Raw genomic sequence first — 288,358 nt, 5'->3', positions numbered from 1 at the left:
GTTTGGCATTGTGTTGGGTATTATTCTAAATTATCATTAAACTTTAACAATAAATCTCTTCAATATTTGTTACATTTCTGTTCTTGTAGTTTTTTAGCAGTTACAGATGAACAATATGAAGCATTAAAAGTTAAACTATTTATTAACATCTTCCCAAGTGGTAAGTAAAAGACTTGAAATTCCATTTCAGGGTTCTGAGCTCTTAAGCCCCTTCCAAATGGTCTTTCTAACAGAATTGTACTTTTATAGCAAATTCGTTATGACTAAACAATAAAAATAGCCAGATATACTCGGACTACTTAGTTTTCTAATTAGTGCTGTTTTCTTTTGTAAACCCGTGTTAAGAAGAATGATCCAGTTAAGAGATGGGCTAGCCTATGAAATGACTCATCCTGGGAAGTGATAGCAACTTCAGGTACTAGGGATTTTAAGTACACCATACATTGCACTGAACTTCACGGCATGATAGGAGCAAAAGCAATGAACTCATCTGTCTTACAGTTTCTAATTTTAATTACTTCCTCCGTTGTTTTCTCACTGCTTAGTATTTCTTCAAGGGAGGGCAAATATTTACTTTAGTCCGACCCATTGTTTGTTGGAGCACTACCTAAGTGCCAATACTAAATGCCCGTGTCTCTTTCTCATTCTCCTTGATGAACAGGATGCACACAACAGAGCCATCTGCCAGTGGGGAAAGAAACGGTGTAAAAATGAGATATGTGTGTGTAAATAAAATATTGATGAATGAATCTCTGAGAGCTGAGATGAAAGTGAAGCAGAACAGATAGGTAAATCATCCTGATACTTGTGTTAGTGCTGAAATTATGTCCCTCTACTTTCACCCACCCCCAGCTGACAGCAGTGTGGGTGACAAGGAATATTTTCAATTTTGCTGCTGACACAAATACTGAGGCACAAGAAGCAGTTTGCATTTTGCTGCTGAGTAAGCAACCTGCTTTCCAGAGAAAAGGCAGCATGCAGTGCTAGTGGCCCCTTTATATACAATCTGCATTTTATATTCAAATAACAGTAAGGTTGTTTGGAAAAAATGAATAGAAATACAATAAATGAAAGGTGAGTAAAGTCACGTTTATTTTTGACCTCTTTTTTTTCATGGTTTTCCTCTCCTTTACATTAATTTTGATCTCTAAATTGAGTATAAGGATGGGAAAAGAAAGTTCTTGAAACTAGACAGTTACTAATCTTCATTAACATGCACAATAGAGTATATATATGCACATACCAAACATTGTATTCTCTTGTTTGTCTTTCAAACCACTATAGAATATAGACCATTATTGTCTCTACTTTTACAGGTGTAGATACAGGCTTGGAGACATTGAGTAAGTCACTTAAATACTTGGGAGAAAGTAGGGTTCAAGAAGATAGTCTGATTTCAGAAGATCAGGTTTTAGTGAACATGGTACTAATTATCATCTCCAGTGTTTAAGAAAACAGCAAATAGTACTTTGTCCAGGTTACATACTAGTGACTAGCGAAGTTCATTATCCCTGCCATGGATCTTCTGATTTGTAGCCTCTCAAATGTTTTTACAATACCTCCACATTTCCTGTTACAATATTGAGAGTTATCATAGAAAATAACGGGTTTTAATTTATCAATTTAAAAATTGAATTTCTTAAAGCTTTGTTTTTTAATAATTGTCAGAACCAAGATTTGAACTCCAAGAGCAAGGTGCTGTCTGCTCTGTCATACTGCTACTAGACTTCTTTTTTGTTTTTGTTTTTGTTTTTCGAGACAGGGTTTCTCTGTATAGCTTTGGAGCCTATTCTGGCACTCGCTCTGGAGACCAGGCTGGCCTCGAACTCACACAGATCTGCCTGCCTCTGATCCCGAATGCTGGGATTACAGGGGTGTGCCACCAACACCCAGTGCTACTAGACTTCTTAATACCATCATTTCCTTTCTCTCACACTATATCCTTTAGCCTGTACTACCTACACAAGTGACATATATCGGTGTTCTTTGAATGTAATATCTTTTGAAAATTCTTGGCAGTTGTTTCAACAACAAATATAAATTATATTGAGCAATTTCTGTGCACAAAGCACTGCACAATGAAAGCTCTTATAAGACAGGAAAATGAGATGAAAATAAAATTATGATGAGGAAGCTAATTACTTGTTTTAAGTCACAGAACTGGAGATGTTAGGAAGAAAACACTGGAAGAAGAATAAGTGAATAATACAAACATGTGTTAAGTACATATACAGACACAGGCTAACTTTTTCTCCTGGAGTCACACATACAGAAACCAAGCATTCAGATATACCCCCAGAACACACAAACACACACAATCTCCAGAGTGTAAGATATTCGAATTTCATTTTTATAAAGATGCTTGAAGTAAATCAAGGTGTCATAAACTTTATTCAGATAAGCTACATGATCATTTAAAATCTCCCCTCTTTTAACCTTAACAAATTGGATAAAAGAGCACTCACTTCAAATGTGCTGCTTGGGTTTTGATTATCAGTTGCAAGATGAAAAGGTCAGCTTTATGTAGTTGATGATTAGTATCATTTCTACAAAGGCTCTTCTCTTGAGCAATACTTGCAACTAAATATGTAATGATTACACCTAACATTTTATGTGAATTCTTTTGTTGATGTTGGTTCAGAGAACTTGCTCCATAATTCACTCTGTTTTCAAACTGCTCGGTCAGAATATATTAATTTCTTTATTGTGGGTAGTGAAATTTTGATAAACAAGTAAGCCCAGATAGGATTGACCATATTCTAGTAACACTCATGAAATCTCATGGCCTGCAAACACAAGATTTTTCTGGTTATTCTACAAATGCCTTGGAAGTGAGCACGTGCTTTTGGTCATTGTGGATACCGATTTCTTGTTTTCTGAAAGAATATGAAGCAGAGGGATTGCTGAATCCTATTTTTAGTTTGTTCAAAAAACAGGAACTGAGCATGCTGTGTTTATGTATTTATTAATATATACTTTATATGTCACAAAAGTTAATTAAAAAGAAACCATGAATTTGAGAGGTAGCAATGGGAATGCGTGTGAAGGAAAGAGAATATGGAAATGATGGAATTAAATTATAATTGCAAAAAGTAAAACGGTTAATATAAAACTTAATTTAAAGAGAAAATGGCTACTTTCCTAAACACACAGTTTTCAGATAAAGTGCAAATTGTGATTTTTATTACATTAAAGATACTCTAGGGCAAAATACTATCCTTTTTGCTATAGATTCTGGGAGTACCATTTGATTTTGCTGTTCTTGTTGTTTTGCTTATAGTATACCATTCTATTTTAAGTTATTATTCAGCCTGCACTGAGCTTCACCAGGTGCTTCAAAGGAATGTTGGCCATTGGAAATGTAAAAACTAGCAAAGATAAAACAATGCCAGTATTATAGATGATTCACTGACAGCACTGTCAAACATTCTTCATATAAAATGTAAAACTTCTAACAAATTGAGTCACATGTGAATCTGTTTGCATATAATACATGTTTTAAAGCATAAGCATTCACTGGTGAACATCTGGTATGCAATATCATACCTTTGCCAAGTCTCTTAACCTCATTATGCTTTAGTTTTCTTATCTGTGAAGCAAGCACTCTGATTGGTATTAATAAATCAATACTCTCTGGAACTGAGGTGAGAAAAAATAGATAATAAAATACAACTCAGAAATCTTAATGGTAAAACTCCTTCAGCTATGCAAACTAATTAAAGCATAGATATTGGTACAATAAAAGATATAACTCTGGCAATCAAAAGGTAGCAGTTATTTAAGAGTTCATACAGAGAAAATTTATCTAACGTTTTGAAGAAGCCACCACAATGGAGAATATGTGTGTGGTGTGTGTGTGTGTGTGTGTGTGTGTGTGTGTGTGTGTGTGTGTGTGTATGTGTGTGTGTGTGTGTGTGTAGATGATGATGATGATAGATAGATAGATAGATAGATAGATAGATAGATAGATAGATAGACAGACAGACAAAGACAGAGAGAAACAAGGAGAGAGACACACAAGGACACTCAGAAAGGGTATAATTGTTCTACAATTAATCAGATTGCTACCGTAGTAGATACATAAGAAAGTACACAGCTCCATACATGGTCCCCAGGGGAAGGGGAAAGGGACAAGTTCTCTTGAGCAAATTGGGAGCAGGGGTGGGGAGGGAGGGAGGGGGAAGAGGAGAGGAGAAGAGTAGGGGGAGGAGAACATGAGGGATTAGGAAGATTGACTCAGGGGAAGAATAGAGGAGAGCAAGAAAAAAGATGCCTTAATAGAGGGAGCCATTATAGTTTTAAACAGAAATCTGGCACTAGGGAAATGGGCAGAGATCCACAAGGATGACCCCAACTAAGAATCTAAGCAATAGTGGAGAGGCTACCTTAAATGCCCTGCCCTATAATGAGATTGATGACTACCTTATATGCCATCCTAGAGCCTTCATCCAGTAGCTGAAGAAAGAAGAAGCAGAGATCCACAGCTAAGCACTGAGCCCAACTCCTGGAATCCAGTTGTAGAGACGGAGGAGGGATGAGCAAAGGGGTCAAGACCATGCTGGAGAAACCCACAGAAACAGTTGACCTGAACAAGTGGGAGCTCAGGGACCCCAGTCTGACAGCTGGGGAACCAGCATTGAACAGAACCAAGCCTTCTGAATGTGGGTGTTAGTTCCGAGGCCTGGGGAGTCTATGGGACCTCTGCCGGTGGAACCAGTATTTATCCCTAGTGCAGGAATGGACTTTGGGAGCCCATTCTCCATGGAGGGCTACTTGTTCAGCCTAGATACATGGAGGAAGGCCTAGACCTTGCCTCAAATGATGTGTCAGACTTTAACGATCCCCCATGAAAGGCCTCACCGTCCTAGGGAGTGGATGGGGTGTGTGATGGGGAGATGATGGGGAACATGGGAAGCTGGTAGGGACAGGGAACTGTGATTGATATGTAAAATAAGATTGTTTCTAAATTAAAGAAAAAAGAAAAAAGGAAGTACACAGTTCTTGACAGAAATTTTTTTCGAATTAAATACCTAATATATAACTATAAGACAGTATGATATATGGATAAGATTTTTTTAAATGTCACAAGAGAGGCCCCAAGCCTTAAGTCTTATGGATTATAAAGAGCTACTAAGACAAAGAACATTTCTGGGTGTGTATCCATTAATATCTATTCTTAACAGGAATTCTTTCAAAAATATTTTCAGAGCTTTTGACAATGACCTATCCTTTGTTCATATATTAATAATTTAGTCACTTGAACTGGCATTTTACAGGCTGAGAAGTTTGTTTCTGTATTTGGGAATGCTTAGAGAAGGGAGAAATTATGTAATTTATGTTATATTCTAAACCAATAAAAGGAATATTTTTTAAATTACTTTTCTTCTCTTGACAAATTCCTTTTTATCATAAATGGCTGTTAAATTGGGTTTAATACATTTTTGAAACTTTTAGTATGATCAGGCAATTTTTATCTGTTAATACAGTATATCACATATATATATATATATATATATATATATATATATATATATATATGTATTATATATATATCTTAAGGATAAATTCCATTTAATCATAGTGCTAAAGCCAGCTAATATGCTGTCAAATGCAGTTTTGTTGTTTTTTTTTTTGAAGGATCATTGTATATATGCTCATTAAGGATATGGGCTCTATATTTTCTTGTGGTATCTTTGTTATCAGGTAATACCATATATACTGAATTATAAAGTATTCCTTTTTCCAGTTTTAAAGGAAGTTCAAGTAATATTGGTGTTGATTTTCATTTAGTGTTTATTAGATTTCACAATTGAAGCATTTTTGCCTTTGAATTTTTAAAATTTTTTATTTTTAATATTATAGATTAATGCTATGTTCTCCCTTCTTCTTGTAAAACCTTCCAATATATCCCACCTTACTCCCTTGAATATTCATGACCTCTTTTCTCATCGACTGTTGTCACATGCATATATATATATTATATATATATATATTATATATATCCTTATCAATATGTGTTATTTGTACATATGTTTTTAGCCTAACCATTTTTGTTGAGATGTTTGTAATTCATATTTTAAATTCCCAAGATAAGGAAATTTGAACTATCCACTTCAAATCAACAGGAAGTTCATAAACACTTTGGAACAGATAGATGACCTCTAATCTAGTATCACCATTCCTAACTAAGGGTTGATTTCATAGTTTCATTCCATACAGGCAAGGTACTAAATTATAAAATGCTTTATAATGTAGCAGCCATTTCTGCCATTTGTATGGCAAACACTAGTAGGATTAAAAAAATCTATCTGCCAATCACTGGCCAGTGAATCATATTTTTCCCTTCTATTAGTTTTTGCTACTATGGCTTTTCCCACTGAAATCCTTCCATATTTATCTTTTGCCTGAGGATACTTTTGGTATTATAAAATCCAAAGTCTGGGGGTACTATTCAAAGAATGTAGTCAAAGCTATGACAAATTATGTAATCAGTAACTTTTTTTCATTATTATCACAAAATACCTGAAAGAAGCAATAAAACAACCAGGATTAGATCACTGAGTTTCAAGTCTTATGACTCTACCTAATTCTAATCACTCTCGAAAGGCTTAAAAGGGAGAAAATAACTTATTTTGGCTCAAGGTTTTACAAAGTCATAGTCTATCAAAGCATGGGAAACAATGTTGGAAAATATTTACTATGAGAGCAAGAGAGTGTGGTGAAAGTTTATTTACATGGCAGAGAAGATGAAGAGGCAGAGGACTAGAACCATGGCCATTTGTCAAAAACATACCAGTAGTGACAACTCCATTAGTCATGCCCCACCCATTTAAGGCTCTATACACTTGAAAATAACAAAACAATCTGGGTATCAAGCATTAAAAATGTTGTGGATTTAAACTACAATAAGCATCTTTCCATAAATATGGGATAATTAATGGGTTGGAATAATATAATATTGATGTGTACATCATATACCTACTCAAGAAATGCATTCATCATAACCACCTTAGTGATGAAATCTAGTTTTTAATGGTATAGTCACATTGTTTAAATAAGTTCTAATAAGAATATACAAGAATATACGTAGAAGCAGAAAAGGAAATATGCAGTTTAATTTTTTGTACTATTATTCACTTTCCAAATGAGAGTCAGGATGAAATTCAAAATACTAAGAATCAGTAAATGCTAATATGGAATCCAAAGGACAAGCATGAGCCTTTTGTTAGTGTTCATGTGTATGCCAGTCTGTCAGCTCACTAATGGAATTGTGACTTTCATCTAATAACATTGAGTCAATCAGATAATTCAACAATCTGACCTCATCATTTATAAAACTTCAATTTCATTTTTCAAATTCAAAATTTCACCTCAAGGATTCATTTTTATTCCTATTTCAATGGTCTTCCAAATTCTGTCAAATTCTGCTATATGAAAAGACATTTAAGAGACTCTTATAGTTACCCTTTTAATTAGTCCTTGAAGATTACTGAAACTTTGAAGACATTCTGAGACATACTCTAGAACTGGAAGAAAAATCCAACATTTTGTCATATTTTTTCAAATATATATATATATATATATATATATTATATATATAATAGTAAAGCATCCTTAAATTTAGGATGAACCACAGCCATTTCATCCTAACAGTCCAAGCCTATTATATCATATTTTACATAACACATTTCTTCAGATCCACATACCCATTAAAATCTTTAAGATTCCCTCTATACAATCACACTGAGGGATTCATAAGACATAATAAGATTCTGATATATCTTCCTAGTCTAGAAGTTTCTGACTATGTTCTCTAAACTAGACATCTAGCATAACAAGCTTTTCTAGATTTCCATCAAAGGTACCACCTAAAATATTGGGAGATCATTCAACTCTACTACATGATTAACCCTTTGCCCAGTTTACATATCATTAATGGATGGAGCATTCTTCATTTCTAATTTCAGTTTCAATCACATTTAATGTATTCTTAGTAATCATACCACATGAATTGGTTTATTGGCTTTTGATGAACTTTTGGTTGAGGTCCAACCAATTTGGCTGAACATAAATGTTTTCCATAGTCTTGAGGAAGGGTGGAGCTCATTCAGGGAATTGGAATTGTTCTTTGTTTTAGGGTGGAGATTCCTTTGTTGAATGATTTCAGTCACAGCATGTAAGGCTTTTCTATTTTTCTCAAGAAAGCTCTGCACTATAAAATAAAAGCAAATGCATATACTTTGATAATGTGAATTTTTAAGGGAGACTTCTGCCTTGTAAAGTTTTATTTTCTATTCTAAATATAGATTTAGTCATAACTACATATGAGAATTTGTTTTTCTTAGGATGTGGGACATCTTTCCTTAAACAGTTATTTGTTAATAAAAGACAGGAAAACCTGACCTGACCCCCTTGAGTGAAGGCTGTTCAGGCCTCATATTTTCTTGGTCTAATATCAAAGAAAATGCTGGAAAGGAATTGGATTGTTTAGTGTTACATATCCAGATCTTGCCTGTCCATGTCATGCACATATTATTATTTAAAATGACTATTTTTATTGCTTTGCTTGGGCCAAGGGGACAGGTCAACTGAACAAAGTCAATATTACCACTGTCAATCAACTTGAAACTAAGAACATAGAGTGAGCATACACCTTTTCCCTTTGATAGAGCCAAGGAAAGTTGACCTTGGAGACCTAGGAAGGGTGATTCTTAAAAAGAGTTGTAGAAAGGGAGGAGTGATGAACAAAGGGGTCAAGACCAGGCTGGGGAAACCCACAGACACAGCTGACCTGAGCAAGGGGGAGCTCATTGACCCCAGACTGACAGCTCAGAAATGAGCACAGGACAGAACCAGGCCCCTGAATATGGGTGTCAGTTAGAAGACCTGGGCAGTCTATGGGGCCTCTATAGTGGAACTGTATTTATCCCTAGTGTACAAATGGACATTGGGAATCCAGTCCCCATGAAGGGATACTCTCTCAGCCTAGACACCAGGGAAGGCCTAGGCCCTGCCCCAAATGATGTGACAGACTTTTGATGATCCCCCATGGAAGGCCTCTCCCTTTCTATGGAGCAGGAGATGGGTGGGATGGGGGTTGTGGGGGGCATGGGAGGATGGGAGGGAGAGGGAACTGGGATTGATACATAAAATAAGATTTTTCCTAATTTAAATAAAATATATTAAAAAGAGGAAAAAAGATATTCCTGTTTGTGAGAGGGAGGGTACATGGCAGATGAAAGAGGGGAAAAATAAAGACACCTATGAATGAGATACTAATAGTTTATACCTAGTTTCCTGTGTTCCTGTATGTACCTTCATGTTAGCTCCATGTTTCTATTAATGTTGACTTAACACCACAGCCTGGTTTTACTCAGGAACTAAAATATGGCCCACACTTGGGGTGAGTGGCATCTTAGTGAAGATATGGTTATCAACAAAGAAACCTGAGATAGCCATCTGAAGCCATAGATTTGGTGACTATTAAAACAAATTCGTGGTAGATGGCAGGATAGTGGTTATTAGAGGCTGAAAAGACAGCTGGCATCCCTTAGTCGAGTGAGAAGAGATTCTTTAATGGGTAAATAGTTATTGTAAGATAGAAGGAATAACTTCTGGTATTCTAAATATATGGTTATTATAGTTAAAATGTGGTTTAAGTCAAAACAATCAGAAGAGAGAACCTTTGGTGTCCTCATTACAAAAACTATTGTAAATGTTAGAAATAAAGGATAACCTAAGTATCCTGATCTAGTTTTTCTACATGTAGAAATATGGGGCAGTTTAGGGACATGCAGCTGAAATGCTGTTAAATGTTATTTATATAATGAATGATGTGTCCATCTGTTCAAATGTTGAAGTAGGACAGTCATTCAGATACATATATCTTCTTCCTTAAATGCAGATGACATCCCCTTCATATATCCAGTCATAATGTAACTTACCAGTAACACCTCCTATAATTAACCAATTATTGTTAAAATTAGCCAATGCATGTTTCCTATAATTTTTGACATTTAAAAAAGTGTGTGGAGATGGAATGTCAGGACAAGTTTTTACTTGTAATTTTTGTTTGTTCTTGAGAATTTTCTGCATATGTACAAGACGGTGGTGGATTTGAGATTGGAAAATTAACCAGGGGTAGGGACAGGTGGCTAGAATGGCTTAACCAAAACTAAAGACATGAAAAAAGCCTTATTGAACAATCGTTTTAAGGACATGAAGACCATTTCAGAAAGGCAAATATTATAGGTTTGCTTTCATTTGTGGTTCCTGGATTTTATATAGTCACTAAAATCACGTATGTATATATTAAATGACAATGGAAGTGAAAATTGTCTATGATGAATTAAGAGGATAAAAAAAGGGGACGGGTAAAAAACAGAGGGTAGGAGGAGAATGGAATGAGTGTATGCCCAGTATGTATATCTATACATATTTAAGAAAAAACAATAGTGATAGTAGTATGAGAAATGGCTCCTTTGTTTCATGTCATACTCAGAACTTGTTATCTTTTATTATTCTGATAATATCCACTGTTTTAGCTTCTTTTCCTGTTGTTCTACAAAATACCCAGATAAAAGCATATCAAAAGAGAAAGGGATAATTTTAGCTCACAACTCAAAACTGCCATCCATCACTGCAAGGAACTTGAAGCTTCTGGTCACATAGTCTCCACAGTCAGGAAGTAGAGAAAGAATGCTTTGTGTGCCACTCAGTGGTGGTGCTCGCACTTAATCCCAGCACTTGGGAGGCAAAGGCAAGCTGACCTCTGTAAGTTTGAGGCCAGCTTGGTCTAAGGAGCTAGTTCCAGGACAACTAGGACTGTTATACAGAGAAACCCTGTCACGAAAAAACAACAAAAAAAGAGAATGTTTTGTGTTTACCTAGGTTTCAACTTTTGATATAGTGTAGGACTCACACCTAGAGAATGGTGCTACCAAGTTTGGTATGGCACTGCAAACATCAAGTAACTTAATCAATGTAATCATCTAAAGATGTGAGCAAAAGCTAAGTAATCTGTCTCTGGTGTGCATGGAAGTGATTGTCTCTCAGGTGACTGCAGAGTCTGAGAAGGTGACAATTAACCTTAAACATCACAATCACTTTTACTAGAGCGAGGTGATATCTCATTGTTTTTACTTATATTTTCCCAAGGATCAGCAATGTTGAGCATTTATCACATATATTGTACCAAAATGTTGTTGGGATGTGGAGATGTTAGAAACCTTGGTTGAATCATACTACAATGTACATAGAACAAATCTTCAAACTGTACTGAATAAATGTTCATTAGCTGTCTTTTGTCAACAAAAACACTAAGAATAAAGGAAGCATCACAAAGTAGAGAGGAAATCTATACCCTCAAAATTCATTTCTTAAACAAGTTTAAAGGCTCATTCATTGACTCCATATATTGCAGAAAAGCTGTATAACACATTGAAAAGCAGTTATGAAAAATCTATGGAAAGTTGGCAATGGGCACTGGTCATATTTAAGCATGAAATTCTTATTCTTCCCCATGCTGTTTCTTTCTCAATCTTTGGCAATCACTATTATAAATTCAGTTAAACAGTTTTAGTTTCCATGTATGAGAAAATGTATACAGTGCTTACATTTCAGTGTCAAGCTTATCTTACTATGATAACACTAATTCCATCCATTTTGTTTGGATTTTATTATTTTCAGGCAATTATATATATATATATATATGTATATATATATATATATATATATATATATATATATATATATGTTTGTGTGTGTGACATTTACTTTTGTTATTATTATTATTATGCTATTTAAATATATTTAAATTTTAAATATATTTTGATCATATTTCCTCTCCCCCAAGTACTTAAAGGTCCTCCCCCTCTATCTAACCAACTTCAAGTTCTTTTTAAAAAAAAACAACTAAAATCCCAATACACAAACAAGATCTCCCACAACCCAAGGAAACAAAATAAAACCACATCCAAAAACCAATGAACAAAACAAAATACCAAACTGTAATCAAATAAGTAGATATATACACAAAAAAAGAAAAGGGAATAAAAAAACCTGTGAAATCCAATTATATATTTGTCACCTACTCCTGGAGTTTGTCCTGTACTGCCCTGAATATGCCCAGTAACACTCAATTGGAGAAAACTGATTTTCTCTCTCTCTCAGCAGGTATAAATGACAGTTCAGTTGTTAACCTTTACCCTAGTGGCTAGGTTTTCATTCATTTAATATAACAAAATAAAACATAGTAAGATAAAAGAAAATCTATCACATTAAAGTTGGACAAAGCAAACCAACAGAAGGAAAAGACCCCAAAAGAAAAGACAATAATAATCATAGACCCACCCTAAACTGAAAGCGATTATATGCAGAGGACCTGGTGCTGGCTGCCTCAGTCTCTGTGAGTTTATATGAGTTTTGCTCAATTGAGTCAGAGGCCTTGTTCTCTCGGTGTCATACATCCCTTCTGTCTCTTACATTCTATCTGCATCCTCTTCCAAGGGGTTCCATGAGCTCTCAGCAAAAAGAATTGATGTAAAATCCTAATTAGACCTGTGTGTTTCCAGGTCTCTCTTTGAATAATATCTGTGAGTGGGTCTCTGTATTTGTTCCCATCTACTACAGGAGGAAGCTTCTCTGATGATAGCTGAACAAGGCATGGATTGATGAGTATAGCAGAATGTGGTCATATATTATTTATGATTTACTAAAGCTTGCCTGAGGATTCACAAAAGGAAAGTCAACCTCAAGCTATAGAGATCAGGCAGTGGTGGTACACACCTTTAATTCTATGACTCAAGATTAAGAGGTAGATGGATCTCTATGAGTCCAAGGCCACCCAGATCTACACAAGATTGATCCAGTCCTATAGAGAAACAGCTCACACAAAGATGATCGATGCACCTGGGATCACACACCTTTAATCCCAGCATTAGGGAGGCATATAATACAGGAACAAGGTCTCTGTATCAGGCAGTCAGTGTCAGGCATTCATTTTCCAGCCACACTGAGGATAGGAGGCATTCATTCTCCAGTCACCTTGAGGATAGGAAGACATTCAGTCTCAGGATTCTCTAGCCATATTGAAGAGAGGCAGCAGGATCATCCCTTTCAGTCTGAGCTAGAGGTGAGAGCTAGTGACTGGCTGCTTTGCTTTTTTGACTTTCCACTTGAAGTTTGAACCCCAATATCAGTCTCTGAGTCATTTAGTTTTTTTGTGTTCAGCAGAATATCATTAGGAATCATTTCACCACTTTTTTAAAAATTTATTTTAGAGGCACTCATATTTACATATCCATCCCATCCCCATTCCCTCTCCCTCTCACCCTCCCATGTTTCCCAACAACCCTCCAACTCATCCCCCAACTCCTCCCCAGGCTTACCCTAGGTCCCTGAGCTATCTAGTCTCAATTTATTGGTCACCCAAGCAGTGTTGCTATGCATTCCATCTCATGGAGGGGACTTTAAGTCAAACCAGTTACTGGTCTGTTATGCCCACAAGCTTTGTGTAGCCATTGCTCTAGAATATCTTTCAGGCAGTACACTATTGTATATGGTGAAAATCTTTTCCCATTTGTAGGCTGCAACTTGGTCTGAATGACAGTGTCCTCTGCCTTCCAGAAACATTTCCATTTTATAAGGTCTCACCTATTAATAGTTGATCTCAGTGCCTGTTCTTTCAGTGTTCTGCTCAGAAAGTATATTCTTGTGAATTCAAGGTTATTCCCCACTTTCTCTTCAGTCAGGTTCAGGATAAGGAGTTTTATGTTGAGATTTTTGATCCACTTGGAGTTGTTTTATGTAAAGTCTAAGTGTGGATCTATCTGGACTCTTCCACATGCAGACATCCAGTTTGACCACAATCATTTGTTAAAGATTCTGTCTTTGGTCCAGTGTGTATCTCTGGCTTCTTTATTTAAAAAATCAGGTGTCCATATGTGTGTGTATTTATATTTGAGTCTGATGTCAATGATCATGATCCTTCTAGCAGTTCCTTTATTATTCAGGATAGTTTTAACTAGTGTGTGTGTGTGTGTGTGTGTGTGTGTGTGTGTGTGTGTGTGCGCGCGCGCGCGCGAGCGCACGTGCGTGTGTTTGTTTCCATATGAGGATGAAAAATTTTCTGTGAAAAAATTGTGTGGGAATTTTGATGGGGATTGCATTGAATCTATAGATTACTTTTGGTAGGATGTCCATTTTTTATTAGTTCTTCTGTTCTAGGACCAAAAAAGATCTTTTCTTCTTCTAATATCTTCTTCAGTTTCTTTCTTCATTGTCTTAAAGTTTTTGGAGGTGTGGCTTTGTTGGAGTAGGTGTGGCATTATTGGAACAAGTGTGTCACTTGGAGGTGAGCTTTGAGATTTCAGAAATTCAAGCCAGATCTAGTGGCTCCTTGTCTCTTCCTGCTGCCTGTGTATCCAGATGTAGAACTCTAAACTACCTCTCTAGCACCTTATCTGCCTGTGTGGCCCCATGCTTCCCACCATGATAAAATAGACTAATCCTCTGAACTATAAGCAAGCCCCAGTTAAAAGTTTTTCTTTATAAGAGTTGCTATGGTCGTGGTGTCTCTTCACAACAATGAAACTCAAAGACAGGTAGGATAGTTATTATCTCTCAAATTTTACCAATAGTAAAGTTGAGTACCAAGAAGTTTCATTGACTTCTTTGTAAGATCAGCTAGTAAGTGACAGATCTCAATAGAGTGTTGAATGATAATGTGTTGTTTACAGCATCTTGCAGTAATGAAGTTTGGAATATTAGTAAGGAGCCATACCCAATAGAAATATACCACTCAGATAATTTGTTGTAGAAAGCATCGTTAACTGAAGGCCCAAGCTGTGCACCTACTGGTTTCAATAGTGCATTCTTCATGAGGTCTCAATTCCTGTGAGCTGCCCCAAGGCTCAATAGGCAGGAACTAAATTCCTCCCATTTAATGAGGATCCAATTAACATTATGACCCACCCATATACTCGTGTAAGCTTCTCCTTGATAAGTATGGCCTATAACAGTAACTGGATTCTGATCCGTCTGTTCACAAATACCTCATGCTTACATGACAAATGTTCCTTCTGTGGAAAGGAGGACCTTGCCAATATTCACCATACTGGCTGGTTTTGTGTGTCAACTTGACACAAGCTAGAGTCATCAGAGATGGAGTCTCAGTTGAGGAAATGCCTCAAGGAGATCCCACTGTAAGGTATTTTCTCATTTATAGATCAATGGGGGAGGGCCCAGCCCATGGCAGGTGGTGCATTCCCTGGGCTGTTGGTCCTGAGTCCTATAAGAATGTGGGCTGAACAAGCAATGGAAATTAAGCTAGTGAGCAGCTCCCCTCTGTGGCTTCTGCATCAGCTCCAGCCTCCAGTTTCCTGCCCTGTTTGCAATCCTTTCCTGACTTCCTTTGGTGATGAACAGCAATGCTGACGTGTAAGCCAAATAAATCCTTCCCTGCCCAACTTGCTTTTGGGTCATGGTGTTTCTTCGCACTTTGTGGCAGATGCTGTGCTGTGAATGGTAATGCTATAATTAGAAGCAGGAGACATTCCTACCAACGATGGGCAATTTGTGGCAAGACATACAGAATTTTGAGCACACAGAGAACTTCAATAATGGCCTGATTATTTTTGAAGTTAGGGAGAAATAGGCATAAAAACAATTTTCTCTGGAAATAGTAAGACTGATTTAAATAAAGCTTAGCTATCTCGCTTTAGTAGGACTGGTTAATGATCCGATATATTCATTTAATGGATTATTAAGCAACCACAATCATGTATAGTTCCTCCCCACCCACCCAACCATCCCCTGCTACAACAGTGACCACCTGAGCCACAGGTGCCATCTACACCTGGAGGGAGAGCAACTATCAGAGGCAAGGGCCCCACTTGCACCATGAGGAAGAGTGACCACTGGAGCCACAGGCCACACCTGCTATGAATGCAGAAAGAAAGCAGTAGCAGCAGGTATAAGAACACATTCAAATACATTAAGAGCAATATGGCAGCACCAGAAACTAGAGGTGCTACAGCAGCAAGACCTGAACATTCCAATGCAGATGAAGTAGGAGAAAATGTCCTTAAAAATAACTTTATGGAGATGATAGAGGCCTTAAAGAGGAAATGATAAATTCCCTTAAAGAATCGAGGAAAACAACAATCAAAAATTTTGAAGAAATCAATAAACCCCGCAAAGAAAACCAAGAAAAATTAATCAACAAGTGAAGGAAACAGGTCAAGACTTCAAAAATGAAATAGAGGCAATAAAGAAAGCACAAACTGAGGGAATTCTGGAAATGGAAACTCTAGGTAAATGAACTGGAACACCAGATGCAAGCATAACCAACAGAAGGCAAAGATGAAAGAGAGAGCCTCAGGCATTGAAGATACAATAGAGGAAATAGATTCACTGGTCAAAAAAAATATTAAATCCAAAAATTTCTTAACACAAAATATCCAGGAAACCTGGGACATCATGAAAAAACAAAACCTAAGAATAATAGGTATAGAAGAAGGTGAAGAAGTCCAGCTCAAAGGCACAGAAAATATATTCAACAAAATCATAGAAGAAAACTTTTCCTTCCTAAAGAAGGATATGTCTATAAAGGTACAAGAAGCTTAGAGAACACCAAATAGGTTGGGCCAGAAAATAAAATCCCCTCACCATATAATAAGCAAAACACCAAATATACAGAATAAAAAAAATATTAAGAGGTACAAAGGAAAAGGGCCAAGTAACATATAAAGGCAGTCCTACCAGAATTACACCCAAATCTCAGTGGAAACTCTGAAAGCCAGAAGGTCCTGGACAGACATGTTGGAAGATGCTAAGAGACCATGGATGCCAGCCCAGACTACTATACCCAGCAAAGCTTTCGATCACCATAGATGGAGAAAATAAGAAATTTCATGACAAAACAAGATTTAAGTAATACCTATCTACAAATAGGTCCTAAAGGAAGTACTTGAAGGAAAACTTCAAAGCAAGTTAGCTGAACCCACAAAAGCACAGGTGATAGAAAACCTCATACCAGCAAACACCAAAGAAGGGAAACACACAAAATCTACTACCACCACCAACAAAAATAAAAGGAATTAATTACTGCTCATTAATATCTTTTAATATCAATGGATTCAATTTGACTCTAAAAAGACACAAGATAAAAAAATGGGTACAAAAAAGGATGCATCCTTCTGATGCATACAAGAAGCACACATCAACCTCAAAGACAGTCATGACTTCAGAGGAAAGGGTTGGAAAAAGATTTCCCAATCCAATGGACCTAAGAAAAAAGTTGGTATAGCTATCATCTTAATATCTGACAAAATAGACTTCAAACTAAAATTAATCAACAGAGATCTAGAAGGACATTACATATTCATCATAGGGAAAAAATCCATCAAGATGAAGTCTCAATTCTGAACATCTATGCCCCAAATACAAGGACACACACATTTGTAAAAGAAACATTCCTAAAGCATAAATCACACATCAAACCCCACACACTAATAGTGGGAGACTTCAACACCCCACTGTCACTAACGGACAAATCACCCAGACAGAAAATTTACAGAAAAGTAAGAGAATGAACATAAGTTATGACTCAAATGGACTTAACAGATATCTATAAAACATTCCACCCAAACACAAAAGAACATATCTTCTCAGCACCTCATGGAACCTTCCCTAAAATTGACCACATACTTGGTAACAAAGCAAATCTCAATAGATAAGAAAAATTGGAATAACCCTCTATATCTTATCAGATAGTGATGATTTAAAAATAGAAATCAACAACAACACTAATTGCAGAAAGCCCATAAACTCATGGAAATTGATCAGTACTCAAATGAATCATCACTAGGTCAAAGAAAAAATAAAGAAATAAATTAAAGACTTCCTAGAATTGAATGAAAATGAAAGCACAACATTCCCAAACTGATGGAACACTATGAAAGCAGTGCTAAGAGGAGAGTTCATAGCACTAAATACCTATATAAAGAACATGGAGAATAGTCACACCAGCGGCTTAACAGCACACCTGAAAGCTCTAGAACAAAAAGAAGCAAACTCACTTAGGAGGCATATACACCAGGAAATAATAAAATTGAGGGCTGAAATCAATAAAATAGAAATAGAGAGAACAATACAATCAATAAGACAAAGAGTTGGTTCTTCAAGAAATTCAACAAGATAGACAAACTTTCATCCAAACTAACAAAAAGGCAGAGAGAGACTATCCAAATTAATAAAATCAGAAATGAAAAGGGGGACATGACAGCAGACACTGAGGAAATCCAAAGAATCATTAGGTCATATTGAGAAAACCTATACTCCACAAAATTGGAAAATGTAAAAGAAATGGACAATTTTTGGATAGGTACCACATACCAAAATTAAATCCAGACCAGATAAACAGTTTAAATAGATATGTACCTTTAAGGAAATAGAAACGGTCATCAAAAGTCTCACAATCAAAAAAGTCCCAGGGCAAGATGGTTTCAGCACAGTATTCTACCAGAATTTCAAAGAAAATCTAATACCAAATACTCCTCAAATTGTTCCACACAACAGAAACAGAAAGAACATTGCGAAATACTTTTTATGAGGCTACAGTTACCCTGATACCCAAACCACACAAAGACACAACTAAGAAAGAGAATTACGGACCAATCTCCCTCCTGAACATTGATGCAAAAATACTCAATAAAATACTGGAAAATCTAATCCAAGAACACATCAAAAAAAATCACCCACCATGATTAACTAGTCTTCATCCCAGAGATACAGGATGGTTCAATATATGACAATTCATCAATGTAATGTGCCATATAAACAAACTGAAAGATAAAAAGCTACATGGTCTCTAACTAGATGCTAACAAATCCTTTGACAAAATCCAACACTCCTTCATAATAAAGGTCTTGGAGAGATCAACAATACAACAAACAAACCTAATCATAATAAAAGAAATATACAGCAAGTCAACAGCCAACATCAAAGTAAATGGAAAGAAACTCAAAGTGATTTCACTAAAATCAAGAACAGGACAAGGCTGTCCATTCTCTCCACATCTAGTCAATATAATACTGGAAGTTCTAGGTAGAGCAATAAGACAACAAAGGGAGATCAAGGGAATAGAAATTGGAAAAGAAGAAGTCAAACTTTCACTATTTGCAAATGATAAGACAGTATACATAAGTGACCTCAAAAACTCTATCAGGGAACTCCTACAGCTGATAAACACCTACAGTGATGTGGCAGAACAGAAGGTGTGTGTGTGTGTGTGTGTGTGTGTGTGTGTGTGTGTGTGTGTGTGTGTGTGTGTTCAGCTGTGTTAACCTTGGTATGTGTCATTTTGACTAAGAATGAAATGTCATTGATTGTTACTGCGGTCATCATCTCAAATACTTTTTCACTAGTAAAGTTGCATTTGAATTAGAGAATCTGTTATCACATTTTCATCCCAGTGACAAGTAGGATCAATTCAGCAAACCATCCTCTTTATGCCCTCTCTCTTCCTGAAGCCATTTTCAGTCAAGGAAGATGCTTTTCCCAGAAATAACGACCAAAGGTATCATTATAGCTAAAGGTATAAATATAGCTTCACTTTCCATGCCAGAACATTCAAAAAAGCCTACATGGTCTCTATGAAATTAGCATTTATCTTTTGCTTAATAGGGGGTGGGAGGTAGAGGGTATTTAATCAATGAGAGGTCAAAATAAGATACTGGAAAATACTGAAACTATGACATAGGATAAATGAATTAAGAATGTGCCATAGAAATGTCAGCAAAACCAATATGCATTGTATAAAAAACAGGCATTCCTCCAGTGATCTGAAGCAATATTGGAGTTCAGTGAAAAGCCTTTCTCTTTGTTCTTGCCAGAGCTTCATGCAGCAGCTCAAATGCTATACAATGTCACTTCCTAGCACAAAACGGACTTCAGTACTTGTATGGAATTACAGGCCCAGAAAGAAAGTGCCATTGAAATAAAATTTGAGAAAGAAAGGACAATGTGTTTTATGTTTGAATATGGGGTTTTAAAACATAAGTCAGATTAAAATAATTTTATATAAAGATATGTTTAGATTTTGGAACTCAGAGCATAGATCTGATATACAATGAATTAGAACCTTAGTTATTTTGAAACTTTGATATTGCTAAAATCTGTAAAAGTCATTCTTTAGAAGGAATGTAGCTTTGGAATTGGGAAGAGCCATGGGGAATATCTTCCCTAAGTTCAAATTGTTTTTCAGGTTTAGACATAGCTTCAAAGATCTTTGCATGCTCATCAAATTCACAAAAATATACAAAGCAAAATACGAATTAATAATTTTTACCTAAAATCATCTGTAATATGTGCTTGAATAATTAAATCTATTAATCAGTATATTCTATTTTTATTCTTTGATGATTTCTTATTTGTATATAATATATTTTATCAGAAACACCCTTATTACCTCTTATCTCCCTCTAATTCCTTCCAACCTCTTTGTCTTTTCAGCAAGTTCCCCTTACTTTTGTGGGGGTTTTTTGGTGTGGCCTACTGAGTTTAGTGAGGGTTGTGCATATGATAGTGGATAGAGGGATATTCACTGGAGCATGGGTATTATAGGAAAGTTTACATGGTATGGTGGCTTGAATAACAACCACATCCATGGCTCATATATTTCAATGCTCAATCACCAGGGAGTGAAACTGTTTCATTATTCATTAGATTTGAAGGATTAAATAGTTTCTTTGTTCTTGATTTAATTTTGTGCCTGTTGTGCCTGTGAATGTGTAGTCTGCTGGAGTTGGGGGGAGGGCTGACCACAGAGAGGATGATGAGCATCCTTGGTCTTGGGTAGCAGAGTGGTTCTTGGGGGAACAGAATCTAGTGGGTGGTGGCGGTGGCAGTTCAGCCTGCAGGCAGGTCTCTCACCTTCTGAACAGCTGCTGAGGACTTCACCACAGTATTGGCGTTCCTCTAGAGTTGGGGGCAAGGCCTAGCTGCCTTGCTGATGCTAAGATGGGAGTGGTAGGTTCAAAGAATGTGCTCTCGGTTTAGTGTTGGTAGGTTGGGGCAGTTCAGCTAGGAGACGAGTCTCTCACCTCTTCTTTCACATAGTATGAGTTGTGGCTGTTGCTGTGGAATCTGCTGGCATTTTGGGTGAAAGCTGGTCACAGTAATGATGGTGATGTGGGTGGGGTTGGGTGGTGGAATGTGTCTTGAGGGAACAGAATCCAGTGGGTGGTGGCAGTGGTGGTACAGCCTGCAGGCAGGTCTCCCTCCTGGGGATTGCCCCCATATAGTTTCAAAGGAATATAACCTGGTATTTATTGGCATGAGAATATTCTTAAAGTTTGTGTCAGAGGAAAATAATTCAATCTTATGTCAGTTTGTTGCTTTTCTGTTATTGTGATAAAATACCCTGACAAAAAAGCAACTTAGGGAAAAAGGGGTTTATTTTAGCTTACAGTTCCACTAAGATAGAGACATTCTGGCAGGGAAGGCCTAGTGACATTCAGGAAAAAAAATAGTGTCAGGAACAGGAAGCTGGTTTGTCACATTTTCGTCAAAACACAGGAAGTAGAAACAGAGAAAACAAAAAGCAGGACAAGGTTGTAAACCATCAAAATACATCCCCCTGATATGCTTCCTCTAAGTATGGCTCCACCTCCTAATGGTTTCATTATCTTTCCAAACAGCACTATGAGCGGGGAAGTAAGCATTCAAATACATACATACATACATACATACATACATACATACATACATACATACATACATACTTACATACATACATACGGATTTGAAACCACCACAAGCAGTACAGGGAACCTAAGTTTTATTTAAAGGTTTTCATGTAGGTTTTTAAAAATCTAAAAGACATCAAAATAATAGCTATTGTTATTACTAGGGTTTAAGGTCGTGTGTCAATTATTTTTGCCAAAGGTGTTTTTTTTAATTTAGACTTTTCAGTATGAAATCTCAGTTCTTATTAAAGAAACATTTTAATGCCTACTAATATGTGATATAACTGATATTAATAAACACTTTTACTTATTTTTCCATAATAGAATCCTCAATTAAATTAAATCACAGGCTTTTAATTTTATATTACTTAATATCTTCTAAACTTTCTCTGGAGGATTCTTTATCCATTAATTACATGAAAAGATCAAAATGGGCCAATTCAAAACTTTGGGAAATTTATGTCCATTGCCCTGTGCTTTTTATCTCATAATCCCCAGGCCCTTCACACTATTGAAGTTCTTATGTAAAAGACAAGGATAATAATAATGACTGACAGGGTAATTGCATCAGTCAAGGCCATAGAAATGTACTAAGCACTTAACTATGTAATCGCTGATTCACACAGTTTCTTCAGATAGGTCTTATTGCTGTAGTATTGCAACTCAAAAACTATGTTTCAGCAGTTTAGAAGGGATTAGAGGTTAGAAAGGGGGTGGATGTTTATGAACAGTGCATAATGTATGCATGTATGGAAAGGTCTCAATGAATTCAGTAATGTATGACAATATTTGTTTTGCATAGTTTTTTTTTTTTTTTTTTTGGTTTTTCGAGACAGGGTTTCTCTGTGTAGCTTTGGAGCCTATCCTGGCACTCACTCTGGAGACCAGGCTGGCCTCGAACTCACAGAGATCCACCTGCCTCAGCCTCCCGAGTGCTGGGATTGAAGGCGTGCGCCACCAACGCCAGGCGACTTAATATTTGTTAAATTAATATTTGTTAAAGTCAAAAATGGGAAAAAGTATACCAGTGGCACTACATAGATGTTAAGTAGAAGAGATACTAAAATTTATTTTGGTAGAAAAGAAAATCCCATAAAAGTAATCAATTTTCTGTCCTGTCATTATTTGACCAACACAATCAAATAAAAACAGATATCCTAAGAACTTTCAGTGTTTCCTCCAGAGAATCATCCCTCCCTTGAACCACTTGGAGATGCTTGCATCTTCTTATACTTCACTAAAGACACATGAAATGGAGATGAACAGGTGCCATTGCTTAGCCAGTTATCTCAGTACTGTATCTTGCTAATCTCATAGCTCTGACAACTTATCATTTTATTATCACTATATTATTCATTTTTATTTGAAATTAATTTTCCTTCAAAATTATTGTGGGTAATACATAACACAAAATTTACCCTTTCAACAATTTATATTTCTGTGGTATTCAGTAGGTTCGAGGTGATAAATAATTGTCACTACTATTCATTTGAGAATATTTCTCCTGATATGATGAAAGTGAGGATTTGTTTATTTATTTTTATTTTTAAAATTATTTATTTATTTAAATTTATTTTTATTTTATTAGTAGATATTATTGTGGAATTTTTAAACAAAGAGTGCTTCAGTATATTCTTTGCCCCCTTTCATATTCCTCACTTCCATACCTTCCTGTCCCCATCCTTGTGACATCTCCCGGGTCTCTTCTCCTCTGTCATGTTACATGTGTCCCTTAGTGCTCCATCTACCTTTTCTTAGCACCTAGTTTTTTCTTCCATTTTTTAAGTTAAATCAGAAACAAGATTGTTTTACATGTCAATCCCAGTTCCCTCTCCCCCTCTCTTCCCCTGCCCCCCACTAACCCCTATCCCATACCCTTTCTGCTCCCCACGGGTGAGGCCTTCCATGGGGGGATCTTCAGAGTCTGTCATATCCTTTGGGATAGGGCCTAGGCCCTCCCACCGAGTGTCTAGGCTGAGGGAGTATCCCTCTATGTAGAGTGGGCTCGCAAAGTCCATTCCTATGCTAAGGATAAGTACTGATCTACTACAAGAGGCCCCATAGATTTCTGAGGCCTCCTCACTGACACCCACATTCAAGGGGTCTGGATCAGTCCTATGCTGGTTTCCCAGCTATCAGTCTGGGAACCATGAACTCCCCCTAGTTCAGGTCAGCTGTTTCTGTGGGTTTCGCCAGCCTGGTCTTGACCCCTTTGCTCATCACTCCTCCCTCTTTGTAACTGAATTCCAGTTCAGTTCAGTGTTCAGCTGTAGGTGTCTGTTTTTACTTCCATCTGCTGCTGGATGAAGGCTCTAGGATGGTATATAAGTTAGTCATCAATCTCATGATGATGGGGAAAGGGGCATTTAAGGCAGCCTCTCCACTGTTGCTTAGATTGTTAGTTGGTGTCATCCTTGTAAATGTCTGGACATTTCCCTAGTGCCTGATTTCTCTTTAAACCTATAATGGCTCCCTCTATTATGGTATCTCTTATCTTGCTCTCCTCCATTCTTCCCCCAATTCAACCTTCCTGCTCCCCCATGTCCTCTTCACCCTGCCTCTTCTCCCCTTCTCATTCTCCTAGCTCCCTCTCCCCTCCTCCCAAGTTCCCAATTACCTCAGGTGATCTTGTCCCTTTCCCCTTCTCCAGGGGACCATGTCTGTCTCCTTAGGGTCCTCCTCGTTTCCTAGCTTCTCTGGTGGTGTGGATTGTAGGCTGGTAATCCTTTGCTCTATGTCTAAAATCAATATATGAGTTAGTACATACCATGTTTATGTTTATGTGACTGGGTTACCTCACTCAGAATGATTTCTTCTACCTCCATATATTTGCCTGCAAATTTCAAGATTCTATTGTTTTTTTCCACTGAGTAGTACTCCATTGTGTAAATGTACCACATTTTCTCTATCCATTCTTCAGTTGAGGGACATATAGGTTGCTTCCAGGTTCTGGCTATTACAAATAGTGCTGCTATGAACATAGTTGAACAGATGTCCTTGCTGTATGAATGTGCTTCTTTTGGAATTCCTAAGTGGAATTGCTGGATCTCAAGGTAGATTGATTCCCATTTTCCTGAGGAGTTGCCATACTGATTTCCAAAGTGGCTGTATGAGTTGGCACTCCCACCAGCAGTGTAGGAGTGTTCCCCTTTCTTCACATCCTCTCTATGATAAACTGTCATTTGTGTTTTTGATTTTAGCCATTCTGACAGGAGTAAGATGGTATCTCAGAGTTGTTTTGATTTGCATTTCCCTGATGGCTAAGGATGTTGAGCACTTTCTTATGTGTCTTTCAGTCATTTTGTATTCTTCTATTGAGAATTCTCTATTTAATTCTGTACCCCACTTTTAAATTTTTTTATTTGGTGTTTTGGAAACTAGATTCTTGAGATCTTTGGAAATTTGAAGATCAGCCCTCTGTCAGATGTGGGGTGCCAGTAGCACAGACACTGAGACTGACAATTAATAAACGGGACCTCCTGAAACTGAGAAGCTTCTGTAAGGCAAAGGACACAGTCAACAAAACAAAATGTCAGCCCACAGGAAAAAGCACCTAGTTTTTACCCTCTTCTGGTTTCCTTTAGGGTTTACCCACATCTATACCCATTCTCCCCATACCCCCTCTCTCTTTCCATGCTAGGATCCACAAATGATATAGAAAATGTCTTTTTGCCCTGTTAAATTTCGGTCATGTCTATTATTATGTTTCTCATTTCCATCTGCTTTTCTGAAAATTTCATGTTATTTAGAGCTGAGTACAATTCCATTGTCTGTATGCATGACATTTTCTTTATCCATACTTCAGTTAGATATTTGAGTTGATTCCATTTCCTATTAACTATAACACCAATGAACATAAATGTGCAGGTGTCTCTGTGGTGGGATATGAAGCTCTGTGGTTATATGCCTAAGAAAATATTTACCAGCCACATCTCTGACAGGAGCTAATATTCAAAACTTATTAAGGACTGAAAATTAATCACCAATAAAATCTCTAGCAGTAAACAAGTGAGGATAACAAATGTATGATTCATCTTTCAAAAGAAGAAACACAAATGGATGGTATTTTTTTAAATGTTCAACATCCTTGTCATCAGGGATATGCAAATTCAAACTAACTTTTGATACTGCCTTTTCCTTGTCTGAATGGCTATTATCAATAAATCTGGCAATAAATTTTGGAGGGGATGTTGAGGTTGAGGGAGCTTTATTCATTGCTGATGGGAATAAAAATTAATAGAGCCATTATAGAAATTCAGACGATCATTAGTAGCCAAAACTACCCTTGCACTTGCATCTCACTCAATAGGAGGAAATTGAAGTCTGGTACCATAAACCTAAGCAACCACCCATAGCTGAACATTCCACAGACTCTGGAGGAGAATCTATTATTACCATTTTCCTAATATAATGTAAGATAATATATTTAATATCCAACTATACTCTAATTACTTAGCCTTATCCACACAGGTAAGTATTTATGTCACCCCCTCATCAAAGAAGTTTCTTTTGTAACAACAGGAATCCCCCTCTCTAAAGCATGAAAAGTCATAATTGTCTTTTTGCCTCTGATAAGTTAATTTTTATAGGTCTATCATAAAACTGGAATCATATAATAGTCTCCCTTTCATGTGTTATTCTTAAAATCTTTTCACACCCTCTACCACTGTATTACATGAGCATTTGGGTGTAGGTGTTGCATTGTAGAAATACCAATTGGGGTTGGGCATTTTGACCATTTGTGAGTCTCTGTAATATTCTCTGTTGGTTACAAAAGAAGTTTCTTTGATGAGGGGTGAAATATATATTTCTGTGTGGATAAGGATAATTTTTGGAATTAGTTAGGAATTACATTACATTAGGAAATGGTAGTAGTAGATTCTCCCCCAGAGTCTGTGGCCTCTTCAACTATGGATGGTTGGCTAGGTTTATGGTACCAGACATGAATTCCCTCTTAATGCATGAGATGTAAGTGCAATTAGATCTCTTGGTTATCCCCAAAGTAAATGTGTATTGCACCATAACGGATATCTTACCAGATGGGTCATTGTTGTTTACAGGCTTTGCTGTTGGTTAGGGCTGTTGGTTATTTTTATTCATTGGCAGCTTGTGTAGCACCTTCCTGTATTACAAGATCCGTGCTCAGGGAGGGGGCTTCCAAGTTAGTTTCAGCTGGATTACTCCAAGTCCTGTGACTAAAGTACATGATGTCTTCAGAAACAGGGTCTTATGGCCCTCTTAAATATTTCCTCTTTTTTATTTTCTCCACTCACTTTCATGGCTATATTCTACACATCAGCATTCACTAAATTACCTCCCAGATCTTGAATTAAATCATACTACTTTAACTTATAATTTGTCTTTACTTCCACTTCCATTATTTAAATACTATATCATTAATTATTCAAACTAATTCTGGCCCCTAATCAGTTTGTATGTTTCATGCAAGGTAAAGATCACCTCTTGTACTGAATTACATAATAAGAACAGTTAAGTGTTCACTTTCTGTAACTCTCCTTGCATATTCTCCCACCTTAGAGCCATTGACACCTGTACAGTTTCTCCCTTACAAATATTCTTAAGCTTCATGAAGCTCTGGAATAAAATAGAAAATATCTCATTCAGACTACCCATAAACTATATAGCATGTTTGGTTATACTGTCAGTATAAAAGCAATATTTTTTATATGAGATGCATAATACTGACAGTCCTGCTAATTCTCTTGCTCTTTGAAGGTTGGTTCCTAAAAATAAATCACACATGAACTCATCTAAGATACAGGATAGCCAAGAATAAATGAAGAAAGCAAATAAGTCACAAATTGTATTGGGGATGAGGTGTAAAAGTCAAGGCAATATAGCGAATTATTTCTAAAAATCTTTTCCGAGACAAAATCAACTGATGTGAGAGTAGGAGAAGTTTGTTGTTGTTGTTGTTGTTGTTGTTGTTGTTGTTGTTGTTGTTGCTTTTCGTTTCTCTAACCCTTGTCAGTTTAGTTGTTACATTCTGTAATCTGCAAATTCTGAGGATTTTTGGCTTCTGTTTCCTTTCCCTTGATTCCTTTGGTTATTATTGCCTCATTATACAGTCATTTGTACAATGTTTTGGCAGACATTTGCTGTTGCATAAATTAAAGTCATGGAATCTCGTTTTGCCTACAGGTCTTTATGAAAATACCAGCAACATTTTTATTGGAATGTCAAAGTTTGTCAACCATTAAACTGATTGATTTTTCATTATACAATTCAATAGAAGAGGCAATCTTCAGTTTGTATGCAACATTACACTGAGAAAAAGACTCATCGTTGAAAAATCCTTCCTGCTTATGCTTTAAAAATGATATTCCTTTCACAAGAGAGCTTCATGTTTTAAAGGTATCTTTACACATGAATTGCTCCATTCATATTCCTGGTACAGGTATAGCATGATAATGCACCTCACTGCAGTGAGAGAGCTTTTCTATTTTGTAGTAGCAACACAAGCCCATTTTCTATTACACTATATTTTGTTAATTATATTATTACTTTATATTGTTTCTAAAAGGAGTTGCTGGCCATTTAAAGTAGATTATGACTATTAAAAATGATCAAATTGTATGACTATTAAAAATGATCAAATTGACTGTTGTGGATAGAGAATAGCCTCTCCTCAGGACTAGCAAGTCCCAGCAGCTGTGTTGTGTTTCCTATACAAATCCTCTCAGATGATCCTGAACTTCTTTTGTAGGCACACCTGTCATGGAAATAGTCTATGCTAAATTGTAGGTTCATTTACCCTTTGGCTATGCCTCTAAAAATGTCAGCAAGGATACCAATTCGTGCCAACTACTGCTGGAACAGCTGTTGGTTGGTTAAGAGTGAGAAAGCAACCTTTATATTGGCTTATTTATTTGGAGCAAACAAAGAAAGATGTAAATTTCCACAGTCACATCTCGATTCATTAAGGCAGATGTGTATCTGTTGTCTGTATGTCATATAATCCCACAGCAGTTCTAGGAATGAAAATTGTCCTTTGTTTTGGAACCTCATTAGAAATGTCAAGAAGAAAAGAGAATTGTCCAGCATTAGGAAACTTCCTATGGGGGGAAAAATCTTTCCTGAATATTCAAGATATATAATGTCTAAAAAGACACAGCATGCTTGATGAAAAACACAAAATGTTTTTATTTATGGAAACAAGAGGCCTAAAAGAAAGGTTAGAAGAGTTCAGCTTGTAGAATCAATATTATTAGGTGAGAAATCACAAGAGAAGAAAGTCAGAAATTGATGCTGATCCCTAGCTAGGTGAGTAGCCTTGAGCTTCTAAATCTGGTGGTGAAGAGAGTGCAAAGAAACATTAAATTACTTATCAATCCTAAAAAAAAATCTGTCAACCTAATAGACACAGAGCAATTTCTGATATTGCAGGTTGAAGTTCAATGACAAACTCTAGAGTTAAGATCTTGACACATACACTGGGATGACTTTTGAGAAATGGCTGTCCTAAAATGTGGTGTGCTGAAGATACTCTCAAATGCTTTCATAAAGCACCATACATGCTTACAATGAACAAAGACTCAAAGCTTGTCCTGTGAAAATAGCATGAACAATTATATAACTAAGACTATGTAAAGATGAATTATAATAAACATTACAAATATTTCAGTGATTTTTTATGCAGTATAAGCCTTACATCAAGTCAAAAAATCCTTGGAAGCATTTACTTCGACTTGCAGCCACCTCCCTGCTTCCCCGAATTTGCTGTATGACAGGCTGCTCCGACAATCAATGACTAGATGCTAATAAACATTATCATTTGCTAAGAAAAATATATTAATTTTAACTTTAAGAATATAAAGTGTGTATCTTTATAATGTAGTACTTTTCAGTTCAATAAATGGATGTCTGGTTTCTTTAAAGGACAAACCACCCATTAAAAACTTACATTAAGGCAGCATAGTAAATTATACAACAGGAGTTATGATATCTGTATAGTAGCACATGTAACATGAAATAAATAGCAAATTTCATGATGTCATTCTTTTTTACAGCTGAGTAATACTCCTTTGTATAAATGTACCACTTTTTTTTTTACCCATTCTTCAGTTGAGGGGCATCTATGTTGTTTTCAGGTTCTGGCTATCACAAATAATTCTGCTATGAATGTAGTCAAGCAAGTGTCCTTGTGGTTTTTGGTTGTGAGGGTTTCGGCTGTTTTCTAACAGCAGACTGTTGTAAAGATGAGCTGCAGCCATTCCAAGAACTCCTCTCTGTGCACTCTATGGCATTTTGTGTAAGGCCAGTGTAATGAAGATGAATACAACCCAGTTTTGCAACATTTATTTTGATAATACTGTTTAATTTTAAGAAACTGGGTTTAAAAGGAACTAGGAAACAAGGAGGACTCTAAGAGAAGAATGCATGGACTCAGGAGAATGGGAAGTGGCAGTATCTCCTGAGCTAATTGGGAGCATGAGGGTAGGGGAGAGGGAGCTGGGAAAATGAGAGGGGGAGAAGAGGAAATGGGGGAACAAGTAGGTTGAGTCGGGGGAAGAATAGAGGAGAGCAGGATGAGAGATACCGTAACAGAAGGAGCCATTATAGGTTTGAGGAGAGATCTGGCACTAGGGAAATTTCCAGAGATCTACAAGGATGACACCAACTGACAATATAAGCAATAGTGGAGAGGCTACCCTAAACGCCCTTCCCATATAATGAGACTGATGACTACCTTATATGTCATCCTAGAGCCTTCATCCAGTGGCTGATGGAAGCAGAGGCAGATATGCACAGATAAACTCTGAACTGAACTCTGGAACTCAGTTGCAGAGAGGGAGGAGTGAAGAGCAAAGAGATCAAGACCGGGCTTGTGAAACCCACAGAATCAGCTGACCCGAACAATGGGGAGCACATGGACCCCAGACTAATGTCTGGGAGGCCAGCACACAACTGATCCAGACCCCTGAATGTGGATGTCAGTGAGGAGGCCTTGGCACCTTTATGGGGCCTCTGGTAGTGGATCAGTATTTATCCCTAGGGTAAGAAAGGACTTTGGGAGCCCATTCTATGTGGAGGGATGCTTTCTCAGCCTGGACTCATGGGGCAGAGCCTAGGCCATGCCCAGGATGATATGACAGACTTTGGGGATCCACCATGGAGGGCCTTACCCTCCCTGGGGAGCAGGGGGGATGAGGTGGGGATTGTTAGGGGGTGGGAGAGGAGGTGAGGGAGAGGGAGAAGGGATTGACATGTGAAGCAGGCTTGTTTCTAATTTGAACTAATAAAAATAATTTCTTGGGAAAAGAAAAAAGAAACTGGGTTTTCCAGACCCAGAAAGAAATACATAGTATTTACTCACACATAAGTGGATATTAGACATAGAACAAAGGATAACCAGCCTACAATCCACAACCCCAGGGAACTAGGAAGCAAGAAGGACCCTAAGAGAGGCAGACATGGTTCCCTGAGAAGGGGAAAGGAACAAAATCTCCCCAGTAAATTGGGAGCACAGGAGGAGGAGGGGAGAGAGGTAGGAGGGATCAGGAAGATTGATTTGGGGGAAGAACAGAGAAGAGCAAGGAAAGAGATATATTTAATAGAGGGAGCTATTATAGGTTTAACAAGAAATCTGGCACCAGGGAAGACACAGTCTTGGAGTAGTCTTAGTGATCTTCTGGGCCATACAATCTTTCTACCCCCTACCCCCAACCGGCATATAATATTCCTTGACTCTGAGAAGTAGGGGCTGTTTTTTAGAAGTATCAGCTGAAGCTGGGCACTCTACAGACAGTTCTTGAATTTTTACCAGTTGAGAATTTCTATAATGATCTACATCTGCTACACAAAGAAGTTTCCTTGGTGAGGCATAAGAGCTACATTTATTTGTATATGAGGATAAGTATTTAGAATGCATTTATGAAGTATGCTGGTTTAGTAAAATGGTTATAGTATTTTTTTCCTCTAAGATCCATATTCTCACTAGCCCTAGGTAGTTGGTTAGCTTTCTATTACCAGGCATATTTGCCTCTTGTTGAGTGGTCCATAAATCCAAATAGACAGCTATTATTGGCAATTGCCAAGATATGGGTGTTACTGCTTCTTCTTTAGGGATATCTTTTCATGTTGGTCACGGTAGTGCATAGGCCAAGAAATATAGCTGCAGTGGTTAGGCAGTTTTACTGTTATCTTGATGTAACCAACAGCTATTCAATTAGACTTACCTAGTCATCTATCGATAGCTAATGAGATCGTGGGTCTTAGAGCAGAATATTCACTAAGTCAGTATAATTTCCTTTTAAAAGCCTCCTGAGACTTCTGATGACTGCTTCTATTTCATTAGGGGTTATAGGTCTATTTAAATTGTTTATCTGTTCTTGATTTAACTTCGGTAAGTGAAATCAATACAGAAAATTGTCCATTTCCTTTAGATTTTTGAATTTCGAGGAATACAGGTTTTCAAAGTATGACCTGATGAATCTCTGGATTTCCTCAGTGTCTGTTGTTATGTTTCCCTTTTCATTTCTGAATTTATTAATTTGCATGTTCACTCTCTGCCGTTTGGTAAGTTTGGATAAGGGTTTGTCTATCTTGTTGATTTTCTCTGAGAACCAACTTTTCATTATATTGATTTTTTATATTTTTTGTAGTTTCCACTTTGTTGATTTCAGCCCTCAATTTGATTATTTCCTGGCGTCTACTCTTCTGGGGTTCATTGGCTTCTTTGTGTTCTAGAGTTTTCATTTGTGCTGTTAATTCTCTAGTGTGACTATTCTCCACTTTCTTCATGTGGGCACTTAGTGCTATGAACTTTCTTCTTAGCACTGCTTTCAAAGTGTCCCATAAGTTTGGGTATGTTGTGTCCACATTCTTGAAACCCACAGAAACAGCTGACCTGAACAAGGGAGAGCTCTTGGTTCCCAGACTGATAGCTGGGAAACGAGCATAGGATTGTTCCAGATGCCCTGAAGGAGGATGTCAGTTTGGAGGCCTGGGACAGATATGGGGCCTCTTGTAGTAGATCAGTACTTATCCTTAGCATAGGAATGGACTTTGGGAGCCCATTTCACATAGAGGGATACTCCCTCAGCCTAGACACACGGGGGAGGGCTTAGGCCCTATCACAAAGGATATGAGAGACTCTGAAGAACCCCTATGGAAGGCCTTACCCTCCCTGGGGAGCAGAAAGGGTATGGGATAGGTAGGGTGTTAGTTGGGGGGGGCAGGGGAGGGGGGAGGGAGATGGAACTGGAATTGATACGTAAAACAATCTTGTTTCTAATTCAAATAAAAATTTAAAAATAAAAACAAAAATAAAAGCCTCCTGAGAATTCCATGGGAATAGTGTTTCATGCATAGGTTAATATCTTTATAATATTGCGCCTTCTAAGTCATAAACTTGGATTGTCTACTTCTTTAAATCTTAACTTTCCCTGCACCTACAGTCGTTCTGCCTACAAAATGTGCTGAGGCAATGGTGGCACAGAACTTGTGAGAGTGCCGACCAATGTTTGCTTTGACTTGAGGCCCATGCCATGAAAAGGAGCCAAGCTCTACACAGCCTGGATGGCCAGGAACTGGAAACTGGTTAAGCCAGAGACCTAGGGTAGAATCAAACAGACCTGGCAAAACAATCACTGAAATGATTCCTAATAACATTCTGCTATGCTCCAGATGGTTTCTTGTCCAGTCAGCATCAGAGAGGCTTCCTCCAGTAGCAGATTGGAGCAGGTTCAGACATTATATGGAGAAAGAGTCAAAATTGGATGTCTCCATCTGGTCCTTTCCCTCAGAGATTGGGGAACTCTGAGGAAGAGGGGGAGGAAAGATTGTAGGATTCAGAGGGGATGGAGGACACTAGGATAACACAGCCCACTGAAGCAACTAAGCAGGGCTGACAGAGACTGAAACAGCAAGTACCGGGCATGCATGGGTCTGCACCAGGTCCTCTCTCTATATATACATATACATATGGCTGTTAGCTTGATGTTCTTGTAGGACTCCTAACAGTGGGAGTGAGTGTGTCTCTGACTCTTGCCTGTTCTTTGTTCCTCCTATTGGATTGCCTTATCCAACCTCTCTATAGGGATTTTTGACTTGTCTTATTGTATATTGTTTTGTCCTATTTTGTTGTCCTCTCTTGGAGCTCTGCTCTTTTCTGAAGAGGAAACAGATGGGGAGTGGATCATGGGGAAGTGTATTTGAAGAAGATAGAAGGAGTGGAGGGAGGGGAAACTGTGGTTGGGATGTACCGTATGAGAGAAGAATCTGTGTTCAATCAAAAATTTTCAAAAGATAAAAAATAATAAAATATATGAAGTTTTGTTGGTAAAATGTTTCCCTTTTCCATGGATAAATTATATATTTTACATGATAGTCCTAAGTACTTTATTCTTTCTGGATGCTAGAATGAATCAGGTAATATTCTTAATTTCATTTTTTGGATAATTATTATTATTTGATTATATATGGAAATATAACTGGATCTTAATCTTGTATCCCAAGACTTTCCTGTATTTGCTTGGGTTTAATCAGCTTTTTCTTGTAGACTACTTCTAGAACCTATAGTTCAGAGTTAGATTTACTTAATCTCAAATTTGGATACTCTTTGCTTCTCTTGCCATCCTTATTGCACTAATTAGAATTTTCAGGAAATATTAAGTAGAAGTGGTGATAACTTCTTTTTTGTCATGATATTAAAGAGTAAGGATAAATTATTTCACAAGTAAATATGATATCAAAATAAGAGAATTATATTGTATTTCCTCTACACTTATATTTGTATCTTGCTAATTTCAAGATTTGCTGGTTATTCCTTTCTAAAGTGGTGTGGCTAGATTTTAATTCCTTTATGTTTATTGATCCATAGATTAATGTTTTTCCCCAAATTAGAAATGTTTTACCACTACTTCATGAACTATCTGTTCAGTCCTGTTTCTTCTTTATTCTGATTCTTGGGTATTTGTTAAAGAAATCTTGGTATGTTTGATGCTTTCCTACAGATCACTAAGCTCTGGCAATTGATATGCAACCTTTTTCTTCTTTAGATTAGATGATTTCAAACTGTCTTCAAGTACATTGACTGTTACTCTTTTTCAAATATGATGTTGGATAAATATATTGAAGAATTCATTTTAGTTATTCTTCATTTAATGTATCTTCAATTATAAAGTATCATTTGAAATTCATTTGATATTTATTCTTTGAGTAATTCATACATACATGTAATGTATTTTGATAATACTTACACCCCATCTCTACCATCTAACATTTCCTAGATAAATGCCATGTTCACCTTCATAACTTCATATTCACTTTTAAAAAATCATTAAATTCAACTAATGCTGTCCATATATATAAAGGTATGGGGACATCTACTGGACCATAGTCAATTTCCTTCATTAAAATTCAAAACTAGCAGGTCATTGTCTTCATATTTTCCTTTAATGTCTTAAACAATACTATCATCTATTTTAATATCTATTTCTAAGTTCTTAGTTTGCTAAAATCAACATTTAGGATCACTCAGAGCCAATTTGAATTGTGTTGGTCTTCTCCTTTTTCTTAACAGAGTTTGTATTACTCTTTTTTCTTTTCATGTCTTGAACTTTTTAAAAATTGCATATTTTATGTAATATATTGTGGATTTGTGAAGTTTTCCCCTGAAGGTGGTTAGTGGTGGCATTTTTTGTTTGTTTCATTTCTTAGTGACTTTCCTGGAGTTAATCTGTAGTTTGTGTTCCCCATACTGGGTGGCCTCTGCTGCCTTGGCTCACTTCTTTAAATTCTTAGTTTTGCTTTCTAGCCTGGCTTCCTAGGGGTCACTCTGTGTTTATTTAGTTTAATGGTCAGTGAATGATCAAAGGTTGTGCTCAAACAACTTTAGTCAGTGGGGCATTTGTGCATGCTTTTTGTGTATTTATACAAATTTAGGCCATTCTTTACCCTCCAGACACTAGGCCCTTTAAGGAATCTAATTACATTTACATAGTCTCCTGGTCAGCCCTGAATATTTTTGTTATGGTTCCCTGACATACCGGATGTTCATGTGAAATGTCAACTGCTTTGTTGCTTTGCTGTTGACTGTAGCCCTGCTCATAGCCTACCATGTTTTCTAACAGTGCCACTGGGAATCGTGCTCCCATCTCCTATATCACATCAAGTTATCTTTCTCTGTCAGTCATGGTCTGATTTTACTGCCTGTGGTAGTAGTCAAGGTATGATTTTACCCCCTGGTGGTAGAGCTAGCTCAACTACTACTATAGTTTTAACACTGGAGAAGACAGAACGTTATGGATTTTATTGCTCTTTCCTGAGAATCACCTTTTTGTGACTGAACACTCTTCTAGTTTTGGCTTACCATTACTCATTGTCAGATCGCTGAAATGACAGTTGAGCTTTTGGAAAGCAATATTATAGTTGGCAGTGGCTATGGTGTTGCATGTTTTTAATCCCAGCACTTGGGAAGTAGGGGGTAGGAGAATTTCTGAGTCTGAGGACAACCTTGACCACATGTAGCAAGTTTGATACCAGCCAGTTCAATATAGTGAGAACCTGTCTCAATAAAAAAAAAACAATAGAATTCCTCAAATCCTCAATATTGCATCATTTTTATAGATGTAGGGATAAGACAGAGAATGCTCTCCTTTTGATTACAGTATAAACTGGCTACAACACTGTAAAAATAAAAAATAACTTGAATATTTGGATCTTTCCATTTTTTCTTGTGGATCTCACTTTATTTTTCTGAATTAACAGAGCAAAGTTAGTCAACCGTAAATATTATTTTAGTGTCAATAGAAAATATGACTGGATGTAAATACCCAGTTACAAACTCAAACATAGTAAGTTCTCTCGGCATCATCATTCGGAGTTTCTAAATAACAAATATCCAGGGATCTGTTATATTAGTGTTTCAAAGAATTAATTAGAGTCCTTACAAAACACAGATGCCTGGCCAGCCCCTCAGTTTCTGATTCAGTACATTTGGAGTACAGGAAACTATGTTTTAAACAAACATCATCAAATAATTCTAATGCAAGTAATCCAAGAGAGAACTGGAGAAACATTTAAATAAGAATGAAATACACAGGAGAATGAGAAGGGGAGAAGAGGAGGTGTCTGGAGATCTATGAGGATGACCGCAACCAACAATCTAAGGAACAGTGGAGAGGCTACCTTAAATGCCCTTCCCTGAAAATGAGATTGATGACTAACTAACATGCCATCCTAGAGCCTGCATCCAGTAGCTGATGGAATCAGCAGCAGACACCCACAGCCAAACACTGAACTGAACTGGAATCCAGTTGCAGAGAAGGAGGAGTGATGAGCAAAGCCCAGGCTGGAGAAACCCACAGAAACAGCTGACCTGAACAAGGGGTAGCTCATGGACCCCCCCAAGTGATAGCTGGGAAACCAGCATAGGATTGTTCCAGACCCCCTGAAGGAGGATGTCATTTTGGAGGCCTGGACAGTCTATGGGGCCTCTTGTAGTAGATTAGTACTTATCCCTAGCATAGGAATGGACTTTGGGATCCCATTTCACATAGAAGGATACTCCCTGAGTCTAGACACACAGGGGAGGGCCTAGGCCCTATCCCAAAGGCTCTGACAGACTCTTAAGATTCCCTAAGGAAGGCCTCACCCTCCCTGGGGAGCAGAAAGGGTATGGAATAGGTAGGGTGTTTAGTTGGGAAGGCATGGGAAGAGGGGAGGGAGAGGGAACTGGGATTGGCATGTAAAACAATCTTGTTTCTAATTTAAATTTTAAAATGGAGAAAAAAGATATATTACTTGGGGGGGGGGCTGAGGAGAGGTATCATTGTATAAATCCCTTGTTACTCAAGCCTGATGACTCAAGTTTAGAACTCTAGAATCCACCCATTTAAGATCCTGACAAGGGTGAGACATGTCTGTAATCTCAGAATTCCTTCAGCAAGATAAGAGGTGAAACAGGAGAATGGCCTGGAAGCTTATAAGTCAGGTAGACTGGATTATGCACCATAGAGACAAATCAGAAGAAAGACCCTGATTCCAACATGGTGTAAGGCAAGCATAACACCAAAGGCTGTACTCTGACTTCCATATGCATGACATAGAAGGCAATAGTCTCACACATGAGTGCATACATGTGCATTGCACACATACACTATATATATTTCATAAATATGTATATGAAAATGACTTTAAAAAAAAACCCTAGCTGTGAGGAGCTGGGCGTTGGTGGCGCACGCCTTTAATCCCAGCACTTGGGAGGCAGAGATAGGTGGATCTCTGTGAGTTTGAGACCAGCCTGTTCTACAAGAGCCAGTTCCAGGACAGCCTCCAAAGCCACAGAGAAACCCTGTCTTGAAAAACCAAAACCAAAACCCAAACCAAAACAAAACAAAACAAAAAACAAACAAACAAACAACAAAAAAAACCTAGCTATGTTTTATCAAGGATATTCAGGTAATTGAGTGTGATGTCATTTGTTTTGGGTTTTGTCAGACATTTCCTTATGATGTTACAAATTTGGAAATGTTGTTACTCTATTGTATCAGCCATAGTCTTGTCTGTCAACATAATTCTGTCTTCTGGTGTTTGAACTTCTACTGACAAGTTGACTGCTCTGTATGACTACATGCATGATAAGATAATTTAGGTTTTTTACTTTTGCCAAAATGTGTAGTTTGGGAATAAACTAATGGCCCAAACTTGTCATTAAAGAAATTTCTAGGAGTTTTGCTTGAACTTGAGTAGAACATTCTTCTATCAATAAATATAAAAATAATATATAAGCTTAGATCAACTACTACTGCAGGAAATTTTTCAAGAAGCCAAGAAACACTGAGAAAATTAGTCAACAAGAGAAAAAAAGAAGTTTGAAGGTACTCCAGACTTTGTTACACACACACACACACACACACACACACACACACACAGACACACAGACACACACACACACACACACAGAGAGAGAGAGAGAGAGAGAAGAGAGAGAGAGAGAGAGAGAGAGAGAGAGAGAGAGAGAAATTTCTCTAATTATGTCTTCTTTTTTTGAGCAGGGTCAACCCGAAAAAACCAGGGAAGCACTGAATTAATTTCGTTTGCCCTGTCCCCTCCCAGCTTCCCAGAATTAGAAGCAGGCACTATCATACTCATTTTATATTTTTCTCATTTCACCTAGTTCATGATGTATTGTTCTTCACATACAACTGAAATAATAGTAACATACTGTACCACTGAGTAAGCGCTCTCAGCCGTACTCAACACCAGTGCTTGCACGTGAAGTCACATGAGAATATAAGCAGTACGCTCTTTTAGCAGTTCTCAGAATAGCTTCCATATTAAAAAGCCACACTGAATCTCATCTTCTTACATCTCAATACAAATTCATGAAGAATATAATTTAATAAAATGTAAACTATAAAAGTAATGTTTACAGATGATGATATATCAAAGTTAAAATTCTCCATTTTAATTGAAACCCTACTCTTTTTTTTTAATTGTACTTTGTTTTAAGGAACACATTTGTTTTAGCTTCCCCGTCATCCTGTGCCACTGCTCGAGCCCCACTTCTCTCGTGATTCTTAAAGCTTTGGTGGTTTTGTCTCATCTAGTCATTGCAGGGCTTCAGGATATCTGCCTCTATTTTGCTACAACTTCATCTATATTCATAGTTCCTCAGATTATTCCAAATATCCCAACTCTGGAAGAGAAGGAACCAGAAACTGTATTTTTCTCTTCCTTTATTGTTACCTTTTCTAACGAGCAAGGCTCTTCCTTAGTTTCCCTACTTTCAATAACCTGGAAAGTTCTTCTTTAGATGGTGATCCATGAAAGAGTTTTTTGGTGGTAAGTTGAATGATGACTGTACCAGTGTCCTTAGTTCTCTACAGTTACTTTCTTATATATTTGAATGCTTCTAATTACTTTCCTACATTTCTTACCTTATAGACACAAATTCCTGGGAAGGCATTTAATTATGCCTGGAATAAGATGATTTTTTGTGTTTCTATTAATAGAAAAATATAAGATTAAATAGAATTACTGTTAAGCATTTCTGTTTAATTAATAAGTGCACAAAATAATTTTAATAAAGTTTAACCTGAATTTCATAAAATAATTTTATTGTTAAAACAAGACAATATTTTTCATCACCTAGTAATAAAGAAAAAATCTTACAGTGCCAAGTAAGAATACAATTTTGACATTATCATTTGGACCTAATTAAACAAGGAAGCAATTTTCATTCTGCTGCAAATCTTACACACAGAAGTAAGACATATTTCAATAAAATGCCACTTTGTTATACTTTAATTACTTCTGTTTTTATTAAAGGCCAAACAAAAACAATGCTTCTGTGGGTCAATGAAAGTGTCTTTTAAAAAATAAAGAAAACATTAGTGATAGAAATGGTACTTGGTCTGGAAAACATCTGCTATTCCATCACATAGCATTATAGTTATATTTGATTTCCATACAGAAAATTGTTTGCATCCACCCTCAGCATTTTTCCAGCATATATTTACAGCATATCTATATATTGACACTCACTGTTTGCTCTGTTGCACAACATTTCACAATGCTGAATAAAAAAAAAGGTAACTATTTACCACTGTTTTGGCAGCATTTAGGTATTCTCAGATGTTAGAAGGGACTGTTTGCACTGAATGTTGTAAATCAGATTGTATAGTTAAATCAAGCAGGATAAATAATTCGGATTGATTATAGAGATTTTATGCTTTCAAGGTTACAAAGATGCCATTGATTTTATCCTATTGTCACACTGTATAGGATTACAGTTTATAGAGCCATTTGGAAAATGTGATCTTCATACGCTTGTTTTGATATGACCGATTAGCCTGGAGTAAAGCCACTTAGCTCAAATTTCATTATTTTGCTTACTTTCTTGTATCTTTCAAGAAATTAATAGGGTCATAACCCTTGCATTAGGTGAAAAAGAATGTGAGGCCTCTCATTTCCTGGATATAATGCAGCCTCCGTAGCAAACAACTTGGGCCTGATAGATCCAGTTTTCCTGTTAAGGCTCAGTTTTCATGGGCAAGACTGCCTGCTTAGGATGGGAGTCATGTGGTTTTGTTGAAATATTAGAGAAGGCACTCATTTATCTGATGGTGTCGCCTACTCATTTCTCTGTGCTAGCGAAAACTTTGGCCTATAAACTGCTCTCTCAGGAGCCCACATTATTAAACTGCAAGGTTCTAAATCTGAAATATGTTACTTTCACTTAATGGAAGTCAAATAAGAAACCTCTGCCATGGAGAAATTATAGATGGTTTATCGTGGCATTTCTACTCTAAAGTTGTTGAGCAAAACATTCTATAGAAATTGAGCTCATCAAAATTGTCCAATGTTCTGTGCTTCAAAGAAGTGAGGCAGATTTACATCAAAACTAAGCATTTCTGTGCTGGTCTCCCTTTTAGTTTCAGCCACTTAACTACTGACAAATGACAGAGACAATACGAGGGTGACAGGAGAAAGGATGCCAAGATTCTCACCAAATGCCTGTGAAATTTTTAAATTTCTGTTAACTACCCTGAATTTGAAACCTGGTTACCTCAGTATAAACTTTGTTTTACCATGTGATGTAGAAAATTGATCCCCAGTTTCCTTATCTCTGAAAATAGGAAATGTAATGTACCAGTATCCTTGGCTATATAAGAATACAAAGCACCTAAACCAGTGCTTTTACAGCACATGCGCAGTGTGTTATCTATTAAATATTAGCATTAATAACTCATAAAATCTACTTTTAAAAAGTTAAGCCCAGGTTTTTAAAACACTACACTGACTTTCTAGTCTAGAGACTTTGCTTTGCTTGCCAGGCAATTCTTATTGGTCTCATTTATTTTTGTTAGCTATTTCCTCTGACCTCTCCCCTGTTCTCAGATTGAGAATGTCCAGAAATCAAAACTCCCATTTCAGCAGGCATATCTTATCTACTTCTCAGCATGTTAAAGCAGAATGAGTCACATTTGTAATGCACTGTTCTTGACCCTTTCACCCAATTTAACTTAGGTTCATGCTGAAAACCTTGGTTGGAATTCGGAAGTACTTTTGCCAAAGATCAATTTTAAGAGGCTGTCATCTGCTAAAAGCCTAGCAGTCTAAAGTCCATGATAGATCAGGAAAGATAACAAGTAGAAGTTTCCTAGCTAGAAAATGTATAGTGTCCTGGATTTATTCTTTGCAAATTATAATTATACATAGCAGTTGCAACTGAACTATTTCTGACTTGATTCCTTATCTGAAAAGATCTTTTTTGTTAGCTATATGATTATGTAATAAATCTTTTGTTAGAACATACATTAAATGAACTGTATCTAGTCTAAATAGTTTATTTCTATCATTATTTTATTGAACAAAACATTCTTCATTATAATTACTTAATAAAGATTTAACTGACTTCAGATTGCACAATGTTTTGAAATCGCTACGAAATGTGTTTTGCAACTTAAAGAAAACAAGTTTTACTCTACTTTAGGCAAAGAGTACTGAGAAAATGAGAATACGCAAGGGCATTTCCAGTAGTACTTTATTTTCCTCAAGCAGGATCCTGTGTCATTTTTTAATTTATTGAAATTTTAATTGGGCTTGATCTCACAGCTTACACATATTTGTCTTTCTTATTCCAAGAAAGCAAACAAAGTTTTGTATTATTATTTCATAGTACCGTTTTTTTCAGAGGATAGAAGTTAATTGATTTTGTCAGTATGGTGGTTCCTCAGGAAAATGGGAATCAATATACCACAAGATCTAGCAATTCCACTCTTAGGCATATACCCAAAAGATGCAAATTCATACAACAAAGACATCTGTTCAACTACGTTCATAGCAGCATTATTTGTAATAACCAGAAATTAGAAGCAACGTAGATGCCCCTCAACTAAAGAATGGATAGAGAAAAAGTGGTACATTTGCACAATCAAGTACTACTTGGCAAGAAAAAAAAAAACAATGGAATCTTCAAATGCGCAAGCAAATGGATGGAAACAGAAGAAACCATCTTGAGTGAGGTAACCCAGTCACAAAAAGACACTCATATATAGATTTTAGATACAGAGCAAAGAAGTAGCAGCCTACAATCCACATTGCCAGAGAAGCTAAGAAATAAGGAGGACCCTAAGAGAGACACACATGGTCCCCTGGAGAAGGAGAAAAGGGCAAGATCTCCTGAGCTAATGGGGACCATGGGGGAGGGGAGAGGGAGTTAGAAGAGAGAGAAGGGGAGAAGAGGAGGGGAGAGGAGGACATGAGGCAACAGGAAGATGTAGTCAGGGCAAGAATAGAGGAAAGCAAGAAAAGAGATACCATCCTAAAGGGAGCCATTATAGAGAATTCTGGCACTAGGGAAATGTCCAGAGACCTACAAGGTTGGCCCCAACTAACAATATAAGGAATAGTTGAGAGGCTACCTTAAAAGCCCTTCTCCGATAATGAGATTGATGACTGCCTTATATGCCATCCGACAGCCTTTATCCAATGGCTGATGGAAGAAGATGCAGACACCCACAGATAAGCCCTGAACTGAACTCTGCAATCCTGTTGCAGAGAGGGAGGAGTGATGAGCAAAGGGGCCAAGACCAGGATGGAGAAACCCACAGAAACAGCTGGCCTGAACAAGGGGTTGCTCAGGAGGTCTGGACAATCTATGGGGCCACTGGTAGTGGATCAGTATTTACTTACCCCTAGTACGCAAATGAACTTTGGAGCCCTCTCCACATAGAGGGATACTCTCTCAGCCTAGACACACTGGGGATGGTCTAGGCCCTGCTCCAAATAATATGACAGACTCTTAAGATCCCCCATGGAAGGCCTCACTCTCCCTGGGGAGCAGAAAGGGGGTGGAATAGGGGGGTCAGTGGGGACAGGGGAGGAGTGGAGGGAGAGAGAACTGAGATTGACGTGTAAAAGAAGCTTGTTTCTAATTTAAATAAAAAATAAAAAAAGTGTTTGGTGTTGTCATTAGGGAAATTTTTCAATTAAAACTTCTTTTACCTTCAAAAACAGCCTCATTTCAGTGATGATTTCAGTTTATTGCTTTATTTTGAAAACTATTTGGGGATACAGAATGGCATCAAATTTCCCAATGGCAAGCATGTTAAGTGGATTTAAAAGTTTAATAAGTCTATCTTAGTCAATTAAAGTCAATATGTACTAGATTAATACCCACTGTCAGAATGTGGGTGATATTTTGGGGTAGGGGCTGGCACCAGGACCTCTCCCAGGTACATGAACTGGCTGTTTTGGAGTCTATTTCCTCAGCATTGATACGGGGGCAGAGCTTGTTCCTGCCTCAATTTGGTGTGCCAGACTTTGTTGATTCCCCAAAGAAGGCCTTATCCACTCTGAGGAGTGGACTGGGGTGGGTGGGAACCGGGCAGGGTGTGGGGGCTGGAGAAGGGGAGGGAGGGAGAATTGGGTTAGCATGTACAATGTAAAAAAAACAAAAAACAAAAAAGCTAAATAATCATAATGGTAGTGGAATATTGAGAAACCACCCAAGAGCTAATTCAAAATCACCAATTAACACATGTCTAAGTATATAGAAAACAGAGAAATGAAAATTAAAGAAATATGACATTATTTTGATTTAGCAGACATCAGATATATATGCAAAAACTAAAAGAATAACAATATCTAGTTTTTAATATATGTAAAAACAAATCTTTTGGAAGTATGTGACTATCAAAATCTAAAAAAACAAAACCAAAAATCATATATAGCCCTCAATCCAGCATTCAACCTGTAAGAATTTGTTAAAATGTTCGTATGAACAGACATATATGAGAAGTTTACCAAATAATGGGTTGACATTGTCACAGAACTAGAAGTCATCTGTTCCTGGTATTTACTTTGTCTTCCTTCATTTTTTTCTCCCAAAGTTTAGCATATTCTTCACTGTCCTCCTTGTTTTTCTTAGTTAATTATTTCTTTAGAACAATATGCCAATGTTTCTGTCACAGGGCACATGGAGTAGCAAGATGCTCAATCTTAAGTGCTTTGGTCTTGGGTTTCTTACCATTGTTTAAGGGATTTCTTATAATGACAGGCACCATCTTCTTTAGAGAGAATGAAAAGCTTTTGGATTCTGCTAGCTCTTGAGGTCAAACAGCCAAGGCACATTAGTATCTGCCAGTGCAGGAATACCCCCTACTCCCCCCCTTTTTTTTACAATAACCAAGCTGAGAACACTCAGATTGCTGTCCACATTGCTTCCATGAATGGGCTTGCTCTTCGTCTCTCCAGTTCTCCTTGGTCTATAAGAATGATCCTTATTCAACAGTAGGTACATTCTGCCATGGGGCAAGATGCCTTGCTTCTTGGGAAAACTGTCATTCTTGGCAATTTGGACCACAGAATCACTCCACTCTTCACCCAGAGCACCAGTAACTGAGGCCATGAACTTCTCATAGCAAATACAAAGTTTGTGTTCATTGTCCACTTCAATGAGTTTCTGAGAGCTGGTGTCGGGAAAGGAGATATGCAGCTTCATCTGGACACAGATGACTATCTAGAAAGTATCATGGAAGCAGCATGTGGCACAGTTTTGATAAAGTAAATAGAATTTGTACTCTGGTATATTTTGTCTATTCAAGTTATAACACAAACAACACTTACCATTCAAGTTTCCTTGCAAGAAGACACTACCTGTTTGGGTCCTCCTTGTTAAGCCTGAAGAACCAATTGTCACAGACACTGAGGGTATTTTCATGCATTTTTACCCGTATTTCATCAGTTATTATCTGTAAATATACATAATGGTTGAATGCATAACAAGTACAGTGAAAGCTTGAATTGCACGTGTCTGCTGATTTTGTCTCACAAATTTCATGTCTTTTTACAACTTTTACATTGTAAGATATAACTCAGGGACTGCCATCCTGCTTATTTCAAAGGAGAACCTGGACATTTGTACTTACTGCCCCTTTTGATGAAATCCTATAGTTATCACTTTTCAACTAGCAAGTTAAAATAAACCACTAACATCAGGTAACTAGAAGGGCCACTGTATGGCCAAACTAGAAAATGCAGATTTGGTGAACTAACGATTTCTTAGCAAAACTGTTGTGACAGTCCTTGTGGAGCACACAGTGGCCTGATATTTAGAAACCCAAGTCTAATAATGTTGGCTCTCTCTTATTCATGGGACACCAATGCTACCTTTCACCAAGTGTCTTTTTATGTACCAGGAACTTTACTGAGTATTTCCCAGGGTTTTTTTTTGATAACACAAATAATAAAAGACACTAAGATTGATAATGGGGTTCGAGCTTCAAGCTGAAAATCAGAGAGGCAAAGAAGCCAAACCACTAGCTCTTACCTTTACCTCAGGCTGAAACACCTGATCCCATCTCCACAAGCTCTCCACCAAATCTCAGACTGCTGCCTCTCCTCAACGTGTCTGTAGACTAAATCTCAGAATGTAGCCTGAGACACTGCGCTCCTGTCTTGTACATACCTCTATAGGTCTGGGATTAAAGCCATGAGCTCTAATTCTCTTTTAGACTGTAGATGAGAGATCCATTTATCTCTGACTCCTGAGTCCTGGGATTAAAGTGTGCCACCACTGCCCAGCTCCAATGGCTAACTAGTGTGGCTGGCTTTGCATTCTGATACTTCAGGTAATCTTTATTAAATCATAAATAACATATCACCACAATTTTTATCAGATCCAGTCACACAAAGGTTATCTGCAGTGAGCCGTACCATGATTCACATGCAACATGCAAAGAAACTTAAAACTAGAGATTGAAAGGACTTGCTAGGTGTTCCAGCAAACAGGTAGAGGTGAGGATTCAAATTCAGATTTGACTTCAAAGTCTTAAGTATCACCTTGCCATCATTTTATCATTAAGGTTTCTTTTCTCTTGGTCTCAATTTCCCCATATGTAAAAGCAGGGTATATTGTCTGTTATGATGTCCTCCAGGCTTTTGTTTTCACCATTTCAGTCACTTAAAAATATTTTTAATTCTTTAAGAAGTTCACACAATGTATTTTAATCATATTCACCTGCCACTGCTCCTTTTAACTACTCCCAGATCCACCTCGTCCCTCACTCTTTCCTAACTTCATGTTCTCCATTTTTTCTTAATAATCTACCAGTTCTGCTTCGTGTTGCCTATATACTCACGGGAATGGAGCCATCCACTGGCATGTGGTTGGCCTACCAAGACCCATATCCTTAAAATAATCTGTCTTTCTCTCCTTTGAAGCCATCACTTTCAACAGCTCCTCAGTTGGTCTTCTTGTACTAATTAGCCCATTCCCTGTCCATACTAGACTGGCTTGATCATGTGCAGACATCCACAGCTGCTATGGGTTAATAAGCGCAGGTATTAGAATAGTAATTCAGACTTCATTGTATTTGCCTTCTATTATGGGTTATTTGAAGTATGGTTTTGAACAAATGTCTTACTTTCAACACTTTATTTTTATGTGTATGTCTTGCTCTTACTACTAGGGCTTAACACAATAAATGACTATCCAGGAAGGGGAGGCAACCAAGGCAACTCCTCACTCATAGCCTTAAAAACTACATTTTTAAAAAATTTATTTATTAGTTCTAGTTAGGGAACAAGCTTGTTTCACATGTAAGTCCCTTCTCCCTCTCCCTCCCCTCACCCCCATCCCTCCTCCCCCACCCCCACCCCATCCACCCACCACTCCCCAGGCAGGGTAGGGCCCTCAATGGGGGCTCTGCAAAGTCCACCAAGTCTTCCTATGCTGATCCTGGGCCCTTCCCCATGTGTCCAGGGCCAGAGTGTAACCCTTCACGTGGGATGGGCTCTCAAAGTCCCTTCTTGCACGAGGGAAAAATACTAATCCACCAGCAGAGGCTCCCTGGAGTACAGAGGCCTCCTTATTGACATCCATGTTCAGGGGTCTGGATCAGTCTTGTACTGGCCTCCCCGACAGCATCTGGGGTCGATGTGCACTCCCTTGTTCAGGCCAACTGTTCCTGTGGGTTTCTCCAACCTGGTACAGACCCCTTCGCTCTTCATTCCTCCCTCTCTTCAACTAAATTCCCGATTTCAGCTCAGTGTATATCTGTGGATGTCTGTCTCTGCTTCCATCAGCCACTGGATGAGGGCTCTAGGATGGCATAAAGAGTAGTCATCAATCTCATTTTAGGGGAAGGGCTTTTAGGTCATCCTCTCCACCACTGCCTGGATTGTCAGATCGTGTCATCCTTGTAGGTCTCTGGAGATCTCCCTGGTTCCAGATCTCTTCTCGGACCCATAGTGGCTCCCTCTGACATGGTATCTCTCATCCTGCTCTTTTTCCTCTATTCTTCCCCCAACTCAATATTTCTGTCCCTCCATTTCCTCTGCTCTACTCCTCTTCTCTTGCTCTTATTGTAGCAGCTCCTTGCCCCCTACCCTCATGCTCCCAATTAGTTCAGGAGTTCATGCCACTTCCATTCCTGGGGACTATTTATCACTTAGAATCCTTCATGTTTCCTAGTTTCTTTGGTGAAGAGGATTATAGGCTGGTAATCCTTTGCTCTATGTTTAAAATTCATATATGAGTGAGTACATAGCATGTTTATCTTTTTGTGACTGGGTTACCTCACTCAGGATGGTTTCTTCTAGTTCCATCCATTTGCCTTCGAATTTCAAGATTCCATGCAGAAAATTGCAGATAGATCCATACCTGTCACCATGCACAAAACTTAAGTGCAAATAGATCAAAGATCTCACCATAAATCCAGCCACACTGACTCTTCTAGAAGAGAAAGTGGAATTACCCTTGAACAAATTGGCACAGGAGACCGCTTCCTGAACATTACGCCAGTAGCACAGACATTGAGGTCTGCAATTAATAAATGGGACCTCCTGAAACTGAGAAGCTTCTGCAAGGCAAAGGAAACAGTCAGTAGGACAAAACGACCACCCACAGAATGGGAAAAGATCTTCACCGATCCCACATCTGACAGAAGACTGATTTCCAAAATATATAAGGAGCTCAAGAAGCTAGCCACCAAAACACCAAACAATGAAATTAAAAAGTGGGGTGCAGAACTAAATAGAGAATTCTCAACAGACGAATCTGAGATGACTGAAAGACAAAATCCTTGGCCATCAGAGAAATGCAGCTCAAAACAACTCTGAGATACCACCTCACACCTGTGAGAATGGCTAAAATCAAAAATACCAATGACAATCTATGCTGGAGAGGATGTAGAGAAAAAGGAACACTCCTCCATTGCTGGTGGGAGTGCAAACTTGTAAGACCACTCTGGAAATCAGTATGGCGGTTGCTCAGAAAAATGGGAATCAGTCTACCTCAAGATCCAGCCATTCCTCTCTTGGGTATATACCCAAATAGTGCATGTTCATACAACAAGGACATATGTTCAACCATGTTCATAGCAGCATTGTTTGTAATAGCCAGAACCTGGAAGCAACCTAGATGCCCCTCAACTGAAGAATGGATTGAGAAAATGTGGTACATTTATACAATGGAGTACTACTCAGCAGAAAAAAGCAAAAACTACATTTTTAACATTCATATATTTCACATTTCCAGAGGATATTTCTTTTCTTTCTTTCTTTCTTTTTTTTTTGAGGGGGTGTGGTTTTGAGGCAGGGTTTCTCTGTGGCTTTGGAGGCTGTCCTGGAACTAGTTCTTGTTGACCAGGCTGTTCTCGAACTCACAGAGATCCACCTATCTCTGCCTCCCGAGTGCTGGGATTAAAGGCGTGGGCCACCACCGGGTGGCCAGAGGATATTTCTTTCTTCATTTCTGATACTGGCTTACTTAGGCAGCTTTCCCAGAAATTACTGTACACCTGTATTCCATAATCTCTATGATCCATACTACATCTTCAATTCTGTGGCTTTACAAAATACACATATAGAACTTTTTATAAGCTAGGGAAACCATCTATGAGAACTGGAAGTGCTGGGTAACATCTATATGCACTTAAACGTTCTGATAGGTACTGACAACTGCTCCTCATATAAAAAGGTGTAAGCAAATTACATACTGAGGTATGAATGGCTTACCTCTACACACTCCCCATTCTTGTCTACTGTCAATCTTACAGACTGCTAACTCTCCCAAGTGTGAAGTGTTCATACTTCATCTTGTGCCAATCTTTATGTCATATCCTTTTTTTAAATTTAACAACCCCGTGTCCAATTAGTGCTGCCCAACTCTTCATGCATGTGTGTTAGAACTTAAAGTACTGCTGACATATTAAAGACAATGCCAAAGTAAACAACTTAACCTCCCGGTAAGTGTAGTTCTCACACATCAAAGAAGCTTTCTTTTGCAACACACAAAGACTATTACAGAGATCCACAACGGCTCAAAATGCAGATTATGGAACATGGGATGCCCAGCCCCAAAGGATACATCTACAACACAACCCCCATATAAGGCTCAGGGAAAATGATGGGTGAGGAGGTGGACCAGAATACCAACTGCTAGATAGAGTTTTCTAGATCTGATAGGAAAGCTGCACTGATGATATCTCAACTAGATCGCTGCCTCAACAAGACCTGAATAATGACAGCATCTGTTGACATACCTACATCAACTGGGTAAATTCCACAAGGTCCTACTCCTAGATGAAGAACTACAGGCAATCAATGACTGATGAGATGGGAGAATCAGTTTTCTCTACAGATGAGTGGCCCCTGGTAAGTTAGCCAATCCCAAGTGGTCAGAGCTGGCACATGTAAGCAACGCTAAATGGGTTCAGTAGGTTGTGGTGTGTGTATGTAACAATAATTAAAGATGTTATGAAGTTGAGAATGGACAGAGACATAGGATTAGGAGGAAGTGGAAGTGATGTAAATATAGTACTCGCGTATGAACTTCTCAAAAAGACCTTAATTTTAAAACTTTACTATAGTGTACATCTTTAATCACAGCACTGATGAGGCAGAGGTATGTGGATTGTTGACTCTGAATATTTCTGAGTTTGTAAGTATCGAGTTCCAGGCCATCTAGAGATACATTGTGAGATCTTGGTTAAAGTGTCTGGAGATCTACAAAGATGACACCAGTTAACAATCTAAGCAACAGAGGAGAGGCTACCTTAAATGCCCTCCCCTGATAATGACATTGATGACTGACTTACATGCCATCCTACAGCCTTCATCCAGCAGCTGGTGGAAGTAGAAGCAGACACCCACAACTAATCACTGAACTGAACTGGAATCCAGTTGCAGAGAAGAATGAGTGATGGGCAAAGGGGTCAAGACCAGGCTGGTGAAACCCACAGAAACAGCTGACCTGAGCAACAGGGAGTTCTTGGTTCCCAGACTGATAGCTGGGATACCAGCATGGGATTGATCCAGACCCCAGGAATGTGGGTTTCAGTGAGGAGACCTCGAAAATCTATGGGACCTCCTGTAGTAATTCAGTACTTATCCCTAGCATAGGTGTGGACTTTGGGAGCCCATTCCACATAGAGGAATATTCCCTGAGCCAAGACACAAGGGCGTGGGTCTAGGCCCTATCCCAAAGGATATGATAGACACCCTATGGAAGCCCTCACCCTACCTGGGGGGCAGAAAGGATATGTCATAGGTAGGGTTTTAGTTGGGGGGTGGTAGGGGAGGGAGAAGGAACTGGGATTGACATATAAAACAATCTTGTTTCTAATTCAAATAAAAAATCTGAAAAAAGGACAAAAAATAAAACAAACAAAAAAACAACCAACAAACAAAAATAAAAGTTTCTTCTTATACAAGAGAAACTTTTATTGGTAGTTCTTAGAAGACCAAGTTTCTATTATGTATTAAAATGGAAATAGAAAATCAAGAGGTTTTCAAGTTCTACCAACAATCTTCTGCTGACCTGGTACATTGATGCTTTTCCACAATACATGAAAACAGGAGTAGAGCTACTCAGTGCTGCTTCTTGATCAGCAACAGTGAACACCACTAGCTAACTTTCTTTTAGAGTTCAATTGTCCAGTTTATAGCATTGACAGGAGTTAGCAGAATAAATCTTTTTCCAGTGATCAACAAAAAGACTACAGTCTACTAGGATTCAAGTTCTAATGACTGACTGCCTGGCAAGTTATTCTGATTCCTCATCACCAGATAGAGCACACATAGCAACTTGCAGGGGAAGGAATTCTCACTGGAGTCCACAGCAAAACCGCATTAATGGAAAGAGCGTGGCCTTCAAAATGTGACTTGGTGAGGCCTCTCATGGGTGATCAACAAAGTCTGTCACATCATTTGGGGCAGGGACGAGGTCCTCCCTGCCTAGAGTATCCCTCCATAGGGAATGGGCTCGAAAAAGCCAGTTCATGCACTAGGGATAAATACTGGTTCCACTGCCAGAGGCCCCATAGACTGCCCAAGCCCCCAACTGACACCCACATTCAGAGGGCCTAGCTCAGTCTTATGCTGGTTCTCCAGCTGTCAGTCTGGAGTTCATGAGCTCCCAATTGCTTTGGTTAACTCTTTCTGTGGGTTTCCCCAACATGGTCTTGACCTCTTTGCTCATCACTCCTTGAGGGGTGGGTGGGGGGATGATGGGGGAGTGAAAGGACAAGGGAGAGAGGGAACTGGGATTGGTATGAAAAATAAGGTTGTTTTTAATTTAAATAAAAATTAATTTTAAAAATGTGACTTGGAAAGTCAAGTGCTTAACTGCTTGGTATTTTAAACCGCTATCATTAAAGAGAATTCAAACATATCAAAGCACTTTTTAAGAGTGTTAATACTCTATGAGCTCCAAGGTGCTTGATTAAAAAAATTCAATCAACTTTAGGTTTCAAAGACTTGATTTATTAATAATTTTACAGATAAATTGCCAGTTTTGCAAGAGTTTTGGTTAGCTTTTGAATACATTCTGAGCTTCATGAACTATTTGGAATTGACAGAAAGAATCAGTATTCCTTAATTATTTCATTCAAGAAAAACCATAGCTTAATGAATTATTTCTGCATACAAAGAACAAAAGTAATTATTTTCCTACTGCAAATAAGCTGTTAGAGTCCCAAATACCTAAGAGAAAAGCATTTTCCGATTTAATCACCAAACCTGAAAGAAAAAACAAAACAAAACAAAACAAAAAACCACTTTGGAGCCTGATCCTCTAAGCTTTGAAAGCAGGTTGTAGGTGATCAATGTGCTGTCCCAGCTTATGCCTCACATCCTACAGAACCCTGATCTCAGGATAAACTACCATGTGCTTTTGCTTGATAGTGACATTAATATTGGTATCTTGAACATTTTGCCAAGTAAACCAAAGCCATTAAAAGTTTGACAGTCTGCCATACAAATTTACCACGGTGGGCAGGTAGATGCCTGAAAATTACACAAATCACACAGCTGACAACTACTTAATAACAGTATAAGAGCAGAAAACTATCCCAGATCAAAGACAATCTTTTCAGTTATTGATATGTGTTTTTCAAGACACCATTTCTGTGTAACCCTGGCTGTCCTAGAACTCTATTTATAGACCAGGTTGGCCTCAAACTCACAGAGATCCACCTGCTCTGTCTCCTGAGTGCTGGGATTAAAGGCATGTGTCATCACCACCCATCATTTATATATTTTTAAAAGTGCTGTTTGGAATAAGTATTTTATACTAATCAATTTAAGTCATTCTCTTATTAAAGAATATGTATTAAGCTATGATCAAACATATACAGAACTGACTATAAGCTAAGGAAACCTATGATGAGTGGAAGTGCTAGATGACAGATTATCTACACTTAAAATTCTAGTAGGTATACTGCTAAGCAAACTCTACACCATTCAGCTGCATCTCTAGCCCTCTACACAAAATTCAAATACAAAAAAATAGGCCATTACAGTGGAAAGGCAATGAATAGTCTTTATTTCCTATGAAAATTCCCTGTTATACAGTGTGCAAATTATTATATATTCATGCTTTTTAAAATAAATATAAGAAAGTTTACTGAGCAAAAGACAAATACCAATAACAGCACATAAGTAATTGGCAAGAAAATGGTTTTAATTCCTATAAATGACTGCTACCATTTAGGAACTAGAAAACAAAATTTAGGACAGAAAAATCTAGAAACAATCTCGCCAGAAATTAATAATTGTCAACAATCAACTTTATAATTGCAGTTATTCTTTTAGAAATGTCCACTATTCTAGAAGTTACCCATGACTGTAGCCATTTTACTATAGAAAAATATAAAGTGACATCTATTATTTATGATTTCTTGGGCAGGCACACCAACTAGAAAAGATATACAAAAGCAACCTAGGATTAGTTACTGGATCTTATATCAATCACTTAAATTAATGATATGATTTTTGGTTACTAAGAAACAGGCATGCATATTTAAATATTTTGAGCATACAAGTAAAAATTCTTTGATAACAGCAACTTTCAAATTTCAAATTATTGAAATATTTCCATTATGTAAAACAGCAATTTTATTCATATGATTTTAGACTTAAGGTTTTTACAACACTATCTTAATGTTTGTTGTTGGTATTGTTTTGAACTTAAAACAGTAAAAAAAAAACAAATATTTACTTGCAGTAATTAAGAATATAAGAAAAAGCTCTTATAATTGTTTACTATTGCATTCTGAGGCAATAGGAATTAGGCAGAACTGCCTACAATTTTTAACAACAGTACTGTTGTATTTTAACAATTATTAATCATAGGAGCTTTAAGCGTTTCAACAATATATTTAGTAAATGACCTGGAAGATCGATTCTTTTTATGACATCAAAGGAATGAAAAAAGATACAGTATGAGCTAGGCCATGAAAGCATAAAATAGCTGCTGTTGCTCTACAATTTACATAGCTGCAGTATCCAAAGGTTTCTAGTTATTCTAAGCCTATCTCCTTAGATTAATGTGCATGCTGCATTTAGCAGGCCTTAACTCTAGATTATAACAAAGTATAACATTTTTATTGGTGCAACCTAATTGTGATTGTATTCAAATTACTATTCTCATGTAAGAGAAACTTCCTTATTGCTGGCATGGAGAGGCAGGACCAATACCTGGTACAGTACAGGTGTGTACTTGGCATTCATTTGGTTCATGCCCTGGTTGGGCTTCAGGAAACAACAGCTGACTTAAGAGCTGAAGCTTTGTGACAAAGTAGGTTATAATGTGATTCTGTCCCTGATTTGTGTGACCTTACAAAAGTGAAGGGGTACTACAGAGGAGGAGAGGGCTGTACAGTGGGAGGTGCAGGCAGCCTGAGAAGAGCAGCCTGGGAGTCTAGGATGTTTATCCTTTTATCTCAATTCAATTCAATCTGTAGGGGTCAGCAAGAGCAACATTCCTTGGATTTTTCCATTTCTCAAGAATCTGTGCTGGGAGCTTCCTTTGAAACCTGGCCAGGCCAGGAACCAGCTGCACAGGGAGAACTCTGTGCTTTTCATTGGAGCCATGACTCCCTGGCAGGAAGCACTGGGTTTATTTATTGTTTATTTATTTACAGGCAGTTATAGGTCCAGACTATTGCTCAAAGAAAGTAGACCAACAGAGCTTGGAGAAATTTAAATGCAGGCGTAGCAAATAGGTTTGCTGCCAATGTGTAGCCCTCATATTTTCATGTAAAGTGTGTATTATAGTTTATTAACTGTCATATTATACTCTGTTCAGTTCGCGATGGTTTCAAGTTTAGTTGCCAGAAGAGGAATATGAATTTATGAAGTATTTCTAAGTCTTTAAAAACCACCATTACACTTGTTACTAATGAATTTAGGAAACAGATCTGCATTGTAAAATTTTGAACGCAATAAATATAACAGTGATCATGAGGTTGGTTTGATATTTATCCACAGTTCCATCAATGGGAAAGTTCCAAAACAGTATCTTTCCAGAAGAACCATTCTAAGGATGGTGCGGCATTTATCTTTATAACCACTCTGATACAGTAGGCATAGTATTCCACTTTGGATCTGGAGAAAGTGAAGACAATTTAAAACAATTTACCTAATATCAAATTAGTTCTGTGACCAAGGAGTTAGTGCTTCAGTTACTCTGACTTAGGATCATGAAGGACCACTGATCTTGTCCAAATGTTTGCTACCATTCTTACATTTCTTCATCTTTGAACTTTAGCCAGTGTGTATAACATTACACCAAATCACTAATTACTAACAAATCATGAGTAACAAAACATCTGAACACCTTCGTATTAACATCTTCAGTTCTTAACCTGGAAAAGAAAAATAACTTTTACCACAAATACTGGCTCCTGGCCAGATTATGATAGTTTAGCTTTACTGTATTTACATATGCTTTTATCTGTTATAGCACACTCAGAATGAAAATATAATTCAAAATCTCCAGATGTGACTTTCAACCAAAAAGATCCCAGTGGCAAACAAATTTAAGTGAACGCCATATACATTCCCAGGAATTAGTCCATTTATAGTTTTCATCTGCTAATCTTACAGGTTTGTTGTCTTTTAAACAAGCAAGTCAATGTGCTTTTTAAGAGTTTTATGTTCCTAAATGTCCTTTTTGAGGAAAATTCCCCTTTAGATTTCTGGGAAATTGTTTCTTCTTGTCATTTTGCCTACTCTAAGGCTGTTGCTTACTATAAGAGTTCATATATCCCTTTCATCAAAACTATGAGGCCAAGAGGAATTTCCAGGTTAGGATATTAAGTCTGCATATCCACTACTCAGAGGGCTCCTCTGGGTTTCCCAGGTCTGTACTTTCCTTGGGAGTCTCTGAGTTGGCCTCTGCTACGACACTGGATTCTGATGCTTCTTGTTGTGAGCTGTCTCCATCAAGAACAATATCTTCAGGATTTGGTGGGGCTGGACAGAAGTCTTCATTTGGGCAGATTTGCTGGAAAAGTGTTTCCGCCTAGCCAAAGATGAAAGGACAAATTAGTTTTTGGACATCAGCTTAAAATGTATGCACATTTGTGGTACTACCTAAAAAAAATCACATCTTTAAAAACTTCGTAATCAAGCACAAGGTAAGAGAATAAAAAAAAAACAAACATGATGCTAAAAATAAACAGTAAATATGGCAAGAGGCCATAGTCCACTTCATTGTTAAAGTTTTGTGTCATGCTAGGAAGCTTCTACTCTAGACAAGTGGTGAGGAAGAGTCATTTTTAGGTGTTAACAAACACACTAGTTTCCTATACTGCTTCTCTCTTCATTGTAATACACATGCAAGGTCATCTATTTGGCCAAAACTTGACCATCTATGGCCCAAAGATCCAATCCAGACCACCTCTTGTTTTTTTAAGGTTTACTGGAACACAATTCTCATTGTTTTACCTAATATCTATGTCTGCTTTTGCTCTTTAATGGCAGAGCTGAAAAACTGCAATGAAGATTACACAGGCTGTACAACCTAAATACTTACCCTCTGGATACCTTTGCTAGATGAGTTTGGTGGAAAGGTAATAACAAAACTTTTAAACTTCAAAGTTGACTTGAATTATTTATTTTTTAATTGCATATGTGTATAATGTGTGTGTGTACATGTGCCACAGCACACATTTGGAGGCCAGAAGAGAACTTTACGGAATTTGTTCTCTCCTTCTAACCTTGGGTTCTGAGATTTGAGCTCAGGTTGTTAGGCTTTCATGGTAACACCTTTACCCACAGAATCATTTTCTTGCATTTAATATGGATTTAAAAGCAATTTGAATTTTAGGTATGCTTCAAATGTACACATATTTGAAAACAGAACATTTACTACGTGTTTACTTTAAAAATATAAACATTTAGTTGAATGCATTTGTATACAGTAACATCTTGGCATACATAGTATAATAGTCACCAAAATCAAATGAACTAAAACATGTCTTCACTTGGATTTGGAAAGGTCATTAAGCAACCTGACTCAAACTAAACGTGACAAAAATCAAGTTTTGTTTAAAAATGCCACAATGATACCAAATACTTTTAATGCTAATTAAAAATAAAAACATTCATGGCTACCATTTTGGATGTTTGCAATTAGAACACTTAAGCCATCTGGTCTCTTATAAAATTTCAAAAAAAAAAAAACAAAATCAATCCTCTCATCCATGAAAATATTACCCGAAGGGCACTAAATGGTAAAGCTAGGCACAGAAAGATTAATACTGTATGATTTTACATATATGGGTAACATATATGTAAATCATAGAAACAATGGTCAGGAAGTATAAAGCAAGAGCAATAAGGAGATAGCTATCTAAACTTTTAATGACAAGATGACTAACTGCTGTGGATCTACCGTGTTGCATAGTGATCACAGTTAACTCTGTACTGTCTACTATGAATATCTTAAATATCAGAAATGCTTACTTTGTTCTTCACCCTGGGAATTCACCACATGTCTTTGCTAGAGAATCGTGGCTCTTACTGTAGAGGCTTGAAGACCAAAATTAAGGCCTCTTCTACCTCATACCTTACTTCTCCCTGATGGCCTTTTGTCCTGTATTTCTATTCTGTCTGTAAAAGTTCTCCCTCCCCTTTACTTCCTCATACAAACAGTTGCCAAATCACGGGAATGTCATTTTCTGTTTCTGTTTCTTAAACTCTGTTTTTTCCCCACTGACAAAGTTCCAGTATGCACCATCTGTCAAACACACAGTTTCTAAACCTGAGTAGTGGTCTTGCCTCAAGGACCCTGCCTCTTACCATAATCCATCTCTATGCCACTCTCATGGTGTTTATTGAAAAGAAAATTCTCTTTATGCCACTTTCTAGATTAAAACTACTCTGTTTTACTGATAAGATAAAATAGACAGTCCTAACTATTACATTATAAAATCTTCCAGCCTACCTTCTCTGGTCTTACTGTCTATCAGTTCTTTGAACTTCCAGCTCTCATACATTTTGCTTCACCAAGAGGTGGTTATTTACACTTTCTTAAACATGATGTTCACATCATGTGCACGTCAAGATGCTATTCTCGCCATCTGTACTGTTTGTCTTTGATTTGAAAGGGACATGCTCCACATCTATCATGTCCCACCACACAAGGTTTCCATTGTCACTACACATATTTGAACTTGTGGCTTCTAAAGCCAGATCAAGTAGTATTATCAGTGTGTATGTCATCAGTGCATCTTAAAGAAGGCATATTTTTCCTCAAGTGGATATAAGGTGTAACATGTTAATGAGTATTCAAACAAACATTAATGCTGTTTTCTTCATTATATTTTATATAACCTATGAAAGTTATCTTTTTGTGAAGCAAATTACTACGTGAAAAAAATGTCCCTTAGCTGTACTCTTCTAGTATGCACACAAAAGCACCTGTATTGTAAATGCTTATTTTAAAATCCTCCTATTTTTGGTTTACAAAATGTTCTGTTTACTTAGGAAAAATAGCAACCTATGTTAATTGGCTAAAGGCTTTTTGAAAACTCTTCTTTCAAAAAAATTGGGTCACTAAAGTAAAAATATTAGCTTAAGCCATGAATGCAAATCTTGAGCTTTGGGTTGTAATTCCCTGTTCATTTGACATCATTCAGGGCCTAGCAGAATTTTTCATGACCAATATTAGACTCCAAAGATAAAATATAAAATTATGGTAAAAGGCTGGATCACTGTTCATAACATTACTGCTGCACTAAAAGGTATTTTAAAGATTCAAAGACCACTTAGTACTAAAACATCACTGCTACTGGTGAGATTCTATAATTGAATCTATGTCTTCTGGGGGGTCTCATAGTCACCCCCCCCAAAAAAAAAACAAACACCCGACTCCTTAAAGCTCAGGGAACTGCAGACAAGGGGTAGAAAGAAGATGTGAAATGCCATCTTGTAAGTAAGATAGATATTGCTATGGAAACCATGGGCTCACAGCAGCTGTGTTCACTGGGCCCTCAGAACTGTCAGGTATGGAAAGAGATGGGACTCAAGGTGATCTACAGCTTACTGCTGATTTATTGATAACCAACGGATTCTAGGAGTGGGGAGGCAGAGTATCAGTTGCATACTCACTAGTCCAGGCCCTCAAGGTGAGTTTCAAACTTAGAGTCACATACTTGGCCTTTATTAAACTATGTGAGGTCATTAAACAAAACCAAAATTGGTAAATAGGGAAAAGAGATTGGTAGTTTGTATAGATGAAAAGTATTTAGAATACACAATGTACATACATGAAATTATGAAAAACAAAATTTACTAATAAAAAAATCAAAACAATATTAAATTATCTACTTGTTGATTCAAAGATGGATATGCCAAAAGTGTCTGAAAAAAGTTTTCACATTTGTCTCAGGGCATAATTCTCTTCTTTTCTTCCGATCAAGGTAAATCTGTTTTTTTTTAATATACTCTAAGAACTTTCTGTTTAATGGAATCAGAGTGGACCTTTGGCACCTAGAAGAAGCGTGTACTTCTACACAGCTCTACCCAGACCAGCCCACTTAGATTTAATACACTTCTTGGCAACTATAACAGCAGTTTGGGGGGGCACTGGCTTGAGTCAAAACATTAATGGTATCATGTTAATTATATAAAATGACATTATTCATTCTTTTCCAAGATTATGAAATGCATTAGAACATTGTAAAATTGTCTTACACACATTACCATTTCTACCCTCCTGGAAATGGCTCAGGCTGTTGGAGAATAACATTTATTTTTTTTCAAAATATGTACCAAAAAAGCCAATCAGTATTAAATGAGAGAGATGTTTTACTATCTTCTTTTCCGTTCTCCAAGGATGATAAAAAACCCTCACTTATCCCAGTATATAAATTTCTTAAAACAAAACTGAGAAACAACAGTTGCTTACCTGCTTGACTGCATTGTCATTTCCTAGACCAGAGTCTGGGCCAGAGCACACATAAACGTTGGATGGTAAATCATTGTAACAATCTCTGCTGATATCTGAAGAATCTCTCATATTGAAGTAGAGTGCCCATAGAATCCTTGGCTTTTCAACATGCTCATTTTCTAGTAGTAGAAAGAAATTTTTATCACACTGAAAACCATAATTTACTATATTATATAGCCAAATACAAATAAAACCATGACTAGACATTATAGCATCTAGGGTATTTTTATATACAAGCAATTATTGAATGTGAAAACACAAACTCTAAGGGAAGTATATAACATTTCAAACAATGAAAGTTTTTCCATCCAGGGGAAGTTAGATTTTAGAAATTATTTGAAGGTTGGCAAAATGGTTCAGCAGGTTAAGACACTGGTTATCAGGGCTGAAGGCTAGTGTGAAATCACTGGGACACTCATGAAGGAAGGAGATAAACAACTCCTGAATTGTCCTTTGACCAAATGTACATTGTTGTGTGCACACTCAAACAAATAGATAAATGCAACAAAATGTTAAAGTTCTTACAATCATACCCACCCTTAAATTATCTGCCCTAAGTGAAAAGATACCATGAATTAAATTTCACATAGAAAAACAACTTAATGTTATATAGTTACTTAATAGTATATACATAGGAGATGACAACTATATAAAATGACATTACTTAGGAAAAACAAAAGAAAACCAAATAGAGGTTGGAATTAATGGGTACTTAGAAATCAGGGAGGGGGAGTTGGGGACAAAGGTCAGGTGGCTATTTATGGATATCGAGTTTCTTTGTCAGAGGGTAGAAACAGAAATGTTTTATAGTTGTTTCTAGAGATGCTTAGACAATTTTGTGAATGTACATGTTAAAACTTGGTGTTTCACCTGAAATGTGAAAATTTTATGGCATATGAAAAATATCTCTGAAAATACCACTGAAAATAACACACACAGAGTTTAAAATGATATATTCTAACTCTTACTCTAATGCTTTATGTTACTGGATTATAGGACTAATGGGAACCAACAAACAAAAAACAATTAGCAAAAACAAAAGGCCAATAGGTTGAATGTCATTTCGAGTACAAGTTCTCTCACTGAAAAGCAGGCATCCATTATGCATGTTAGGCAATGACATAGGATCTGGGGACAGACAGACGGAATAAGCTCAGTTCTGATTCCTGTTTTAAAATTTTCTCCTAACGCAGGGGACTAGCGCACAAAAGACATTCACTAAATAATTTATAAATTGATTTTAGTAGTATTCTCAATAATCAAAACCAAATGTGTTTATAGAAAGGTCCAGGCTTGTTCACCTCAATTCCTATAGCCTATGTCTTAATATAGCAATGATCATTCTTCTGCCGCTCTTCTTTTAAAATGCTATAGTTAAAGTTTCTTTGGTTGAAGACAGAAAATATTGCTGTTAATACATGTATTGAGTATAGTTTTCTCTAGCCCAACTCTGCCAAAAGGTCAAATTCTGCATAATGATAATAAGGAATGTTTAGGAAAACAGTCCAACTCTGTGAGACACAGTGTGAATCATAAGGAAAATGCTAAATGTATAATTATCCAATTACTGTTTTTTTATCAAATTAGTAAACAATGTAGAGCAATTTTCAGCTAAATATGTCATTCAATTAATAAAAATGTCCTAAGGCTGAGGATAAATAAATTTTATTTAATTCTAAATATCTCTAAATATCTCCACTGTAGAAAGAGCAAACATACCATGTTTCTAGTTTGTCCTGAACAATTCATAATTCTTAGTGTGAAAAGATAAGGAAGTGAGTGAAAGAAGTAATTTCCAAGGAGTCTTTAATCTTTCATACTTATTTATTTTATGCAGGTAGGTAGGTGCCTTGCCTGTACATATATCCATGCACCATGTACATGCAGAAGCTAGATAAGGGCAGAAAAATCTCCCAGGAACTAGCATTACAGACAGTTGTAAGCTACCATGTGGGCTCTAGAAATTGAAGCCAGGTTCTTAGGAAAAGCAGACACTCTTAACCACTGATTCCTCTCTCTAGCACCAAGCATCTCTTACAGATGCTGAGATTTGGGTTTGAGGTACCACTAATTCACGCAGGGAAATATTAGCAAAAACTACTTAGTAACAAAAGAATATAAGAAACTGATATTTTAGTTAAAGTCATGTGATTTTATAAATTGACTGGTGTGTTTAGCTTCACTAAACTCTGGCAAAAAAACACCACCTATGAGTCATGCATCAAATATTGCAGGTAAATGCCACCTGAGTGTGATGGCATCAAACACTATAGCAAGGAAGTGAGCTAAGGTTTTTAGTAGGGCCCAGGTCCTGACTAGGTATATATCAGGTGAGCCTATCTTTTAGTTCATAAATGTTCTCTGCCTCAGAAGAGAGATTTCATTCAATACACGACAGGGGAAATGAATAGTTCAACAGATTTTAGGAAAGAGATTTCACAAAGGTTAAGGCTTTGACAAGAAACTATGTTGAAAGTGAAAATTGACATAGTCTGAAGATCAATGGTCTGGATACAAGGGAGCCATCAAGCTTTGACCTTAGAACCTTCAAAGAGACATATAATTGCTTCATCTTTCTCAGAGGTCAGCTGGAGGCAGAGAGAGAGGTAGAAAAATAATATGCACTCTGAAGCAAATGATTGTCAAAACTATTAAAGCTGCTAAACAATAGCTTATTTCAATCAAGAAGATGACACTGTGATAATGCTACATTCTAGATGTGCTAGACTAAGGAAGTAATAGAGGACAAGGAATAAGGTTTTCTGTTAATTAAACAAGTATATGTACTGAATAAAGCAGGTAAAAGAAAAGTAGTGAAGGCAAACCAAATAAAAGCAAGAAGTGTCCATATGTGCAAGCCATGTATAGAGAACAAGTAAACTAATTCAGTTAAACTGAATTTAGTTAAGCTGCTTAAACCCTGGAACATAAAAGTGAAATAAAAAAAAACCAAGAAATTAAGATACTGAAGTTGATTTCCTGGTATGGCAAGTATTTAATATCCTTCCCAGGCACAAAATTCAAAATTCATTTATGAAGGGAACTTGTTTTCAGAAAGCATTGCTCTCAGAGATAGAAATGACTACAATGGAATGAGGCAACTCCACTAACCAGGTAGAATGGAGGGGGGGAATGTAAGAAAGAAGATGACACTGTGATAATGCTACATTCTAGACATTTAAAAATACGGTATTAACAGAATTCTTGCTTTACCTCGTATGGAAAAATCTTGTATTTCTGGGTAAAATAAGAAATCAGCAAAAGTTCTGCAGTGAGGCTCACATAGCACTCAGTTTACAAGGATATTCTAGACTCCAAATAACAAAATGAATTGTAAGCAATGACCTTAGTTTTTAACCTACAGAATGACACTTATTATACATAAATCATCTGCTATTTCTTTAGACTAAAAAGTAGACAAGGATTTAGAGAAATCTGATGTGCTTAAAGGAGCCTGGTGGGTGGGTAAGAGTACAATTATTTCTTTGAAGAGCAGTCTGAAGAGCTCTGGCTGCTACCCATGAACCAGAAAGGTAAGAAAGATAGGCATTGTCTTCAAAACCTTACTGCAATTCCTCACATATACTGTTAATCAGTCTTATAGTGTTTAAAGAGAACATCATCCTTTTCATGAAATGAACTTCCTTGGAAGGTGAGGAGGCCAATTTTCATAAAGGTTTATGACGCACAATACCATACAGAATGTATAACTAAAATGTAAAAACAAAATTAAAAGATCAAAAAAACAAAAACCCATAATATTATTCTGTTGCTACATGTTTCAGCAAAAATATTTACAAAGCTCTAAACCACAAAGCTTCAGACGATGGTCAAATATCCAAAACATAATAAAAGCCGGTAAAAATATAAGCTTTTGCAAGTGAAGAATGGTTTTTAATGTATTAAAAGTTGACATTGCTCCTAAAGTTGCTTCTCCCTCATTTAGGCAGGAAAATGAATTGAGTTCTCTTCTGCAGGTGACTTTGCCTCTTTGACCTGCCATGGCCCAGTGCTCACTTTATCTGGTGATTCATTTTCAATAACTCCAACAGTATTTGTTCTGACATTTTAATTAAAATATGACCACTACCTCATCCTGATGATAAAAAGGCCTATGTGTCAGTGAAAACTAGCTTTGCAGTGCCTCGGTGCACCTGAGGACCTCTCTGGCATAGTTCTTGCTAAAGAATTTCACTTAGGTCCCAAACAATACATCATTTCAAACTGGGATCGTTTTAACCATTAAGATTAATCTCAAAAATCTAAAATGGCTACTGGATGCTAGTTAGTGAACATGTAATTTCTGCCAGCTTGATTTTTTAAACCAGAAAATTAAATGCATTTAGAAAGTGAGAAATAATGATATGGTTAGTATACTATTTGGCACAGTCATAAACTGAAATCATAACAGAGACACTATGAAAATTTTCAGATACGAAAATGCTATTCATGGTTATGAGCAAAATATAGATGCAATTAAAGCTGAAGATACAACTATGACTCTACATTAGGTTGAGGGATATGGTTGTATATATTATAACTTTGAAAACAAATTTTTAACAGTAACTCAAACATTTTTACAAAACATTCAAATAAAAATATACATAAACAAACTAAAATTAAACTCAAATGAAATTTTTTTAGATTGAAAGAATTGATTCAACTGGGGATTTCACAAAGAAATTATATTAGCAGTTATAAATGGAACACTTTGTCTTATATGTAAATGTTTATATCTCACTCAGTATCACCACTGCATTAATAACACAAAAGAGCTAAAAATAAATAGAACCATTAGGAATAAAAACAAATGATTGGCTACCTGAATGAATGTATCAATTGAAGACAACGGCAATGTAGGAATGGAAGAAAGGAAAAGGAACCAAGTGAACACGAAAATGCTTTAATGAAAATTATCTTTACTTTACATACATGAAGATCTGTAACGCTACAATTTTGTTCACCTACATACTACATATGCAATATTTGTTCCACTCACAGCTATTAGTTGCACCCTATTATGGGGGAATGATTTTGAAAATTCAAAGTAGAAAAGTATTCTTTAACTATGAGTCAGAAACAGCTATAATTTGTAGAGTTAAGTATTTGGCATAGAAGTAGCATTTAAAGGTAATTATTTAATAAGAGTTACATAATTGCTAATTAATTTTAGTCTTCTGAAAGTTAAATAAACATTTATGAGCAAAATTTAAACAAGGAATACATGTTTTTTCATGAAAATCCTGCAAAGCACATATAGTTATGAAAACGTGCCAAAGTAAGAAATTTTCCAACAGTACTTTCTTTGTCCTGGACATGTGAGTATATATGTATATGAATGTATACTTTATTAACTGTGGGGGTTTTGTCTATTTGTGTGATTATTTTCCTTTAACAATAAAGACTGAACATTTCTTCTCTTATTTATATAATGACTGTGTTCAAGATCCTTAGTAAATAAGTATGTAGGAATTATTGCTCAATACTGAACTTTAATTCAGGTTCACTTCAGTTCACGAGATATCTAAGAGGAATATCATGTTCCACTAATTTTCCACCACCTCTTTTCTTACCTGCTTCCATTTCTGTATATGGAGTAAACAATTTCTGTACTACTTGTTCTAAATCTTCTCTTGCTGTTTTAGAAGACATGCAAGTCAAATGCACCAAATCTGAAAAACAAAAACAAAAACATCCTGACTTCCTGCTCATCATACCTGTTTTATTCATATTCAAAACACTAAGTTAGTATCATGGGGAGTAGTGACTAAGCAAATCATAGTTCCTCTGTGAAGTGAATTTACAACCCAGTAATGACGTTACAGGTAAAACAAATGAATCATGTCACATAAAAAATTAAATGTGTATGAATGATAGTTAAAAGAAAATTTACACTAATACCCAAAGGTAAGTAGCAGCTAAAGAAAATTTTGTAAAACATAAAGTAGTGACGGTTACAAAGTCATTTGTGTATGCATGCAAATGTACACACACACACCAGAGTGGTGGGAGGGGTCAAAGAACATTTATTAGCCCAAAGAAGAACCCATTATACGCACTTGGCTGATAAGTTAGCAACAAATCATCTACACATTACAGAGATTTCATAAAACCTTTTTAGGGAACAATGCTGGCTTAGATTGACTCATAAACTACGCCAAAGTCCGTAAAATGGGAGTCAAAACAGTCTCTATATATTTCCAGGAATTCTAAACTACTTATCTTTGCATGTACAAATTTACATTGCCTAGAGTTGGAAAATGTTTAGATTAGAGAACATAATATCATGTACAAGGACCCTTTACAAAAGTAAAATGGTGTAGTCTGATAGAACTTCTGAATGCATATGTACAAAGAGAAATTGTAGCTGGAACTTTCTTTGGGCTACCAATCAGCTCCCAAATAAAGACATGGAAACTTATTAATTATGAATGGTTGGCCTTAGCTTAGGCATGTTCCAACAGCAATTTTAACTTAACATGTTCTATTCATCTAGGTTTTACCTTGGGCTTTTTACCTTTCATTCTGCTTCTACCATGTCTGTCTGTCTGTCCCATCTCCCTGTGGTCTCCTTTATTTTTCTCCTTCCCCTCCCCCAGCCTAAATTCCTCCTCCTCCTTATTCTCCCTGCCTGGAAGTTTCAGCTGTATCTCTTCCCTTGCTATTGGAAGTTCAGCTTTCTATTAGATCAATCAGGTGCCTTGGCGGGAAGTTTATGCAGCAACATGTCTTTACATAATTAAACAAATGTAACATATCTTTGCATAGTTAAACAAATATTCTGCAACAGGAAAGTCTTATGTACTGAAAGATAGACATGTGTAAAGTGGAATAAAATAAAAGCAAAACATTATAATACAGGAGAGTACCAATAAATTCTTCCCCAAATATACCACTAAAAAGGCATGTCCAGTTCTCCTCTAAGAATTTATTTTATAATAGTAGAATTTTGAAACACCCTGGAAAGATATTTCAAATTTTATCATGAAAGCACAAATCAAAATAGGACTCATCATTAAAATTAAATTAAATTTTAAATTAAATTCATCCCATAGATACCAAAAATGTAGCATAATTGCACACTGGGGTTTTAACCAGCCACAAAAAAGAACCAAGTCATGTGATCTACAGGAAAATGGATGGACTTTGATATTATTGTGCCAAACAAAATAAGTCACACCCAAAAGACAAGCATCTCTTTTATATATGTGGAATTTCAGGGAAAAGGGCATGAATACAAAGTGGGAGTACTTAGGAAAGGGAATGAAGAAGAGTACCAGGTGTGTGTAAATATAGAGCACATTACATGAATATATGCAAATGTTATAAAGAAATCTGCTCCTTTGTATAATACATAATAAAAAATCAACTTCATATTCAAATGATACAAACTCTAGATGAAAGAAATGGTGAACTGTGTGTATGTGTGCGTGATAGAAAGTGTGTAAGGGGAGGTGAGCTCTCCTGTGAGGATGTGTTGAGGCCAGAGGTTACCACTGCGATGCTTTCCTCAATAGGACCTTATTTTCTAAGAAAGTGTCTTTTACAGCTCTTGGTTTTAGCTGGAATGGCTTGCCAGTAATCCCCAGGGTTCCATCTGTCTCTGCCTCTTAGCACTGAGACTGCAGAAGTATGGTGTTTTCACACATGTGCTGGGGATCCAAATTTAAGTTCTTATATTTACACTAGCATCTCACTCAAAGAATCTTCTCTCAAACCCTGGGGAACTTTTAAGCATGTGAACAAAAGTCAAATTTTGTAGCCATCCTGGGGTGCCAAACAAAGTCATATTACAAGTTAATTTATTAATTATAAGTTTCTCCTACAACATTTGGTGTTCTTTGTATTAGAGATTTTTAGTGTTATTCTAAATTAGGATCATTTTTGAAACTGAACTATCAATCTTTATACCACATGAATCCTTTCAAGGGACAAACTTTAAAAATTACAGAGACCACTTCCTGAACATATCACCAACAGCACAGACACTGAGATTTACAATTAATAGATGGGACCTCCTGAAACTGAGAAGCTTCTGTAAGGCAAAGGACACAGTCAACAAGACAAAATAGCAGCCTGTTGAATGGAAAAAGATCTTCACCGACCCCATATCTGACAGAGGGCTAATTTTCAAAATATACAAGGATCTCAAGAAGCTAGCCACCAAACACGAAATAATCCAATTAAAAAGTGGGGCACAGATCTAAATAGAGAATTATCAACAGAGGAATCTCAAATGGCCAAAAGGCATTTAAGTAATTGTTCCACATCCTTAGCCATCAGGGAAATACGAATCAAAACAACTCTGAGATACCATCTTACACCTGTCAGAATGGCTGAAATCAAAACTACCAATGACTGCTTATGCTGGAGAGGATGTGGAGAAATGGGAACACTCCTCCATTGCTGGTGGGAGTGCAATCTTGTATAATCACTTTGGAAATCAGTAAGGCGGTTTCTCAGAACCCAGCAATTCTACTCTTAGGCATATACCCAAAAGATGCACACTCATACCACAAGGACATCTGTTCAACTATGTTCACAGCAGCATTATTTGTAATAGCCAGAACTTGGAAGCAACCTAGATGGCTCTCAACTGAAGAATGGATAAAAAAAAAAGTGGTACATTTACACAATGGAGTACTAATCAGCAGTAAAAGATAATGACATCTTTAAATTTGATGGCAAATGGATGGAACTAAAAGAAACCATCCTGAGTAAGGTAACCCAGACACAGAAAGACAAGCAAGGTATGTACTCACTCGTTAGTGGATATCAGACATAAAGCAAAGGATAACCAGCCTATAATCCACAACCCCATAGAAGCTAGGAAACAAAGAGGACCCTAATGAATACTTACATGGACCCCCTGAGAAGGGGAAAGGGATAAGTAAATTGGGAGCATGGGGAGAGGGGACGGGGGTAGAAAAGAGGAGGGGAAAAGAGAGGGGAGGAGGAGGAGGAAAACATGAGGGATCAGGAAGTCGAGTTGGGGAAAGAAGAGAGCAAGGAAAGAGATACCTTGATAGAGGGAATCATTATGGGCTTAACAAAAACCAGGCACTAGGGACATTCCCAGGAATCCGCAAGGATGACCCCAACTAAGAATCTAAGCAATAGTGGAGAGGCTACCTTAAATGCCCTTCCCCTTTAATGAGATTGATGTCTACCTTTGATGTCATCATAGAGACTTCGTCCAGTAGCTGATGGAAGCAGAAGCAGAGATTCACAACTAAGCACTGAGCTGAACTCCTGGAATCCAGTTGTAGAGAGGGAGGAGTAATGAGCAAAGGTGTCAGGACCACGCTGGGGAAACTCACAGAAACAGCAGACCTGAACAAGTGGGAGCTCATGGACTCCAGTCTAACAGGTGGGGAAACTGCATAAGACCAAACCAGACCCCTGCATGTGGGTGTCAGTTGGAGGGCCTGGACAGTCTATGGGGCCTCTGGCAGTAGAACCAGTATTTTAACCCTACTGTAAAAATGGGCTTTGGGAGCCCATTCCCTATGGAGGGATACTCTCTCAGCCTAGATACACGGGGTCCTGCCCCAAAGGATGTGATAGACTTTGATGATCCCTCATGGAAGGCCTTACCCTCCCTGAGGAGTGGATGGGGGAATTGTGGGGGCAATAAGAGGACAGGAGGGAGAGGGAACTAGGATTGGTATGTAAAATAAGATTGCTTTTAATATAAATAAAAATTACTTTTGTCTATTTCTCAAATAAAACTTTTCTTAGTGTTACATAAACATTTGTTCCTAGTGAAATTTCCTTGTCACGAGCAGAGACATGTGTACAAACCAATGCACCAGCATATATACATGTGAGGATGAGCAAAGTCCGACTGATTTATTATGTGAAATGCTGGAAATTGATAGACTGGGACAGAAGCACAGAAGGCACCAAGAGATCTTAAGAATTGGTCACCAAGTTCTAAGATGCCTTTATAAAATTCTTAAATGAATTTAACATATTCGTCTGTGCACTCATACAATAACATGGCTTTCTAATTGAGAAAACGGATGGATGGTAAAGCGAAGCAGATTTCTCAAAATTATTAAAAGAAAACACTGGGACTCTGTGCTTGATTGGAATCACGTTATGCACCTGTGGAACATCTGCAGAAAACCCGGGTAGTCATTAAGCTCAGTAGTGCACATGATAACACAGTACCACTTTTCATAATTTATGGTAAGTACATGGACCTCACTACAGAGATATTCAATCCCACCTTCTTCCACTGCACCAAGTGATACATTTCAATCAAACTGACTTTTGTTTATGTCTCAAAATCATCGTATATTAATGGCATTTGGATTAATCTTGATAAAATTAATCACCTAGTCAATACAATGATCTTATATAGTATAAAATTTGTATTTGGATTATTTTTGTATTAAAATTGTATTAACTATTCAATCCAAAAGAAAGATTTAATAGTTAAAAAGTTATAGCCCTGTGAGATTTTCTAAAGTTATATTCCATATGCTTTCTTCTTATTACTATGACTATTAATTAGATTCCACTGAATACATTTACAGGGGATGTTATGGTTTTGCTACTGTGAATAAATATTTATAATGCTAGAAATAATAGTATTTGCATTTACTTGAGACTTCTTATAAAAAACTGTGGCTGTCAACATAGCTGTGTTCAAAAGATACATGATCAAAAATATGTGACTGCCTTAATAGTATAATACAAATTCAAGACCAAACCTGTACAACATATTGTCATTTTTCCCCTATTTGCTATAAAACATGTACTTACATTCCACAAGTTTATTTTTTCTTCATGGAATTATGTCACTCAATAAATGTGAAAAAGTCTACAAATTAGATCAGGGAGGGTAAATATTTTCTTAAAAGTATTCTATTTAAATAACACCTATTGACAACTGTTGCTAACATTATGGAATACGCAACACCAGCTGCAATATTTCCCACAGGCATTATGTGATACTATAAGTGACTAAAATAAAATGCAAATCCTAACTGTAAAAATACAAACTGCATTCCCTTTATTTCATTCAGCAACTGCTTCAAGGCCTACTGGGCTAAAAAGATAACTCAATATATTCTTGACTACCACTCCTGTGATATCAATACATACATACTTGTATTGGCATTAAGAAATCATATTTCAAAGTAACATTTAATTTAATGATAACCCATGCAAAGCCAGTTACTAACCACAACCATTATCATTGAAATACAGTACAGAAACCTAACATTTAAAAGTGAAAATCCTCTAAGCACAAAGTCAGAAGTAACTGCTCACAAAACTTGTTTTAGAACACTGATAACTCCCAGAAGAGAGTATTTAGGAACATAGATTTCCACTCATAAATACACAGAAACACATACAGGAGTACATATAGGAATAACAAGTCTAATATATGATAGCTGGGTGAGATAGTATAGCATGATTATATGGTCCTGTTTTTGTTTCCATGTTTCTTCTGCTTTCTGCATCTATAATTCTAAGGCAGCTTTTCTCTCAGGACTCGCTGTCCTCATGATTAATCAGATGGGGTGGTATTAATAGGTCATTTGCACTAACACTGCTACAGTTGTATGAAGCCAACTCTCTATTTAAAACCATACCTTTTTAGTGATAACAAAACTTTAAAGCAAAAATGGACAGCATTAAAACGTGAATATAAAATAAGAGTAAGGAAATAGTTGTTGAAAAGAGTAAGACGTCCATTCCTCAATGTTCTGAAGTCAGAATACACTGAAGTTATACACTATATACAAACACCCATATCTGCTCCAAAGTTGTGAAGGAATCTTACAAGACAAGCCAGTCACAAAGTGTGTTGTGTCACGAAAGAAAATGTAATGTATAGGCATTAATATGGCTCATAAATTATCTTTCACATATTCATAAAAAGCCAACTGTAATTTATGCAATATAGCACAAATAAAAATACATGATTGTGTCCATTAAAGTGAGAGGGTCAGAAAAAATATTTTCTTTATAGTGCCAAATGAGGAAATGAGTTTGACATATGTCACACAATGCGGTTTCATAAGCCAACCTTGAAAAACTTGACTCAACTTGCATTTTCATGGTAAAATTTAAGGTTAAAAAAATACTGCTACAGAATGTTAACCTGAGATCAAGAGGAAAAAAAATCAGCTTACTTGTAAAATGAAATCTGTTCTTCATAACAACACTATTAAAAATAATTTGAAATACCACATTTGCAAGCAGCAACTAAAGAGGGAAGAAGATACTGAAAATTGTTTTAAACTATCTAAGCTCATTTTATGAAAGGTATGTAACATTTTTCTAGTAGGGTTGTAAAAGCAGAAAGGAGTATATAAACAAGATCCTGTATAAAACTTTAGATTATTCATTATTACATGTGATATCCACAAATCTATAATCATCACAAATAAATAACTTCCTGCAACATAAAATCCCAGAATAAAACAGCTGTTACTGCCTGATTATTATGTATGGAAAAAGATTTCAAACTGCATAGCATATGAATAACAAGTATAAAAAAACATGAACTTGAATGTCAAATGGAAAGGTTGCAGAGATGAAGTTTGCTCATTCATAAATGATGTTAGAAAGAAAATCTTCATTTAGGATATAATACTCGTTTAGCTTTACAAAACACAATAATGTCAAATTCTTAACAATCCCAGTAGCATAAAACCAAATTAAGCAAGGGAAGATGAATTTGAGTTAATGTAAAGATTTTTAAAACCGTAACAAATGATGCAACCATTTAGCTAATCCAGGGCTGCCAAGAAAAGGACTGTATTGCTAGATGGAATGAACAGCTTAAGAAGTACCGATCTCCGTTTTCAATCCAAGCATAATAATATCACATTAATCCAAAGGGACTATTTTGCACATAGTCAAAAACCAGGAAGTGTACCTGCTTTACTGTCCTAATTTCTTTAAGTAACCAAGATGTTACAACATTTACTACCCAACCCCTCACTAAGGACTTATTTGTGCTAATATTACAGGTATTATAGGCAAACTTACTTATCTTGCTTTCTGACACTCTGCAGATGAAAGCTGGCAAATAAGATATCTTGGGACACAAATCAGTGTTCCAAGACAAATTTTGTGACATTATTTCTGGCTCTGTTTTGAGAGAGCTTTGACTTCTAAATGTTAGGTTTTTGTTTTGTTTTTCTCAAAGTACACTGTGCTGCCAGAAAGAGCATCCTGCCAGGCACAGGAAAGCAGTTTGACAAGGGGAAAGAAGGAAGATATATGAAATGTAGACACAAGAAGTGACAAAAGAATGAAACAGGGCCAGTTCGCATAGGAGCAGATAGACCTCAACACCCTAGTAGCCTTCAAGGGCAAAGCTCAATTACATTGGATTATAATAAATAATGATCCTGATATTTGTAAGTTACAACACAGCATAGCAAGTCAATGTGAGATGTGTGTTAAAAAGGTAATTAAAGATTGGTAAAAAAACAAAGTTTTGATTCTAAAAGCAAGTACTCAAGGAGACCACTGCATAGTAGAGTGTGCTGAATAAACGACAAGACACTGAAGAGTGTGTAGCCACAAATTACATTTCTCAGCAGTGGTCAACTACTTCATATGGGAATCCTCTCTAGAGTACTGAAAATCATTTTTATTTTGAGGGACAGGATGTCTAGTTTCCTTAGGAGACAAGTCTGCTACAGGCTTGTTTAATAAAAGTTACTTTAATTTTACATGTTTATATGGAATCGTACAAAAATTCAATAAAACGTGTGTAATGTGCAATGATGAAACCAAGATAATTGGCATTCCCATCTCCTTCAGCATGAAAACACTAAGGGAGAAAGTGAGGAAAAAGACACAAGGATCAAAGTGTGTGATTTCTGTCAATGTTCTCACCGGGGGACGGGGGGGGGGGACGCATTGGTGCAGTGATGGACATCTTTTATCATTTCAGCTGCACTATTTGACAATGTGTATAGATCATAAAATTACATTTTATTATTAACATATATAATTATTGGTTGTCAAAAATTTTTAAGAGTAAAGACTACCATGAAAGTACAAAAAGATATCTTTAGTAAACAGTTCTCAGCTTCTTTCTGAAAGCTGTAAATTGTATGAAGTATATGTTATAAGAACAAACTAACTTGAACAATTTTTAACATTTCAGGATCTTTCAATCCTTATGTCTTTGCCCATCTTCATGACAAAAGTAACAATCATGTATAAAGTACAACTTACAAACAAGTTAATTTGCTCTTGGGTAATGTCTGAAAATTTTTAAATGTATTCCTTTAATAACCTCACCTTAAGTCACCAAAGTTTCATAATTTACTTTCTATAAATTTCATTTTGTTTCCTCTGAGGAATGGATACAGTCAGCCTCAGTGGAATATAATTGGATGACATTTGATTTACTCAGGTCTAACTGCATTAGTTACAGTGCTTGCCAACATTTGTCAAGTGATTCCTTCAATAGAAAGAATGATGAGTTTCACCTAGGATTCCATCACTATAGCCTGTTTTTAGGGTAAGCACAACCTGGCAAGTTGATTATATTATATTATATTATATTATATTATATTACATTATATTATATTATATTATATTATATATACAATTTGATCAGCTAGTAATTTTTTCTATTAATCTTAAATAACTGTGCACAGGGAAAACAAGTCACTTAAACAAGCATTTATAGTTAAGTGCCCCAAAACACATAAAATTTGCAAATGTAGAATTATTTTTGAATGTTGCTTTAACTGTTGATATTCACAAGCAACCTGCACTTCATTCACAGTTCACCAAAATTAACACAAATATGGGAAATTCAGAAGAGAGAATCTAAATGTGGGATCTTAACACATCACATAGTCCTATTTATCATTTCCAAGCTGCTTGACGAGAGAAATGATTGGATTTCTGAATTAGACTGAGGAGATAATTACGCAAATTTTAAGAACATGTTCTATTGTGTCAACAATTTGCTTTATTGAAAGCTTTTGGAGAGGAAAAATCCTCAAAAGAGATAGAGAAGTACTTTGGAAGAGAATGATGGTGTAACATTCTGAATGAAGCAATATGCTTATCATCAGGGAGCTGCAAATGAGAATACATATGGTGGAAGCGAGGTTGGACACACAAAACAAAAACATGGCATATTTGTTCATTTTTTTCTGACTTGAGACAGAAAAAAAATGAAAAGAAAGATAACAGGAATGGACTTGTGAAAGCCTTCTGTGATAAATCAGACAAATTTTATTTTAGAAGACAGATGAAGAACAGAACAATTTGAAACCACATGTGTCATCAATGACACTTAAATAAGGTAACAATAGGAAAATATGCCATTAAAGACCTTTAATATCTGAGTTACAAATTGCTCCTGAATGTCTGTGAATGAGGCTTAAAGCATACGAAAAGGCAGAAGCCAAATACTAAGTAATAAAGCAAGTAAATGATTAAACATGCCAGTTTCTATCTCAGTATCTTTCTTAAGTCTTGCTACATATTATATCATACATTAACTCCAGTAACATAAATAACACATACTGCATAATGAATGAAAAAAAAAAGATTTAAAAGTGAGAAAGAACTTCTCTTTTTCTCTGGGATAAAGCAAAGTATTACTAATGAACTCAAACTTTTCTCTTTCAGGCTAGACACAAGAGAAAAATGGCTAGGGTATTTGTCCACATTCTTGATATTATATTGAGATAAAGTGATTAAGTTACAGTAAAGAGCAGAGAATTTTACCAAGGTAGAAACCAGTGAGAAAGCAAGAGTTTCAGAAGCCAAAAGATCGTGGTTAGTTTGCTTAAAATATTGCCATACATTATCCAAAATGTCTGTTTGACTTGTGGCTTCTTCCTACATGAAAACTCTGGCGGCTTGTCCAGCTTGATTTCTTTCGAAACAATTTAGGATAATTTCTAAGGAGGACTTAGAAATTCCCAGGATAGGGGATATGGCTCCAAGTTAGATCAATTGTTTAGTATATGCTACATTCCTAGCACCACACACACATCTACAGAGAAATTAAAATACTTTAAATGAATAAAACTTCAAAGAGGAGAAACTTCTAGTGAATAAAAGAGACACAGTAGATTAAGAAACTGAATCAATGTCTATTCTATTTCCCCTTACCAATGAAATTAGCTTGTCCTCCTTGAGCCATTCATGTTACTTAGCTTCTTTGGGTCTGTGGACTGTAGCCTGGTTATCCTATGGCTAATATACACCTACATGTGAGTACATGCCATGCTTGTCTTTCTGGGTCTGGGTTACGTCAATCAGGGTTATCTTTTCTAGTTCCACCCATTTGCCTGCAAATTCCATGATGTTACTGTGTTTAATAGCTTAGTAACACTCCATTGCATAAATGTACCACATTTTCTCTAGCCATTTTTTGGTTGATGCACATCTAGGTTGTTTCCAGGTTCTGGTTATTATGAATAAAGTGTCTATGAACATAGTTGTGCAAGTGTCCTTGTGGTATGGTAGAGCATTCTTTGGGTATATGCCCAGGAGTATTATAGCTGGGTCTTGAGGTAGACAGATGCCCAATTTTCTGAGAAACCAACATACTGACTTCCAAAGTGGTTTTAAAAGTTTGTATTCCCACGAGCAATGGAGGAGTGTTCTTCTTGCTCTACTTCCTCTCCAGCATGAGCTGTCACTTGTGTTTCTGATTTTAGACATTCTGACAGGTATAAGATGGAATCTGAGAGTTGCTTGATTTGCATTTCCCTGATGGCTAAGGATGTTGAACATTTCTTTAGGTGTTTCTTGGCCAGTTGGGATTTCCCTTTTGAGCATTCTCTATTTAGATATATACCTCATTTTTAATTGGATTATTTTTTTTGATGTCTTGTTTTTTGGTGTTAGAAGGTACACTGTAAAGTAGCAGAAGAGAAAACTAATCACCCATCTACAAACCCTGTGCCCTACAATAGTGACCTGACTGCAAGATACAGTGATGCTATACTGGCACAAATGTTCTGGGAAAAAGCAACAACTTTTTGATTGGATTTGAGGTTCACTCAATGAAATGGAAACCATACCTGACACTGCTAAAGTGACCAAGAATCCAAGACCAAACTGCTCATGGTCCTAGGGGAAAACCTACTATTATTCCTTGAAAGGAACATGACAATAAAATATCTCCTAATGACATATTGATATACCCATAGATCAACCCTCATCTGAGAAGCTTCTTAATGAAGTAGATGGTGAATAACAGAGACCCATAATTGGAAAATGTGAGAGACTTTGGAACATTTAAGTCCTAAATGGGAGGTCTTCATCAACCTTCTGAAGAGGAGATGGAAGGATTGTATACATCAGACAGAGGTGATAGATGACTCCTAGGAAACAGTGTCATCTGGACACAACAAGAATGATGCACATATGAAGTCACATAGACTTTGGCAGCACACAGATATATATATATATATATATATATATATATATATATATATATATATATTTATTTATTTATTTCAAGACAGACAGAAATTCCAGCACTAAAAATGGAAGTAGACTCAAAATCCCACACCTAACCAAGAAGCTATTTGCAGTTAATATCTTATATAGGAAGGGGGAATAAGTTTTCTCCAATAGAGTGTCACTGAGTTTATCAACCACACTCAAGGGCAGGCACCATGCCCAAGACAGCAGGCCAATACAAATGAACTTGTTCTTCTTTTGTATTGTTTGAGGGTGTTTTTTTTTCCTTATTGGTCATTTGTTTAATTGTTGTTTGATTTATCGTGATTTTTGTTATTGTTGTTTGGATACAAGAAGAGGAAAAAAGAAGATGGAGTTGGATGGGGAGGGACATGGGGCATATCTGGGAGGAGCTGGGGTAGGGGAAATCCATGATGTTTTTAAAATTAAAAACAGAAAATTAAAATGTATAATGTTTTGCTACATGTAGAATCCATAACCAGTGTGTTTGTAATGTATCAAGAGCAGCCATTCACTACTTTGTTTTTGATAGAAATTATATTAAATGCTTTATAAACATTCAGAAGCCCACAAAGTGGGAGGGAATCTTTGCCAACTGTACATCTAGCCGAGGATTAATATCCAAAATAGAAAGAATTCAAAAACCAGAGTTAGTGGGCTTGAGATCTAGAGAGCATTTTCAAAAGAAGAAAAAAATGACTAAAATATCTCAAAAAATGTTCATTGTCCATAGCAATTAGGGACATGCAAATCAAAGCAACATTGAGATTCTGTCTTACCCTGATCACAATGGCAAAGATGAATCAAACAACCAAAAACAAATGCTGAAGGGGATGCAGGAAAAAGGAGCTCTTACTCTCTGCTGTTGGGATTACAAAGGAGTGCAGTCACTGTGGAAAGGAGTATGGAGAACCCCCAAAAGGCTACATAAATCAATCTACCACGTGATCCCCCTATATCACTTCTTTACATATGCCCACAGGATGCTACATCCTACTCTAGAGATCTTGCTTAACCAAGTTCATTGCTGTTCAATTTACAACATCTAGGAAATGGAAACAACCTAAATGTCCTTCAACTGACAATAAAACTGTGGTACATATTCTCTATGAAACACTATTGAGCTGTAAAGAAAAATGAAAGCATGAACTTTGTAGATAAATGGATGGAACTAGAAAAGATTATATTCAGTGAGATAACATAGAAAGACAAACGTCACATGTTCCCTATAATTTGTATTTCTTGAAATATAACAAAGGAAAAATGGTCAAATGTCATGATCATGTATAACATTTATATATTGCAGTGATCTAGAAATAAATATCCCAGACAGTAAATGGAATTATGTATTGTTATACTTTGGACATGAAGTATTTGCCAAAGTTCTGTATATTGAACACTTGCTTCCCAGCTGATGGGGCTATTTTGCTACTTTTTAGAAACTTGAACTCACACTTAACTAAAAGAAATGAGACAGAGAAGGGAAACCCACTTTTCCCTAGGACACAGGGTAAGTGTTAAGGACTGCAAAAATCACTATTCGGATTAATGGCAAATTCTTAATTCCACACTATTATCACACTTGATTTTCATTTACTGCAAATAGGCAAAGAAACTGTTGAAGTCAACAATGACTTCAACACTTAAGGCCTAAGTTGTGGCTAAGTTCTAGATCACCTGTCATACATAAGGCTGTATGTACATTTCCTAGTATGATAAAAAGGAGGAGGTAAATTTTTAAAGAGATACACATCTAACATTCCTTGCTTCTATTCACCATAATGTAAGAAATCCTAGCTAGAACAATCAGATAAGACAAAAGTAATAAAAGGTGTCCACATTGGAAAAAGTTGGGAGTTAAACAGTCACTGCAGATGACAAGATTTTTCTGCAAAGATCCTTCCAAACATTAAATAATACATTGTACAGTGTATACAAGTACCAAAATAATGTATTATCCAATATGCATATTTTTGTCTTACATACCAATAACAATTTAAAAAAAAACTAATTAAAAGTTTTAAAAGGAGAACTGAGAAGAGAACTGAAAGGAGAGGAGGGGAGGGGAAGGGGGAGGGGAGGGTAGGGAGGGGAGGTAGGAGGGGTAGGGAGGGGGTAGGGAGGGAAGGGGAGGGGAGGGAGGTTACTGTGCTTACATGTTCCTTTCATGCATGTCATTGTTGAAGAGCATAACTCAATGACCCGAACAGCAAAATTTCCTGGTTCTTCTGCTGGCACTGTCAAAATGGAGATCTGAAAACCAGAATAAGTACCAGAAATAACTGTTAGGCCTCTTTTTATATTTGTATCTTTAGAGCACTAACTTCATAGTTCTCAGATATCCTTTAATATTTGAAAACATTTTACTTATAATGATTTTATTTGGGAGTAAAATGTAAAACATGCAACACACATATCTCAATATCCAATTTCTTCATTATTTATTACTCATGATTGTACAATTATCATAAACCATGACTATTTCAAATCTTTAATACTGATTCTACCTGTCACATATCACATACTATTCAAAGGAATACAATTATATATTACTGTTAGAATATAAGCAAATCAGATTATATTAAGTGGTCTTATCTGCAATTGATATGTTATATGACTCATATTTTAAAGGCTTTACATGACCTTCAGATCAATGTTTCTCTGTAGAGCTGCAGTTTCAGAATTATTCCTCAGGCAAATCTACTGTCTGAACAACTTATACACTCTTAAAGGAAATACTAGTGAAAGAGAAAGCCCCATTTTCACCTTTCTCTGCATGTGCTGTTCTTGCATTTTGACTGGGAATGCAAAGAGGAAGAAACTACAATACATTTTTTTAAAACAGACACTGTCTTGATAGCAATGACTATCCTACTAGGGTCTTATGATATCTCAAAAACAGTTCTCCATGTTCCTCTTAACTCCCCTTGTTGCTATTACAGATAGAAAATGTACTTTAGCATCAAAGAGAGAAATCATCAAGACAGTGAGCACCGTGAAATAATGAAATGACTGGGACTAAAAATATGACCATAATTGAAAACATTCCTTTAATGATTCTATCACCATGGGAGAATTTCTTTTGGTTCCTGCAATTATCATAATTTATTACTGAGATACAATCAGTATTGTATTGGAGCACCTCCCTCACCTGAACTCTGAGAAGTCAACTGTTTCAAGTGCTGCAGAGGTTTTAAAGACGCTATAGGAGGATCTCCTCAACTCTCTGATAGCACCATGACCTATGCTTGGACTGTCTACCTGTTTCTTTCCCATCCTCTAATCCTCTTAGTTCTACTTGCAATTCAAAACGAAACACTAAAGAAAGGTGGGGAATGAGATAGGGAAAGGCAGGGAAGAGGAGAGGGGGAGGGAAGAGGGAAGGGGGAAGGGGGAAAGGGGAGGAAGGGAGGGAGGGAGGGAGGGAGGGAGGGAGGGAGGAGGAGGGAGGGAGGGAGGGAGGGAGGGAGGGGGGGCTAAAGGATATAAGGACTGTAACTTTGTCAGCTATGTGGAAGATGGATGTGAAGAATACAGGTGTGAGGGGGGACAAATTAGAAGGCAGAGATTGGAACATGGAGACAGTAAAATTCACAAGAAAGGAAAGGCCTGAGATAACTTTTATGAATTACAAGGACAGGACCCAAAGGTTGAGAAGGAAGTTTGTGTGACTAGAAGAAAATCAGTTCTGTTCTCAGAGGCAGTGAGCACTAGAAAAGAAAGCAGCGTGAGGACAGAAGGTGGTGACCTCAGCTTTAAGTGCCTATCTCTTGACAGTCATCCAATAGAACTTTGACATGGGGGCCTGGCACCCCTGGGCCTCCAAGAGGTGGCCTATGGCATTGATGTGGAGTTGAGACTATGGATTGGAAAACATGAAGTCATTTGAGTGTGCAGGAAGAAGAATGATGCAGTTGGATGAAGGGAGTATTCTGATACTTAAGAATAGGAGAAAAAGAAAAAGAGCTTCGAGGAGGCAGAGAAGGAACAGTCATTGTTATGAGGAGGGCACAGGGAATGGAGGCCAAAGGTGTACAAGAGAAAGAAAGAAATTGTCAAGAGCCATCAGGAAAGTCCTGGCAGAGAATGATAAAAAAAAAATATATATGTCCCGACGCTGAATATCATGCTCTTTAATGCATTTAGTAACAGAAATTGTGGTAGATGTATACGGGCAGGAGCAAGATTGTGGTTTAGAAATGACTGGGAGTTCAGGAGCTGGAAGCAGCAAGTATACTGTATAGAACATACCAATAAAAAGAAGGGAGAGGCTGAGTACTTGGAGGCAGAATCAAGAGATCAGGTTGTTTTGTTTTTACTTTTAAAATTTCAGTCAATGTGACTGTATGTGTGCATGAAAGAATGAGTTTTAAGTAAGTGTTCTTGAATATATCAAAGGCACCTGTGAAGGAGGTTACGTATGGACAAAGAAGACACAGATTTCTCAATCACTTTTGGGATGCTGTACAGATATTGTAGGTAGCAGGTTAGAAATTCAAGTTCCTTCATGCATGGTGGGTATCTTATTTTACAAGAGAAACAAGGAGATGAGAAGAGTGGGTTAGAAAGGGAAGAGTGTTAACTAGTCATTGAGGTGAATGAGCAAGTGATCAAAAGCCAGTGGAAGGATTTGTACATGAACAGGATCCAGCTGAATGAGGCTGATACCACTACTGGTGGGAGGCCCAATCTTCTTGGTTGTGTAGCTTTCTCAGTGGCCCTCAGTGATATAGATACAAATAATAGCTAGGTTCCAGTGGAAGGCCCTGGCAACATGGGAACTGAAGGTGTTAGAGCATCTATCACCGCATCTTTGGCAAAGGAAAGTAAGAGGGTACAAGAGAGATGATAAAGTCGGAAGAAACAGAGGGGCAATTCTATGAACAGACAGAATGGGAATAAACGATTAAAAGAGATGGGGGGACTGGAGCAGACTCATGATCCTGTAAGTCTATAATCTTCAGATGTAACTGGACCATTGATAATGCTCAAGAAAATGTATATACAACAGGCCGCTGCATATAGTGATTATTATATATCTTTCTTTCAGATTTGAATTGCTTATAAACCTCATACTCAGGAGAGGACTTCACCTTGCAATTTAAAGAATGGAATTAATCAACTTCCAAACTAACAAATAGTCCCACTTTCACCCTCTTATTTTAACACACCTCACATTTCTAAGGGCAATGCTTGGTGTGGTCACTCTCTTGACTTTTGGTTGGACTTGAATTCATTAATTACTTCCTTTCTCGCCTGAGTATCAACTCTGTTGACTCCATTCAAACAGCTAAAATATGTAACAACCTTTGCAAAGAAAGCCCTCCTTACTTCCACATCCCTCTTCAGGGACCAATTCCTATCTCTCATACTCTACAGCTTGTTCTCTTCATAATTCTGTCTCCCTGTCCCCACATATGTATTCACAAAGACTGCACTTTAATGAGAAACCTAGACACATCACCCTACAACGGCAGACCAATGTGATGAGTGAAACATTAATTGCTATATCATTTCCTTAAAACATACCAGGCTAATCCTTGTTGCACTGAACTGCAATTCCTAGTTGTCTGTTTCTGTGCCCTTAGGCTATGTGGTATTTTGAAGGCAGACATGTTATCATAGTTATCAATCTCTCCTAGGAGGCCAGGACTCTCTGGCTGCCGAGTAAAACGCACTTGTTTGCCAACTACATGAAAGCTCGGTTTTAGAGATTTAGTATACAGCATATGGGCTATGGTTACTAATACTATAAACTTAAAATCTGCTAAGAGTGGACATTCACTATTCTCGCCATAAAATGGTCTGTAAAGATAGACATGTTAATTAGCTTGATCGTAGTAATAATTTCACCATGTACATATATCTCTTTTAAACAGATGCATCTTTTATTTAAAAAAAGAGAGGACTGAATCACCTGTTGATCTGAATCCGTTTTTAGTACAGACCCGTCTGTAATCAGGACTGCCCTGGATATTTGCCTGCAATGCACAAAAGAGGAAAGCAGTGATTCAGATTCTATGGTTAAGTTTCATTTATTGTTATGTAACCAGCAGAAGGCATGTTTCAAAGATTTCATTAAGGATAAAAGTGTCAAAACTCAGTCAAGATCTGCTTTAATCTTTTCTTGGCTCAAGAGAGAAGGATGCATGACCTACAGACAAACTCCAGCTGACGCAAAGGAGTAGAAATTCTGCTAGGCTCCCCTCAAAACAGAACCAAGTAGGGAAGAATAGTAAGAAATACTTATACCTTTGGTTTGGTATACCTTGGCATGCTACTCGACAAACAGAATAATGAGAAAGGTCAATATAACCACAAGGCCAGAGGGGTTCCCTTTCTTTGAGTAATGGGTGGAGGGCACCTTACCTGTACTGTACACGGGAACACGTATTCTCAGAAAGGTAACTGTCTTCAATAACGAAATGCTTAGAGATTATTCTTTGACCAAACTGATCTATCATTGCTTTACATCTACAAAGAAGATAAGCATAGAAAAAGATCATGTTAATAATTAATTACTTGAGAAAAAGAGATAATGAACTGATTTTGAATTTGAAACCTTGTAAAACTTAAAAAATAATTGCCAACTACCTTGAATTTTCTGACAATGAACTAGAGACATATTCTGACTGTTATTCTGAAATCTTCTAAACTATAAATGCATATAAACCGTTAAACATTTATTTTGATTGTCATTAGTCTGTAAGTGTAAGGCCAACAAAGCATTATTGTGTAATTCCAAGCTTTCCTCACATTTAGAAACATAGAAGCCATTCCTTTGTTTAGAAAAAAAAAAAAAAAGCTTTCTTCTTCCACCTTTAACAGTTCTAAGAGAGAACGGAAAGCTGATTAAATATCTTGTTGTATCATTCACAGCCTGTAAAGGCCACTAAAGGCTTTTTATTTTTCTGTTAAGTGTTGCTTCCTCTTTTGTTCAAGAATAGCTATCTGGTCACGCGTTTGATAATGTTTTAAACAGAAAAAAGGGATAGAGCCTCTTTTAATATCTGTTTCCACTTTACTTCAAAGGATAATCATGGAAAGATTTCTTTCAAGTGCTGTTTCCAAATAAGGAAAACACTTATGCACGGACATTATCAGGTCTCTGTCATCTGATATGTGTTGGGACAATGAATCATATAGAACCCTCCATTGACCTTCTTTCAATGTGTCTAGATAAAAGGATGAAAATTAGAATCCATCTCCTTGCAGTGCCACAAGTTATAAATGTACTTTATAGGGCTCATTATCCAAACTAATGGACTAAGAGCGACACCCTTGAAGTGGACTTACCAGCACTGACAAAGCCACTATGCAATATTTCAGGAACTATATGCAAATGACTGTATGTTTGCTATATCTTTTTATTATGGAAACATCAATTTGCTTTTTGTCAGAGCTTCTTTTGGTACAGGAAATATTTTATTAGAAATACACTTATATGCTGGTCCTCACAAAATGCAAGCAAATGATTTTGCACTGATATCATATTTAAGATATTCTGCTATAAATTAAAGTATCCTCAATTGATCTAAAGAAGCCAAATAAGAGATCAATAACAGGCATATATAAACTAAAATAAAATGACCAGCATCTAAGACCAAGCAAAAAGGAAATGAATTTGCATTTTGCTGGTATTATTGAATAAATGGCATATTGCTGCTGGCAGGTTAGACTATTATGTCCAGTGATGCTATGCAATACTTATAAACAATTAAGCATATTTTAATATAAATCTGTTGTGTTAATATTTAAATGACTTCCCCATCTTGCTTACACTTCAACTCTTCTTCATTTCCTTAAACTAAGAGTTCACCTTATCTATAAAATACTTCACTAAATTAACACAATGGAGTGACACCAAGTACTGACCAAGATAACTTTTAAAAAGTAGAAAGATAAGTTTGTTTTTCAACCTCTTGTTTTGAAGCATCCAAAAGCAATTTAAAAACCAAAGTACTTGAAGGAATGGAGAAGAGACAGCTGCTGAATTGTAATGACATAGTGATTATATTTGTCCTGTAACCACTGGCAAAAGTTTCTTACTTTTAACTAAGAAGCTACTGAAATTGAAGAAGGAATAATGCAGGCAGGCAAATGAAAGGGAGTATAAAGTGCTATTATGCTGAAAGGACTTAGGGTTTTGTTCAAACTCAACTAATGAGTACTTAAGGATGGGACATAACTGCAATTATAGCCGAAAGGACGACAGAAAAACACTGCACTATAGTTCAGGCTGTCCGTATCAAAATGTTTAGGGTGAATTTTAGTGATACCTGCAAATTTACTGTGGAATGCATAAAAGATGAATCAATAGATGGCTCAAGAGGTGAGTAACTGAGGATGTATGAATACCCAAGTATACTACAATGCTCACTGCAGAAACTGAGCAGAAGATGTAAGAGATGTTCACTTTAAATTCAAAGTTGGCAAAGGGTTTCATACTCTGTATCATAAAATGTTGGAATGAAACTGAGAAAAGGGTGCTTTTCAGATAAATCTTCAACCTTAGTGCCTTTTGAACAGGCTCCTTTTATCAAACCAACCAACCAACCAAACGAGCAAACTCAGAAATAAACTTAGCCCTCAAGATTACGGAGTCTTTCCTCCTTAGTTGGCTTCTAAAGAGTGACAGTGATCCTTTGGTGACTGGCAGGTAGGTTTTTATTGTTGTTGTTACATTATTAGAAAGAATTAATGCAGATAACACAGAGAGGAACTAACATGCTATGGATACACACACGCAAGCTCAACTATGAAGGCATAAGATGCTAATAAATGTGCCTGTTTATGCAGATGCTTCAGATGAAACAGTGATTCCCAAAGGAGGAGAAGGAAGAGGAGGAGGAGGAGCAGGAGAAGGAAACGAATCAGAACCACACCTGGGGGACTTTTTCAAATAATAAGTACCCCTGGAGATTCTGATAAGCTTCCAAGTCCCAAGAAAGAATCAAAGTGAAGCCTGTGAAGCCTCCGCTACTGCTGCATCTTTATGTTGCACTTAAAGTGAGAAAAGTAAAGAGCTAGCGAGAGAGAGAGAGAGAGAGAGAGAGAGAGAGAGAGAGAGAGAGAGAGAGAGAGATATTACCCATATCTGTACAGAGTGAGGTGACTATTCCACATGCCCAGTCTGGAAGGTGGTAACGACATGACTCACCTGTTAGTCCCATTCTTACTCTGAAGTACTGAGGCAGTAGCCTTAAGCAAAGCTGTGCAAACCAAGGCATGTTAAGCAAGCGGTAAGATTTGTTTTCCCTCAGATACTTGTCTTATGCCATATATTCAGCTTAATTGGGAGAACAATGAAGAACGGATATTGATTTGGGACCTATTCTTAATCTTTGTATTATAAAGATTAATATAAAAATTAGATGACATTCGCTTAATGGAAAACAACAAAATGAAGCAGTGCTTCCAGACACATTAAAATGCCCTCCTGCCTCCTCCTCCCACATAAACCTGAGGAAGCCATTAAAGATTAACAGCATCTCGGTCTTAGCAGAGGGCCTTGCTGAGCCTCATAAATAGTAAATTGAGAGGGAACATGATAGGAGTTCCTAGTTACAGGGACACAATGACCAAGCTGATCATAAGAATCACTGAAGCTAGACAGAACATTTCTTGGATAAGGCTTTCTAAATCAACAAACCACAGCACTTACTCAGTTCTTGGTTCACTGATACAAGAGCATAAATAGCAAAATGACAATAAGGTAGGGAAAAAAAGCAAGTTTAAATGAAACATCTGGAACTCAGTCAAGAAGAGAAAATAACAGTATTAACAGGTATGCAATCCCTTAGATCTTCCGAATTAAAACCCCAGGTATGGAAACTAGCAATGAAATAATAAAAAGGAAAATTAGTTAAGGATAAGATTGCTAAGCACAGAAGGAAACAAACCAAGTCTTCCCATTGGACATAGCTTGTGAGTTCTCTCAAGGGCATTAGTTCCAATTTTACATCTTTTAAAAGACTGTTCCAAAATGTTTCACAATGATATTTCTGGGTGAACATCTACTACAGTCATTTCAACTCTAACAGAATTGGGTTTTTACTTGTTGCTCTGACCTTTTCATAAGACGCATATCTATCTTTCTAATTATGTACGAATTTTTCTTGATAGGGTCTACTTATTCTCTTAAGAATGAACTATATATATATATATATATATATATATATATATATATATATATTTAAGGAATGCAATGTGATGTTTTGACATATATATATGTATGTATGTATATGTATATGTATATATTGTGTAATGAATAAAAGAAGCAGATTAACGCATCCAGTTATCACTGGGAAGTGAAGATGCTTAAAATCTGCTCTTACCAAATTTCAAGTACACAATGAAGTTATTATTACCTACTTCCTTTTTATATCTAGCTTGGCATGCTCCAAATTGACTTTAATACAGCTCCACATCTACTTTCCTTCCTTGTAATCTCTCCATCAAGTAAGGCTATGACCTGCAGTTATAACTTTCCCACCTAAATCTCTCTTCATATCTAATCTACTACTATGCTAGGTTCCACCTTAAAATATTTCTTGTAATTACTGTTTTTTCTCCCACACCACTGACACTGCCTTAAGCTCTGGTAGCATTTAATAAGGCAGCAGACTGCTACAAAGATGATACCTCATTTATTTAACATAAAAATATGGCAATTAGCTGTGCCAAGTAGACCAATTAACCTACTTTTCCAACAGGTAATAATGAGGATACAGACATAGGCAATTTTAAAACAGTACTGCTCAGCAATAAAAGGTAAGGGAACAAGCCAGGCAGTGGTGGTAAACTCTACTAATCCAGCACTTAGGAAGCAGAGGCATGAAGATCTCTGTGAGTCTGAGGTCAGCATGGTCTACAAAGTGAGTTTCAGAGCAGCCAGGGCTACACAGAAAACCCTGTCTCCAAACAAAAGAAAAGAAAAGAAAAGAAAAGAAAAGAAAAGAAAAGAAAAGAAAAGAAAAGAAAAGAAAAGGGTTAGGAAAGGCCATTACAGAGTAAGAAGGAAGATATCTAACTCAGCTTTGAATGGAAGGGCAGAGTATCAGGGAATGTAGTTTGGGCAAAGTGATTCACAATGTTTGTACAGGAACAAACAGAGTTAAGCAAACAAGTACAAGAATGTCTCAGGTACAGAAACTCACAATCACTTCAGTGTTACCTGTCAAGAAGGTGGAAAACAAATAGGGAGAAAGAAACGAGTGTCAGGCATCAGCCAAGTGTCCCTATAAGGCTTTACAATTTATTTGGAGATGATAGAATCCATGGAAGCTCTTTACATTTCCTTTTTATAGAGGAGAGAGCCAGATCTGTGGACCAAATAACTCCCAAGATACCTGGCTACATTAATTGTTGTATAATGTCTTCCAGTGGACTTTAAACTGCATGAATAAAAAAAAATTCTGTTTGTCTTGTTTTCATCTGTATCCCCAGTGCCCAAGCCATAGAAAATAACTAATGCTTTCATGAATGGGAGGATGGATAGATGACGCAAGTATTCTGTGCCAGTGATTCTGGAGGTAAAGAGTATCTTTGCACTACATTCCTTCTTCCAAACCACTACCAAAATTACTCATACCATTGAAAAGTGGGGCTAATAAGTCACACTTTTTGGCAAAGGGTGGAACACAACAGGCCTTCTTCCTTTAGGGCATGCCTACGTTTCCAATTACATGCACTACTAATGTGTACTGAACTACTTGTATGTGTAACCAATGATTTTATGAGGTTTATCTGCTCTGGTAATATTACAAGAACCCTACAAGGTATGGTTTGTCAGGCACTCCACTTTTTTTATAATAACACTAGGGCACAGAGGAGTTACACATCCTGCTTAATTTTACATAAGTTAGAAATGGCAATGTCAGAATTCAAATACAGTTTATGTGACATTGAAGGCTGCACTGTTCCCTTAAATCCCAATACACAGATACAAGTATAGCACTTCTAATTGGTCTTAAAAATATAAGTACCGAGTCAGATACAGGGGCAAATGCTGGAAGACCAGAAAGACAAAGGAGCAAACCACAGCTACACTTTACCTCAGCAACTTCTCAGCTGAAAAGACACCAAGCTACTGTCTCTTCCTGTCTTATATTCCTTTCTTTCCCCAGCCATGTGTGTCTATACAGACCTCCAGACTTCTGTGTTTAATTAGTAGCTAGCTCTGTCCTCTGATCTTAAGGCAAGCTTAATTTGTTAGAGTACAAATAAGACACCACCACACACCAGATCTATATTTTATTTCCCTTTTTTTTAAAAAAAAATCACATTACAACATAGCAATTAGAATGGGGAGTTGGTAAAGGGCATATACTATAATCAGAACTTCAGTAATGATGAAAGTAATGGAATATTATTTTCAGCCTACCAAACTATTATTAACATCCAAATATACAAGGAAGGTAAACAGAAAAAAAATACTTCTAAAATGTCCTAACAGCAAATCTAGTAGGCCAAACAGCTAAAGTATACATAGAAGATGAACACAAGGACTATTTTTTTTACAGACCACTAGTCCAAACTCGTAGCTACCACACCCAAATGTTAAATACTGTACTACTAAAGAGCCAAACTTAATTTATCTGAATTTTACTAGTCAACTACAAAAGAAAAGAAAGCTACTCAAGAAGAGCTTTCAGTGTTTCCAAATAAATGAACAAACAACTCCCCCCCAAAAAATCTGCAACAACCCAATCAGAGGGTAGAGTGTTAGAATTTGGGGGAAAAACATTAGGAGATAATTTAGTAAGCCATGCTATTGGGTAGTAACATACTATGGAGGTCACACACAGCATAGGCAAAGCAAATTAAGCAAAAATGAAAAAAATAAGTTCTAGGCAAAAGTAGGGATGTAGTTGGTCACATGTTTCATATAATATAATATCATTGCCTCCTTTCTCAACGTTATTTCCTACTTCAATGTGTAAAAAGGACATCAACCTCAATGCTGTGGTCATATATGTTTCTGTCAACTTTCTTAAACAGCAGGTAAAAAGCAAAGCACACACACAAAGCCAAAGGCACTCTAATTAACTTATTAGAGGGTAACTGAGGATAATGAGTGATACAGACATGCCTTATTTATGAAGATATTTTAGCAAGATCTTGCATTTCCTACAAAGAATTTATCAAATAATTGCACTAGGGAACCTGACTTGGGGACTAGCAAGGAGGTCTCATCTAGTGTCTGAGATTTAAGGACTCTGACCTGAAGAATGAACAAGTTGTAACTACACTAAATGGGAGAAATAATGCCAATGTTCCATGTAGCAAGAGAGGCAAATTAAAAGAATACAAATGCAAACCTTTGCAGGTTGCTTGGTTAAGATTAGAACTACAACAAACAATTTTCTAAGTCACCTTAGAGTCCTTAAAAAAGAAGCAAATATTGGATATACTCAACTATGAGATCAGGATTTTAAACAAAATTATTCTGTACTTTTAGGTCTTCACAATATAGCTCCTATATTACTGGCTTTTCTCTAAAATAGTAGATCTTAAATGAGAACAATGTTTGAGAAAGATACATTAGCCTGAAACCAACTTAAATTAAAATTAGCTTTTGATATACATAAACTTGGTCATTGTTATCTGAGGTATACACTTTTAATTTTAAAACACTAATGCTTTTATTTTAATTTTTCCTAATGAAGAATTTTAAAGATCACTTAAATAAGTCACATGGTGAAGTGACAAGAAACAACAGGAATCAAATCACTCCAAGCCAAGATTGACTAAACTATTATTATGGGATAAATTGTTAAAGCTCGGAAGGAGTAAATGTTTCAGTAAGAGAATTACATGCCATATCTAAAAAGGTTGTATAAAAACAAAAACAAACAAAAAACAAAAAAACAAGAAAGAGCTGGGCAGTGGTGGAACACAACTTTAATCCCAGAACACAGGAGGCAGAGGCAGGCAGATATCTGTGAGTTTAAGACCAGTGTGGTCTACAGAGCAAGTTCCAGGACAGCTAGGACTATACAAAAAAAATGCCTCAAAAAAAAAAAACAAACAAACAAAAAAACACACAAAAAAACAATGAATCAAACAAGCAAACAAAAACACCAATAGATAAGAAAATGATGTCCATTGATAAACTGGGGATTAAGCAAATATCACAGAACAAAATAGATACCATGCTATTTTTGTTTACAAAAATAGACATAAACTGCTCGATTTTTTAATGATTTCTCATTACTGAATAATTTGACTACTGGCCCACATTTAGGCATATGAACTATTTTTAAGATCATTTATTTCTAAATGTTAAGGAAGAGCAATCTAAGTACTTTCCAATATCATCTAATGTAACTAAAGCATCAGGTACAATCTGGAATAAGACTCAGTGATTACTGCTGAGTTCTTCTAAACTATCTTACAGATGAAGGAATTAGCCCAAAACAGGACTTGCTGTCATTCACAGCATTGATATGATTTAAAAGCCACTCTCATTCCCCAAGTTCATCACAGAACACAGTACTCTTGCCTAAATCTTTAAATTAACCTTACAGAAATGGTCACTCTTTCTCAGTGTCATCTAAGAACAGTTTATATTAGATTCTCTGAGGTGTTGCTCATAACTATAGTTTCCCATTGAAAAGTGGTAACAAAAACCTGTAATCCTGGAGTACACAGTAAGAACCTGTCTCAAAATACCAAACAAACCAACCCAACAGAAACTTAATTCTGGTAGTGTCTAAAAGAATATTTACTTAGGCTGGAGAGGTGGCTTAGAGGTTAAGAGCATTGGCAGCTCTTTCAGAGTTCTTGAGTTCAATTCCCAGCAACCACATGGTGGCTCACAACCATCTGTAATGAGATCTGGTGCCCTCTTCTGGCCTGCACACAGAATACTGTATACATAATAAATAAATTAATCTTTAAAAAAGAATATTTACTCAATTCAGTTTTCTTTGTCAATTTAGAGTTTTAAATTTACCAGTCTGGAGGTGTATATGGTTTCTAAGACCATTAGTCCTCACCCATATGTTCCAACCAGAATCGGTATAAGTTCATAAAAGTAGATACTTCGTTCAGAATATTTCATAAAAATATAAGTCAGATATAAGGTAAATATAGTCTTTTTTTTGGCAAATTGTATTACTGTACTAGCACACAGAAAGGAAGAAAGGAAGAAAGAAAGAAAGAAAGAAAGAAAGAAAGAAAGAAAGAAAGAAAGGAAGAAATCACCAACAAGAAATATGAGCCATGCAAATTTTTCATGTCAATAAGACTAGTCACTGAGACCAACACGTGGTACTGGAATGGTGCCCAAATAGTATAAAAATGACCTAAGCAAATAAACACCAAACAGCAATTCATTATCTGCTTTCTGTCACAGGAAAGCATTCTTGTTTCAAAATGACTGTAAAAGGAAAAACAAGCTGGCAGGAATAAAAACTACTCCTTTATGAACTTACAGAGTTCTTCATGAATCAAAATCTGAATATTCTGAGCCTTTGGGATAGTCCATTCTATATTATCATTTCTGTCATTTACATAGTATGATGCTATTCAGTTGCAAAAGTTACTCTGTAAGAATCTTAGGTCATGTGTCAATTTTTACATCACAGAACTGCAAATTTACTATGTATTACCTATAACTAGCACTAAATCTTAGCTAAATTAACTGCTTATAACCCTGTAACTCACCTATGAGAAATTAATGGCCAGTTTATTCCATTTTAGACTACACACAATTACTGCATAAAGAAACAAGCTGTGTAAGATTCTAGTTACAAATATTATGGCACTTGATAATTTCAACAACACTATTTTTAATACACTCCTAAAATAGTCATCTATGAAATACAGGTCAATGGATACTTGAGAACCTCTAAGAAAGAGGAGAAACAGCAATTTCAACAGCTCTTAAAACTTCATCCAGTTGAACTATTTCTTTTTCAGGGTAAAACTTAGAAATTGTACAAATGGCATTTTACTGAACTTAATTCAGATAAGAGTATACATTAGTAAGTAATAATAACCCTAAAAAATAATTAAAATACAGACTGGAGGTAGATAGTGCTCTGCTATTGTAAGAAAGCAGGTAAATTTGTACTTTAATCCTCTACAAGCCTGTAGGCCTGATTCTGCTGTAAAAGAATTTATTCTCAGATAACAGGGCAGCATAGTTTATGACAACAATCTACCTAAAAACTCATTAAAGTCTTTTCTCTTGAAGTGACATGCATTATCAGCAGAGATTAATCTGATGAGTCTTTAGGTGAGCTCCATTTTTAAAAATGCAATAACAGAGGGCTTTGTTGTCATCTGATGAAAATCAATTAGAGGAGGTAAGGCCACAAGGAAAACTAACATCACTCATCACCTACCCCCGGCAGCTGAAATGATTTGTCTTCCAAGCTTGAATGATCAGGAGCTACAGTCATATTGCAGGGAAATTAATTTAGTTTCTATATTCTGAACTCACTTTCCTTGTTCTGGAAGACCTAAACACAAATTACTTTTAATCAAGGTTGATATGTTATTAATACCAAGGAGGATCACTCAAGAACCACTTTCTAAAAAGTAACTTCTATGTTTTCACCCATGTCTGGTGTATAAATATAGGAAGGTTATTCATAGCACCCTTACTTTCTGGATTCTTTGTCCACTACAAGGCATTGTACAGAATGGCGAAGGCAATAGATTCCACCAAACACAGCACACATTCTAGAAAGAGAACAGAAAAATGAGAATTAGGATTATTGAGTTGAAAATTAAGGTAACAATATTTAGTTATCTTATACATAGTTATTGGTACTACAAAAAAGAAATCTGATAATATATAATTTTCACTATCCATTTTTAAATTTCTCAGATGTAATATTAGCAATTCCTTTATGCAACAAAGGGATTGTGATTAATAATATAATACTGGTATCTAAAATTGCGCCCCTGAGCAAAGAGTTGAATGTCCCCTTAAAATCAGCTCCTGCATTCCTAAGGGTCCTAAAGCACAAATACTGGATAATCAAAACAGCAGAGAAGGGGAAAGAAGGACGGAGCCAAAAGACTTCAGGGGATTTTTGGAGAGGTCACTTACCATGGAGGTAAGCAAAACCTCCAGGAGCCAAGACTAACTAGGAACTGAAAACTTAGAACATGGCGTGAGTTAACAGAGAAGTTGTAAGCAGTTTGCTTGTGTTAGTCACCTATGTACTAGAGATTTAACACCCATCTAGGGAGAACAAGCCTTCTGATCTGAGCAGAAAAGGAAATCATCTTTCATGGCATCTGATTATTTAAGGGACTATGCTTAAGAAAAATCATCTAGGAAAGAAACACACTCATTATTCGAGGCGCACAAGGGGTGTGGTGGGGTGACAGTATGATGATTTGCTTTGAAGCTCAGGGTGGATGATGTTTATACCTCTGTACTCAAAACCAAGCTTCCACTTTCACTAACATCAAAAATTTGAGATTACACCATTAAATGATCCAAAACACCCATTACCAAGGAAATATCAAGAAAAGTGGCTCTGGGTAGATGATGATTCTGATCTTTAACTAGGGCCATATTAACTTTCACAGGTTAGAGTCTCACAATGATGATTTAAAAACCTAAACTTACACAGAAACATATCAAGCCTCGAGTTAGAATTAGCAGACGCAACTAAACAGCAGGGTTAAACCCATAAAACCTTATTCAGATAGAATTATTAGGTAGAGGTTATAGGTATGCTTAAAATGCATTAATCAAAAATGTGAAAAAGAACAATGAGATATCAGAAAGGTAATTATGGCAGGCTGAATAGTCAGACAAGCAGATGTCTACCCCTAATCTCAGAGATATAGAGACATGTTACACTGGCATAGTGAAGGACTTCACAAGTATATTACATTAAGGTGCCTACCATCAGATAACCCTGGTGAGCACAACACAATTACAGGGGTCTTCAAAAGAAGCAACAGGAAGGTTAAAGTCAGAAACAGAGATGTGCAGATGTGCACAGAGGTCAAAGTGATGCTGTTTGTATGAGGTGGCCACATGCCAAAGAATGCAGGTGGCCCTTTTAAACTAGAAAAGGAAAGGAACAGAGCCTTCCTTCGTGCCCCAAGAAGGAATGCAGTCCTGCTGGTCTCTTTCAGACTGTTGACCTCCAGGAATGTAAGATAATAAATTTGTGCTGTTTTATCCTACTGAGTTGGTTAGAGCAGAAATAGGAAATTAACAGAAAGATATATGCACACATAGAAATGTTTATGAAAGAAGCAGTACTGTGAATCAGTGTAAAGAATGGGCTATGACAAAAAAGACTTGGGGACAGCAGGTTCTATTTATCAGAAAAATCATCTCTGATTCGTACTGTGTTCAAAATCAATTTCAGGAAGAGAATGGGTGTTAAGTATGAAAAGCAAAACTAGAAGAGAACAAAGAAAGATATGAAGCCAGGAAAGAGAAACTAAAACTCATCATAAAATTGAGAAACTAGAATAACTTTAAACATTTAAAAATGTAGACAAGAAAGTTTTTTAAAAAAGTGGTAAGCCACAGATACAAAGAAATGTACAGATACATTAGTAGTTATTAAATCTTTCAGTTTGGGTAACAATTTGTTACAATAATCTTAAAATGCATATATATTTTCAAAGCAGCAAACCCCATTGCTGTTTAGACATTTTAGGTAATCCCTGCTATACATACGGAAGATGTATGCAACTTTTTCTTTCTTCCTGTACACATTTTAGGCATCATGGTTAAGGAAGAATTTTGACTGCCTGAGTTCTTATGCCAACTATGCCACATACTAGCTGTGTGACCATGGAAACAGGATAATCAGTTCCACTGTATCTAATTTCCCTCAGCAGCCTTATAATACCACTTATTCACATAGGGTTCTTTTGAAGAATAAACAAAATAATGTTGGTAAAGAAGTTATGAATTTTATAATATACAGAATTACAAATATATTATATGTTCATTCTTAAAATGGTGCTTTTATGTACCAACATAAAATCAAAATATCTAGAGGAGTTTTAAAAAATAAATGGCCATTTATATACACAATAAAGAAGTTTAGTTTAACCAAAGGAGATCTAAGATCTAATCATTGTCCCCAGCTTCTGGGAGATGATCTCTATACCCGCTAAATGTCATGCCTGAAATGATTGTTTTTGTTAGCCTAGAGACACTGGTTCAACAGACAGCCTTAAGAAATCGATTTTGGGTGAGGGCAAAGTGGACCAGATAGTTTTAGGATGGGGGGGTGGCCAGATCTACAGTTTGGTTAGGGGTGAGAGCTTTGGTCATTTGATAAATACCAACTAAACTCCAAATGGGGTGGGCACTGACCTCAGCTCCAAATGAAATTATGTCTAAATGTTGACGCAACAATTTAAAAAAAAGTTGAATGTTTTCTCGGTTGGTCATACATGCTGGTCATATACCTGCATTTGGAAAGGCAGAGTGCTCTGATTCTTCTGTGAGGAAACATGCTAAAAAGTATACATTTGAAATCCCTCAGGGTTCTGCCCTATAAACCTTGAATAGTTTAATTCTATATCCATTCCCTCTAATAAATAAAACCATTATATACCAACTTTTAATGAGTCCTTCAAGCTATTTATCATATGTGGGATGTCAATGCAAAACTAACAACTATGCATTTGGTGTTAGAATTAAGGATATTTTCTGATGACTACTACATCCTATAAATATGCACACATTTGTCCAAATTCTCATATCATACAAAGGAATACTATAAGTGATAGAAATACATGAAACTTACTCTCTCACCTATTAATGTGGTTGTATTTTAAAAATGTAAAAGTTGGGTGACAACAGAAATTTAGGAAAGAATGCTAAAGTTTAGTATTAGTAAATCTGTCTAACTTCTGGCATCATTTATAAAAAAAATCTCAACTTCATATACAAAAATCTCACCATACCTTAAAAGGATACACAATATGTAATGCACAAAACTCTGAGGAAACTAGAAACAATACACTGGAATAATAATTCCTCTAGGAAATGAGAGAATGGGAGCTACACAGAAGATCAATTGCTTAACTTCTTTACTGCTCCTACACATGTCTGGTTCTCAGAACCTGTATCAAAGACTCACAATCATCTATAACTCCAGTATCAAGGGATCTGATGCCTTCTTCTGGCCTCCCCAGTAATCTACATGCACATGCTACACATAAACACACACACACACAGAGAGAGAGAGAGAGAGAGAGAGAGAGAGAGAGAGAGAGAGAGAGAGAATAAGAGAGTAAATCTTTAAAAAGTAATTAACTTTGGCCAAATTCTGTGATTTAAAACCAAGTGAGTATACCAATGTCATTTATTTTAGTCTATATTGAGATTGTATTTCATAATCTATGTAGAATGTAATGAAAACTATAAGTGGTAGAGATAAATGACATTCATTAAATAGGGTTTAGTATTTTCCTGTCTTTCCAAGTTGAATTGTTTTAGATGTACATAAGCAGGATATCTATGTAAAATTAAACATTAGGTAATTGGGGTACACAATATTGGTGCACAAGAAAACTGGCATTTTTTTTTTACATTGAGAAAATTTGAATAATGCAATTAAGGACACAATTGAGACATTAAGCAAAAATTCCCATGGTTAAAAACCTGTAGACTATAAATTTTATGTAGGGTACTAAATATAAGATAGTCTTCTTTCCTCTTAGTGCTTCTCACCAATATGAATGTCAAATTGTACAGTAATACGTATTAGTCTATCTGATGTTAAGACATTGAAATCTAACAGATTCTAAAGAGACTTAGAAAAAATAATCTCCTGGGTGGATCGTTTAGCTACAATTGCCATGTGGTATTCAGTCTTCTATTTTTGGCAACAGCATACTGACACACAGGAAATCATGACCAAGGTGATTAACATGATCTTCATTGTCAATTTCCTGCTGATAATGAAAGAGTTCACATGAAACCATTGGTCGACTTCACACAAATGAGCTGCATTAGATCCAAAGCCCCAAATAAATGCTCTCATTTGTTTTGGGTGATATTTTTATGTTGTGAGTGTGGTTGCAACTGTGTTTTTAAGCTCCTCAGAAGTAGGTAGTGGGGAGCTGTTACCTCCCTGAAAAACACCTACAGAATTTTTCATCTCAGACAGACTAGGCCACATTCTCATGTTCACTCCTCTCCTACCCCAACCGCATGCTCGCAGCAATAGAGAAAAGTTAATGTGGCATCAATTCTTCAAAGGGGAAATGGTATTTTTAAATGTCTTCTTAGTTTTGAAAAAACTGACTCAATTCAAAGTTGTAAACGGTTAACATGTTATGAAACATTATGTCACAGAATGTTACCACATTATCAAAAGATTGCTAAATGCATTTAAATAAAATGTGATTTTTTACAAAGACACCTTTTAAGTTTCTGTATGAAACATAATATTGTTTTTGCATATATTATTTAGTATCCTTTTGAAAATAAACCACTAAAAAACCTGAGCTACATGAAGTCACTGTAATTCATCAAAAATTACCTGGTTTTGAACACGATATGCTCTATCAACTGTTGCTCTACATACTATAGGAAAAATATGTAAAGAATGTTAAGGCCCAGAGAACCAGATAATGTGAATGACATGGAGTATTATAACGAAGTTTAATGGTTACACACAGTCATGCCAATTCAACTAAATTCCCTCACAATTTTAAATGAGAATGTAAGTATTTAGTGGTCTTGCAAAGCATAACACTATCTACTATAAATATCGGAGAATGCAAGAATATACAGTTACATGCTTATAGTCTTCACACTGCTTCTCTTTGGGCTTGTCTACTGGAAAGAGGAAACACATATAGTTTACAAGGGTGGTATTTATTCTTTCTCACACACTTATTTTCCTTATGCATCTTATGCTCCCATCACAAAACTTGGTAGTTTGAGTCAGGCAAAATAAGGACACTCATCAACTTCTCTTTGTGTTTCTCGCACATCTCCTTTCTGTATTTCACCTTCAGTGTTTTCTTGTTTGTTTGATTGCTGGGTGGTACAAGATGGCAATGAGCAACAGAAGAAACTTGTTACAAATGGGTAAGAAGCTCAACAATGGGTTCTTGAGAGGTATACTCACAACTTAAACAGGGACCATGGTCATGCCAAGTGGGGAAGGACACATGAAGGAACAACTATGTGCTACATTCAGGTTATTGGAACAAAAAAAAGTGTAATGTCAAAAAAAAGTAATTATGGCTACCACTGAATGCTTACTACTTGCCATATGTACTACATGTATGAACATGATGCAGCCTGTAATAATCCCATGAGACAAGAGTTTACAAATTCGAAAACCAGGCACAAACACACATATATACACGGAAAGAGAGGGAAGGAGGGAGGGAGGGAGGGAAGGAGGGAGGGAGGGAGAGAGGGAGAGAGGGAGAGAGGGAGAGAGAGACAGAGAGACAAATGACAGAGACACACATACAAACATAGTGGTGTCAAGAGATTTGCTAGGATCATTTAACAAATGGCAATGCTGAGAACAAGACTGAAATGGGTTTGTTTCAAAATTTTCTCTGTTAACCTCATTGTTAGTATCATCGGTGTTTTTGTTACTATGCAGAAAAGCTAGAGTTAGACTGCCAAATTTATTCTTAACATTGTTCTACACCTGTGAATTTGCAAAGATTGTTATGAAAAGTACAGTAGTCCCTCAAGATCTGTTCGCTATTGTATCCCCTGAAAAGATGTTTTTCTTTCTATATACGCCAAACTTATAATCTATAACTTCAACTATAGATGCTACAATTATAATTACAGTAGAAATGCTTGTCTTTAAAGTTTCTAGCAAATAATGGATACTTCACAATACACATTTAAAAAAAATGTCACAAAGTATATTACTCACGCAGAAATTTTAAATAAAGTGCTATGAGTAAAAGGAGAACACTCCAAAATGGGGTATACTCATAGGTAATATGGCTTAATACGTTTGATTCTAGTGTATGGAATGATAACGCAGTGATGCAAGCCTCAACGCATTAATGCTATACACTTAGGATACCCAAAGCAGCAAACATCCAAGATTTCAATTTTACAGCAGCATCATGGAACTTGAAAGAATTTGTGGCAATGCTATACCTACTTGCTGTAGTGCAATAAGTATGATAAGTATTATAAGAATATTAAGTAATATAGGCACTGAGCAATGTCAGAAAAACTTACAGACATACTATAAATATCAGATCTTTTTTGTTCCTCCAAAAAGACTAAAACATAGTTGAAAACTTACCATGCCATTTTCAAAAATGTTAGAAGAGAAACTACCATTTATCACTTGTCACTGTACTTTAGCTATACGCAAATCACACAGCAGGTCGATAATAAAAACCATTTCCACAAAATATGTCTCCTAAATATCATTCAGCTATTGCATCTGCAAAGTTTGATGATATTTTTAATAACTGCGTGCACAGATAAACATGTATCAGAGCGCTGTATTTATAGCAACACATTGAGCTTTCTATCATGTTCACCTAGTACATGCTGCGTTGAAAAATGAAGTATAGAGAGAACTACATGGATGTGTGTTTATTTTATATACTTAAATACACACACGTGGGGGCGTCAAAATCTCAGTGCTACTCATACTCACACAGCATAAGGTCAGTCTCACTATATATTATGTATCATGTGGCATGTTTATGAGTTATATACTCACAAGGCATATTTGTACTACTACATTGTGCTTACTGACTATAGTACAGTGAGTGCTTAGTACAGTGCTCAATGACACTATGATTCTTAATTCCTGCCCACCTTTCCCAGCATTTAGTATCTTTCCAGCTGGAAGAAGAGAGAAGGGCATTACGTGTCAAAAGTGAATGCTACATTTTTGGTTGTAATGGGTCTACTACCTTCTAGGAAGGTCAAAATGGGTATGATATGAGTCACAGCATCATTTCTCCCTTCATTTCATTTATTATTCAAGCTACTTTCATCCTAACCAGCTTCAGACTTCTCACTGTCCCAGAATCAAATGTATCCTGAAGAAAAAGAATGTTCCTAACAATCCTAAGCCAGGCCCTCTTTTACTGTCCATTCTGGATTCTATTCAGTGGGATCAAAAAATGAAAACAAAAATAAATAATGATATCGCCAATTAAAAACACTCAAATGTGTGTTCTAGTCACAGTGACCTAGTACAGTGAAAATGACAAGCCACTCTTATTACTGATCACAGTGACAGAACCTGAAGGCAGCTGGACTGGCAAGCAATAATTATCAAAACTTTCAGATTACTAGGAATCAAGTGCCCAATTGTAGTTACAATATGCAAATTGCAGAGATGAGCTTTTGGAGATGGTCATGAAATCAATTTTGACATCAGCCACGGTTCCCATGCCCTTTTTCCTTTTCTCACTTACTAATTCTATGACTATGTTTCAGTGCTTGAGATGATAAAATGGGGATAGTACTTATCACACGGTTGTTTCCGGAGATACATGAGTTAAAGCACGTGAGGGGAAGTGTTCACTATATTACAACTTGTTAGCTACCACCCCCTGAAGCAAAGAGACAGAGTCTATAGATTCCATTACTTATGAAGATTTGCTGGCCAACAGTGCTTAAAATGTGTAGTTCACAGTCTGTATTTTCTTCTATTAGGGCTTAAATAAAATAGGCACCTGGTCAACGCAGCCATCTTCCACAGAACAATATGTGACTGGTCTATGAGAACTGTTTCTGATAATCACAACATGGACTGACATTTATCCCTTCATTCTCAAATGTTTATGGAATTAGGCCTACTGTTGAGCAGATATTAGTCAGTTAGGACACAAAAATGAAGATAATAGCTGTTCTTGAGGGCAAATAACTTTTCTAGCATAAAACAGACAATGAAACAACATAATTAAAAGTTTGTAATTTTCCTGAAAGCAATAGGTTAATGTTAATGTGATCTGGGAGTCAGAGTATAAGACATTTGAGCAAAGAACAAAGTAACCAGAAGAATGTGACCATGTGCAGATGTAGTGAAAGAATATTCCAAGAAGAAGAAACAGGCAATTCCAGCATTTGAAGTATAAAACGGTTCAGTGTATTTAAGAGATAGAAAAATGGTCAATAGGGCTACAATATCAGTAAGGGATCTGATAATGCAAGATTGGAGTTGGGAAATTTTGTTTTTCTTCCTTGGTGTAGCCACCCAGAATTTATCCATGTTTCTACAAATTAACCATCACTGATGCTCTTGAAAGTAACCCCGATTAAATCTCCTGGCTTCATTATGTTAACCTTGGGAGGGATTCAGTTTTTGGTCAAATTGGTGCCCCATTTCTGAGGCGATCATTTCTTCCAAAGAAAAATTAATGCAGAATTAAATAAAAAGATTTTTAGTTTTTGTTTGTTTTCTTTTTAAACATGCTTTTGCTACTCAATGGAAAAAAATCAAAAGGAGGAGAGAGACTGGGGAAAGGTGAGTCATGTCTGCCATTGATGACATGAGTGATGATGGTGACCTGAAGCACAGAAGTGACAATGCAGACAAAGAAGTAGAGACAGGCCAGATTTAAGACAACTGCTGAAGAACTGGATATGTAATATATATTCCCCAAGAACAATTCAAGGAAATTGATAAAGTTCTAAGTATAGTGTTTCCCTTGAAACATGCAACAATCAAATGCACCTTCTCAAGCCCAACTGTCTTTCTGCAAGGGCAATGCTTTGAAGGAGTATCCTGGAATACTCTTACTCTCTCTCCCCAGGGGTGTGTGATTACTAGTTAATTGCTACCATTACCAACGAACACTATCTCTTGGCCTTTCATCAACATCACTAATTAACACTATGCATACTCATTTCCAGCTGGGGGCTACGCAGATTACTTTTGTTCCTTGAAGAAGTTACCATGAACTAGGAAGGACACAGTATTCTTGGTAACCTAAGACATGATCTGGCACATGTATCTAAATGCAGTGGGGCTTCTCATGCATACCGCAGCCCCAAGGAAATGAGGCTAGGCCCTGCTGTCACTCTTAGAAGGCATAGTCATCATGCTTAACTTAGAAGAAGTTGTCCAAAAAAAAGAATGCACAGCCTTCAGAAAGCTCACTCCCAGAAACTGCCTTTATTTCATACAGCTTAGCCATATATCTTGCCTCTTCTGGTCTTGGTGCCATTCTGTAGATGATATATTCACTTTTTCCCAAGCTTTTCCAGCTGTCCTTAAATTTAACCTTCTCTAGGAAAGTCACAATACGACTATGTATTGGATGACAGAAACAGATCTGTATTAATAACTGCACCAGGGGTTCAGAATAACTTAGCATAAATTATAGAACACTAGTCATCATTCAAGCCTTAAAAAATAAAGCCTTTCAAAACATTGGGGGTCAATTTGTATGCTTCCATCACAAGCGAGGCTACAGATCTGCAGTTCACATGTTTGCACAAGGGCTCCAAGTATCAAGCCCAGCCCAGCCCAGCAAGCTCCTAAATCCAGCTTACCACAGTGATACCAAGATCACTGTGTCAGGGTTTCCAACCTAGTCCTAAACATAATTTCAAGAATGCACTAAATAATACCTAACTTTTCAGTGGGAACACTATGATGAACAGCCTCATCTTTTTTGTGGTGGCAGATCTACTTAAAAAATATTCTAAAGAACTTTTAAATTCAAATATATATACACCTCTATAGACTATGCAATTTCCTTTGATCAGTCTTCTCTCTCTGACTCTTTCTCAAGTTTGACAATGTAAATGATATACTCAATTCTGGTTTGAGTAACCCTTGTGTGAAACTTTTTTTTTCCATTTTGCTACCTCAAGCTGAGGATCCAAACTTCACCATACACAGACAAAAAGAAATCTAGTCTAAACAAAGAGAAGAATATCTTTGTCTCTTTAATTTCTAAAACCCTTCATAGTCATGTCCAGTATTCTTTGGGGATTTCTGAGTGCAGAAACAAGAATGACCCAAAATATATATAAATCAAATTCCCTTGTGTATATGTACCATATGTTATCTGCTTATCTGTTGTTGGACATCGAATTCTACCCCACTTAATTCCTATTGTGAGTAGTGCAACAAAAGCATTGATATATAGTGATTTCTGTGATATTTCAGCTTAAGAGTCCTTCAATGTATATATTCAAGAGTGGTTGGGTTGTGTGATATTTCTATTATCAGGTTTTTAACTATGTTTTAAATTTTGTTGAGAATGTCATACATGAATACTGTATTAACAGCATTTCCCCCCCACCTCCTCCCTTATCTTCCCCCTCCAAGTCCCTCTCAAATTCATTATCTCTTCTTTAATTATTACTGTGATGTATATATTCTCACTTATATTTTTCTATTATTACATGTACACACACACACACACACACACACACACACACACACACACACACACACACACACACTGCAGACAGGCACAACCCACTGAGTCTGTTTAGTGTTACTTGTATGCATAGGATTTCACAGTTGACCACTTCCTATTTGTTAGCCAATTAGGGGGCTCATCCTGTGGGAGACTGGCTGTCCCTTTCACAGCAGTCGTTAATTGCTATATGTTCTCTCTTATTTTCAGTTTGTGAAGGAACCTCCATACTGACTTCCACAGTCCTGACATGTTTACATTCCCACCAGCAATGTATAGGGATTCTTCTTTCCTACTTCCTCCCAGGCATTGTTTGCTATTTGTTTTCTTGACTACAGCAGGAAAATGGCTGGAGCCATTGTCAAGTGAAGTTAGCCAGATACAGAAAGACCAATATTACATATTTTTTCTTGGGCAAAGAATATAAATTTAACATTGTCCATGCATGCAAGTATGTACATGCATGTGCACGACATGAAAGTAATAGGGGGTTGTGAGAGCTATTAAAGATGGGAAGGAAAAGACAGGGTAAGGGGGGAGCTATGCAACATGAAAGCAGAAGGGGAAATATGGGGGGAGGAAGTGGACCAGCGACAGAGGGCAGGAAGGCAGGCAGTGGGAGAGAGAGATAAATAAGTACAAGGTGCAATGCCGTATTTTTCTTAAACTGCCATAACAAAACCATTACTTTGTATGTTAACTTTAAATTCTTCATGAAAACAAATTAAATAAAATTTTAAAGCGAATAACTAAAACTACTATCTACTGTAACTCCTAGGTCCCTTTCACTATTTGAAATTGTACAGAGAGACAGCTGCCTTATAAATACCTAAGTGTCAACTATAAACTGGAAAGCAGATTACTAGTGAACTGGGAAGTTACTATGCTGAATCCCCTATCACTTAGAAAAATATTTCATGATTAAAAAAAACCCATAAAACTAAACATTGCTTCTTGGTAAGCCTACTATAAAAAATCTCACCATGCAAGTAAGAACTCATTTAAACCACCACCCACCTTCCTTCCTTCCTTCCTTCCTTCCTTCCTTCCTTCCTTCCTTCCTTCCTTCCTTCCTTCCTTCCTTCCTTCCTTGTGTTTAAACCAGATCTGTATGCATGACTAAACATTATCCCAAACCCCATGGTGAGAGAACATTTATTTTTTTAAAGCAGTCTTTGATATAAAATGTTATCAAAGGCTTTTTGAAAATTCAAATGTTCACTGGCTCCCCCTTGTTCACACCTTATTTACCCCTGTCAAAGAACTTTTAGAATGTTGAGGTATAATTCTCTCACAAAACCCACGTTCTTTCCTCCTGTGGATTCTATATTCAAGAACTTCACTTTCTGCTATTTATTGCAAAATTGACTCTCATGCTCAATTAACAGTTTGCCTTACTGCTCTGTCACTCCTCGGCTATTTCTTGAAACTATACACCCTGTATACTCAGCATGTCAACTCATTTCCTTTAACTGCTCCCACTGAAAACAGGAGTTCAGGACAATGTTATCATATTAAACTGAGAAGGCTCAAAAATACATCAGGACCCAGCTGTCTGTGACCTCAGATACAGTGTTTCTACTTTTTATCCTTTGCTAGCATATATGAAGTTATATAGTCCAAAAAAAGGGTGTCAAGCTGTGTTAGGCAACTCCTGGCTACCACTTGGAGCCTTCTTACTACAACGGACAATGGCCCTAGCCAGGGACTGAAAGCACAATTTAGCTGCTATTAACTTAGAGGTGGACATTTGGTTGAAATCAAATCAATCAGTTATTAACCTGCCACAGTTTTTCAAGTGTGTTAGCTTGAGTATGAAAGAGTAAGTCATAGATTTAGCCCTCTGATAAGCATGAGAAAAATGGTGTGCATGTAAAAATTAGAGGAATATTAAAGATGAAACTATCCAGTCCAGACACAACAAGGAAGCCAGTATGCTTTCATTAGAGACGTTACAGAGTTTAAGAATAAAGCAAATCTTTCAAACAGGTTCTCTATTATAGAACACCCAAGAGGTTAATCCGCTTACCTAAAAAGCAGATGGTTTCTAATAGTCAGAGATGGGTGAAGGCCTAAGAAGATGGCTCTGTGGTCAAGAGTACTTGCTGCTTTCACAGAGGATCCAGGTTGCACTGCAAGCATCAACATAGTGCCTCACAACAACCTGTAACTACAGTCCCTCTTCTAACCTACACAGACACTGGGCAGACATGAGGAGCACAAACAGACATGCTGGCATTCATGCATATGTAAAGAAATAAGTATTTAATACACTCTATTGAAGGATACCATCCTCTTAAATACATAAGTAAAACTATAGCTTACCTACAGTGAGGAGTTGCCAAGTGGCAGACCCGGAGATAAATCCTGCCTTAGTTCTGCATTATTTGTTATCACAGTGAAAAAACAATGGATCTGTGGCTCCTTTCAACAAGGACAACAGCAGGCTGATCTGGGAGTACCGAGCCTGCAATCAAGACCTATGGTCACACACATGGCAGCTGTCGAGTTATGAGCACATGCTCTACAGCTCACTATGGTATCTTCCACTCAATGATTTACTGGACTGCATCTCCTATGTTTCTGCTATTCGCTAAGCTTTTTTATTTATTTTTTTTTTATTTTGATATTTCCTTCATGATGTCATGGACATCACACACACACACACACACACACACACACACACACACACACACACACACACACACACATACACACACACACGTGAGCAGATTTGGTAAAATTCTGAGTACGATTCACTTAGCTAGCTTTAGAAAACTTGGGTGGCTAGGAAGATGGTCCAGTGGGTAACATATTTTCTGTATAAGCAAAAGGATCTGAGTCTAGATTCCCAGCAACTACATAAAAGCCAGGCATAGTGGCATGTATCTATAACTTCAGGGCTGTGCAGCAAACAGGGAGGTCCTGATAGCTTTCTGGCTAGGAAACCTACAAGCTCCAGGTTTGGTGAGAGACTTTTCTCAAAAAAATAAGGTGCACAGTGATTCAGGAAGATATCATATGGGGACCTCTGCCCCCACCCCAGCCCTAACACACATGTGATACAAATGAGCATAAAAAATATGGAAGGAGAAAAAATGTATTTAATGCTTCAGATGGCCACATATTTAAAAATGGAAATCAATTTTTTTTTTCATGTCCATTCTATTCTAGTAATAAAGGACTTTTGGGAATATCTGTGATTTCAGGGTTACATCATTTATTTAGATTAAAAAAAACTATGTATAAGATGGTAATTAACCAAAGTTTAAACTTCATTATGAATCTATCTTATTTAGAATGCTCACACATTTTAAAAGTACTTTAAAATGACTTTTAGTTATTTGCCAGTTAATATCAAAATAATCTTCACATTTTACAGAATTTTCAAATTAGCACAAAGAAAGCAATAATCACTTCTCTGACTTGAATCTATGGATCCAACTAATAACACTGGAGTACAGAAAAATTTCTTCACTTGTGGGCATAAACTTACATTTGAAAAAGAAAATGCCATTTTCAAGCATATACAATAATCACAACACATAACTTAAAAATGACAATTTGTTTTCTAATTTCACAAGCCTTGGACTCTTTTCAAAAGTAAATTCACTTTATTTTAATAGACTCTGACAGAATGTAATGCTTGATTGCACAAAGTATTGCTAGGGATAATTTTTCAGTATAATCAACTATATGACAAGGGTGGCCAACACCTACTGTTTCCATATATGAAGCATACCCAGCTCAGCCCCAAGATTTTCTCACTTCCATTTTAATGAAAGTTAAGAACATGGTTATTATTTCTGAAAAATATGAAAAACTGAAAATATTGAGAGATTGTTTCAGTTATTAAATTGTCTCTACAATTACAAGCTCAGAGAAAATCCACGCACCAGCATAATATCCATACAATATATTATTCAGACAATTGTGTACATTTGTAGTACAACCGAACTCTTTGATGCTATTAACCCCAAAGAGCAGACAGTTAAGGCAATATAACTCTAATTAGTTGAGTACAGTTCCAACAATGATTCAGATTTTACTGAAATTGCATACCAACACTGGACTGAATTTCAACTTTGCCCTGGCGACATCAAATAGTATTATAGATCAATTAAGAGTCACGAAAAAATTTGGCTGGTAGCCCTCATCATACATAGCCTTTAAAAAAGCAATTTCAGTTCCTATCAAGGTAAGAATCAGCAGTTGTAATTTTTTAATACAGCTGCAAAACAATAGGACCCATTAATAGTTGAACTTTTGACAGCACTATTCAAGATGATTTATGAGTTTGTATATAATTTGATTATTCTATTAATTCTGCTGATTACTGCTTCAGCTAATAAAGTGAAGGTCACTTCCAAAATAAATCTTCATTACATTTCACAGAAAGTAACTGCCTGCAACTAGTTGTTTTCTTTAATTAAAAACTAATGTAACAAGAAAGAAGAGAGGCTTCAGGGTTACTCATCTGTTATACTGTGTGGATATAATATACAGAAGACAAATCCAATGCTATACAAAGTGTGTCTTCATCTAATACCCAATTTCAAAAATGGAAGTATTACATTTATTTATACTAATACTAAAATTACAAAACCCAACTGTACTAATGTTTTAAAAATAAAAACATAGAAAAGAATATTTAAATAGTCTATAAACATTATAAAATGTAAAGCAATGTTTTCACTTCTAAAATTATGTATATGGGGTTCTGTACATGAAAAAGGAATAGCGTATCTTGCCTTAACCAGATCTTTCCTAGAGGTGGAAAGAGACTTTCTATGCTCCATAAGATAAATAATGGGCACAGGGCCCTGAGAGGTTGGAGAGAGATCAGAGGAAAAATGGTCAGGGCTCATATTAATACATTATTCTTATTTAATCTATTTTTACACACAGAACATTCTGTGTCCTAGATTTAATGCTTCGTTTTATTATTTTTTAAAGTTCCCCAGCCCTTCAGCTGGAGGCCCTATCATCAAAGCTGATGAATCATATAACCGCATCAAACCAATAAAGCAAATTAAATGATGCATATTTTCCCACAGAAGTAAAAAGCAATCCTCAAAGTCAGGAAATAATATTTCAAAAGATTGAAAGTTTGATTATAATAAATTATAGAGGTGCAATAATACCACAAAGAAGTAGGCAGCAACAACTTTCATGCATCCTCAACTGGGCTTTTATCACATACTACACTTGTGTTTAACTCGGGTCCCACTCTGACCTTCTCCCTTTTTGTATATATGAAAAGATTCAGCATTCCAGCTCTGAACTAATGGTTCTTGCCATTTAGAGAGCTCTTCCCATAACCTTAAAACCTCATGTTGCTCTCTCATACTCTGGCACTACACTCCAATGCTACCGTCCTAAACAGACTTAATACCCACTATTCTCTACCACTGACCATATATCCCAACAATCACTAGATGAAAAAAACCCTCATTTTTTTCACAGAACATTCACTTCAATTATCTCACATGTCTCCCTACAGCCACCCCCCCCAAATCTGTTTTCATCAGTTTATCTTGAATATCTACCAAAACACTGGGGTATTTGGTAAATTAAAATTTTTACTCTAAACTTGCATATGATAAAGCAAGGAACCTGAATTTATAGTGAGTTGCTCTCCCAACTGATTTGGTGTTGGTGGTGGGGACTCATAGGCCACAAAGAACATCTAAGACTAATGCAAATGTATTGTTGGTAGGAAACAATGAACTAAATAGACTCTTAATATTAGGTACTTCTCATGAAGAGAGTATACATTTTCAACAGATTTAGGGATTCAGTTTGAGGTCATGGAAGATTCAGGAAGAAAGAGAGAGGGACAGAACACACTCACTCTTTCTTCTAAGTTAAGTTCTATGCTAGTTAGTTTTTCTGCTAACTTGACACAAACTAGAGTTACTTAGTAAGAAAGAATCTTGATTAAGAAAATGCCTCCATCAGATGAATGCAAGTCTGTGGGGAATTTTCTTGATTAATGACTGATATGAGACACCCCTGCCTAATGTAGGAGATACCACTTCTGGGCTGGTGGTCCTAGGTTGTATAACAAAGCAGGCTGAGTACACTATGGAAAGCAAGCACCAGTTAGAAGTGTTCCTCCATGGTCTCTGCTTCAATTCCTGACTCTGGGTTTCTGCCTTGAATTCTTGTCCTGAAACCCTTCAATGATGGACTGTGACATGGGAACGTAAGCCAAATAAACTCCTTCATCCCCACAGTTGCTTTCAGGCAAATGCTGTAATAAACTAGAACAATTTTTAGCTACATAGATGGATACACATTACCTACTGTAACATTTTCCCTAATGGAACACTCAAATTTTTATCAAGTTATTTGAGAGCCAGTTGAAAAGTTCTAGAAAGGAAATGCAGCTACTCCTACACACTTGAATGAAGACTAGTCCTCCTCTATAATGGAAGGAAGGTGGTCCTCTGCCAGTGAATGTGCAGTTTGGGGAAGGATGGGGAAGTAGCGGTTATGCAAAAGGTGAAACCACCCACCCAACCAGCCAAGCAAGCAGATCAGCAAGATCAATGCTGGTCACATCTAGTGTCCTCACACCGGATTTATGAAGTTATTTGTAGAACTATCAGTTTCTACCTTTGTTTTAAATCATAACATAAGATAAAATTATGTTTTTGTTTTCATTGGAGTATAAGGAAACACGTATCGGCTGTTAAACAAGACATTTTCTATCTAACAAGATCAGTAGTAAATTATCACCTCTACCTAACTGATTAAGAACTTAGGCTTGGTGCTCCAAGAGGCAGTGAGCCTCATGTTTACCTAAGAGAAAATAAAGTGGAATAACAGTGGGACCTATTTGGAGCCTCCAGCTTCTCTTATCTGTGTTAAAACCCATGAAAACCTCTCTGGGTGTGCGTCCAGGAATGGATGAATCACAGAAATATGTGTTGGAATAGAGAGGAGAGTTGAGAGATCCTCATTGTTTAACCTTGTCAAGAAGGAATTGTGCCAGAGAGATAACCTCACAGCTGCTCAAGCAGCTTTCCTTCAGCTTTTGGCTGTCTTTTTTTTTTTTTTTTTGCTTGCCTGATTTCTGATATATAAGTAAGGTGTCTTTTTACACAGCAAATGACATTCTGTCATTAAGTTCACAAGTATACAAACTTAGGTTCGTATCAATAAATTACAACTCTTTGAAGAGTTTCACAGAGTGGGTATTTCTTAGAAGCTCAAATTTAACCTGTTGAGACTGGTGGGTTGTTGTTATCTTTCAATCTTAACATATAAAGGAACTTTTAAGTCTTTTCAAATGCAATGGTCTGAATGACTTTATTAACACATTTGTTTCTAAGAGCACCCGTATGGGAAGTGCAACTAAAAAGCATAAGCACTTGCTTTAGTTCTACTGACTGAATAATAACAGGTTAAAGGGAATTCATTGATGCCAAAAAGAAAACAATAGCTGCAAATTTACATGTCCAAGAAAAATTACTTTCTACTCCAGTAAACATTTCAGAAATAAAACACGATTTCTGTCTAAGCTTTGGTCTGATTAGACTTATACTATAAAATGAAAAATATTATCAGAGATTGGTAATATAAAGTAAAATATAAAAATAGAAGATTAAGAGCTTCTGGCTATACTTGATTGATCTGTATTATATAGGCCTTGCCTTAGTTTGCTGGTTTCCAGTGCCATGCCAATTATGTCCAAAAATACAGTAAATATTACTTTATTTCTGCTCTTGGCAATTAAAACTAACATTTATTTTAACCTATATTTACTAGCAAAAGGAGAACACCATGACACATACACTAACACAGCACAGGAAAAAATGAAGCACAACTTCACAAATAGTGGTAGGCAAAGAGTTCATTCTAGCGAAAAGGAAAAAATATTATAAGGAGACTGCAGCTGGGATCTGGGTACATGTCTTTAGGGCTATTGTGGTATGACGTTAACTGTTCATTTGGAAATGTCAAGAAGAACAGAAACAATCAAGTCAGAATGTTGACCCTCAACACATTAGACACGTCATTCCTTTCTATACTACCTAAAAATCAAAATCCACATCATAACTGGGAGATTATTTGAAGTAACAGTGGCTTGGATTTTGTTGATTTATGTGTCAAACACTATTCTAAGAGCTTTGCAAACACATGTTTCCTTAATCCTTCTAACAACTCTGTGACATAGTTTAAAACAATTGGTTAATTATTCACTAGACAAATTAGGTTATTTTAGAGTTAATTTCCTCTAAATGGACCTTAAGGATATGGGTCTACGTATATAAGACCATGATTACTGTGGGTTAAGAAAAGAAATATCTTAAAATTCTGTAAACTTACTTTCAAATAGTCACACTGCTGTTTAAAACAACAAAACTACCCTACAAAAGGCTTGAAAGGTATGTGTGTTTACAGATAGATGTGTCAATTTAATTTCCATTTAATCACTGAGGACCAGTGTAGGTGCACATTAGGAAACCCTGGTTAACAACTTTCTTGTGCTCTGTGTTACCACACAGAACATAATTCAAGATACAGGAGCCACTTACCAGTACATCAACCTAGTCTGATTCCTTAAATAAATAAAGTAGTAGAAGGTTTTATGCCTTCTGTTCCATATGTTTAGCAAATTACTTCAAACAGAGTACAAAGCAAAAATATTTAAATACTTGTGAACAAATGGAATGTTGGTAAAATACAAATCAGAAAATTTTAGGAGACAAAAGTATTTCAGGTCAGCCAGGTGTTGGTGGTGCACACCTTTAATCCCAGCACTCGGGAGGCAGAGGCAGGTGGATCTTTGTGAGTTTGAGACCAGCCTGCTCTACAAGAGCTAGTTCTAGGACAGCCTCCAAAGCCATAGAGAAATCGTGTCTCGAAAAACCAAAAAAAAAAAAAAGAAAAAAGAAAAAGAAAAAAAAAAGTATTTCAGGTTGATTTAAACCGATTATCTGTTCTTGGTTTAATTTTGGTAAGTGATATCTATACAGAAAACTGTCCATTTCCTTTAGATTTTTGAATTTTGTGAAGTACAGGTTTTCAAAGTATCCTCTAAAATCAGGAACAAGTCAAAGCTATCCACTCTCTCCATATCCATTCAATACTGTACTTGAAATCCTAGCTAGAGCAATAAGACAACAAAAGGAGATCAAGGGGATACAAATTGGAAAGGATGAAGCCAAACTTTCACTATTTGCAGATGATATGATAGTCTACACAAGTGACCCGAAAAACTCTACCAGGGAACTCCTACAGCTGATGAGCACCTTCAGCAAAGTAGCAGGATACAAAATTGACTGAAAAAAATCGTAGCCCTACTATATACAGATGAGAAACAGAATGAGAAAGAAATACCACCCTTCACAATATCCACAAACAACATAAAATATCTTGGGGTAATGCTAACCAAAAAAGTGAAACACCTGTACAGCAAGAACTTTGAGTCTTTAAAGAAAGAAATTAAAGAAGATACCAGAAAATGGAAAGATCTCCCATATTCTTGGATAGGTAGAATCAACATAGTAAAATTGGCAATCTTGCCAAAAGCAATCTATAGATTCAACACAGTCTCCATAAAAATCCCAACACAGTTCTTCACAGACCTTGAAAGAAAAATGGTGGGGGGAGTACTTCTGTGTATGTTTATCTTATTGATTGTTGAATAAAGTACTGTTTGGTCAATGACAGCAAATTAGGCAGGACTAGGAGTCAAAGAGGATTCTGGGAAATGTAGGAGAGAAGTAGTGATCCAGGCAGGAAGTGGCATAGCAAGGAGACTCATATTTAACCAAGGAGCAAAAGGAAGTATCCTCTTTTCCCCTCCACTCCTACTCCAGCAGCACAATGTGATCCACTGGCAAGGAGGGACACCAATAAGGAGTCCAATAAGATAAGTCTTATAAAATATATAGATTTATGATAATTAAGACTGAGCTAGCAGATGAGAATCCTGGTCATTAGCCAAGCAGCTTTGAAACTAATACAAGTTTCTGTGTATTCATTTGGGCGTAACGAGGGCAGGCGGCTGGCGTAAAGTTCACACGTGGAAGTGGGGCTTGATGGCTTTTGGCAGAAAGATTTATCATAACAGAAAAATACTCAACTTTATATGGAAAAACAAAAAACCCAGGATAGCCAAAACAACCCTGTACAATAAAGGAACCTCTGGAGGCATCACCATCCCTGACTTCAAGCTCTATTATAGAGCTATAGTCCTGAAAACAGCTTGGTATTGGCACAAAAATAGACAGATAGACCAATGGAATCAAACTGAAAATCCTGACATTAACTCACACACCTATGAACCCCTGATTTTCAACAAAGATGCTAAATCTATACAATGGAAAAAAGATAGCATCTTCAACAAATGGTGCTGGCAAAACTGAATTCAGACATGCAGAGGACTGCAGATAGATCCATATCTGTCACCATGCACAAAACTTAAAGTGCAAATGGATCAAAGATCTCAACATAAATCCAGCCACACTGAATCTTCTAGGAGAGAAAGTGGGAGGACCCTTGAACATATTGGTACAGGAGACTGCTTCTTGAACATAACACCAGTAGCACAGACATTGAGACCTACAATTAATAAATGGGACCTCCTGAAACTAAGAAGCTTCTGTAAGGCAAAGGACACAGTCAACAAGACAAAATGGCAGCCTACAGAATGAAAAAAGTTCTTCACCAACCCCGCATCTGACAGAGGGCTGATTTCCAAAATATACAATGAACTCAAGAAGCTAGCCACCAAAATACCAATCAATGAAATTAAAAAGTGGGGTGCAGAAATAGAGAATTCTCAACAGAAGAATCTAAAATGGCTGAAAGACATTTAAGAAAGTGCTCAAAATCCTTAGCCATCAGAGAAATGCAACATAAAACAACTCTGAGATACCATCTTACACCGGCCAGAATGGCTAAAATCAAAAACACCAATAACAATCTATGCTGGAGAGGATGTGGAGAAAAAGGAATACTCCTTCATTGCTGGTGGGGGTGCAAACTTCTAAGACCACTCTAGAAATCAGTATGGTGGTTTCTCAGGAGAATGGGAATCAGTATACCTCAAGATCCAGCAATTCCTCTATTGAGGCATATACCCAAATAATGCACGTTCATTCAACAAGGATATATGTTCAACCATGCTCATATCAGCGTTGTTTGTAATAGCCAGAAACTGGAAGCAAACTAGATGCCCCTCAACTGAAGAATGGATACAGCAAATGTGGTACATTCACACAATGGAGTACTACTCAGCAGAAAATAGCAACGGAATCTTGAAATTCACAGGCAACTGGATGGAACTAGAAGAAACCATCCTGAGTGAAGTAACCCAGTCACAAAAAGACAAACATGGTATGTACTCACTCATATTTGAATTTTAGACATAGAACAAAGGATTATCAGTGTTACGCTAAATCTTTCTGCCACCCACTTGAGTTCTGCCCACCATGTGGATGGACAAAATAATACAGAGACTTATATTAGGTACAAATGATGCTTGGGCAATGACTAGAATTTCTCACCTGCTAGCTCAGTCTTAATTATCATAAATCCATATATTTTATAAGACTTATCTTATCGGACGCCTTCTCTTGGCATCTTCATCCCGGGGATCACATGGTGGCTCCAAGCAGAGAGCAGGAGGAAGAGCGAAGGGGAAAAGGAACCACTTCCTACTTGTCCTTGCTTAAATATGAGTCTCCCTGCTATGTCACTTCCTGTCTGGATCACCACTTCTTTACTACATTTCCCAGAATCCTCCTTGTTGCCTCATTGGCCAAACAGTACTTTATTCAACAATCAATAAGATGAACATACACAGAAGTACATTCCCCATCATACCAGCCTACAATCCTCTTCACCAAAGGAACTATGAAACAAGGACTCTAAGAGAAAAATGCATGGTCCCTGTAGAAGGGGAAGGGCCAGGATATCCTAAGCTAACTGGAGGCATGAGGGTACAGGAAAGGGAGCAGGTAGAATGTGAGGAGGAGAAGAGGAGGGGAGAGGAGGAAATGGAGGAGCAGAAAGGTTGAATTGGGGGAAAGATAGAGGAGAGCAGGATGAGAGATATGATAACAGAGGGAGCCATTATAGGTTCAAGGAGAGATCTGGCACTAAGAAGATTTCCAGAAATCTACAAGGATGACACCAACTGACAATCTAGGCAATGGTGGAGAGGCTACCCTAAATGCCCTTCCACTATAATGAGACTGATGACTGCACTATATGCCATCCTAGAGCCCTCATCCAGTGGCTGATGGAAGCAGAGGCAGACACCCACAGCTATACACTGAACTGAACTCTGGAACCCAGTTGCAGAGAGGGAGAAATGAAGATCAAAGGGGTGGGGACCAGGCTGGTGAATCCCACAGAAACAGCTGACCTGAACAAGGGAAAGCACATGGACCCCAGACTGCTGTCTGGGAGCCCATTATGGGACTGATCCAGACCCCTGAAAGTTGATGTCAACAAGGAGGTCTCGGCACCCTATGGGGCCTCTGGTAATGGATCAGTATTTTTCCCTGGTATAAGAAGGGACTTTGAGAGGCCATCCCACGTGAAGGGATGCTCTCTTGGGCTGGACACATGGGGGAGGGCCTAGGCCTGGCCCAGGATGATGTTGTAGAAGTTGAGGAGCCCCTGTGGAGGGCCCTACACTCCATGGGGAGTTGAGGGGGGAGGGGTCTGGTGGAGGGCTGGAGGGAGGGGGAAGAAGGAGAAGAGACTGACATGTGAAATTATAATTTTGTAAAAATTAAATAAAAAAATATTCTGGAAAAAAGGTATTTCAGGATTTTGTATATATGTGGGACCACTTATACTTGTGCATATTTGGAGGCCAGAGGTCAACATTTTTTCCTCCCATTGGCTAGACTGACCTATCAATGAACTCTAGTTATCCACAGATCTCTGCCCCTCTCAATAGGATTACAGGTACATGAGAGTATGCCCAAATTTTCACAGCGGTACTGTGGATCTGAACTTGGGTTCTCACTCATGTCTTCCTGAGAGGTAATTTAATTACTAAACTATCTCTCCATCCCTACAAATAGTTTTTGCATATGGGTTCTGGAAATATAACTCAGAGCCTGGTGTCTGCATGGAGATCAGTCCACTAATTGAGCTATCTTTCCAGTTCAGAGCAAGTTTTTACTCTATTTCATCATTATAAGTGTGAACCTTTTGCCTAATTTGTGGGAAGGGAGATGGTTTAAAAAAATAAATGTTACATTAACTATCTCAGTTTCAAGCCAGGTGTCCTCTATCTATCTAGTTAATAAAATGAAAATAGCTTCTGTACTGCAGTGTTCATTGTTATTTATAATCTCTAAATCACTTAAAATATTTAATTAATAAGCCCATAATATGTATACATTGTGGAATAGCTTCCTCAGCAATCAAAACATTCCATATGGAGTAGAAGCTCCTTAAGTAGGTAAACAACTCAAAACAGCTTCAGGAAGCCCCTGAAAGTGACCAGACTTACTAGGCCCCCTCCCTGCCAGAGTAAACAACAGCTAAGAGTCTCTCTCAGAGAAGCCAAGCTACAAAAGAAGACTCTCAGGCAAGCTACACTGCAAAGAAGATTCTCTAATGAGAAAATCTACAAAGAAAACTCTGAGACCAGAACAGCTGCCTGGAAGAAGCAGAACCCTGGTGGCATGTCTGGAAGAAGCAGAAACCAGCTGAGATGCCTGGAAGATGTTTATACTAGAGTAACTTAGAAAGGCCACTATCCAACACTTCAGGCTGTGTAGTGTACTTCAAGTTCCCAGCTTATATGAGCTGTCACACATGCAGGGGTTGGCCTTTTTGATGCAGCTGTTTTAGAGTCATTTCTGCTCCTCTAACCCCTCAACTGTGCCCCTGTAAGTAAGCCCAAGAAAACTCATTGGTTCACCAAGTTCGATTTAGGTGGTGTCTGTACTTTGTTTCATTGTGGCATCCCTATCTGGGGTGAGTAGATGGGTTGTGTTTCCTTAGGATAAGTTTTGTCTCACAGCAGTATCAACCCAAGTTCTAACGATGTAATGATATATGAGCAAAATTTTTAAAAAATCATTAACAATAAAAATCTATAGGGCATCAATTTGATAGGAAGTACACAGAAAAAGATGACTGAGTTTTTCATAGTAAGCATAGCTACCAACAGATACAAATTATTGGGCTATTAAGTTACTGAACTCTAATGCTAGGTCCATTTTATAAAAACTTTAAAAAGTCTACAATATACAAATTAATTGTTCAGTTGTCACCAAAACATTCACTTTAAGTACCAGGACTGAAAAGTCATACAACATTTCTATAATGATATTCTCCATTCACCTCAGACAATAGAGAATATATGTTCTCTTATGTCATTACATTAAAGTATCTAAGGGTGGGAGCTAGAGAGATAGTTAATCCACTAAGAGCACTGGCTACCCTTAAAAAGGACCAGGGTTTGATTCCCAACACCCACATGACAGTTCGCAACTGTCTGTAAGTCCAGCGCTAGCAGATCTAACACCCTCTCCATGAACTCCATGAGCACCAGGCAAACAAATAGTGCAGACATACATGCAGCTAAGACAACCATATACAAAATTATGTTTATTTGTTTATAATTTTTTAAAGAATCCATGGGTTTGAGATAAGATTATATTATTACCCTTTCCATAGTAAAAGTAAGACCACAAAGGTATTGGGAATTTAAAAGACACATTCAGCAATAACTCATTACAAATAACATGAAAGACAGACAGAACTGAATTTAAAGGCTGCCTTTGCTTTGGTTTCTTGTTTTACTCTATTTTGTTTCATTTTTAATAACAACCTTTAATCTATATTTAAAATAATCACAATTTACATACTTTTTATATCGCACTTAGGAGAAAGTTATTCCAAAGAGATGGGAAAAATTGGCTCTGAAATTATTTTTAAAAATTAGTACATTAATATTGCATTACCTTCCAGTTTAGTAACACTAAAATTTCAGGTTCAAACACTGACCTTCTTTAAAATATTACCCTTATCCAATATGGAACCAGTTACATTTCATCCTAATACAAATTACTGGAAGTATTAATTTTAATGACTGGAATATTATACCTATGTAAATAGGGAGAAAATGTCTTGGACAAGTTTTCATACCTACCTATTAGGATAAACTATTACTTGAATCAGAACTGAAGTGGGCTATTTCTATAAGTAGAATCTCAAACTGTATTACTTATTTAGCCAATGATGTTCTAATAAACTCTTAAGAGTTACAATGAGTCTCCCACACCATACACTTAAATATTAGCAAGAGGTTATTCACATTAATTCTTTGCCTGTCAAAACCTGAGGAGTAATGTAGGCAAGAACACAAAGCATTCCATTGCTTTATTAACGACAATGCTCACTGATCTGTGAATAACCTGGAAAAAGAATGAAGATTATTGAGTTACTTTACCAATCTATCCATCCATCACTACAGAACAGGTTTCAAAATGATGGATTATCTCACCACCCTGCTGTTTATCCCACACAACATTCTCTCCTCAAGGGAGAAACACAAAACAATCATACAAATATAACCATGCTTACCCTACTTAACTTCTATGATAATACAAACTAGGAACTAGAAAGAAAACTGTCTTAAAATAATATACAACTGATTCTGAAAATTAGGTATATTGCTGTGTTAATCTACCAGAATCCTAGAGTCTAGACTAATTCTTGAAATACAGCTTCTTAACCTTGCAGGCAGTTTTTATAAGTTATCTATTCCACATCAGTCTTGTAATTCAATGAGAATAATTCTCAACTGAGTGCATCTCAGTAGGCTTTATCATTTGCACATGGTGCAGATTGGCTATCATAGAGACTTTTATGGTACGCCGAGAGTCTGTTAGCTTCTTTTGGTGAACAAATGCACTTACACATATTATTTAGACAAAATTAGACATGTAATTTCAAAGTATCCCGGAATTCTGAAATGAGTGAATGATAAAATATTGGATTTGAAGTTATTATTCAATAATTTGGCACATTCCACTCTTCTTTCCAGGCTTTCACTATTTTTTATTTTAAACTGAGATTTGCTTTATAAATGATGGCTTTATGTTTGTGGTACAACTGAAAGTCAAATACAACAGAGGAATATAATTATAGTCATATTTTTTTTAGATTTATAGACTGAACAGATAAAGGAAAAAATAGAGCAACACATTCAATATGATATGGATAATGGGTTACAGAAGTCAGGCACTGTAGTCCTTGAAGGACTCTGGCAGAAGTAGCACTAAGACTTTGAGGTCAGCTTTGGCTACATAATAAGTTCAAGACAGGTCTGGGCTACATAGCAAAAGCTTGTATCATAAAAACCAAAAAAGTAATGGATTTGAGTTTTTCCTTTCTTGCCTATTTAGATTTTGTGTTCCTGGTAATAGAACCCAAATTCATGTATGAGAACTACCAGGTAGCTAAAATCAGAGCCTTCAAATTCATATAACAATAATGTTTTTGCTGCTGTCTTCTAAATTTTTTTCAAGTGAAATTATGTTTCTTAAATAATAAAGACCACATTAGGCATTAAATGCTAGTACTAACATAGGGCAATGGTTAAATTATGGTGTATACATCCATATATTAATTTAAAATTTAAAGTATGTATACACACACACATGCACCCACTTATACATACATGTTCACGCATAGAATAGGTGAGAAAATATACATTCAAACTTGATAGCTTAAAATACAAGTGGAATTCAAGGATGGAGAATGGGGCTTGTATTTCTTCATGAAATTATAGGTTATGCTCTTGCTGAATAATGCATGTTTTAATGGGTATTCAGAATCTCCTACACGTAAAAAAGAACTTTGCTAAATGTCCTACTTAAATTGTTCTACTGATTGAAATGCTAAGGTATGTTAGTTTGCTCTATTCCTTAAAGAAACTTAACCCTATTGCAGATTATAGAATCAAAACAGTATAAAATGATTTTAAGAACGGACAGAAACTTTTTGTATCACTTTCAATATTTAATTACTATAGGGACTCATTAGACAGAGTACTCACTTTGTTGCATTACTGTGCTACTCACAAAATTGAATACACCCTAAACTGGATGATTTGCTTAAGAGCAACATCCAGCAATGTCAACTTTTTAAAATGGCTTTTGTCTTCTACAAGTTAGTGGGGGAAAGGTAGTGGCATTTACTGGGTAGAGCTCAAGCATACTATTAAATTTTCTGCAATACAAAGGACAGCACTTCTGCAAACAGGAAAGAATCATATTGACATCAATGTCATTAACTGTGAAACTTGAAAAACTGTTCTTGACTGTGCTTGACTCTAATGAATCACAGTAAATTGCAAGTAGGTTCAGACAATTGATGGGTCTTATTTCAGAGCAATCTAATATTTTGGTTTCTTTTCTTAAAATGGGATGTTAGCAAACGTGTATAACTTCATCAAGATACCTCTTATACTGATATAAGCGTATAAGCTATATAAATTTTCACTACATACAGAATCAACTATTGAATTAAATGGTCTTTAGCAAATGTTTCTTGACATTTTTTGCTCACTTTTATTTACCTTAATCTAATCATTTTTGTTAATTATAGTGGAAATAAGACAGCAATTCCACTGATGGCAGTGATTTCTAAGTCAGTAAGAAAAGCAACACCTGGGTATTGGATAGAAATGCAAACTTTCATGACCAACTCCAGTTCTACAAATCTGAAACTCTGTAAATGAGGTCAGTAATTTGTGTGTTAGTTTCTGAATAATTGAGGAACACTACCTTAATATTTCATTCACTTACAGTTTCCATGGTTATATATAAAATCAGCCTGGCTTTCACTTGTTCATATTTAGTGAATGGTTGATATATACTAGGCATAATCTGGATTGAGACACGCCTGTACCATTTTCTAGTATAGTTTTTGAAGGAGACCATACAGCCAACAAAACCCAAAGTACTTAATAATATTAAATCTTTTGTGGAACAATCTTTACTACTGATTTATATAGCTAAATCTGACTTTCTAACTCTACTTAATATTCACCGTGTCATTCTATAAAAGCAGTAGCAGTGACCATCAATAATCACAAAACAATACTACCAGCAGCTAATATTTCCACAATACATGAGTATACAGTACTGTAAGAACTCTTTTCTTTCTTTCTTTCTTTCTTTCTTTCTTTCTTTCTTTCTTTCTTTCTTTCTTTCTTTTTTTTCATTTGTTGAGACAGGGTTTCTCTGTGTAGCTTTGGAGCCTATCCTAGCACTCGCTCTGAAGACCAGGCCTGTAAGAACTTTCTATAAATTAACCATTGTGATACATCCTGTAAGATAGATAACACCATCATCCTCACAAACAAGAGAAACAGCAAGATATTAAGTAACCTGCTCAAATATGCATACCAAGTAAATAGCAGGGCCATCATTTGATCTCATGAGTCTCTGTCACTCTAGTTCACTGTAATTATTTCTTGTCCACATGATTAGGGTTTAAGTGGTCATTTGTATCCAAATGGAAGAAGTACATTAAAATTACTGTTCCAGTAGCAACATATTCTAAGTTTACTGTATCTGACCCACATCATCTATCTTATAGATCCCAAAGTACTCTCATAATTCACTCCTTGGGAATTCCTGCTTTCATAACCTCTTAACAAATGGTAAAAATTGAAAACTAATAGCAATGGTTCACTCCTTTTAAATCATAGCTGCTTGTGATAATATGAAGACTATGGCTTTTTTATGTAAAACTCACATGTATAATATTTCATATATATATATATATATAAATGATTAATGTACTATAGATTTAGAAGCTTTGTCATATCACCTTTTTTCAGAAAAACAGTTACATTAATTATTGTATACTTCATGAGCCATGAGGAATGCATATTAGACAATCTAATTCTAGCCTCAGTATCTTTTTACTTTAATTCTCCTCATTTGTAAAATCAGACAACTAGTCAAAACAATTTCTGTGAACATCCCCTAAGGTCTATTTTTCCCAGAATTATAGTTTGATTTTTATAAGAAAAGAGATTAGGGGGATTTAGGATAAAGGGGAAAAAATCTAAAATTTACTTGTCATTGGCAATAACAATGAGACAGACATCAAAAAACCATATTTAATTCTTTCTGACTTCTTATTCAATTGAATGACTATACACACACACACACACACACACACACACACACACACACACACACGTTCAGTTCCTTAAAAGTATAATATGTGGTCATTTAAGACTCCCCCCCCCCCGATTTTCAGATGGATTTATACAAATTAACAAAAGCCTCTTATGTTTCTAAAAATTCCCTGGAGGGAAAAAAAGTCCAAATAATTAAAGAATGAACTAAGTAGATTCCTTTGACCTGAAAGGTATTTTCTACTATGATTTGTCCAAAAGGAACCACAAAATATTAAGCAAAATATATTGATCTACTATTCAACTAATGTTGAACTCTAGACTGAAGATGATTTTTAAAAGCAAAATGTCACAGCAATACCAAATATCTCAGTCTATATTAAATACCAAAGCCGATGGTTACCACCAAATCAAAGCAGCAACTGCATGCCCCATTTGGGGTAGAGTTCTAAAATCAACAATTGAACATATTCAGTGGATGATTCCCCTTCCTTTCCATTCCTGTTGCTACAATGATCTTGAATAATGTTGTTAATGATACACACATCCATTCACATATTTTGTACAGTTGGGTCTTACTTATACTCTGTTTTAAAAATCATTAATTTAGAAATAAGCCTGAAGCCTATAGTTTCTGGCAATAACAGGGGACTTGCCTTATGAAGTATATTGCAATTATTTGATTTTTCACATATAACAGACAGGGAAACACTAAGTCTTAACACTCAGTAGAAAAAGTTTAACAGTGATAATTTACTTGATTGTGCATGGTTACACACACACACACATACACACACAAACACTTGTATATGTTTATACAAATATGCTAAAACTGAACCATTCTGTTGTTAATCTTTAAATAGTTTTCCAAACTGGAAAGATAAAATATAGATCAAATATAGGCCACTAAAAAACAAAAGACTAAATTACTGGGTGAAGTAAACAATAAATACTCCCTTATTTCTGTGTTCCCCTTAAACAAAACTCTTCGGGTAGTCCCAATCTACTTATAAATAAGCAAAATCTGTTTGCTCATGCTGGTGAGAGGGCTCAACAGGTAAAGTCACTTGCTGCCAAGCATGATGCACATGAATTTGATTGATCCCTGGAACTGCAAATGGAAGGGAAGAAAGAGTGCTTGCAAGTTGTTCCTTGCCATCTACTTGCATGGTACTCACTCGAGTGGGCTTGCACACACACACATGCCCACATGAACGAATAAGTAAATTAAATAAATTAAAATTTGTTTGTTCCCACTGTGCTGCTCCATTTCTCAGATTATAAAAACATGACACTATAGAAAAATCAATTCTGAACTAGAAAGTAGTTCTAAAATTTATTGTGTCACTAACTACACGGATGGCAGTAATAAATTCCTAAAGTTGGGGGCAGAAAAAGAACTTTTCTTTGGAAAATGAAGTGTTTAAAAGAATCCATACACTGCACACATATTCTGTCCTGTGTGCCAGAAAAAATATTAACAAACTGAAACACAGTAAAGAAAATTGTAAGGCTCTCTAGACTAGTAAAATACATAGGTTTCAATGACTTTCCTTCCAATATGGTCCCAATTATATGCCCTGACATATTAATGTTTACTATGTAGCAAAATAAATAAGCTTCATTTTCTTTGCTAAAAAATCTACCTATTTAAAATGATAAAAGCCTCAAAAGGCATTTATTCATGGAAGTTATCTCTAGTAGTTAAAATGTTATACTGCTTACACAGAATTCATTTAGGGTGCAAGGATATGACTTACAAATGTCTTTGAATCCTTCACATAAATATGCATGCACACCATTTATAACAGTAGCCTTGATGAGAACACGCTGTAACTGGCTGTGAGAAATGCTTAAGAGGCTTATATTAAAACAGAATACAGAATAGTGGCTAGAAATCACAGAACAGGTGACACCTTATTCTGAGAACCTGGTGATAAAAAGCGTAGGCTATGATGTATAGATAGTGGTAGTGTTAGTACTTTAGGATATAAACAGATCAATATTTACATGAAATTAAAGTGCATTATGCAGTAAATCCATTAAAACCTTAAAAAACAGTGTCCCTAAGCCAACCATGTATATAAAATACACCAAGAAGTCAGAGTTGTTTTAATTACCAAAGAACTAGCTAAAAGTTTAACATAATGCTTCAAATATTACAGGGAAGTGTTTGTTGCTTTTAGTATACATGCATTTCATTGTACCATTCCTTGACAGAAAGGTTCAAATTGAAGAATATCAAGTACAATTATTATACTTCAAATTTGAGCCACAGGCATAATACTGACTCAAGCTCAGTAAAAGAATAAAAAGAAAGTTTTGATAGCATTTTAGCCTTAAAATATCAATTAAATGATTCCTAATAACCATAGATCTGTGCCTAGCCCAACTGTTAAAAGAGAGGCTTCATGCAGCAGCTGATGGGAGCAGATGCCCGACACCCATAGCCAAACATTTGGTGGAGCTTGGGAAATTTCACCGAAGAGGGGAGGGGAAACATTGTAGGAGCCAGAGGGTCAAGGACACCAGGAGAACACAGCCCACAGAATCAACTTAGCAGGGCTCAGAGGGGCTCAGAGAGACTGAAGTAAGTGGCAATCGGAGTCTGCATGGGTTTGCATTAGATGCTCTGCATATATGCTAAGGTTGTTTAACTTCAGGGTTTTGTGGGACTCCTAACAGTGGAAGTAAGTTTGTTTCTAACTCTTCTGCCTGTACTTGAGACCCTTTTCTTCCTCCATGGTTGCCTTGTCCAGCTTTAAGATGAAGTGACCTGCCTAGTCTTACTGCATCATGCGTGCCATGTTTGGATGATATCCCTGGGAGGTCTACACTATTCTGAAGGGAAACAGGAGGAGTGGATCTGGGGGAGAGGGGAGGCAGAGGGGGACTAAAAGCAGTGGAGTGGAAGGGGCAGAGGCTTCAGTTGGGATGTATTGTATGGGAGAAGAATAAATAAAAAGAAAAACAACAAACAAAGATTAACCATCAACATAGGGATAAATGGTACATAACTGTCTCATGTGGTGGAAGCAGGCGGATCTCTGTGATTTCAAGGCCAGCCGGGATTACAGAGCTAGTGCCTAGATAGATAGATATAGATTGATGTCTCACTCTAAAATATTTTCACATTTTGGAATATTTGCAATATATCAAATGTGACAAGCTATCTTAGCGATAAGAACCAAATTTAAACACTAATTTATTTGTGTTTAATATTACCTAATAAACAAACATGAAGATAACTCTACACAGCATGTTTGCGGCATGGTTATTTAGACTATTAAGTACCAGGTAATATGTGGAATTTTCCACTTGTGGCATCATGTTAGCACTCAAAAATTTCAAACCTGGGCAAAGTCAGGATTTCAATTTTTCAGAAAAAGACTACTGCTTTTTATATGATTATTTTTAGATAGGGCCTCACTATATGATATAACCTAGGCTGGCTATCTATATGTCTATATCTACATCCATATCTGTATAGGCTGGCTATCTCGCCATAAAACTCATGGTGATCGAGGATTGGAATTGTGTAACATGATGCTAGGTTGCTGCCTTCCATCTGTATAAATGATTAATAAATAAGTCAGTTTGCTACAGATCACTTCACAAGGAACTTTTCATTCTATCCTTATTCTTTACCTAATTTGATAGGAGCAAGTATGGCAATAGAAAAAAAATACACTATAGTTTCTGAAAATAACAAACAAAAACTCCACAAGAAAGAGCAATTATAGGTGAAGAGTGACTAAGAAAACTATAGAGCTCCCTACTTAATTTCTTTTTGAACCATTTTTATTTTTGAGATTATAATTTAATTATATTGCACCTTCCTTTTCTTCCCTCCAAACCCTCATATCCACCTCTCACCAATCTCCATCAAATTCATGGCCTCATTTTTCACTGTTGCATGTATGTACATGTGCATATATAAGCCTATATATAATCTGGGTGGTACATGTCAGTAAGATATATGCAGAGGCAGATACAGGAGGACCACAAGTCCCTACTTAATTCTAATTAATAGTACAACTAAGGTTGTAAGGATCCCAAACTCCTCATTATCTCTACCTGTCCCCTAATTAGGAGGACGAAAGAGACGTATAATATACAGACCTATGATATTCAAAAATTAGTCACTTCCATTCTTATAGTCAAATATTTAGGAAATAATTAATGTGGAAATACATGCTTCCATTAATACTTTGTAATGCATACTATAACAGAACCATCTGTTCACACCTAAATAAACCACATTTTACAGGAAAGACTTCTTATTGCATTCTTGAGACTGAAGGAAAGCAACTGTCCATGATAAATACCTCACCCTTTGAAACACTGGCATGAACACTGAATTTACAGCTTTGAGCAATAAACACTTCAACAAAAAATTGTGTTCAAAAGCTTTGTGCCTGTATCATCATGGTAGAGCTATATACTGGGCTCCATAACTAAGTGAAGGTCCTGGAAAAGAACTACTAACACCTCAAGTTTGTAGTGCCTTGTTGACAAAAGCAACTAACTCCAGAAATACAAGGTACCTAAAATTCCAACTGACCAAGTCAAAGGAAAGCACTGCAAGAGGAAATAAAACACTATATGAATCTGCAGAATTAACACATGACACTAATTGACCACATGAAAGTACATAGTAAACAATGAGAATGCAAAATTCTATCCTCTGAGAGAGCCTGCACACATGTGGAGGATATGCATATACTCAAGCATACACAAACACTTATAACACAAAAAACCCAACAAATAATTTATACGAAAGACAGTGTAGTAAAAATGTAGGACATCAAAAACACTATCTTAAAAAAACAACACTTCAAAGAGATACAACTTACAAAGAAACCACAAATTAGGCTGACTTCAAATTTTTCAAGAGCCAAAATGAGACATAAATAATAGAATTAACATTAAAAATAGTGAAAAGAACTGTCAATGTAGATTTGTTTATGTAACTGAATTCCACTCAACCAAGAGGTAAAAGAAAGCCAACAGCTATAGTTATTTTCAGATACAAAGGGTCTCAGAGGAAATGCTGTAAAGGAGAGGAAGTGGTAGACTGCAGCGAACAGGATTCATTGCAGCTCAGGGAAAGTACTAAACACAAACATGACTATGCTAAGAAAGCCCCAAACACAGACTCCAACAACACTGAAAAGAAAAAGGATACAACGATGTCTCAAGTAAATAACTACTCGAAACTTGGAATACTTATTCAACTAGCAGGCAAAGCAGATTTTTGAAGAAGAAAAAAAAAATTAAAGACAGCAACACTCAGCAGATAATTAAAATATTAAATTGATTAGAAAATGTTGACAAATTTTTATGGTTTTAATAAATGTCACAATATATACAAAGTTAGCTAAAAAAAAAATGGCAAATCCAGTATCATGATAGGGGTTTTCAAAACACATCTCTAATACTGATAGACCAACAGGAATAAAATTCAATAAAAATAGTTTGAAAATTACAACTCAAGTTTGATTTACTGAAGTCTGAAAACAATCTTCAGAGAATTCTATGCCTTTCAACTGTCTACATGTTTTTGAGCAACTACAGAGAAATTATGAAACCTGATGATTATACTAGATCACAAAGCTTAAAGCATCAGTAGCCCCCAAATATTTCTATCTGCATAACACAATTAATGGCAATTAATGGTACCATTCACAGTGGAGAGCAATGTAAGCAACACAAAGATAAACATGGTCCAGAATGTGTTACATCAATCATTTCATAGCTATCTCATGTTATAGTCAGCAAACTCAAGTGTTACATGTATCCACTTAAAATTCTGAGGGTTGCAAACATCACAAAAGGAGTTTGTCTCTCCAAGAAATTGTGAGTTGCAGTTAAAAAAAAGTGATCTTTCCTTACATATTTTTGTCACAAGCAATACACACAAAATATGTGTTAATCAATAATGTTACCAGTATTGTTTCAAGTCAACCACAAACTACCAGGATTTAGACTTTGGGGGTTAACGGATCTGATTTCAAGGAGAGGGTCAGTTCCACTAACTATTCCATCACATAAGTTTCAAGTTTCAGCCTAATAACTGGGAAAGGCAAGGAAGAATACAGAAGAGCTAAATTAAGTCTCCCATAAGCAAAACTACAGAGACAGTAAAGAACAGAAATTAATAAACAAAGCTTTAACAGAGACAACTCAAACACCAAACTTAATTCTTAGAAAGCTAATACAGCTATAAAACTCATCCGAAGTTACAATGGTAGTGAACACAGACACCTCAACTTAAACAGAGGTGATCTATTGACAAAGTTCATAGTCTTTGCTACTATGCTATAGTACCAGTCAAAAAGCTAACAGAAATGAAAACCTTCCTGAATCCAACTATATTAATCTTAGCAATCTTATAGCACACAAGCACAGACAAATATACACAAAATTTTAACTAAATCTATTATCAGAATACACCTAAGAAACCTATAACATCATTAAGAAAAGGGCAACAACCCAAAAGACAAATGGGCAGAAGAGGAGTAAGTATTCCTCAGAATGGAAATCATGGGTAGCCAAAAACAAGAGGCTCAACCTCACAGAAAATCGGGGAAACTCAAAATTGAGAGAGAGTGAGTAAAGACTAACAAAATTGTTTGAATGTAGGGAAATATATAAAGCAAACAGAAATTCCTACATACTGTCCCCAGGGTATAACTAATAAAATTAGTTACAAAAGAAATAACAATATTTTGCTGATGAAATATAAAACACACATGCTATGGCTAAAAAAGTAATCCATTCTTGGCTGGGATGACTCACTGGTTAAGAGCACTGGCTATTCTTGCAGAGGATCCATGTTTGATTCTTAGCTAACGCATGGCAGCACACAGACAACCATCGATAACTTCAGTTCCAGTAGATACTACACTCTCTTATGGTCTCCATGGACACCAGGTACACATGTGATACACATATACACATGCAGGAAATGCACACATGGACATTAAATTATAAACATTTCATTATTAGATATGCATCCTGAAGAAGTCCTTAGAAGTTCCTGTACATTTCACGGGTGTCCTACTCTATCACATTTCACCTTATTCCCTTGCAACAGAATGTAGTGGTTGGAATGAGAATATCACTCAATAGTTGCAGCAGTTGTTTTGTGAGGTTTAGCAGGTGTGACCTTGCTGGGGAAACATATTACTACAAATGGGCTTCGAGTGTTTAGTCTCATCACACATCAAGTTTACTCTGCTTGCAAAAGAAGGTATGACATGAGCTTCCTGCTCCTGCCACCATACGTGTTGCTATGGCTCCCCACCATGATGGGACTCCTATCCCTCTGGGAATGTAAGGCCAAATAAATCCTTCTTTCTGTAAGTTATCATGCTGTTTTATCGCAGCAATAGAAAAATTAAGACAGGGTTTCTCACTAAACCTGGAGCTAGGTTTGTGGCAGCAGACCCCAGAAATCATCTAGTTTCAGACTTCTTTCCCAGAGCCCTAGAGTTACAGGCACACACATGAATACAGCTAGCTTTTTATGTGCGTTCTAAGGATATGACCTCAGATCCTCATTCTTGCAAGGCAAGCACTCTTTATTTACTGACCCATCTTTCTAGCTCCTAAAGAAAGTCTTGAGCACATACATCACAAGAAATTAACTTGACACACAAACTATAGAGTGTATCTGAAAGGAAGGAGCCTCAATTGAGAAAATGCTACAATAAGATTCATCTGTAAACCTTTTTGTAATTAGTGATCAATGGGGCAGGGCCCAGCCCATCGTGGATCATACCATTGCTGGGCTGGTGGACCTGGGTTCTGAAAGAAAGTATGATGAGCAAGCCACTGGAAGCAAGCTAGTAAGCAGCATCCCTCCATGGTCTCTGCATCAGCTTCTGCCTCAGGTTCCTGCCCTTTTTGGGTTCCTGTCCTGACTTCGTTTGATGATCAACAGTGTGGGTAGGGGAAGGGGTTTGTTTTTGTCTTTTCAACAGAATGAAGGCACCCAGCTAAGAAATCTAAAGACCACTGGACAAATGAGACATCTGAAGAAAAAGGACAAATCATCTAGACAAAAAAATCCCAAGAAAATGAGTGAACCGGCCTATTACTATATTACATCTCCAGCAGGATACAATTTCATAAATTTTCCCAAATATTTATTTCTGCTTTCCTCTACAGACATAATAATGCAAATGATCTTTTTGTAGTGCAAGATCAATTAAAAATTAAAGCTGACTTCGGGGTTGGAGTGTGGTTCTCTCCTTCTCTAAACACGAGCATGTTTGTTAAAGTAAAATCCAAAATCTATCTCATGTCAGAAAAGCCACCTAATATTGGAAAGAAGAAAAACAAAAATTAAATGACTGTGTTAATGCCACTAATCTCATAATCCTTTGGTTCTATTTTCAGTCTTTGAAGCTTTTCTTGAGGTATAAATATTAGCTAGCATTTATAAGATTTGTGTGTGTGTGTATGTGTGTGTGTGTGTGTGTGTGTGTGTGTGTGTATTGTAAAGTTTGGCAATATATTAATAGTTATATAGAGTATTAACTAATTTTAGAAAAGGTTTCATCTAGCTTCCTGTACATGATTTCAGATTTGAGTCTCTATCAGGTAACTAGGAATTAAGTTTTTATACTCTAGATGTAAATAACAAATATTGATCCTTTAACCTCTTTGAAATCTGCTGCATATGACATTTAAAATGTTTCTGCAGTGAACCATTACCATACCTAACAATATATATTTTAAAGTTTTTGTCATGATATTAATGGTCATATTGAGTACTAACTGATTCTAGAAAAAAGGATTTATCTACCTTCCTGTACATGATTTCTGGTTTGAGTCTGTTATCAGTTTTCCACAGTGAACCATGACCACGCAAAGCAGCAGATTTTGAAGTCTCCAAAAGGATGATGAGGTCCCACAATGATGATTCCATCAGGACTGTGACAGTGCCACTAAGCTGAAAATACCACATAAAGATCAGCTTTGGACTACACAGTGCTCAGGACAATTTTGAGGTGGCTAGCTGAGATGATCCAACTTCACAGATTACTCTAGCCAGGACCTGAGACAAGCCCTGCATTTTCCCATTACTTGAGACTGTATAACGAATGATACAGCTACCTCTCCCAGGACTTGACAATTAAGCCAAAATTTTCTTTTCAGTATCTCCAAAAGATACCTGTCACCCCAAGACAGCAGGAAGTAAATTTAAGAATATGATACCCATATTCCCAAGAGGCGGGGGTGGGTGGACTCTGGTCATTCAACAGGGTTATGGACATTTATCATTGTTTAGGGGGGTTGGTAATAAGTTATTAATAGGAATGGTCAGGAAAAAAGTTGAACAAAGGAGATTAGATTCAGAGTTTCTTGTTGGAAAAAAACAAAAAAGCAGATACAGATTATGATTGGATAGGGTAGATTATTGAATCTACTCTGAAAAGAAAAAAGGAGGATTATTGAATCTATTTTCAAAGCAAAACAGCAACTACTAGTTTTACATATTTTACATTGGTTTGGATTTTTTGTATACTGATACAAAATTGAGACTCCTTTTGTTATAACATACTGTGCATTCATTTCAAATCCTGTTTAAGGTATGGTACCTATGCACCACATTTAATAATGTAATGCAGATTTCCAGCCCTTGGAAGTTATTATTCCAACTATTTAGGATAATAAGGAAATGCTGGCTAGCAAATAGTCACTTACTACAATTGAACTTGTAGTCATATTTGGCATGTTTTCAAGGTCAAACAGATAGATCTTAGATAGACAGGTCGCCTTCAAACAATTCAGAGATCTACAGAATATGGCATTTAAGATGTTTTAATAGCATAGATTCTTTTTTTATGACATGAGACATGTCTGCTCCTGGCAACAGCAATCTACTTCAGACATGGTGGGCATCAAAGAAACTCCATGCGGAGTTTACTTTTCTTTGTGGCAAAGTTAGACACTGGGCAAGAAAGGGCTCATGCCTTGACTGTTGACAGTATGCTGTCCAAATTGGACAAGCAGGACACAAAAGAAAGGACTGCTAAGCTCTGACAAGGTGAGACAGCCCTTTAGAATATGCTGCTGCACAGAAACATCTGCCAGATATGCTAGCCTGTAGGCTAAAGATGGATGCCCCAAACTTGCAAAGAATTTTGGGTTATTGTCCAGGCAGCCAGCTCTTTCTGTCATTTCTCACATTTTTTGTAAGTCATTTGCTTACATTTCCTGCTTACTCAGGTAATACTATTTCCTTCTTGGGTCTCTGATGTAGTTGAAGACTTTATAGTTATAAATTTTTCTTGTTACCAGATTCAGAAAAGAAGTTCACTGAAGTGGTATAAAATGTATAAGGTTGATCCACGGGACTAAGTAAGCTTGGGCTTGTTTCTGGCCAGCCTTCCTCTGCCCAGCTCAGAAACACCTGAGGCCTAGAGACTGCTCACAGGGCAAATCCTATCCCAGAGGGTTCCAGCCCACCCAGAGACTGCCAAGGCCCCAGTACCAATCCTGACTCCATCCATGGGAAGAGGAGAGATATCACAGTATTGGACCTATTTGCACCCACCAGAAGGGAATGTTGGTCCCGTACCCACCAGGAGAATAAGAGACTCCCTCTACACCCACTGGATGAAGGAATGGGTAGAAGACAATATAAAAACACATTTAATAACAGAAAAACCAATATGTCACGACTGGAGTCTAGGAACTCTACACCAGCATGACCTGAACATCACAACGCATATGTAGCAGAAGAGAATAACCTTAAAAACATCTTGATGAAAATGACAGAGGGCAACAAAGAGGATATGAGAATATTCCTTAAAGAAATGAAAGATAAAAACCAAAAATAATAATAATAAAAGCAATATACAGCAAGCCAAAAGCCAACAACAACATAAATGGAGAGAAACTCAATGCAATTCCTCTAAAATCAGGGACATGACAAGGCTGTCCACTCTCTCCATATCTCTTCAATATTGCCCTTAAAGTTCTACCTAGAGCAATAAGACAACAAAAGGAGATCAAGGGGATACAAATTGGAAAGGAAGAAGTTAAACTTTCACTATTTGCAGATGATATGATAGTCTACATAAGTGACCCAAAAAAATCTACCAGGGAACTCCTACAGCTAATAAACACCTACAGCAAAGTGGCAGGATACAAGATTAACTCACAAAAATCAGTAGCCCTGCTATATACAGACAATAAATGGGCTGAGAAAGAAATCAGAGAAATGTCACCCTTTACCATTACCACAAACAACATAAAATATCTTGGGGTAATAACACTAACCAAAAAGGTGAAAGACCTGTATCATAAGAATTTTGAGTCTTTAAAGAAAGAAATTTAAAAAGATACCAGAAAATGGAAGGATCTCCCATGTTCTTAGGTAGGTAGGATCAACATATTAAAAATGGCAATCTTGCGAAAAGCATTCTACAGATTCAATGCAATCCCCTTCAAAATCCTAGCACAATTCTTCACAGAACTTAACAGAAAAATTCTCAACTTTATATGGAAACAAAAGACCCAGGATAGCCAAAATAACCCTGTATAATAAAAGAATTTCCGGAGGCATCACCAACCCTGGCTTCAAGCTCTATTACGGAGCAATAGTCCTAAAACCAGCTTGCTATTGGCACAAAAATAGACAGGTAAACCAATCGAACTGAAAATCCTGATATTAACCCATATACCTACGAACATCTGATTTTTGACAACCAAGCTAAATTTATACGATGGAATAAAGAGAGCATCTTCAACAAATGGTGCTGGCATAACTGGATGCTGGCATGTAGAAGACTGCAGATAGATCCATATTTATCGCCATGCACAAAACTTAAGTCCAAATGGATCAAAGACCTCAACATAAATCCAGCCACACTGAACTTCTTAGAAGAGAAAGTAGGTGGTACCCTGGAACAAATTGGTACAGGAGACTGCTTCCTGAACATAAAACCAGCAGCACAAACATTGAGATCGACAAATAATAAATGGGACCTCCTGAAACAGAGAAGCTTCTGTAAGGCAAACGACACAGTCAGCAAGACAAAATGGCAGCCCAAGGAGTGGGAAAAGATAGTCACCAACCCCACATCTGACAGAGAGCTGATTTTCAAAATATACAAAGAACTCAAGAAACTAGTCTCAAAACACTAACTAATCCAATTAAAAAGTGAGGTACAGAACTAAATAGAGAATTCTCAATGGAGGAATCTCTAATGGCTGAAAGACACCAGAAGGTGTTCAACATCCTTATCCATCAGGGAAATGCAAATACAAACAACTCTGAGATACCATCTTACTCCTATCAGAATGGCCAAAATCAAAAACACCAATGACAGTTTATGCTGGGGAGGATGTGAAGAAAGGGGAACAATTCTCCACTGCTGGTGGGAGTGCAAACTGGTACAGCCACTTTGGAAAACAGTTTGGCAGTTTCTCAAGAAAATGGGAATCAGTTTACCTCAAGATCCAGCAATTCCTCTCTTGGGCATATACCCAAAGAATGCAAATTCATACAACAAGGGCATATGTCCAATTATGTTCATAGTAGCATTATATGTAATAACCAGAACCTGGAAGCAACCAAGATGACCCTCAACTGAGGAATGAATGGAGAAAATATCATACATTTACACAATGGAGTACTACTCAGTGGAAAAAAACAATGGCATCTTGAAATTCCCAGGCAATTGGATGGAACTAGAAGAAACAATCCTGAGGTAACCCCGTCACAAAAAGACAAAATGTACTCACTCTTATATGGATTTTAGATCTAGAGCAAAAAAGTAGCAGCCTACAATCCACACTGCCAGAGAAGCTAGGAAAGAAGGAGGACCCTAAGAAAGACGCAAATGGTCCCTTGAAGAAGGGGAAAGGGACAGGATCTCCTAAGATAATGTGGATGATGGGGGGAGGGGAAAGGGAGTGAGAAGAAAGAGAAGGGGAGGGGAGAGGAGGACATGAGAGAGCAGGAAGATGGAGTCAGGGGAGGAATGGAGGAGAGCAAGAAAAGGGATATCATCATAGAGGGAGCCATTATAGGTTTAAAGAGAATTCTGACACTATGGAAATGTCCAGAGATCTAAAAGGTCAACCCCAACTAATAATCTAAGCAATAGTAGAGAGGCTACCTTAAAAGCCCTTCTCGGATAATGAGATTGATGATTACCTTATATTCCATCCTAGAGCCATCATCCAGTAGCTGATAGAAGCAGACGCAGACACTCACAACTAAACACTGAGCTGAACTCTGGAATCCAGTTGCAGAGAGGGAGGAGTGATGAGCAAAGGGGTCAAGACCAGGCTGGAGAAACCCACAGAAACAGCTGACCTGAACAAGGGGGATCTCCTGGACCCCAGACTGATAGCTAGGAAACCCACAAAGGACTGTTCCAGACCCCCTGAAGAAGGAAGTCAGTTTGGAGGTCTGGACAATCTATGTGGCGACTGGTAGTGGATCAGTATTTACCTCTAGTCCACAATTAAATTTGGGAGCCCTCTCCTCATAGGGGGATACTCTCGCAGCCTAGACACACTGGGGAGGATCTAGGCCCTGCTCCAAATGATATGACAGACTTTTAAGATCCCCCAAGGAAGGCTTCACCCTCCCTGAGGAGCAGCAAAGGGGTTAGGATAAGAGGGTTGTTTGGGGGCAAGGGAGGAGGGGAGGGAGAGGGAACTGAGACTGACATGTAAAAGAAACTTGTTTCTAATTTAAATTTAAAGAAGAAAAAAATGTATAAGGTTGAGAGACATAAGAAGATAGTTTTGGTAATTCAAGTTAGAATAGAAAGTGAATTAGGTACAACCTTTTGGACTCACCAAGATAGGATAGATAGTATTTTCTCTGAATCGGTCAACTGATAGTGGAACAGACAATTGTTGATATATTTATTGCCTGTATATATTGTATATAGTTATCGTACTTATTGTATATAGTTTTTCTTCTTAAATTAGTTAACACCTTCTTTCTATTTTTAGGCATAAAATGGAAAATGTGCTGCTATGTTGTTTATACTCTAACAAATAAAGCTGGCCTGAAGATCAGAGAGTGGGGCTAGCCACTATTTAACCATAGAGGTCTGGAGGTCTGTACAATTAAACAGGAAATGATATGGCTAGGCAGAGAGAGAAATATAAGGCAGGAGGAGACAGAACTCTTTTCAGCTGAGGAATTAGCAAGGTAAGAGTTGGCTGTAGCTTATCTTTTCTCTCTTTGATCTTCTAGCATTTGCCCCTATATCTGGCTGCTCATTTTTATTAGTAAGACCAATTAGAAGTGTAAGCCAATAAACCCTTTCCTCCCCAAGTTGCCTTAGTCATGGTGTTTCATCATAGCAACAGAAACCCTAACTAAGACACATACAGAAGGACATTAATAGAAAACATGAACAGAAAAAATGGGAAAAGTAGCTTATAGTACATTCACAATTGACTAATCTCACAGTGAAAATTATATGAATAGAATATATGAATAAGGAAAAATATAAACATAAAAAATAAAAATGCATACATGTATATGATAACATTAAAACATAATGTTGGGTGACAATGGGAATTTATAATATTTTATCAAGTTCAAAAACAGGCTAAACTGAATCTATTATTTAGATGGAACCAAAAAACATTAACTCGCCTCTAAAAAGAGAATGTACTATGTTTGCGTATACTAACTCTTTATTGAATTTATTTTAAGGTAGGAGCTTTTAAAGCTCAGCCAAGCCTCAATGTGCTATGCAGCCAAGAGAACCTTAAACTCCTAACCCAACTTCCTTCACATCCCACATGCTAGGAATACAGGGATGCACCACCAAGCTCACCTTTGTCTAATTTTCATGTTATTCAAACAGTTCTTTCAGAAGACATAAATTGTAACTTACCTGCAAAAACACTGTGGGAGTTCTCCTTGGCCATATAAAGGAAACAGAAATGGAGTGTTGCCATACCGCCCAAGACAGCGAAGAAAGGTTTTGGTAGCTTTGAGACCATCGACAGTACTACTTGTTGTCTCCGGTGTCATTGCAATTGAATGCAGGACAAAATATTGTAGATTGGGGGTTAATTTTTGAGTTTTTAAATATTCAGAAAATGTAGTTTCCTCATATGCTGTGAAAAGAGGAAAATTATCAATTAAAATAAAATTTAATTTCTATTTTTAAAAAAATCCCACATTAATAGCCAAGTCTGTTAAAGGCTAAAAACAAGATACAAGTGATCCTTATTAGTACAAATTTTGGACATGTACTATTGGTCTTAAGAACAAAATATGGAAACAACCTCATTATCCTAAATAAATTGATGAAATAGTTTTTAAGCTTTAAATGATGAATCTTTGTTTAGTATTTTATTGATATGAAAATCCAGGAAGACATTAAACAACTCAATGAATTAGGATGGATGTCAATACCTCAATTCATTAGCATTTAGACTATATAATAATGTCAACACATATCTGAAAATATTAAGATAAAATGCAATGAACTGATAAAATGCATTAGTAAAAATGTCACTTTTGTTATATTTTGCATTTTACTTTGGTTAAATATGTACTTTGCATTCAAACCTAGAATAAAAAAAACTTTTACTGAAAAATAATGAAACTAGTTTCTTTGTGGATGATGGAAGCCAACATACCAACAGTCACACTTCAATAATAAGGAATACCTACAAAACTAATCCTTTCATTATGTAAGAGAAAACAAGCAAAGGTATTACTAGTAGGAAGAAACAATCCTGTGTCAAAGGCCATTACTTCAGGGAAATAAGCTAGGTTAGTAAAAGTGATAGAAACTAACTGACTGACAGTCTCTAAGTTTTGGCACTGGAAAGGACAACTTTATTGAGGCTTTAATAGCAAGAATTGGGTTTTCAGGATTCTATCAAAACAAATCATGATGTAATTCTCATTGAATTTTATATATAAACGATCAAAATAAAATTTAATTTTGGACAATTTTCCAACCCAATGTAGTTAAAAAGCAGCTGACATTAAAACAATAAATCAATTTTCAACAAGCTGAAATAACTGTCCTTAAGATTAAAAGGTTTAAAGCTAAGATTGGAAACCACAGCTTCTCTAAATCTAGAGGTTTCCACTATATATTACATAGCATTTATGTCAATCAAACCAAATACTTCAAGTAAAAGCAGTCCTGAAAAGTGACATCCATACACATTTATAATTATTATTATCATCATTATTATTATTATTGACAAAATAAAGATGAAATAACAAAAAGAATGTCATATATCAACAATCAATTAATAGGGTATATCTTATGAACCAGGTCTTATGTTCAATTCCTACAGCCATACACACATAAATCAAATAATCAGTTAACCATATTATTTTATTTAAAAAGAATAAAAATGATAGGCTGCCATAACATTCTGGCAATGTTGAAAACATCTGTATTATAGTCAATAGAAACACATGGAAACCAAGCACTTGAAATATGACTAGCATGACTGAGGGAATGAACTTTTCAGGATTTGAATGAATTTAAATAGTACCATGTTGCTATGGCTAACTTACTGGATACAGTTGAGTTAGAATGCATTTAAGAATAATTAGTTGTTTACCAAATTGAGGAAGCAGATTAAAATTAAAATCACACATAATTAGCAAACAATATTGGAAAGCAATACCTTTGTATTCATCAGGATGTTCTTCATATTCCATACAAAATGTTAGAAATTTCATAAGCATTCGTTTTTCTACCATAGTAAGTCGTTTGCTATTGAAGACATCCGCTCTCGAACAGGGAACCTGAAAAGTATTTGAAAGTGAAGATGATTTTAGAATGCTTCCTAATGACACAGTATTCCAGATTATACTTTTCATTCCTTTCTCATTACAAGGTCATCATTTCCATTCCATTCTGGCTCCTTCATGTCACCTTCCATCAGTTCTAACAGCATCTCTGTTAACTACAGAGCTAATTAATTTGAGAGCTCTGTTACTTAATTTTGTCAAGTTGTTCTTCATACCATTAAAAGGCCAATGACATGTCACCCCTAATAGGGAACAAATGACAAATGAAATATAGTACTGCTGCCTGAAACTAGCATTTCCTCAACATTAAAATCAACCTAGGGGATAAATGTTCAAAAATATAACATAATGAAGCAAATTTTGTATTTATATTTATAAACAACCGTGCAAAGTTGGAAGTCACTGCCTTACTAGAAAAATGGTAATTGTCCTTTCTTATTCTTCTAAATGAGTAATAGTAACTTTACTCACACAGCTGAACAGCACAGTACCTGTTCCACAATTCCTTCTCGAAATGCAAGAATCCTTGTAACATTTTTAAACTCTGCATATCGACTAACGTTCGATTTGATTAGAAGATCAATTAGTAATCCCCGAGAATAGAGAAGCTGTAGGCAGAAAGCGTTTGAGAAGATACGATCAAAGGCAAAATAATGGAAAATGGTAATCACCACACGCATACACACACACACACACACACACACACACACACACACACACACACACACACACACACACACAAGTCTGTTAGAATTTAAGTTTTATATACATTTTAAAATCCAAAACTAATTCATTAAATGTTCACAGTTCATTACCAAAAAACTGTATAGTTTAAAAAGTTTTTTCGTAACTTGTTCTGGCAGTAAAATCTCAGCTCCTAAATGGTTCTTCTACTCTTGTCTGGATGATGTATGAGCATTCATGAGTTTCATTACAGAAATGTTAATGGGTTTAGTTATGAAATCTCTTCCAGGTCTGCTAAGAATCTTACACTGCACACAGTATATTAACATATCCACTGTATTTCCTTCTGAAATATCCTTGTCATCTGAGTGATATGACACCTCAGGATCTGAAGATACAAAATTTTGAACTAGAAATACAGCCAGTTGGTTATAAGAAGAGATGAGTATAGTGGACCACCCCATGCCATCAGTGTAGACAAACCAACCAAAATCAAGCAAAATAACCTCAAATAGATTTATGATAAATTTCCATAAAAGAGTCAAATTCTAAGCCCCTCAAAAGTTTATATGTTATCTGACCTTTTCAAGAAGTGAACAATTTTACTATTGATATTTCTATGAAGGACTGACTTAATCTTTCAGCATACATCATAACTAATACCAGAAAGAAAAATACAACTTTAAACAGTATTATTTTCTAGCATGTTTGAAATTCAACCATATGTATAAATATTATACCTGGCTATTTCCTATGATCATGGTACTTATAATTTGTAACTCAATACATAAAAAGATAAAAGCTTTATCTATACTAACTGGAGAAAATTAAATAAAATGTTTGACTATACAAAAATATGGCAGCTCAAAATTTTGATCTCATTCATAATTTGAGCAACCAAGAAGATGATCTGCTAATTAATATTAATTATGGGCAATTTTGTAAACTATCATAGTACTTTAGTCTTGTGCTAACCAAAGTTAGTGTCTCAATTTTAGAAATTCATCCAAATACTCTGACTAAATAATTATGCCATGTTATTTAATTACCTCATTCCTAACACTATAAAGCTGATACACATTATTTTGAAAATGACAAGTCTTAACTCTATAGAATAAATGTTGTTTTTCATTTGTTTAAAAAATAATTATTTCTGATGTAATACTCCATGAAGAGGCATAATTTTAAAAATATTAATACAGACCAAAAATTCATTCTTAAGTCAAATAAAGCTTAAAACAAGTGAGTTTCAGTTTTTACAGAAGAATAAAAACAAATATTAAATAAGTGATCTACCATAGCAATTTCACATTGATGAGAGAAGAAAAAAGGTGCAATTACACTAAAATAATCAGAAGCATTTTAAACATTTTTTTTGTCTATTTGGCACATTGGCTCAATAATTGAAGTATATAAGCTTACTTAGAATCTCTTTTAGTTGAAAAAAACTTTTATGTTGATTGTTCTCTAATATTCTGAGTAGTACAGTATTTTATGTAGGGAAATATTCATATTTCCACACTCTAAGTTCAAAGTGAACAGGGGAATGGACATACGGATTTCATCAGCAAAATGTAAGGTTGTCCCTTCCCTTTCTCTATCACACCCTTTACGGCAAGTTTGACTAGAAATTTTACTATTATTCTCAACAAAAGTAACCTTGTTCCTTATGAACCCAATGCAGTATTGAAGCCTCCCAAGATCCAGCAACGTCATCAGAAATTACAATGAGCTAACATTAGAGTTAATTATGGAAGCACCAGCAAAGACAAAAGAATTCTTCACATCCTTTGCCACCGGTAGAAAGGTATGCTCCAATGTCCTCAAACCTGACCACATGATTTTTAAAAATGCATTTGTTTATTTGGAACACTTATATTGAGATCAATTTCATAAGGACTAAAAACACTTTTATAAAATTTATTGCCAAGAATGAGATTTGAACACAAATTCAATAGAATTTTTCTTCTGATGAAATTCATAGTGCCCACAAATTAGAATATTAGGATGAGCTACTTGCCCTTTACAATAGCATTCTTTGTGTACAAAAATATTTAGAATAGTTTAAAAGTGCAGCAAATATATTCATACTAACATTCTAGTGCACTTTTAACCTATGCTTAAAACAGCTATTTTGTAACTGAATTATAAAATTGTGTTCACAATCTTTATATAAAACAAGCACTTTTCAATTCAGAAACTAAAATGAAGAAAAGTGCACTTAGAGATCCAGATGCTACTTTCAATATTGTTGTTCTATGCTAAGATGTATAAAATTGGTACTTACTTTTGATACTAAATCAACATTAAATCGTCTTCCTTCTTTTATAATCTGTGAGTAAGTAATTCTATTTTTCTTTGGTGGCTCTGTGTTGTCTTGTACTTTAGGCACATTTTCACTTGTCTCTTCTTCTGAAGGTTTATCATCGCTATGATTTTCTTTTTCTCCTGCTGCTTCAGCATCATTTACTTCTAGTGAACTCTCTGGATCACTGTTCTGAGTGTGATCTGCTGGTGTTTCACAGCTCTGGGTGCTTAATGACTCATCTGCAGTAGGCAGGCAAGCAGGCTCTGCAGGCTCTATGGAGTGCACGGCTGTCACAGAAGCATGATTTTTCTGCAGTGCACCAGCTTCTTCAACATCTTTGTGCAAATCCTGACTAATAAGAAATTATGATAATAATCAGGATCATGCTTCTGATATTTCTATCCTGCTACAATTTACTTACTGCGTTAAACTTTTCATGGCAAGTGTGATTCCTCTATCCTTGTGTCTTAAGTTCAGGGCATGTATTGTTAAAGTTTCAATATGAAATTTGAAATTTAAGATATAGAAGAGATCATGAACATGAAACATTTTTGAGAATTTAAGGCAGAATTTAGGACAAGGGAATCTTACTTTAAAAGCAAACCAGCACAGTGTAATTATCAAAATTAACAAAGAGCTATAAACCCAACATCATTACAGATTAACACTCCAAATGTATTTCTCTTCTCTAGTCGTATACTTTCCAGGGATAATAGGACCTACCACCAAGTCTGGTCTAAAACTAAACACATTCCATGTAAAGCAGCCAACATTGTACCTGGGGTAGAACAAATGCTCAATAATGGTAACTGTCAGAGGATTAATAGTGAGGCTCTTTGGATTTGGTAGTGTGACAGACATACCTTCAGTCAAGAGGGGAAAATGTGTCATATCACTTTTCCTATTATTTTGTGGTACCTACCGGGTCTTTTCACGTGTTTCCTATTTACTACTGATATTTATTACTCCACTAAAAGCTTCATTTCCAAGGTTATTACTAGAGAGAGCATTCTTAGTAGATTGTTATCTTGATACAACAGACTCATATTTGGCTTGCCTACATTGTGAATTTCTGTTCCAGAAAATCCACTCTTCTTGTTCAATATCTGGTCCCAATTCCTTGTATTTAATGTCTGTTAACTGAGCATATGCTAACTGAATGTTTAAGAGCTAATGGTAGCCGAGCTATGGTGGTGCATGCCTTTAATCCCAGCACTCGGGAGGCAGAGGCAGGTAGATCTCTCTGAGTTTGAGACCAGCTTGGGCTACAAGAGCTAGTTCCAGGACAGCCTCCAAAGCCACAGAGAAACCCTGTCTCTGAAACCACCCTCAAAAAAAGAGCTAACGGTGGCCCTTCTACTATCAAGCCTAAACCCTACCTCCTGAAAAATCTTACTCTTTATGCCTCTCAAACAAGTATCTTCCCTCTTTGAAAATATTATCATTTCATTTAAACTGCTTTCACACCCAACTAATCATCTTGAGTCCCCGTATTTTGCCCCTTATCATGTTTTGTTATATGGGCTATTCTTCTCACCCCTCATAATATCAAAATGACTCTGGTTCCAAATATAATCACATATTAACAGTCTATGTAGGTAGAAAATTTTAAATTTCAAAAACAATCAGACTTATTCTGAGCTATAAAACATGGATGCAGTTTATCTTGCATGTATTTATCAATACCTTTGTACTTGCCCTTTGGTTTTGTAGTACAGATTGAACATGCCTAAGCTACATCCTCAAATATTAAATGTTACCACATCCATAACCTTCTGAGCATCATGTTAGTAACCAAAAGATTTTAAACCTTGCAAGAATTTGGACGAAGGATACTCAGTAAAGTTTATGTCAATATTCTAAAATTAAAAAAGAAGACAATCCGGACGGGCATCTGTTTCCAAGTGCAGTGATCTGAATGAGAAATATTCCCCATAGCCTTAGGCATTCAAATACTTGGTCCATAGGTGGTGTTGCAGTCTGGGAAGTTTGGGAGGGGTGGCCTTACTGGAAGAAGTCCATCATTGAGGATAGATTTTGAGAGTTTAATCTCCCAGTCTACTCCTTTTGCTCCCTCTGCTGCATGTTTATGGATCAAGAGATGGGCTCTCAACACCCTGCTCCACCCACCAAGACACTGTTTGTTACCACTCTTTCTTGCCATGACAGACTCCTTTTTACACTCCCTTTCTTGTGTAAATTGCCTTGGTCATGGTATTTTATCAAAACAGTGAAAAAAGCAAGTACTACCTTGGTTCCAGAGAGTGAGCTATTGTGAACAAACATGGTAGACTGTGGGACTCTGGACTAATAAAACAGTTGAATGCTATTAAGCAGAACTTATTGAACATCCTAGCTGGAGACTGAAAGGCAGTAATGCTGACAGCAATGTGGACTGTAGAGGTTCACCTAAGGAGGTTTCAGAAAGAAACATCTTTAGCAAAAGGCTAGAGACCACTCATGCCATAATTTGACGAAGAAGGAGGCTGCTTTCTGTCTTTAACCTTAGAACATACCTGAGGCTAAATTTAAAAATGATGAACTAATTTCTTTGGCAGAGATTTCAAGGTACCCTAATAATGATGGTCACACGGTGATTAGCAGTTAATCTTATACATGTCTACAATTTAAAAAAGAGGAAATAGGGCAGAAATAAAAACAAAATCTGTAGCTTAGAAAACAGGAACACAAGGGAGCCATGTTGAACACGAGGCTTATGCTGAAGGAAATGAGATCAGGGAAAGGTGATTAAGGAGAGGCCTCCTGCTTGATCCTGGAATAACTCTAATGTTGTCCTCAGAACAAGACCCCTGGAAACTAAGCCTCCAGCTTGTAAAGGATCCAATGGAGTTTCTGCTCCTATGAAGCAACAAGAAAAGCTGCTGCAAATGGCTTTCAGGGGGCCAAATTCCATCCCAAGCTGGCAGCTTTAGAAATATCATCTGGGCAGTGTTGGCTTGAGAGCTATGAAGGATTTAAGAGTAAAGGAGTCGTGGACTCTTTCTCTGTGGTTTTAGAAAGCTACAGGCCAGGCAACAGTGAATAAGGGAGTCCCTACATGATGAACCTAGGAGGGCAAGACATGGTAAGTGCTCATTGTGTGAAGCTGTGAAAGTGAAACCTGGACCCGCAGTGGAGACCCCATGATGGTGGAAATGCCAGAGCCGTGTTGTGATCCAGTATTTCCTCACTATGGCCCTTCTTCCCTTTGGAATGTTAATGTGCATTCAGTGCCAATATATGTTAGATATGTGTAAGTTGTTTTTGATTTTACAGGCGGTTAATTAGGAGATGGCCTAGAAACTCAGAAAAGACACTTTGTGCTTTTAAATAGTGTTACAACTATAAAAGAATAGGAGACTTAGGAATGAAAGGTGGCAATTTAAATTAGATATTACCCCTGCCATAGTCTCTCAGCCTAGACACATGGAGGAGGGCCTAGGCCCTGCTCCAAATGATATGGCAGACTTTGAAGGTCCACCATGGAAAGCCTCACCCTCCCTGGGGAGAAGAAAGGGAATGGGATAAGGGGTTAGTGGGGTGAGGGCAGGGGAGGAGGGGAGAAGGGGAGGGAGGGAACTGGGATTGACATGTAAAACAAGCTTGTTTCTAATTTAAATAAAAAGAAATAGAAAAAAATTACCCCTGCCATGGTCTCAGGAATTCAAATACTTGCTCCACAGTTGGTAGTACAATGTGGCAAGTTTAGGAGGTATGGTCTTCCTAGAGGAATTATGTCATTGAGGGTGGAGTTTGAAATCTTAAGGTCTCATCCTGCCTAGTTCATTCTCTCTGCTTTATATCATGTGACATGTCAGTTACTTTTCTGTTTCTGTGGTAACACACCATGACCAAGGCAACTTACAGAAGAAAGTTAATTTGGGCTAACATTCCCAGAGGGATAAAAATCTCTCATAGTGGGAAAGCATGCCAGTAAGTATCCTGCTCTAACCAACATGTTTACTTACTGGGAATCCAATACCCTCATAAAGATATTCACGAAGGCAAACACCTACATACATAAAGTAAATAATTAAAAAAAAGAAAAATATAGGAGAAAACTCAATTTAGCTTAGTAGGGAGGTAGGGTTGAGAGGGTGTATATGGTAGGTGGTGAAGAAAGTGAACATGATCAAAATACACTGTATGGAATTATCAAAGAATAAAAATGTTATTTAAAAACCTATTATAGGTATCTTATGCTTAATAAACTATGTATGAAATGACATATGTAGGCAAAAGTCGATTTCCTTCCCATTTCTTTTTGAGATTATATTATTACATCATTTTCACTCCCCTTTACTCCTTAGAAACCCTTCCATATACCTACCTTGCTCTTTCAAATTCATGTCACAAACTACACCATTAAATTCTCACCAACCCTGAACAAGGGAGAGCACATCCACCCCAGATGCTGTCTGGGAGGCCAGTACAAGACTAATCCAGACCCCTGAACATGGATGTCAATAAGGAGGCCTCTGCACTCCAAGGAGCCTCTGGTGGTGGATTAGTATTTTTCCCTGGCACAAGAAGGGACTTTGAGAGCCCATCCCACATGAAGGGTTACACTCTGGCCCTGGACACATGGGGAAGGGCCCAGGACCAGCACAGGAAGATTTAGTGGACTTTTCAGAGCCCCGTTGAGGGCCCTACCCTGCCTGGGAGTGGTGGGTGGATGGGGTGGGGGGTAAGTTGGGGGTGGGGGAGGAGGGATGGGGGTGAGAGGAGGGAGAGGGAGAAGGGACTTACATGTGAAACAAGCTTGTTCCCTAACTAGAACTAATAAATTAAAAAAAAAAAACAGATCCACAAATGAAAAAAAAATTCTCACCAACATATCTACCTAAACATGAGCTGAGCAAGGAAAACAATAGACATGTTAATCATATTTTGATATAAAAATGCTCATCTGTAGAAAGTAGAAAAAGTTAAGCCAAGAGATTTATAAATTTGAAACTCTGTGTACAGTAGAAATAAAAGACTAGAATGATAGTCACAGGTTAAGAAATTAAACACCAGCATGCAGGACAGCCAGGTAGCATCTACACAAACCACACCCACACTTTCTGTTTCCCCTAGACCCAATCCTTCTGGTTCTTCCTAATGCTGCAACAAAGTACCAGCTTCAGTCTCCCTTCCACCCTTCCCATACTGCCTGTACACCCCACAGACTATCCCCTCCTCACCTCCTTCTTAGCAGTTATCACTGTATCCTAGTCCCCAGCTCAAGTGGACTCTACTTGCCCAACCAGAAGCCATGCATGCTAGAAAACCAGGCAGGGTGCCCATGGATCTTCTCCAATCTGCTACACCAGAACCAATCCCTCAGACCTGTCCCTACAGCTATAACAGAACATTAGCTTCAGACTCTCTTCTCTCATCTCCTGTGGATCCCATAGTCTATCCCCTCCTAAACTCCTTTGCCCCCACTTGTCACTATATCCAACTCAAGTGGAGACCTACTGCTCAGACTCAGGCTCAGGTCTTCCCTGCCAGAAAAACAGGCAGGCCACCCACAGAACTTCTCCATTCTCTATATTCCCCTAGGACCACCACCACCACCCCACCACCCCCACCCCCACACACACATCACGAGTCCTGCAACAGATCACAAGCTGTGATGTCCCTTCCCTCCTGCCTATTTCTCCTGTGGATCCCACAGACAAACCCTCTTGACCTCCCTATGGACATACCAGCCAACAGGACAGTAAAATAGGCAACACACAGCCATCACACTGTGACTATCTAGACAGAAAATAGAAACCAAGGAACAAAACACTCACCCACCAAGACAAACTCAGAAATTAGTAACTAAACCTATAATCACCTTATGCCAGCCAGCATAAGAACATAATAACAGCCAGGAGACTATGTCCCCACTAGAGTCCCGCTATCATACCACAGCAGGCCCAGAATATCCCAACATAGCTGAACCACAAGAAAAAGACCTTAAAACCAACTATATGAAGCAGACAGAGGTCCTCAAAGAGGAAACAAATAAACCCATTAAAGAAAGACAATAAAAAAAAAAACAAGCAGTTGAAGGAAATGGATAAAACTTGTCACAAAGACCTAAAAACGAAAATAGAAGAAAATACAAACTGAAGGAATTCTGGAAATGAAAAATTTAGGAGTTCTAACAGTAACTACAGAGACAAGCTTCACCAACAGAATACAAGAGATGGGAGAGAGAATCTCAGGCATTTAAGACAGGATAGAAGAAATGGATACATCTTATCAAAAATAAATTCTAAATCTAAAAAATTCCTGACACACAGCATCCTAGAAATTTGGAAATCCATGAAAAAAAAAAAACAAAAAACTAAGACTGATAGAAATAGAGGAAGAAAAATGATCCCAGCTCAAAGGCCCAGAAAATATTTTCAACAAAATCATAGAACCTAAAGAAGGAGGTGCCTAGAGAAGTACAAGAAGCTTACAGAACACTAAATTGACTGAACCAGAAAAGAAAGTTCCCTCAACACATAATAATCAAAACACTAAACACAGAGAACCAAGAAAGAATATTAAAAGCACCAAGAGAAAAGGAGCAAGTAACATATAAAAGAATATTCAAAAAGAAGGAGACTGGAAAAGCCAGAGGGGTCTGGACAGATGTGCTGCAGGCATACTCTAAGAGACCATAATGCCTAGCGACACTACTATACCAAGCAAAACTTGCAATTACCATAAATTGGGGAACATAAGATATTCCACGATAAGAATCAAGTTTAAACAATGTCTATATAGAAATCCAGCCCTACAGAAGGTGCTAAGAGGAAAACTCAAACCAAAGGAGATTATCTAAACTCATAAAAACATAGGAAATAAGTAATCTCACATCAGCAAAACCAAGGAAGGGAAGTGTACACTTTGGTCATTGGTATCTCTCAATATCAACTGTCTCAATTCCCCAATGAGAAAGATGTGAAAACAGGATCTATCCTCCTGCTGCATCCAAGAAACACATCTCAACCTTAAAGAAAGGCATTACCTCAGGGTAGACAGTTGAAAAAGGATATCCCAAGCAAGTGGACCTAAAAAGCTAGCTGGAGTAGCCACTTTAATAACTAACAAAATAGACTATGAACCAAATCTATTCAAAACAGATGGGGATGAACAATATATCCTTTGCAAAGGAAAAATCCACCAAGATGACATTTCAATTCTTAACATCTATGCCCCAAAGACAAAGGGCATCTAACTTTGTAAAAGAAATACTGCTATATCTTAAATCATATATTGACTCTTACACATTGATGGTTGGAGACTTCAATACCCCACTCTCACTAATGAAGGGGTCATCCAGACAAAAACTAAACAGAAAAATACTGGCACTTAAAGACATTATAAGCCAAATACACCTAACAGATATTTACAGAACATTTCATGAGAACACAGAGGAATATACCTTCTTCTCGGTAACCCGGTTCTTTCTCCAAAATTGACCACATAATTGGTCATAAAGTAAGCCTCAAGAGATTTTAAAAAAATGAAAATGGCTCCCTGCGTCCTGTCAGATCTCCACAGAGTAAAGCTGGATTTCAACAAAAACAGAAACAACAGAAAGTTCACAAAGTCATGAAAACTGAACAACACTCTATTGAATGGAAAATGGGTCAAGACCAAAATAAAGACAGAAATTAAAGACTTTCTAGAATTCAATGAAAATGAACACACAACATACCCAAACTTATGGGACACAAATCAGTGCTAAGAGGAATGTTCCTAGCATTAAGTGCCTATTTGAAAAAATTGGGGAGATCTCATATTAGCAACTTAACATACCAGGAAGCTATAGAACCACAAGAAGTAATCATATATACAAGAGGGGCAGACAACAAGAAATAATCAAACAGGGGCTGGAATCAATAAAATGGAAACAAAGAGAATACAAAGAATGAATGAATCAAAGAGTTGGTTCTTTGAGAAAATCCACAAGATAGACACTTGTCTAAACTAACTAAAAGGCAGAGAGAAAATATCCAAGTTAACCATATGAGAAACAAAAAGGGTGGCTTAACAACAGACACCAAGAAAATCCAGAGAATAAAACACAGAGAGTCAAATATAAGGTATAGATCAAACCTTAAGTTTGTTCAACTGCCTGTAGGTCAAAAGGAAAAACTCAAAACTTGTACCTACATTGTCTAATATGATGGGAACTCTGGCCATACCATTACAACTAACATTAAAAACAAAAAGTCAGGCCTAGAAACTTGGCTTAGCAGTTCAGAATGTTTGCTGCTTGTCTTATTTTAATTTCTATTTGTATAATAAAACACTGACCAATGCCAACTTGGAAAGTTATTTGGTTTACAGGTTCCAGTCGATGGCAGGAAGTCAAAACAAGAACTCAAGAAACTGGAGGTAGGAATTGAAACAGAGATCTTAAAGAAACTGAATTATGTTATTGTAAGTTATTACTGGATTATTTCCTCTGGCTACCTTAGCTACCTTTCTTAACTTGCTCTGGACCACCTGCATGAGGACTGCACTGCCCACAGTGAGCTGGGTCCTTCTACACCAAATTAGAATTAAGAAATTGCCCCACAGACATGCCCATAAGCCAAGCTGCAGTCAATTTCTCAATGTTGAGGTGACTCTGGTTTTTGCCAAGCAATGAAAACAAACCAGCACACTGCTCTCTCAGAAAAAAAAAAAAAAACACACACACACACAAAAAACAGGGTTCCAATGCCATGCTGAGGAACTTAAAACTGCCTTTAATTTTAACCCCAGAGGCACATACCAAAACATACATATGCACGAATAAAGATTAAAAGTTAAATCCTTTAAAAGTTATGATATAAAATGTGATTTGTATCTTTTCCACAGTAATATTCACATGTCTGTATTTGCTTTCATTCCAAAAATTAAAAAAACTTAAGATGACGACTTTCAGCAAAAGTTACATGCCTAAAGTTTAGACTAAGAAATGACAGAGTAATTAATTATACTACACAGACAAGATAGAATATGGCAACTTCTTTTATTATAGACCGTGATGAGAACAGCATGAAAATTGAGCATAACAACTGATTTACTCAGTAGCTATCTCGTATATTAAGTAAAAAGAAGTTTTATGTAGTAAACGAAATCCATTATCCAATGCTGGACAACCTGAAAGCTAAAAGTCAAAACATTTCATTACAGTTGTAATCAAAGGGTAAGTAACTCTAAGGCTTTAGGGAATGTGTAAGGAAATCCTTTTTTAGAATTTGTCCTACTTTGACAAACTACTAAATTTCAGTGTTCTCAACATCACAAGTTGGTGAAGTTCCTAGCTGAACAAGAAATATAAGCATAAAAACATACTAACCAAAGAAATTTTGGAGTTCTTCCAAGTATTAGGCTCATATCTAAAAAAGTGATGAAGGCACTAGAAACTCCTAAATCACCAAATAATTACTGTGTAACCAAATTCTTTTAAGCAAAAGGGTGACATTTCCATGAATTTAAAACCTTACATTGTGGTTTGTATATGAGCAGCATTTTCATAAAAGATATTCCTCTGCCAAAGAAAATTTAAGAATAACAGTTCAATTTTAGTAACATAAATGTATTTGAAAACCATGAAAATGTATCTGCCAGATATTTAATTGTAAGCCCTCAAAAGAAGCTCTTAATTATAAAAAAAACATTCACTATCAAATAGGTAGTAAATTAAGACAAATATCACTTATACTTCCAATCTGAATCTCAAAGGCCATTATAGATGGGTTGCACTTTTTACAACAATTTATCATAACTAAAAATGTTGACTGCTTTGTATAAATGCACCTTTAAAAAAACTAACTGTCAAGATCTGTAGCTTAAAGAACTTAGATGTCACTCATCAATTAGTAGTAATAACCAAGGAGTACTTCTAAATGAATTTGCCATATTAATACTTTGTAATCCTTTATGTGGGTTAAAAATATACCCTACCAACCAGCTGGTTACTTTATTTAGCACTGGTGTTTGCTGTTGTAGAATCTTAGTATAATTATGCAAAGATGTTTTGCATTTATATATGTTGTGGAATAGTTGTTTACCTATGTAAAGATGTGTTACATATGTTTGTTGTGGAATATTTATTTAATTATGAATAGATGTGTTGCAATTGTTTATTATGTAAAGATGTACTGCTGTTTAACTTGCCTGCCTAATGCACCTGCTTGGTCTAATAAAAAGCTGAATAGCCAATACTGAGGGAGCCAATACTGAGGGAGGAAGTATAGGCAGAACTTTTGGGAAGGGAGAGTAAGTAGGGGGAAGAGTTTAGGCTCTAGAGAACGAAAAGGAGGCAGGGAGACACCAGGGGCCAGCCAGCCAGAGAAGAAGGAAACAGGAAAATAGGACATACAGAATGAAAGAAAAGCCAAAATGTAGATGAATAGGAACAGGTTAAATTAAGTTAAGACAGCTAATGGGACAAGCCTAATCTTAAGGCCAAGCTTTCATAACTAATAAGTCTCTGTGTCTTTATTTGGGAAGCTTGTTAGCAGCCTAAAGAAAATACCAACTACAGTTCACTATTTTCATCATTTGCACATTTTCTTCCCCAATATAGCATGTTGTGGAAATTGTGATCTTTTAATTGATATATGCACTTTGTTCTAAGGCCATTCATTTTTGATTTGCATATTATGTTATACTGCTTTCCAGGTGTTTATTCCTAAAACTAAGTAAATATTCCATGACTACTCTAAAGAATTACAGAAATCAGACTACCTGAACCTGTTCCATAAAATAGTATTAATCTTGACTTTCTGCAATATAATATATTGTAGAAATTTCTCTAGTTGTCACCAACTTAAATGCTTTTACACATTATAAATAAAGCTGAATTATCAACCTTTCATCACATTTCCCTAGAACAAATCTTCATAAGGTTAGCAGCAGGTAACACTGGTTCCCTACTCAACCAAAACAGCATTTTCCTTAATATGAGATACACTTTGTTTATGACAATTTATTGGGCAGAAGGTACCAAAGTTTTATTTTGTAACTTGATTTCCTTTTTGGTGTGATGGATTTAAAAATGTGTAATGTACTTAAGTTTTAAACCAAACAGTTAAGGTAGAATCCTCTAAAGGTCTTGGTAAAGACTTTCTATAATAAGTTATAATATAAATGTATTTTATTTATATGAATAAAATATAAATGAATATATAAATAAAATATAATTATAAATCTATTATCGTCCATTTTCTTTCCCATATGAAGATTTTAGGTGTGTGTGAGAACTTTTGTGGAATCATGACAACCATCTAGCTGGTAACCATGGATAGAAAGCTAAAAGTGCGCCTTTAGTACTCCTTAGTACTCTAACACGCAAACAAGCCACAAATCCTGTCAACCTACTTGATACACTACTGTCTGTCTACTTGTTCCAACACCTATTAATTGGCACGCTTTCACAGCCTGAAACAAACTTGCTGTACACAATAATAAACAACTACCTCTATACTCAAAATATTGGACTAATGCCACAGCTAATACTGTTCAAGAAGTTTACTGTTTATGTTTTGGAGTTCCAAATGAAGAAGTCAGATTTCAGATTTCTATCACAATAAAATCTTCATTTTTGATATCGTATTAATCCACTAAAAAGTTGGTCCATTTTAATTGAAGAAGCATATTTTCATTCTTGTTTAACCTTATATCAACAATGGGGAAATATTATTCATTAATATTCAAAAATATAGAAAAACAAGTATGTTCTTGGCATAATTTAGAACAATAAAATGTCTTTTTCCTAGGCTCAGTGAGTAAAGGTATTTACCACCAATTCTGACAACTTGAGCTTGATTCCAGGAACCACATGGCAGAAAGGAGAAGTGACTCCAGCAAGTTTTTCTCTGATTTCCACACACACACATGCATGTGTGCATACACTTACAAAAACAGACATACACAGACAAAATTAATTTAAAAATTACTTTCTTGCTAAAGAAAAAACAGGAATATGAAATTAGCATGCAAATTTTTTTGTCTAAGAATTATTTGCATTTGTGTGACCAAGTGGGAATAATTAATGCTGCGTGTGAGTGATAGTTATGAGGCTTTCTGTAGCAGGGCAGGGGCTTTGCAGTGAGACCAAGACTTTTCCTGGGTGCATGAACTAGCTTTTTGGAGTCCATACCCTATGGTGGGATACCTTGCTCAGCCTTGATACAGGGGGAGGGGCTTGGTCCTGCCTGGGCTTGGTATGCCAGACTTTTGTTGACTCCCCATGGGAGGCCTTATCCCCTCTGAAGAGTTGATGAGGGGTAGTGAAGGGGAGGAGGTAGGGAGGCCAGTAGAAGGGGAAGGAGTGGGAACCGGGGTTGGCATGTAAAATGGGAAAAAATTAATTAAGAAAAAGAAAGGTGAAGGGACTGAAGAAATGGTTCAGTAGTTAAGAGGAAAGTCTGCTCTTATAGAGGACCCAGGTTCCTCTCCTAGCAACCATGATCAGGCCACTCTTGACACTCTAGCTCCAGGATCTGACATCTCTGGTCTCTGGGGACACCAGCACTCACATGCACATACCCATGTGTTCCATGTTCCAATGAGGAAGCAGTTTTGTGAAGTTTAATAGTAGCAGAAGAAAAACAGTCATAAGCCAAGGCAAGTTTGAAATGTGTCGGTGGAGAGCTGGAGGGCTCAGAAGTCAGCACTTGCTGTACTTCCGGAGGACCCAAGTTCAGTTCCAAGCACCCATATCATGTGGCTCACAACTGAGTGTAATTCCATTTCTAGGGGAGCTGATGCCTCTCGCCTCCACTGGTACTTGCATTCATGTGCACATAACTCACATACAGACATATACAGCTGTGTATAAATAAAAAAAATATGTTGCTGGAAACATCAGAGAGGCAGCTACAGATGGGGAAATCTCCTTCTCCAGCACCATGTCAGCCCGCATGCCACCATGTCACACCATAATTATAATGGACAAATCCTCTGATCTGTAAGCCCCCAATTAAATGTTTTCCTTTGTAAGAAAAAATTAATGCTGTGTGCTTTCTCCTAATCTGTGTAAGAATTAAAGCTAGAAATATGGTTACTTTACTTCTCCCATATAAACTAAGAAATATTTCTGAGCCTACACTCACAACAAATCAAGGACACTGGAATACCTTATGTCCTCGTGAGTTCAAAGATCAAGGCTAGGCAGTCTAGCAAAGTCCTCTCTCACAAAAAAAAAAAAAAAATCAAAAAGAGGTACAATGGAAACACCGTAGGCTTCTGACTTAGAAAACTGTGATTTGGAATCCCAGTTCTATGAGAACTACCTCTCACTGAACTTCCGTTTATCCACTTGTAACAAATCATGCACATGGCTTTGGAAAAGAATAAAACAGCTACAAATATAATAACCAACAAATGCAGGTACTTTTCCTTCCCTTTCATTAATCAGTCATTTAACTGCAAAAGATAACTTAAAGGAAAGCACCTTTGAATAGCAAAAGCTTAGTATGTTCAAAGGGGCAGCAGCACTCAGTATAAAACTCTGACAAAATAATCCTCATACATTTGTAATCACATCACTCTGGGAGGATGAAGCATGAGCAGAGCAGCATAAAAAGATACAGTGACAAACACTAAAAAAGGTTCCAACCTTTCCACCTCATGGACCAATAGGGTAGGAGACAACAGCCCCTCATAATGGGTAATGGGAATGTGCAAAGCTAAACAGCCTGTGTACAGCAAAGGAAACTGTCAGTCAAATGAAGTAGAAGAAAGCTTTTGCCAACTATATTTCTGACAAGAGTATTAGTGACCAGTATCCACAACAAATTCAATTGAACGCCAAGAAAACAAACCTAACTCAAAAATGGAAGATCTAAGCCGGGTAGTAATGGCGCACACCTTTAGTCACAGCACTCGGGAGGCAGAGACAGAGGCAGGCAGATCTCTGTGAGTTAGAGACCAGCCTGGTCTACAAGAGCTAGTTCCAGGACAGCCTCCAAAGCCACAGAGAAGCCCTGTCTCAAAAAAAAATGGAAGATCTATTGCTAGTTTATTTGAGAAGCATCCATACTGACTTCCATAGTGGCTAGGCCACACTTATATATAGCAGTGTAAAAACAATGCCTTTTGACTACATTCTGTGTTTTTTCTTAAAAGGCTATTTATTTTATTTTATGCATATGAGTATTTTGCCTGCATGTATGCATGTATACCACGTGCATGCCTGGTGTACAAGGAAGTAAGAAGAGGGCACCTGAGCTCCTTGAAGTAGTTATAGATTGTTGTGAGCCACCATGTTGTTAGAAATAAAACCTGGGCCCTTTGCAAGAGCAGCAAGTGCTTTTAACATCTGGGCCATCACCTGAGCTGTCAGCCTGCTTCCTTATACCATCCAGGACCAAATGCCCAAGGGTGGCACTGGTCCCAGTGAGCTGGTCCCTCTTATATCAATCATTAATCAGCAGAATGCCCCTGCAGGCTTGCTTATACAGGCCTAGTGGCATTTTCTCAGTTGAAATTGCCCCTCCCCAGAGGGCCAGAGCTTGTGTGAAGTTGACAAACTAACCAGCACAGCCCCACTGTAAAATGGGATTTTTAAAAAGATAACATGAAATGTACGGCATTATTAGATGTTCTTATTTCAAAACTAGAGAACAGTAAAAGATACACCTAAAAAAATGGGAAAGCCAATGTATCGATTTAACTACAGCAATATCCTTGTTAACCAATTTTCCTGAAGAAGTGTGAAGAAGCAAAGAGCTATTCTTACTTAATGCTATGTAAATAATTTTCATACCTGGCATAACAAAATACTTCTACATGTTGAATTGTTTTGTCCTTGCTACTAAGAAGAATAGCTTCCTCATTTTCAAGTATTTGTTCTTGCCATGATGAATTTTCAGTCACAACATCACTGTTTTCCTAAACAAAACACAGAAAAAGGTATTTTCACTAAATTGAAAGATCTGAGCTTAAAAAAAAATTGTATCTCATCTTAAATTCCTGTATTTATTTTTATCACAACAAAAGTCAGTGCTTCAGAGTCACTGAATTGACTCTAATGGAGTACCAGCTTCAAAGAAGGCAGAGGAAAACTACATAAAATCTACCAAAAGCTAGCTTTGGTATACAGGTCTATGAGGTCCCGTTGTGTTAGGAAAATGCTGCTTCCTTCAAGTCATCCACCACCTCTGGCTCTTATACTCCTCTGTTCCATCGTCTGTATAGATCCCTGGGTTTTGATGGATGGGATATGATGTGATATATAGGCATTCCATTTAGGGATAAGCATTTCAAAGTCTCTCAGTCTCTGCATGTTGTCCAGTGGGACACACTCATTTTTATGCAATGATATTTAAACTATAATATCACTGTGGCTTTATCACCCATGTTTTTGTCCTCAGGAGAGCTACTGCTGATATACTCCATTAAATCAATGAAAGCAAGTACCATGCTCAGTAGAGTAATGGAATTTTATAAGTATGTATTAATTTTTAACTAGCTGAATATAGATTCCTAGAATATTATCATTCTATGTTCCCAACCTTCTCAACTAATTTGAGAAACAGTATGGTCTGAGTGCATGTAAGATATTCTCTGCATAAGTTATATTCAAGTCACATATACCCATAACTATACAAAATGTGTCTTATAAAAAATGGTAAACTATATAGTGTGACTAAATCTCCACACCACATAGCCACTTATCTCTAAAACTCTTCTTTATGATTGGTATTCAACAGTTGTAGTAACAAGAAGCTACCATAGGAAAAACAATTTCTGAACTTCAATATTTTTCTTTCTTTTTCCTTTAACTGCCTCTGGCACATGACAGAAATAAACATACAAGCCAGAGAATATTCCAAATTAAATTTCTTTCTTCAAATAACTGATAGTACATTGTTTTTCTTCTTATATAGTAATACAAAGAACAACTAATAATAGGTGAGATTTCCCAATGTCTACTAAAATTTCTGTAAATGCTTCAAAGGAAAATCATATATATGAATATATGTGTATATATAATGTTATATATATATATCATTAGCTAAAAAGGTAATTGTGTGTGTTTCTGCCAAGTAAGAGAATGAAAACAAGGTATCTATCTCACATGACAAAAAAAGAAAACATCTCCTCAATAAGTGGACACAAGGAGCAACCTAGTGACTTGCAATATCAGACAAGAATTTTACCTGGTATTCCTTTAGCCAGGACAACAGTCCTGAAAAGCTGAAACTGGCCCAGTTTCCTCCATAGTAGCTTCGTCTGAAACAATGAAATACAAAGAACATGAAAATCATGTCACTGATCTTTATAACCTAAGCCATGCCTGACGTTTAAACTCATACCATTTTCCAATATTACTGTCCTAAGTGTTCCAAAGCACAATAATTGGGCTGTTGAAATAAGAGAAAATAATAAGTGTAAGCAAATGGCTATTCTCAGATCTCAAAGGCAACTTTTCCTGCTATACCAGTTTAAAAATTCTTTGTCTTCAACAGAGTTTTCTTCAGTGATCAGTGGGAAATTCAGTTTCAAATCCTCAGTTCCGATATTGATCCACCAGAATAGCTAAAGAGTCACAACGCTGGGCATTGACGGGACGGTATGTGTAAGTTGATAAACTTTCAAAAATAAATTGCAGCTTCATAAAAAAGATACAATTACTCAATGATCCAGCAATTGTATTCCAAAGTGATCACACAGGAGAACAGCATATTTTTATAAAAAAAAATCTTTTCATCACATTAAAGACCCAAAGTGATATCTTCAACATGAAAATGTGTAAACAAGCTATGCTGTATCCACAAGATTTACACTTTTTAGCAATGTAAAAAGATAAAATAGTGACACAAACAAGGACATAGATCAGTCTTAAAGCTTTGACTCTGAATGCAAGCCTAAGCCACAAAGAGTATATACTGCATAATTCCATTAGTGGGACAGTCAAGAACAAGCTAAATTAATCTATGACTAAAAAAAAAAAGAGAGCTGTTGCCGCAGAAAGGGAGTGATAAGTTTTTGATTAAATAAATGCATATAATATTTAAGAAAATATTTAAATGGTATAAAAATCTGTACATTTCACAATATAGACAATTTATCTTTGAGAAGAGACACTATTATGTGTTTACTAGTAATATCTATGCTAATGCCCTGAGTGACAGAAATTACTGATGTGTACAAATCAGTAAGACTAAAAGATTCATGGATCCACAATGACTGTGGATGGTTACATGATATATAGAAACTACATCCAAATGGCAACTATAAACCTATGCAGTTAAATCATAGGTGATCACAATACGGTGGGGTTTTTTTTTTTCAAGTTTTCTGTACACTTGAAAATTATCACCATAAAATGTAGGAAAAACAGAAATAATCTGTTTTTGAATACCGACCACAATGTGTCAATTTCCAAGGTATTTCACCTAATTATGAAAGGCCTAAGAAAACTGTAAGAAGAGCCATTCTGGTGTTTCTTTCCACTATTAAGTGACTTGAGGTCAGTTCCTGGTCTAAACCTATTTTTTTCCCCTGCACTTGGTCATATGGTGTTTGACAGAGCTAATTGTCCCTAGTATTTTTCCATGAAGCGCCCATTTTCTACTTTTCCTGTTGATTTGTTGCTAACATAAACATCTGGTGATCTCATCCAATTATGTATATAAAGGTGAAACATGGTTTTCATTACTGTGGCCCTTCTGACAAAAGATGGCGAGACAATTATTAGTAAACTCACTATGAAAACAAAAGATGCTGACTAAACTCACTCTGATATCTCAATGGCTTTAAATATGACACCCCTTAAACAAAGACATCCAGTATCACTATCAAGAAAAAAAAAATCAATATGACATTCCAAAATAATCTGTGGAACAAATTACAATATAGATGATAGAAATTAAAGTAATAAAATGTTTTATCTTTAAAGATATGGCTTTAGAACTGTGACATTTAAATCCAATCTATAAAATGATTTTCCATTATGTTTAAAACTGATTCTACAGGGGGAAATAAAACTAGGTTACTAGTTTTGATTTGTAAACCTCAGAAACAGGATGTGAAGACAAAGTGAAAATGAGAGAAATCTAAGGGGAAAAAATGGTATGGCGCATTGTCTGCCAACTTTGTGCCATCACTGCCTCTGCACATCAAGGAAAAGAAGCATTTGACTAAAAAGAAGCACATTTCTGCTGTCATGGTCAGTTTCTGAACATGAAACAGAGAGTCTCTGGGAAAAAAGAAAATAAGTATTCATGATATAAAACCAGGAAACATAAAACTAGACTCTAAAGCCCTCTAATGTCCAATGATAATTAAGTATCCTAAAGTCTTTAGAGAAAAAAAAATTATGAGGCTTTTTTCTTTTACTTTAAGACAATCCTGTTCTTAAAACTGTACAAAATGTGGTTTTATTTTTCTATAGTTTTATATAACCTACTCCAAATGCTACCTAAGTTTTTCCAGATACAATGAAGAAATGATCTCATCAATTGTATCAATTAACACAAATCAATAAATAAGCAAACACTACTGACACAGTAATTTTAAATATTTCTTACACTTTCCATAGTGTTTATATCACTTTGCCTAATTTTATCCAACAGAAAACAAATGACAAGTAGAGAGGACGAGCATTAAATATTTTAGTTAGGGTCTAAAACAAAGCCCTCTTTCTTTTTTTGGCATCATAATTATAATTCTTTACTAACTATTCAGCAGCAGGGGCAGATACAAGATGCTATATTACATACTGTATTGTGAAACAGCTTATATAAACAAGTCCCAAAACACTTACAAAAGACAGAGCTACTGACATTCAAGCACATTCAGCTGGGAATCATTTTCCTTAAGAAACCCATACTTGAAAATACATTCAGACAAGTAGGAATAGGGTATAGGATTGCTCAGTGAGAAAGAGAACAGACCGAACTAAGTTCTAATAATACTAATACTTTTCTATGTCCCAATATCTTACAATTATTTTTCCTAGGGCAATATTAATAGCATTTTCCTTTGCCAGCATTTTATATTTCCAAGTTTGTTTTCAGAAATATCTTCTCTTGGATTTCCATCAGTGTGTGTGTGTATGTATGTGTGTGTGTGTGTGTGTGTGTGTGTGTGTGTGTGTGTGTGTGTGTGAGAGAGAGAGAGAGAGAGAGAGAGAGAGAGAGAGAGAGACAGAGAGACAGAGAGACAGAGAGACAGAGAGACAGAGGGGGGGGTACCAAGTGTTTCATGTTATAAGTGAGCCTAATGAGACTTGCTACCAGTCAAGGCAGGACAGTTTCTAATGATAGAACTAATGTTCAAACTCAGTTCTCCCAAATGCTAATCCTGAACATGCCAACACACAAATTTGTAACTTTTAGACTAGAAAGAATTAGTTAGTCCTCAAGATAACAGTAGCTGTATATTGAGATAGAGCTTGCCTCTAAGCCTAAATTCCCCTTCTCCAAAATGAATCCATGTTAATAGTTGGGGGGGGGTATAATGACAAAATAATAATGGAAAACACTAGGTTTTAAAAAGTTTGTTAACTTCTGACACTAGAAATGGTTTTCTAGTGTCATGGCTTGTCAACATCATGAACTATTACAATGAATGCTGGAGCTTTCCAAGAGAGAATATAGCACTATGTAGTATTTCACACTAGGTGACTAATGAGCACATTTTTGAGAGGAGATATTGAGTGAAAGGTTTAGCAAAGCAAAATTTGAGAAATATTAGCTGAATTCATATTAAGGGGAAAGAAAACTACCTGCATTGAGCTTGGCATTTTATATTCACTTTTTCATTTAAGCTTTATGTACCCTGTCTAATTAATTCAGGTAAGAAGTAGTATATTTGTAACATGAGCTCAGGGCTTAGCAAACCCAAAGCTTAACCTCTGCCTGCTAAATACCACCTACTATAATCTATAATCTATGGGTTTCACATCTTTAAAATTACAAGCATAAGAAAACCCTAGTAAAAAGCAATGGTATCTGTTTACAAACTCCAGATAGTATAAAGTCTTAGTTTTTCTTTGCTTAATAAAAACAGTATAATAACCTCAACACCCTGTCTATTCTAATGTCACAACTGGGGGGACTGGTCATTTCTAGGACCTGAAATTTCATTGTATCTCTCAAATTCAGAACAAACAAGTAGGAAAAAGAAAATAATTATTGCCATATCTACTAGTATTGGTTTGCCAGTTAGAAATGAGTATAATATGCCATTTAAATTAAACAGTGGATCAAGCCTGCCTCTCTAGTGCATTAGGCAGTATGTCAAGCTCATAAAAAAACAAAAACAAAAAATGGTCAGTTGTATTTAATTTTGTTGGAATACTACAGTAATGATATGCCACTATCATCTTGTTAACAAACAGTAGGCCGTAATTCTAGGACATAGACTATATACTGGATTACCCTACACAAAGTTTCATTTAGCAAAAGTTCAAAACATGTGCTACAGAAGAAAGCTGTAGTCCTTCCACTATGCCCTACATTCTTAGACAATTAGATTGGGCTTCCATGATAGAATCTGCAGATACAATTCTAATATTAGAGAAGACGATCAGGCCCTTTCTTCATTGTGGTGTTTTAAGTAGCAAAAGAAAAAGCATGTATTTATCATTATGACATGTTATAATGTTACTAAATGAGTCCAGTGAAGCTATAGGAGGTTCCTTTAAAAGTCAAGTTAATCTTGTAGAAAGAAATAACCAGGTTACTTTTCCAGTCATAATGCTTAGTGAGAAATTTTTCTTACATTTGCAGTCATTAGTTATTCCATATAAGTCCACCTAATCCAAGTTATTTAGGCAATAAGGCAGACTGATGAATACATAGCAAACTGAGGAATACGGTCCTAAAGCCAGCCAAAGTGTCAGGGACCGCCCCTGCCCCCACTGTTAGTACCCACACAAGCAGACCAAGCTATACAACTGGAACATGTATGTAAAGGACCTAGGTCAGTTCTATGCATGCTCCCTAGCTGTAGGTTCAGACTCTGAGCTCATATGAGCCCAGGTTAGTTGACTCTGTGGGTTTTCTTGTTTTTAATTATTATTAAACATTTTTTTTTTAAGATTTACTTAATTTATTACCTATACAATGTTCTGCCTGCATGTATGCCTAAGCACCAGAAGAGGGCACAAGATCTCATTATAGACGGTTGTGAGCCACCATGTGGTGACTGAGTATTGAACTCAGGACCTCTGGAAAAGCAACCAATGCTCTTAATCTCTGAGCCATCTCTCCAGCCCCCCTGTGGGTTTTCTTGTGATGTCCTAGACTACTCTGGCTCCTACAATCCTTCTTCTCTCTCTTCAGTAGGATTCCCAGAGCTCAGCCTAATGTTTGGCTGGGTATAGCCTCACTGATGACAATTAGGGTAGCCAATCTGCATTAACTGTATCATCTTATCACTTTTCTATATGCACCAGCCACAAACTCATTTTCAACATTGCCTAACTGAGCCAAGTGCCTGCATGTCTCTCTTATTTGTAATAGGCTGCCTATACTCTGCCATAATTTTAGTTCATCACAAAACTAATAATGGTACTGGCCAACACATTCAGAATTCCCAAATCCATCATCACTCTTCTGTGCAGCCTCCAGTGCTCCAACAGAAAAGTCACCAAAAGAACTGTGTGCCACAATGTCCTATAATTAGAGTGCATGGATGATTATTCTAATAAGACTCAGAGAAACTTAAGAATAAGGACAGTTACTGGGTTATGTGATGCATTTAGCAATAGTTGTACTTGCAAAATAAGGAAATCTTTACTAATAATAAATACACTGATATCAGTTAGGGCCTTTGGGACCTGACAGAGGGAGGTTCAAATCCAGGCTGTTCCTTTCTTACCAGCTGTAAAACTCAGTTACCCCCGTACACAGATTATTCTTTAATATCTCATTGTCCACATCCATAACACATGTATTTAAAACACTGTTTGGCACACAGTTATCATGATCACAATCTTTTACCTGATACAAAAGATAAACATAGAACAATATATAACAATCCCCAGAGCTCTTTCTGCTACCAACTAACACAGTTTGGTGCCAGTCAAACTTTGTTGGATTTACAGACAATTTGAAGAATAAAAACCAGAAAAAAATAAGGTGGTTACAGCTGAGGATAGAAACTGCACATCAAAAGATTATGTGCTACCAGGTGGTTGTGGTGTACATCTTTAATCCCATCACTCAGGAATCAGAGGCAGGGGAATCTCTTGAGAGTCAAGGCCAGCCTGGTCTACAGTGTGAGTGAGTTCCAAGTTGTCCAGGGCTATACAGAGATATGCTTCCTGCAAAAAAAAAAAAAAAAAATTATGTGCTTACTTCCTCTTCTGGTTTCCCTATCCTCTACTTGAGGATGTCTTCCACTACTTACATTGAACCCCTCCTTGTCCCTCCTTGTCTTAGTAAGGTAAATCAAATCTTTTTCTTTACTGAAACAAAGAATTTGAATATATATATATATATATATATATTATATATATATATATATATATTTCTGTTGCTGTAATAAAAGACTATGACCAAAAGCAACTTGGAGGAGAAAGGATTTATTTTGGCTTACAGTTCCAGAAGTTCCTGGGGAATGGAATCTGTAATAGCAGGGAACACATGGCAACAAGAGCAGAAGGAAAGAGATCATGCTGCATTTGATGTATAAGTACCTTGAGCTAACCTATTGAGCCACTGGAGCTCCGAATGCTGCATTTGCATACAGGAAGCATAAAGCACAGCAGGATAAAAGGAAGTACAGTGAAACTATAAATCCTCAAAGCCTGCCCCAGTGACATCCTTTCTCCAACAAGGCTCCACATCCTTATGGTTTTATAACCTTCCCCAAACAGCAACATTAGCTGGGGATCAAGTGTTCAATTACATAAGCCTATGGGGAGATTTCTCATTCAAATCACAGCATGCAGCAACAGGAACAAGTTAAAAGATTTGCTGTTTACACTGTATGTCATTATATTTCCAGTTAGGGAGCTGACTGATATTCTTTAAACTCCTAAGCAATGGCCAAGAACAGTACCCACTTCAAAGTAAAAGCAAACCAACAAAAACAAAAAGGATACATAAAAGTGTAAAAAAAAAAAAAAAAAGGAAGTGAGCCCCATTACATGATTATCCAGTGCAGAGTTGCTGTCCCTGAAACCACACACACACACACACACACACACACACACACACACACCACCACCACCACCACCAACAACAACAACAACAACAACAACAACAACAACAAAATGACTTAGGTGATATTTATATATCTGTGCATTTGTGTACATACATGTTTATACTTATGTAACAACACTAATCAAAAGAAAAAGAGACTATCAACAAGAGAGTGGAGGCAACATAGGAGGACTTTAAGGAGAGTAGTTAGAAGGGGTTGGAAGGGAGAAAGGGAGGAACATAAGCGATGTAATTCTAATACAATTAAAAATAAATCAAGAGCAAAAATCAAAATTGAATCTTGACTTTCCTTTCAAAATAGAAAGGGTCATGAATGGTACAATGGTAGAGGTTGGGGAAAACTGATTTATGTTTTAAAAGTACATATATGTACATTCAATTACTTTCACTTATAGTTTTCTGGCTGATGTAAAAACTGTCCTAAATTAAAACTCACTCAGAAAAACAAGTCAAGGTTAGCAACATCTAGACGAAGCTGATGTTTTGTTTCTACAAAGATCTGTCTTAATCAATCCAGCCTCTGTTTCAATTAGTTGGGACTAAATTTTTCCTTATGCAATAATTATCAATTGTAAATGAAGCTACTGTGGTGGGAATTTCAGTGACCAAAAGATAAAATGGCATTTTTTTTCAAGATCACACAAATTCATAAATTGTTTGAGTGATTTTTTTTTCTTGTTTTCCTATACTACCCTCCAAAATAGAGCCTAAACATATAAGTAGTCCAAAGAAAAAGGTTTGGTTGTACCTGCTACATATAATCTTCATACATTTCTAACCGCAACTCAGATTTTCATGTATAACCCACTGGACCCTCACAGGAGCTCTTAGTAACTTGCACATTGGTCTAATTTTACAGGCAAAGAAAACATCAGTCATGTTGAGAGTCAGAACCTGTATCATGTCTCTTGACCATCAATGAAGATGAATTTTTGTCTATTACATAACAATCAAAAAGAAATTTGCACAGGTGTTGGTATCAAATGGGCCTACATATAAAACCTGGTTCTTCCCTGTTACATGAAAGGGGCATTATATAATTTACTTCAGATCCGAGTCTGTTTCCTTGTCTGCACAAAGGACAAAAAGCATATTTCTTTCAGAGAAATCTAGTAAGTATTAAATAACATTTATGGGGTATTTACAATATAACCAAAGAATTGGGCAATAGCTATTAGTGTTGTACTGTGTCTAATAATATATATTATAACTATTAGAGGTCATCAAAAGCAAATGAAAATCACTTTCTTTCACAAATCAGTATCATGTACATTATAAAATCTGTCTTCAACAAAGGGGACAATAGTGATTGTGGCAACTGGAATATATAGCACTAAGAAGGCTCTAACCCTAGAAAGAAGCAGGATGATCAAGAGTTCAATGCTATCCTCAAAGAGTTCCAGACCAGCCTATGTTACATGAGACCATGTCTGAACAGCAATTAAAAACTATAACAATTAAAACAAAACAACATACAGAAGAGAAGGCAAGTAATATGGCAGCAACTGATTGCCCGATTTGATTTTCTCAATCTTGGTGACAAGGACAATTTTATAACTTTTCTATAAATGATACTTTTATTCATAATGAAGTAAAGTTTTCTCTATTTTCCTAACCCATTGTGGTATAGTATTATACACAAAGCCTACAAAATATATCACGTTGTGCTAACTTAATCACAGATCTGAATATTGTGGTAAAGGAAAAACACATTTTTCTATATTATCTAACTTATACTAAAGATGGAAAGAAACTAATATGATCAATCTTGTTTGAGTAGCCATTTATAAGGAAGTGGTTTGCAACCTTGGCAGCACATTATAATCACCTCCTGTTTTACTTATTTATCTATCTCCCTATCAATCTTGAAAATAGATTTTTTTTCCATAAAATATATTGATTGTTGTTTCTCTTCCTCCCAGCGCCATCCCCAGATCATACCCACCTTCTTACCTACACAAATCCATACACTTTCTTACTTTCTCATTTGAAAACAAATAGGCATCTTTAAGAAAAATAGTAAAATAAAATAAAAACAAACAAATCCACATAGGACAAAAAGCACAGGACATAACAAATGAACAGGAAAAGAAGCCAAAGAAAGAACACAAGAAAAACATAGATACAGACACACGCACACACATTCATACACAAAGAAATCCTACATAGACACAAAATCAGAAACATACATACATACATACATACATACATACATACATACATACATACATATATATATATTATATATATATATATATGAGGGGGAAAAACAATTCCAAAAGTACCAATTAGTTCAGTTGTGTTTACCATCTACAGCTGGGCATGGGGTCTGTCCTTAGAATGTATTTGTATACGCAGTGAGACTCTGTTGAAGAAACTAATTTTTCCTTTGTGTATGGTTGTCAATTGGAGATAGCCTCTACATTAGGGATGGGAGCACAAAAGCAGACAACCTAACCTTAATTTCCACTAAAAAGCTACTAAAAAGAAAGTCACAGTAGGAGTAGTTGTTGAATCAATATTGGTTTCCTTTTTATGAGTGAATAATCACTGAACATCTAGAGTACTTTTGTTCTTTCATTAGAGAAGTAAGGCATCATTTCATTGAACTCTGCTTGTGTACAATTTATTTCCAGGGCAGAAAAATAACCACAAAATTGATTTGACAGACAATTGCAAATGCAATTTCTGAAGTGATTCAATGAAGTGAAACTTTACTAAGCAACAAAACCTGCCTCTACTAACAAATCCATAGCCTTCTATAAATTAATCCAGTGAGGTGACGACATCATTTTCAAAGGAGAATTTAATCCCTCTCTTTCATGTAAAGTAGGATTACAGGAGAAACACTGATAGAACCAAAATAATCTAAATAAGAAAGAAGTCTGACCAGACCACATAGACAAACAGTTATTGGTACAGGTATATTAGAATCAAATATGAACTTCTCTTCTTATATTTGAACCTTACATAAGCAACTCCAAGTTTAAATTAAATGATAGTGTCTACATTGCTTTTGTGAATCACAAAATCTATTTCTTTTTAAAGTGATAAGTAGCACAAAAGCAGGTGAAAATTGAAATTCTGATTTTTGTAAGTATACACTGAATTACTTTGAAAAACACCTAGAGAATAACAGGGGAAATCCATACTCAAAACAACACACATGAAAGCTAATCATGTCAATTCCCTTATTTACAAGAGAGATAACAGCATGCCTCTTCCCCAGGGATGCCCTTCAGTCCTCAGGTGCTTTGCCTGTCAATCTGAAATGGTTGAATGCAGACTTTGATGCAAATGTTGAGGTTGGACAGGTATCAATTTTGAGTGTGATGGGTCACACCAGCATCCATGCACTTGGGAGCCCTTCTGATTTGGGGAGGAGATGAGAAGAAGTTGTCAGCCAAAAAGTTGATTTGACATTTTGTATTTTACATATGCATGTGTTGAACTTTAAGTTCTCTTTGTATCATCAACATCCACATACTATCTGCAGACATTAAATAAATCATTATTCAATGAAAAACATCTCCCAAAAATATTTAAAAGGCAGGTTACTAATACTATTGCCTTCTCCCACCCCACCTTTACGAGAACAGATTTTTTTCTCACATATGTCCTGACTACAGTTTGTAAAAAAAAATGTTAAAGTACCATGTCATCTCCCAATCCCATTTCTGGGTATTTATACAAAAGAATTAAACTCAGAACTAAAAACAAATATTTGCTATCACATATTTCTAGAAGCATTATTCACAATAGCCAAAAAATTTAAGTAGCCAAGATATCTAACAATGAATACAGCATGGATTATTATTCAGTTATAAAGGGAAGATATACCATAACATATGACGATACAGATGAAACCTGAAGATATTGAGCTAAGTGAGATAAACTAATCATAAAGAGACAAATTCTTTGATTTGCTTCTATGAGGTGTATAAATACCCACATTCATGGTAACAAAAATTAGAATTTTAGCTCCTAAAAATTTGATTGTGGCACAGTTATTGTTAAGTATGTAAAATTCCAGTTTTACAAGATCAAGAGTTTTGGATATTTATGGTTCAACAATGTGAATATACATAACACAACTGAACTGTGTATCTAAGCATTGTTAAGATAGTAAACTTTGTTTCGCCTTAAGCATAACTTTTTTAAAATATTTAAAGCATGGGAAAGGCTGGTAAGAGACATCATTCAGTAAAAATGTTTGCCTTGAATGCGAAAGGATCTGAATATGATCCATAGAACCCACAGAAAACAGGCAGGCATGGCATTACCATCCTGTAATCCTACACTTGGAAGGCAGTCGGCAGGTGGATCCCTGGGGCAGGTCAGTCAGCCAGCAGAGGCTATTTAGCAAGCACAGGCCAGCAAGAGGCCCTATCTTGAAAAATAAAAAGGGGCAGATGGATCCTAAGGAAGAACATTTGAGCTTGTTCACGAGCATACATTCAAGCATGCATACACACTGGGAGAGGGAAAGGAGAACTAGAGGGAGAGGGAGAGAGAGCACATGAGAGAGAGCAAGAGGGAGAGAGAGAGCAAGAGAGAGCAAGAGAGAGGAGAGAGGGAGAGAGGAAGAGGGAGAGAACATGGGAAGGTATAAATATTGAACAGAGGTATACTATTTTACATGTAGTCTAGAAATCAAATGGGTCTGGTAATACACCTCAACTGGAAAAGCATTTCCCTGGTATACACATCAACAAGGAGAGCATTTCCCTGGTATACTCATCAACAAGGAGAGCATTTCCCTGGTATACTCATCAACAAGGAGAGCATTTCCCTGGTATACTCATCAACAAGGAGAGCATTTCCCTGGTATACTCATCAACAAGGAGAGCATTTCCCTGGTATACTCATCAACAAGGAGAGCATTTCCCTGGTATACTCATCAACAAGGAGTGCATTTCCCTGGTATACTCATAAACCGGGAGAGCATTTCCCTGGTACACTCAAAAACCGGGAGAGCATTTCCCTGGAATAATCATCAACCGGGAGAGCATTTCCCTGGTATACTCAAAAACCGGGAGAGCATTTCCCTGGTATACTCAAAAACCGGGAGAGCATTTCCCTGGTATACTCAAAAACCGGGAGAGCATTTCCCTGGTATACTCAAAAGCCGGGAGAGCATTTCCCTGGTATACTCAAAAGCCGGGAGAGCATTTCCCTGGTATACTCAAAAGCCGGGAGAGCATTTCCCTGGTATACTCAAAAGCCGGGAGAGCATTCCCCTGGTATACTCAAAAGCCGGGAGAGCATTCCCCTGGTATACTCATCAACCGGGAGAGCATTCCCCTGGTATACTCATCAACCGGGAGAGCATTCCCCTGGTATACTCATCAACCGGGAGAGCATTCCCCTGGTATACTCATCAACCGGGAGAGCATTCCCCTGGTATACTCATCAACCGGGAGAGCATTCCCCTGGTATACTCATCAACCGGGAGAGCATTCCCCTGGTATACTCATCAACCGGGAGAGCATTCCCCTGGTATACTCATCAACCGGGAGAGCATTCCCCTGGTATACTCATCAACCGGGAGAGCATTCCCCTGGTATACTCATCAACAGGGAGAGCATTCCCCTGGTATACTCATCAACCGGGAGAGCATTCCCCTGGTATACTCACTCAAAAACCGGGAGAGCATTTCCCTGGTATACTCACTCAAAAACCGGGAGAGCATTTACCTGGTATACTCAAAAACCGGGAGAGCATTCCCCTGGTATACTCATCAACCGGGAGAGCATTTCCCTGGTATACTCATCAACCGGGAGAGCATTTCCCTGGTATACCCATCAACCGGGAGAGCATATCCCTGGTATACCCATCAACCGGGAGAGCATATCCCTGGTATACTCATCAACCGGGAGAGCATTTCCCTGGTATACTCATCAACCGGGAGAGCATATCCCTGGTATACTCATCAACCGGGAGAGCATATCCCTGGTATACTCATCAACCGGGAGAGCATATCCCTGGTATACTCATCAACCGGGAGAGCATTCCCTGGTATACTCATCTGGTATACTCATCAACCGGGAGAGCATTCCCCTGGTATACTCATCAACCGGGAGAGCATTCCCCTGGTATACTCATCAACCGGGAGAGCATATCCCTGGTATACTCATCAACCGGGAGAGCCGGGGGAGAGCATTCCCCTGGTATACTCAAACCGGGAGAGCATTCGGGGGAGAGCAGGTATACTCAAAAACCGGGAGAGCATTCCCCTGGTATACTCAAAAACCGGGAGAGCATTCCCCTGGTATACTCAAAAACCGGGAGAGCATTCCCCTAGTATATTCAAAAACCGGGAGAGCATTCCCCTGGTATACTCAAAAGCCGGGAGAGCATTCCCCTGGTATACTCAATAACCGGGAGAGCATTTCCCTGGTATACTCATCAACCGGGAGATTATTCCCCTGGTATACTCAAAAACCGGGAAAGCATTTCCCTGGTATACTCATCAACCGTGAGGTTATTCCCCTGAAATACTCATCAACCGGGAGAGCATGTCCCTGGTATACTCATCAACCGGGAGAGCATTTCCCTGGTATACTCATCAACCGAGAGAGCATTTCCCTGGTATACTCATCAACCGGGACAGCATTTCCCTGGTATACTCATCAACCGGGACAGCATTTCCCTGGTATACTCAAAAGCCGGGAGAGCATTCCCCTGGTATACTCATCAACCGGGACAGCATTTCCCTGGTAACTCAAAAGCCGGGAGAGCATTCCCCTGGTATACTCATCAACCGGGAGAGCATTCCCCTGGTATACTCAAAAACCGGGAGAGCATTTCCCTGGTATAATCACTCAAAAACCGGGAGAGCATTTCCCTGGTATACTCAAAAACCGGGAGAGCATTTCCCTGGTATACTCATCAACCGGGAGAGCATTTCCCTGGTATACTCATCAACCGGGAGAGCATTCCCCTGGTATACTCATCAACCGGGAGAGCATTTCCCTGGTATACTCACTCAAAAGCCGGGAGAGCATTTCCCTGGTATACTCAAAAACCGGGAGAGCATTTCCCTGGTATACACAAAAACCGGGAGAGCATTTCCCTGGTATACTCACTCAAAAACCAGGAGAGCATTTCCCTGGTATACTCAAAAACCGGGAGAGCATTTCCCTGGTATACTCAAAAACCGGGAGAGCATTTCCCTGGTATACTCAAAAACCGGGAGAGCATTTCCCTGGTATACTCAAAAACCGGGAGAGCATTTCCCTGGTATACTCAAAAACCGGGAGAGCATTTCCCTGGTATACTCAAAAACCGGGAGAGCATTTCCCTGGTATACTCATCAACCGGGAGAGCATTTCCCTGGTATACTCAAAAACCGGGAGAGCATTTCCCTGGTATACTCAAAAACCGGGAGAGCATTCCCCTGGTATACTCATCAACCGGGAGAGCATTTCCCTGGTATACTCATCAACCGGGAGAGCATTTCCCTGGTATACCCATCAACCGGGAGAGCATATCCCTGGTATACCCATCAACCGGGAGAGCATATCCCTGGTATACTCATCAACCGGGAGAGCATTTCCCTGGTATACTCATCAACCGGGAGAGCATATCCCTGGTATACTCATCAACCGGGAGAGCATATCCCTGGTATACTCATCAACCGGGAGAGCATATCCCTGGTATACTCATCAACCGGGAGAGCATTTCCCTGGTATACTCATCAACCGGGAGAGCATTCCCCTGGTATACTCATCAACCGGGAGAGCATTCCCCTGGTATACTCATCAACCGGGAGAGCATATCCCTGGTATACTCAAAAACCGGGAGAGCATTCCCCTGGTATACTCAAAAACCGGGAGAGCAGTCCCCTGGTATACTCAAAAACCGGGAGAGCATTCGCCTAGTATATTCAAAAACCGGGAGAGCATTCCCCTGGTATACTCAAAAGCCGGGAGAGCATTCCCCTGGTATACTCAATAACCGGGAGAGCATTTCCCTGGTATACTCATCAACCGGGAGATTATTCCCCTGGTATACTCAAAAACCGGGAAAGCATTTCCCTGGTATACTCATCAACCGTGAGGTTATTCCCCTGAAATACTCATCAACCGGGAGAGCATGTCCCTGGTATACTCATCAACCGGGAGAGCATTTCCCTGGTATACTCATCAACCGAGAGAGCATTTCCCTGGTATACTCATCAACCGGGACAGCATTTCCCTGGTATACTCATCAACCGGGACAGCATTTCCCTGGTATACTCAAAAGCCGGGAGAGCATTCCCCTGGTATACTCATCAACCGGGACAGCATTTCCCTGGTAACTCAAAAGCCGGGAGAGCATTCCCCTGGTATACTCATCAACCGGGAGAGCATTCCCCTGGTATACTCAAAAACCGGGAGAGCATTTCCCTGGTATAATCACTCAAAAACCGGGAGAGCATTTCCCTGGTATACTCAAAAACCGGGAGAGCATTTCCCTGGTATACTCATCAACCGGGAGAGCATTTCCCTGGTATACTCATCAACCGGGAGAGCATTCCCCTGGTATACTCATCAACCGGGAGAGCATTTCCCTGGTATACTCACTCAAAAGCCGGGAGAGCATTTCCCTGGTATACTCAAAAACCGGGAGAGCATTTCCCTGGTATACACAAAAACCGGGAGAGCATTTCCCTGGTATACTCACTCAAAAACCAGGAGAGCATTTCCCTGGTATACTCAAAAACCGGGAGAGCATTTCCCTGGTATACTCAAAAACCGGGAGAGCATTTCCCTGGTATACTCAAAAACCGGGAGAGCATTTCCCTGGTATACTCAAAAACCGGGAGAGCATTTCCCTGGTATACTCAAAAACCGGGAGAGCATTTCCCTGGTATACTCAAAAACCGGGAGAGCATTTCCCTGGTATACTCATCAACCGGGAGAGCATTTCCCTGGTATACTCAAAAACCGGGAGAGCATTTCCCTGGTATACTCAAAAACCGGGAGAGCATTCCCCTGGTATACTCATCAACCGGGAGAGCATTTCCCTGGTATACTCATCAACCGGGAGAGCATTTCCCTGGTATACCCATCAACCGGGAGAGCATATCCCTGGTATACCCATCAACCGGGAGAGCATATCCCTGGTATACTCATCAACAAGGAGAGCATTTCCCTGGTATACTCATCAACAAGGAGAGCATTTCCCTGGTATACTCATCAACAAGGAGAGCATTTCCCTGGTATACTCATCAACAAGGAGAGCATTTCCCTGGTATACTCATCAACAAGGAGTGCATTTCCCTGGTATACTCATCAACCGGGAGAGCATTCCCCTGGTATACTCATCAACCGGGAGAGCATTCCCCTGGTATACTCATCAACCGGGAGAGCATATCCCTGGTATACTCAAAAACCGGGAGAGCATTCCCCTGGTATACTCAAAAACCGGGAGAGCAGTCCCCTGGTATACTCAAAAACCGGGAGAGCATTCCCCTAGTATATTCAAAAACCGGGAGAGCATTCCCCTGGTATACTCAAAAACGGGAGAGCATTCCCCTGGTATACTCAATAACCGGGAGAGCATTTCCCTGGTATACTCATCAACCGGGAGATTATTCCCCTGGTATACTCAAAAACCGGGAAAGCATTTCCCTGGTATACTCATCAACCGTGAGATTATTCCCCTGAAATACTCATCAACCGGGAGAGCATGTCCCTGGTATACTCATCAACCGGGAGAGCATTTCCCTGGTATACTCATCAACCGAGAGAGCATTTCCCTGGTATACTCATCAACCGGGACAGCATTTCCCTGGTATACTCATCAACCGGGACAGCATTTCCCTGGTATACTCAAAAGCCGGGAGAGCATTCCCCTGGTATACTCATCAACCGGGACAGCATTTCCCTGGTAACTCAAAAGCCGGGAGAGCATTCCCCTGGTATACTCATCAACCGGGAGAGCATTCCCCTGGTATACTCAAAAACCGGGAGAGCATTTCCCTGGTATAATCACTCAAAAACCGGGAGAGCATTTCCCTGGTATACTCAAAAACCGGGAGAGCATTTCCCTGGTATACTCATCAACCGGGAGAGCATTTCCCTGGTATACTCATCAACCGGGAGAGCATTCCCCTGGTATACTCATCAACCGGGAGAGCATTTCCCTGGTATACTCACTCAAAAGCCGGGAGAGCATTTCCCTGGTATACTCAAAAACCGGGAGAGCATTTCCCTGGTATACACAAAAACCGGGAGAGCATTTCCCTGGTATACTCACTCAAAAACCAGGAGAGCATTTCCCTGGTATACTCAAAAACCGGGAGAGCATTTCCCTGGTATACTCAAAAACCGGGAGAGCATTTCCCTGGTATACTCAAAAACCGGGAGAGCATTTCCCTGGTATACTCAAAAACCGGGAGAGCATTTCCCTGGTATACTCAAAAACCGGGAGAGCATTTCCCTGGTATACTCAAAAACCGGGAGAGCATTTCCCTGGTATACTCAAAAACCGGGAGAGCATTTCCCTGGTATACTCAAAAACCGGGAGAGCATTTCCCTGGTATACTCAAAAACCGGGAGAGCATTCCCTGGTATACTCATCAACCGGGAGAGCATTTCCCTGGTATACTCATCAACCGGGAGAGCATTTCCCTGGTATACCCATCAACCGGGAGAGCATATCCCTGGTATACCCATCAACCGGGAGAGCATATCCCTGGTATACTCATCAACCGGGAGAGCATTTCCCTGGTATACTCATCAACCGGGAGAGCATATCCCTGGTATACTCATCAACCGGGAGAGCATATCCCTGGTATACTCATCAACCGGGAGAGCATATCCCTGGTATACTCATCAACCGGGAGAGCATTCCCCTGGTATACTCATCAACCGGGAGAGCATTCCCCTGGTATACTCATCAACCGGGAGAGCATTCCCCTGGTATACTCATCAACCGGGAGAGCATATCCCTGGTATACTCAAAAACCGGGAGAGCATTCCCCTGGTATACTCAAAAACCGGGAGAGCAGTCCCCTGGTATACTCAAAAACCGGGAGAGCATTCCCCTGGTATACTCAAAAACCGGGAGAGCATTCCCCTGGTATACTCAAAAACGGGAGAGCATTCCCCTGGTATACTCAATAACCGGGAGAGCATTTCCCTGGTATACTCATCAACCGGGAGATTATTCCCCTGGTATACTCAAAAACCGGGAAAGCATTTCCCTGGTATACTCATCAACCGTGAGATTATTCCCCTGAAATACTCATCAACCGGGAGAGCATGTCCCTGGTATACTCATCAACCGGGAGAGCATTTCCCTGGTATACTCATCAACCGAGAGAGCATTTCCCTGGTATACTCATCAACCGGGACAGCATTTCCCTGGTATACTCATCAACCGGGACAGCATTTCCCTGGTATACTCAAAAGCCGGGAGAGCATTCCCCTGGTATACTCATCAACCGGGACAGCATTTCCCTGGTAACTCAAAAGCCGGGAGAGCATTCCCCTGGTATACTCATCAACCGGGAGAGCATTCCCCTGGTATACTCAAAAACCGGGAGAGCATTTCCCTGGTATAATCACTCAAAAACCGGGAGAGCATTTCCCTGGTATACTCAAAAAGCCGGGAGAGCATTTCCCTGGTATACTCAAAAACCGGGAGAGCATTTCCCTGGTATACTCAAAAACCGGGAGAGCATTTCCCTGGTATACTCAAAAACCGGGAGAGCATTCCCCTGGTATACTCAAAAACCGGGAGAGCATTTCCCTGGTATACTCAAAAACCGGGAGAGCATTTCCCTGGTATACTCAAAAACCGGGAGAGCATTCCCCTGGTATACTCAAAAACCGGGAGAGCATTTCCCCTGGTATACTCAAAAACCGGGAGAGCATTTCCCTGGTATACTCAAAAACCGGGAGAGCATTTCCCTGGTATACTCAAAAACCGGGAGAGCATTTCCCTGGTATACTCAAAAACCGGGAGAGCATTTCCCTGGTATACTCAAAAACCGGGAGAGCATTTCCCTGGTATACTCAAAAACCGGGAGAGCATTTCCCTGGTATACTCAAAAACCGGGAGAGCATTTCCCTGGTATACTCAAAAACCGGGAGAGCATTTCCCTGGTATACTCAAAACCGGGAGAGCATTCCCCTGGTATACTCAAAAACCGGGAGAGCATTCCCCTGGTATACTCAAAAACCGGGAGAGCATTTCCCTGGTATACTAATCAACCGGGAGAGCATTCCCCTGGTATACTCAAAAACCGGGAGAGCATTCCCGTGGTATACTCATCAACCGGGAGAGCATTCCCCTGGTATACTCATCAACCGGGAGAGCATTTCCCTGGTATACTCATCAACCGGGAGAGCATTTCCCTGGTATACTCATCAACCGGGAGAGCATTTCCCCTGTATACTCATCAACCGGGAGAGCATTTCCCTGGTATACTCATCAACCGGGAGAGCATATCCCTGGTATACTCATCAACCGGGAGAGCATATCCCTGGTATACTCATCAACCGGGAGAGCATTCCCCTGGTATACTCATCAACCGGGAGAGCATATCCCTGGTATACTCATCAACCGGGAGAGCATTTCCCTGGTATACTCATCAACCGGGAGAGCATTTCCCTGGTATACTCATCAACCGGGAGAGCATTTCCCTGGTATACTCATCAACCGGGAGAGCATTTCCCTGGTATACTCATCAACCGGGAGAGCATATCCCTGGTATACTCATCAACCGGGAGAGCATTTCCCTGGTATACTCATCAACCGGGAGAGCATTTCCCTGGTATACTCATCAACCGGGAGAGCATTCCCCTGGTATACTCAAAAACCGGGAGAGCATTTCCCTGGTATACTCACTCAAAAACCGGGAGAGCATTTCCCTGGTATACTCAAAAACCGGGAGAGCATTTCCCTGGTATACTCAAAAACCGGGAGAGCATTTCCCTGGTATACTCAAAAACCGGGAGAGCATTTCCCTGGTATACTCAAAAACCGGGAGAGCATTTCCCTGGTATACTCAAAAACCGGGAGAGCATTTCCCTGGTATACTCAAAAACCTGGAGAGCATTTCCCTGGTATACTCAAAAGCCGGGAGAGCATTTCCCTGGTATACTCAAAAACCGGGAGAGCATTTCCCTGGTATACTCAAAAACCGGGAGAGCATTTCCCTGGTATACTCAAAAACCGGGAGAGCATTCCCCTGGTATACTCATCAACCGGGAGAGCATTCCCCTGGTATACTCATCAACCGGGAGAGCATTCCCCTGGTATACTCATCAACCGGGAGAGCATTCCCCTGGTATACTCATCAACCGGGAGAGCATTCCCCTGGTATACTCATCAACCGGGAGAGCATTCCCCTGGTATACTCATCAACCGGGAGAGCATTTCCCTGGTATACTCATCAACCGGGAGAGCATTTCCCTGGTATACTCATCAACCGGGAGAGCATATCCCTGGTATACTCATCAACCGGGAGAGCATATCCCTGGTATACTCATCAACCGGGAGAGCATTTCCCTGGTATACTCATCAACCGGGAGAGCATTCCCCTGGTATACTCATCAACCGGGAGAGCATTCCCCTGGTATACTCATCAACCGGGAGAGCATTCCCCTGGTATACTCAAGAACCGGGAGAGCATTCCCCTGGTATACTCATCAACCGGGGGAGCATTCCCCTGGTATACTCATCAACCGGGAGAGCATTTCCCTGGTATACTCAAAAACCGGGAGAGCATTCCCCTGGTATACTCATCAACCGGGAGAGCATTTCCCTGGTATACTCAAAAAGAGCATTTCCCTGGGGGAGAGCATTTCCCTGGTATACTCAAAAGCCGGGAGAGCATTTCCCTGGTATACTCAAAAGCCGGGAGAGCATTTCCCTGGTATACTCAAAAACCGGGAGAGCATTTCCCTGGTATACTCAAAAGCCGGGAGAGCATTTCCCTGGTATACTCAAAAGCAGGGAGAGCATTTCCCTGGTATACTCAAAAGCCGGGAGAGCATTTCCCTGGTATACACAAAAGCCGGGAGAGCATTCCCCTGGTATACTCATCAACCGGGAGAGCATTTCCCTGGTATACTCAAAAACCGGGAGAGCATTTCCCTGGTATACTCAAAAACCGGGAGAGCATTTCCCTGCTATACTCAAAAACCGGGAGAGCATTTCCCTGCTATACTCAAAAGCCGGGAGAGCATTTCCCTGGTATACTCAAAAACCGGGAGAGCATTTCCCTGGTATACTCAAAAGCTGGGAGAGCATTTCCTTGGTATACTCAAAAGCCGGGAGAGCATTCACCTGGTATACTCATCAACCGGGAGAGCATTCCCCTGGTATACTCAAAAACCGGGAGAGCATTTCCCTGGTATACTCAAAAACCGGGAGAGCATTTCCCTGGTATACTCACTCAAAAACCGGGAGAGCATTTCCCTGGTATACTCAAAAACCGGGAGAGTATTTCCCTGGTATACTCAAAAACCGGGAGAGCATTTCCCTGGTATACTCAAAAACCGGGAGAGCATTTCCCTGGTATACTCAAAAACCGGGAGAGCATTTCCCTGGTATACTCAAAAACCGGGAGAGCATTTCCCTGGTATACTCATCAACCGGGAGAGCATTTCCCTGGTATACTCAAAAACCGGGAGAGCATTTCCCTGGCATACTCATCAACCGGGAGAGCATTCCCCTGTCATACTCATCAACCGGGAGAGCATTCCCCTGGCATACTCATCAACCGGGAGAGCATTCCCCTGGCATACTCATCAACCGGGAGAGCATTCCCCTGGCATACTCATCAAGCACTGAAAAAAACAGAGATGGAGAGAAAGATGGCAGACAGACAGAGACAAAGACTAACACAGAGAGAAAAAAAGAGAGAGGAAGGCAGAGAAAGTAAATGGAATATGACTATAAAGTCTTACAATACTGAAGTATTATATGAGGGAAAAAGTTAAACCTGAGTCATATCAGAAAAACAATCCATGAATGCTCCTATGCTTTAAGCTTTCTCTTGTGTGGAATGAAGAAATATTGAATCAATTTATCAGATTAATAAACATCCATACCATCAAGCTTTCCAGCTGAACTTCTAGCTGCTGCTTCTTAATCTACTTGGATGGATTCTATCCCAACACTCACGCATTCTCTAGTCTTGATTGTTATTTTTTTGTTCTATTCCAGGTGATAATTACTTCTTTGGTACCAAATACTACCAGAATGAAGCAGGTAGGTGAGTAAGATATTAAAAGGATCATCTCATACTCACCAGGAAGCTCCCAAAAGATTCCAACCCAGTTAACTTTACTCAGCAAGAGAAAATATTCTGACCTAGTCTGATTGAATTAATTAGACTAACAGCCCTCCCCCAACCTGTAGACATGGCTAACTGATGACCAAAAGGAACCGGAAAACTACTTATCCAAACTGGAAGAAATACCGACAGATTTGTTGTATTTTTTATCTCATTTTATTATTTCTATCTGTTTTCATTGATATTGCTTTTAAATTTTACACAAAATTTTAAGACAATTAAGCAAATCAATCCAAGACCTAGATAAAAAATAATAAGGGGATTAAAACAACAGCAACATAGTAAAGAAATTCAAAATCATAGAAGAAAATTTTCAGCATGGAAACTGAGATTTTATTTTCTTTTTTAAAATTTTTATTTTATTTAAATTAGAAATAAGATTGTTTTACATGACAATCCCAGTTCCCTCTGCCTTCCCTCCTCCCATGCCCCCTCCCACTAACACCCTACCTATCCAATACCATTTCTGCTCCCCAGGGAGAGTGATGCCTTCCATGGGGGTCTGAAGAGTTTGTCATATCCTTTAGGATAGGGTCTAGACCCTCCCCCATGTGTCTTGGCTGAGGGAGTATCCCTCTATGTGGAATGGGCTCCCAAAGTCCATTCCTATGCTAGGGATAAGTACTGATCTACTACAAGAGGCCCCATAGATTTCCGAGGCCTCCTCACTGACACCCACATTCATGGGGTCTGGATCAGTTCCATGCTGGTTTCCCAGTGATCAGTTTGGGGGCCAAGAGCTCCCCCTTGTTCAGTTCAGCTGTTTCTATGAGGAAACTGAGATTCTAAAAATAAAACCCATATATGTTAGAAATCAGATAATCCATCAAATAACAAAAAAAAAACCAGTAGAAATCACCATTCACAAATACAGAGAGGGGAAAGTATCAGAGATAGAAAACAAGGTCAACACCTAGAAAAAAAAGCAAATGATTATGACCAAAAGGCATAATAACTCCAGACACACTCAAGATACTAAGAATCCATAAAATAGAAGGAGATGACATAAACACTAAATGCATCAAGGATTCAGTAAAACCACAGCAGAAAATTCCCTCAATCTACAAAAGAAATAGGACATCCAAACACAGGAGGTATTTAGAATATCAAATAGACGTGACCAGAGAATAACCTCTCCAAGATAAACCACAATCAAATTGTCAAAAGAAAAAAACAAAGACACAATATTAAAAGCTGGAAGAGAAAAATGTTTAATCACCTACAGCAGCAAATATATAGACCTCTCACTAGCAATTCTAAATGGACATAAAGAATGAAAACATTTTAAAACCTTGAAAATAAACAGCCACCACAAAGATTAATATCAACAGCCCAGTAATCTTTTAAACATTTATTTTATATTTTAATTATGTGTGCTTGGGGATGGGGTATGTGCACATGAGAACAGGTACTTGCAGATGACAGAAAAGGGCCCTCAGATCCCCTGAAGATGGAGTTACAAGTGGCTGTGAGTTACATGAATTTGGATCCTCTGCAAGACTAGTCCGGACATGCTCTGTTAACCACTAATCCTTCTTTATAGTCCCCAAGCTGTCTTTTAAAATTGAGGGAAAATAAGGACATTTCAAGACAAGTACAACCAATGCATGACAACAAAGCCAGCCTCATAAAAAAATACTTAAAGGAATATTATTCACAAGGACAAAGAAAGACAGTCTGAGGAATACAACCACAAATGAGAATTAGTAAGGAACCTATTATGTGTAACATAATAAATCATAAAATAAAAAGCAAAAAAATAATAAATCATAAAATCCCTAGTACTCAAAGGAGAATAAACAACACAGCCAATGACAAAAACAAACAATAACACTTACAGGAGCATGCAAATACTGATCAATGGTAGGAGTAGTACTGCAGGAGGATAACCATGAGTTGAAGACCAGACGGGACTATAGTGAGTCCAAGGACAGACTAGGTAACTTATTAAGGCCCTGTTTCAAAGTCAATAAAGAAGAAAGGAAAAACTGGTATGATGGCTTGGCTAACAAAGGTGCTTGGTGCCAAGCTTTATGACCTGAATTCAATCCCAGAACCCCTATGGTAGAAGGAGAAAAACTAGCTTCCAGGGGTAATCATCTAACCTCCATGTGCACATTACAGCACATACAAATATACATAAATACACACAAGTAAATAAATAAATAGAAAAAATGTTAGGAGGACATCCATTTTCCCAATGTACAAAACAATAACATTTATGTAATTAAAAGTTAAAAATAATCTCAAATAGAAATATTCTCAATTCACCAGCGGAACAGATTAAAATACAAGATCCAACTATTTGTTATCTCCAAGATGTAACTTACTTATAAAGAGATATAAAGATAAAGGCTAGAAATCCATGAATAAAGCAAATGGAAGCCAAAAACAAGCTGGTACTGCTATTCTGCTTCCTCATAAGGTAGTCTTTAAGCAAAAAGTATTCAGATTTTAAGGAAGGATACTACATTGTATTCTTAAAATTACAATGTAGTATCGTTCCTTAAAAATTGTATTTAAAAATTGTTTTTTTTTAAAACAATATCATTCAGAGCTGGGCGTTGGTGGCCCACGCCTTTAATCACAGCACTCGGGAGGCAGAGGCAGACAGATCTCTGTGAGTTCGAGGCCAGCCTGGTCTCCAGAGTGAGTGCCAGGATAGGCTCCAAAGCTACACAGAGAAACCCTGTCTCGAAAAACCAAAAAAAAAAAAAAAAAAAAAAAAAACAGATAAAAAAATATCATTCATCAGGAAGACATATTAATTTTAAATATATACACACAGAACACTGGAATTCTTGATTTCATTCAATAAACACTAATGAGCAAAAATAGTCACATAGGTCCTGAAATAATACTGGGTATGTGCTCATTTTACAAAAATATCCATAGTAAACATCAACAAAAAACTTAAAAGGAAAATTACAAAATGGTTCAAATAGATTTTACAGATGGCTACAGAATATTCCAGCCAATAAACAACACAAGTTCCATCTTTTTCATAGCTTTCTCTAAAAGTAAACAAATTCAGGATACAAAGACAAATGAAAGAAACACAAAAGCACTGAAAGAATTTGTTGTATCTCATTAGCTAACAGAATAAGACTAGAAGTCAGCAACAAGAGAAACCACAGAACCTACAAAATTGCATATAGACTAAGACAAGCACACTCTTGAATAAACGGGTTATTAAAAATAAAAATCAGGGAGGAACTTAAATATCTTAACAATGAATGAAAATATCATGGCAGATATTAATGGACAAAAAAACCAACACAATAAAGCAGTTCTTTAAAAAGCTGAACAACACTGACAAACCTCCAGCCAAACTAAACCAAAAGAGAAAAGACACTAATAAAATTAAAAATGAGGAGAAATTCCAATGAAATCTACATCACTGAGCAAATATTTTGAAAATATACATCCCCCAAAACTGGTAACTTTAGAAGAAATGAAGTCTAATACTGATGACCTGCCAAACAACTTGAAGACAGCCTATAATAAGCCATGAACAAAGGAAAAGAGGCATAACAACAGCCTTCCCAGAAAGAAAAACCCAAGACTAGATGGGTGAATTCACTACCAGATTCTAACAATTTTATAAGAAAGAGTGTGAACATTAATCTTGATTGTCAATTTGATTGCATCTGGAATTAACTAAACCACAGGGTGCTGGGCATTCCTGTGGGAGATTATTTGAAGCAGGGCAACCCATCCTAAACCTAGGTGGAACCATTTGATAGCAGCCTAAATCAAAAGACATAAGGAAATTTTTCTTTTTGCCCATTTGCTGTCACTCAAGCTGGCAAATTGATTCATTCTGTCAGTGTGACATTCCTTGACTGATTTTACAACCAATAATATTTTGGGGATTCCAATGCGGACTGAACACCTGAGTGCTCCAGGAATCCTCTAGGTCTCCAGTTACAGAATGAAACTGCTAAAACATCCAGACTCGTGGACTAAACCACTGCCAGATTCTATGCCTTTAGAATGAGGCAGACATTGCTAACTGACATGGACCATATCCTATAAGCCAATCTAGTCAACCCCTTTTAATATATATATATATATATATATATATATATATATATATATATATATAATATTCATTTTATCCTTTCTGTTCCTTTAGAGAACCCTAATATAAAGAAGTAACATTAATACTCAACAAAGTTGGATGAAATAGAAAGAGGGAATAGTATCAAATTTCTTTTATAAAGTTAATAAGAAAACTAAAGTCTAATTTCACTAATGAACTAACATGTTTAGAAATCTCAATAAAATACATGTAAACCAAAATTTAAAACTATTATACAATGACCAACTTGTTTTCATCCCAGGGATGCAAACCCAGATCAACACAGATAAATCAATAAATGCAACATGTAAAACAGACTTAAGGCCAGAAAGCACATGAGAGTTGCCAGTGCACTGAGAATAGAGGTTTGACAAACTTCATGAGGAAAGCTTTCAGAAAACTGTAACTACAGGAAACATATCTCAACATAAAAGAGACCTGGAGCCAGCATTATGCTAAGTGGAAAAATGTCATTTACTCTAAAACCTGGAACGAGAAAATGGTCCATCTTTTCTCCACTCTTGTCAATGTAGATTTCAGTAAGAGAATGAAATGAACTGTTCGCAAAATAGAAAAATGCCAAATTATTCCTACTTCATAACAATATGATCCTACCTTTAAAAGACTAATAGACTTCAGCGAAAACCCTCAGAGCTAATGAACACTTATAGTAAAATAGAATATAAAATCTACATATGAAAGCCATCACCCTTACAATATAACAATAACAGACTTGTAGAGGAAAAACTTAGGAGCAAAAAAATTCACTTGAAATAGCTCCACAAAAGGAATAAAATCCTTAGGAATACAACTTTTAAAAAGAGATAAAAGATCACCACAATGATCAACACTGAAAACTAAAATTCAAAGCCGGGTGTCAGATGGCTTATGTCTGCTAACTCCATCCCTCAGGGAGCACAGTGAGGAGAATCAGAAGTGGTGTGCTATGAGACCCTGTCTCAAAGAATTAAAAATAAATACACGGTTCTTTTCACTTTCTATTGAATCTTTGTGGAGTTCACATCATGCATCCTGAACCCACTCATCTCCCTGTGCCCTCACTTCAGCCCTCTGCTCATGCACCCTCCCTAAAAAAAGATTTAAATGTAAAACCAAAACAACAACAACAAAATAAAAAAAAAAATCTCAGCATGGAAGCTATAGTGTGGCCCAGAGAGTCACACAGTATACACTTTAGTCCATACATCTTTACTTGTTCATTGCAGTAAGTCACTGGTCTAGTCTGAAGACTCTGGCTTCTACCACACTATTGATACTGGGCCCTCACTAGGATTTCTCTTGGATATCCTATTGTTGCCTTCATAAATACACATTTTTAAAAGAAAAACAAAACTGAAGAGAAGACTTCCCATGCACATGGAATGGCAAAATTCATATTGTAAAATTAGCTATATCACTGAAAGTGATACAAAAGTTCAACACATTTCACATGAAAGTCTGTTACATTCTGAAGTGTGTGTATATATATATATATACTTTTTACATATATATACTTTTTACATATATATACTTTTTACATATATATATATATATATATATATATATAACAAAATTTCACAGGAAAGCAAAAACAATCTAAAATAGACAAGGCAAATTTGCTTTATTTACTTTCTATAATCTTAGTGTACTGTCCATCATGAAGGGAAGTCAGGGAAGGAACCTGGAGGCAGGAGCTGAAGCAGAGACCATGTAGGAATGCTGCTTACTGGCTTGCTCCCCGTGCCCTATCCAGCCTCCTTATTATAAAACTCAGGACCCCCTGCCCAGGTGTGTGCCACCTGCCACCACTTCAACTGTCAATTAAGAAAATGCCTAGAAGAATTGCCTACACACAATAATCTGATATGGGCATTTTCTCAATTGCTGTTCCTTCTTTCTAGATAACGCTCATGTGTGTCAAGTTGAGAAAAACTAACCTGCACACACTGGAGGGAGAGATAAACAGATTGTCACAAAACTAAAAAAGGAAACCATAAGAGGAAAGGAAATGATCTGACGAGGAGAAGGTAAAGAAAATAGTTGTAAATACATGTGACATGAAAACAGAAAGGGGTCACTGATGAGAGGGGATCAGTAAGAAAAGCATTAGTAGGGCAGGGGAAGGAAATGGTGAATAAGAATAAGGTGTAAAGACATACATACATACATACATATGCAAAGATAAATCATATTAGTTCATGTGATTACCTAAAATGAAATAAATTTATGAAATGTTAAGTATACTGAATGTTACATTTTACCATATGAACAAATGGGGAAACACGATACACTATTTACAGACCTAGTGCTACTTTGTTTCCTAGCACTCTGGAAAATACCATAGTTAATATCTATGAGAAAACAGAAAGTCCACTTATTCTTTCTCTTCTGAGTCAAAATGAGTAGTCATTTAGGTAGCACACTGAAGATCTGCTTTAAAGAGACATGAGAATTAAGATTTAAGTTAGGCATCAAGTAGTTTTCCCTTTACTTCTTTTATTAATGCATCTATTCTAGACATTTTTCTTTATAAGACTTTTATAAGTTTGAATTTTGATATCCTTTAATAAAACCATAAATTCAAATCTACTACCTAAATTTTAGTAATAAAACATGAAGTCTAACATACAATAAATGTGGTATATTCTCACAGACACACACGTTTATATAAAAATAAAAGTACATGTGGGGTTTTCAAGCCTGTTTTATTTTATTTTATTTTATTTTATTTTATTGTTTTTTTTTCAAGACAGGGTTTCTCTGTGTAGCTTTAGAGCCTGTCCTGGAACGCGCTCTGTAAACCAAGCTGGCTTCAAACTCACAGAGATCTGCCTGCCTCTGCCTCCTGAGTGCTAGGATCAAATGCATGCACCACCAACGCCCGGCTTATAACTTTTTCTATCTCACATCTGAGAAAAAAATTTTAAAAGATGCATTTGGTTTAATCTTAAACAACAACTAACCCTATTTCAAAGACTATATAGTAGGAGATCCTGTATTTTATGTGTTTTACATACTATTGGTTAAAAAACGGAAATAATTCCAGTGCTTTTTCTATGTTAAGAAATTTCACATGATACATATATACAGGCACATCCATAAATATATAGACATATATGTGTGTTAAATGCTACCAGGGTTAAAACTTACGAATCAACATGCAGAACCCTCTGGCCACTCCTTGAACATGCAGCCGCAATGATGGATTCAGGCAAACCTATAAAAACACATACCTATATCATTTAGAATGTAGGTATATATGTATTTCATAGAAAATGTTCAATTCATACTATTGCTGCATAAAATATTTTAACTAAAAGTATTTTCACTAAAGAAAAATTCATAATTTTCTAAAAATATAAAGCTCATATTAAGGAGAGATGTTTCTTAAACATATAAAACTAATACTGGGTTGTTTTAGGTAGAAGATATATGTTTTAAGAAGATAAATCCTCAATTCCTTCTGTAAATTATCATAAATGGACAACTGTTTTTAAAAAAATAGGCCTTCGTTACTTAGGAACCAGGTTACCACACAAGCTTATCTGATCCTCCCAAAGGCACTGAGATAAGAATCTGCACCTGCAAGACAACAAAGAAACTGCTGCTCAAGGATGTAAATTTACTGCTAACCAAAAGCTCCAGAGTTGAAATTTCAACTCAGATCTAATTCCAAAGCCACAAAGCCTCTAAGTAAGAATGGAATACATTTTTTATGTTAAAAATTATGTTAGTTAACTACCTTGCTTATTGGTCACTACAGCACATTGGAACGAAAATATTATTACTTTAGAATCAAATGTAGTCATACCAAAGCTTACTATCATAAAAGGAAATATAAATTACTAACAATATGAATACAAATTTTAATTAACAAGCTCAATTATGTTATAATAAAAACCAAGATTTCTACTACATTACTAATATGCCTTATGTTATAAGTTCAAGACTCTTCCACAATTTTTATCGTAAGACCTACCATTTCACTAGAGGTCATTAGTTCCTATATTATCAGTCATACAGATAAAGCATATTGAAAGTTCAGTACAATCCTCTGCAATGAGCACCACTATCGCCATGAAAAAGCCTGTCATTTTGCATTCTTTGATGACCATTTAAAGTACTCGCTAAGAATCAAGAATTACAAAATAAGGGAAAGGTTAAAAGGGGGTGGTGGCTCAGTGAGTAAAGTTGCCTACTGCCAAGAACCTGAGTTTGACCTCCAGAGCCCACACTGTGGAATAAGAAAATCAATTCCACGAGCTATCCTCAGACCTTCCTCCATATGCCCAGCAAACACACACACACAAAACACACACACACACACACACACACACACACACACACACACACACACACACACACACACACAATTAAAAAGGTGTTTTAAAGTAATACACATGGAAACAATTGACATAATCAGTCTTCAGCTAAAAACCACATTAAACACAGGAGCCAACCGCCTTCATGAAGAACTATTTTTCCAGTATTGAACACTTTGTGGGTATATAATGTCTGGTTCAAAAACAGAAGTTGTGTCCAAATATACAGAATATACCATTAAATATCAATTACTGGAACCAAGCCACCATAAAGTTTTATATTTGGATATAAGCGGAGAAGAAAGACTAGAGAGAAATGGGAATTTCAAATGACTACACATACTATGTTTTTCAGTTAAAACTATTATTCTAATGTGTACTATGATGATCTGAACTTTTTGCTATACCTAAATAACTTTCCTTGCTAAAGAAATGTAATCAATATGCTTTTAAAAGTTGATAAGCCAAGAAATATTACAAAATAAAAATGTTATGTTAAAAAGTTTTCTATAAAATGGTAACATTAAAATGGCACATATAAGAAAAATAAAAATAAAAAAATTAAAAACTGGCACATGTAGAGTTTTATGCTTTGTAGCATGTAAACACATATTATCCCATCTATTTGTCATCATCATGGACAATACTATCTAAGTGAGGAAACAAGTCAATTACAAAGGAATTTTGTAAGAGAAGTAATCCACTTGTGGAGAACCGGATTTAAAGGGAATATAGGTAACTTAATAAAATGAGGAAGTCTTAACCATTGAGACCTGGACTTGAATCTTTGTTTCACTGGTTCCCTAGCTATTCAAATTTAGACAAGTCACACTTTGTGTACCTCTTTTTTCCTTCTGTCAATGGCAATTTTCATCACCTACTTCAGAAGATTCTCTAGTTAATAGAAGACTATCTGTGCTAAGAATACTTTTTTAATCATTTACTTCTTGAGATTATAGTAATTGGATAATTTCCCCCTTCTGTTTCCTCCTTCCAAAGCTTTCCATATACCCCTTCATTGCACTCTTTTAAATTAGTGTCCTCATTTTTGCTTAATTGATATGATATATATATATATATATATATATATATATTCATAAATATTCCTAAATACATAAATACAACCTGGAAGAGAATTCTTAGCATCCTTGAAGATAGTTTAGAAGCACCAACATTTCATTCAATACCACACCAAACATATGTCTTTGCACAAATGCCAACACCAATTGCAGACAACATCACTCTCCTCTATTTTACCCAAATTAGCTATTCCTTTGGGTTGGAAGATATGTGTGTGGTAATTTCTATGCCTGAAATCAACAGCCAGAAAGTCAAGTCTCTGCTGACAATGCAAAGCCAAAAATGGTTTTCAATGTGAAATGTGATCTGAGTTCAAACTACATAAAACCCAAATAACTATTATTTGCAATTTTCCTTAATACTTCCATCCAGATATCACCACAAGTTTGTGAAATCAATAGGCAGGCTGTTCCAATGTCAAATGCCAAGGGTCCATTATCTTCATGCTTAGAATTATTAAAATAACAAGCTATGAATTCAGTTAGTAATTTCTTTGTGGCCAAGGTTACATTTTTTGTTCCACCCACTCAATAAATGATTTCTGAGTAAAGGACACAGCAAAGAAAAAAGTTAAAAGGGCAGCTATTATATCAAATATATTTACTGGAATAAAATCATTTTTTGCAAATGAGTTGTTGGAGCGAAATTAGGGAGTCTGGATGTCATTCTTTGAGGAAAAAGGAGTTTGCAAATGATTTGAGTGTTTCAGTGTGAATTCACTTTTAAAAATACTTCAACTCACTCTTGGTTCCCCCTCTGCCCTGACCTCTGCTGAGGTGAGAGTCCCCTCTGCTCCCGCTCAACTCCCACCATCACGCCTTGAATCTCTCTGGGCCTGTACCTGGCATAGAGTGGAACAGCCCAGACAGGGAGGATTTCCCTGAGTCCAGAAACCTCATTCTTGATTGCCCCCCCAACCCTGACTTCTGCTGAGAAGTGTCCCCTCTGCTCCCACCCGAATCCCACCATCACCCCTTAGATCTCTCTGGGCCTGCACCAGGCATAGAGTGGACCCGTCCAAACAGGGAGGAACTTCCTGAGTAATGGAAACACCACAATCTTGGTTCCCCTTCCACCCTGACCTGTGCTGAGACCTATGTTAAGCAAGGAGAATAACTGGAGAGGCAAGACCATCCAGAACTGGAGACACTGAAGTGTTAGCCCACATACATCACCTGGTGACAAGAGAGACCCTATCTACTCCCACTGGAAGAAGACATAGGAAGAAGACAGAATAAGAACACACTCAACAACAGAAAGAACAATATGACACCACCAGAATCTAGGGACTCCACACCAGCAAGATCTGAAAAGGCACAACACAGAGGAAGAGGTGGACTTTAAAAACTACTTTATGAAGATGATGTAGTCTCTTAAAAGAAGAAACGAGAAAATCTCTTAAAGAAATAGAAGAAAAAAACAAAAAGAAATAAATGAATAATTCTCTTAAAGAATCTAAAGAAAGCCAAGAAAAAACAACCAAACAAGTGAAGGAGACAAATGAAACAGTTCAAGTCATGAAAGCTGAAGTAGAAACAATAAAAAAAACACAGAATGAGGTGATGCTGGAAATAGAAAGGCTGGATAAATGATCAGGAACTAAGGATGTGAGTATAACCAATAGAATACAAGAGATAGAAGAGAGAATCTCAGTTGCTGAAGACTCACTAGAGGATATACAGTCATCAACCAAAGAAAATCTCAAGTCCAACAAATCCCTAACACAAAATATCCAGGAAAAACAGAACACCATGAAAAGGCCAAACCCAAGAATAATAGGTATAGAAGAAAGTGAAGAAATACAGATCAAAGATACAGAAAACATATTCAACAAAATCATAGAAGAAAACTTCCTCAATCTACAGAAGGATATGCCAATGAAACTACAAGAAGCTTACAGAACACCAAATAGACGGACAACAAAAAAGTCCCCCCGCCACCTAATAATCAAAACACAAAACTTACAGAATAAAGAGAAAACATTAAGAGCAGTAAAGAAAAAAAGGCCAAGTAACATCTGAAGGCAGACCTATCAGAATTACACCCAACTTCTCAATGGAAACTTTGAAAACCAAAGTCCTGGATAGATGTCCTACAAGCACTAAGAGAACATGGAGGCCAACCCAGACTACTGTATCCAGAAAAGCTTTCAATCACCATAGATGGAGAAAACAAGATATTACGTCCATGACAAAACCAGATTTAAACAATACATATCCACAAATCAAGCCCTACAAATAGCTCTAGAAGGAACACTCCAACCCAATGAAGACAACTACACTCACAAAAACAGTCAATAGAAAATCCCACTTTACCAACCATGAAAAAAAAGAGAGTAAAATCCACATACAATGAAACCACCAACAATAAATCCAAAACAAACAAGAACCAACAATCAATGGACATTAATATTCCTCAATGTCAATGGGCTTAACCTGCCCATAAAAAGATACAGGCTAACAGAATGGATACGAAGACAGAATCCATCCTTCTGCTGTATAGAACAAATACATCTCAACTTCAAAGACACAAATTATCTCAGAGTAAAGGGTTGGGAAAAGATTTTCCAATCAAATGGACGCAAGAAACAAGCTGGTGTAGCAATCCTAATATCTAACAAATTAGACTTCAAACTAAAATCAATCAAAAGAGATGAAGAAGGGCATTTCATAATCATCCCAGGAAAAGTCGATCAAAATAAGTCTCAACCCTGAAAATCTATGCCCCAAATTCGAAGGCACACATATTTGTAAAAAAAAAAAAAAATTACTAAAGCTCAAACCACACATAAAACCACACACACTTATAGTAGGAGACTTCAACACCCAGCTCTCACCACCAGACAGAAACTTAACAAAGAAACAAATGATCTAACAGAAGTTATGACCCAATTGGGTTCAACAGACATCTATAGAACATTCTATCCAAACACAAAAGAATATACATTCTTCTCAGCGCCACATGGCACCTTCTCTAAAATTGACCACATAGTTGGCAACATAGCAAACCTCCACAGATACACAGAATTGAAATAACACCCTGTATCTTATCAGATCACCTTTAAAGCTAGAAATCAACAGAAATACAAACTATAGAAAACCTACAAACTCGTGGAAATTGAATAACACCCAATTGCACTATTCCTGGGTTGAGGAAGAAATGAAAAAAGAAATTAAAGACTTCCTAGAATTTAATGAGAATATAGACACAACATACCCAAACTTATGGGACACTCTGAAAGCAGTGCTAAGAGGAAAGTTCATAGCACTAAGTGCTCACATGAAGAAACTGGAGAAAAGTCACACTAGAGAATTGACAGAACAACTGAAAGCTTCAGAGCAAAAAGAAGCAAACTCACCATGGAGGAGTAGACCCCAGGAAATAATCAAACTGAGGGTCGAAATCAATAAAGTAGAAACTAGGAAAACATTACAAGGAATCAATGAAACAAAGAGTTGGTTCTTTGAGAAGATCAACAAGATAGACAAACCTCTATCCAAACTAACCAAAAGGCAGTGAGAGAGCACACTAATTAACACAATCAGAAATGAAAAGGGGGACATAACAAGAGACACAGAGAAAATCCAGAGAATCATCAGGTCATACTTCGAAAACCTGTATGCCTCACAATTTGAAAATATAAAGGAAATGGACAATTTTCTGGACAGATTTCACTTACCAATATTAAATCAAGAACAAATAAGCAACTTAAATAGACCTATAACCCCTAATAAAATAAAAGCAGTCATCAAAAGTTTCCCAACAAAAAAAAAGCCCAGGACCAGATAGCTTCAGTGCAGAATTATACCAGAAATTCAAGGAAATTCTAACACCAATTCTCCTCAAAGTATTCCACTCAAGAGAAGCAGAAGGATCATGGCCAAACTCTTTTTACGAGGCTTCAATAACCTTGATACCCAAGCCACACAAAGACACAACTGAGAAAGAGAATTAAAGACCAATATCCCTTATGAACATTGATGCAAAAATACTAAATAAAATTCTGCAAACCTAATCCAAGAAGATATCAGAGAAATCACCCATCATGATCAAGTAGGCTTCATCCCAGGGATGAAAGGATGGTACAACATACAAAAATACATCAATGTAATCCACCATATAAACAAACTGAAAAAGAAAAACCACATGATCATCTCACTAGATGCTGAAAAAGCCTTTGACAAAATCTAACATCCCTTCATGATAAAGATCTTGGAGAGAACAGGAATAACAGGAACGTATCTAAACATGATAAAATCAATATACAGCAAACCAATAGTCAACATCAAACTACATGGAGAGACACTAAGGCAATTCCTCTAAAATGGAATGGAATCAATAACCCTGATATTAACCCACACACCTATGAACACCTGATTTTCGACAAAGAAGCTAAATTTATACAATGGAAAAAAGAAAGCATCATCAACAAATGGTGCTGGCACAATTGGATTCGGACATGCAGATGACTGCAGATAGATCCATATCTGTCACCATGCACAAAACTTAAGTACAAGTGTATCAAAGACCTCAACATAAATCCCGCCACACTGAACCTCCTAGAAGAGAAAGTGGGAGATACCCTTGAACTGGTACAGGAGACTGCTTCCTGAACATAACTCCAGTAGCACAGATTAATAAATGGGACATATTGAAATTGAGAAGCTTCTGTAAGGCAAAGGACATAGTCAGTAAGACAAAATGACAGCCCACAGAATGGAAAAAGATCTTCATCAATCCCACATCTGACAGAGGGCTAATATCCAAAATATACAATGAACTCAAGAAGCTAGTCTCCAAAACACCAAATAATCCAATTAAAAAGCGAGGTACAGAACTAAATAGAGAATTTTCAATAGAGGAGTCTAAAATGGCTGAAAGACACTTAAGAAAGTGGTCAATACCCTTAGACATTAGGGAAATGCAAATCAAAACAATTCTGAGATACCATCTTACACTGGCCAGAATGGCTAAAATTAAAAACACCAATGACAGTCTATGCTGGAGAGGATGTGGAGAAAAAGGAACACTCCTCAATTGCTGGTGGGAGTGCCAACTTGTAAGACCACTTTGGAAATCAGTATGGCAGTTTCTCAGGAAAATGGGAGTCAGTCTACAATAAGATCTAGCAATTCCACTCTTAGGCATATACCCAAAAGAAGCACATTCATACAACAAGGACATCTGTTCAACAATGTTCATTGCAGCACTATTTGTAATAGCCAGAACCTGGAAACAACCTAGATGCCCCTCAACTGAAGAATGGATACAGAAAAGGTGATACATTCACACAATGGAGTACTACTCAGTGGGAAAAAAAGCAATGGAATCTTGAAATTTGCAGGCAAATGGATGGAACTAGAAGAAACCATCCTGAGTGAGGTAACCCAGTTGCAAAAAGATAAAATGGTATGTACTCACTCATATATGGATTTTAGATCTAGAGCAAAGAAGTAGCAGCCTACAGTCCACACTGCCAGAGAAGCTAGGAAAGAAGGAGAACCCTAAGAAAGACACACATGATCCCCTGAAGAAAGGGAAAGGGACAGGATCTCCTAAGCTAATGGGGATCATGGGGGTAGGGGGAGAAGGAGTTAGAAGAGAAGGGGAGAAGGGAAGGTGAGAGGAAGAAATGGAGCAGCAGGAAGATTGAGTTGGGGGAAGAACAGAGGAGAGCAGGATGAGAGCTACCATAACAGAGGGAGCCATTATAAGTTCAAGGAGAGATCTGGCACTAGGGAGATTTCCAGAGTTCTACAAGGATCACACCAACTGACAATCTATGCAATGGTGGAGAGGCTACCTCAAATGTTCTTCCCCTATAATGTTTCTGATGACTGCCTTATATGCCAATCCTAAAGCCCTCAACCAGTGGCTGATGGAAGCAGAGGCAGACAACCACAGTTAAACACAGAATTGAACTCTGGAACCCAGTTGCAGAGAGGGAGAAGTGATGAGCAAAGGGGTCTGGACCAGGCTGGTGAAACCCAGAAACAGCTGACCTGAACAACGGGGAGCACATGGACCCCAGACTGATGTCTGAGAGGCCAGCATGGGACTGATCCAGACCCCTGAATGTGGATGTCAATGAGGAGGCCTCGCACTCTATGGGGCCCCTGGTAGTGGATCAGTATTTATCCCTGGTGTAATAAGGGACTCTGGGAGCCCATCCCACATAGAGGGATGCTCTGTCAATCTGGACACATGGGGGAGGCCCCAGGCTCTGGCCAGGATGATATGACAGACTTTGGGGAACCTCCATGGAGGGCCTTAACCTCCCTGGGGAGCAGAGGGGAGAATGAAATGAAGGCTGGGGGATGGAGGGGAGAGGGAGAAGGGATTGACATGTGAAGCAGGCTTGTTTCTAGTTTGAACTAATAAAAAAATAATCTCTTGGGGAAAAAAAATACTTCAACTCGGGAGCTGGATAGATGGCTCACTAGTTAAGGACGCTTGTTTTAGCAGAATATCTAGGTTTCAGTTCCAAGCACCCACATGGTAGTTCACAACCACCTAACTCCAGCTCCTGGTGCCTTCAGGCACTAGGCATACAGTTGGTAGATGTGTATGCAAACAGGTGTAATGTTCATAATAAAATAAAATAAATAAATCCGAAAAACAGATACCCCTAGTCACAGGAGAGAATAAACTTTCAGTAAATGGGAGCTGTAAGTTTTTAAAGACTTATATAGGAAAAGGGACAAACGAAATATGTGTTCTCAATCATTTAATAAAATGACTGCTTGTTTTAAAATAGGGAGTGGGGGAAAACATGTGCCATGACACACATACATGTGAAGGTCAGAGGACAACATGCAGGAGTCGATTCTCTCCTTCCAACTCTGTGTGCCCTGGGAATCAAACTCAGGTTGCCAGGCCTAACAGCAAGCATCCTTACCCGCTGACCTATCTCACCAGCCCTTTTGTTTTGCTTAGTTTGTTTAAATATGGATCTATATGTGGATGTTCAACTTTAATATCACTTAAAAACTTTAATTTTGTAATAAAATCTCTTCTAACACTTAGAAAAATGGTACTGAATCATTACTCAAAATCACACATCCTTGTGAGTCTTTATCTAGAACACATATAGGCTTAAATAAATTGTAAGATCTCCCTAGGAAGAAAAGCCAAATGCCTTAGAAGCAGACCTCTGCTACAAAGTAGATGATTCTTAGAAACGTTTACTAAGTGAAAAAGGCTAGCCTGACTACTCAGGAACCACTTTTATTTTTTCTCTCCTCTCCTTTACCCTTCATGAGGAGTAACTTTAGGTTGGTTGTATATCCTCAAAGACCTGGCTAATGCGTAATGTTGGGTCACAGACAAATCACACAATGTTTCACTGGAAGCTCTATAAAATGTGTGAGCACAAATATGCAAGTGCTGTGTGTTCACTGCTCAAATGGCCTAATAATGTATTTTACAGTGTCTGGGGAAGAATAGGAACAAAATGGTATGAAACACCTTATACAGCTATGTGGAAAATGTTCTCTTCCTCTATTTCTTGAGGTAAGACTAGCTCTCTGAGGGTTTTAAATAGCCACCACTTGCTTACCACTGATTTGTCTTCAAAAACATTTTTAAAGTTCAGTTTTAAGCAGTCTGCAGCCTGAGACTATAGTGCCAGAACACATTGCCTTTGCAGCTGAAGATGGAAAAAGGGATGAGCGCTCCACCAGCACTGCAGAATATGGAATAGTTGGGTCCGCTTCTTTTGTTCATTAGGTTTATTCCAAAATAAAGATTTACACAGTGATTATAATTCTTATAAGAAGCCAGGTACTACTGTTTCCTGAAGAAAACAACTATTTCATGCACTTTTCAAACAAGTCCATTATATTCTATGCAAGATTCAGCACCTACAAATATGTATCACTTTTTTAGGTTACCTGTGAGCTTTTTATCTAAAAAGGAATATTCATCAAGAATCTCTTTATGTAGAAATGTAAACAACTTAAATGTCTTTACATTGATGAAAATGTGGTACAAACATGCAATAGTGCAAGGAAAAATAAAATCCTGAAATGTGCAGATAAGTGAGTGAACTAGAAAATAATAATACTGAGTGAGATAACCTATACCCAGAAAAAACAAATGACGAATGTTGTCTCATTTGTGACTCCTAGTTCTGAATCTTTCTGTGTGCATATATAGCTTGGAGTCATTTGAGAAAGCAGTGGGGAAGAGAAGGAGCTCTAGAGAGGGAGACAGCAGCACACAAGTACTATGAAGTAGGAAATGGAGAAAGGAGGGTAGTCTTTAGCTGGGGTGGGGTGGGGTGGGGAAGGACAGTACCAAGCTTCATAAACCTCCTTTCAAGCTGTAAGTTGGGAATATAAGAGATCCCCAAAAAAAAACAATAAAGTATTGTGGTTGCCATTGGTTGCTTCCCAGAATTTGAAGATACGTCCCTACTAATGAAGACAGCACATGCTTTGGACACAGGACTTGGAAGAATCAAGTTAGATTTGACCAGGAAGCCTTTGCCCTAAGGATTATCTCTAATAGTACTGTAAGGTGCTATGCAAGCTGTCAAAGATGAAAAGCAATCAGTATTCCCAGGCTGCTGTGACACTTATGAACCACAACAATGATCAGCATGACAAGTTATCCCCAAAGATGCAACACTGCTACTTCTATTTTGAGTATAACCAGCAGCTGTCCAATTGGACTCAAGTCACACTGAACAGGAGGGACTTGATGCCCAGTGTTGTAAACCTAACCAACTACCTATGACTAGAAAAGCCATGAAACATAGAGAACATACTGGCTATCATTTTCCTAAGCCAGTATACTTTCTAACCACATTCTAAATACTTATCTTTATATCGACAGATAAGAGTAACTCTCATCCCCACCCCACGCCCACACCAGTCAAAGAAGATTCTTTTAGCAGCAGATAGAGACAATTACAAAAAGCCACAACAGGCCAAAATGCAGAGAACAACTGACTGGGATTTCCACCCTCAACTGACACTTCTATAACACAACGCTTACATCTAAAACTCAGGAAGTATTGAAGAGGGGCCAGGACAATTCTTGGAGCCAGAGGACCAGGGAAAGATGTGTGCTGAAAAAAAAAACTATATAGGACAGATAAGTTGTACCCATGAAATATCAATAATATGGTCCCTTAAAGAATACTTGTACAATGATACAGCAGTTGACACCCTGATGTGGATCTGAGAAACCTCTCAAGGCCCAATCCCTAGATAAGAGCTACAGATAATGACTGACTGCTGAGAAGAGGAAAATCAATCTTCCCCAAGGATGCATCCCTGGCAGATTATCTAATCCAAGAGGTCAGCCCTAAAAAATATACATTTGAGGAGCACTAAATGGATTCAGCAAATGGAATCTATCTCTTAATTTGCTTACACATTCTCTCTCTCTCTCTCTCTCTCTCTTCTCTCTCTCTCTCTCTCTCTCTCTCTCTCTCTCTCTCTCTCTCTCACACACACACACACACACACACACACACACACCAAATAATAATTAAATAAAAAGAGGTCATGAGTTTTAGAAAGAATGGAGGGGAACAAGGGGGATGCTGAAGTGAGGAAAAGGGAATGATGGAAATATAGTACATGCACAAAATTTTAAAGTATATGCAATACAAGGCACTTGTACATTGTTTTCATTAGTTATTATGTAAGTTAATTTTATTTATAAGCAAGTAAATCATTTTATATATTTTATAGAAGCTTCTCAAAACATTTCCCATTACATATGTTAGTAAGGCTGTCCCAAAGAATCAGCCATGCCATTCAATTATAGCAAATATGCATAATTTTCATATAAGACATTACTAAAAACAGATAAATATGAGGTAAGAAAATGACTTTTCTTAACAGCTGTTAGGGAGAATCTGGAGTAGTGGCCATCAGACCTTCTCAGTTGGCATTCCACTTCAAAGTTGTCAGCTAGAAAAATGTATTTAGAAGCTTATGGACTGTTATATGATCACACACTAATATGAACAGTGCCATCCTTCTACAATTTTTCAAAACCTGTTAAGATAAAGATGTAAGACACAAGATTAAAATCAGGGCTACAAAATTATGAAATGTATATTTTCAAGAATATTATCTTAAATACCTTAAAAGAATAAGAAACGGATGTTAAAAATCACCTTTAATCCAAATCATTAATGCTGGACTTCATCATTTACAACTATAATATTTAGGTTAGTTCTCCATGATATATTCTTAAAATTGTATTTGTATTTGTGACTGATTTTTCCTAACACTACACTTACATAAGATAAACATAAAATAAAGTACTTACACCACTCCTAGTGAGTCAAACAATAAATAATAGATTCCCCTGACAGGACTTTGATGACCTGGCAAAGCCCGAGTGCTTTCAGCCCAAATCATATGAAACCATAAATCACTCTTTATTTTATAGAACATTTCAAAATGGATTCCTGCTTTCTACCTTGAAAGTCATTTCATGTGTTATTTATAACTAGTGAAGACCAGAATGGAAAGAAAATTACATAGAACTAGAAAATTTACTGTGACTGCTTTTATGAAGAACATTTTTTTTAGGAAAAGAAACAGAATGACTGGCAAGAAGAAACTTGGACTCCAACAAGCTTTTAGTGAGCCACGGCTTTTACTTTACTACTTAACCAACACTATGTAGACATCTGCACCATCATAAACAAAACAGAAACAACATTAGGTACAGAAATGACTAGAGAGCAATGCAAAAGTAGGACTACAACCTTCAGAAGTTAAAGCCACTCAAAAAGGATGACATAATATTAAGCAGAAACTCCATTTCAACCAAGGCTCAAGTCATTTTATTTATTTGTAATTTAAGTAGTCACATTCAGACTACTTTTAGTGGCTACTTTAAAATGAAAACTGTAAAGTGCCAGGGAAACATCCTATGGAATCACAAAGACACAGAAAATATGGTTCTTAAATTCAATATTAATTCACATTAATTCCCCAAAAACATCAAGCACATCTTAACAAATGATGCTTAAATCTAAAGGATGTCTTCCTTGTAAAAATGTTGTACTTATATGTATAATTTTTCTAGCATTTTTGAAAAACTATGCCACCTATTAAAATATTAATGCAAGTTCAATACAATGTAATCTAAAAAAGACTAATAACAGGACCACTGTTGAACAAAACATCAGAACTGTCTTAGTCTTTTCAGGTTTATATTAAATGAATAGCTTTGACACTGGGAAAGTCACTGCTATTCCCTCTCTGCAATCCAGCTTCCTTACCCATAGGTATTCTTATTAGATAAAATGAAGGGCTTAGCATAAATGATGCAAAGGTTTATTTCAGACTCCAAAAAACATGAATGGTAATGGAAAATAGGCCAATATTCTTAGACAAATGATGGGAAATGAAAAATAAAAGACTCTTGGAAAAGCACAGGAGCACAAGAATTTGACTTGATGAATCTCCCTGAAGACCCTCTAAGTAGCAAATCCTAAAGGAAAACATCACAACAAAACCTGGCTATACACTATCATCATAAACCTCAAAATAAGAGTAGGTCAAATCCAACACCCAACAGATAACAAGAAAATGAAGGTAAGACAAATGTATCATTACCTTGAGAGCTACAATACCCCCTAATCACCTTATGTACTGGCTGGAAGGTTGGCACACTGCTGTGAAAATGCAGGAAAATGCAGGAGATGCTGAAGGCCTTAATGCGGATGAGTAAAAAGAAATGGGTGTACTAGAGGGGGTCAGAATCCCGAGAAAAAGAAAAATCAGACTGATTTGTATGCTAGGGAGCAAGGTATAAGTGGAAAGAGGGTGGGGAAAAACAAGGGGGTAGAGGAAGGTAAAACTAACACTAAGATGTTTGAAAAGCCATGTGGAAAATGTTACTCCCAGAAGCCACAACTTGTCAAATCAAAAGCCCAGTAGTAGGCATAGAATACCTCCCTTCAAGTTGTTGGTCAGGGGAGAATCCTAGAGACCACCTTAGAGAGCTATTGGCAAATGCTCTTGATTAGCTAACAGAAGTTGGTGAAGATCATACTGCTAAAGATACTATACATTTTTCATACACAACTCAGAGAAACCACGTTGATAATAATGACCCTCCATGCTGGCTAATTTATCATAGTACCAGAAGGTGCCACGCAGTTGGCTGGGGAAGAAAAGACATCAATACTCTTACTAAGCTATGAACACTGTGAGCTACAATAACACAGGTATGGCAAGATTTGCAACAGGTGCCAACAGCGGCATGAATGTTATTGGAGGTAGCCAACGACTACCTGATTTACTTTAAGGCCCACCCCACACCCCACAAAAGGAAAACTATGTCTGTTAATGTAAATCTAAACAAGAAACAGCAGCTGGAGAACTCAGGCTTTAGCAGTGAACCAACTTTCATTTTACTAAATGGACATAGCATCGTATTGTGTTCTCTCTTTCTCTCCCTCCCTCTCTCCCTCCCTCCCTCCCTCCCTCCTTCCCTCCCCCCTCCCTCCCTCCCTTTCTCCTCTCTCTCTCTCTCTCTCTCTCTCTCTCTCTCTCTCTCTCTCTCTCTCTCTCTCTCTCTCTCTCGGTGAGAGTAACCCGAGAGGATTTCCAGAAAGAAGTGAAGAATATGATCAAATACACCATATACAGTACTCAGGAGGCAGAGGCAGGCAGATCTCGGTGAGTTCAAGGTCAGCCTGGTCTACAGAGTGAGTTCCAGGACAGCCAGGATTGTTTCAAAGAGAAACCCTGTCTCGAAAACAATAACACAGGTATGGCAAGATTTGCAACAGGTTTTTCCGCTGTCTTGGAAAAACAACAACAACAAAATAAACAAACAAACAAACAAACAAACTTTGGATGAATTCTACTTAGGGCACATTAAGAAAAATGAAACACAGCAAAATAACACTCCAAACAGACAAAAAACATGTCAAAAACAACCTCACATGTTGAATGGAAATTTTAAACTAAATGTGGTAATATAAGCTAAGAGAATTTAAGAAAATCATCACAAATCTGACATGAAAATCAAAATAAGAGAAGCTCAAATGTGAGGTAAATAGAGTAGGAACATTTGAAGGACTGTCTCCTGGTAGTTGTTTGTTTTTATCAACTCTACACAAGCTGAAATCATCTAGAATACCCTCAAATAAGAAAATGCTTCTATAAGAGTGTTCTGCAGGAAAGCCTGTGGGGCAGTTTCTTGACAAATGATTGGTGTGGAAAGGCCTCGCCAACCCACTATGGGTGATTACTTAGGCAACTGGTCCTCTGTTGTTAAGAATTCAGGCTGAACAAGCCAGGAGGAGTAAGCCAGTAAGTAACATTCTTCGGTGGCCTCTACATCCACTCCTGCCTTGAGCTCTGTCTGGTCCTGACTTCCCTCGCTGATGGACTGTGATCTGTAAGTTGTTTTAAGTTCAAACCAATCCTTTCCTCTCCAAGTTGCTTTGGTCATAGTGTTTTACCACAACAACAGAAATCCTAAAACAGACTGAAATCAGTTAAGAAGGAAGTTTCTTATAACTTTTCAGAAATGAAAACTAAGCTAGAAATAGTACACAAAGAAAATCAATGAAAAAAAAAACTGACAATGAAAATTTATGGGATGACAGTCTTGTGCTTGTGAGGAGAGCCTTTACTTTCAGATACATGTTGAAACTGTATTTAGAGGTAAAATCATGTTATATCTCAAATTTCTTTCTAAGTAATGTGGAGTTGCATGGTGAAATGAGAGAGAAGCTTGAGAATACAGAAAAAAACACGACAAATAAAGAGCAAAGGGGTCCAGACCAGGCTGGTGAAACCCACAGAAACAACTGACCTGAACATCGGGGAACTCTTGCTCCCCAGACTGATAGCTGGGATACAAGCATGGGACTGAACAGACCCCAGGAACATGGGTTTCAGTGAGGAAACCTTGGAAATCTAAGGGACCTGCTGTAGTAGTTCAATACTTATCCCTAGCATAGATGTGGACTTTGGGGGCCCATTCCACATAGAGGAATACTCCCTGAGCCAAGACACAGGGGATAGGCCTAGGCCCTATCCCAAAGGATATGATAGACTCTGATGACACCCTATGGAAGGCCTCACCATCCAGGGGAAGCAGAAAGGATATGTGATAGGTATGGTTTTAGTGGGGGGAGGGGTGGTAGGGGAGGACGGGAGGGAGAACTGGGATTGTCGTGTAAAACAATCTTGTTTCTAATTCAAATAAAAAAATCTGGGAGAAAAAAACTCTCAAATGAAAAAAAAATCACCAAATTAACTTTATAAAAATCAAAAGCATATTCTGCAAAAGCACTTAGGAGACTAAAGACAAAAGGATAGCAAGGAATGGACTTTGGGAGCCCATTCCACATAGAGGGGTATTCCCTGAGCCTAGACAGATGGCGGTGGGCCTAGGCCCTATCCCAAAGGATATGACAGACTCTGAAGACCCACTATGGAAGGCCTCACCCTCCCTGGGGAGCGGAAAGGGTATGGGATAGGTAGGGTGTTAGTTGAGGGGGACAGGGGAGGGGGGAAGGGAGAGGGAATTGGGATTGACATGTAAAACAGTCTTGTTTCTAATTTAAATTAAAAAAATGGAGAAAAAAGATAAAAAAAAAAAAACACAAGGAGCTATGAGTAGTTAACTGATGAAACTGGGAATTTGATACCTGGGAGGTATGTTATACTGCTACACTATTTTTATAATTTTCTAAAATAAAACTGAGTACAACAGATGCTTAAATAGACTGGGTGCTTACTGCAAGATTGTTATAGAAATCACATTCCCGTTTATCTGAAATTTTACCATGAAATACATTTTCTTTTTTTTAACTTTATTTTTGAGATTTAAATTTCAAAAATTTTTCCTTTCCTTTCCTCCCTTCAAACCCTCTCACATATATGCCTCCCTCATCTCCTCCAAAATTCATGGTTTCATTTTTTACTAATTGGTATTGCGTGTGTGTGTGTGTGTGTGTGTGTGTGTGTGTGTGTGTGTGTGTGTGTGTATTCCTAAATATAATCTGTTCAGTCTATATATTGTTATCTGTATGTATATTTTCAAGACTGACTGGACAATCAATTGGTGTCTCTTCCCAGGGGATAGGCTGAAACATAGACATATAGCAAGGTACCATAAATAAATAAATAACCTTATAAACTATTTTTTAAGTGCAGATTGGGCCAGGGAAATGGCTCAGTGGGCAAAGGTCCAGACTTGACAATCTGAGTTTGATTCCTAGAATCCATGGCAGAATCATAGAATGAACTTTTGAAAGATTTCCTCTGTATGTGCTAGCACAAATATGCCGCCTACCACACACAGAATGATTTTTTTAAAAAGAAATGAAAGTTCAGGTTGAGTATCCCAAAATGCTTGTTTAAGATATGGGATGACTTTTTTTTCCAGATTTGATAATACAGGTATACACATAATAAGACAACTCTGAATACAAACCCAAATATAAACACAAAAATATATTCTACATACACCATACAGATGTAACCTAAAGGCAATTTCATTATTTTGAGATAAGGACTCACCTTAGAGCAGAGACTGGCACTGAACTCATGTCAATCCTCCTGCCTTAGCTTCCCAAGTGCTAGAATTAGAAGTTTAATCCACCATACCCACCTAACTACCTGCCTATGCTTGCTTGTCTAGCAAATGCAAAAGCAAGTTTTGATCTCCATCACTGCAAGTAATTATTTAAAATGTAAAAGCATTAAATGATAAACTTTTGTCTAATTAAAATTAGCTTTTCTGCATTAACAATTTTTATACTACATTTTTAAGGGCAACAAATCAAAGTAGTATTTACCAACTCTTGGAGAGAAACCAAGGATTTCTATGTATATCTGCAGAGACCAGAAACCACAGAAGAAAATATTTGATAGTCTAGAAATGAAAAATTTATATATCTTCACATAGGACATCACCATAAAAATGAATGGCATACCTAGAAATCGAATATGACAATAAAAACACACTAACACACCCATATTCCTAAAGAACACAGATACAAAATTACTACCAAAACAAATTCAAGGACATAGTAAAACTGATCTTTGCAATGCAAATCCAGTTAAACATATATTAGTCAATAAACATGATTCACCATATTAACACAATCAACAATAAAAAGGTAATTATTTAAACAAATACCGGAGAGACATTGGACAGAATTCAAAATCCCTTCATGAAGAAAACTTCCAAGCAACTCAATACATATAGAAGGAACCTACCTTAGCAGACTATAACCTCTCCTAAGATTTAGAATTAGACCTGGATTCCTACTTTCACCAGTTATCTTCAACATAGTACAGTAAGAGATAGCCAGGCAAAGGAGCAAGAAAAAGACAAATGGCATCTAAATTCAAAATGAAAGAAAATCAAACTGTTCTTGATGGTAGACAATTTCATTTACATAGAAAACTACAAAGTCATCACTCACCAAGGAACAGTTGGAACTAATTAGGGAACTCAACAAAACTCAAGACAAAAAAAACAACAGACAAGTATCAGTATACTATTAGTTAGACATTAATAGTGAATTATCTGAAAAAAGAACATGGAACAATCCCAGTTACAATGCCTACAAAAAATAACACACCAGGGAATAAATAAATATAAAATTTATACATCCCCACATAAGACATCACCATAAAAGTAGAAGGCACACTTAGAAATTGAATATGAAAATAAGAAAACACACACACACACACACACACACACACACACACACACACACACACACACACCATCAATAACCCTAAAGAACAACAAAAAAGCAGGGCGGTGGTGGTGCACACCTTTAATCCCAGGCTCTCGGGAGGCAGAGGCAGGCAGATCTCTGTGAGTTCCAGACCGGCCTGGTCTACAAGAGCTAGTTACAGGACAGCCTCCAAAGCCATAGAGAAACCCTGTCTCGAAAAAACCAAAAAAAAAAAAGAACAACAAAAAAATTAGGTGAAAGATCTCTATGAAAACCATAAAAAATGGCAAGAGAAAGTGAAGAGGGTGTCAAAAGGGGGCATGGAAAGATGATGGGTGTGGCTGGCAAACACCTTTAATTCTCACATTTGGGAGACAGGGGCAGAGACAGGCCCAGCCTGGTCTACAAAGTGAGTTTTAGGCCAGCCAGAGTTACATCATGAGAGACTTGCTCAATGAAAGAAAGAAAAAAGGAAAGAGAGAGAGAGAAAGGAAGGGAGGGAGGAAGAGGGAAGGAAGATAGATATCACATTTATGTTCATAGCTTAGAAGAAATTAATATTAAAATGCTTCCCAGCACCTCTACAGATTCAATACAATCTCTATCAAAGTATCAGTATTTTTCACAGAATGAGAAAAAGAACCACGAGAGATCTCTAATATCCAAAGCCTAATAAAGCAAAAAAGAACGAAGTTCTATCTGACTTTAAAATTACAAACCAATGAGAACTAATAATAATTAGCTAAAAATAGCATGATGTTAGCAAAAACAAAACTAGAGAAACAAATGGAACAAAAAGAGAGCACAAAGGTGAAATTGCCTTCTATATGTAAAACTAACTAGATTTGTGACAAAAGGCACAAAGAACACACCTCACAGAAAGGGCAGTCTTCTCAGTAAGTTCTGCTGGGAAAACAGTATCAATGTGCAAAAGAATGAAATCAAACCCCTATCTCACACCACATACAGCCATCAACCCAAAGTGAATTAAAGGTACCTGAAAGACTCAAATCTGTGAGTCTTGCAAGAGCAAACATGGAAAACACTAACAAGCATTGGTCTGGGTAAAAAGAATGTATTTGGAAATGATCCCAACTGTGCTAGCAACCAAACCAGAAATTGAAAAATGGGATCTATCAACTTATAAACCTTCTACACAGCAAATGACACAATCAAAATTTAAGAGATAGGCTTGGTAGTAGAGTGCTTGAATAGCATATATGAAGGCATAGGAGCAATGGACCTCATGTGGGATCAATGGTCATCACTGAGGGGAAAATGACGAAAGAGACAGGCAATACAACTAATAGAACAGGAGAAAATATTTGCAAACTATACACCTGACAAGCAGGTATGTTAATATACAGAATACACCAAGAATCAAACTTAATAACAATAAATAAATAAACCAATTCAAAGGGGGGGCTAAAGAACAGATTAGGTATTTCTTAAGACAAACAAACAGGCAATAGATAAATGAGAAACTTCTCAATAGGGGATGCAAACTTTTAAAAAAAAGGAATGAGTTATGACTTTATTCCAATCACTAAAAACACCAAAAGTAAAAAAGCGACGAGGACAGACAAAAAGGAGCTCTTATACTCTGCTAGTAAAAACTGATATAACCATTGCAAAAAAGGTATAAAGGTTTCTCAAAATACTAAAAGTAGAATCACTATATTTCTAGCCTTCCCATTACTGGGTATATACCAAAATGAAATAAATCATTATGTCAAGGAGACAAGTACTTTTTGTTTTGTTTTGTTTTTGTTGTTTTGAGACAGAGTTCCTCTGTGTAGCCCTAGTTGTCCTGGAACTCATTGCATAGAGCAAACTGACTTCATCTATCTGCCTTTGCCACCCAAGTACTGGGATTAAAGGTGTGCAACACAAGCACAATCAATTGTAGTACTATTGCTACCATGACCCACCCATCTGACAAATACATTCAATTGCAATACTACTCACAACATCCAAGACATGGAAACTATAATGTCTGTCTGTCACGTGGTAAGTGGATAAAGAGAATTTAGTGCATAGACTCAGTGGAACAATATTCTACCATGAAAAAAAAAGAAAATCAGAGGCTGGAGACATGACTCAGTGGTTAAACCACTCACTGCTCTATCACAGGACCCATGTTAATTGCCAGGATGCACATGGCAAATTACAGTCATCCACTACTCCAGTTGTAGAGGATTCAGTACCCCTCTCTGATCTCCTTGAACATACATGTGGCACACATGCATATATACAAGCAAAATATTTACACATAAAATAAATTTTTTAAAAAAGAATAAAATCTTGTCATTTACAACAACACGGTATGTGAAGTGAAACCAGTTAACACTGATACACAAATACCATGTGATCTTAAAGGATTCCACAAAACTTGATCTCAGTAGAAGTTAAGAAAACCGTGATATCAAGATCCAGCAATTCCGCTCTTAGGCATATACCCAAAAGATGCACCTTCATACAACAAGGACATCTGTTCAACCATGTTCATAGCATTGCTTGTAATAGCCAGAACCTGGAAGACGCCTAGATGCCCCTCGGCTGAAGAATGGATACAGAAAATGTGGTACATTTACACAATGGAGTACTACTCAGCGGGGGGGATGAGGGGGGACAGTGGAATCTTGAAATTTGGACGAAGATGGATAGAACTAGAAGAAACCATCCTGAGTGAGGTAACCCAGTCATAAAAAGACAAAAATGGTATGTAGTCTCTCATACATGGATTTTAGACCTAGAGCAAAGGAGTAGCAGCCTACAATCCACGCCGCCAGAGAAGCTAGGAAACAAGAAGGACTCTAAGAGAGACATACATGGTCCCCTGGAGAAGGAGAAATGGACAAAATCTCCTGAGCTAATTGGGAGCATGGGGAAAGAGGAGAGAGAGTTAGAAGAGAAGGAGAGAAGAGGAGGGTAGAGAAGGACAGGAGAGAGCAGGAAGATCGAGTCAGGGGAAGAATAGAGGAGAGCAAGAAAAGAGATACCATAATAGAGGGAGCCATTATAGGTTTAAAGAGAAATCTAACACTAGGGAAATGTCCAGAGATCTACAAGGTTGACCCCAACTAACAATCTAAGCAATAGTCGAGAGGCTACCTTAAAAGCACTTCTCTGATAATGAGATTGATTACCTTATATGCCATCCTAGAGCCTTCATCCAGTAGCTAATGGAAGCAGAAGCAAACACCAACAGCTAACCACTGAGCTGAACTCAGGAATCCAGTTGCAGAGAGGGAGGAGTGATGAGCAAAGGGGTCAAGACCAGGCTGGAGAAACCCACAGAAACAGCTGAACTGAACAATGGGTTGCTCATGGACCCCAGACTGATAGCTGGGAAACCAGCATAGGACTGTTCTAGACACCGCCCCCCCAATGAGGATGTCAGTTTAGAGGTCTGGTTAATCTATGGGGCCTCCAGTAGTAGATCAGTATTTATCCCTAGTACAGAAATGGACTTTGGGAGCCCATTCCACATAGAGGGATACTCTCTCAGCCTAGACACATGGGGAAGGGCCTAGGCCCTGCTCCAAATGCTATGACAGACTTTGAAGATTCCCCCATGAAAGGCCTCACCCTCCCTGGGGAGCAGAAAGGGAATGGAATAGGGAGTCTGTGGGGTGGCAGGGAAAGAAGGGAGGGAGAGGAATCTGGGATTGACATGTAAAACAAGCTTGTTTCTAATTTAAATTTTAAAAAGGAAAAAAAGAAAACAGTGATATATTCTGGGGAAAGAAGGTAAAAAGGGAATACAGAGAGTTTGGTCATTAAGAAGAGTAAGTTCTGGTGACCAACTTAATGAATATATGTAGTAATGTGTTACACATTTAGTAATGATTACAAATGATTTTAAAAATAAGAATAATAAAGAAATGAAAGTTTAAAGTGATGAGCGTGCTAACAAAACTGAATTACACAAGTATTGCTAACCAAAATAACAATAGTAATTTAAACATGTACAACAAAAATTAAGTTAATGAATGAATTACTACATGATTATAATAAGAAAAGTAATGACCTGATTAATATGTATGGCAATTCACAAAGGAAATGAAGGTGGCCACATAACAAAAATATTCAGCCTTATTTATCATAAAACACAAATTCTAACAAGAAGTAACATTATTTGTGTATTAAGTTTGTTGTCAAGAAATAGTATTTGTATATCAAGTTTGTTCCTATACAGATGGCCTGCAAAGTTTTCATCAAGGGCAAACCTAAATTCAAGGGCAAGCACACAATCCTCCCAGTGGGTGTTTACACATCTCTGTAAAAAACTGCAGGGCGATCTGATAACCATGAGGAAAATTTTTCAGATGGGCCTTTTAGGAGAAGTATATTCACTAACTCTGAGCCCTAATGACCTCCAAAGCTCTAGATTTGGCCTGATACTTCGAGTAACCCACTCTCCCCTTTAAATACACCAAACTGTAAAATAAATTTGTTCTTTTTTCTTAGTAAAAGAAGCCCAGAGACACAGAGTATGTCTCCGCATGCATCATCGCTCTTCTCTTCAAGGGACACCATATTTTAGCTTTTATAGCAATAGCCACAAAACAAGTTGACCGTAATGAATGCCGCCAGAAGTTGGTGGCGCACACCTTTAATCCCAGCACTCAGGATGAAGGGACCAGCTTCCCTTTTGGCAGCCATAACGGCCGAACACGTGCTTCTATGACCTTGTCCTAGACACTAGAAAGTCAGATGCCTGCCTTGTGACAAGGAACCAATCAGAAGTTAGCTTGTGGCGCTATGCTTTACGACCCTGGGTGTGCTTTATGGACAAGCGCACAGCAATGACGTAGAGAGCATAGCAACCACCCTGGGAGGGCCTATGGGCCATAACAACCAGTTGACCAATCAACACAGGGCAAGCCCTCCAAGCCTGGAGGCACACCAATCGTGAGCCTGTACGTACCCTTAGACACTCCCCTTACGCTGTCCTATAAGATCTTTTGGGAGGCCCTAGGAGCCGTCTTTTGCTAGCCATCCGCCATGGCGGGTGGGTGAAAGACCCAAGCTAACATGGGGTTAGCTCGTTAAATTACAATAAAGCCTCGTGCAGTTTGCAGCAAGCTCTCGAATCCGCCTGGTGATTGGGGTGACCGCAGTCGTGGCCTGGGACCCTGGATACCTGAGTTTTCCGGGGGTCTAACAAGGAGGCATAGGCAGGTGGATCTCTGAGTTCGAGGCCAACCTGGTCTCCAGAGCAAGTGCCAGGATAGGCTCCAAAGCTACACAGAGAAACCCTGTCTCGAAAATCCAAAAAAAAATAAAAAAAAAAAAAAAGACATGAATGCCAATGTTGAAAGTAGATGAATAAACACTGAATCATTCTCAGACTCACATCATTATTACGTAATTACGTATCTTAGAATAAATGAAATTCAATTGAAACAAATCATATCTTAAAACATGACTAACATTTCCGATCCCACTGATTTAGTGTCTGTAATTCTTTGATTTTGTTTTGTTTTGTTTTGTTTTAGGGATAAACCTAACTAGTTCATCCTGTTTGCCTTCACGTAAAGGTTTGCAAGCTGACCCCAATGTCATAGTGCTGTTAATAATTACAGACCAGACATTAAAAAAAAAAAAAAAAAAACTGCAACCCACAAACCTAGAGCACACTAATCTAATCTTTGGAGTACATGATGCTCTTTTTCGCTTAGAAAAATTCAACAAGCTCACTTCAGTATCTCAACTTCAGTGGATAATGATTTGCCTAACATATCCAACCTAAGTTGAAGTTAGGTAAATCTATGGTTTTATACTTACTTAAGGTGAGGTAATATTTACCCCAGAGAGGATAACAGTAAGAAATCAAATATTATACTAAATTGATGTGGACAAGCATAGTAATAAACACTTGTGAGAGGGGAAAGTAGATACTAAAAACCAAACCAGCTAAGTTCTTGGTACCATCCAGTATGAGATGAAATCAATCAGGCATTATGCTAGCCAAGCTACCTGTCTCCTCAACTATTTGTAACCTGTTGGGGGGGTTGGTTTTAAATCTTTAAAAAAGTATCCCTATTTTACTAGCCATGACTAATTATCTCCCTAATTCCAAATCTTTCTATGGTATGGATTCTACACTATGAACAGACAGCAACTTTTAGGATTTACAAACATAACAGACACAGCCTAACTTTTCAGTTCACACTGCAACTGAATGGCAGATGATTTAGCATGAGTAACAGGTCAATTATATGGAATTATAATTGTTTCTGTGCATTGGGATTTTATGTTAAACATGAGAATGTGAGCTTGAGCAACCACATTTGATTTTAATTGCTGTAGCCTGAGTTATCCAAAACATCATGAGAACACTGGAGAAAATGAGAAAATGACAAGCGGCATGGGAGATGAAAATGATGCTGCCCAGGGAGCTCTGTTAACAGATGCGGCTCTCTCGGAGGGATTACCTCAAATTTATGATTTACAGAGAAGTGTAGCAGCTCAGAAAATCCTCGGAATTAAATAAGTCCTCCTTATGCTGTTAGGTACAAAGAGAAGAAAATATAAATTTTCCTTAAAAAACAAAAATGCCCAAAGAAGTACAAAATAGTTAACAGAACAGCAAGATCTGTAGGCTTTCTTTACCTCCTACAGCATTTCTAAGCAGAAGTACTTCACAATATGCTCCCAATTAAAATGAATTGATAAATCTAATCAAAACAAATGATAAATAATGCAAACTGGTGAAGCAAACTCAAGAGAAAAATAGCTATAAACTACCAGAGAAGCAATCTGATTTTTTTAAGTGGTAATACACACAGATCTTTCCAACCAAGTAGCCAATGGGAAGAGGAAGATAATAAACCTTACAACAGCATCATCCAGGACACTGGAAAAGTCTGAGTTCTTCCTAGAAGGCATTCAGGCTAACTAATAATGATTTTAAAAATGCCTCAGTATGGCTTTTTTGGACCATAAAAATCAACTACATTTTGTAAACATTTTATCAGAATTATTTCTTCAATATTTACCACAGCCTGCTGGAACTCATCCTACTTAGAAATAAGGTGAAACTTAAGAAGGGTTAAGCAATGTGCCTAAGGTGACTCAGGAAGCATACTTGGTTGAAATTCAATTTGGCTGATTCCACAGCCATACTATCCATCACCTCACTATACTGCAAAAATGAGACACATGCATGTAAAAATGTGCAAAATATATGGAAGGTCTAAAGGACCTTTGAAATACTACTTTAAATTTTATTTACTATTAAGTCGATTAATGTTTTCTAGACATAATTTTTTGTGTATAAAGAGAATACCTACATCTTTTCCTATATATATATATATATATATATATATATATATATTATACTCACTTAAAGGCTAGCATCCATTTCATGAACTACAGAGAACTATCAGCATGCAATTAAAAAACAAAGCCACTCTTGGTGCTTAGCCCAATTGTCATCAGAGAGGCTTCATCCAGCAACTGATGGAAACAGATGCAGAGACCCACAGCCAAACATTAGGCAGAACTCGGGAAATTTGTGGAAAAGGAGAGTGGGGATTGTAAGAGTCATAGGGATCAAGGACACCACAAGAAAAACCACATAATCAACTAACATGGGCTCATAGGGGCTCACAGAGACTGCAACAAGTGAGCCTGCATGGGACTGACCTAGGCCTCTGCATATGTTACAGTTGTATAGCTTGGTCTTCTTGTGGGATTCCTAACATTGGGAGCAGGGGCTGTCCCTAACACTTTGGCTAGCTTGTGGGATCCTACTCCTCATATCGGGTTGCCTTGTCCAAAATTAATACTTTTTAAATCTTACTGAAAGTTGGTATGTCATGTTTGGTTGATATCCATGGGAGGCCTGCTTTTTCCTGAATAGAAAAAGAGGGGGGGCAGAGGGGAGGGGGAGTGGATGGGGGGAGAGGGGGGAGGGGAAACTGCAGTTGGAATGTTAAAAATAAATCACACACACACACACACACACACACACACACACACACACACGCGCACACACACACACACACACACACACACACACACAATTCTCAACAGTGGGTGTAAGGATGTTTAGAGATACAGGGAAGTAATATGTGCACATTATAACCAAAGCACACACAGACATTCCGAGAAGAGTATTAAATGGTATGTAAATATGGGAAATCACTTGTGCTGAGCATAGTATCAGTGCTATTTTGCAAATACCAGTTTTTGCACCACTTCTTACAGCATTATTATTCACCAAGGTTTAAAAATTAGTACCCTACTGCTATTAGATACATTACAATCATTGAATGAGCTGCCAGCCAAAATTAACTAACTCAGTGTTGCATTCTGATACATCATGAATGGGACTGTGCTATCTACATCAACATTCCTGAAAAAAAAAGGCAGCTTAGCTTTAAAAAAGTTTTACAACATTCCTGAAAAAAAGACAGCTCAGCTTTAAAAATTTTTTTAATCAGTACAATATGTAGAACACAAATTCAACTTCTTTAAAAGGCTACAGAGACCACAGGGTCATCTACGTACGCACATCCTTACCTTAGAGAAGCTTTAGCTAACAGCTCTTAAAAAAAAAATCTGAGTCGGGCTGGGTATGTGACTCAGTAGAGTACTTCCATAACATGTGCAAAGGCCCACGTTCAAAGACCAGAACAAGACTGGAGGGAAGAAGAAGGAGATGGAGGGGAAGGGGAAGAATCCATGATATGAAAAATTACCATGGTTTTAGGAAAAAGTGTAGAACTATGACTCTGGGGAAGTCCAAAAGGTTTCTAAGAAAAGGCAATACAGTAAGTATTACAAGCACAGGAGAGCAGTTTCTCTATAGTAACTAAATACCACAAAAAAAGATTGTGTGTGTGTGTGTGTGTGTGTGTGTGTGTGTGTGTGTGTGTGTATGTGTTTACACTAATACATGTCAAGGCATTATGCCACTTCATGTACATTCCCTTCCTTATAGAGCTCTGAGTTTTCAGTCAGCTGTGCATCTAATAGCACCAGCCAAACATATTCTTCACGGGTGATAAGAGTCTGTCCTTCAAAATGAGTTGGTTATAGTGCATTTTAAGCAAGCTAGAATTCTATCTAAAATAAGAATATATTCCAAGTTAGGAGCTGAATTATGCTCCTATATATGGCATATGTCAATGTTATCATATATCCTTTATACCTAATATTTCTTCCTCCCTTGTGACTTTTTGGCCTTGCTGGAGATCATACAATTTGTTGCTAGGATAATTTTTAACCTGCACCCAATGGTAACTTTTCCACAACCCACAAAATTATTGATAAAATTATTTTTAAATGCCAAACTATTCTGAAATGACAATAGTGTACCCAAGCCAAAGACCACATTCTAATCATTTGTTTATGACCATCTTTCCTCCCTATTGAGATTCCAATTGGTTTTACCTCTTTAATCTATTCCTCCATAGTTCAAGTGCTGTATCTTAACTTTCTTTCTTTGGGTATTCTGATATTATTTTCCCTTATCTTGAAAATATGACTTTAAAGGAAACCTTTATACCAGGTCATGCAAAAATGAAAAAATAAAAAACTATTTAAGGTAGGTAGACATTTACAATATTCTTGGATGATTCTACTTGATGAAGCAATTGTCTCTTGGTGATATTTTAACTAGAAACATGCTTAAGGGGAACTATAACTCACAGCCTAGTTCTTTACTTGTTTCTGATAATGATATACTTCATTTTGCTTTTGTCAACAGAACTGAAGTTATGAAACACTGCTTTTCCTGTAAGTTATCTACGAATTAATGTAACAATGCCAACACATTTGAAGTCTACTTCAATGAAGTATTTCAGAAAGAAAGCAAAATGCTTTAAAAATCAGTTCAATTACAAGAAATGATTGAAAGTGTCAGAATCATTTTATTTGAAAAATGACTTTCACCAAATGTTTCCACTTTTGAATGTGTCTAAAAGAATTAATACATTTAATAAAAGTTACCATATCACCCAAATCAAGTAGAATTCAAGTAAAATTTAAAAAACAAAACGGGGAAAAAAAAAACACCTTACTCTAAAAATGGATGGTGTTGTTTTAGAGCAGACTGGGAGAAGTGAATAGTCTACTGTGTCATCCAACATCTGTTCATTGCAGTTACAACCAGGTTAGCTATTGTGGTAGTAATCTTCAGACTGGGAATAAACACACCTCCACTCTTCTAAGAACAATTAATTACTCCGGTATATCTACAATATGAGAATTTGTGTTTGGATAACACCTTTAAAGGCTATTTGATCTAAGCTCCTTATATTCAAAATTGTGGAAATTGAATTAGCATGATCTAGAATAAGTTTTCCCACTTATTTCTGCTAACATTGTACAATTTTGAGAGTAAATAAAAAGTGATTCCATTTCTTGAATACTGCTGGTCTTTGGATATTTACCAGCAGTGTGACTTTGGCAAGTTAGACTTCCAGGCTGCTTCTCCTCTTCTGTGTATTGAAGAGAATATCCATTCGAGCAAGTTTGTTGTTGGAATTTTGTGAATTGCTTAGTCTATTGATTAGGAAATGACAAACATTTGAAAACGAGTTGCTATTGTTTTTACTCTAAACCTGGAAATATGGCTATTCTTACTCTATGGGAACAGAGCAAATTAAATTAATACAATGGACAGAGTCCCATTCACCAAAGCTTGTGCTGCCTACCACATTCTACAGACAGCAGAAAAACCCACCCACTATCTCTTTTATCTTATGCAAACTACATCCCTTATAATTAAGAAAAGAAATGTTAATTGCTGACAAGTGTTGTAGGATTAACTAATCAACTAGAAGCGGAAGAGGATTTCTGACTCCACCCAAAACATGGAGAACTAATGATGGAAAAACAAGGAGAAGCTAAGGTCAGGCACAGGATCTGGAATGAACATTGGGGCTTATTCTGGGCACATCTAGTTGTGGTGTATAGATGGGTGAAAGAAAGCAATATGCTTCCTTTCTGCATCATAAACAAGGATGCCTTAAATACCAGAATGCAAGAATAATGGCTACCTCAGTGGGGAAAAGGCTCTTAGGGTACTCAACACATAAAAAAGGAGTCCACTTCCTTTCCCGTAATAGAAATACATGGGGGGGGGGGGGGGGGAGACTGAGCATCATTCTTATTAACTGCAAATTAAGCTACATCTGAGCTGCAACGTATCCTAGAATCATGTAAGTATATGGAAAAAGCCCTATGAGATGGCGACAGAAAACGATGGGGAATATAACCTTGAAATCAACGAGGGAAAGAGGCAATTATAGTATGCCAATGGCGTCTCCATTGATCAAATACCGACCCTCCATTCTCATGACACTGCAAACCCACCCTCCTCTAGGAAATTAACAGGAATCACCGCAGCAACCAACCTCAGCAATCGGCATCGACCAGATCGACCCCTACTCAAATGGCGCAAAACACCGAGGTTCCAAGCCCCTCCCTGGAGCTGCCAAGTCCCGCGCTGACTCCAGGCTACCTCACTTCCTTTGCCTCCTCCCTCCCAGGCTCGACCCCCGCCGTTTCTCGCCAACCATCGCCACTGAAAGAGAAACTAAAAGGCGAGAATTATTTCCTAAATTTTGTCTAGGAAAAACCACGGCCACACATACCCGTCCCTATTACGATCACATCAAACTCCGAAGGGAGATTATCCGCCATCTTGACAGGAAACGTGTCATGTGACCTTTGTTTGTGGCTGTGAATTCCTCAGGCCGACTCTCTGTAGAAGGCGGAAGGAAAAACAGTGCATTCTGGGTGTTGTAGTTCTAGGGTGAAGGGTCCAGGAAAGTGGCAAAGATAAAGTATTTGAAATGTTAACGAGAGTGGTAAAAGTTCTATTCATTTTACAGTCTTCAGTGAACTAGCTTATTTGTCATGGAGGTTTGATACGGAAAAGAAATGTAAGTATTCGACTCGTCGAGCATGAGGAGTACACCCCTTGACAATTACCGAACAAAAATTTGGTCAGAGACATTCAAGGAGGAGTGAAATTCAAATTCAATTCATTTTGAACAAAGGAGATTTTCATTCATGCCAGGAAAACTCTTACCCCTAGCATGTCTGTATTTTTATTTTTGGAACAAGAGACATCGATTTTCACTTCATTATAATACTGTCCAACTATATTCTGTGTATTTCCAGTGGGGGTGGGGGGGCAGGGGGAACCAACCAAATAAAAATCCCTTTGCCTAGTTTCCACAAAATGGGATTCCTTCTGTATTCTCTAATCAGTTCAAACAGCTGCCTAGCAATGTAAGTTTCAAAAGGAGGCAGAGAAAAGACTGTGAAAGAATAATAAAAAATAGTAGATGCTTAATAAATCTTTTGTTTCACAATCTGATTTCCAACCAAAATAAGAGGAGACCAAACAACTTTCTCCTACGAAGATGCTGGAGAAATGATTAAAGTAAAATAGACTTATATAGAAGTGGTCATAATTGATAAGTGAGCTAAAGGTTGTCTATGCCAAACAGTTAACATAGCTCTCATGAGTATTTTCAAGGTCTGTCACCTCCCACTCTACCACTCTACCTTATTTAAAATGCTTGCCTTTCTGAAAATACTAAAGCAAAAAGAGAGGGGAGGGTTGCATTGAATTAAGGAAAGTACTTTCTAATCTTGGGAATTATTCGTCTAATTATTTTCCAAGAATTCAAAATAATTCAAATGCAAGATGCAGTAGTGTGACAATCCTTTATACTGTCTAGTGTCTCAGGTGCTTATAGTCCCCCACACTTTGTTTTCTTCTCAGTCTCTATGACCTAGTCACAGTAGATTTTCCCTCAACAATAAAAAATATTCTCAATCCCTAGATTGTACTTATATTTCATAACAAGGAAGAGATATACTTAACCTTATTAAAGCACTAACTAATGCATAAATGTTTCAAAACACCACCTGATTCCACATAAATGTGAACAACTTTATTGTATCTGGCAAAAATAATAAAATAAAAGGAAGGCTAGAGATGTAGCTGATGGTTAAGAGCACTGACTGCTCTGCTAGAAGACCCAGTTTTATTCCTGTACCAACGTCGCAAATCACAACCACCTGTAACTTCAGTTCCACGAATCTCACCCCCTCTTCTGGCATCTCCAGGCGCTTCATGCATATGGTGCACAGATATGACAGAAACATACACACTGCATGAACAAACTTTTAGAAATAATAGTCATAACAAAATAAAAGGGGGAAAAACTTTGGAGGCAAAGCAGTCAAAACTTTAAGGGATACATTTCTTCAGACAAGACCCCATTAATGTATGCTAGGCCAGCCTAGAATGCTCAGGTTTTCAAACCTGATACTACAGGTATACAACCAGCAAGCTCTATTTACACATTCTTTTTCAAGAAAAATGTAACTCAGGTTGTATTTTATCTCGCTTTTACTCCTCTATATAGTGCTCCTTCCTTACAAGGTATTACCACTTTATCATATCCTGCTATGTTGCACTAAAATTTCATATATTCTGACTCCTATAAAGTACTCATATCCCCACACATACACATAAAATGCACACCCAGACATACAGTACTATAAAGTATAAAGCCTTTCATGACAGAGATCAAGTCATGCTCCTCTTTTTCCCCAGTACACTTAAATTAAACTAGTTTTCACAGTAGGAATTCAACAACTATTTCCAGAAATTAATCCTGACTTCTTTAGCAGATACAGAGCACTCTAAAGACAGATAGGTCATTGTCTAAATGCTGAGATAAAAGCAAATAATAGGCAAAACCTCTTGTTTTCAAAAAGTTCACGTCATTATGCTAACGTTCTATCCTGTCTTGCCCCGTATTTAATATCGTTTTTTTCACCTGAAGATAAAAAGCATGAAAAACAATCACTATATTAGAAAAATACCAATCTTCTTAATGAAGAAATGTAAAAAATGTCTTTTCTTATTATAAATGTTGTTTACATTTTATGCAAATAAATAATACACCAATTGACAATGTCAGGAAATGGCATAAAACAAAATAACTCAATTGCTGGCTATTGTTCCAAGGACATCTATTTTTAAGTGCTGAAATATTTTGATAACACACAGTACAATGAATTATATCTAAGAAATTGAGTGCCTATCAAATCATCATGACACTTGTTTTATACATAATGTTTTCCTGAGTTGAAAAACAATAATTCCCTATATATTTATTGTGTATTTAAAAGTATATTCCACTATTAAAAGATTATCTTTTTACAAGTCAATAATTGAATGGGTTTTTCCCTAGGATCTTGGTTCTCAGCTCTAGAAAGACATTTAACTTCTTACTTAGTATCACTTCTCAGTAATGAGCTCCAAAATATTCCAACCACATTCCCAAACTGTCTCTCCATCTTGTAATTCCTGTCTTAAATATTGCTTCACCTTCTACTCAGTTGAGTCAAAAGATCAAAAATCATCCTGGCCGGGCGTTGGTGGCACATGCCTTTAATCCCAGCACTCGGGAGGCAGAAGCAGGCAGATCTCTGTGAGTTCGAGGCCTGTCTGGTCTCCAGAGTGAGTGCCAGGATAGGCTCCAAAGCTACACAGAGAAACCCTGTCTCGAAAAACCAAAAAAAAAAAAAAAAAAAAGAATCTCCCTGAGCACATCTTTTTCTCCTACCATATTAATCATATTAACAACTCATACTAGATTTATGTTTAAAACATACTGCAAGGAGTGGGGACCTAACTAACTGTACCAAACATGAGTTTCATCTTGTGAACCAGCATCTAAATCCAATCAGAAAGTAGCTGGTTACTCCCATAACATTCATGCCATTATGGTACCTTTGGCCATATCTTGTCAGGACAGTCATTATTGTAACTCACATGGTTCACAGCTGGGTATGTTTTGTGTTTAATTTGTTTTGTAAGATGTTTCTCCTCTGGTAACATCAACAGAATCCTTCAGCACTGCGAAATCTACTCAGTAGAAATGACACTACCAAGTGAGTATCAGCTTTATTTCTTCATGACCTTAACTGAAGTATTTGGCATAGGACTTGGGGGAGAACCCAATACCACTGTCCTGATAAATGTCATAGTACTTAACTGCCCCCTCAGTTCTAAATTGGCTCATTTCTCAACACTTCATCAGAAAACTTCTTTCGGTATTATATAATGATTAATACAGAGAACCACAATTGATCAGATACAGAAAATATGTCTATGGAGTGTTCAACTCTAGATGTGAAGTCTATGTAACACTCTCTGCCCTCAAGTCTCAATCAATGCAGAAGAAAGGGAATAATGATTGTTAGGGCCATAAGCAGTAGACCTCAACAGTCAAACATTATTTGCTTGATATGGTAGTCACTGTATGCATGAACTCGCAGTAGCTATGACGACATACACAAGATCAAGCCAGCCAAAATTCAAGCAAGGACAAAGAAGTGACTCCTAGCTGAGAGTCTATTGACAGCTGATGACTTCTGAGGGAATGGGAGTCAGTTTCTGCAGATATGTGCCCAATAAGAGGTTACCTATGCCCACCAAGAGGTCACCTATGCTCCAGTGGATAGTCCTACACCCAAGAACACAAAAGTAGAATGAAGAACATCATTCATTAGGTTTCAGAGTAGACGATGGAGAGAGAGGGGGCAAGGGAGGGAAGGAGGGAGGGAAGGAGGGAGGGAAGGAGGGAGGGAGGAGGGAGGGAAGGAGGGAGGGAGGGAGGGAGAGAGGGAGGGGGAGAACATGGAGTTGGGAATATAAATAATGGGAGATAGGAGAAAAATTGGAAATAAAGGACTGGGAATGGATTTGGTTGAAACATATTGTATGCATATATAAAATTCTCAATTAGAGTCCTTCATGTTTTCTAGTTTCTTTGGTGAAGAGGATTATAGGCTGATAATCCTTTGTTCTTTGTCTAAAATTCATATATGAGTGAGTACATACCATGTTTGTCTTTTTGTGACTGGGTTACCTCACTCAGGATGGTTTCTACTAGTTCCATCCATTTGCCTGCGAATTTCAAGACTCTAAGGGATAAAGGAATGGACCCCAGGAATGGGAAGAGGCAGGGACTCCTGAGCTAATTGGGAGCATGAGGGTAGGGGAGAGGGAGCTGCCAGAATGAGAGCAGGAGAAGGGGAGTGGAGGAAAGGAAATGGAGGATCAGAAATACTGAGTTGGAGGAAGAATAGAGGAGAGCAGGATGAGAGATACCATATTAGAGGAAGCCATTGTTGGTCCGAGGAGAGATCTGGCACTAGGGAGATTTCCAGAGATCTACAAGGATGACAGGAACTGACAATCCAGGCAATGGTGGAGCGGATAAACTAAAAGCCCTCCCCCTAAAATGAGATTGATGACTACTTTTTATGCCATCCTAGAGCCCTCATCCAGTGGCTGATGGAAGCAGAGACAGAGATCCACAGATAAACTCTGAACTGAACTCTAGAACTTAGTTGAAGAGAGCGAGGAATGAAGATTGAAGGGGTTGGTACTAGGTTGGAGAAACCCACAGAAACAGCTGACCTGAACAAGGGGGAGCACATTGACCCCAGATGCTGTCTGGGAGGCCAATACAGGACTGATCCAGACCCCTGAACATGGATGTCAATGAGGAGGCCTCTGCACTCCAGGGGCCCCTGGCAGTGGATTAGTATTTTTCCCTGGTGTAAGAAGGGACTTTGAGAGCCCATCCCACGGGAAGTGATACACTCTTGCCCTGGACACATGGGGGAGGGCCCAGGTCCAGCCCAGGATCATGTGGTGAACTTTGCAGAGACCCCATTGAGGGCCCTACCCTACCTGGGGAGTAGAGGGTGGATGGGGTGGGGGGTAGGTCGGGGGTGGGGGAGGAGGGATGGGGGTGAGGGGAGGGAGAGGGAGAGGGAGAAGGGATTGGCATGTGAAACAAGCTTGTTCCTAATTTGATCTAATAATAAAAAATGAAACCCAAATACGTATATATTGCAAGCATATTCAGTTCTTTCAATCTGGGCTTCCACCATAATTATGTCCTGACAACTACAATAAGTCCTGTTTAGATGCATTATTCATGTTGCTTCTCTCCAGTTCATTTTCCACAATATAAGCTAAGCAAACATGGTTAGCTCAAATAGTATTTTGTCCTCCTCTAACTTAAACCATTCATGAGTTTACATTGCTCTTAAAGTACACTCAATTTTTAGTCTCCGGAGCTTTTTTTGCTTTCACTCTGTAGGCTCCACTTATATTAGAATTTTTTTATTTCCCAAATTGGCTGCTTCTTGCTTCAGGGCTTTCCCACATGGTCAGTCTCTTGTGACTGAGATACACCTCTGCCTTTTCCCTCCCACTTCTCCTATCATAATTCTGCTCATTCTTTATATTAACTCAAAATTCATGTATTCTTAAAAGTCTTTGTTGTGGATCCTTTCAAGCTTAAAGTCTATCACCCAATAGTCTTTGCTTAACTTACCGTCATTGGAAATAGCTATTTAGGGAGTTACTAGTTTCATCCTCCTAGAAGGTAAGCTCTTCAAACACGTGGACTGTACCTTATATGAATCTTTCTTTCCAGTACATGCTCCGGTGCCTAGCACACAGTGTCACTCAACTGTATCTTCTGCTTGAATAGACGGATAACAAAGTATATGAAGACCTGAGAAAACAACACATGAGTTGTAATCATTAATATTTCACAGAAATATGTTGTTTACCCAGAAAATTGCTTTAATATTTGCTTTTGTGCATGTAATTGAACAAATACCAAATAAGTGATTAATACAAAATCCAAGAAGCACCAAAGTTTTACAATGACTGGTAAAACTATTAAGTCTACCTGTCTGTCCCTCAACTTTTCCCCTGTACATAATAAGCACTAGTGTTTATAGTTTCTTGTGAATTTTGGTGTGTGCGTGCGTGTGTGTGTGTGTGCGTGTGTGTGTGTGTGTGTGTGTGTGTGTGTGTGTGTGTGTGTGTGTGTGTATAATAAATCTCTCATCTTGTTATATATTATGCTTCTCCTTGCACCTTTATTTACTATTTTTTTAACTTAGAGATAACCTGTTCATGGTATGGAAGTGTTCCTCTTTCTTTGCAATAATTTCCTCCAATTATATTGTATGGATATATCATGATTGATTTTATGTTCATTTAATACTTTCTATTTACTTTTTGTTTTTTTGAGACAGGGTGTCTCTGTATTGTTTTGGAGCCTGTTCTGGAACTTGCTCTGTAGACCAGGCTGGCCTCAAACTCACAGAGATCTGCCTGCCTCTGCCTCCGGAGTGCTGGGAATAAAGGCGTGTGCCACCAATGCCTGGCTAATAATTTTATTCAATATTTTCTGGTATGTTTCTACTAAAAATCGTGCTGCAACAAACATTCTTTCTTAGGGAGATAATAGAAGATAATGGTTATGCATTGAGACTCATGTGAAGATTACCAAATCTCCAGCCGCAGTTCCATTATTACAAACTGAAAGATGGCCTTGAGCATGTTATTCCACCTTTTGAACTTGATTTCTTTTAATCTTTAACATAAGAATGATAGCTTAACTTACCTTTAAGGTATATATGAGGAGTGAAAGAAATAAGCTACTTAGATTTATTTCTCCTAAAGTAGGTATCTAGTAATGTTGTTGTTTATTAATGATGGCAATTTTCATAAGCAGATAGGATGTAACAAATTTTAGTCAATTAGATTTAAAGGTTGAAATTATTTTATAACACCCAGTATAAATAAAGGAACAATATAAGTAAAGGTATATGCAAGTGGGCACATGCACATACTGCTATTGGATGGTAGTCTGGCAATATCTGTCAACATGTTAAATTTATGGACCTGAAAATTTACCACTTTCTTATCTGGAATTTATCCTACAGACTCACAAATGTGGTTTATTGGTATTCGTAAAGCTAGATGAAATATTACATATCATTTCAACATTTGCTGATCTTTGCGTTTAAAATCCCTATGATCAAGAAATAAGTTCTCATTTTAATAGTTATTTTGATATTCAGTGGCATAACATAGACAATTTTTGCTTAAATCAAATATGAGGGCTTTACAACAAGATGGCCTAGAATTAAGCATATAAACATACTTAATCTTGTAAGTATATTTTGGAAAGTCTTGCATTAACATAGACATCTAAAAGAGTGCCTATAAAAGAATATAGTAATAAATATTTCTTTAATGTTGAAAACAGAGATATATAGTGTACTTGTGTGAAACTTTTTCTTACTCATATGATCAGTTTTTTACCTCAGGGCCATTTTCTCAATGACTTGTTTGGAAGAGAATAAAACTGAGGGATATTGGCAGAATTTTCATGATCAAATATATTTAGGAAGCAATTAAAGAACAGGAGTTCTCTTAAAGTATTTTATAATGAACATCCATGTGAGCCATGAGGCTTTCATAACTTTTGGGGGAGAGTTCGTAACTTTTAAACTGTAGAATGCACTAGGCAGAATTATTGGTATGCTCAGGAATTATATTTCTCAAATTTTCATAAATAATGCATTACCTCATCATCAGTATAGCAGACACAGAAAAAAATGTTTTCTGTGAGTGGAAGTGAACCAGATGGCTGAGAATCATTGCATACTTTTCTCAGATGACAGCATTAGTAGAGTTTATGATCGAACAATCACGTAGTTTTCCTTACATATGCACACATCTACTAAACAGGCCACCATGGAAGACCATTGTCACAATATTAAAACTACCAAACTAACAAAAGACTTCTTTCTGCATAAACAAAAGCACCAGTGTCAGATGAGTCACAGTCACTTTGAGGTCTTTAAGTTAAATAAAATTTACTTTAAAAAAAGTCATATGTAGGAACGTGAGTATTTTAACACCACGAACAATAATCACTAGCATTACAAAAGGAAGCTTATGCAATATATTTTAAAATGAAATTATAGTTAATACAGAACTACTGCCATGGCTTCTTTGAATAGAAATCTTTCTGCTGTAAAACCAGTGTTTGTGGTGGTGATAAAAATCTTCAAACACAAATGTTCTGGGTAATAGAGCATAACTAAAACTAGAGAGAGTCCCGTGTACTGTAGAATAATTTCAAATTACATAAAGTTCGTGAAATTTGAATAACCTTCAATCTTTTCATTTCAAATATGTAGAAATACTTAGCCATTGTCTGTTTTCTGTTTATAAACCTCCTTCTTCAAGTGTGTGTACATTGCTGTTTTTAACAAGATAATCAATGTCACAGAAGCAATCATTACACCATATGAGAAATATTTTAAGTGCCCGTTTTAGTAACAAAATAATTATTTGTATTGTCGTATTTGTCAGCTAATTCAATACAGAAGTATTTGGAACACATTTGCATTTTCATGGTCCTTGCAAAGCAAACAAACTGAAAACTATAAATAATTTTGTGGGAATTTCTTGAACTTTTGCTAAAAAGCTTGCTGTTATTATTTTAGCTATTTAATTATAATGTCATATTAACAGAAAGCAGCATACCCGATTCTTCATGGATGAATAAGCCCATTCAATAAGGAAGATTTAACAGAGTAAATCAAACACTGGATTAAATGTTTTCTGCATAACAGACCACAAAATGGGCATTCATTTTACCAGTGGATCCCTGATGTTAGAAGCAAAGAGAAATGCATACCAACATAATTAAACTGAATATTCAGTGGCCCAATTGCCTAAATGTATTCAAGAATACACATCAGAAAGATTCGATATAAACACTATTCATTTGCATTTCATTGTTAAATAAATTGTTTCCTTTTGTGTTATCCTCAAAATTTAAACCACGTAAATTTTCTGTATTTGGGATCATGAAGTGAAAAGTTCAAACGCATAGAAGTAGTCCATAATTTTTGTGATGCTTTATGATGCTGTGAATCAAACCCAGGACCTCACTCTTACTAAACATTTACTCTACAACTAAGCTACAACTCAATCCTCTCTAATTTGTAACATTAGGTTTGGATTTTAAAATGATATATTTGTATCACAGTATAAAAAGATGCAGCTACAACAACTAAATACAATTTAATCTAACATTGAAAACTGTACAAAAATGGTATCAAAATAAGTATTAGAGCATAAGGGTTTGGTTTTTCAGAGAAAGAAGGTGATATTTCAAAAAAGACTATAGAACTATCCAGTGCATGCAATATTATAAAGACATGGAAACAAATTAATGGAACTTAACTGCCTTTCCCCAATGGGTAAATTACAAATTACATTTTTGTCAAAAATATACAGAAAATATGGGAGAGAACACTCAGGGAAGGAAAAATTTACCAAGATGACACTTCAGTTCTTAACCTTTGTGCCTCAAACACAAGGGCACCCATTTTTGGAAAAGCATTATGACTACAGCTCAAATGCCATATTTACCCTCATACACTAATAGTGTGTGCCTTCGTTACCCCACAATCACCAACCGACAGGTGAGACAGACAAAACTAAACAGAAATATACTGGACTTAATAGATGTTATAAATCATATGAACCTAACAGATATTTACAGAATATTTTACCCAAACACAAAAGAATACATCTTCTTGTCAGCACCCCATTGAATTTTCTACAAAGATGACCATGTATTCAGACACAGAGCAAGTGTCAACAGATATAAGAAAATTGAAATTACTCCCTGCATCCTAACAGACCACCACATATTGAGTCTGGTTATCCACAACAGCAGAAGCAACAGAAAGCTTGAAAACTCATGGAAACTGAACAGCTCTCTATTGAATGAAAAATGGGCCAAGAGAGATGTAAACGAAGAAACTCCAGAAGCTTGCTAGACAGGTAGTCTAGCCTTTGTGGTTAAGTACTAGGCCAAGGACAGATTCTGTCTCAAACTAAAGGTAAAAGACATGTGGAGAATGACAAGGGAGGTTTTAATATGATATTCATATGCACATAGGTACCCATAATCTTGTGCAATCTCATGCCCAAGTGCACACAACAACATGCACACATATGTGCATGCACACACACAAATAAAAATGAAATACAAATACAACTTCAAAGTTTAATGATTGATTCCAAAAAGTAAACATAAACAAGTGATTTTTTAAATTAATCAAAATATTCTCCATTACTTCCTAATAGGATTTCTTAGTCATTTGAAATGCTTTCAATTGATTTGCCTTTCAAAGAAGAGAACGTGATGTAAATTGTCTCCCACATTCCCCTACCCCAGAGAAGTAGTTTTGACTTGCCCCTGGTGTCTTCCGACTCCTAATTCTGTCAGCTGAGATGTTCAACTTGTTCTGTGCAAGCATTCTACTTTGTTCTAAATACTTAGATGCCTTTGAAGTTTTCCAGGGTTCTTTCTTCAGAACGCTTTGGTGACTAGGGTAAGAAACAAGTGCACAAAGCGCACAACTTATTATTCTTCACAAACTTAATGGTAATGCATTTTATCAGAAAGAAAATCAAACTCCTGGGCTGGAGAGATGGCTCAGCCATTAAACAGTAGGCTCACAACCAAAAATATAAGAAAATCAAACTCCTTAAAGTCTAAAGAAGAATTTATTACCTTATGTAAATCAACATTAAGGAGTGGCCCAAACAATGCCTATAGAGTGTACATTTCCTCTTTAGCTCTGCTATTATTATGTCACTCTTTTTTTTTAGAATGTGGTGACCTTTGATGACTATAGGATTTTTCTTTCTGCTGAGAAGATATATGCAGCAGAATAACCCACTTGACTCAGGATAATAAACTTCCAGTAAAGATCACTTGCGTGTGCGTGCGTGCGTGCGTGCGTGCGTGCGTGTGTGTGTGTGTGTGTGTGTGTGTGTGTGTGTGTGTGTGTGTATGTGTGTGTGCATTTTTTCAATTTGACACAAACCAGAGTTATTTGGGAAGAGGTGCCTCAAATCTGTAGGCAAGTGTGGAGGGTACTTTCTTGACTAATAAATGATATGGACAGGCTGAGTAGGTTGAGCTCATAAGGGGCAGTGCTTCTGGGCAGGACGTCCTGACAGTAGGAAGAAGCCAGGTGATGAAACCAAAAGGGACAAGCCAGTGTGAAGCATTCCTCCATGGCTTCTGCTTCAGTTCTTGCCCCAACTTGAGTGCCTGCCCTGATTTTCCATCATGATGGACTGTGATTCAGACAGCTAGGCAAAATAAATCCTTTCTTTCCCAACATTTTGGTCGTGGCTTCTATCATATTAATACAAATCTAACTAAAACACCTGCCTTTAAAAATTCATCTCAGAAAAAGTCTCACTAGTTCAAGCTAGACCAGGTACTCACCTTTCTCTGCTTCCGTATTCATTATGGAAAGTTGTTGGGTACTCCTATAACATTTGCACAACTATAATCTCTCATTGTTCTAAAGCATTAAAGACAAGTCTTCCTATCCTCCATATTTATATGAATAAAAGTTTATTCTGGTGCCAGTGTCAGTGTCTACTCTGGTGCCAGTGCGGGTGTCTAGATAACTTAACAATTTTGGTATTCCCTTTAAACCAAAAGTCAAACCCTGAAAACATGTAGCCAAATCTTACACAGAGACACATTTGAAACTAAGTGTCAGTTGCTGTTACTTGTTTTCTTACTGTTATAGTTCCTTTAGTAACTAAATGGGGGGAAATATGTTGGAGTTGTTATAAATCAAAAGTAGAAAAAATGGAGATGAGAATTGCATCTTGTTTCAAGACATACTTTCTTATACAAGATAGCTTTACTCATATTACTCACTATGTCCCTGTAAAGGGGATTTTTTTAAATATTATTTTTGAGATATTGTGATTATGTAATTTCCCTCTTCTCTTTCCTCATTCAAACCCCTTCCATATATCATTCCTTGCTCTATTTCAAATCCATGCCTTCTTTTCCATTAATTGTTGTTGCATATATCACATAAATGTTGATATAATTAATATATGTACATATGCATGCATATATATTCCAAGATACATAGCTACCAAATGACCAGCCCTGAAAATGCACATACATATAAATGTTATTTTATAGCTCCTTATCACCAAATACATCAAATCTCTGTTCACTACTGTTAAACCAACACTTTTCAGTCAGCTCAAATTAACTGAAACCACAGACAATGTGTTTTGCTGCTCTGAAAGCTCTATGTCAGAGCATAGCAGAGATCTAATTTGAAACTTTGCTCTTTTTTTTTTCTAAACATGGGGAAATTTGTTAAATTATAGTCCTCCTATAACCCTGAAAAACTGAAGTAATCACGGCAAAAAGTTTGACAATATCCAAAATTTGGAGCTGGAAAAATTAGTTTAGGGACTTTACTACACATTTCATCACAAAACTAAAAGAGTTTAAGGAGGTCCATAAAACTAAAGCTTTGATGTCCCCCCATATGCAATATTTTAACTTAGACATTTTAAAGGGAATTCATAAACAAATGACCATAAAGATATCACATGAAATGAGGTCTTGAAAACTCAGATTTGTTGAGAAGACACTCCAAATTCACAAGGGATAAAAAACAAATATGAAACTTTAGTACCCTGAATGATGAGAAACATAAGTTACAGGTTAAATTTCATGTTTCCAGTTCTCTTAACAACAATGCATTTATGTAGTGTCTAATTGAGACAGAGGAAGTCAGAAAGAGAGGGGAATAACCAGAAGAGCATGTTATAAGTATTGTCTTTGAGATTGTTTTCAAAAGCTTTTGAAACTGGGTGTGTAAGTTAAAGCTGCTTTTAGCACTTCCTCGAAAGATCACCTTAGATTTTTCTAAACTTGGCAGCTTTATAAAGGTCATATTTTCATATGGATGCACTCTTCCTGAACAGAATGCAGTTGACAGAAACAAGATTTTCTTTTATTCCAGGCATTTGTGTTTCTGCTTTCCATAACAAAGAGCAAGACAAAACTTACTATTCTGGATTATCTCCCAATAATTCCCATTTGGCTAGGAAAACACATTTTTCCCCCTTTTATGGATTGGAGAAGTGCTTTTTAATGCTATAATAGAATGCAACAATTTTTCCAATTTTTTTTTAAATTTAAAAAGTTTTCTTTACATAAGCTATTCAAGATTTCTCCAGCACTGGCTGATACAAAGCACAATGAGATGGCACTTTAGAGACAGCAGCTTCAGGAAAGGGCAATGAGATGACTTCCATGTGGCTAAACCAGTGGCACAAACAATTTTCCTTTCCTTTCTCCTGGGGGTGTGTGGGGGGTGTGGGGAGGGCGACAATAAGTGGTCACTTCCATGCTAAGGGGCAACATGGTCCACTGTGTGAGCAGTTAGGAAAGGGGTAGAAATGAGACAAGCTTGGTCTCGGGGCTGGGCCACACAGTAACACGCTTGCCTAACATGCACATGGCCCTGGGAGGTGGGGGTGTCTCAGACGGCTCACCGTCTTATTTGGTCACATCTGATGGAAAAAGAAAAAAATAGAAAAGGTTAAAGTTATTCAAAGATATCAAAGCTGAAAACCTTCACAGCCCGGCAGAGTATTTTGTTTTTGGCTAACTTCCTAGAATCCGTTGTTTGGCTAGGACTTGGTGAGGAGAACTGAGGTTTCCCACAGGGGAGCCTGCCTGGGCTCTGCTGGCTGTCAGCGAGGCAGGCCCAGTCCTGTGTTCCTCTATGGAGAGAGCAGTGTCCTTAGGCTGAAATGTCACCTTTCAGCAGTGACTAGGAAGTGGGTTGCTGCTCCAAGCTGTGGAAGTGCTTGGGATGTTACAAATGGTTGCTAAGACAGAAAGTAATCACAATGTACATATCACAAGTGTGCTGAAGACACTGCATTGTGCTCACATTCCCTTAAATATTGTTCCCAAACGTGCTCAGCCCCTCCAGCTGGAAACTCTGGGAAGAGGCTGACACAGTTTTATGAAAAAGACGTGAGGGGGTAGAGGGGGTTGCAGGAGGGGAAAGCAGCCTTCAGTTAAAAAGATCAGCCCTCAGTTTCAAGGTCAGCTTCAGGCAGGCTGGCCTCAGGCGGAGTCAGGGTCAGAGGGAGGAGCGGCCCCAGGGCAGGGACTGGGGGTGCTCTACATCTCGTTCAGGTCCAGCAGGGTCTGGTCCAGCATCCTTTGTGTACAGAGGTGCTCCTCTTTGGTGCACTTCAGCTTATCTTCCAAGTCATCGATGGTCTTTTCCAGTTTGGCTACCGATCTTTCAGCAAACTCGGCACGAGTCTCTGCCTCCTTGAGTTTGTCAGTGAGAATCTTTATCTCCTCTTCATACTTGTCTTCTTTTTGAGAATACTTTTCTTCAGCAGCACTCAGACACTTCTGGTCCATCAGTCTGATCTGCTCATCCATCTCTCGGCAACGGGACTCTGCCAGCTCGGCTCGTTCCTCCTTGCGTTCCAAGTCTCCTTCAATAATCACCAACTTACGAGCCACCTCTTCATACTTCCTATCTGCCTCTTCTGCAATGTGCTTGGCTTCCTTTAGCTGGATTTCCTGGAGTTCCATCTTTTCCTCATCTTTTAGAGCTCGGTTTTCAACCACCTTCATTCCTCTTTCACTCTCATCAGCAGCTTTTTCTGCTTCCTCTAGCTTCTGCAGGGCAGTGGCAAGGCGCTCCTGAGCACGGTCCAGCTCTTCTTCAACCAGCTGGATCCTATGGTTCAAGGAGGCCACCTCAGCTTCGGCCTGCTCCCGGGCCAGCCTTTCTCCCTCCACTTCCCGCTGGAGGCGCTCGGCCCTCTCCTTGGCATCATCTGCCTGCTGCTGCAGAACCTGGATCTTGCGCTTCACCGCCTTGATGATGGTGATCCCGGCCGTGGTGCCCACCCAGCTGCTTCTGGAATTCTGTTCCTACCTCCTCCGCTCGGCGTTGTAGCCGCTTCTCCCAATTTTTCCAATTTTAATTGTGTCAATTTTTTCCCATCAAGTCTATTTCCTCATCACTTGAATTATCAAGGAAGATGTTCTAATGACTAATATTTTATGCAATTTAAGATATATAGAATAGTGAAGGATAAAAGCCCAGAGGAAAAAGATAGATCGTAGTGTTATATTATTTTGGATTTATCAAAGCTTGTCTAAGGATTCAGAAAGCAAATTCAGCCACAAGCCCTAGAATCCAGGCACACACCTTTAATCCCAGTAGCCAGGAACTAGGACTCAGGATTAAGAGGCAGAGGGACCTCTCTGAGTTCAAGGTCACCCAGGGATACACAAGAATACACCAGTCTAAAAGATTAACAGATCACACGCCTCTAATCTAAGAACTAGAAGGATATAAAAGAAAGAAGCAGGGCCTTCAGTATTCAGTATCAGGCATTCATTCTCCAGCCACACTGAGGCGAGGCAGCCGTTTGAGACTTGGTGAAGAGCTCATGCGTGGATCAGCCCTTTTGCCCGAGCTCGAGGTAAGAGCTAGTGGCCAACTACTTTGCTTCCCTGATCTTCAGGTTGAACTCCAATATCTGACTCTGGGTTCATTTATTTTTCATTTTACAGTAGACAGGACAATTTAAGTTAAGAAAAACTGACTAGAAACAAGCCAAGCTAAGGCCAGCCATTTATAAGTAATAATAAGCCTCCATGTGTGATTTATTTGGGAGCTGGGTGATGGGCCCTCCAAAAGAGCAAAGAGCAAAAGAGTAAAAAAATACCTACAATCTAGACTATGCACTAGAATACAATATAAACTTTATTCCAGTGGTTCCAAGGATAATGCACCACACAGATATTATTCCAAATTTTCCACAGAAATCAAATCATCTACTGAAAACTTGAGCACAGAAAGAATGACTGTTCCATTCTTCATTTTGACAGAGTCATTTAGAAGAAAGTTAGCAAGAAGACCTGCTTTAGAATGACCATGTTACCATTAGGAAGAAAAATGTGCTTTTTCGGTTACAAATTTGGTTTATTAAATATCTCAGAATATGTCATAAAAATACATGGAGTTTTCCATGAACATAACTGGAAAACAGAAATTATTTTTTTATTTTTTATTAGTTCTAATTAGAAACAAGCTTGCTCCACATGGCAACCCCTTCTCACTCTCCCTCGTCTCCCCCCAACCCCCTACAAGTCCCCCACCTCATCCCCCCTCTGCTCCCCAGGGAGGGTAAGACCCTCCATGGGGGTTCCCCAAAGTCTATCATATCATCCTGGGCAGGGCCTAGGCCCTCTCCTATGTGTCCAGACTGACAGAGCATCCCTCCATGTGGGATGGGCTCTCAAAGTCCCTTCTTACACCATGGATAAATACTGGTCCACTACCAGGGGCCCCATAGAGTGCCAAGGCCTCCTCATTGACATCCACGTTCATGGGTCTGGATCAGTCCCATGCTGGTCTCCCAGACATTAGTCTGGGGTCCATGTGCTCCCCTTGTTCAGGTCAGCTGTTTCTGTGTGGAAATTATTTTTTATCTTTTAAATTTTTCATTTCAATTAAAGATTATTTTACATCCAAGTCTGTCACATCATTTTGGGCAGGATGGAGGCCTTCCCAGGTGGTATCTAAGCTGAGAGAGTACCCCTCCATAGGGAATGGGCTCCAAAAAGCCAGTTCATACACTAAGGATAAATACTGATTCCACTGCCCCTGGTTCAAGGCCCTCCAGGCAGTGTCAAATATGGACTCCCTCTCCTGGCATGGCCCTCAAGTTAGACCAGTCATTAGTTGGCTGTTCCCACAAGTTCTGAGGCACCATCACTCAACACATCTTACAGATAGGGAAAGTTGTAGGTCAAAAGTTTCGTGGCTGGTGTCCCCTTCCCATCACTGGAAGCCTTGCCTAGTTACAGACCATGGGAGTTCCTGGAATTCAGGGCCATTTAAGAGATGATGTGGAAACCTAGTGCAGTGGAAAGTTCCTGGAATCTATAAAGATGAACCTCTCCAGGACTCCTAGTAATGGAAAATAGTAAATTCTTAAAAGAGGAAACTTAAATGACTGAGAAACACTAAAGGAAACTACATTGAAATTTCATTTTACACCTTTCATAATGGGTAACATCAATAAAATAAATGACAGCTCTTGCTGGCAAGGATGTGTAGTAAGCAGGACACTCATCCATTGCTAGTGGGAGTATAACCTTGTACAGCCAGTATGGAAATCAGTGTGGTGGTTCCTTAGGTAGATGAGAACTCATTGACTTAAAATTTCAGGTATACCACTGTTTTGTATATACCCAAAGGATGCTCTATCCTACCATAGAGACACCCGCTCAGTTCAACCATGTTTATTGCTGATTTATTCATAATAGCCAGAAGCTGGAAATAACCTAGATGTCTATCAATAGATGAATGTATAAAGAAAATGAAGTGTATTTATACAATAGGCTATTACTCAACCTTTAAAAATGTAATAACAAAATTTGAAGGTAAGTGATGGATCTAGAAAAAAGTCATCATGATTAAGGTAACCCAGACCCAGAAAGACAAATATGGTGTGGTTTTCACTTATATGTAGATATTATCTGTTAATTCAATGATAAGCAAGCTACAATCCATATAATCACAGTGATTGCATATAGCATAAGGGAATAGTGGGGTTTGATTGATTTCCTTAGGAAAGGAAAATACAATATATAGCTATTGATGGATGAGTGGAGGAACTAGAATGGTTGGATCAAACAGGAAAGAAGAGGAAAGAAGGGGGACATAGGAGGGTATATGGGAAGAGGAAGCTAAACTTAAGTGTCATTTGGGGGGTAGTATGGAATCCTAATTCAGTAGAAGCTTTCATATATATATATATATATATATATATATATAATATATATGTGTGTGTGTATGTGTGTGTTGTGTGTGTGTGTGTGTGTGTGTGTGTGTCACATGTGTGTGTGTGTGTGTGTGTGTGTGTGTGTGTGTGTTCTAAGTGAAATCACCAAATAACTGGGGAAATACAGGCCCAAGTGGACATCTGTCACCCAACGAAACTTCCAGTACTAGGAATGGGTTATATTTAATTGAGTTGCTGGTCAAAGGGGTCCCATGGAACCTCAAAACAAACTAGGCTGTTGCCAAGCCTAGGTTTTTCTCATGCCTAGGTTGAGAAAAAGGCCCCATTGGTAAAGACAATGCTGACACAACTCATGAACATGGAGAAGTTGAGCCAGTGCTTATATAGAGCCTTCATGTTTTTGTTCCAACATCTTTAGTACAGGAAGATACTATGCACTCTATCAAAAGAGAAACATAAACACCAACCCAGATGAGAACTTTCTCACAATGATGTCCTGCCTTTGAGATATGCTAATGCAATGGTAGCACAAAGCTTGTGGGAATGATCACTCAATATCAGATTTGACTTAAGGCCCACTGCACAAGATGGAACCATAACCAGATGGTTCTTTTTTTTCCTTTAAAGCTTTTTACTTTGAGAAATTATGGAAAAACCATACAGGAACACAGACAAGACATGATCACAGAATGTAGATAACACAATTAGAGGAATCAATGCCTGTCAGCTAATGTTGAAGCTGAAGTTCTAGTGTTGACATGATCCAGGGGCTGAAAGAATGGATTAGTATCTTTCTCTTTTCTCACCCTCTTCTTCAACGGAATCCATACCAACCTCCTCATAATCCTCCTCTAGGGCAGCCATGTCTTCATGGGCCTCAGAGAACTCCCCCTCCCCCATACCCTCACCCACATAGCAGCACACAAAAGGCATGCTTGGCATACATCAGATCAAACTTGTGATCTAGGCGAGCCCAGGGCTCAGCAAAGGTTATGGTGTTCCTCAGCATACACACAGCTCTCTGGACCTTGGCCAGGCCTCCACCAGGTACCACAGTGGGAGGTTGGTAATTAATGCCAACCTTGAAGCCAGTGGGGTACCAATCCACAAACTGGATGCTGTGTTTTGTCTTGATGGTGTCAATGGCAGCACTGTCATCTTTGGGAACCACATCCCCATGGTACAGCAGGCAGCGAGCCAGGTATTTACCAAGGCGAGTGTCACATTTCACCATCTGGTTGGCTGGCTCAAAGCAAGCATTGGTGATATCTGCTACAGAAAGCTGCTCACAGTAGGCTTTCTCAGCAGAGATGACAGGGCCATTTGTGGCCAGAGGGAAATGGATGCGAGGGTAGGGTGCCAAGCTGGTCTGGAATTCTGTCAGGTCAACATTCAAGGCTCCATCAAATCTGAGGGAAGAAGTGATGGAAGACACAATCTGGCTAATAAGGTGGTTAAGGTTAGTGTAGGTGGGGTGCTCAACGTCAAGGTTTCTACAACAGATGTCATAGATGTACTCATTGTCTACCATGAAGGCACAATCAGAGTACTCCAGGGTGGTGTGGGTGGTGAGGATAGAGTTGTGGGCCTCAACCACAGCGGTGGAAACCTGGGGGGCTGGGTAAATGGAGAACTCCAGCTTGGACTTCTTTCCATAATCAGCAGAGAGGCGCTCCATCAGCAGGGAGGTGAACTCAGAGCCAGTTTCCCCTCCAAAGCTGTGGAAAACCAAGAAGCCCTGAAGACCTGTGCACTGGTCAGCCAGATTGCGAATTCTGTCCAACACAAGATCAATGATCTCCTTGCCAATGGTGTAGTGGTCACGGTCATAGTTATTGGCAGCATCTTCCTTGCCTGTGATGAGCTGCTCAGGGTGGAAGAGCTGGCAGTAGGTACCAGTACAAACTTCATAGATAACTGCGTTCCAGGTCTATGAACACTGCACATGCTTGCCAGCGCCTGTCTCATTGAAGAAAGTGTTGAAGGAGTCATCTCCTCCCGCAATGGTCTCGTCACTTACAGCCGGATGCCGTGTTCCAGGCAGTAGAGCTTCCAGCAGGCATTGTCTATCTGGACACCAGCCTGGCCAACGAGGATGGAGATACACTCATGCATGGTAGCTGTTATGTTTTTATTAAAAAGAGGAAAAGAGAAAGCTGTGAGATGAGTCATGTTGACTAGTTTATTATATGGCCCGGCAGAGTAGGGAGACTAAGAGAGAAGAGGAACAGGGGTAATGGCCTGGCCGACTGCCATGGCTGGTCGCCATAGAGAGGCAGAGAGAGAGCGCGCATGGTGAGAGAGAGCCAAGAAGAAACAGAGAGAGTAGAGAGGAAGCAGAGAGAGAGAGAGTAGAGAGGAAGCAGAGAGTAGAAAGGAAGCAGAGGGAGAAGTTGGAGCTTTTAAAGAGAAGACTGGGCATGCACACTGAGGTTCCATGCAAGCCCAGAGTCCTCAGCAGGCCGTAATGCATGGCGGGTGACTGGGCGATGACTTAGCAAGTTTTCCTGTGCATGCCCAGACTGTGTCAGGGGGCGGGGTTTGTCTCTTAAGGAGGTAGAGCCGATCTGCGTCAAACCATGAACCTTTCAGTAGCTACGGGTTAGAAGGCAAGGGTGACAAAAGCAGTCACCAGGTCATGGTTACTGTTCCCGACAACTAATGCAATCAACCTGATGGTTCTTGGGTCACCAAGAATTGAAACTAGATAGCCCAGGGACCTAGGGCAAAACCAAATGTTACTGTTATACTAAAGAAATGTAGCAATTAAATGACTCCTAAGGGTATTCAGCTGTAGTGTGTAGATTAGTGCCTTGCTCACCCATCATCAGAGAAGCAACTTCCTGAAGCAGATGGGAATGAACGCAGAAACCCACAGCCAGACATTATGCAGAGTGTGAGAGACCTTGAAATGCTCAGCCCGAAATTGGATGTGTCCATCAAATTTCTCCCCTCATAGCTCAGGGAATAACACTGCAAGGAGAGGCACAAAGAGCCAGAGGATTTGGGGGACTGCAAGCAAACAAGACCTTCTCTGTTCCAGAGGACAGAGGAACATATGAACTCACAGAGACTGAGGCAGCATGCATAGGTCCTGCATGGGTCTGTACCAGATGGGGTCCTAGATACATGCTCTCATCCCCCATCCAGAAGCTATCTGCAATTGAAAATCTCTTACAAATTATTTTTTTCTTCAAGGGAGCCTCATGGGGGAAACAAACAGCTCTTATTGGGTAGGCTGCATGCCCAGCAGCAGATGGCCAATAGAAAACACACTCAATGGCTCATTTGGAGGTTTCCTTCTCATAATGTTAAATTGGGGCTTTGTAAAAATTTTTGTGTTGTTTAGTTTTTTTCGGGGACCCATAAAGATAGCTCTGCTTCATCTTGGCTCATGGTTGCAGAGTTCAAAACTGCCTTTAGTCTTCCAAGGCTAAAGTCAAAAGACCTAAAGGTCCAAGGCACCCACTACTGTAGGATGTTTTGATCTTGGCAGACAATGTCTTATCTAAATAACAACAGACTTGAGCTGAGGTGTGTTTACTCTTGACCCTTAAGGCTGGATAATGGGAAATTGAGTCTAAGGTGTGGTTACCAAATGCTCAGAGGATTAAGGAAAGAAAGTCTGTTCGTTCCTTATACATGATAAAGAAGTCTTTTGTTATGTCCCTCTTTTGGTTGGGGTACTTAATAGTGTTGAAGAATGAACTTGGGGCATCCAGTATTCACTGGATTGCCCTCCCAACTCTGTCCTGTGTCTCTGTCTTTTTCTTAGTGTCTTTACCTGCCTTTTCTCTATCCACACTCCCCCTCTCAGGTACAAACAGGGCAAGTTGGCTGGATCTGACCAAAGCCCATAAAGATGGGATACAACAGATGGCAACTACGACAGATAGCTCCCTCTTCTTTTATCCTACATGTCCTTTGTGTATGTATAATGGGTTCCAGTTTTGTGTTTTTATTGTTTCCTGAGTGTGCAAACAAGTGGTTCTCTGTTACCTCTGTTGCTTGTGCTTTTTCTTGGGCTCTTTTCCTTCTGTTTGTTTGGTTTCTTTTTTTTTCCTGTTCTGTTGTGTTCCTGTTTTGTTTTAGCTTATTCTGTTTTATCTTATTATTGCTATTTAGAAGCCTGATTGTTTTTAATGAGAGACAGAAAGCAAGTAGATCTGGATGCCAGGGGAGGTAAGGAGGAACTGGAAGGAGTAAAGGGAGGGGAAAACCATAATCAGGATATATTGTATTAAAAGTATCTATTTTCAATAAAAGAAAAAATATTCTAAGCTGTAAACAACTGTGGTTATAAACACAGATATTTAGAATATAATTGCGAATCATCCTAAATTAAGAAACTGGCAGTAGTATGCTCTCCTGTAGGGTCCATGACCTGTCACACATATTAGGCTAGGTTTACAGTACCAGATATGAATTCCCATTTTAGTAGCTGTTAGCCCTAGGATATAAGTGATACTATTGTATACTTGAAAATATCTGGCATTATTGTTGTTATTATTTTTAAATAACACACAGATCCCTATTTATGTTGCCCAAATACTCTTGTGTGTGCGGCCACCCATTGAGGCATGGTCAACCTACCTACCATGGTCAACATGCCAAATCCTTAACAAACTCTGTTTTGTTTTGTTTTTTTTTATTGTGGGAATTTGGACTTTTCTCCCTTATGCTGGAATGCTGACTCACTTGACCTTGTATGGGTACTGTGCAGGCAACCACAGCTGTTTTGAGTTCATGAGTGCAATGATCCTGTCTTGTCCTGAAGAAACTGTTTCAGTTCATTCCTCCCCAACCTCTGTCTCAAGCACCTACCATCTAAGGATATTTGGAGAATCTTAATTCATGTAGGAGTTTGAAAAATAAATTCCAAATATGCTATGACCACCTCTTTTACGTTTAAAGCTTGGTATTGGTAGTGAAAATAAAGACTTGCAAATTCTTTTCTTTTCTCAAATACTCCTCAACGTGATTCAATTAACAGTTAGCAAACTTTGATAATAGTTGTGAATTAAATAAACATGCTTCATTGTTCGTTAGCATTTTTGTTAAATTGTGATGCACTAAAGGCACCCAAACTTTTTCTAGCCAGGTTACCAAAATCTTGGTGACTTTTATTGGTGTGATTTGATAGGGAAATTGCTTCTCATCTCAAGTCCTTTCTTCTTCTATTAAGTTTACTTGCTGTTCTTGTTGTGTCAGGAGGAATTTCACATCCCTTTGCAGAATGAAACTTACTGAGCTTGTATTTCTTTTGCCAGATTTATAATTTCTTTTTTTATCCTTGGGGATTGCTTGTGCACATTAGTGGGAGCTGAGTAAACATATCAAGCAAACAAAAAACATTCCCTTTACTTGAGAACTAGGTAACATGGGTACAGTTATCACTGCTAGTAATATTTTATCTCTGGGATAATTTAAAGAATAGCTTTTAATTATGACTAGAGGGCTGAACTTGATAGCATATTAAATGTCTGAACCATTTATAAAATTATAAGTTCCTTTGCAACCATTTTTGGAAGTTGACTTATACGTATCAGTGTTGCCATAAAAGTGTGTTTAAAATACTGTTAATTAAATTTTGCCAACAATATTAAAAACTTGAAGTCACTGTGGCAAGAGAACAGGCCTCGGCATGTATTCCTAAGAAGGCAACACAGCACTTTTTCACCTGAAATTTTAATTTGCAATCCAATATCTTTGTCTAAACAAATGCAATATAACTTGTTCCTATAGATAACATCACAGCTAGATGCTCCAAATTAGATCAAGATCCATCTCAGCGATCCATTAAATACTGCTTGAGGGCTGACAGAATTTCTTTGCAGTTTGGTACTTGACACTGTTGGGCACTTTTCAGAGATTAAAAATAATTACTTACATCTTAGATCTTCCTGGTATATTAGCCCAAACAAATAAGTAAATTTTCATGAATCCCAAGCAACAACCCAAAAGGTAGGGAAGTAATTATTTAAAAGAAAACATTAAGTTTTCTGTCTTGGATTGATTCTGTTTTATACATTTACTTCCCACTTTTATTTTCCCTGAAGGATAGACTATACCCATTATACAACAGGTATGGAGTGTAATTTGAATACTTTGTCAGTTATTTCTTTTTTGTACACCATTACTGAAAACATTTAGCAAGTGATCAAAACCCAAGAAAGGTTATATTATGAAAATATGCTTAAATGGTCTAATGGGAGAGGGAAATGGCATTTAAAGCCCCATGTAAATAAAATAATTCTATGATACCCAGTAGATACTCCTCTGAGACAAATAAGCTTACACAAAGATCCATTTTTCCAAATGTTAGCTGCTTAAATTGCTTTTGATGCTACCGCAAGGGAACAATAGACAATTCTTTCATGCAAGTAGGCTATTGCTTCTCCTCTACTGAGAGTCTGCATTGATAAACAGTTATTGCTGATAAGAGTTCATCTAAGAGGACTGCCAACTAGCAAGTTTGTACTTGGTGAATGCATATGAGGCTATTCCACGAATTATTAGATTTGAAATAAGATAGTTGTGCCTGATTTTCCTCATCCCAATATGTTTTCCTATAAGTTCAAAACAGAGGTATGGGTGAATATTTGTAAGACTGTTTGCTGTGGCAAATGAAGATGTATGCCATTGTTTTTATAGTCAAATGAATCTCTTTATGTCATTGATTTTATTCTTACTATTACTTATGTTTTTAAAGGATGTGTTACAACTAATTAAATATGCCAAAAGTTTTCTTTAAAATTCTTCTAATAAAAAATAGCCTCCCTGGGCCGGGCAGTTGTGGCGCACGCCTTTAATCCCAGCACTTGGAAGGCAGAGGCAGGATCTCTGTGAGTTCGAGACTAGCCTGGTCTACAACAGCTAGTTCCAGGACAGCCTCCAAAGCCACAGAGAAACCCTGTCTCAAAAAAACAAAAAAAATTAATAATAACCTCCCTAAATTTCCTTATATTCTTACAAGAAGATACTATAGGCAAACATTTAAGTGGTGACAGTTACTTATTTCAAAATAACTAGGAAAAAGATTTTTGAATGTTTCTACCACAAAGAAATGATAAATGGTTGAAATAGGTGTTATACTACTTACCCAATATGGTCATTATCCATTGTACATGATTTGTAATGTCACCTTGTACCTTGTAATCCTGTACAAGTATTGTGTAGAAATTAAAATATATTAATTGTGAAAAATGGAGGGACAATAAACATGTAGAATCTAACAAAGGTTAAAAGAAAATTACCAGGGTATATTTAAGTTGAAGTTAAAAATCATGCTTTCTGCATTTATAAAGAAATGGCAATTGTCAGTTTTATATTGCAAAATCTGAAATTAATGAGCTATAACTATTGTTTGGGTGTGGTTTGTTTGCCAAGGATTCATTGGCTGAAATTTTGTTCTCCAATGTGTTGGGACTGAGAAGTAGTGGGGCCATAAGTGGTGAGGTCTAAGGGAAGTTAAGTCATTGAGGTCTGCTAACTGTGGTGGTTTGAAAGAGCAATGTCCTCCTTAGTCTCAGGCATTTGAACAGTTTGTACCTAGCTGGTGGTGGTATTCATGTAGTGTTGTCTTGCTGGAGATAGACTTTGGTATTAAAAGCCTCTTGCCATTTCCAGTTTGCTCTCTGTTTCATACTTTCAATTCAAAAGGTGAGTTCACAGCTTCCTGTTGCTACTGCCATGTTGTCCTCACTATTAGGTACTCAGCTCCTCTGGAACCAAAAGCCAAGGTAAACCATTTTTTTCTTTAAGACTCCTTTGCCATGGTGTTTTACTGAAGCAACAGAAGCTATAAATAGACCAGCCTTCATAACCTATAAATAGGTCAGGCACATAAGTCTGTTTCACCACAATGAGCGTGAAATAAAAAAAAAAAAAACAGTCTGGATATACATAAATTGATTACTAGATAATGAAACATGATAAATAGATAATGAAACATGATGAATAGATAATGAAATTTTGAAATAAATAACAGATTCTAGACACTAGCTCGTCTTATTTGTTAGTGTATAGTGTCTTCTAGGGTCATTTTCATCCTATTATAGAGTAACACCTATAACTATTTTTATATGTGCTTAGATTTTAGGATGTTTCAATAGTAGTAGAATTCCATATGACTTTTTGGAAAGGCCATTAGTGTTATCTATTCTATCCCATATTCCATCTTATACTTTGTATTCCATCCACTACCCATTTCAGCATTTACTGTTCCATTATTCTCCATTATCCCTTTACAACACTGTGTTCTATCTCCCTTTTCCAGAAAGTCCTTTTTTGTGGTCTGTTAATATTTCACTTATTTGTATGCATATTTCAATTGAAACAGATTTATGTAAATATTCAAAGAAAACAACAGTGAATGAAAGAACACATGCAACATTTGTCTTTCTGGATCTTGGTTACCTCATTCAGAATGAAAGTTTACAGTTCTATCCATTTGTCTACAGATATTATATTTTCAGTTTTCCTAAAAGTTACATAATGTTTCTTTGTGTAAATGTACCGCAAAACACAAATGACACTAAATGCTGGCATGATGTTAGAAATTGGCACACTTAGTGCTGTGAGTGCAAACTAATGCAGACATAATAGAAAACTGAGTGGAAATTCCTTCAAAAGCTACAAATAGATTAGAAACATAATTCAGATGCACCTCATGGTAGAATGATTGTTGGAGCCAGAGTTGATGGATGACTACATGACAGCATGTATATGACTTACATAAGGTCCAGCCTGATAAAATCCCAGCATAGAGAGAGGAGGTGGTTATAAATTCAAAGGCATAGCTAACAATTTATTGGTAATTGACAGCTACTGTAGTAGGGAGAGTCAATTTTTTAAGGGCTTTATCTCTGGTAGGCCAACTGTACTCTAATGGATGGCTACACCCCTCTGAGTATGGATGGGACAAATTGAACCATATGTTTTAAAATAAAAAGGACAGAAATTTAGGTGGGTAGGTAAAGAGGGATGGAAATGTTAGAGCTGGGAGATGGGATGAATATAAAATACATTGTATGAAATGTCAAAAGAATTAATAAAATGTATAGAAAATTGCATAAAGGAGTGTTGGAAGTGAAAACTTAAGAATTTTATGACTTATATAGGTAACACTTTGTTTTCTGTTGAAGTCACAGAGTGACCCTATATCCCTTACAAAGAAACTTATTGTTTATGAAGTTGAAAGTCCAGTATCATGCAGATTCCTGTGTTCAGTCTCTAAAAGATGACTTCCTTACCATAGCAAAAGATGATACATGACATTATATTCTTAATGTAAGTGAGAAGAAATGGTCAAATAGCAAGACAGAAATCAAGGACACTCAAAGACCAATCGTAGTCTGTTTACAAAGCATTCCCTCAAGAACTGACCGGTGTCTTATGAAAACTTGATTAATTATTAGCAAGGGTTTTTTATTAGCTTCCATAATCTTTCACTAAACTCCACTTATTAAAGGTTCTACAATGGGGAGCAAGGTTTTAGCCCATGAACCCATAGGGGACAAACTATATTCAAACTACAGTAGCATTTGACATTGTTATATGTAAAAACAATCTATAAATGTGTACATGTGTATTAGAAACAATAAATGTAAGCTTTATGGATAAAAGTTTAACACACAAAAACCAATCCATATTGTATTTGAGAAAAATGTACGATTTATAAAATTGTCAAACAACCCTGGGAAGTGGATGGAGGGGTGGAATGGGGGGTCAGTGAGAAGGGATGGGAAGATGGGAGGCAGAGGGAACTTGGATTGATATGTAAAATAAGATTGTTTTTAATTTAAATAAAAATTTATATAAAAGTCAAACAAATGGATTTGGTCAATGAATCTATTTCCTCTAGTTTATCTTCAGCATCTGAGCCCCCAGACTGATGGCTGAGAGGCCAGCATGGGATTGACCCAGACCCCCTTAGTGTGGGTGTCAGTGAGGAGGCCTCAGCAATCTAAACTCCACCTCAAGTGGTAGACCAGTATTTATCCCTGGCATACAATTGAAATTTGGGAGCCCATTCCACATGGAGGGATCCTCTCTCAGACTGGACACATAGGAGAGAGCCTAGGCCCTGCCTGGGATGATATGGCAGACTTTAGAGATGCCCCATGGAGGACCCTCCATGGGGAGCAGAGGGGGAATGGGGTAAGGGGTTGAGGGAGTTGGGGGCAGGGGAGGAGGGGAGGGAAAGGGAGAGGGAACTGGGGTTAACATATGAAGCAAGCTTGTTACCAGTTTAATAATAATAATAATAAATTTTTAAAAAATATAAAAAGTAAAAAATTTATTACAGTCAGCATTTGAACTTAAAAAAAATGTCAAACAAACAAAACAACCCAAATCTAACAATACATATGAAAAACCCTGAGCAAAAACCATAAAATAACAGGGATGATCCTAAGAAAGACATACATGGACCCCCAGGAAGGGGAAAGGTAGACGATTTCCTGAGTAAATTGGGAGCATGGGGGAGGGGGAGAGAGGATGGAGAAAGAGTAGGGCAGAAGGGGAGGGGGGAGGACAAAATGAGAGATCAGGAAGGTCAAGTTAAGGGAAGAAAAGAGGAGAGATAAGAGATACCTTCATGTGAGCACTTAGAGATATGAATTTTCTTCTTTTTTGTTTTTTTTTTTTGAGACAGGGTTTCTCTGTGTAGCTTTGGAGCCTATCCAGGCACTCGCTCTGGAGACCAGGCTGGCCTCGATCTCATAGAGATCCACCTGCCTCTGCCTCCCTATGCTGGGATTAAAGGCGTGCGCCACTAACAGTCAGTGAATTTTCCTCTTAGTTCTGTGTTCAAAGTGTCCCATAATTTTGGGTATGTTGTGTCTTCATTTTCATTGAATTCTAGGAAGTCTTTATTTTTTTCTTTATTTCTTCATTAACCCAAGAATGGTGAAATTGGGAGTTGTTCAATTTCTATGAGTTGATAGATTTTCTGCAATTTGTGTTGTTTCTTAATTCTAACTTTAAAGCATGGTGGTCTGATAAGACTCAGGAGGTTTCCATTTTTTTTTTTTTTTTTTTTTTACCTGTTGAGGTTTGCTATGTTGCTATGTATGTGGTTGATTTTAGAGAAGGTTCCATGTGATGCTGAAAAGAAGGTATATTCTTTTGTGTTTGGATGGAAAGTTCCATAAATGTCTGTTAATCCCAACTGGGACATAACTTCTGTTAGCTCCTTTCTCTTTGTTAAGTTTCTTTCTGGTGGTCCTGTCCAGTGGTGAGAGTGGGGTGTTGAAGTCTCCCACTATAACTGTGTGAGGTCTTATTTGTGATTTGAGTTTTAATAATGTTTCTTTTACAAACTTTGTATTTGGGGAATAGATGTTTAGAATTGAGACTCCTTCCTGATGGATTTTTCCTGTGATGAATATGGAATGCCCTTCTTCATCTTTTTGATTGATTTTAGTTTGAAGTCTAATTTGTTAGATACTAGGATAACTACCCCAGCTTGTTTATTGGGTCCATTTGATTGGAGTATCTTATCCCAACCCTTTACTCTGAGGTAATGTCTGTCTTTGAATTTGAGGTGTGTTTCTTGTATGCAGCAGAAGGATAGATTCTGTCTTCGTATCCACTCTGTTAGCCTGTGTCTTTTTATAGGCGAGTTAAGACCATTAATATTGAGGGAAATTAAGGACCATTGAGTGCTTGTTCTTGTTTGTTTTTGATTTGTTGTTGGTAGTGGTATTGTATGTGGATTTACCCTGCTTTTTCTTTTGGGTTTTGGTAAAGTGGGATTATCTAACAAGAAGGACTCTAAGAGAGACATACAGAGAAAGGGAAAGGGACAAGATCTCCTGAGCAAATTGGGAGCATGGGGGGATGGGAAGAGGGAACTAGGAGAATGAGAAGGGGAGAACAGGAGGAGTGAGGAAGACATAAAGGAACAGGAAGGTTGTGTAGGGGGAAGAATAGAGAGAAAAATAAGAGACACCATCAGAGAGGGAGCCAGTATAGGTTTAAAGAGAAGTCAGGCACTAGGGAAATGTCCAGAGATCTACAAGGACGACACCAAATAAGCATCCAAGTAACATTGGAGAAGCTACCTTAAATGGCCTCCCCTGATAATGAGATTGATGACTGACTTATATGCCATCCTAGAGCCTTCATCCAGCAGCTGATGTAAGTAGAAGCAGACACCCACAGCTAAACACTGAACTGAACTGTAATCTAGTTGAAGAGAAGGAGGAGTGATGAGCAAAGTGGACAAAACCAGGCTGGTGAAACCCACAGAAACAGCTGACCTGAACAAGGAGGAACTCTTGGCCAGACTGATCACTGGGAAACCAGCATGGAACTGTTCCAGACCTCATGAATGTGGGTGTCAGTGAGGAGGCCTTGGAAATCTATGGGACCTCTTGTAGTAGATCAGTATTTATCTCTAGCATAGAAATGTACTTTGGGAACCTATTTCACATAGAGGGATATTCTCTCATCATAGACACATGGGAAAGGGCCTAGGCCCTATCCCAAAGGATATGACAGACTCAGAAGACCCCCCCCCCCCATGGAAGACCTCACTTTCCCTGGGGAGCAGAAATGGTATGTGATAGGTAGGGTGTTAGTGGGGGTCAGGGGATAAGGAGGGAGAGGGAACTGTGATTGACATGCAAAACAATCTTGTTTCTAATTTAAATTTAAAAAATGGAGGAAAAAAAGAGATATCTTGATAGAGGGAGCCATTATGAGTTTAATAAGAAACCTGACACTAGGTAAATTCCCAGGAATCCACAAGGTTGACCTCAACTAAGAATCTAAGCAGTAGTGGAGAGGCTGCCTTAAATGCCCTTCCCCTATAATGAGTTTGATGACGACCTTAAATGCCATCATAGAGCCTTCATCCAGTAGCTGATGGAAATGGAAGCAGAGATCCACAGCTAAACACTGAGCCAAACTCCTGGAATCCAGTTGTAGAGAGGGAGGAGTGATGAGCAAAGGGGTCAAGATCATGCTGGGGAGACCCACAGAAAGAGCTGACCTGAGCAAGTAGGGGCTTATGGACTCCAGACTGACAGCTAGGGAACCAGCATAAGACTGAACCAAGTGCCCTAAATGTGGGTGTCAATTGGGGGCTTTGGGCAGTCTATGGAGCCTCTGGCAGTGGAACCAGTATTTATCACTAGTGCATGAACTGGACTTTGGAGCCCATTCCCTATGGATGGATACTCTCTCAGCCTAGATATGGGGGGCAGGGGAAGGCCTCAGGTCCTGCCCAAAATGATGTGACAGACTCTGATGATTCCCCCATGAGTAGCCTCACCCTCTTTGAGGAGTGGATTGGAGTGGGATGGGGGTTTGGTGGGGGGCATAGGAGGATGGGAGGGAGAGGGAACTGGGATTGGTATGCAAAATAAGATTGATTTTAATTTAAGTGAAAAAAGATTATTATAAAAAAGACATAAAATATTAGGGAGAAAAATTAAGCAATTCTGATAAATGGGGGATTGCCATGTTCAGAAACAAAAAGAGATGATCTTTAACTGTTTCAATTGGATGTATTTGTTATATTTTGGCTTACTTGACAATAGTTCTTATCACATTTTATATACATTCTGCTAAATTGATTCTAAAAATTATTTTTAGAAATAAATACCAAGGCCAGGCATTGGTGGCACACGCCTTTAATCCCAGCACTCGGGAGGCAGAGGCAGGCAGATCTCTGTGAGTTTGAGGCCTGCCTGGTCTGCAGATTGAGTTCCAGGACAGGCTCCAAAACAATACAGAGAAACCATGTCTCAACAAACAAAACAAAACAAAAAGTAAAAGAAATAATACCCAAATGATGCACAATCATACCCCAAAGACATTTGCTCATCTATGTTTATATCAACATTATTTGTAATAGCCAGAACCTGGAAACAACGTAGATGTCCCTCAACCAAAGAATGGATACAGAAAAATGTGGTACATTCATGCAATGGATTATTACTTAGCAGTAAAAATACAATGACATCATGCAATTTGCAAACAAATGGATGAACCTAGAAAAAAAATCATCCTGAGTTAGGTAACCCAGAAAGACAAATATGCTATGTCCCCTCTTTAAGTCAATATTAGATGTAAAGCAAAGGTTAACCAGGCTCTAATCCACAACCCAGAGAAGCTAAGTAAAAAGGAGGACCCTAAGAAGGACACACATGGAGGGCACAAGGAAGGGGAAATAGCTAAGATCTCCTAGGTAAACTGGGAGGTGGTATAGGGGAGTGGATGGGGGGAGAACATAATGGAATGGGCTGGTCCAGTTGGGGAGGGACAGAATGGGAGAGCAATGAAAGAGATATCTTGACAGAAGGAGCCATTATGGGGTTAGGGAGAAAACAGGTGCAAAAGAAATTCCTTGAAACCCACAAGGATGACCCCAGTTAAGACTCCTAGCCATAGTGGAGAGGGGGCCTGAACTGGCCTTCCCCTATAATCAGATTAGTGACTACCCTAATTGTCTTCATAGAACCTACATCCAGTCAACTGATGGAAGCCAATGCAGTGTCTCACACTCAAGCACTGGGTTAAGCTTCTGGAGTTCAGTTGAAGAGAGGGAGCAGGGATCTTATGGACAATGGATTGGGAGTCAAGAGCATGATGGGAAAAACCACAGAGACAGCTCACCAGGGTTAGTGGGAGCTCATGGATGCTGGACTGACAGCTGCAGAACCTGCGTTAGACCGAACTAGGCCCTCTGAATGTGAATGCTCAAAATCACTGGCCATCAGAGAAATGCAGGCCAAAACAACTCTGAGATACCACCTCACACCTGTCAGAATGGCTAAAATCAAAAATACCAATGACAATCTATGCTGGAGAGGATGTGGAGAAAAAGGAACACTCCTCCATTGCTGGTGGGAGTGCAAACTTGTAAGACCACTCTGGAAATCAGTATGGTGGTTGCTCAGAAAAATGGGAATCAGTCTACCTCAAGATCCAGCCATTCCTCTCTTGGGTATATACCCAAATAGTGCATATTCATTCAACAAGGACATATGTTGAACCATGTTCACAGCTGCATTGTTTGTAATAGCCAGCACCTGGAAGCAACCTAGATGCCCCTCAACTGAAGAATGGATTGAGAAAATGTGGTACATTTATACAATGGAGTACTACTCAGCAGAAAAAAACCAATGGAATCTTGAAATTCGCAGGCAAATGGATGGAACTAGAAGAAACCATCCTGAGTGAGGTAACCCAGTCAGAAAAAGACAAACATGCTATGTACTCACTCATATATGAATTTTAAACATAGAGCAAAGGATTACCAGCCTATAATCATCCTCACCAAAGAAACTAGGAAACATGAAGGATTCTAAGTGATAAATTGTAGGAAGCCGGTTCCTGCATTATAATGCTGCCTGAAGACACCAAGGTGTGAATTACTTCACAGGCGCTGGGTAATCTCCATTCCTTTGATCTCTGCCTATCCCGTGGCTCATTTTTGCCTGAGGAGCTAAAGCCATTCATAGGGTAATACGTCCCAGGCGGCTGGTCAGCCTTTTATATAGGGATGGTTTTCTTAGTTCAGTGTCTCTGCTCAGTCTCTGCTTAGTCTCTGCTCAGTCTCTGCTCAGTCTAATGCATTAAAGCTTGTCTGCAGAAGGATCCGAGTGTCCTGCGTGTGTTTCTTGCTGGCGAGGAATACAGAGCGGGCGCGGGACATATGGTGCCGAAACCCGGGACGCTTAACATCTCCAGCACCTCAGAGACCCCTCTAACGAGGCGGATTCAGAACTGCAGGGTGGTAAATTCGGAGAGGTATGATTTTTCTGGACTTTGGCTTGGGAATGTTGCTATTTTGGGAGGTTAATCTATTTTGACTTTTCTCACTGTTGTAACAATCTTAAAGAAGTCCAAAATTACATATCAGAAACCGAATGTAATGAGAAAAATTCGGAGAGGTATGATTTTTCTGGACTTTGGCTTAGGAATGTTGCTATTTTGGGAGGTTAATATAGAGGCTTCTATGCTTTTACTAGGAGCTATTTTGACTTTTCTCACTGTTGTAACAATCTTAAAGAAGTACAGAATTACATATCAGAAACCGAATGTAGTGAGAGATGGGGCGCGCCTAACAATAAAATATAAGAAAAAAGGACCTCCCGGGATGTCTAGTGACATGGGAGTGTATGTAAGAAGAGAAACTACAACGTATAAGAAAAAAAGACCTCCTGGAATGTCTACTGACAAGGGAGTGTATAAAGCTTTAAATCTTAATAGCTCTGATAACTCTAAAAGCTCAAGAGATAAAGTTTTAAAAGAAACAGCTCAGCTGGATGAGGGAGAGACAGAGAAGGAGAGAGAAAGAATGGGGAATAACCGGTCACACCCCGGTAAATTTAGGAGAGATGAGGAACCTAGCCTCTGCCCTGCAACGAAACTGGAAGCCTTGGAGCTGAGCAGCTCAGACTCTGAGATTTTAGACTCTAACAAGAAAGCAGAGCTAGAGAAAGAAGCAGCACGGCCAAAAATGCCAGCGGGTGTACTTCTATCAGCACACCCACTATTTGGAACCGACTCCTTCTTACCATCAAAGGAGCAAAAAAAATTACAAATGGCTTTCCCAGTCTTTGATAGGGGAAAAGGCCATGCCTGCTATTCAACACTTCTTAAAGGCCTGGAATGCCTGGGGCTTTAAAGCCTCATTTACATTAACGCTGGGGGCCATACCGAGGCCAAGCGTCTCACCTCAAAAACTAAAAGGCCAAAAGGAAATGGTAAAATAAAAAGATATCTTAACTGATTTTTGGAAAGGCCCGGATCCTATTCTCATAAGATCCAGGGGAGCGATATTGTGTTTTCTCACAGGATGAAGAGAATCCCCTGGGGATCCCAAAAAGATTCAACCTAAAGAGCCTCTGCAGACCTTCAAAAGTCGAAACTCCACCCTCTACCCCCGGGAGTTGAGAGCCGCTATTGTTATCCAGATTAACTCCTGCCCTTGACGGAGCGATTGTCTCTACTTAAGGGGTGGGGGTAATTGTTCGATGCAGCCGTTTACAGATTACTGTTATTTTTGGCTGGTCTATGAGAAAAGGGGTGGGTATAATTGTTCGATACAGCCGTTTACAGATTGCTGTTATTTTTGGCTGGTCTGTGAGAAAAGGGGTGGGTATAATTGTTTGATGCAGCCGCCTGCGAAATGCTATTACTTTTGACTGGCATATAAGCTCCAGGGCTCAAACCAAGAGATCATCCAAGCGCTTATATTTTGGCTAAGCGATAGGCCGCCGGCCAGACAGCTCTTGCACACCCGGAGCCTAGGCTCATTGCACAGGGTAGAGTGTCTGGTTTGTGCAGCCCCAATGAGGGATGCTGAGCAAAGGCATCGCACAGAGTTGCCTATTATACAGGCTTCTCTGGGAGGTACGTTGACCTGCATAAGGGTTACCTGCCTTGAGAATCCCCTTTCCCAGAAAAACGGCAGAGGACAGGTCGGGAGTACTTCGGGTCAAGCTAACAGCCTGATGGTGACTCCCGTACACAGTCTTAATGTTTGATTTTGGGAAGGTCAACCCCTGCCTCTATCCCTCAACATATGGGTGACCTATTTGCTTGTAATAATATAAAGCCTTTTCATTAATTAATAAAAAAAGGGTGATATGTAGGAAGCCGGTTCCTGCATTATAATGCTGCCTGAAGACACCAAGGTGTGAATTACTTCACAGGCGCTGGGTAATCTCCATTCCTTTGATCTCTGCCTATCCCGTGGCTCATTTTTGCCTGAGGAGCTAAAGCCATTCATAGGGTAATACGTCCCAGGCGGCTGGTCAGCCTTTTATATAGGGATGGTTTTCTTAGTTCAGTGTCTCTGCTCAGTCTCTGCTTAGTCTCTGCTCAGTCTCTGCTCAGTCTAATGCATTAAAGCTTGTCTGCAGAAGGATCCAAGTGTCCTGCGTGTGTTTCTTGCTGGCGAGGAATACAGAGCGGGCGCGGGACAATAAATAGTCCCCAGGAATGGAAGTGGCATGAACTCCTGAACTAATTGGGAGCATGAAGGTAGGGGGCAAGGAGCTGCTACAATAAGAGCAAGAGAAGAGGAGTAGAGCAGAGGAAATGGAGGGGCAGAAATATTGAGTTGGGGGAAGAATAGAGGAAAGAGAGCAGGATGAGAGATACCATATCAGAGGGAGCCACTATAGGTCTGAGAAGAGATCTGGAACCAGGGAGATCTCCAGAGACCTACAAGGATGACATGATCTGACAATCCAGGCAATGGTGGAGAGGATAACCTAAAAACCTTTCCCCTAAAATAAGATTGATGACTTCTCTTTATGCCATCCTAGAGCCCTCACCCAGTGGCTGATGGAAGCAGAGACAGACATCCACAGATATACACTGAGCTGAAATCGGGAACTTAGTTGAAGAGAGGGAGGAATGAAGAGCGAAGGGGTCTGTACCAGGTTGGAGAAACCCACATGAACAGTTGGCCTGAACAAAGGAGAGCACATCGACCCCAGATGTTGTCGGGGAGGCCAATACCAGACTCATCCAGACCCCTGAACATGGATGTCAATAAGGAGGCCTCTGTGCTCCAGGGAGCCTCTGGTGGTGGATTAGTATTTTTCCCTGGTGCAAGAAGGGACTTTGAGAGCCCATCCCACATGAAGGGTTACACTCTGGCCCTGGACACATGGGGAAGGGCCCAGGACAGCACAGGAAGATATGGTGGACTTTGAGGAGCCCCCGTTGAGGGCCCTACCATGCCTGGGGAGTAGTGGGTGTATGGAGTGGGGGGGAGGTTGGGGGTGGGGGAGGAGGAATGGGGGTGAGGGGAGGGAGAGGGAGAAGGGACTTAAATGTGAAACAAGCTTGTTCCCTAACTAGAAATAATAAATAAATTTAAAAAACCAAAAAAAGAAAATACTAACAATTATAAATTTACCACCCGAATGGATTTTTTAATCTTGTGAAAGTAAGTATTCATCCACTGCCACTAGAAATTGAATGCTATTGGTAACTGTTTCACCATGAGAAACTTAATTGTATTTATTTAGAGACTATGTATTTACACATGTAAGTGAATGACTAAAGGAACTTTTTAAAATGAGCTTAGGAGGGTGTGTAAAAAATGGTGTTAGGAAATTCTATATATAAAATATTGTGTTATTTACTGACAAATGAACAAAAAGTGAGCTGGAGACATGGCTCAGTGATGGAGCACTGGCCTAGCATCCTTCAGGCCCTGAGTTCAATCACCAAAGCCATAGAAAGAGAAAGAAAAAATATTGTGAAGATCTTGTACATTCTATTTTTTATTTATTTATTTTGGGTTTTTTTGAGACAGGGTTTCTCTGTGTAGCTTTGGAGCCTATCCTGGCACTCACTCTGTAGATCAGGCTGGCCTCGAACTCACAGAGATCCTCCTGCCTCTGTCTCCCAAGGGTTGGAATTAAAGGAGTGTTGTGCTGTCCAATCTTGCACATTTTCTTAGAGCACTCAGTAATTAAAAAATAAATAAATTGAAGAAAAAAAAGGCTGGGCAGTGGTGGCATACACCTTTAATCCAAGCACTCAGGAGGCATAGGCAGGCGGATCCTGTGAGTTCGCGGCCAGCCTTGGTGTACACAGGGAGTTCCAGGACAGCCTCCAAAGCCACAAAGAAACCCTGTCTTGAAAAGCCAAAAATAAAATAAACTAGGTGTGGTGGGGTGGGTGGTGCACACCTTTAATCCCCCAGCATTAGGAGGAAGAAGCAATGGGATCACTGTGAGTTCTAAAATGACCCACCAAAACAAGATGAACAACTACTAGCATCTGAGTTCTCAGCATGTCAGGTACCATATCCATTTCATACCTGCCCCAATACCAGATGTTCAGTAGGAGATTGTTACAGAGATGAATGAATCTTTAGTCTTTATCTGAAGAAACAGAATCTCAAAGTTAGGTGATTAATTTCAGGTCACACTGGAAGTCGCAAAGCTTGGGCTTTCACCTGCAGGGTACACCTACATGGCCCTTCTGGTCACTTCTAGGGTTCCATGCAGCTGAAGTCAGTGGCAAGGGGTAGGACACACATCTACTATTTTGGCAAGGAGAGTTGGAGGGCTGGGCCTCTGTCCATTTCCATATAGTTTCAGGGCTTCTACCTCTCCATGGGACTCATCAGCCCATTTCTTATTTGACAAAGTCAACAAGCATGCAAAAGGCTAAGGACCAGAAATGACAAGACCTAATCCTCCTGTGTCTGTGGAGACACTGGACCTACTGGAAGAGCCATGTTTACAGCCCCTGTGCTTGAATTTTGTGAAGTCACTGAGTTAAGAAAACAAAACAGACCTAACTTATAAATGTGCTTGTTGATATGAGAATTTTCAAAATCTCCCTTGGCATTGTAGAAGAGTAAGTGGAGGGTCTGCAATAGATTCTCTAACAGATGGCACAGGGCTGGGAGGCAAGAGGATCAGAAGTTCAAAGGTCATTCTCTGCTACAGAGCCAATTGAAAGACAGCCCTGGAAAGAAAAAGAGATAAAGAGGGAAGGAGGAAGGGAGAAGAAAGGAAGCGGGGAGAGGTGCGGACGGAAAGGGAAGAGGGAGAGAGAAAGGAAGAGTGATGGGAGATGAGGGTGAGGAAAAGCGAAGTCGAAAGAAAATAAAGAGTGAATGGAAGGGAGGAAATCTTGGCATTGTTATTAACCCATTAAGGCACGGACTATCTAAAATATAACTACGTTTGGGACTTGTAACTCTAACATTACTTAAAAAAGGTTTTTTCTTTCTTTAGATAAAAAGTAATCAAAAAAGAAATTCCATGTTTAATTTGGCCTCTGTTTTTCTTATATCAGAGACCTTCCTTAAATATTTGTTTTCCGTTCGTTTAAAAGTGTGTCTTATTTAATATGTAGAAAGGGACTGGAGGATATGTTCTCACCAAAAGAGTAAATCCATAAAAAAGATGAAAAGGGCAGGGGTACCAGTGCAGGAAATGACCAGCACAACAGGTATTCAACAAACCTGGGAAGGCTTGCTCTATGTACATATTTTTCAAAGGCGTTTTTAGTGGTTTGAGTTTTTCTTTTAATTTCATAATTCTCATCACTTCCCTACCATCATTCTTTATTTTGATATATAAATATGTGTATCTATGCCATTAAAGCATGTCTTTGCAATGTTTATTTTCTTATCTTTTGTGAGACTCCTTTTATAATTTAAGTTTATCTGTGAGTTCTCTATTTGACCACATCTTTTTTAGATTCATTCTCCATTTTCTTTCACTTGTATATCATTTATTTATTTATTTAGTATTCATTCATTCATTGAGATGGGGTTTCACTGAATATCTTCGAATGTTCTGGAATTTGTAACCCTCTTGCTTCAGCCCCTAAATGTTGGGATTACTGGTGTGAGCCACCATCCTCTGAATTTACAAATTCTTTTTAGTTGTATATTGAAAATTCCATTTTTGACAACTTTTCCATTTTAATATATATTGGCTTATTAGAATCACCACATATAGGTTTACAACATTTACTCAGAATTTAATTGCTTCATATCACTTAGATTTTAAATCTTTGTCATTGCTTTAATGTAAAAATCATTTCTATTTTTTGTTCTTGTCTTTCATTCTTATGATGGCATAAAACACAATAATGCAAGTTCTCATTGCCTCTCTAGGAAGTCACAATAATATTCCCCTTTCGAGGGTTTCCACATGAGGGATTTGCATCTGATGGATTACTGTAGCCTAACCTCTGCCCTACAGACTGATATTAAATAAGAAATGCTGAATGAATCCACAACATATATGTTAAATCGAAAGTGAAATATCTGTCTCAGCATTGAGCATCTTTACTTGATTTTTTGAGAAATAAATAATTTATTAGTTAATGGACTTTTAATTTTCTATTATAAAATTCTCATTGATGACTATTAAACACCTTGAAACATGATTTTTTTAGGTTGGTAAATTTAAGTCTCTCTCTCTCTCTCTCTCTCTCTCTCTCTCTCTCTCTCTCTCTCTCTCTCTGTGTGTGTGTGTGTGTGTGTGTGTGTGTGTGTGTGTGTGTGTGTGTGAATTTAACCCAGAGTCTAGTACCTACTAAACAAAGTACTCTAAGTACTCTATTACTGATTCCATTCCTCAATCTGGTAATAGAGATGAAAAATGTGCACAAAGAAATCAAATTAAGAAAGCATGCTCATGTTTGAGGCATGCTGGTTACATTAAAAATTAATGTTTTTTTAAATTTTTACTTTCATCACAAAATTTTTAGATTTTTAAAAATATTTAGACAAGTTCATATTTTTTCACATTTTAAATGTATGTACATGAAAGCAGTATTACACTGGTGGTATGTCACAGCTACTTATTTTTCAACTTAGTTGAAAATAATGATTAAGAGAATGAGGAATATGATCAAGAACTAAGAGTATTTCATATCACATTGTATATTTTACATGACACGAGTAAATTTGCCTTTATAATTCTCCAATAATGGTGTAATTGATCCAGCATGAAATATATATATATATATATATATATAATATATATATATAATTGGAAGCTGTTTAAAACACAATCTAACCAAAGATCATATAGTCCTATATAATAGATGTCTAATTCTAAGTCATCAGCTGAATTTAAGTCTAATGCTATTATTAAGTAACAGCACTAAGATACTCCTCAAATTTAAACCTGGTATTAAATTATAGAAGATCTAAACCTCAGAAATCTACTGTTTGTTTTGTTTTTCTCTCTAGCCCAGATGGAGAAACCATTGTTTGGCACACATTTTAATGTAATGTGACCCGTATAACTTTTTACAAGACATAGATTAATGAGATTTGGTTCCAGTGACTCTGGGAATGAAAAGTGGCTGCTAACCTAGAGACCCAGAAACCACCCATTCATATTTAAAAGTTTTACTTAATGGCAGACACAAAAGAATTAGCCCAAGCACCCAGCAGTTCCTCAACTAGATGGGTGATTAAGTTGCCTGTTTGGCATGTTCAGTGTTCATGGTAGATATTTTCATAGTGTTATTGTGGGAAAACAGAACTAAATTCAAACATACATACATATATATATATATATATATATATATATATATATCTGATTATATTTTTAAATTGTGAAACAGATGATATTTTTGGCAGTGTTAGGAATTGAATCCAGGGCTTCACACATGCTTAGGCAAATATTTTACCACTGAGGTATATCTCTAGCCCTTAGATAATTTCAAATGAGCACTCTCTGTTACTAAATAGTAATTCGTAAAACTAAACAAAATTCAAATATTTCTGTGGGTGTTCTCTTTTGTGATGAGTAGGGCTATATTTGATTCTTAAGAAAACTAAAGTAAAAATTTTAATTTCTCTTTCCTAGTTTAAACAAAAGTCACTTTCTACACAGAAGTTACTATGTGTGTGACTCTGAAATATGATAGCAGTTTATTGCTAAAAAATAGTATACAAGTCCTTATAGCGTCTACAGAGCTGGGTTACACACACTTACTCACACACACACACACACACACACACACACACACACACAGACACACGCACACACACACACACACAGAAAGAGAGAGAGAGAGAGAGAGAGAGAGAAAGAAAGACAGACAGACAGACAGACAGAAAGTGAGAAAGATAACTGATTGAATACCTTACTTATGAAAGAATATTCTAAAATATTTGACCACATGTTAACATTTTTCCTTTAAGACAATATTTATATAGTCATGAATGCAAGGAAATCATTAGTGACAACATCTCAGGAACCTGCATACACAGAAACTTCTCAAGATAAGAGCTGCAGATGGCAGCGTATTTTATAAAAACAGAAAACTTTTATTACTGGAAACAATTTGGTAAGTCACTAAAAAGAAATATTATTTTACCATAGAGTTTCATTAGGTTTAAAATATAAAGGAATGAACAATCTGCATTGCTTGTATTTTCATCAATAAAGAAATTCTTAATGTGCAAGAAATCTGGACAAATTCCAGTTTTTTGAAATCAGAAAACTTTAAGTTATAGTCAAACAATGGCCTGACAGATATTTTTAGATTGATTAATTCTAATACTTTATCTTCAAATTGCTACATTGTTTTAGTTTTCAAAATTGTATGCAATTGGATTTTGAAAATTAAAATGATTAAATACATGTCACTAGGTGATGGCAACTCCAGGATAGGTCACACGAAGAAAAGTAGTAAAATAAGGGTTCTTGTTGATGTAAACTTTACTGTTTATGCTAAATGCAGCACATATCTATTATGGAAGATAATTTGAAGGAGTGTGTGTCTGCATGTGAAATGTCTAATTTAAGTTGAGGACTTGAGGACATAGTCCGCTGCTTATAGGAGAATTGAACTTAAAATCTATACTCCGAAATCTCATCACAATGGCTGCCTAATTAAGACCCAAACAAGGATGACACCAGTAGACATACTGACATGGAAGGAGGAGATCTCATTGGGCCTCAACTCTAGACAAAAAACCCCACTACTGGCAACTAAAGGCATGCTGAGAATGAGAGAAATATTCTCCACAAAAGAGTCTCTAACTTGGTTATCCAATGCCAAGTGGTTAGCCCTGAAAGTAACATTATATGAAATGAGCAAGTTCTCTCTCTCTCTCTCTCTCTCTCTCTCTCTCTCTCTCTCTCTCTCTCTCTCTCTCTCTCTCTCTCTCTCTCTCTGATTAATCCAGAAGCTGGTGGAAGTAGAACCAGACACCCACAGCTAAACCTTGAACTGAACTGAAATCCAGATGCAGAGAAGGAGCACTGATGAGCACAGGGATCCATACCAGGCTGGTGAAACCCACAGAAACAGCTGACCTGAACAAGGGAGAGCTCTTGGTCCCCAGACTGATAGCTGGGAAACCAGCATGGGACTGATCCAGACCCCCTGAATGTGGATGTCAGTGAGGAGACCTTGGAAATCTATGGGGCCTCTTGTAGTGGATCAGTACTTATCCCTAGCATAGGAATGGACTTTGGGAGCCCATCCCACATGGAGGGATACTCCCTGAGCCTAGATACAAGGGGGTTGGCCTAGACCCTATCCCAAAGAATATGACAGACTTTAAAGACCCCCCTATGGAAGGCCTCACCCTCCCTGGGGAGCAGAAAGGGTATAGGATAGGTAGGGTTTAGTTGGGGGGAGGGGGCATGGGAGGAGGGGAGGGAGAGGGACCTGGGATAGACATGTAAAATCATTTTATTTCTAATTAAAATAAAAAATTTAAAAAATAATCCATAATTGCAAAAAGGAAAAACATCATGTATGAGAGAGAGAGAGAGAGAGCGCAAAGGGAGATGTATGGGAGAGATTGGATGGTGAAAAGGAAAGGGAGAAAACGATGTAATTATATTTTAATTAAAAATGAAAAACATTTTTGTTTTGGTTTACTGCCCTGGTATACAGATTCAGTATTTGAATTTCAAACAGAATTATTTAAGAATCATTATTAATAATGATCATAGCATCTTTAGTTAATGGGGAGCAATGACACCTATTTTTAATATAAAATTAGGTCACATCTTCCAGTTGACATTTCTTTCTGTTCAGACATGTGAAGCTCAAAACCTACTTTATAAGTGAAGAGACTAAGTTAATTGAAAAATTTATTTTCTTAACTGAAGATGAATGAACCTTGAGGCATACTTCATATGAATATACCTTCTAAGACAACATAGATAAGAATGACTTAGCCAAATAAAGGTCATATAGTGAGAGATGTTAACAACTAGTATAATAAACAATTTATGTTTAAAACAAACCATTTCAGAAGTTGGTAATGAAACAGCACACAAATACCAGTTTACATTAAAATACATTGTAGTCCTTCATCAATTATCAGTCACTACTAAAAATTTTTCTGTTATCACATTCAAATTTCCTATTTGGTGGCCAAAAATTGCATTAAGACCAGACATTCTGAAAGTTGTATACAGTTGCATAGAATGAAGAATGTGACATATTTAAAGAAAAAATGACTTGATTCCTTAGGTTAGAAAACTAAAGGTCAATTAGCTCTCAAAGAGCAATGGGACACCTGATGGAGGTTCTGAAAACAAACAAACAAACAAAAAAAAAGAATTTTGTGCAGAGCAGAGCTTTGTATTTTTTTAAAGGAATTGTTTGGGCAATTACTGCTGTTAGATCCTTGTCAGACATCATTGGGTCCTTGGAGACAAAGGTTGGAGATTTAAGTAAAAGCACACCCATTTGTCTGTTTATCATTTTGAGACACACTAGAGGATAAGTGGAAAGGCTCACTGCTATTAGTCAGGACTGTCTCTCCTATGGATTAGCCTTAATTAGTGTTATATTTCAGATCAGCAGTGAACAATATTCATGTCCTAAATATAATACCTTAGATTTTTATTTGCTAAATCTGTTTTTACTTCTTTAGTCACTACAATGTCTAACGAGTAGCCTATTGATGTGACAAAGGAATCTAAGAGTTCTTTAAGTATTATTATAATACTATTATTATAAAGAACACTATGAAGATACCAGTATGCTTTCCAATCACTGAAAATATCTCTAACAACTCCTTCTTTTATTTAATAATGGATCCTTTTTCTTTAAAACATTAAAAACAGATGCCACAGCATTACTACACTGCTGATGTATGTAATAGAAATGACACACTAATTAATTTAGTGCAGTATAAGTGTACTGATTATTTATCATGGCTGACAAATAAATTAAGAAAACATTCAATTACAATCAGTGGTAATTATTATTTATTGATTTTACATTATTCACACATTAAAACAAAATACTTAATTATGCAGAAGAGGGGATTGCTTTTTCTGTTGACATGCAGGCATTTGAATTTATCAGTTTTCTTTAAAAACAAACAAAAATGTCTTGACGGATGAGTATCAATACAAACTGAAATTGAATATATTTGCAATATTTATGTGAAACTGTTTTGGAGTCCCTTTTAAAAGACTGCCTAAGTAACTAAGTAAGCTTCTGAGTAAAGTTGAATTAATTAATTTTTTTGAGATGGGATCCAGCCATGCTTGACCATCTGGTTGGAATCTCCTGCCTCGGCCTCCTGAGTACTGGCTTTCCAGGTGTGCATCGATATACCTGAAAGATTTGATTAACTGCAGATGCTTCTGAGTTATATGTCTTTCAAGGAGTCAGTGGTCTTTATCATCCAGAAATGTGTGCTATGCAGCACTCATCAGACACACTGAACAATAACTCATAAATTGTCTTACACACAGTGGAAATACAACAAATATTTGCTGCTGAAAATCTCAACTCTCATCCAGATAAAAACAGATAAATTTTAATAATGGAAATGTATTATCTAGCTTTCTGGGGACAGTCATTTCATGTTTTCTTGTAGCAATCACAAAAAAAGGCATACTAAAATTCTGCAAGAAAGATTTTATAAACTGAGATATAGAAATAAAAATAGAATGAGAGGGCTAGAATGTTATAAAGATGATTGAAGGCTGAGAAACAGCATATGAAAAGGCTTAGGAATGTAAGCTTGTAGGATATCTGAATATAACAGTTTGACTGCCATGAACATGATTATAGGAAAATAGTGAAAAGAAAATATGATATTCGCTTAGCCTAATTGAAGTCCACACTGGATTAAGACAGATATTTAGAAGAAGGTTGTTTTAAAGGAAGCAAATTGTATTCCTTAGCATAACTATTCTAGATAATTTTTCAAACTTCCAGTAGGCCCCGAGTAGTGATCAATTTGTTGTATATAAGTGTATTTATGAAATCAAATCACTCTGTTCAGTGTAGGTCCTTACATGTAGCTATGAGTTTATTCCATTCTTACAATGTAAGAAGCAACTTCTCTCTCTCTCTCTCTCTCTCTCTCTCTCTCTCTCTCTCTCTCTCTCTCTCGCTCTCTTTTGAGACAGGGTTTTTCTGTGTAGCATTGGAGCCTATCCTGGCACTCGCTCTGGAGATCAGGCTGGCCTCGAACTCACAGAGATTTGCCTGCCTCTGCCTCCTGAGTGCTGGGATTAAAGGCGTGCGCCACCAACGCCAGGCGAAGCTACCTCTCCTTATGTTGAAGGTTTCAATTAAGCTGGGTATAACACTACTATCAAATTGGTTTTAATGTCACAGGAAAAGCCATAGTTTCCTTTTTAGTTCTGGAAAGAGATTATTTTAGTAATAAATAATGGATTAGCTCTAAGTATAAATAAGGGAGAAATCTGCATTCTACTTTGTAAAATGGAAGAGGAGAATTATATACTCGAACTTTGTTCCATTTCTTTGTTTCATCTTACTGTCATATATCAGCAAAAATACATACAAGAATCAAGTTTCAATTATTTTATTAACCCTTTTCTGCCACCTTATTTCTATTAACTTTACCATATATCAACAACCTGTTATAAATCATTATCCACACATGGTCCTCCCTGCCCCACAGAAGGGGAAAGGGACAAGATCTGAGTAATTTGGGAGCATGGGGAAAGGGGGAGGTAGGTAGGAGAAAGAGGATGGCAGAAGGGGGTGGGGAGGAGAATATGAGGGATCAAGAAGGTTGAGTTGAGGGAAGAACAGAGAAAGATAGCAAGGAAAAATGTATCTTAATAGAGGGAGCCATTATAAGTTTAAAGAGAAACCTAGCACTAGGGAAATTCCTAGGAATCCACAAAGATGACCCCAACTAAGAATCTAAGCAATAGTGGAGAGGCTACCTTAAATGCCCTTTCCCTTTAATGATATTGATGACTACCTTAAATGCAATCCTAGATCCTTCTTCCAGAAGCTGATGGAAGCAGAAGCAGAGATTCACAGCTAAGCACTGAGCCAAACTCCTGGAATCCTGGGAGGAATGATGAAAAAGGGGTCAAGACCATGCTGGGGAAACCCACAGAAACAGCTGACTTGAGCAAGTGGGAGCTCACAGACTACAGGCTGACAGCTGGGGAATCTGCATAACACCAAACCAGACCCTGGACATGGGTGTCTGTTGGGGGGTCTTGGGCAGTTTATGGGGCCTCTGGCAGTGGAACCAGTATTTATCCCTAGTGCGTGACTTGGCTTTGGGAGCCTGTTCCCTATGGAAGGATACTGTCTCAGCCTAGATACATAGGGAATGACCTGGGTCCTGCCCAAAATGATGTGACAGACTCTGGTGATCCCCCATGGGAAGCCTCACCCTCCATGAGGAGTGGTTGGGGTTTGGATGGGGATTGGTGGGAGGAATGGGAGAATATGAGGGAGAGGGAACTGGGATTGGTATGTAAAATAAGATTGCTTTTAATTTAAATAAAAATTAATTAAAATAATAATTAAAAAGAAATTTTACATGTACTCAACTGAGGAAATTACTCAAGCACATTGATTTAAACACATTATGCCTTTTTGCATATTTGCATCCATGATAAATGGTCCATACAGAGGAAGTGCTAGGATTTATTTCCTTCTCTGCTCCTATCTTGCCATTTAAGAGAATCATTTTGCTTGGCTTTAATGCTAATTGTTTTCAATACAAGATGGTGGGTGGTTAACAGTTCTTCTCTGTTTAGCTCCCTTCAAATGCTCAAGGCCTTTCAGGTATTACCACTAAGTTGTTTCCTTAAGGCAAATACCCCACAGAGATTTTTGTGCTAATCTTTCTGCAGTGATCCTACTTATTTGTGCCCTGACCAATACTGTCAGATCCTTTTGTCTATATCCTAGTTTCTTCCCTCATCCCAGATGCAGGAATGTGATTGTAGGACAGGGCTGCTTCTTGTTTCACCTTCCCCATTCTGCTTTCCAAAATGTAGTTTCTCACTCTGTCTCTTGTCCATTCTCCTTTTCTTTTATGCCTTCTCAGCATTCTTCTTTCTACAGTTTTTTTCTTCTCATTGTCACTAATATTTCCATTTGGGAAAGTCACAATTTAAATATAATAAAATTTTGAAAAGTAATCTTTACAAATAAATGATAATATTTAACAGAAATAACACTAACCCTAGGGAAGGCATTGTTCTATACCTAACTTAGACATTAGACCTAGAAACCTGTGAGCAAGACACAATTGTATAAGATTACAGATCAGGAAACTGAGGCACAAAATAGTCAAACATTTTGCTTAAGAACACTCATGCAGTAAAGTAGAAAAGCAGGCTTTAGATCCTTGAAGTCTGGTTTCAGATTTGAGTTCTAGCAGCACTCGGCTAGACTGCTTTCTCAGACAGAAATAGCTAAATTTTTCTTGAAGGAATCCTGTAGTAGTGAAGAAATTGCTATGCCCAATGAACAAGGCAGTGAGCTGTAAAGAAACAAAATGTACAAATACTGCTCTTGCTACAATGAGACATCGTGGGTTTGTATTCATTTTCATGAAGTATTCCTCTTCACTTGTGAATGAAAGGCAAATTTTGAATTTGTCAAAAGTCTCTCAGTAGTTTGGAATGTACAGATATGGCTTTACACTATTTTTTCAGAAACTTAGGGATTAAAAAACACAAATGTTGTTATGCTAACATTTTAGAAAAGCTTAAGCCTGCAATTTATGCTTTGTGCCACAGTATGGAGAATGAGATAGTAATGGCATAAAATTAAAGATAAAATCTAGACCACAGATTGGGAATATCTCTCCAATGCTTCAGCACTTCATTTATTAACACATTTTCTATCTTAAATACATCTGGACTTAAACACAGTTTAGAAATTTACTACAGAAAACTGTTTCTCAATTGAAGAACAGTTAAGAAGGATGTCATTGACATCCACGTTCAGGGCTCTGGATCAGTCCTGTGCTGGCCTCCCAGACAGCAGTCTGGGGCCCCCTTGTTCAGGCCAGCTGTTTCTGTGGGTTTCACCAGCCTGGTCCTGAACCCTTTGATCATCATTCCTCCCTCTCTGCAACTGGGTTCCAGAGTTCAGTTCAGTGTATAGCTGTGGGTGTCTGCCTCTGCTTCCATCAGCCACTGAGTGAGGGCTCTAGGATGCCATATAAAGTAGTCATCAGTCTCATTATAGGGAAAGGGCATTTAGGGTAGCCTCTCCACCATTGCCTTGATTGTCAGTTGGTGTCATCCTTGTAGATCTCTGGAAATCTCGGCACTCTATGGGGCCCCTGGTATCGGAACAGTATTTTTCCCTGGCGTAAGAAGGGACTTTGAGAGCCCATCTCAGGTGAAGGGATGCTGTCTTGGCCTGGACACATGGGAGAGGGCCTAGGCCTGGCCCAGGATGATGTGGTGGACTTTGGGGAGCCCCCATGGAGGGCCTTACCCTCCCTGGGGAGTGGAGGGGGAGGGGGTGGGGTGATGGTGGGGGTTGGGGAGGGGAGAGTGGGAGAAGGGATTGACATGTGAAGCAAAGCTTGTTCCTAATTTGAACTAATAAAAAAAAGATGGATGTCTTAAGATATGATTGTATTTTGTCTGTAGCTCGTCTAATTTAAAATTGAATGATTGTGGACAAGATAATCACTATAAACCATCATTTATTCATTTGAGAAAAAGGGATAACAATGATGCTGTGAAGATACAATAAGAGGTTTCATACAAAATTCTTAACACATGCACACAGGTACAAACCTTCAATAAAGGCTAATCAGTAAAGTAACTTTATTACAAGGATTTTACATTTTAATATAATTCACCCAGCCTTCTGGTTAGATCAGCCAGAAAACACAGAACTATTTACATGAATTTAGACAAAAATGGTGCAGTCATTCTCTTTGATTTATTCTCTATTCAGTTGTGAACTTGTCATTGTTGTTTCCTATTGCAGAGAAAAGAAAAAAATATAAAATGCAATAGCTACTCTGATTTGTTACAAGTATCTCCATCTTCATTTCTGTACTCTCCATATAAGTATCTTTTGTCTCACCCAGTCATAGAGAAGATCTATAATCTTTCTCTCCTCTTTCAAATCAGAGCTGGGTATTTCACACAAGGCAAATATAAATTTTTTCCATTGCTTTATCTTAACATATATCAGGAATGATTTTACATAATTTTCTCATTGACACACTTCCTCTGTTAAAGTACCCTAACATAAAACATGTAGAATAGGAAAATAAAATTTCCAACAGAATTAAATATATTTTATTAAAAATTTATCAGTTAGCCAATCAAATATTTTTCTTTGAGAAAACAAATTTCATAGAGCTCATGCAAAAAGCCCATTGCAAGGTGGTAATCTTCCTTTATTCATACTGATATGGTGTAACATCCCAGTTGGGTTTTAAAACATGGATGGCACAATATAATACTACATTATAAGACTGTTTACACATATATACATAAATTTATAAATTATAATTAGTAACAAATGAATAACAACAATAATAAAATACAACGAAACCCATGTGAATGTGTTCTTTTTGGTTTTCTCTAACTTAAAATATTGTACTGCACATCTTAACTACATCAGCCTATATCTTTTTTCTTTATCAAGAATTTTCAACTTTTTTTCTTAAGGGGAGCACTTTAGGTCTTATATTTGGCATATCCAATTTGCCAACATCATTGTGCTTGCGCTTTGGGACCATTATTAAGGAAAATAAGGGTCATTTGAACACAAGCATTGAAATATTTTGGCAGTCAATATGATATCCAAGATGGCTGTTAAGTGACTAATGGGCCACTAGTTTAGCACACAGCCTGGTTTCACTAAACAAAGAGATGATTCAAATCACATAGATTGGAGTAGAAGGGAAGGAGATTTCACCAACCTACTGAGAATGACAAGCAATTTAATACTCATGAATTGGGTATTTATGAAAATTTCCATTAATATGTTTGGATCCCAATTGACTGTGGGTAGCTGAGACTACAGGAAGTAAAACTGGATTGTGGGAGGAGTGTTACACAAGCACATAATGCTTAAAATAGCCATTTTGAGAAAGTGCTTTTATGTAAAGAAAATTGAAATAATTCTTTATTAATATGAAAGATTACTTAATAGATAATAGATAGATTACTTAATAGATAATTGGTAATAGATCTCTCAACTACTGATAATAAAAAACAATCATCCTCTTAACCATAAAAATTAAATCCGTAATATATGATAACTTCATATACTTTGCTTCAGAATTTGCAATAACAATCATTTATGTAGTCTACCTGCTCATATAGGCAAACTTTATAGATATGGCAAGCTGGGTTCCAGACTACCATAATAAAGCAAATTTTGCAATTAAAAGAGTCATATTTTTAATTTCTAAGTACATGCAAAAGTTATATTTATATTATAATACTGTATCAAGTGTGCAGAAATATTATATTTTAAACCTAAGACAACAATTAAATATTTTATTACTGAAAATACATGAACTTAGCATTTGCTGTTAGGAAAAATAACAAGAATATACTTTATGTAAGGTTCCCACAAATCTTTAATTTCTAAAAACCATAGGTTAAAGCAAATTGAGATGTCATTGTATAATATTAAACCATTCATTTAAGAAACATCTAAGAACAGCAACTCTAAGCCATGCATAAAGTTGGTCCTTGAAATTATCATACTGATTAATATAAAAATGTTCCCTCATCTTGTTTAACCTGATTCTAAGTCATGACCTAAGGCTCTAAGATGTAATTTTATTTTCTTTAAAAGTCACAAGTACCATGAAAGTTTAGAAAAAAAGGAGATCCCATTTCTGGCTAGGAATAAAAAGAATGAGATACTATTTCATGGCACTGTGTTGGAATTTAGTTTTAAAGCATGAATATGCTTTGGGTAAACAGATGAGGAGTGTACAATAATATATTTTACATAGAAATATGGTGGACCTGAAGATTAGCACCAGGTCAAAAACATTGTAAGAAATTTAAGTATTGTGAAATGTGATACCCATTTGTGTGTGTGTGTGTGTGTGTGTGTGTGTGTGTGTGTGTGTGTGTGTGTGTTCAATCAACATGTCACTATTTGAGGAAATGATAAAGAGATAAATTAAAGGTGTATCTCTGTTCTATAGAAATAGACATTTTCTGATATTCTAATGAATAATGAAATAATAATGAAGCTTTTTTTAAAAAAGAGTATAGCAAAATTTCGTTAACAAATAGTGTGGTCTGGCATGATGGCCTGTGCCTGTAATGCAAACATCTGGGAGGCTAAAGCAGGAGGAATAGAAGCTCAAATCACCTGACAAATATTGGGAGATCTTGTCTGGAAAAAATATAAGAAAGAGAAAAGAGAAATGTAGAAAAAAAGAAAAATAAATTAATCTTGTATCCTTTGCAAAACGGAAAAGGGAGCACTGAAAGTAACAAGATTAAGAGATAATTATTGTAAAGATACAAAAAACATGACGGATGAGCAAAGACTTTAACATTGAAAATGGAGAGATGTGGAAGGGAAAACTGAGTGACTGTTGATGGAATGCATAATGGGTAGAAAGAAATCAAAAGATTCTCTCCAGTACCTATTCATGATAGCTAGCTACATGGAGAAAGCTTGTAAAATTACTGGAAATGAAGTTAATGGGGTTGTGGAGATGGCAGAGTGAGTAAAAGCACTTGTAAAAGATTCAAAATCAGAGTTTGGATCTCCAGTATTCACTTAAGCAGCAGGTGCATCTGGTGACTCTCTTATAATCCTAGTGCTTGGGAGACAGACCAGGGTTGCCACAAGAAGCTGATAAGATTGACTATCTGAAATGCAGATCTCTGGGGTCAACCGAGAGAGCCTCTCTCCATATGTAAGGTAGGCAGAAATTAAGGATGACATGCTATGTTAACCTTGGGCTTCCACATACACACTAATTCACACTTACCCCTATACACATGTGCACCAACACACATTCAAACACATATGCATGTATACCACACACACACACACACACACACACACACACACACACACACACACATTTGACAATAGGATAAATGAAGTTAAACACAGTGCCATTTACCTGTAGTCTTACTACTAAGGAGGCCAAGACAAGGGAATCACAAATTTAAGGCAAAACTGATTCAATAGATGGTTAGACAGGTGGGTAGATAACAGAAATGAAAAACAAAGACCTGATTCACAAGGGCTAGAACAATTAATTCAGTTTTAGGTATTTTGAATTTGAGATGACCATAGGGTATGTCATTGGACACATTTTATTCTTTTCCCATTTTTTAAAAAAAGAGTTTTATTTTTTTTAACTATGTACACTGGATATGTGCACTGTCTTAGGTTTCCATTGCTGTGAAGAGACATCATATCCACGGTATCTCTTATAAAGGAAAATATTTAATTGGGGTGGCAGCCTATGGTTCAGAGGTTCAGTCCATTATCGTTATGGAACACCATGGTGGTGTGCAGGCAGATATGGTGCTGGGGAGGTAGCTGAGAGTTACACATTCTGCAGGCAGCAGAAAGTCAACTGAGATACTGGGCAGCATCCTGAGTACAGGGAACATAAAAGTGGACTGCCATAGTGAAGTACTTCCTCTAAGAAGACCATACCCACTCCAACAAAGCTACACCTCCTAATAGTGTCATTCCCTATGATCTTTTGGGGGCCAGTTAAATTCAAATGACCACATTCCACTCCCTGGCTCCCATAAGCTTTTATCAACATCATAATGCAACTGCATTTGGTCCAACTTTAAAAGTCTCCATAGTCTATCTATTCTCTCAATGTTTAAAAGACCAAAGTTCAAATCTTTCCTGAGATTCATGCAACCTCTTAACTGTAATGCCCTGCAAAATCAGAATCAAAAGGCAGATCAAATGTGTTCAACACATTGCCATTCCAAAATGTAAGGAAGGAAACATAGTGAGGAAATACCGAACCAAAGTAAGAAAAAAAAACCAGCTGGGCAAACTGCAAACTCTGCATCTCCAAGTCTAATGTCAGAACACTCTGCAGATATCCAACTCCATTCAGCTTTGTTGACTGCGACACACTTCTTCCTTTCTTGGGCTGGTTACACTCCCTGTTAAGCTCTCCTTGGCAGGGATCCCATAACTGGCATCTCTAACACCTTGGGTTCTCCAAGGCAATCCAGGATTCAACTTCACAGCTTCGTGCAATTGCCTTTCTAGGCCTCCATTCCGGGACACCCCTGACACACACCTGGCCTCAGTGGGTTTCCTTATGTGTGGAGACAAATTCCATAACCCATTTCTTTTATCTTTAACTCTAAAGCCAGAATTATATGGCCAAAGCTGCCAAGTTTTGCTGCTTGCAGGGGCTGTAACGTGGCTCCCTCATTCAGTAACATTTTCACTAGCTTTCTGTCTTTCACTGCCTAACTTTGGCTGTCCTAAAACTTGCTCTGTAGACCATGCTGGCCTTAAACTCAGAGATCTGCCAGCCTCTGCCTTCAGAGTGCTGGGATTAAAGGCCTGTACCACCAAGCCAGCCTTTAAGCTTTTCTTTAGTTCCTTTTCACAAATTGGAAATTTATTTGGGGGGATCTTGCCCTGAGGTTACCACTCACTTGATTTGATTTCTTGTTTATCTCCTTGGACACACAATTTAGCTCTGTTTCACTTCCTGGTACACCCTTTCTCAATCTGTACATTTTGTATTTTCATTTGTTCGTTTTCATTTGAACAAGGAAAGCTTGTTCCTTTCCATTATATGTCTTCAATAGAGTTACCACTAATAACTACAGTACAGAGTCTATACTAGGCTTTTTTGAGATTTCCTATGGCCTCAGGCAGAATTTTTGGACAAGGGTAAAAGAGAGCCACATTCTGAAGTATTAATTAATTAATTTTTATCAAAAATAGGGAGTCCTATATTGGGGTAAGAACGTGAATGATCAGTGAACAGGGAGCAGCCACCAGTTGCTTCCTACCTCCATGGGCTCCTCTGTCCAAAAAGGCTTAGATCGACTCTCATCCCGGCTTACCACTTCCTGTCTCAGCTAGTGGCTAGTTCTTCCCTCAGTCTCCAAGCAAACTTTATTTGTTAGAGCACAATCAAAACATCACACAACATTCTTCACCAAAATATCACAAGAATGACCTCTAGGGAGCATACTAGCATTCTTCTCCTGTGAAAGCTCTTGATTCCCACAGTTCAAATCAGTATCAACACCACTGTGTTGCATGCTCCTACTAGTATGACCCATTAAGCAGAGCTTAGAAGCATTCCACTGCTTTCCTAACCAAAGTACCAAAGTCCGAATTCTTCCAAACAAAATTGTGGTCTTTAGTACCAACCATTGTCTTAGCTAGGGTTTCTATTGTTAAGGAAGTAACACCATTGAAAGGTTCAGGCATTACGCTGGCCTGGCTCTGTTACCTGCCAGAATGCACACAGGCAGTACCCTGGTAAGCTCAGGGTTCCATGGGAACTAAGTCTGCACGTAGGTGTAAAGGACACCTTTAAAAGACACACCCCTGCCCACTTACACTCTCTTTGCTCTCTTCTCCTTGCTCTCTCTTGTTCTCTTGCCCTCTCTCTCTTCTCTTACTGTCTTTGCTTGCTCTCTTGATCTCCCTCCCCTTTAATAAACTCCATGGTTAATGTATCTCCTGGTTCATGTTCCATAGCACTTGTCTTTAATTTAAGCAAGATCACAACAGCCATGACCATGGCAACTCTTATAAAGGGAAACATTTAATTGAGGAGGTGGCTTACAATTTTCAGAGATTCAGTTTATTATCAGCAAGGCAGGGAGCATGGTGGAACATGGCAGTATACAGGCAAACATGGTGCTGGAGAAGTGGCTGTGAGTCCTGCATCTTGCAGGTAACAAGAAATGGTCTGAATGTCACACTGAGTGAAGTTTGAGCAAAAGAGGCCTGAAAGCCTGCTCCCATAGTGACACACTTCCTCCAACAAAGTCATACCCACTCCAACAAAGCCATACCTCCTAATAGTGCCACTCCCTACTAGATTATGGAGGCCAGTTAAGTTCAAACTATCACATGCACATAAGTGCAAGTGCACACAGCTGCCATAAGAGGGCATCAGATCTCCAGTAAGTGGAGTTAAGGCTTTCACAAGTGCTGAGAATTCACTTCAGTCCTCTAATAGAGCAGTAAGTGCTCTCCAGCCATGGAAGCATTCTATTTTATAGGAGAATTTTGAGAAAGCTAGAGATAAGATTTGGTGAATTCCATTAGGTTGCTAGTGTTGAAGATACAGACAATTGGTGAAATTATGATCAGTAATCATACACATCAGGAGTTTTACATTTTCAGTGTCAAGAACAAGCGCATGAAAGTGGACAAGGTGTATAGAAGAGAAATATTTGATTATTTTAAGGTCAGAAAGCCAAGAGATAGGGTCTTCGGAACAATCACAATTTAAAGACAGCAAAAATAGGTGTATGATTTGGAGGGAGAAAAGTGAAGGGGGAATGATGTAATTATTTTAGAATCTCAGAAAATAAAACAAACAATACTATTTACAATGTACAGTACAGAAAGATCCAGAATATTAAAGGACAAAGATTTAGAAAAACAGATTTGGATTGCTGTTTAGCAGGACAATGATCATGTCTGGTATAGTGATTTCAGCTGCATGCTATTAAGAATTAACTTGCAAAGGGGTAAGGGCAAAAGTGTAGTGAAAAATGAGACAATTGTAAGCAGCTGAGATTTTCAAAAAGTCTGAAGAATCTGCATGAGTACAAGGGGATCAATATTTTGCCTTTATTAGTTTTGTTAAAACTCAAATTTCTGGGCCTCATCTTTTAGAGATTCTGTTTTAGTAGGTCTGGAATATGGGTAAACATTTTATATTTCTGTCAAGCACTCAGATGATACTGATGCCAAGGGGCCTGGGAGTAACACTAAGAATTATTGCTTAAGGTTTAGAAACTGTTTTTGTTTTCTTTCATTCAAAGTCTTGTGATTTTTCTAATAATAAAAGGAGGAAGAATAAGCAGAGAGGGATACACTGCAGATACAAAAGAGACTAGACTAGGGAGTAAAATTGATTTGTGGCCCGAGGGATACAAAAGGGTCAAAAATGTCAAGGAAGGTAGTAGAGGAAGCTTTATGTTTTCTGAGGGACACAGAGAGTATGGGTAGATCAGAGACATGAAGGAGAAAACTATTTCAGAAGAGAGAAGGGAGGATTGAAAATCTTTCAGTTACGTTGTGATAAAGCAGACAGAAGTGAAAGGCAGCAACTCATGAGAGTAGAAGTAACTGTGGCTTATAAAGTTTGGAGCAGATGCTCCAGGGAATTCTACCAGGAGTCAGCAAAATGAATAAAACCACTAGTACTGGTAGCATTCCAGATGCAGTTCAAATGGCTTCAATCTGAATAGTCAAAAAAAAAAGTTTTAAAGGGAAAAATACATCGTGAAGTGTAAATGGAATTTAAATGCAAAGAATAAATTCAAATTTAAATTAAATCTTTTAATATATGATACGCTGTATTATATTATTACTCCTTTAATCTAATATACCCTATATTACACTGTTTTAAATAGTATAATATAGTGCATATTAAAGGATGGAAAATGCCTGTTTTTTAGATTTTATTTATTTATTATGTATATAACATTCTGCTTCCGTGTATATCTGCACACCAGAAGAGGGCACCAGATCTCATAAGGGATGGTTGTGAGCCACCATGTGGTTGCTGGGAATTGAACTCAGGACCTCTAGAAGAGCAGTCAGTGCTCTTAACCTCTGAGCCATCTCTCCAGCCCCCCAAAATGCCTGTTTTTATAAATGTATTTATTTTACATTACAGCCTCAGTTTCCCTTCCCTTGTCTCCTCTCAGTCCATTTCCCCCACCCCCTCTCTGTTTCCACACCCAATCTACACCTCCTTTGTTTCTGCTTAGGAAAAGGAAGCTCTTCCATGAATATCAACAAAATATAGGGCCTGTATTTTATGAGTACTTTAAAAGTTTACCTTTTTGTATTTCAGTTAGAAAACAATCATTTTTATTTAAGCTTCTCATTTTTAGCAAGTTAATATTCTTGGTTTTAAAAGAATTTATTTATTTTATTGTATGTGCCTTCATGTATGTCTGTGTGAGGATGTTGGATCCCCTGGAACTGGAGTTGAAGACAGCTGTGAGCTGCAATGTGGATGCTGGGAACTGGGTCTTTTGGAAGAGCAGCCAGTGCTAACTGCTGAGCTAGCTCTCCAGTCTCAACAAATTCTTTTCTTGTCCCAATTGCCCTTCTTTTCCTCCTTTGCCTTCCTTAGAATTCATCTTCAATATAACCTTGTAATTGAAAGAGGAAAAGGGGCACAGTATAGATAATCATTATGCAGCTAGTTTCCTGGGAATAGATAGTGTGGGGGGGTGGGTGGCGGTGGGGTGCAGCTACAGGTATTCTTTGTGGGTTTCAGATAACATCATTATCTTGGAATGTGCTTGATTGTCTGTTCTAAAAACCAGCACCTTCTAATAGTTCTGGATATTTTGCAGTTCTGTTCAAGCGTGTGTGTGTGTGTGTGTGTGTGTGTGTGTGTGTGTGTGTGTAAAATCCTTGTATGGAATGTAGGGCTATTCATTCTTCCGTGGGCAGCCCTATATCCATGCATATATGGGGGGGTAGTAACTGGAGTTAGTGGGGTTAAAAAAGACATGAAGTTGTCATGGGGATGTGGTGGTGGTGGTCTGGGAGGAGTTGGATGGGGGATATGATCAAAATACATTGTACATGTGTATCAAATTTTCAAAGGATAAGTAAAAATACATTAAATATATAGAGGGTTTGCAAGATGGCTCAGCAGGTTAAGGCACTTGTTGAGCCTGAGGACACAAACTGGACTCCTGAGACTCACATGGTAGAAGGAAAGAACTGACTCTGTATACATACACAGACACACACACAAAATAACATGTAAGAAATTCAAAAATAGGGGCTGGAGGAATGGGTCAGTAATTAAAAGCATTTGTAAAGGATGCAAGTTGAATTTCCAGAACCCACATGGCAGCTTACAACTGTCTCCAACTCTTATTTTAGGGGAATTTAATGCCTTCTTCTGGCCTCTGTGGGTACCAGGTTTGCATGTGGTGGTGCCTTTACAGGCAGACAAACACATAAATATAAATAATATTTAAAAATTTACATTTACTGAGGTATCTTCATTTTATAGGCTATGCCAAAAAGTGGAACATTTTGCTAATGTTTATAAATATGCACCCTCCCCTTAAATGAATATGGATTAGGATAAAATGCAAATTTCAAATTAAGGTAAGGAAGTTTATATCTATTGTATTTTAGGACATGAAATCATTAAATTTCATTCTACTAGAACTAGTACTATCTAGAACTTTTCCTTATAAGATATGCTATCTACTTGAACTAATTTTATTCATATTTACTTCAGTGGCTAACTTCTTTCTGGTATGAATTCATAAACCTTAAATATTTCATTATTGTTCACACAATCTATGCCATCTCCCAAAGGTCCTCTATTTACTAGACTTTATGATTTTATGCTATTTCATTTACAGGGTGTTGACATGCAAGGTTTTTTTTTATAGGGGGGCATCTTGTAGAAACCCTGGCTTATTTAGAAATATGTTTGTCTGATGGAAGGTATTAGCATCAAAAGGGAATAAAATGAAACACTACATGTGGAATATGATTCTCTCAGTCTCAAAGCACAGATAGCAGGAATAGAATATAAAGTCACCAAAGCATTAAGAAACTCAAGGACACAATCTCTGTAGTCTTGATCTAGAGGTTTTTAAGTTACAAGCATTACTTAAAATGGCCATTGATTTTCTTCAAGACTGCAATGGGACAAAATTCAAGTAATGAAACCAAGAGTATTTTGTACATTGAAAGCTTTCAAGAATTGTTAATCCTTCAATGATCACTGGCCAATTTGAGGTTCTATTAGTTCTTTTAGAATTTCAGTATTGATTTCTGGTAACGACTGAAATATTGCTACAAACCTGATATATAAATGAAATACATAACATTTAATTCATATCTGTTCTAAGATCAAAATGCATTTTGTCTAATACAAAAGTGATGATCACAACTTTGATGAGTGTTGTACTTTTTCATTTTATATTTAATAATTTCTTAAATGCGAAATATCCAAACATCCCTGTAATGACCTGCTGCTGAAAACTCCCAATGACTATGAAAGAAAGGCCTTCATAATCTAGTTGCAGCCATATAACAGGGAACTGCTTGGCCTTAGGATCATCAGTATATTTAGAGTTATCTCAAATCAAACTTTTAATCAACCTTATTATCCTGGAAATTTTTATTGCAACATCACCAGAGATAAGTTGTTTCAACACATCTTTTAATAGATATTCTGTCAAATCACCTCTTGCACAGTTTAAGTTTTTTTTAAAGGAACAATTAATAAATCCTAACAATATGTCAATGCTGTTATACTGTCATGCAAGCCACTACATTTTGTTTAAACCTTTGTTTGCTTCTGCTCTATCTTCTCAATGCCCTCATATCTTCTCATTTTCCTTCCAAGACTGTAGCAAGTGAGCAAAAACAATTTCATGCCTTTAAAGATGATTTGTGATTGAATGTATTCCGATCTATTATGTCAGAGTTGCTTATTCCTGTATTCCAAAAGCCACTATCATCACTACTTCTTCACATTTTGACCTCATTCAATTTGAAATAGAACGCTATGAAGAGATTCAAAGGGACATTTGTAATACAAGCTGTAGATAGGGATGAAATATCCTACTTAGGGTATTTTTGACTTAGGAAGTGAAGAAAAGGAACACACCCACTCCCCTTCTTTGATACTGCTAAGTATAACTAGCACTAATAAAACTCAGCGAGTTTCTAAAAGTATTTGTGTTCTAGAAGTGTATCAGGGAAGTTATTTAGCTATGTTGGTGGTAGCTTTTGTAAACAAATGGAGCCTGAGTTTAACAGGGGTGAATAACTAGCAGCTTCTCCATTAGAGGATAGCAAAGTGAATAACTGGCAGTTCAATCAAACTTTGACAAGGAATTTAAAACCACTTGGAGTAGGTGACTTAACCGTGATATGTAAAATGGAAAAGATAATGCTTTTCTTCAGGCATGTACCCTACTCAGACATTTTGTTCCGTGTGTGTTCTCGGAGTAAGTGCGGGGCGTTTGATAGGTAGGGGAAGAAGAATCATGAGCTAACTAATCATTTAGGACATCTGGGCCACTCGCTGGTCTTCTGACCCTATCAGTGAGGGAGAAAAACGCCATGTTCCAGAGTGTTAACATCTGTCTATATAAACTATATAGAGTTTTGAGTCGTTATGTAACGTTGGGGCAAGAGGATTTCAAGACTAAGGTATGGAGCGAGCGCGTGCCTGTTCTGCTTGGTCGGACAAACAAGCGCGCGCGCGCATACACACACACACACACACACACACACACACACACACACACACACACACACACACACACACACACACACACACACACACACACACACACACACACACACACACACACACACACACACACACACACACACACACACACACACACACACACACACACACCACAGAACCCTTGTCTGCTTCGGGACAGTGGCGGAAGTGCAGTAAAACAATCTTCCCATCTGCCACAGAGGCTCCCCACCGCGCTTCCTGAACGCCCTTGAGTAGGAGCACATTGGCTCCCAGCAACTCTGATGCGAGTGCGAGAACTCTGGGAAGCGGTCCTGTGGGCTCTGGGTAAGAAAGAAATTACAGCCAGTGAGCTTAGGCGGCTGGCAGGAAGGCTGAGTTGTTCCCTAGTGAATTCACCGGACTCTCCTGGATGTTAAGAGGAGCCACCTCTTCGCCCCGCTGAGTTTGGGAGAAACGTGCACGTGGAATTAGAGCTAAGTCACTTGCCTCCAGCGAACTCGGTGCAGGATGGCTGGGGGTGTGGGGTGAAGGAGCCGCGTTCGCGAGTCCCGCTGGTGTCCCCAACAAGCCTCCACTTCTGAGAAGAATGCTTGGAAGCCTCGTCCCCCTCCAAGACCTCCCTGCATGACAATCAGCCTCGACTCTAGTGGCCAGGCGGCTGGCGAAGGCGCGACACCGCCCCCTTCTTGTGCTCCACCTCCATTCACCGAAAGCCCCTCACGGCCTCAGGTAGACCGAGGCCGGCGGGGGAGTCTCCACCCCTCGCTGGCGGCAGCCATTCGGAGCACGCGGGCGCCGAGGGGGTGGGGCCCATTGGCTGGGGGGCGCTGCCAGTCTCGGGAGGGGGTGTGGTGGGGGTGGGCTCTCGGGCCGCCGCGGGTCGAGGCTGCTCACTGTGTGTGGGGTGGTGGATGAGCTGGAGCCGCAGCCAGCCTGCTTCAGACTTGCAAACTGTTCTGAGAGTGGGAGCGACTGAGAAAGAGAGAGAGATACAGAATCAGTGAGTGAGTGCGAGGGTACCTAGAGGAGTCAGGGCGAGAAAGACAAGTCCCTAAGAGCCAGCTCGAGACAGAGTGACCATGGCTGTCTCCGCACCTCCGGTGATCTCTGCAACTTCCAGCAGCGCCGGCGTCCCGGGGGGTTTATTCCGGGCTGAACCTCTGTATTCGTCTCCGGGAGAGCCCCCGCGTCTAACCCCTAATCTGATCAACAGTTTCATGGCCAATAACCACAGCGGCAGTGTCGGGGGTGGCGGGATTGGTGGTGGCAACAGTGGCAGCAGCAACAGCAACACTAACGAGTGCCGGATGGTCGACATGCACGGAGTGAAGGTGGCTTCTTTCCTGATGGACGGCCAGGAACTGATCTGCCTGCCGCAAGTCTTTGATCTTTTCCTCAAGCACCTGGTGGGAGGGTTGCACACGGTGTACACTAAACTGAAGAGACTGGACATATCCCCCGTGGTGTGTACTGTGGAGCAAGTTCGAATCCTTCGCGGGCTGGGGGCCATCCAGCCAGGAGTGAACCGCTGCAAGCTCATCACCAGGAAAGACTTCGAAACTTTGTTCACCGATTGCACAAACGCCAGGTGAGACAATCGCTTCTTGACTCTCTCGCTTCTTACCCCTTTGTCATCTTCTGCATGTCTTATCACCCTTATCTCCAACTTTGTCTATAGAGCCTGAGTCCTGCTTCTTTGCACTGTTATCGGCAGGGTAAAGAGAATTAGAAGGGCTCACTAATTGACAGTCCTTTTTAGGCTGTGCTCAGTGGAAGGGCTCCAGTCTGAAAGAGTCCCGCACAAACTTCAGTTGCAATCCTCCACTCAAACTTTACAGCCTTTCACCTATATCTTGCATGGCTTTTTGGCTGCTTGTGGTAGTTATTTTCTTTGATTTCCTTTCCTGCTCTTTTGTGGCCATACGGGTCGGATAGTTTTTCTTCTGAACACGGACGCTAAGGGCTTTCTTGGGGTTGGGGTTGGAGGCTAGCTGAGCTGTAACCTGGGCTCCTAAGCTGGCAACTGAGAAAACAGAATTTAGGGGATACAGGGGGACGGAAATCTAGAATCCATCCCAGAGGGTGATTCGATCCCCATCCTGTATGTTTGTTGTGAGAGTGTATGGAATGTGTGTGCTATGATGGTGGAGGGGTGTGTGTGGGTGTTTGCGTGTGTGTGTGTGTGTGTGTGTGTGTGTGTGTGTGTGTGCACGCGTGTGTGTGTGCGCGTGTGTGCGTGTGCGCGCTCACGCGTGTGCACGCGCCCTCTTATAGAAGTGCCTTTAGTAAGGACATATGCTCATGCCTGCTGTGCAAAGCTCCCTGGTGCATGGTAAAGTAGATGAGTCCTATTTTAAAAAAAAATGACCAGGACAGATGCCATTTTCCTAGAATCCTCCCTTTTAGGCCACCTGCAGAGGTTAATCTGGGCATGCATGAAATGCTGGAACTAAGGCTAGGGTGGAGCTTGGTGTAGAAGTTAGTGGGCTTTTTTTTTTGTTTTGAGAAGATGCACCAGCTCATCCACCCCAGACAAACCAGTTGGAAGGACCCCATTTCTCCTAAGAAAGGATTATTTAAACAATAGCCAGCTTCCCAGGTCATAAGTATACCCCCCTCGGTATCACAGTTTAGAAGTACGTGGGAGACTAAGTGTTTATTTGCACTCTGAAGCAACTTATGTTTATGTTTTGAATAAAAAGTAAAAGAAACTACTCTGAGAATTTTTGGACATTCAAAAATATAAGTTAGGCTTCTTAGTGTTTATTCCATCTCCTGTCTGGAAATGTCTCAGGAAATACATGAGATTAGTATACAAATGAAGAAATCACAATTCCTGGATGAAAAGGGAGCAAAGAGCTTTGCTGGAAAGCAGCAACATAGTTTATCATTTTATAAAGAACTTCTGCTGAGGTCTAGTCTCACAATACGACTTTAAATGATGATGTTTCTGGGTCTGTGGACTGAAATTACAACTACATTGTCATTTCTGTTGTAAAATCTAAATTGCTATCTTTAGCGGAAATGTGCTGATAACTTCTAGGCAAACTGTTGCTTAGTAGTACAATAAATAACATAGTGCTAGAAAACTTACAAGAGTACCCTTTCTTGTTCCTCTGAGCAATGTTCTTCTGTGTTCAGGCAACTGAACAGAAACTAGTTCATATGGAAACTCCTACCTGATTCACGTGTAAGGCTTACAAACCTGGCTTCTAAAATGAACTTTTCTTCAGGGATAAGATGGACTGTTCTAAAAATGAGCATTTTCTTAATGGTTTTAAAATACAATGGGTAAGCGTCCTTCATGGGTTTTAAAAATAGAAATATTTTATAGAAAATAGAAAATTTTCATTTTGACTACAAAGAAAATTACTAACAGAAAAACTCAAGAGAGTTACTAGAACTTCTGATGGAGGCCATGTGATTCATTTACTGATATACAGATACCCTCAGGTGAAAAATAATTTCAGACAGGAAAAGCCATGTTCATCTGTTCTCTTTCTTCTTCTTCACACACTCTCTCTCTGTTTCCTCCTTCCCTTTACTTCTCCCCTTCCCTCTCCCCCAAATGGTCATTCCTAAAGTGGAAATTTTTATAAAGGGATTCCTTTTTCTTTGTGAATAATTGATTCTCTCATTCTTGAGAAATATTTATGAGTTGCATTCTAAAAGTAAAGAGGATGTCATTTTATTGTGATTTTGATTGTTTCTATGAATAAAAACTTTTCTTAAATTTTAATGAGAGACACCAAAGAAGAAAATGATAAATTACTTAGTATCTGAGACAGGTCATTCTATACTATTTTGGGACTCTGTTATAATATGTTTTTGGTTACTGTTTTAATCTGATTAAGCTTTATTTATTCATTATAATTTTCATAGATAACATTTTTCTTGATTTTATATAAAAGTGTGACAGAAAAGTATTAAATATGAAGAAATAGATTTGTGAGATGATGCATTGTCCATTCTATTTCATTTTATATGTTTTGAACAATTGTCTTGCAAGTATTGACATATATAATTGTAAAATTTATGAAGCATTTTATGAATACAACACATAAAGGAGATGAGGAAAACTATTAGACAGAAGTACACATAACATATACATTGTATTTTTGGTAGAAAAAAGTGCAATTACTAGGAAGAATCTAACTAAAGGTAAAATAATATTAGCAAATTTTACTGATTCGAATACCCTCATAAATATGTTAATAAAATTACAAAATTTGATGTTTATGAAAAAGGTTTCATGACTGTAGCTAACATTGTTCACAAGATCTATTATTTTAAATGAAATCTGAAGTTAGTGTTTAGGTCTATAATATTTCTGTGACTTTAATTCAGTAAAAAGAGAAGTGAGGGTTATAAACAGATACTAGATTAAGGATGATAGTGTAATGTAGGTGAGACACAAGGTCAGTAAGAGAAGAGAAATGCAGTAAAAGAGCAGAATTATGTCACAAGGAGGGGAAGATGGAGGGGAAGATCATATAAACATACCCAAGAAGATGAGTGATGTTCCCAACGTAGACTTGCCTAAAGAGGATTGTTACCAGGATTCACGTCTTTACCTCTTTTAGCTAAAGGTGAGGGAGGGGGAGGAGATTACAAGGGAAAAAGTGCACATTCAGTTCAGTTGAAACTCATTCTGTTGGATACAGTTTCATAAGATACTGCTGAAGGCCTATTACTGTAATGGTGCTTTTGGCTATTTTTTTTTCCTGGATGATAGACATACTCCTTCTTTGTCAAATATGTGGTGACAAGTACGTGTCCTGACTAGAATGTTTTAATTGGTACTTTTCTCTCTGTTATCTCATATAAAATTGATCATTTCAAAGTTCTTATTTTCAGAAATCCTAATATATTGTGTTGAAGTAGCTTTTTGATATGGTCCAGTGAAACTCACACATGAGTGATCATTATGTACATTTATATGTAATCATTTTTGATAGTATTAATAGTCATGATAAGAACTCAACCAGTGTCATTTGTTTTAGTCAGTTATTGAAACATTAAAAGTTTCTCAGAAAACTTATGAAATTATGTTCATGTCAACTACTAGAGAATAGTACAACATAATTCCTGATCATTTATTATTCTATTAGGCAAGTTGAGCTTTATATCATTGCAATGACGCCTTTCAAAAAAACTGTACATTTCACTTCATGTTCTTTTACTTGAAACTTAATAATGAAGACATTATTTTGATGATTATTCAGAAAATGATGATTCAAAGATCCCCAATCATTGAAAACATCTTCTTTTAGATTTTGAAGACATTTTTTGTTTCATTGCTTTACAGGAAAACTTGGAGATTTTAATGCCAGAGATGGGCAAATTCAGACAGCGTATGTCTAAGATCTTCACTCTTTGTGTGCTGGATCTCCCTTACTGCATTGTCCCAAGTACATGAGCAGTCAGTCACACACTAAATGACAAATTGGTCTTACTAAATATGCAAACAGACCAACACATTTCAGTGCTATCTCTTTTTAACCTACTTGCCCACATAAAAGTAACATTGTCATTTCCAGGATCAGCATTTTGTTTCATTTGGGGAGCAATTAATTAAATTTTATTCAGTCATAAGTATAGTTAAATAGCTGACTGTAGAAGCAAGAGTGTGATTAAGAAAATCTTGTAATAATTATTTGGAGACATGATTTGACATTATTCCAACACAAATTTGTTTTTTACAATTAAAATTCACAGTGGTTCACTTATATTTTATTTGACAGTATATAAACAGAACGTATGGTGTTTTGATGTTGGAATAACTTTGTGTGAATTTAGTGGCACTTACACTATTTAAACTATTTTCAAATACTAGAAAGATGGTTTTGTAAGTACTCAACGAATTTGGCTGTGCATTCAAGCTTGAGGCATCTTTCAGAGTTCATGATCCATACAGAGTAATGTAGTTTGCTGTAAAACTGTTGCTTTGAATTTACAGTACAATTAAGCTTCATCAAGTTTTTAAGAAGCTTGTATAACTTTTTGGACTGGTACTTGGTATTGTAGACATTTTCACAGATAATAAAAATGTTATTGAAATGAATCTGGGCAGTGAATTCATATGTGTCTCTTATTTCATAGAATAGTGATGAGGTAGTCATTGTCTCTTAAAGTCAGCCACATAATCAACAATCCTTAGTCTTGTATTAAAAGAATGGTGCTAATATTACAATTATAGCAATGCAGTCATATGTCAGTGTACAAAACTTTAATGTTTACCTCCATTTTAAACATACATTTCTGCCTATTTTTTAATTTAGCTAGATACTTGAGTTACTGACTGACTGTTCACGTTTAACTCAAATAATTATACCTTAGGCGATATATGTGATAGAGTAGTACATATATTAAGTTTTATGTGTGGTATTATTCTCAATACACACACAGTATATGATTGTCAATAGATAATTCGAATGTGACTGTCTTTTATGGAAGAAATTCCTCATACTTGAAGTAGAACTTATGAAATTTGAATTATTTTATGCTATTTTAAGTAAACTTATTTTGTCTGGATGCTTTAAAATGCTTCTTGTAGATGTGTATAATTGTGATAATCCCTAATCATAGTACATTTCAGTTGGCAATATAGATATCCAGTGGCACTTTATCTTGTTTCCAAAGACACATTGATTTGGGTTTATCCACTTTATATATTTCAAATATGTTTAAACCAAGCTAGTTTGTCTAAAACTGACTATATTGTGTTTATGGATAGGAGTCATCCCCAAAGCAAAACAATTAGGTA

The 288,358-nt window shown here is 37.7% G+C and overlaps 3 protein-coding genes, 1 non-coding gene and 1 pseudogene across 6 annotated transcripts in view; 1 reads left to right on the top strand and 4 right to left on the bottom strand.

Moving 5' to 3' along the window:
- Window positions 1-53,521: 53,521 nt before the first annotated feature.
- Chm (CHM Rab escort protein) lies at window positions 53,522-220,547 on the bottom strand. 3 transcript variants are annotated; one of them, XM_027433010.2, is made up of 16 exons: window positions 220,195-220,398; window positions 219,229-219,340; window positions 189,875-189,941; window positions 160,323-160,395; window positions 158,927-159,051; window positions 144,166-144,538; window positions 141,686-141,802; window positions 141,068-141,188; window positions 139,300-139,525; window positions 94,528-94,605; window positions 84,280-84,384; window positions 83,828-83,891; window positions 80,067-80,163; window positions 66,039-66,137; window positions 60,424-60,584; window positions 53,522-56,532 (listed from the first exon to the last, which is right to left on the bottom strand). In XM_027433010.2, the coding sequence occupies exons 1-16, from the start codon at window positions 220,207-220,209 to the stop codon at window positions 56,341-56,343; spliced, it is 2,025 nt and encodes a 674-aa protein (XP_027288811.1). In that variant the 5' UTR covers window positions 220,210-220,398; the 3' UTR covers window positions 53,522-56,340. The 3 variants fall into 3 exon arrangements, with proteins under 3 accessions (XP_027288811.1, XP_035305676.1, XP_027288812.1); XM_035449785.1 differs by lacking the exon at window positions 219,229-219,340 and adding an exon at window positions 170,542-170,711 and having other exon boundaries at window positions 220,195-220,395; XM_027433011.2 differs by lacking the exons at window positions 219,229-219,340; window positions 220,195-220,398 and adding an exon at window positions 220,435-220,547.
- Mir361 (microRNA mir-361) lies at window positions 86,771-86,850 on the bottom strand. Its single transcript, NR_105223.1, has one exon. It is a non-coding gene; the product is annotated as a microRNA mir-361 (primary transcript).
- A 13,932-nt stretch (window positions 220,548-234,479) lies between the features above and the next one.
- On the bottom strand, window positions 234,480-235,433 carry LOC103164511 (tropomyosin alpha-3 chain). Its single transcript, XM_027433036.2, has 2 exons — window positions 235,366-235,433; window positions 234,480-235,231 (listed from the first exon to the last, which is right to left on the bottom strand). The coding sequence occupies exons 1-2, from the start codon at window positions 235,431-235,433 to the stop codon at window positions 234,757-234,759; spliced, it is 543 nt and encodes a 180-aa protein (XP_027288837.1). The 3' UTR covers window positions 234,480-234,756.
- A 3,768-nt stretch (window positions 235,434-239,201) lies between these two features.
- Window positions 239,202-240,533, bottom strand: LOC100758525 (annotated as a pseudogene).
- A 42,138-nt stretch (window positions 240,534-282,671) lies between these two features.
- The window catches only part of Dach2 (dachshund family transcription factor 2), a 483,871-nt gene continuing 478,184 nt past the window's right edge, over window positions 282,672-288,358 (top strand). The window contains exon 1 of the mRNA XM_035449724.1: window positions 282,672-283,180. Within this exon, the coding sequence (XP_035305615.1) occupies window positions 282,672-283,180 (509 nt within the window). The remainder of the gene's footprint in view (window positions 283,181-288,358) is intronic.

This window comes from Cricetulus griseus, chromosome X (assembly GCF_003668045.3).
Source record: "Cricetulus griseus strain 17A/GY chromosome X, alternate assembly CriGri-PICRH-1.0, whole genome shotgun sequence".
In the NCBI taxonomy this organism is placed as follows: domain Eukaryota; kingdom Metazoa; phylum Chordata; class Mammalia; order Rodentia; family Cricetidae; genus Cricetulus; species Cricetulus griseus.
Note: the sequence above shows the minus strand (reverse complement) of the source record. Positions and strands in the feature narration are given on the sequence as shown.

Coding starts and splice junctions, on each gene's coding strand:
- Chm (XM_027433010.2), bottom strand. Junction 159,052..160,322: donor CCTGGCTAAAGGAATACCAG/GTAAAATTCTTG, acceptor TGTTTTGTTTAG/GAAAACAGTGATGTTGTGAC. Junction 139,526..141,067: donor ACATCCTGATGAATACAAAG/GTATTGCTTTCC, acceptor CTCTTTTCACAG/CATATGAGGAAACTACATTT.
- LOC103164511 (XM_027433036.2), bottom strand. CDS start 235,433: ATGATGCCAAGGAGAGGGCCGAGCGCCTCCAGCGGGAAGTGGAGGGAG. Junction 235,232..235,365: donor AAAGGCTGGCCCGGGAGCAG/GCCGAAGCTGAG, acceptor TGAGAGTGAAAG/AGGAATGAAGGTGGTTGAAA.